This window comes from Lepisma saccharinum, chromosome 20 (genome assembly GCF_977018435.1).
Source record: "Lepisma saccharinum chromosome 20, izLepSacc3.1, whole genome shotgun sequence".
NCBI classification, from domain to species: domain Eukaryota; kingdom Metazoa; phylum Arthropoda; class Insecta; order Zygentoma; family Lepismatidae; genus Lepisma; species Lepisma saccharinum.
In genome coordinates, this window is record NC_139248.1 from 17,573,925 (window position 1) to 17,862,282 (window position 288,358).

Consider the following 288,358-nt stretch of genomic DNA (forward strand, 5'->3'; position numbering starts at 1 on the left):
CTTTGGCATTCACGAAAGTCATAGCCTTTGATGAGAGAGACGACAGCGTCCAAGGGTGGTACTGCGAGTGTAAACGTACAACAATGACTCACGAAACGGTGAGATAACATCAGACGACAATCAAATTCATCCTCTGCAGCATTGTTGGTGTAGGTTTTTGTTAAAAATCACACTCTGCAATCTGCGAACCGAAGGTCGCAGCAGTAGCAACAGCTCAGATCCTTTTGGGTCCACCATCCAACCGGTGCCAACGAACAGGATGATAAATAAGTCCCGACACCTCGGGAGAATAGCGTGGGATCACTGTGCCAGGTAAAAATGTGACCTGTCCAGCTACCGTGCGGAGGACCTAACAAACAGGGCCGGGACATAAATTCACACATTTGCACTCCGGCACCAGTTTGGGGAGTGTCGCTGTGGTCGAGCAGGTGACAGAGCGGTCGGGACTTAAAGGACGAAGCGAGGTTCTTCTGTGTTGTACAAGTTAGGTTACAAGGGAGGCGGATAAGGGTACAAGGATTCTAAGGTGTAATTAAACTGTAAAATATACACCTTTGAAGGTCGTGGTTCTCAAGAGTTTGAACTGCCATAACTTTTTGAACCAGAGGCGTGGCGTGGCGTGCATGTTATCGCAGGTAACAGCAAAATGTGAAGAATTAAAAATGTGTTTCAATAAAATAACAACATTGTTGAATACATTAACCATGTTACAAACAGTATTTGTTTCATTTTTGTGTTTGTGTATGATTCTGTATGCTTGGGTTTCTTCCATGGTTCTGTGTAGTTTAAAAGAGCCAATACGATTTGAACTTTCAGCCCTCCCCCATGCGACGCGGGAGGAAGTATAAATATGGCCTCTGACAGAGGACAGGGATAGTGTGTTTAGGAACTGGATAGCAGAAGGGAGAGCGATCTTCGGGCTCCAGTGGACTCCCACGAGAAAAAGCATCCCTAGGCAGTTCTGCCGATGGTTAGCTTCCACTTGGCAGTTCTGCCGTGGGGCTCAAGTTAAAGGAATGTAAATAAGGTAAATTAGAGAATTATTGGAAGAATCCGAGCCTTGTTTTGTTAAATTGTAAATAAATGTATAAAGCCCATTTCTGCGAGTTTTCAGCAATCACCCTGCAACATTAATTCAGTAAGTTCTTGCCTGTGATTGATTCTTTGGTTCCGAGAGTTCTGGTGAGGAACGGGATGGGAACCCAGGACTAACGAGCCTATTTAGTTGTTTATTTGGGTTTTTCCTGCCAGAAGCGGCCCGGTAAGGGTGGAGTGTTGCGGAACAACCAATAGCGTTGCCGTCGACTAGATATTGCAGAGGACATTTTCTCTGCAGCCTACAGAAGCGAAGAGGGAGGCCGTTCCGATATTCTGAAGAGATAACAAGAAAAACTCAATATGCTGACCAAGGCAGAAATTTATTTTATTATCAAACATAAACTAAACGTAACGTTTCAACCTTCTAGCATCATCTAGGGATGATGTACGACTTAAGAGAGAGAGAGAAATGCGCTATTTATACACACGAGAGAAACAGGGCATGACATAGAGTGGGATGAGGCTAAGCAGATAGGAAGGGAGAAGAGAATACTAGTGAGAAAATGGAAGGAGGCCAAGGAAATAGAGAAGAAATGAGAAGAAAACACAATGAACTGGAATGGGGGACTGAAGATAAACAAACAATGGAAGAAGGTGTTAGAAAGAGTGGAAAGGACAAGAGAGAAAGAGGAGAGAAGAACGAAGGAAAAAGAGCGTGAGATAAAGAGTCCAACCACATTCACTTTCAGGTGAAAGTACAGTTAACAAGGGAAAGCCACCTGCTAGAATGTCCCAGAACAACTTTCTAATAGTCTAGAGGGGAGTAATGTTTCTGTATATATATCGTCCTGTTTTTGTACCTTGTTACATTTGTACTTGGTGCAGAGTCTGACGAAGACCTTGCTAGAAGGTTGAAACGTTAGTTTATGTTTTAAAATAAAATAAATTTCTGCCTTGGTCAGCATATGGAGTTTTTCATATCATGGAAACAAGGCTTAATGGTGTTATAAGGTAACAAGAGTAGAGGGTGCTAATGCAAGGGAAGAGCGGGGGAAAGACTTTGGGGGAAAGTGTACTACGGGGTTATTCATATGCCTATTCAGGGGCCCAGTTACCGGTCAGGTCAGTGTTGTCACATTGGATTGGCAGAAAAGAGCTAAATCCCGACTAAAAAGGGGATACTATTTCTGTGAAGCAACTATAGGTAGACTGCAAAGCCAAAGTTGGATTTAACTACAACTGAGACCAGTTAGGTAATAGACGACAAGAGAGTTCCTTGCTGCGATTGGTGATTTCCACAAACCTTGCTCCAAGAAACTAAATTGGCAACAGTAGTACGTACGTAGGGTTCCCTTCCACAATTTGACTGTCGCTGGAGGAGCGGAATTCTGTCGTCTGCTCGCCTCACAAACGTCAAACTAACCCGAGAAATGTGTGGTTCTTCTTCCTCCCATTTGCACCTCATTTACAAAGAAATAAATGAATAATTGACAAGGCTCTGTCACTTTTCATTGGATTTTGGTGGTAACTGTCTCATGAATGGTAGTGTTTGTGGTTAAATCACTGAGCGGATTGCAAGAAAAGAACGAAATGAACAAAATCTATATCGAAGGCGTCTCCTTGGGGGGGGAGGGGGTGTAGATGATAACGTTTACTACATTGATTTGAACGTTAGCTGCACACCAAATGGAAAATAAGTTCAACAATTGTGAATTAGTCTAAAACACAGAACGCACTGACAGCCCGCAGTTTTCACAGTTCAACGGACATCTCTATGTGCAGTGTTGCCACGTTTCACGTATATCTATACTCCGTTGAATAAAAGATTGCATCAGTTTCGCAATGTGAATTCGCAACGACAATGGAATTTAAAAAGCAGATGTAAAGACCTTCAAAACGAGACCATTATTGTATTAGTAGGACTGCCTAATACAAAGAAATTGTCATTGATAAGAACGGGTTTTTTGACAAATTTTAAAAATCTGAAAATTAAGAATTGTGTTTAGAACCTTTCTGCCTGCACTATGCTAAACAAACTCGAGTATCTATCCGACAGTAGTCCTTATTGTTTACATTTAATTCTCAGAAGTATTCGAATAGTATTTTATTCAGCATGTTTTCAAATATGCTTCAATTTTCTTATTCATGTACCAGCCCCATTGAACAGCCATGATAATGTTATATTCAGAAAATAGTAAATATTAAATAATATGAAACGACTCACCGACGATTTTTAAAATGAATAACATGTCTGAATGTGAGTTAACAAACAAAAGGGGGGAGGGGGGACATTTGCGGAGCATACATGTATTTTAAAAAACTCGGAACAACGAATGTACTGTCCCGACGAAATCGGGACGTCTCGTAGCTTTACATCAATGGTTATATAACTAAAATTATCAAATATTGAAGACTGCATATTTGTGAAGCCTGCCTCTCTCTACAGAGAACCCATTCAATTAGTCAAAATCATAGGCGAATATTTTTATAAAACCTGAAAAATTTTAAATGTTATTTTCTTAGGTTTTTATAAGTTTACATTAAAATAGTTCCTAGTTCCATGAGAGGCATGGCCCAGGCACGTATCTAGAAGTACATTTCGGTGGGGTTCGACCAAGTGTCTCAATAATAATAATAATAATAATAATAATAATGTTTAAATTTAAACAATTATAATTATATTTCATTAAAATATTCAAATCAATATTATCTTTTTATTGCATGAATAGGGAAAAACACGATATTCATTATCCAGCTTACGTATAGTCAAGGTCGGCAAAATTTATTTATATAAAAAAGCTATGTGGCAAGGAAATTAATGTCAAATAGATAAAGAATTGGATATTTATTCAATATCAAAAAAGGATATTAGATCCAGTTGACGAGCAGTTAAGTTCCTGGTAAATATTATATTCATATTAAAATTAATATGTAGTAATAAATCTTGCTTAAATCACCTATGGTACTGCCATTCAAAGTCGAATGATCCTTGCCTTCCAATAAATTCCAATTCCAATAAATAACGCTCGATTAAACAACAAGTATATTTTCGTTATTTACTTTTAGTTATTTCGTTATTTCATTATTTAATTTTAGTACTTAGTAAGTCTTTTGGGGCGTCCGAACCCCCTGGATCCCCCTAAATACGTCCTTGGCTTGGCCCCATTAGCCCCTCTTGGGTACGGGCATGGTCGGTGGACGAACACAAATTCATAGTGGGCAGAACTCACCCGATGACCAAGAGGCAATAACTCGGTAATTTCCACACAAAATACCACCCTCGCCGCAAATATGACTCACAAGATTTTTACAACCGCATATATTCCGCGACGCATCGGGCAACGCATTCGGTAATGGCAAGTTTCCAACGATGACGTAGAACTTACCTGATTCCCCCGAAATACTCATAAAATTTCCGAACTGCGCGATTCTAGGAATGGAAACAGGATTGCTTATCTCCATCCCTTGGAGAAATTCTTGAGAATGCCTCCAATCCCGACGTCACCCATAACTGCACATAGACCTTCTACGTTCTCGTCGGAATCGCTTTGACGAAACCACTTCCATTCTTTTCTGCGAATGTGGATTTCTCTTGGAAGTTCGTGTCAGTGTTGCCACGGAGGGAAATTTCCCTGTGGAGGGAAATTCTTGCTGAATTTTAAGCCAAAAAGGGAAAAAGGGAAATTCCAAGGGAAAAAAAGTAAAGTTTGAGGGAAAATTAATATAAAGCATCAGAATTAGTATCAATTTATGGATGGACGAGTTTGGAAATTAGATATCGTTACGATATATCGTCTAGTTGATATCGCCTGGAAGATATTTTTTTAATATCGCGCTCTAGAGACGTTATAGCGCCCAACACTAGTACAGATGATATTAGTTCGAGTTCCTTGTCGATAATTTTGCATTCTGTTGGGGTGGTGAAAGGGTGCCTACCAAAGGGATTAAGCGCGAAATCAAAATTGAACACAGAAATAAGCGCGAAAGGAACAACAGCCAAACAAATTCATTAAGCGCGAAACCATCGTATCGTACCCAAGGCGTTGGGTAAAAGTGACAAGTCTGCTATTATCCTTAACATAGCAGGAAGCAGAGAAAGGAATGCTGAATAAGTAATTAGGCAAATGTTAGGGTATTGACTTGAGAGACGGGTGTGTTTTGGGGAGAGGACAATTGGCGAGTGAGTGAGATGGAGTGAGGATCGCGGATTGAGAGAGCAAGGAAGTTGGGGACTATTATTAAACAGTGGTGCATGAGCAGAGTGAATTCTGACAGGGAGGTCAGATGTGTGACAATTACCATTATTGAAAGGATAATCTGTTGGAATAATCATCATCCAAACGGGAGGTAAGTAATATCCTATTCCTAACAATGTCAATATCGGTTCAGTCGTGGAGAGTATAAGATCCATTTATTGTACATGTAAATCCTTTTGCCATTCCTTTGAACGTAACCTCTCACATTTAGGTCAAGCGAGTGATAACTTTCAGGAGATGACTGATGAATATCTACGCCAGCCAAGAGACAACTCAGGGTCTCTGGTTCGATCCCGACGTAGTATTAGCACTGCGTCACGTGGTGGAGGTGCGTTACTCCATAATTCATTAGCGGATTATGCGCGACAAGAACAACAGCGAAATGGATTAAAAGCGAACGTAATAAGAGCGAAGGGATTAACCGCGAAACGGATTAACGACGAAAACTTCACTTTCGCAATTAATCCTCTACGCGGTTGTTCTGGCAACCTTTGCTGTTGCTTCATATTGCCACACCTTTAAGGCGAGGAGGGACAATTTCCCCTGGGTCTTTCTCGCTGGGGCAGCTGCTGATCACTGTTGCAAAATTCGCTCTTTTGGAGCCAGATCTGGCTCTTTCGTGCACTCGTTTCAGTGTGAACTGTGGCACCTAGAGACCTGCACAAGACCCGGAACAAACCCGTCTGCGAGGAGGCGCGCCTACAATAATATGCAACACGCACGTCAAGCCCAGGTGTTCGACATTCCCCAAGCGAGCTTCACGTCACAGTTGTGCACAGGCATCGATGCCTGCCAGGCTTTTCTATTACCCGGGTCTTAAGAAGACCCGTGAGACTCGATGTAGTTCTTGCAGGTAGACGGCGAGCACTACTGTCAGTGTTGCCAACGGCCATTATATTTCACTACGCATGGAAATATTTGAATTTCTGCTAGGCGCAGGTGCCTTGAGGTTGTATAACCATTGGCGTAGCAAGGGGTGGGTGAAGTGGGCGACCAGCCTGGGCCTCGTACATGTAGAGGCCTCGCCTCCCATGAGGTTGATACGAAAAACTTAATAAATGGAAGTGAGAAAGATAGAAAAGGCTAATTTTTGGAGGGAATAAAATTAAAACTTTTTTTATCTGGCTTTATATTCTAATTTAACGTTATAATTTGAATGAATACGTCAAATCAGAGGCGGGCGGGAGCTCTAAGCCTAAGGGGCCCCGAAAAATTCAAAATAATTTTCATTTCTCATGTGAAACATTAACGCAAAAGTTGCTTGGACAATTTTATCGAATTATTATTTTCTTGAATAGAAAGCGCTTTGTCTTGGCTTTTCTTCTGTCTCGTGACCTTGCATAGCCTACACGATTTTAATATGTTAATGATAAAACACCACAAACTGCCACGGAGCAAAGTATGGGGCATTTAAATGCTTCTGGTGTTTTAAACTGAAGGGTATGGATAATATTAGCAGTTCTTCCTTCGTTCCTACAACTTCAGATGCAGCTATTGCCCTCTGTAACGGGCACGAAGATGATTTATCTTCAGAATATCCTGATAAAGTTTTACGTTTCAGGAATGTGCTTAAATCTGAAATCAAGTGCTTTGGCAAAGTTTCTACCCCTTGATAGCTCTACACTAGCTTCCAGTGTTCTCTGTATCCTGTACCGCCTTCTGTTTGTTTCCTACTCTTCAAGTAACAACCACGAAAAAAGAACTATCTTTCTCAAAATTGAAACTTAGGAAAAACTTCTGGAAGGTAGCGTCGAATGGTATGATTCAGCCCAAATTTACCGGACTCAGTAATCTCACTCTTGAAACGAGAAAGGGCAAGATCTAATGTAAAAGTGTCATTCGCTGCCCAGAAGCCAGCTTTCTGTTAAGCAAGGTGGTTTGATTTAAATCAAAATTTAAATTTGGGAATTCTATTTTAAAAATCACTTATTGAAATCACTTTAAATAAAATTACAGAATAATGTACACAAGAAATTTGTAGATATCAGAATCACTTTTTGTGAAAGTATATTAATCTCGTATTCATTTAATGGTGTTTATTATGCTCTAAGAAAGGAAATAAAGGAAACAAAATATATGTCCTGATAGGGTGAACCTCATACGATAATAAATGTAATATGTCATCTGAAAAAACACCTAAATTTCCCTTGATTTAAAATTCAATAACTATCATTAAAACCTCAAAATTCGGCTACAAAGACTGTAAATATTATTTTAAGTTAAAATTATAAAGTACATCCAGAATTTATATTTGCACTGTAAGAAACGTTACTGAAATTATAATAGTTTCATTAACACACTTAACAAACATTCATTATGTTCAGTTCCAGAAACAGAGAAATGCATATTTACATGTAATTTGTTATTTGCTTTAATCAAACTATTCAAATATTTTACAGGGCCGTTTATCAGAAAAAGCCTTTCTATTTAAAAATATGTCTATGTGTACGATGCCAAAGAAAAGATCGATTTAAATAAAAAAATTAAAAATAATAAAAAAAACATTATTTTTATCCACCCAGCTGTTAAGAGGGGCGGGGAAGGGGATTAGTAAGTATTTGAATACATAAATGTCAAAGAAAGATATGTTGTAATATGTGAAAATTCAGAGGTAGAGCATCGATTTGAATAATTATTAATGTAAGTGTAGCCACAACCAGCCATTCTAAGTAATTGCATACATTTCCTGGAAGAATCTGACTGCACTTGAGGGTCCCAAATTTGTTTCTTGCGGACGCGTACTTTACGATTTGGTTACGCCACTGCGTCAAATATTTAATATTACAAGAACATTAAGACGTAACAACAAAATGAGATTCACAATTATTATTATCATCTAAGCCCTAAAATTCAAAGTAAACTGGTACAATTAATGTACAACAAAGGCAAAATTTCTAATTAGAAAAGTCAAATTAGCTGTATCAATTGATTACACCAAAGATTTCACACTTTATGGTGCAAATGACTATCGTCTTAAGATTTGTTGACGTTGAAACCGATTGTGTCGAAGACCTTGAAGGTAGATACTTTGGTCCCCTAGAGAGGATTGTGGTTTAGCGCAGCCCCTTCCCCCCGCTCTATCAAGCACAGACATTTTATGTGCGTCATTCGATATTTTCTACTTAAGCCATGGTTTGTGACATTTAGATCCTACAAATTTTGAAATGAGGAAACAAAGAACGACTCATTAAATAATATATAGGTTATATTTAAAGGTTCTTATTTAAGGATATTTCAGTTGTCTTACTGTCTAAAGAACATCTTAAAAAACGTACTATTACTACTGCCTTGGTTAATGAAAATTCTAGCAGCGTGTTAATGTAGCTCTGCCAAGTGCAAATTTCTCTTTCGCGTACTATTAAATATAATTTTCGTCAGAAATTAATTATTAATATAGGCTGTTATATAAATATAATAATTTGCTGACGTTTCCTTGATGACTGTATATTGATTCACATTGATATTTCAAACTTAAAGAACGGATGGAGCCTTGCATTCTAATCTCGCCCAGGGATTCGCGATATGTTGCTACGCCACTGTACCAAAGATTTTTGTAACTTCTCAAATTAGTGTCAAACCAACTACCACACATTTTCCAAATTTGTTTCCAAGATCTTCAAATTGGTTTGTGTGTCTTGTTCATTATATGTCACCTTTCTGGTCTTGAAATCGTAAATCTCCTCTCGGTTTCATTTTTAAGTTGTTCGTTTGTTTAAATGTGTAAGTAGCATTGCCTGCTATTTGCACTCGTATGAAGATACAAGTAACATTAATTATATATTGCATCGTATTACTATCAATGCGGTCTGTAGAACTATATAACTAGCAACAACATTTTTTTTTGTACTGGGTACAGAGTCTGAAGAAAACCTTGCTAGAAGGTTGAAACGTTACGTTTAGTTTGTGTTTTAAAATAAAATAAATTTCTACGTTGGTCAGCATATTGAGTTTTTCATATCATGGAAACCAGGCTAACTGGTGTTACAACAACATGAGCGAACGACGATTTGTTGAAAGAGATGACAATATTCAAAAACCTTTTACAATGCAAATTCTCATTTCATGTTCCATTTTATGGACCATCGTGCCTTAGTGTTCAGGGGGGGATCTTGAGCAACTAATTCGGATATTGAATTGGCAAAATTACACCAGAGAGAAAATCTGTTTGATTGATTGATTTATTTATTTGGTCAATTTATGCACAATAAGGCTAATCGGGACTGGACTATAGTTTAAAGTGGGATCCGAACCACCATGTGCTTCCACCGGGTATCGAACCCGGTACCCCTTGATTACAAAGCGACGACAATACCACTGCGCCATAGGGGAGCACCCCCTAAAAAAAGTATAATGTAGAACAACCACCAGTCACACAAAGTTCCAAAATATTTACGATGGCACTTTTTGCGAAACTTGGTTCGTACTCCTTTACAGGTGTCAGCAGTGGCGGTAATTAGGGGCGGGGCCGAGAAAGTGCAGTTGACCCACCCCCCGACTTTTTGAAAGTTTTGCACCATGTATCAAGGGAAATTAAACTGTCCTTGCCACCCCCCCCCCCCCCCCACTTTTGCACCTTGGCCTCTTAGTTTTGGAACCCAATCGCCGCACTGGGTTTGAGTGATACAAATGTTTTCTACCAAGGAATAAATGTCTGCAATTTCAAATTCATAAAAGTGATGAACATTTTAAGTGCTCCTAGAACAGTTTAGAATCTAAAAGTTGACAAAGGTGACTGCGTGACTCATGTATCTGGAGACGGAGCAAAACCGGAATGAGCGTTCGCTGAAGATAAGCGAGCTTCGTCTTGCAAGGCCTTCCAGTTACCCATGGGCTTTCGATGCTTGACGGGTCAAAACTCAGGTATATAGTTTTACTCGCCCGCCCGACCAACCAGGCGGGCCTAGTAAGCGATTCTGGCCGATATGCAGCCCTCTGGTGGCACCCGCCCTCTGCCCCACCATGATGCCACCACTGGCTCCGGCCCATAAAGACCAACTTTTTCCATGAGTGTACATTTTGCACGTGACGTGATATTCGTAAAGCTATAGGCTGCGTCACCCACCTCTTCTTTTCTCCCCATGTATTTTTATACATAGCGCTGTGGCTAAGATGAAGATGACAATTTTGTTATCCGGGAACCCTTTATATATATATATATATATATATATATATATATAAATATTAACATCATTGGATTATTGAGATGAGTGATGCCGCCAAATCTAGGCGGTGAAAACTAAGAATAAATTGCCATCACTTTAAAGCTAACGGTAATAGCAGCGCCCCCTCCCCTCTGACACCTAAAATTACCCTAGTAGGCACTTTATGCAGCCTTCGTCAATCTAGCTCCTTGAAAGTCCTCTTTAGCTATATTAATGGTGAAATTTAGCTCTATTATGCACATCAGGTTTGGCAACACTGCCAGGATGACCGTAGGAGGCAAGGAGAAATGCACTAGGCTTATGGGGCCATTCTTTTATTCGTTCTCTCGGGAATATCAAACATCCGATGACGTAGAAAAGTACATGAACGGAAAAATGACACTTGAACTATGTCATAGTAGTAGGAAAAGTCGAAACTCCCATTTGATGAGTCGTAACTTGAAGTTGAAGTTGATTTCCCATAAGGAATACATGGGATTCGGTAAATACTTATTAATGATATTTTTCAAACATCGTGTCTAGCTTACTAATCAACTTGAAAAATAGTTTCCACTTGCAACATGGAGAGAAATTCATACTCTCGTGCATACTAATCCCTTTCTTAAATAGCAGTGCCCAATCCGACGATATTGAAATAAATGCACAACAGGTGCGTAATTGTCCCTCCTCGCCTTAAGAAAAAGCTTCTATCTATTTCTATTTAGTTTATTTTACATGTTTTACATCTTCGGTTTATGGCGACGATGAGGATATATGGTTGATGGATGAGACACAATTGAGCAGTCATGTCTGACCAGGATTCGAACGTGAGGCATCTGGTCTAGTAGCGAGTATCTATCTAACTAACTAACTCTCTAGCCTTCTTAAACCCGAAGGTTCAGGGCTGCAGCAACACAGGCCTTCCATCTGTCCCTATCTTGAGGAAGATCTATATACTCATTTCCATCCCTACAGATTTCCTTTAGGTCCATCTCAACGTTGTCCCTCCATCTTCGTCTTGGTCTTCCTACAGGTCTCTTACCATCAGGTTTCCCAACAAGAATCCTGTAAACTCCTCTTTCCTCTCCCATTCGTGTCACATGGCCTGCACACCTAAGTCTGGACATGAATACAAATTATGTAGTTCTAAATTATGTAACCTTCTCCACTCACCTGTCTCCTCATCCCTTTTAGGTCCAAATATTTTCCTAAAGATCTTATTTTCAAATACTCTCAATTTATGTTCCTCTTTCAATGTAAGGGACCAAGTTTCACACCCATATAATACTACAGGCAAAATTACTGTTTTGTATATTTTAACTTTTAGTTTCTTAGATATTAAACGAGAAGACAAAAGTTTATGAGGAGAGAAGTAACATGCATTTCCCGAATTAAGCCTACTTTTTATTTCCTCTTTAATATAATTTTCACTTGTTGATAGTTAATAGTAGCGAGTATGTATGTGATAAATTGCTTTACTGTATTTCATACGAATATAGACTTATGGAAATTATTTATACAATTAATACTTATCAACATCATTATTATTATAGAATTCGTTTAGGTGCATGGAAAAAAATGTTCAAAAGGGAAATTTTGCCCCTCGGAAAGGGAAATTTCCCTCTCATATTGTGGCAACACTGCTTCGAGGTCGTCTGAGGGGACGCACACTCGGCTGAACAGCCAAAGTATTACTCCTGAAGAATTTGCTTCTGCAGCTTCTCCTCGTCCAAGTATATTGCCTACTTTCTTCTCCCCCCTCTTCATAAGATTTGTCTTTATGTCTCTTAGACCTACTTTGTTTTGCGCTGTTCTCCTCGCTACTCCGTCCCCTATCCTTACATCTGTGAAAGCTAATCATAAATCCGTCATTTCTGATTCCAGGAATCAGTTATGGGTTTCTTGGTGCAAGCCGAGAGTACCGGAAAGCACAGAATTCATTTCTAGCTGGGTAAGATATTTAATACGGCCACTTATTGTGATCATGTTCTTGAGAATTATTCAATGCTACATTTACTACACATGTATAAGCAATGGCCATTGGAAGTTTCTTTTGTTTTGATAAGTGGTCAATAGATGTCACGATCTTGCGTGTAATGATAAACCAAGAATCACATTTACTGCAATGACCGATCAAGGGTTTTGTCTCGAAGTTAATGCTAAATTAAACTTGCATGTCCTATTATTTTGGTAAAATGCAAGTAATTTACATTTGACTTTGATCAGTGAAAAATAGGTTCAACTTTCGCGCGGTTGATAAATAATCAGTGTCACATATATTGTGATATCTAAAGAGGTACAGATGGGTAGCTTTTACCCAGCCTAACTACATTTATTGTGGGGGTTTCCTCTCATTGCCACCCTTATTTATTTATTTATTAAACACTACAGGCAAATACCCAGTTACAGTGTTTTGAGGTTAACTGAGTTCAGTTTACATACATATTGACAAAACAAGTAATTAACAATTGGAAAGAGAAAACAAAGACAATGAGAAAATAACTACGTATAAGACGGAACAGAATAATCATTACATAACAACAATATATAATACAAGGGTGATATATCATAAAGTATACAACATATTTGGTTACAATGCTATTATATACAGGGTTCACATAATAAGTTTGCTTTTAGGTCTACATAGATCAATGTCAGGGGTATTATTGGAGACTACATTGTACAACGCGCACATTCTCCTCATGGGATCCGTTTCAGCCATCCTGGTTCTACCGCGTGAAATTTTAAAGAGGTCATTTCTGGGTCTTAATTTTGAGTATGGAACATAAAAGTTTATTTTTGCGAGAAGTGCGGAGGAGTCTATTTTTCCATTGACAAGTTTCGAAAGGAATGTTAACTGGTGCATCTGTCTTCTTTTTTCAAGGGACGGGACACTCAGCATGTTGCGTAATATGTCACCCGAAGTGAATTTTGGATAAATGCCATCTAATTTATATACTAAATACCTTAAGAATTTATTTTGGAGTTTCTCTATTTTTTCGATTTCCTTTTTAAATAACGGGTCCCAAACGACTGAGGCATATTCAAGTTTTGATCTGACAAATGTATAGTAAAGTAGCAAAAAAGTTTCTTTTTTTTTAAACTGGCTACCCATTCTCATCACAAATCCTAGGTTCCTGTGCGCTTCACTGAGGATGCGCGCAGTGTGTCTCTGGAAATTTAAAACTTTGTCAAATGTGACTCCAAGATCAGTTACAGTATTCTCTCTTAGGATTTCTACGTCGGAAATGTTATATGAGTATCGGATGGGATGTTTGTTACGTGTGAATGACACTACTTTGCATTTCTCGAGATTGAGATTAATCTTGTTGTTCTTGCACCAATCAAGTACTTCGTTAAGTTCGTCTTGTAATTTCGTGTAGTCGTGATCACTTTTAATTTGTTTGAAAATTTTGACATCGTCAGCAAAGATTAATTTTTCGGAGTTTTTTAGTGCGTCTGGCAAATCGTTAATGAAAATCAAGTACAGCAGGGGGCCTAGGTTCGAACCTTGGGGGACACCGGAGCTGGCTACGTAATAGGAGGACCTTAGTCCTTGGTGCATGACATATTGTCGTCTATTCTGTAAATATGAAGCAAGTAGTTTTATAAGTTGCGGTGAGAGGCAGATGTAAGCTAGTTTCTGAATTAAAGTATCGTGGTGTACCGTGTCGAAGGCCTTTGAAAAGTCCGTGTATATTACATCGACCTGTCCTTTATCGTCAATAGTTGACGCAACGTAATTTGTCAATTCGACGAGATTAGTCACAGTTGAACGGTTTTGTACAAATCCATGCTGGTGTGGAGAAAGGATAGGTTTGACATGAGAGTAAATATGATTATAAATTATTTGCTCAAAGAGTTTAACTGGAGCTGACAGTTTCGCGATTGGTCTGTAGTTACTTATGTCTGTTTTATCTGCTGCTTTGGGGATTGGACAAATCTCCGTCGTTTTCCAACTTGCGGGGAATTTTCCTGTTTTCAAGATTAAATTAAAGAGGGTGTGGAGAGGGAACTTGAGCGCCTCTGAGCAACCCTCGTCATTTCTCACCCAACAGTTTGCTAGGTACCTGGGCTTTCTCAGTGTTGCTGGCTTCCCGAATAATGGGTTCTGTACCCGAGAGCTGCCCCGGCTGTTTCTCTCTCTGTTTCTCTATGTGGACCGCCTCATTCCTTCTCCTTTCTTCTCCAAACAGAGGAAGATAATAGGAAGAAATGTAGAAAAGTAATCCCTTTCACTCTTTCTTTCTTTATCTAATGATGTTAAGTTAACTTCAAGTTTACTAACTATTGTGCAGCGGGAAGCACAACTATGATCAGTATTAAATAAACGATATTTCGGTTTTAATAAATGACAGATGAAAATCAGCACAGGTTGATTAATAACAGAGCAGTGGAATCGAAAAAAAAATGTCACGTATAGTACAATGAATGAGTAACTAAACCAATTAAATGAACCCATTGGCAACTATTAGAATACTAAACACAGCTAATAAACTTTTTAACGAGCTAGAACCACTAGAGCGTCTGACTTTTGGGAAGATTTGTAACTACGTTAAAGAAATGAATGAATAAATTACATTTTCAGTGGACAAAGAATACACTAAGAAGGAAAGCCATAAACGTGGGCCCCAATACGGAAGAATTTTGAGCACTTGAGTGTGTGCTATTTACTATGACCGAGAACAATGACATCATTATAGCGCGGTGTAAGTTGCTTCCGGATATTTGTCTGGGTAGCATAGTGGAACAAATTCTATTCGAGGCCTGAATGCAGTCAAATATCCTTTCACATGTTGTAATACCGGTAAAGGCAGAGGAATTTCCTTTGGGAGTGTGGAAAGGTGATACACGTGTTCGGAGCGTGGCGCTGAACACATTACTTACACAGATAACAGAGATTGTGAATGTTGCACAGAAAAAGCTGATTAATTTGAATTAAGAAAACAATTTTTGTTCAGTACTTTGATAGCCATAAACAAACAAACAAAAAAGGTAGCTTTTGGAAAATTTGGTAATTTTGACAAAAATTTTCGGTAACTAAACAAATGTACACGATTACTCAAAGAATTGGGTTCTGTTAAACAAACAAATGTTTGACTGTCATAAACAATGTTTTGGTTTCCATTCTTTTAATCTGATTTTGCTTATTTAACGTCAGAATATATTTGTTAATCCAGCCAAAATTAGAGAAATAAAGAAGGACATAGAGAGAGAAAGAAATCAGGAGGCAGCAAGTGTGTGTGTGTGAGTGTGTGATATATATATATATATATATATATATATATATATATATATATATATATATATATATATATATATATATATATATATAGAGAGAGAGAGAGAGAGAGAGAGAGAGAGAGAAGACCATAGAGAATGGAAGAAGGCAAGGGTAGAAGACAGCGGGGGAGATAGAGAAAGTGGCATAGGCGTAACTTGGCGGGAGCAAGGGGAGTTTCCCCCAAGTTTTAAAGTTTATTAAAAATGTACAAATTATTGATGCTTTTGTTTACCTTCTGGGACCTGAAGAGAAAAGTAATAAATAGTGCAATTGTTGTGATTTCACACATGTAACAGTTATTTAGCAAATAATCCTGAACGCTATTTTTATGAAATGGAAAACATTTCGATTCTGCTTCCCAAAGTTAGTCACCCCTTTCGAATCTGCCCCAAAGTTAGGTCCCAAGTTCAATTCTGTCCCCAAAAGTTACGCCTCAAGTTCGATTCTGCCCTAAAGTTAGGACCCAAGGTCGATTCTGCCCCGAAGTTAGGTCCCAAGTTCGATTCTGCCCCCGAAATTTGCTTCTGAAGTTCGATTCTGTCCCCAAAAGTTACGCCTCAAGTTCGATTCTGTCCCAAACGTAGGTCCCAAGTTCGATTCTGCCCCCGAAAGTTATGCCTCAAGTTCGATTCTGCCCCCAAAAGTTAGATCCCAAGTTCGATTCTGCTCCAAAGTTAGGTCCCAAGTTCGATTCTGCCCCCCAAAAGTTACGAATCAAGTTCGATTCTGCTCCCGAAAGTTATGCCTCAAGTTTGATTCTAACCCAAAGTTAGATCCCAAGTTCGATTCTGCCCCAAAGTTAGAATTCAAGTTCGATTCAACTTCCCCTCTTCCGAGTTAACCCCCAACTTTAATTCTGCACCCCCTCAAACTTAGACCCCATGAGTTGGAGGTACATAATGAAAACAGAGGGAAAGAACGACAGCTAGCAAATAATATAAGGTCAAAGAGAGACGGAGATAAATAAAGGGAGACTTAATAATGAAAGCGAACTATGGGCAAAGAAAGCAAAAAGGAATTAACAGTGACGTCATAACTAAAGCAACCGAGAAGGAAGAGGGAGATGTAGGAAGAACCATTTCTACAGCGAATTCCGTCTGCATTCTCATTATCCTATTTCTCAATTCACATCCTTGTCCTTCACGACGCCCCGTGGAACTGAACAGCACAGCTGTCAACAACAGACTTGAAAAATAACAAATTTTACGAGCCATTACACATGACGCAAGTCCTAACAACAAAACTCCTCATGGAATATGTTCATAACCTCTTTTATTTATTTCGCCACACCGACAGTGCCTGTCCAAACGGTCATCGAGCGCAAGAGCACCGTAACACCAAACATGGCTACCGGACTAACACCTTTCAAGTCACACCTTACCGATTCTAATCCTCCAGATAAAAACATTTGAAAAGCGACGTATTTATGTCTCGGCGATTTCGTGAGAAATGCAGTTGATGTCTATATTCTGTTATATTTCTTTACTGTCTTGTTATTTGTTGTCAGATTTGTATCATGTCATGTATTAACGTAGCATACTTATGCTCACTAGCAGGGGCGTGTCCAGAAAAAAATGGGGAGGGGGGCGGAGTTACAGGATCATAATTTTCACAGGTGTGTGCCTACTATTATTTCATCGCCGACAATTTCTTACATTCACATATCTACTATCGGATTAAAAATTACAGATACTTAAGTTTGGACTCCAATTAAAAATTAACCAGTAGACCTACATAAAAACGAGTTACATCAAAATTTAGCTTACTCAATTATGCGTTAATTTATACTAACCAATTTTTATTTAGAGAATGCCTTCTATTTTTTATTGTCGCGAGAACAAAGATAGGGATGTTTCTTGAAGAATGAACTTCTGAAAACTTCTGAGTTTTGGAAACGATCGCTCTCATTGAAATTGTGTAAATCAAAACGGGTTGTCTGATCATTATGAAATTTTAGTAGGGTGCAGGCAGAAGGGTTTTAAACACAATCATTAATTCTCAGGTTTTCAAAATTTGTCCAAAACAGGTTTTAGCAATTTTGCCAAACAACTTTGCAAATACAATACTGCTCTTGTTTTGAAGCCCTTTGCATCTGTTTTTAAAGTGAATTATCATTGTCAATTTACATTGCAAAACTGATTTTATACAGATATTTATTCAGCGCAGTAAAGCTGAACGTGGAGCGTGACAACACCCCAATGTTAATTTTTAATTGGAGCCCAAACTCTAGTATCTATAATTTTTAATCCGGCAGTTGTTACCCTGTCCCCGTGTCAGGGCAAGTGTTTTTATTATTATTGAAATATTTTATTAATATGTTATTCAATTAGTTAATTACGTGTATAAAAATATGTATATGTGATAAGTGTATCTCAAATTATTACGCATTTTTAGGTTCGTATTATTCCATGTATACAAACCATGTAGCGCTCTGTTCTTTCTTCGTGTTTCGAACGTTCGAGGAAAAGGCGGGCAGTTTAGCTGCTAAAGATTAAAAATTTTGAAAGAAGGGCCGTTGGCAACAGACGCCAACAAAACGTATATAAACTCCCAGATGAGAGTGGGGGAGGTTGGCTGTTGGAACTGAGACGTGGAAGGGAGAGGCTGTTTTTGCTTCGGTCAGATAGGATCGGAGGACAGATCTCCCGCAACGGATGCTGTAAGAGATTGGATTGCCGGGCAAGCTAGTGCCTTGGTATCCAGTTTACAGGTAAAAAGGTAGTTTGTACTGGATGTTATTTTTGAAGTAATTACGGTGCGCCGGGCAGCCTAGTGCCTTGTCACCGTGGAGGTTGAGAAATGTACACGTCGGGCGGCCTCGCGCCTGTTAAGACGTTTTCTTGGAGTAACGCGAGTCTACCTTGTGACAAAATGTAAAGCATCCAGGTAAAAACAATAGATTATTTCCAACATCAAAATTAGAGTTTTGGCCCGATAATTACAGAAATGAACGTTCGGATACGACTTGTATATATTTAAATTTAAGTTAATTAAACTTTAGAAAATACCCAAAAATTTCGTTTTTTAATTTCACAGTTGCTGGACAAGGTAATTTATGCCCCTGATCAAAAAGGTTTCGTAAAGGTTATGCGTTGTCTCTTGGAATTTGTAGTTAATTATATAATTATGTTGACTTGTTGGAAGTGCATTGCCGTACAAAGAAAGATACCCCTAGACAAATCAGAGCCGAGTACGGAGTGCACCGGACCTCGAGTGCGGAGGTAAAGTGTGGGGGGCCAGCCAAGCTACACAGTATATGCGCATAGAAATCTTGGATTCTCCTTCTCTGGAAGTCATTGTTTTATCCGTAGGTCCAGTCCCGATAGGGTAGTGGTAAGGCTGTCACCTTGTAATCAAGGGGCCCCGGGTTAAAGTCTTAGTGGAGGCAAGTTGCACAGTGCATACAGAAACCCAAATCATCAAATGTATTTGATGGACTTAATATGGTCTGAGCTCCAGAATTTATGCATTTATTGTTTCAAACTTTCCTGTGTGTGGCTCAGATCCTCTTTAAACTGTAGGCCCAGTCCTGATTATCCGGTTTCTTTAACGCCTTGCAATCAAAGGGTCTTGGGTCGTCCTCCGTGGCGGAGTGGTTAGCACAGCGCGTTACGACCCCAAGGATCCTGGGTTCGAATCCAGGCCTGGGCATGGATGAACTTTGTGAGTGTCCCTTCATAAATTTCATCACCCATCCTCATCGTCGCGATTAACCGAAAGTGGCAGAAAAGGGATGCTATATTCACAAAAATCAAATCAAATGAAAAGCTCTTGGGTTCGATCCTCGGTGAAGGCATATTATATATTGGTTCGAAACTGCCTCTAGACCCTGTACCCATTGCCGCCCCCTGTAGCGGAGTGGTTAGCACATCCAGGGGTCCAGGGTTCGAATCCTGGCCTGGGCATCAAGATTCGAAAATAATAATAATAATAAACAATCAACAGATTTACGCAGAATAATTCCAGAGAACGAAGAACAAATTACCATTAAATTACGTCACTTCCGTACGATCTTTTGATCTTTCCGTCTTTTCCTGTCTCAGTACTGGCTGAAATAGAAATTGTCACGTGGGCTGTATTTAATATTATTCTCCTTCCTCCTACACATTCGCCATAAAAACGTAACTGCATTTCAACTAAGGGTGTGTAGAAACTTGTGTCTGCCTCCATATATCATACTAAGTGTTCTTTGTCATGATCAGGGCCAACCACGCATTATGAACTTCATGTAGGTGGATAAGAAGCACGCAAGTGATTTCCAAATAAACTATGATGAAAATATGATTGTTGGCGTCAGAAATCTTATGGACACAAACGACCATTTTAAGCCCAAAGAAAGCATTCCCCAAGACATGTTACGACGTGTTAACACGTTTTGGGAAATTCCCGGTGGTGTAGTGGTGGCGTCGTCGCCTTGTAATCAAGGGGTCCCAGGTGGTCGTTTGGACCCCACTTTAAATGTAGATCCAGTCCCTATTAGCCTTACTGTGCATAAAGTGGACTTAATACATGAAATCAATCAATCAATCCAAACCTTTGTAAAAAATAACTACATTATGTTTTAAAAAAAAATGCAATAAGTTACCACAGTCGGTTGTGTTGTTCCTGATTTCGTACATAGATGGCAGTGCATTATTGAAGCTATAAATATTAATAATAATATCAAATGCATTTACTACCATTTACGACCGTTTCGAAATAAATTGATTTTGAATTAGAGGCGTAAAGAAAGCTTTGTAAGTATCTTTCTCTCTTTTGCGCTGTTTTGAACTGCTATGCTCAATATGGAGTTCCCACGAACTAACTCTAAATATATATATTGTAATGACTGCCTACCGGTAGAAATAGGGAGCCACCACATCATGGAGGCAACAGTGCCTCCGGGAACCAGTTGGGCAACAAAATAAAACAAATCAAAAATTAAATCCACGGCTAGCTATGCATACAACCTCAACTGGCTCCTTGTAACACACACATTTGTAGGTGAAACTCAATATAAGGAGGTAAATCGAGATGCAAACACAATCATTATTATTTCCATAATTTTAATTTATATTAGTTTGGCTAACTGATGCTTGAAACAAAAACTGATCCACTAATAAAGACTTATAAACATATTTATAAAATTTACACACACTGTCACAAACTAAATTAGCAATGAAGAGTTTAAATTATTGGCCAATTACATAATGCATGCAGTACGCGTACTACACTACAGTTTGCACATTACCTTGTCTGCCGATGCACATTAGAAAGAAAAATATATATAAGCGCGCACTGAGTTCATCGTTGGGGCCCAGTCTTCTAATATGGTCCTGACGTCACGTTTGAAGAGAGAGATATGGAGGGGGGGGGGTAATAGATGAAATGATGGCGGTTCTTCAGTAGAGCAGCTACAACCACTGGTGGGTTCCTTGGTCGTCTCCGGTTCAGTCCATTTCAGCACGCGTGATTACTGTATAAGCTGTTCTGCAGGCATCTTAACGTTGAACTCGCCGTACTTTGACAGTGCTTCACACTTGCCCGTTCACACGTCCGAGCGTCAACAAATCAGCACTGCACACATACGTAGTTCGTACTTGGCGCTGCTTTAACACTTGCACGTTCACACGCCCGAGCGTCAACAGATCCGCACTGCTCTCATATGCGTACAAGGCAAAGAATCAAAGAACTTTTCGAGAGCGACCACTTAGCCTCCTTACTTCTTCACCGTTAAAACTTAGACTGTCTGTCCCAGGACTCTCCACACTCCTGGAAACACTATTTTGCACTATTGTGCTCCCCTGACCAATCAGGAGCTTGCACTTTCTTCTCCATTATGCACTACTGACAATGAACATGGAGGGTGTGTGACCTCGCAAGTTTACAGCGTTATATATAATTCACCCTTTTACTAAAGTGGACAGAAACATGCCTAGATTCGAAATTTATGAAGGTAAATAGCTCTCCTTTGAGCTTAATTCTGAAATTTACGCAAGGGATGTTTTCGAAATGGTGACAGGCTTGTAAATATTCGAGAGACAAATATATGATCGCACAGATGGACGGAGAAAAGGCTTGACGTGAGAATGTCTGAAAATTTGGTGCGAGTCGAATCGGAAGAGACCCCCCCTAGAATGGAGGGTGTGGAGCCATCTAAGATGGAAGAAAATCACTAGATTTAGAAAGCTGAAAGAGGGGAAGACAAAGTGATACCTTTACGTACTTATGCCGGTGAAATTTTGACATGCCTGGCAACACTGACGTCCAGGCGCGCATTTCGTTGGGGAGACCTAGCTCTATTGTTACATTTTTTTCAGCTTTCTAGACTGGCTGCTGCATTCTGTCCCTCGGCCGTGAAAGTCGCATGGTGGTAAATTCACGTAACTGTGACAGCACCATGCTGTGCGAAGGAGGTGGTCAAAAATAGGGGTGACGTCCATGAGAGTTCCCACGACCCACGCTAACTTTCGAAAATAAGAAAAAAAAATAAACAAAAAAATACCTTGGGGTGGACGCTGGGAAAAGTCCATCACAGAACCCCCCCTTCGGATTAATCACGATGAAAATCTGAATAATCTGAATATTCTACACAATAAATTATTTGGGGCATGTGCCTGTTCACCCCCTCACAGTACGCCGAAAAGAATACAAAAATTTACTGGGATGAACTTACAAGATATAGTATCCTTATGAATAGATAATATACAGAAACAAAAATAAACTTATACATGTAAGCATAAAAAAAAAAATAGAAATACAAAAAGTTTAAATATTCAAAAATACGAAGAATAGACAAGTACATAAAAGAAAATAAAGATTCCCTTCTGGATCCGGAAGAGGTCTTTCCACTTTCTTTCCTTTCAAACTGTCCCTGGAAGGGTCGCAAACGACCTGTGGTCATTCATTCATTCGCCGGCGACCTTCAGGCAAGGTTTCCTTCCTACAGCTGGTCAACCGTTTTCTTTGCGCTTGAGGAGTGGTCGGGTAGCTTTACTACAAAAGGACCCCTCTTGTTCGCCGCACAGTCATAAATACTTGACACTTCTTCCTTTTTCCAATATTCCGAAAAAATATATACATTTATAATCTTCTTATCCTCTTCCCTTTTCTTTTCAGCAATTGCTGGCGAAACTTTTTCATTATTATTTACAATTGGCACTTTAAACATGATGCACATTACAATTACAAAAACACTAATGATGATAAAAAAATAATAATAATAATAATAATAATAATAATGACAATAATAATAATACTAATAATACAATAGAAAAACATTAAAATCACTAAATTACACTTAAACTCCATCATCAGCCTCACTGTGCTATTCCAGTGTTGCAGTGTACCGGCGTAGGTTGGTGGTGTTGTAAACACCAATCTCCTTGTTGCTTCGTGGGTTGGACAAGAGGTATGCATTGGGCCCTACTTCCTTCACCACCACGAATGGGCCTTCAAAGAGATGCACGAATTTTCTGTAGATCCCTTTGTCTACATTTGAGGTCGCAAAGGACCTTTTTAGAACATAGTCTCCTTCGTTGAATGTTGTCAAGTGTCCTTTGTCGTGCTGTTTCTTTCTAGCAGCCGCAGCTTTTTCTAGATTTTCCCTGGCTCTCATTAGCTTTACCTCACGACTGGAATCGTCGTTTAGTCGAGGGAAATTGAATATTCTCCTTATTTCCTCCTCCGGGTTTCTGTTGAGAAATAGCTCGTAGGGAGCATATCCCGTCGAACTGTGCACGGCCAGATTCATGCACTTTGTGATGTCCGGAATGTGTTGCGGCCACTCACGATGTTTGTCCTTTAAGCAAATGCGAAAAAGCCTCCCTATCTCCCTCATGGTTCTCTCCACAGGGTTAGCTCTAGGATTCTTGGCACTAATGAATCGCACTTCGATTCCCCTCTCATTCAATTCCTGCTTCCATCTCTTCCCCGTAAACTGAGTCCCTTTGTCTGTAAGGAACGTCTTTGCATTCGGACAGAGTACCAAAAAGTCATTCACAATCTTATTTAGGATTGCGTTTGTTGTGGCTTTCTTGAGCGGATAAACCATAACAAACTTGGAGAAAACGCACAGAAGTACCAGGCAGTACTGGAGACCGTATCTCGCCTTCGGTAGTGGACCGTATAGATCAGCTGATATAATTTCGCCAACGTTACTTGCCACCACTGGGTGCATCGGTCCTTTCATCTCCTGGTTAGAATATTTCGTCCGCAGGCAGAGATCACATGCATTCACGTGCTTCTTGATGCTTGCTCTCATCTTCTTCCAAGTGAAGAATTCGGAGATTGCAACGTGAGTTTTCTGTTGTCCGTAGTGGCCTCTCTTGTGATAAAAATCCATTATGCCATCCGTTAGGCACTTCGGAATGCAAATCTTGAACACTCCGTTTTCCTTTTTGCACAAGATGTCATCTTTTATCACATAACGAGAATTTTCTTCTTTCTCCTCTTCTTGGTGTCCCTCTAGGGATCGAACTATTGGCCCTAGCACTTCGTCTTCTCGTTGCAGCTTCGGAAGGTCCTGCATTCTCCTTTTCAGATCCTCTGGAGGCCTGAAATGTATGGCCGCTATGACCTCACACGGTTCCTTTGTGCCACCGCTTTCCTCTATCTTCCCACTGCTAGGATACCGAGATAGATGATCTGCGAGATTAGTGTTGCCCTTTATGTATTCAATAGTAAAGTCAAATGACTGAAGTAGCAGTAACCACCTGGCTATCTTCGGATTCGTGAGGCGGCACGTAAAGAGAAATTTCAGTGCCTTGTGGTCTGTGCGAATCACAAACCGCGCTCCATTCAGGTACACCAAATTCTTTTGTATGCCGTACAAGATGGCGGTGAGCTCCTTCTCCGTGATGCTGTACATCTTCTCACAGTCGTTTAACACTCTACTGTGGCACGTTATAACTCGTACGTCACCTTCTTTAAGCTGGTACAGTATCGCACAGATAGCTTTGTCACTCGCGTCTGTTTCCAGATAAAATGTACTTTCTGGATCAGGGTGGTGCAACATTACCTCTTCTCCAAACGTCTCTTTGATCTTCGTGAACGCTTCTTCGTGCCTTTGTAGCCACTTGAACGAGGTTCCCTTCTTCAACAATTCTAACAGCGGCGAGATAAGCTCGGCGTGCTTCACATGGAATATTCTGTAATAGTTAAGGTGACCCAGAAACGAGCGAAGCTGTTTGACGTTCTTCGGCCTGGGAAAATTGTGAATTGGTGCCAACTTTTCGGCGTCCATTTTTATCCCCTGCGGAGTGACTTTGCATCCGAGAATGGATACTTCTTGCCGTGCGAACTTACACTTCTTTAACTTTAGTGTTAGGCCAGCATCTCTAAGTTTAATAAAAACGGCGCGCAGGTTTTCCAGGTGCTGATCGAAGTCGTTGCTAGCAATTTGCAAGTCGTCGACATACCACGACAGAAAATCGTCCATTTCATGTCCCATCACGTATCTGAGTACTCTCACCGCACTCGACATGGCTGTCTTTAAGCCGAAGCTCACTCTGGTGAAAGTATATGAGATGCCGTCAAAAACGAATCCCACATACTTCTGATCACTTTCTCTTAATTTTATTTGAAGAAAGAAACTCGTGAGGTCAGCGCATGTAATATACTTCTTGCCCTCGAATTTCTGTAGTACTTCTAGCACTGGAGGTGGCTGATCGTGTTCGGATCTTATACGCAAATTTAAGAGTCGCGCGTCGAGACACGGACGTACACTTCGCTGTGAGTCCTTTTTCCTGACACACACAAGTGGGCTCACGTACGCAGTAGTTTGCTGTTTTATTATGCCCCAGTCCAGCCATTGCTTAATCTGTGTTCTCACCTCCTCTCTGTATGCATACGGGACTGGATAGACTTTCTGTGAAAAGGGCGAATCATCTGTGAGCTCCAGTGTGTGTTCGTATCCCTTCACTAAACCTGGCTTTTCATCAAATATGTCTCGAAAATCGAGTAAGACTGTCATCAATTTTTCCTTCTGCTCTTCGGAGAGATTGGGCGTGGCATCAACGTGCTTCCGAATATCCTGCATCGACGCTCTTGTCTCCTGCCCTTTTGCTTTCTTCTCGTAGGCTCTGGCAACACTGCGATTCTTTTCTCTGGCGTCTACAACTTGTGCCGCTGCGACCATCGTAGCCGGGGGGGTTGGTTGACAGCTGTCCCCCGTCACAACAAACGGATTCGCTACCTGGATGCGAAAACTGCATTCCGGCTCACGACATCCCTCTCCACATGGTTCCAATTGTTTCACTGGAAGGAGCGGTGCCATTACATAACCATCGCACCGACATATGGGTCCTTCGCACTCGTAGCCAACAGTAATGTGGTTCGCTTCTTGTTCAATACTTTCGCACTCGGCGGAGACAAATTTTATTTCTGTGTATAGGCCGCTGCATCTCAATCTCATCGTCTTCTTGTGGAAGTCCAGGTGGGCGTGGTTGTCCTCTAAAAAGTCGTTCCCCAGAATTACAGGTTTAACCAGGTTCCTAACAACAAGAAAATTGACGTCTACCGTCACACCTCCAAACGATACAGGCAGATAAGTCTGCGTGACAATCTTTGAGGCCCTGGAACCGAACGCTGAAATGATTTTCAAGCATCCAACGCTTAATTGTGGCAGGTTGGCGTTTTCCTCTAATAGGGATAGCCATATCTCCTCGCTCAGGCAGCTGTGGCTAGCCCCGGAATCTAATAGCGCTTCACACATTTTTCTCTCTACGAGGACATTTACAAGGGGCAAGGGGCGAGGCTTGTTAAGAGCATCTTGATTATTCTCATCAAACACCTTATCAAATAGCGTATTTACGTGTGCACTTTCTTCCACGAAACTCTTCACATGTGTTTCACACTCTCCTTCGTCACTGTGGTCACCTTGGTAATCAAAATTCCTGTTTTCGTTGCCTATGTCGTTTTCCCGGGGCCGGGGAGATGACGTCATACTTTCACTCCTTTCTCCCCTTTCCCGTTCTGGCTGTCAATCGCTGCTTCGCCTTCGATCAACATCGTCTTGCCTTGCTTCCATCATTGCATTGACGTTCATTTGTTGCCTTTCTTCCGCATTATCCCTGGTCGGTCCATTATTGTAAGAGTCATTGTAACCTTGCTGCCGTCTGTCGCCTCTGTCCCGACGGGGGGCGTTGCCTCGAGATGCCTGTCGGCCATGTGGTTGAGGGTCGAACCTGAGTGACCGCGAAGGATTGTCATCCGATCTGAATCCCCTGCTGCTTGCACCGGCGCGAGAGGACCGACCGCGAGTCTCAAAAGTATTTACTTGCCTGCGGTTGCGATTCTGCACAGAAGCCAAGTTTTTCGTCGGCGTGTAAGATGTTTCTTGCACCTCCCTGAGCACGTTGAGTAGCTCGTTACACGTTGTAATTTTGAGTCCTATAACTGCTCTCCTAACATATGCTGGGTACTGCTTCAGAGCCACTTGCACCAATGTTTGTTCAGAGAGAGGATCTGGCAACACCGCATTTCGCTGCACCAGGTCCATGAAATATTCTGCAAGGGTCTTCCCGTCTCCCGGCGCGTACCTGCTTGTGTAAAGTTCGGCCTTCATTTTTATGAGTTTCTCTTCACCCAAAAACTGTGCCATAAACCGCTCTTTAAAAACCTGAAAATCCGTGAAATTGCGCTTATCGATGTTGAACCACGCTAGCGCACTTCCTCGAAGGGACAACCCGACGACCTTGATCTTCTGGTTCTCCGGAATCTGCGCTAGATCCATATAAGTTTCCATCTCTTGGATGTAGGTACAAGCTTTTAATTCATCCTGATTTTTGGCGTCGAACTTGGGTAGCAACAGGTCCCTCTGCAGATACACATTTGCCGCTGCTATCCCGCCGTTGCTTTCCAGCGTATCGACTCTGCGTGTCTCTGACGAGGCTGTGCTTGAGATCTGCGCCCTGAGAGCTTGAATCTCCTCATTGATGGTCTGCCGCACTCTGCTTTCTCTTCGTTCGATGGTGGCTTCAAGATGTTGAGACAGGGTGTCTCGCAAGTTCTCGGATATTTCTTGCATCCGGGTCTCCTGGACCTGATCAATGGATTCCGCAAATTCAGCCCTGATGTTATGCAGGCTCTCTTCAACAGTTTCCGTCCGCTGCTCTAATGAATCGGTTCTGTCTGCCACTTCATCGATCGCCTTCCCTAGCACGGTATTCACCCTTTTGAGGTCCCTCTGCATCTCTCGTTTTAGATCCTCGTTCGACCTCTGCATCTTGCGTTCAAGTTCTTGGAATCTTCGGTCCATTTTTTCATCCTGCCGTCTTTCCAGGTCTCGAATATCCGTCTGAAGGACATCCAGCTTCCCCATGATGGATTGTAGCATCGCAAACATCTGAGCGTTGCCGACCGCTGTCAACTCACCCGCGATAGTTGTCACATTAGCTTCGCTTCTTCCCTGCATCTCTGGAGTCTCAGTGACGTCCCCACGATCGGCGACCTCTCGCCTTTCACCTTCCCGATCGCCCGACTCTTCAACAGAACCAATGAAGCTAGCCAGCCTAGTGTGCTCGCGAAAATTATATCTCGAATTATTCATGGTCGGTTATGACAACAACGCTCAATTGCAACAACAAAACAAACACTACTACTACTAAATATGGGAGGCCAATATGTGAAAGAGAACGAGAAAAAAAAATGAACGGCACAAGTATATCAAGATATAACACTTTGAGAGGGGGAGGGGGGAGAGTGGCGTATCAAAAACATGTAGAAAAATTACTGCATGAAATGTAAAGGATAATGCAAAAAAAATGCAATCGACGCTAGCAGATAACATAGCTTAATGGGCAGAGAGAGAAAAGAAATGACAGAGAAACGAGAAAAACGCTGCTAGCGGCAAACCCTGTCACCATCTCAAAACCAATCTCACGTGCGCAATAATTTCCGTTTTCAAAAATATATTCTACGGGCATGTTTCAAGCCTTTGCATCTCGATTTCCTTTTATTGCTGATATTACTTCCATGATAATTTAAATAATTAGTTGAAAAAAATAAATCAATGTTTACAATTATTAATTTATGACAGATGTCCAAAATTCAATAAACAGGGTTTCTTAGCTGATTTAACAGATATTGCCCATTAGTTGGGGGCCACGCTGTAATGACTGCCTACCGGTAGAAATAGGGAGCCACCACATCATGGAGGCAACAGTGCCTCCGGGAACCAGTTGGGCAACAAAATAAAACAAATCAAAAATTAAATCCACGGCTAGCTATGCATACAACCTCAACTGGCTCCTTGTAACACACACATTTGTAGGTGAAACTCAATATAAGGAGGTAAATCGAGATGCAAACACAATCATTATTATTTCCATAATTTTAATTTATATTAGTTTGGCTAACTGATGCTTGAAACAAAAACTGATCCACTAATAAAGACTTATAAACATATTTATAAAATTTACACACACTGTCACAAACTAAATTAGCAATGAAGAGTTTAAATTATTGGCCAATTACATAATGCATGCAGTACGCGTACTACACTACAGTTTGCACATTACCTTGTCTGCCGATGCACATTAGAAAGAAAAATATATATAAGCGCGCACTGAGTTCATCGTTGGGGCCCAGTCTTCTAATATGGTCCTGACGTCACGTTTGAAGAGAGAGATATGGAGGGGGGGGGGGTAATAGATGAAATGATGGCGGTTCTTCAGTAGAGCAGCTACAACCACTGGTGGGTTCCTTGGTCGTCTCCGGTTCAGTCCATTTCAGCACGCGTGATTACTGTATAAGCTGTTCTGCAGGCATCTTAACGTTGAACTCGCCGTACTTTGACAGTGCTTCACACTTGCCCGTTCACACGTCCGAGCGTCAACAAATCAGCACTGCACACATACGTAGTTCGTACTTGGCGCTGCTTTAACACTTGCACGTTCACACGCCCGAGCGTCAACAGATCCGCACTGCTCTCATATGCGTACAAGGCAAAGAATCAAAGAACTTTTCGAGAGCGACCACTTAGCCTCCTTACTTCTTCACCGTTAAAACTTAGACTGTCTGTCCCAGGACTCTCCACACTCCTGGAAACACTATTTTGCACTATTGTGCTCCCCTGACCAATCAGGAGCTTGCACTTTCTTCTCCATTATGCACTACTGACAATGAACATGGAGGGTGTGTGACCTCGCAAGTTTACAGCGTTATATATAATTCACCCTTTTACTAAAGTGGACAGAAACATGCCTAGATTCGAAATTTATGAAGGTAAATAGCTCTCCTTTGAGCTTAATTCTGAAATTTACGCAAGGGATGTTTTCGAAATGGTGACAGGCTTGTAAATATTCGAGAGACAAATATATGATCGCACAGATGGACGGAGAAAAGGCTTGACGTGAGAATGTCTGAAAATTTGGTGCGAGTCGAATCGGAAGAGACCCCCCCTAGAATGGAGGGTGTGGAGCCATCTAAGATGGAAGAAAATCACTAGATTTAGAAAGCTGAAAGAGGGGAAGACAAAGTGATACCTTTACGTACTTATGCCGGTGAAATTTTGACATGCCTGGCAACACTGACGTCCAGGCGCGCATTTCGTTGGGGAGACCTAGCTCTATTGTTACATTTTTTTCAGCTTTCTAGACTGGCTGCTGCATTCTGTCCCTCGGCCGTGAAAGTCGCATGGTGGTAAATTCACGTAACTGTGACAGCACCATGCTGTGCGAAGGAGGTGGTCAAAAATAGGGGTGACGTCCATGAGAGTTCCCACGACCCACGCTAACTTTCGAAAATAAGAAAAAAAAATAAACAAAAAAATACCTTGGGGTGGACGCTGGGAAAAGTCCATCACAATATATTCATGATGGAGCTACAGTTAATGTTGCCCACGGGACGAGACGGGACAGGCTTTTAAAAATTCGAGGCGAGACGAGATTGACCATGTGTCATAAGACAAACGAATATTTTCGAGACGAGACAGCATTTCCACGAGACGAGACAGGCCAAAGTCTCGTCTCGTGGGCAACACTAGCTACAGTACATTGAGTACATTATTTCGTTGCTTTCTCTTCAATTATGTGAGGTTAAATTAAAAAGTAAAAGCAATTTTCACACAAGAAGAACCACACATACAACTTTTCCACTTTTGCACGGCAATGCACTTTTGGTATTGTGCAATCAGCTTCTGTATCCCTTCCGCGAAGGTTTTTGGTTGCTCACGAAGCCACGTCTGCACCGCCTGCTGGACCTCGTAATCTGGCCTGAACCGACGCCAGCGCCTCCTTCAAAGAGCCGAAGATATGGTCATGGTGCTTGCTTTAAGTTGCTGTCTAAGGAGTTGCTCGTACTCCACGATAATGCCAGGCCTCATACAGCAAGGACAACAGTAGAAACTGTGCAAAGGCTTGAGTTGCTTGATTCGACTTTAACGCTGTTTTGGGATGTGAAGGGACCGATCCTGGCTTGACTTTAAAGCGGTCCACCCACTCATACATCTTTCGTTGAGTCATGGTTAATCCATACTGCGCTAACAGCTGACGGTGTATGTCTGCGGGTTTGACACTCTCCGACCACAGTAAGTGCACTACGGCGCGCTGTTCCTCGATGGTGCATTCGTGGAGTGGTGCGTCCATACGTGTGACCTTTTTGCTCCGCGGCACTCGACTGAATGGGGCAGTGATGGATACTCCTACTTCCAAGTCACTCCAAGTATACACGTGGTGACGTCCGACACACACAGTATTCGTTTATTCCTGCGAGAACTCAAAATTGCCTTTAGTTTTTGATTTACCCTCGTATTATAAAGTATTCGTTCCATATTATTCGAGTTGTCCTACTTTCAAAACCTGTATTTTAGAAATAATCAGAAGGGGTAGCAAAGTTACTAATAGGTTTATTATTATTATTATTGTTAGAGTTACATGGATCTGAAGGAAATCGGCAAGGATGGAAAAGATTGGAGTGATTTTGCCGCGGATGGGGACAGGAAGAAGGCTTGTGTTTGTGCAGCCATAAACCTTTGGGTTTAAGAAGCGTAGAGAGTTAGTTAGTTATTACAGTTAAATATTAAGAATACTTTATCAGTGTTTCTAATGCAATTGCTTGTTTGATGTATGTAGTAAGGTCTCTATATCTTATTTCTATAATACTAAATCATATTTGCATTTTGATGTGATACACGTTTTACTGCTCATTACGTCAATTTTGCTTTTTTGGGAGGCGCCGAAAAACTTTGAGCAAGTTGGTGGTCTGTTCCTCTATACTGAAATCTTCTTGATTTTTATGTATCCATTCATCCTGTTCTCTTTATATTTTCTATCCTGTTCTTCCATTATTTCTCTGCAGTCTCTCTCTCTCTCTCTCTCTGTCACACACACAAACACACACACACATACACATGCATACTCTTCCATTACTGCTCTTAGCTGATGTTTTTCCAGAAGGTTCTATTGCCAACCTACACGGCGGAGTGGTTAGCACAGGGTGCTACGAGGCTAGTTGTCCCGGGTTCGAATCCCGGCCTGGGCATGGATGTTTGTGAGTGTCTCAATGTCATCTTATCATCACTCATCCCCATCTTCGCTAATTAGCCAAAAGTGGCACAAGAAGCGAATTAAAATAAAGCAAATCAATCAATCAAAGCCAACGGCCTTGACCTTAGCGTCAATTATTCCGATCCACGAGAGGTTCTCCTTGACGTTTATGACTTGCAGCCCGGGCTGGCAACCACCTGTAAAGATGTCCTTTCGTTACACTGCGATAACAGGAAATACTTTCAAGACAGCGGCGGCAGTGGATCAAACGATCTACCGGGTGTGCGTTGCTTCCAGCTTCCAAATTTGAAGGTTCACGGGCGGGCACCAAGATCAAATTAATTATATTCTGATTACTTTGAATTTTCCGGTGTTGGAAATGGAACATGTCCATGAAAATGAGCGCTTACCAAATTCATTTAATGATTTTGACCAGAGCAAACTAAAACATTGCATTAGATCGAGTCGTTGTCAACTGGTTTAAACCAAATTTTACATTTATCAACAAGTTGATGGTGTTTTCAGTCCACTTTATGCACAGTAATAGCTAATCGGGACTGGACCTACAGTTTAAAGTTAGATCCGAACCACGGTGTACGTAGCTCCACCGGGAATCGAACCCGGGACCCCTTGATATATTTGTCACATATTAATTAACATATTAAGATTTTAAAATTAGAAATCCATTTACGAGTAAAACTATTGGGATCGGGGCATCGAGTTTTCAAAAAACGAATTTACCAGCTAGCGGGTTCATTACTCTAAAGACACGTATAAGCCACGTGTTCTGAGCAGATGACCTGTCCACAAGGCAATTTGTGTACTTGACCAATGGCATACCTTAACAAGTGTCCTTCAGTGTGCTACCTTAAATGGGAAAACCAATCTAGCAGGATGAGCACCTTATCGTACTGTTATCCATTGTGTTATGTTTATGCTACCAAAATGCTGTCTCCAAGAGAAGGAAGAACAAAGAACAGAGGAACACGAGGCAAAGGTCAAATGCATTCTGAGGCGTCGAAACACAAGTAAAGGCAATTGGGAGAATAACAGAGTGGTAATAAGTTGCTCGCCCTTACTTGACTATGAACCGTACTTCATCCATAAGACAAGCAGACTGGTTGAGGACCAAAGAAAATGATCTCAAGTGAAAACTGATCTTCAGGTTCTTTACAAGCGGATACCTTTATGTTGCTGGCTTTGGAGTGAGAATTGAGTTTGGTTATTGTACCGCTTCAACGCGTGCCCGTGTAGCGGCAGTAATCACGCTGTTTGCCGGCGAAATCCTAAGTGCGTATCGCCTAAGATCAAGCGCATAGTGGTAGCTTTTCAAGCCGTTTTCTAAACGCTAGGATGAGACTGAGTTGGGTGCACAGTAAGGCTAATCGAGACTGGACCTACAGTCTAAAGTGGATTCCGAACCACTATATGCCTCCCCAGGGAATCGAACCCGGAACCCCTTGATTACAAGGCTGCTACTACTATGACATAGGGGAGGCCCATAGAAGGAGTGATGATATGTTTAGAAATTGATGAATGGACACTTGCAAAGGTCATCATGCTCAAACCGGGATTCGACTCCGGGACCCCTGGCTTCATAGCGCATGCAATAACCAGTACGCCACGGAGGTCGTCGATAAACCGATAAGTTTTGAGTGTTGATAAGTGTTATTAGAGCTGTTATAATGCCGCAACATAAGTACATTTAGGCCGAAGAAATTTTATGTGTGATTCTTATGTGAAAACAAACTCGCGAGGAGGCCATTTTTAAGTGTACTTTCTCAAAAAAGACGTGAGAGAATTTTGTGGCAATAGAAGCATCTTCTGTGACAAATTAACGTATTTTCTTTACATGAAATTGTGAAATATTTTAATAAAAATAAATCTAAGCGTTTGAATCGAGGGGTTACGCACATCGGATTTCGCCGGCAAGTGTCATGCTTCCAACCGCTACGTGGACACGCGTTCAAACGGCACAATATCAAAATGAAGGCACTGAAGTGAATATTATTCAAATTCATAGGGATATAGAACAGCCCGTGAGAGAAAGAGAGAGAGAGAATGCTGGTAGGTTGAGAGAAAGAATGAAACAGAGGGGAAAGAATGAGAGATAGCCAGAAAAGGATAAAGAAAGCGTTTACTTGTACATTGGAGAATGCCTTTCTCTTTTTGTTTGTCGTGTGAAATTGCAACGGTACACGGTCAAAGAAAAATTAGACTACAATTCTATATTTTGCCGAAAGGTGGAAGTCTGTAGCTATAAGGAATAAACGATTATCGGTAAAGATAATAATTTTCTTTCTCAAAGGAAGATTTTCATCTGAAAATCAAATCAAAAGTTATTTGTTTTCTCGGTATTATAATTTAAATTAACCTGAAATTCAAGATCAACACAAAATATTATATTTTAAGGTTTCTTTGTCGAATATAATTTATTATCACTTCACTCACTGCATCATTACATGCGTATTATTACTCACTCTAAAACATAATTGCTGTAATCGCGATTAAATAAATGCAGACAAGAGCGTTCGACCATTCCCCCTTTTCTTTGTCGTAAGTCACAACCACGTATTTAAAGTTCCTGTGTCGCTTTCTCTTCATCGCAGAATATACACCGATGAGCCATTACATTATGACCACCCCGATCCGGGAACATTTAGCACGCCTAGACGCGGAGAGTAACACGTGACACGCTGGCAGCATGGTATATGTTGTGCAGGTCTACAGGCTCGCTGTTTAGTTGTGTCTCTGGCGTCAGAATGGGAAAAGCGGCCGATCTCTCCTAGTTTGATAGAGGTGAAATTGTGATGGCATGGCACCTTGGTACAAGCATCTCTGAAACGGCGCGGCACCTTGGTACGTACCAGCGGCTTGTTGGCCGCTCTACGTGCTGATGTTGTGAGCACGTATCCAAAGTGGTGCAACGATGGGCAAACAATGACACGTCGTCCAGCCGTCCTGTAAGCGTGGAATTCGATGCGTTATTCGTGTATCATTTGATCGCGAACGGACAGCTTAAGTCTCGATCTCGCTTCAACAAGTCTCGGAGTGTTCGGTCTCGGTCTCGGTCTCGGTGCAGTTTTGAAATTCGAGACGACACCGAGAATTCTACAGGCTAAGCCCACAATATAAATACTGAAATAAGCCACTTTATAATGAGCATTTCGCGTTTGTTGAATAACACATCGACATTTGATCAAATCACTAACATTTGAATTTCTTCAGAAGAAAAACGCACAGATATTTTTTATATATGCTTTGAAAATCTAAATATGCATAATGAAAAGTAATATTGTAATTGTTAATGTAATTAGTGCACGTCGATATGTACAGCGCTGTTTAAAGACAATAATAATGTAGGTATAAACCAGTGTACCATTAGTGAACAACATTCATAATTTAAATGTTACTGTACTCGAAGAAATCAACGTTGATTCATTGATTTAGTTAGTTTTACTTCGCTTTTCTGCCACTATTGGGTAATCGCGAAGAGTGACGATTGATTCATTTGCTTTATTTTACTTCGCCTTTTGTGCCACTTTTGGCTAATTTGAGGAGATGGGGATGAGTGATGATACGATTGATGAATGGACACTCATAAACATCAATGTCCAGGCCGGGATTCGAACCCGGCACCCCTGACACCAGGGTGCGCTGTGCTAACTCCGTCACGGAGGTGGGCAGTGCTGAAAGTTGAACCCCTACCATTATTTTCCTACAAATAAGGCCATGCCGCTTTGCAACCGTGTATAGAGAAAACTGCTTACATATTGACCGATGTTTAGATCGAATATCGACTTCCCCTGACTACAACTTTGACTCACATCTCGCGAAGTAGCGGTGGATAAGATCCCAACATGTGAGACGCCATTTGTCAAGGTTGGCGCCAAGGATTATAATGGCGGTTTCTTCCTTTTACGAGCAAGAAACAAGCTTCTGGACTTTTGTTTCGTTTCCTTCCTTCTACGCACAACAAAAAAATCACTACGGAAGAGGACCCTTGCCAAATTTGCACAGAGCATTTGTCTTAGCATCTTTGACAGCGTAATTCTCTGTCATCGAGGATTTAGCAGCTGAGGTCATTTGTCAAACTGGGTCATTTGTCTTGTTCGTAATTTTTAAGCTTCCTTTAAAAAGAAGCTATCAAGGTTGCCGCTCTCGTGAAATGAGAAAGGTCAGTTTTTCGCATGACAACAAGTTGCTTGGTAATTCCTCAACATAACTATTCAGAATTACAGTACTTGTTTTTGAATACTTAACTGGTATGTATGTCAAATATTTATCAGGGAGGAATATGGAATTTGTGTATTGAAGAAAGTACCATTGGGGGATTCCACGAAAATGGCTTCTATTCCATGTAAATAACAAAATGAATTAATCTGAAAACTATTAGTGTTTTTAATTGCATTCAGGTTTAAATGTCAATGCATATAATTTGCATATTTCACCCCGAAAACACATTAGCATCTGTAGCCTACAAGCTCCACACACAAAAAAGGCAAAGTCTCATTTTTAAAGCGTCACACACGTAACACACTTCCGTTAATGCTTTTCATGCATTCAGGTTATGTGATCATAACTAACTAACTCTCTACCCTTCTTAAACTCGGAGGTTTATGGCTGCAGCTACACAAGACTTCTATGTGTCCCTATCCTGGGCAAGATTAATCCAATCTATTCCATGTTTACCGACATTATCCTTCAATCTTCGTCTTGGCCTTCCTACAGGTCTCTTACCATCAGGTTTCCCAACAAGGATTCTGCAAACTCTCCTCTCCCCTCCCACCTCTCTCTACATTTATATTTGGGGTTAAACGTATCGCTGACAACCCTTCACTGTGAAATAGTTATGTTAAGAAACAGAAACCTCAAGTTTTTTTAAATTTGTTAGTAGGCACCAAAAAGTACTTCATAATTCTACAAAATCAGTTTATTATGAATATTTTTATCCAATGGCATTTCGAGAGCCTTACATCTTGTGTGTGAAATGTCACACACGTAACAGTGGCATGCTGCCCTTCTTTTACACATGGGTGTCGGGAGGCTTTCATTTAGTGTTACTTCTAAATAGTAATACTCAGGGCCGGATTAAGGCGGGTGCTATTGATGCTGCAGGATTAGGCCCATTCCTGAAATAGGCCCCAGATGAAAACAGACGAGAATTTTCCAAAAGCTGAACAGTTTTCTTTTGCTATATTAACCTGAAAATAAATCTTGGAATGAAATTTGGAGCCCCAATCTCGGACACCTAGACACAGCGTTACTTATTATAAAGTTACTATTATTCTTTGCGCTGTGACGTAGCTATAACGTCGTTGTGTTTATTGTCCATCGAAGATTTCAAGCATCAGGCCCAAATTCGTCTTAATCCAGGCCTGGTAATACTAACACAAACTTTTCAAATGTTGCGCAACCCTAACCTTGCAAGAAAAAAGCTTATACGATATGCAGTATTTACACAGATTTTTTAATATAATGAAGCCTGTGCACTGACATATTCTTAAATGCTTTCGGTCGTCAGTATACTCCTTGAAGGAAATTCTAAAAATTAATTACTCTCAAGCCAGGGTGATTTTTTTTTTCTTTCAGAAAGACAATTTCTCGGGAGTAAGAAATATGGCAGGATGATAATTTGAAAGTTTGTGACTGGTGACTGCTTTCTCTCTCATTCCATTCTACTCTAATTCCTTTCTCTATTTATCTTTGCCACTCTACTTGTGTTTCTACAGCTTTCACAAAAGTTACAGATGATATTCTTTGCGAAATGGACAACCGTTGTTCTACACTTCTCGTATTACTGGATTTTAGTAAAGCTTTCAACACAGTCCAACACGATTTGTTAATATCTAAACTCAAATACTATAAATTTGACTCTGTAGCCGTAAGATGGTTTGAATCCTATTTACTTGATAGAAAACAGAGAACATTCCTTCAAAATTCATCCTCGCAGATCTCCAAAGCAGTAGTTTAAAAGCAGGGGTTCCGGAAGGATCAATTTCAGGGCCTCTCCTTTTCACCCTCTACACCGCAGACTTAAATAAAGTTATAAAATTTTTCACACCACATTTCTATGCAGATGATACACAACTGTATTTTTCAACTAGACGTACAGCGCTAGAAAGTAGTATTTCCTCACTCAACACCGATTTAAATAATATTTACACATGGTGTACATCAAATGTACTTAAGATAAACCCTGAAAAATCACTTTATATGCTAATTGGAACGAAACAATCTAAAAAAAAATCTATTGTTGAACCAATTGAACTTAAAATTAATAATGAAACCATTCCATGTAAAAATTCAGCAAAAAATCTTGGCTTAATTGTTAACGATACGTTGGACTGGCCGGACCACATCAATGCACAATGTAAAAAAAGCATATTTTATTCTGAGAAATCTCTACCGTTTCCAAGATCAACTACCTGCAGAATGAAAACTTGGACTAGTTCAATCTTTAATTTTTCCACTATTTGATTATTGTGACACTGTGTATGAGCCCAAACTTGCGAAAAAAACTCAGCAGAAAAATTCAAATCGCACAAAATGCATGCATCAAATGTACTTTTGGCCTGGATAAACGCGATCACATTCTTCCCATCTTAAACAGATAAAATATTTTAACAATGGCCAACAGGAGGCTACTGCACTATCTATCATTCATTCATGATCTGCAAACTGAACGTAAACCCGCGTACTTATTTGAAAAATTATGTAATCGCAACACAATCACAGACACGGGACACGTCGTCACAACGAACTTGACATTCGTCACCATTCGACTACGCTATATGCCTCATCTTTTTCAACAGAGCATTCATTCCCTGACATTCGCTACGAGGCTCGGCAGCAAGCGGCCCGGCATCAGAACTTGTTTTTCCCGGTGAACGGTCATCATCGTCACGATCAGTAGCGCCAACTCTTTAGAAACATAGGGTGGGCTGGACTGTAAGATTTGTTTCATACTTTTATGCAATAATATACCTCATAAGTAGGCTTTATTTGCTTTGAGGATTTGTTCTAAAATGACTTTTTCTGTTCCTTGGCCAGAAAATGTAGGCCTTTACACACTTAAAAACCCTTTCAGACATTTCTGAGAGAAATACATGCATTTCATTGTCGTTGTTTTTGCCTATTACAGATATACACGCTTATTTTGAAGGTAACTGCTTCTTTTAGCACCTAATCCATGAAAATGAAAAATCTGTCCATATTCATCCATTTTACTGCCTACTTTGTATCTTTCGGTGCTCCTTTGCCTGCCTGTCTTGAGTTTTCAGTGCTTACCCATGCTCATCCTGGTTACAAGTCTTTATCCTCTATTTTTTTCCTAGTAACGATGTGACCACGGATAGTGGTAAATATTATGGGACAGTTAAAGTATCGTATTGAAAGTGACGAATTATTATGAAGTATTTTGTTCAAACTCAGTTAGTAATTAATTTCTGAGAGTTCACTGAATGTATAATGATGAAACATTTTGTTTTCTGAGGCGCGGGGTCTTTATTTTTAAAATACAATATGACAACAGGCAAGCTATTGGGTGTGCTAGAGCCCCACAGGACCATATAACTTGCCGCCACTGGTCGCAATTCGCCCTAAGTGGCAAAATAATGTAACTAGTCTCGTTGGGCGACTGGAATGGGGGAAGGAGGGAGGGGGGTCACAGTACCACTGAAAAATGAATGTCTATCTAAAAATTACATGTTTCACACATAATTTTATTTCAGACTGTGTTTTTTGAGGGGGCATCGTTATTATGAGGGAAAATGTGCCTCTTTTGCTCCCCCTTCGGAAAAAATTACCTTGCTTGCCCCTCCGTGGAAAAATATCCTGCGGAAGTCCATGGGATCAACCGTAAACTTATTTTACCCGAAAAAGGAGAGAGGGGGGGGGGCTGTCACCCCACCACCTCTATTTTTTCGACTTTTCACCTCTAAATTGTTTTTATAAAAGATTGAAAATGAATAACATTGTTTCCTAGGGTGTTCTCAATATTTCTATACAGCTTTTGTTCATAAAAATATAAAAGTAATATAAATAGGAGGCAAAATGTACTAGGTGGGCCTATCAGGGGCCATCTTTGAATGCTGTTATTTAAGACGCTCATGCCAGTGAAAGTGTAGAAGGATTGATAATGATGGTAATTTTGATAATTATTATAATTTATGAACAACTAAAATTAAATGGTGTGACTCAGTTGTTAGCATATGCAGATGATGTAGACTTATTAGTTGATATAAATACAATTAAGAATAATGCTAAAATATTTTTCAAAACTGCTAAAGAGATAGGTTTGGAAGTTAACAAAGAGAAAACTAAATATATGCTTACAGGCCGAAACCAAGTGTTAGGTAATAATCAAAATCTAATTATTGATAACAACTCGTTGGAACCAGTTTCCAAATTCAAATAACTTAGGAGTAATATTAAAATGTGAAAATTATATTAAAGAGGAAATATATAGTAGGCTTAATTCAGGAAATGCATGTTACTTCTCTCTTCATACACTATTGTCTTCTCGTTTAATATATAAGAAACTAAAAGTTACAATATACAAAACAGTAATTTTGCCTGTAGTATTATATGGGTGTGAAACTTGGTCCCTTACATTGAAAGAGGAACATAAATTGAGAGTATTTGAAAATAAGGTCCTTCAGAAAAAAATTGGGCCTAGAGGGGATGAGGAGACAGGTGAGTGGAGAAGGTTACATAATTTAGAACTACATAATTTGTATTCATGTCCAGATATTATTAGAATAATTAAATGAAGAAGACTTAGGTGGGCAGGACATGTGGCACGAATGGGAGAGGAAAGAGGAGTTTACAGGATTCTTGTTGGGAAACCTGATGGCAAGAGACCTGTAGGAAGACCAAGACGAAGATGGAGGGACAACGTTGAGATAGACCTAAAGGAAATCGGTAGCGATGGAAAAGAGTATATAGATCTTGCTCAAGATAGGGACAGATGGAAGGCCTGTGTTGCTGTAGCCATGAACCTTCGGGTTTAAGAAGGCTAGAGAGTTAGTTAGTTAGCTACGAGTACACCTGTATAAATAAAAAAAACATTAATGAAAGAATGTGAGTTTCAGTGAATAGTAGAATATGTGTGTGACACTCATGCAATAATTGATTATTATTTCTTGTTAATGATGATAATTGTTTGTAATTATTATAATTAATAAATGGCCATACATATATAATCAAGAAAGTAGCAGGGATTCAATAACAAAATGGTGTCTAGAATTTTAATGATAAAAAAAGTGTTGGCTTACGATCCCCCTCTGGTGAGTGAGTTTCTCGTACGGCACGGGTAAACCAGGGTTAATTAATCCGTGTCTCTTTAATAAAATTAATGTGTAATAAAAATTAAGAGGAAGAGGACGATGATAATGATAAAGGATTAAAATTATTAATATCAACTTTTGAGAATTAAATTTCAGCATACAACACGATGCAGCTCCAACGCCGTGGCGTCAGAGGTGGGGGTGTGGGGGGTTGTTTGCAGCAAAATATGTAAACGAGGGCGACGTTTTGCACGTGACAAGGTGAGCGGAGACAAAACGCTCTAGCATTCGGGCGTTGCATTCGAAATACCCAGCACGGCGAAGGCGAGATCAAGCAACATTTCCGACTTTGATTTAGACCCTGAGCGAGCGTGTGGGCAAAGGAATAACATACATCGCCGACGTAACAAGCCTCGCATGAATGACTCCATTCTCCACGCTCTGAATGACACTCATTAGTTTCCTATTCACTTTTGTCGCCGTTTTGCGCCTTTTTCTACACCGTGGAGCAACGAGTTCCCTCTTCAGCATCCTTGAACGACAACGATGTATGTCTCTCTCCTAAATTTCTGCATAAAACTTCTCTCTTGTGGGCTCTGATGAATGCGACGAGTCATCGGAGGTCTTTCCGAAGGCGTGAGTAACGAGGTGTCTGGTGCTATGTAGCTTGTCGTTTCCCTCATACAATACTTCCAGTCTTATCGTCTCAGAATCGGTGAGCTTGGTTTAACCTGAGGCTTGCATCGCACGTGGGCTGTCACCTTCAAAACGATCGATAAAGGTGAGGAAAATTGGGTTTATTTATCGACTCCTCTCATTATTAGCATTGAACGATTTAAACTTTTGCTTTTTTAGGGAAGTGGGATACCCTCCAATGCTGGATGTATTCTAACCAGAGACGTTTATTTTGATTCAACCTCCCTCTCGCCCTCACACGTCCTTACCCTATGACTGCCTTGTACAATCACGAATAACCAAGGTTTACCATTATTTCTATTGTACACCAATATGTGCTTCCCATTAAGGCCATCTACCCCGACGAAGGTTTGAGCATTTTCCATGTTAGCTTATGGGGGATTTTGGTCACGATTATCTCGAGAACTAGCCGACAAAGAAAATTCAAATTTTAACTGAACGCTGAGAAGGGATGTTTCTAGAGAACCACTGATTAATATTTTCATTTTTTTTACGTCAACGTCCCGAAAATTAATTAATTAATTTTACTATTTTTTCCACTTTTCTTGACAGGGCAACCCTGCAGAGAGCTCAGTCGGCTCCTCACGGAACCACGTTCTCGACTAATGAGCCGGGAGGAAAGGGGAGGGAGACCCGAGGAAAGCTCACCAGATGTTTTAGACCTTCACTGGTTTCGGGCATAAATATCCGGGGTCGAAAGCTCTGCGAAGATTGAACTGGGTATTTTTGAAATTATAGAAATAGACTGAAAATGTACAGAAGAAAGTGTTCAGGAATGCGTATAGAATCAGCACAGATATACTGTATATTAACTTAGTCTGGAGTACGAAATTTCTCGAAGTACCGGGATGGCGAAAGTATGTTGTAAAGCATTGGTGTTCTCAAGGAATTCCATGCCTTGAAACAACAGACAATTCGCATACTGTTATCTTTGCCGTTGGCTTAACACATGTTTATGATTGATTGGGTTGGTGTTTTAAGTCCACTTTATGCACAGTAAGGCTAATCGGGACTGGGCCTACAGTTTAAAGTGGGATCCGAACCACTATGTGCCTCCACCGGGTATCGAACCCGGCCCTTGATTACGAAATTAACAGGGATCTACTGAGATTAAAAAGGCTGCATCAAAGTCAATATTTTTTCAAAGTTGTTGATTTCGATTCGTTTTTGTTATGCAGGAAGATTGATTTAAAATGTGTTAAAAAGCTTTAAACGAGTTTGTATTGGATTATTTAAAGTGAAAAATTACTTTAAGAAGTTAAATTGTGTGCTTTTAATTTTTGCACCGCAATATTAAGGAAACAACACGCAAATTCTGAACCCAGCTTCCCGTGCATATAGCGCCGTGCAATGGAGGCACATTTAGGGGATGCGGAGGTAGGGCCCCACATATTCTACATCTAGGCCACTTGGAGGTGATGTGATCAGCACCACGCTCCGACCGGCACCCAGGTACCCATTGATTGAGACTGGGTGAGCCCCAGAGCCGCTTACGACCTGTAACTGGGCCCCTTCCTCATTATCGTGATTTCGTTTCCAAGTTAACACATGTCGCTTCGTTTTGAAACATCCCTCACGCGCTGCATATACCGGTATTCGGTTGGTTGCTTCACAAGCGCGACAAGTGCGACAAGGGGTATGTTTCACTTATGACTTTAAAGTGAAAGCTCCCTTAGCGAAGTGAAGCACGCTTTATTCAAACTTTGTTTGTCCTGCTTGATACACACCCACTTATTGTATCATTTTATGTGTTTAATATGTTAAATGTCTATGATGACATAATTTGTTTTGTTCAATTGGGTAGTCTGTTATGGTTATGGACTAACCTTAAAACATTTGATTGTGGGTTGTTATGAGAGAGATATTATGGATGTTGCTGGATGATTGAAGTGATTTTGGAAATGTGAATCTGTTAATTTGTGTAGTCAAGAACAATTATGATCTTAATACAATTTTGTTTGTAATAAGGAGTTTAATTGCGAGTGCAAGTGTAATATATTAATATTAACTGACATCTAAATATATTTTTGTTTGTGGGAGAGTTAGTAAGGTTTACGTAAACATACCCTTATCTGTTTTCCCACAACCTAAGGGCTTCATAGTAGGCTGATAAGTCTCATGCTCGCCGTAGAGGAATAAAAGTAAGTAGATCCATTGAGAATAAACCGGGGAACGTAGCATGCTCCAGTTACCCCTCAAGGAGTTCTCCGACCGAAACAGCAAGCGACACACGCTTGGAAACGAGCCAATCAACTGCCACGTTTCACATCGTACCGCCTGATAGGCCGCACTAATAGCCTCCGTTCATTTGGTGAAATCCTGAAGCATGTCGTTTGTCGATTCGGTGTGAAATCTCCTTAGATTGAATGGGCTCGTGTCGCTTGCGCATTCTCCTTTACTTTCCATGTATTTCTACGAGTCCCACGCACTTCCTGCAGACATTTCGTAGACACAAGATCAGCACAAAAATGAAGGAAAGAAGATTGCTTAGCAACTTGCATCCCTACAAGCTGACTGACCAATCATTTCCTCTCATTCCATAACTCCTACGCATCACTACACTTGCAGCCAACCTTGAGAGAATCACCAGGAACAAGTTGACAATTCGTCTTCTCCAAATACATCGATTGCCGAGTGGGACTTTGAGCAAGCCATTAAAGCTAGTTCTTGTCTTCAGTCATTGTTTATAGGCACGGATTAAAGATCGCTGAAGATATACTTATCCACACCCAAAGCCATTTAAGTCTGAAATATTATTTCAAAATTCGTTGCCTATTTATTGTCCAGTTCCAGCGGACCGTTTGTTAAGATGGCAGTTACTTGTGACATTTCTTGGGTTTGTGACACCCACGAACCACTTCGCTCTTGTGGTTCCCCACTGGGTAGAACTTTTGCTTGCATTCTTGTCTCTACCCGTCGTTTAGGCTTGTTCGAAACGAGTTCTCAGCATGTGTTGCGGTGATACTGCTCGTGTCCATTGTAGCAATAAAACAATGGTATGGCAACAAGATGATAATACAACTGTTGAAGAAATAACGTAGACATTCTTTGTATGTCTTCAACTGTTCTGTTGTCCTGTTATAACTGGACTCGCGCACTTTCGACGTCTTGTGCGCTCGAATACGTTGACCTTCGGCAACGATTTTGGGTTCCTCAATGCTCTTAAGCCTTTGAGAATACCGGATGTATTATTGGAGGAAGGGAAAGGAGTAAGTATGTTCGCTAAATTGAAAAGTATAGAACGTAACGTTATGTGTGTAAGGCCTTTAATATTATTGTGCAAATATTCAAATAGGGTGTCCGAAACGAAACACCCTAATTTGAACTGTCTGTAATACGTCATGTATTCGATGCATAAAGAAGATTGATACAACAATTGATACACATAGTTATGAAGTTTTGTTTGTGCAATCACACCATTTCTACATGTACCCCACGAGTGGCACGGAGGATGTCTAATGGATACTCGATTTCACACCAGGTAGCCTGTAGCATCTGTGGCATAACTGTCTCAATAGCAGCTCCAATCCTCTCACGAAGCTGTTTCACAGTTGTCACTTTGATAGAGTACACCTTGTCCTTAACATACCCCTACAGGAAGAAATCCAGGGGAGTAATATCAGTAATGTCTGCATACCACCACACGGTTTGTGCATTTTCAGCATTCGTTGTCATTTTCCTTTTTTCGGTTTTCAGCACCTGCATTGAAAATGATATTGCTATTACATTACATAATTAAAATTTCCACAGCTAATCTACCATATACTACCTAACAAAATTGTCTTGGTTGTTTATTATGTTCAGTATAAGTGTTTCAAATTAGGGCGTTTCGTCTCGGACACGCTGTACTATTGTCTATTTTCTTAATAGTAAACTGGGTAAATAATATCCGTTTCAAAATAATTAGATGTTTTGTGTAAACGAATTCAATAGCGACATTATATTGGAAAAGCAATATTTACGTATTTTGTCATTTTCACATATTTTAAAACGTAATTGAAATATAATTGTTTTCCGCCATTCACCTCAAATTGCCTCTGTAATAAATCCCGACGCTCGTATTTTGAAATATGAAAATTCAAGTATAACTTACTGATCGTAGTTTTCAAGGAGAAAATAAAAATGTCTTTAAGTTTTCTAGCAATGTTCAATGGTCAGCAACAAACATGGCAAACTGTAAAGAATTGTTTGCTATACCTCTAAACATTTAATTAAAACAACCACGATGTAGATATTTTCGTAATGAGTACCAATATATAATTGTATCTGGACTAAATCTTCTTATGTAGATGTCACTCTTGTTTGAAGCACCTTCTCTAACCAGGAGTTTGTTTGTTTGTTTGTTTGAGTTGGTGTTTTAAGTCCACTTTATGCACAGTAAGGCTAATCGGGACTGGACCTACAGTTTAAAGTGGGATCCGAACCACTTGTGCCTCCACCGGGTATCGAACCCGGTACCCCTTGATTACAAGGCAATGACGCTACCACTGCGCCATGGGGGAGGCCCTCTCTAACCAGGAGTTGATTCATCTGTGTGTTATTTATCTGTGAGAGACATTGTAGTTAGACAATGAAGAATGAAGCAAATAATGTGAGAATAAATGCTCCGTGGAAATTGGTTGCTAATGCCATGAAAAAGGGCATTTTCACCCCTTAAAAAGGGCTAGTTGAATGATTTATTAATTTTCTCGGTTTGGTAAGGATGTCGAATCGACCCTTCCTATTACAAATATGTATGATACATCGTTGGAAAGGGTGTGAATTAAGGATTCTAGAAATGTAGGATTTATGGTGAGGAAACGATTGCAAGTGGAAGAAAACATAGTTTTTAGTTTGAGGAACGTCCATTAAAAATGAAACATAATGAGCCTAATTTGCGTGAAGATGTAAGTTAAATGCCTAATTTGTTAAGGGTTGTTGGGTTTGTTATCTTAGCATAAATAATACATTTACAATGTATTTATGCTAAGAGAACCAAAACTAACAACGTACGCAAAGTTGTCCTCAAGTTGTGCGATAAAGAAGACAACTGAAGGCAGGTTCTCCCTTATCGCACAACGATCAAACAACAATAAAATAACTTAAAAACATATATTTCCCAAACGAATTGAAGGAAAACATCTTAAAATAACGAAAATAATTTACACCTATTAAAAAATAGAAACTTCAACATCCAAAAATAAAATGGAAACCATAAATGAGGATGAAACACGAAACAAAGTTGATTCCTAGTGGAAATTAGCATCTACATCCACGTTAAAAACCAAAGTTTGACCTGGCAATACTGTGTGTCAACATGAATGTGGATACAGGAAAGAAGCTATGGTAGGTAATGCAAGAAAGTTTATTATTATTTCACAGAACAGGAACATCTAATTGAAAAATGCACAGTGCCAAATCGAAGCTCGAGTAGTACTACGAGTAAACATATATTTTTTTACGCCGAAATGGAAAAACACAAGGGTCGATTGTGCAGTATAGCCCTCGGTATTTTGGGACAATTTCGTGGGGATCGTAACCGAGCACTTGTTGCCTCCGGGGCTTTCTTTATGGAGCACATTTATGTAAGTGAATGAGTGCAATTGGGGCTTTATATATATATATATATATAAATATATATATATATATATATATATATATATATATATATATATATATATATATATATATATATATATTGGAGGATGGACGAGAGGAATGTAAGAGGGACCTTTGGTAAGACACTCAGTAGTACACCCCGCAAACTGCTTCTTGCAGGTCAACGATGTTCTGGCGCCTGGGTGCACGACCAGAATAATTCTCTGTGTTGTCCTGCGTTTGTCCTTATGTGTGCATCCTAGCCGATGTCGTAATTTGCCAATAATATGTAAAAACAGCAATCAAACAATCTTAACGAGAATGTTGCATATCGGACACTAAGAGTCAATGCTAAATAGTAGGTGGAATGCTTCGTTCTGGCTGGGTCCTTTGACCTACTTTTTATTTTACGATGTTTTATGCACTAAACTAACCTACAATGAAAGAAAAAATGGACAGAAAAAGCTCTGGCATTACTTTTTAAGCTATTTTTTACCCTATTACAAAAAAGGAGAGAGAGAGAGAGAGTGAGAGAGGAGGACGAGTTAAACAACCGACAGTGTTGCCAACTCCTCACTCGAAAAAATCACCAAGGTTTTTTTTTGGGTCTAACCTAACCTCAAGCAAGAAGCTGGCAACACTGCTTGAGGCTTTTCTCGCAGTGTTGCCAACCGAAAATGGGGCTCGGTGAGGCTCGCAGTGTTGGCAACATCTTACTTGAAAAAATAACCAAGGTTTTTTTGGGTCTAATCTAACCTCAAGCAAGGAGCTGGCAACACTGCTTGAGGCTTGTTCTGCAGTGTTGCCAACATCTTACTCGAAAAAATCACCAAGGTTTTTATCTTGGTCTAACCTAACCTAAAGCAAGGAGCTGGCAATACTGCTTGAGGCCTGTCTTGCAGTATTGCCAACATCTTACTCGAAAAGTCACCAAGGTTTTTGTTTTGGTCTAACCTAACCTAAAGCAAGGAGCTGGCAACTTTGCTTGAGGCCTTACAGTGCATAAAGCAATTTGCCAACCTACTGGTACTTTTGCCATAACTTTTTACAAAAGAGAGAGAGGAGAAAAAGAGAGAGAGGGAAGAGTTAAACAACCGACAATGCTGCCAACTCCTACCTACAGCTTTTTTTACTTGGCAAGGGTTTAGCCAATTTAGCAAGGAGTGCCGGCAACAAATATATACTGCCGTAAAAGAGAGAGATGGATGGATGGATGGATGGCAACACAGTATGTGTGTGCGTGTGTGTATAATATGTAGTATTATTAACTAGATTGTGTTGGCAACCCACCTACAACTAAAAAAGATAGAGATGCCAATGTTGCTGTAAGATGAAGAGAGAGACCTATTGCGACTTTTGTAAACCTCTCTCGGGGGGGAAACACGATGTGCTGCACATGCACACACATGTACGTATTTTTTTTTATTTCTGTATTGTGATGCAAACACATCTAGAAAAACTACAATTTTGTTCCCTCTTCTCTCTGTGTGTGCTATCAATGTTGATGCAATGACACAAATTCAACAATACATAGGCCTTGGAACCTAACCTCAAGCAAGGAGCTGGCAACACTGCTTGAGGCTTGTCTTGCAGCGTTGCCAACATCTTACTCGAAAAAATCACCAAGGTTTTTATTTGGTCTAACCTAACCTAAAGCAAGGAGCTGGCAATACTGCTTGAGGCTTGTCTTGCAGTATTGCCAACATCTTACTCGAAAAGTCACCAAGGTTTTTATTTTGGTCTAACCTAACCTAAAACAAGGAGCTGGCAATACTGCTTGAGGTCTGCCTTACAGTGCATAAAGCAATTTGCCAACCTACTGGTATTTTTGCCATAGCTTTTTACAAAAAAAAAAGAGAGAGAAGAGAGAGAGAGGGGGAAAAATTAAACAACCGACAATGTTGCTAATATTTACCTACAGCTTTTTTTACTTGGCAAGAGCTTAACTAATTTATATACTGACGTAACATACATACACTGGGCAAGGAGAACCGGCAACAAACACACACAGCCATAAAAGAGAAAGAGATGGATGGATGGCAACACAGTATGTGTGTGCGTGTGTGTGTATAATATGTAGCATTATTAACTAGATTGTGTTGGCAACCCACCTACAACTAAAAAAAGATAGAGATACCAATATTGCTGTAAGATGAAGAGAGAGAGACCTAGAGCTGGCAACAGTGGTGAGCGAATATGCATTATTTCCAAGTCCCCGGGCGCCAATGTATATCGTGATTTTTGTAAACCTCTCTTGTGGGAACAATGTGCTGCACATGCACACACACGTACGTACTTTTTTTTATTTCTGTATTGTGATGCAAACACATTTAGAAAAAACTGCAATTTTGTTCCCTCTCCTCTCTGCGTGTGCTATCAATGTTGACGCAATGGCACAAATTCAACAATACATAGGTTTTGGGACGATGGAAGTTAATTTTCTACCCTACTGATGTATACAATACACATGATGCTATCTGTACAGCAGGTTGTTAACAAATTCAACAATACGTAGGTTTTGGGGCTACTGCTATCTATGCTGCTAACTGACGTCACTATTTCTCAACAATTGCCAGAGCTGATGTTATCCCTATTTCAAATGTAGCTCTTATGCTACTTTGTTTTTTAACCTATTTTTGAAATGACTTACAATATTTTCCTATAAGGCTGCTGTCTCCTCTTACTGTAAGGTTCCTCAGTGTAATCTACTACGACCTAATAGGCTTCTGCTCTCAGTGTAATCTGCTATGAACTAATATGATGTTTTTTAAAACTTATGTGTGATCTTCTACAATGTGCCCCCACTGCTACGACCTAGTGCGACTTCTCCTACGATGTTTTGGGTCCCTGCTACGATGTTTTTTCTGTAAAAATTGCTCCTAATGATCCAAAATTGTATTGTAGTGGTATTTGAAATCAACTGTGGTGTGTGAAGGGGGAAAAAATGTTTGTGTTCAGTGACCTATTTTTGAAATAACTTATGATATTTTCCTATAAGGCTGTTTTTTTTACGATGTTTTCCTGTAAGGCAGAGATTGTCTGTCAATGGGGTCTCAGTGTAATCTACTATGACCTAATACTAATTTTCTCTCCATGTTTTGTGCCTTATTTATTGTGCTGACGATGTTCCACAGCGCGGAAAAAAAGCCGGTACGAGTAAATGTATTTTTTTGTTTCAACGTCATCAAGTGGGGTTTAGTGTTGCCAACCCACCCTAAGAAAATTTTGTTTTTACAGACGAAGCTATCCTACAATTAGGAGTTGGCAACACTGACTAGTTGCTTCACAAACCTCTTGTTTTTTAAACATATGATATTTCACAGGCGAGGCTAACCTACAAGTTACAAGTTGACGGCGTAATCTTCTATAAGATGATAAGTATGCAATAAGATGAAGAAGACGCTAACTGGCAATAGCGGTGTCAATGTTTCCAGCTCTCTACCCCCCTCTCACCGGGCCTCCTCCCCTATGGCGTAGTGGTAGCCTTGTATTCAAGGGTTCGATACTTGCACAAGTGGTTCTTGAAACTGTAGGTCCAGCCCTGATTAGTCTTACTTACAGGGGGCTCTTGTAACGCCATGGGGGTGAAAAAACATGCATACTTCTGTTTTTTCCACATGTATGTATGTATGTAATGCGATTTGTGTGGGGGCCAAAATTTTGAACTTACGGCTTAATTAATCTGCATGAATGCTTAATGTTTGATTTTTTTATTTCTAGTTTGACATGAGATACACACAATTTTTATTTTTTGAAGTACAGTTAATATTACCTAGTTTGGGTTAAGCTGTAACATACAACTAGCGATCGACACGACCACCTGACACACAGACAGAGAGAGTGTGAGCAAATTCAAAGTGTGATCTATTGTGAACTAAACTAACCTCACTCACCCACCTACATATAGTCTTACAGGTAACTCAAAAAGCAGAAAGTAGTACATAGCATGTCAGGTTGATCTATCGTAAACTAAACTAACCTCACTCGCCCCCTCACATATAGCCTTACAGGTGACTCAAAGGCAGAAAGGCAGCTATGTTGCTTGTAAGGGCCAACACACAAGATCTATTGCAAACTAAATTAACCTACGACATAAGCCACGGACACATCTTCCAGATAGGGTATAAGCAACTCACTTTTTGCAATTGTATAACGGGGAAAATTAACCTACAGCTGGCAACACTGTTTGAGTTGCTTTCGACGAACCAAACTTACATTTTGCTAATAGGCTCTACAGCTAGAAGCTTGAAACATATACCCTCGCAGAGTATGCCATCTTACCTCATGTAAAAATATTACCTAGTGCGGTTAAGCTGTGACATACAACTAATGATCGACACGACCACCTGACACACATACGGAGAGAGTGAGACAGCTTATATGCAATATATTCCTACGCATGTACTGGGTTTAAAAGGTAACTTGCAACAACTATTTCACTCACTCCCTATCAAAATCTCCTAACTACATGTTTTTGATACTTGCTGCCAGAACATGGTGGTTTTAGACTGTAAATTCAAGCTGATTATTCTATTTGTGCATGATGCCTGCATTTGGAATATTTAATTCTTGGCATACGGTATTTTGCGTGCTCCACTAACCTTGCGCTCGATTCATGGAAGCTATGATGTGTATTTCCTGTTTCGCGAACATGCGAGAATTTTTCACAATAGATAATATATTACAAAAGCGAGTTGTTTGTGTATATAAATCTAGCTTTGGAAATGGACATGAATATAATGTCAAAAATTATTGCATAACTTAAAAACATTGACATTTATTGCACTAGCAAAGGTAAATGTGGAATGCCCCGGCCCCTCAGCTGTTAGGTTAAACAGCATAAAAATTTCATTACTGATAGCAAGCATTGTCATATGGACAAAACAGATCTAGTAATGAGCTGTCTTGCATGTCTCCTGAGTGGAAGGAATATGATGCCACTATAAACTGTAAACAAGATATGCAGTCCCTGGCATGAGATGCATGAGGCTTATGAACCTCGACCTATAGAGTTGTACAATCGATGTTTTTTTTTTTAAGCATAGCGGTGTGTTTTTTGCTTATTTCAATGTCATCGAGCGTGCATGTAAAGAAGGGGGGAGAAAAAAAAAGAGGAGGAGGGGTTATAACGGATAATTCATAGTTCGATTTCAATATTTTTGCTAGTCACGATTCACCTGCTATCTAGAAGGACACTGGACGATGGCTAAAAACGAGGGAAGGAGAGAAATGTTATTTTTTTTTTTTTTTTGATTGTGTGTGATGAAATAGTTTTAGATAATAATAGTAGGCTAATAGAATTGTAGAAAACAACTGTATTGTGATGCGAGGCTGAAAGTAATTTCGAAAGCAGTCTCGGGCATCTTCGCGTTCAGCCAACAAGGAAAAATGTACATGGAAGGGGCAATGGTATTATCCATGGATGGTTTTTCTGAATAAACATACATATCAGTTTTTGCTGTCTCCAGATGGGACCGGAGCTTTTGTTTTGCTTGGACAGGGGGGTTCAGATAAATGCATGGACATCAAAAATAAAAGAAAGAAATTTTACTCCACTGCTCACATGTATTGAATCTTCCAATAACACACCTCGCGGGGGCGTACCTACATGTATGTAAAATATAGTTAATGTCTTATTTTTCGAACCTGTGGTCTGTAGATTTGCTTTTGTTGGCAACAGAAACAGAAAAAATGGCATCATGTTATTGTATACTGATATGGGTGTACTGTAATCACATCAATTTTTCTAGTTAAAAATCTATGTCGAAAAGCAATGTTGGGTGACTTGTCTGTGTTGGGTCTTATTAACAACTTCACAACTGTACCTGCACAACTCATCGACTACAAGGCAACAATGTTAGGAAATGTGCGCATGGCTCCGAGAATACAATTTAAAATCACTAATGTGGCATGAACCCCCTCCACTTGTGTGTATTTGAATATGCGAAAATTAGACATTTTGAATTATCGAGGAGAACAATCACAAAAACAGCTTGCACCGGTATGACGTGTTCAAACTTCAGACGATTTTTGTTAATCTACAAAAGCCAAGTGCGAACGGAGATCACTACGAAAATTGGTGAAAAAAGAAAGAAGCGAGGCTATTTCGGCTAATGGCAACGATGAGGATGAATAATGGTTGTTTTAATAAAATTGACGAAGTCAATATGCCTAGCCTAAAATAAAATTCAACAATTAATGTTAAACATTTGCCACTCTGAAATGGCGACGGCTATCATCATAACATCACTTGTTTCTAACCTGTCCATATTGGCCCTCTCTCTACCCCTCCATAAATTCGATTCGAAAGGCACAATCATTCCAGTTTTTGAATAAGACTTGCATATGCCCTCAGAAAAAAAAAACAAGAGAAGAAATAAATAAATCAAGTCATGTATATTCCTCATCCCCCAACTTTCTTCCACAACACCGCACGAAGCCTCGAGTTTTGGATATTGTTGTTGTGCGACAGGATAGGATAGATGAACCGTATGTTTACCGAGGACCAGACGTAATCAAATATTTTTTTTTGAAAAGATAGTTGAAGAGGTTGAGACTATTGGCAGCCTCTTACGCGAATCAAAACCAAATGCTCCTATTATCCAGCGATGAATTTCAATCTCACAATAACATTGAAATGTGTCCGGTGTGCGATCAAAGGTTTCACCGGCGAAAACCGGAAAGTAATTTCATCATAATTATTTTACTGGAAACTACATCGGTGGAATCTGTAACATAATGTAATCATGTATGTGTTTGACAATCATATATCACTCACTAGAATAATTTTCATATTGTTTTCACTACGTGAGATGATATTTTATTTATATTTACGATAAAATAGAGGTTTGGGTGTAATAACAGTTTTTATTAATTAATTTAGAGATGTATTTTTTATTTGTTGAGTTAATGATTAGGTTAATTTGTTATTTCTCGCAAAAAAAAAAGAGGGAACCACAGCTGAAAGAAAATACACAACTTGTATTATTGAGGTCAAGAGTTTGTTTTAACATTATTTTTTGCACACATAGGCTAATCACGACTCGGGATATGTTTAAAATAGAATCTGAAACATTGATTATGCGACCTGACTGGAACTCGGAATAGGACACACTGATTACAAGACGTCGATATATTACCACTTGGTAAGAAATTGTAGTGTTTCAATTCACACACACACTCACAATTTAAAACAACTAAACTGATCGCAGGCCCAACTGGTGGCTGGCATACACAACTATCCATCCACCGGTTGTCTTCTGGGGCGTGTGTCTCGATGAGTGTCAACAACCTCTATTGTGAAGTAAAATCTGTAGGGGCAACATCACTTTCCAATTACAATGTTGGCAAACTTTCCAACTTCATCGTGAACGACGACAAAGGTATCGGCTACCTGATCAAAATTATCAATACGCTGCCTCCGAGATTCTGGAACGTTGCCGAAGGAAAGAGGCTCGTGAACGACATCATCAACAAGTTATTTTTCGAGATGCATTTACTTGGCTACCAATACTGCGGACCGGGTACCAAACTCGAGAAAAGATTGGAGAGAGGAGACAAGGGTGTGAATCTGTTGGACGCGGCATGCAAAGATTACGATATTGCTTACAACACGCACACGAATTTGGATGCACGTCACGAAGCAGACAAGAAATTGGAGCATGCCGCTTTCAGGAGGGTCATGAGCAGAGACGCTTCTTTGCGAGAAAAAGTTGCAGCATTGGGCACCACCATCGCCATGAACACGAAACAAAAATTTGGATGGGGAATCCTACCAACGTTTCAACGTTTCGGTAAACGTTCTTATACGTTCTTAAACGTTTCAACGTTTATATAAGAACGATAAAAACGTACTGTAATACTCATCTTCACGATTAGTCAAACGTAGTATTCATTCGCTGTACATATTTTCCGTCCTTAAATTCTAATAGTAACAAAAACCTTCCATCTCTCATTTTATATTTAATTCTGTGCAAATCACATGCCTGGAAGCTTGCGTGTATCACCCTCACTGTTTATTCAGATTTTGACCTTAACTATTGATCATGCATTTTTTTTTTGCATATTTCCCATGTCAACACAAAATATATATTTTCTCTTGGATTAATTTTAACAATGATGATGAAAATTAGAGAAAGAGTAGAGAGAGAGAGAGAGTCGTCCTCCGTAGCTGAGCGAGTTACGGCGTTCACTCGTCTTGAGATTGTTCGCTGCGAGACGGCATAGGTTCGAATCCGGCTCTGGTCGGAATTTATTCGGCCTACGTATAGGGCCGGTAACAACCCACCATCGTGAGAAAATTGGGGGAGCTATGAGTGACTGGTGTAAGCTGGTTTCAGATATCTTCTATAACGGCTGAGGGTTCGTCGTGCTGACCAAGATCACCTCGTTGCCAGTTAAAGATAACTCTAGGTAGGATTCCCCATCCAAATTTTTGTTTCGTGTTCATGGCGATGGTGGTGCCCAATGCTGCAACTTTTTCTCGCAAAGAAGCGTCTCTGCTCATGACCCTCCTGAAAGCGGCATGCTCCAATTTCTTGTCTGCTTCGTGACGTGCATCCAAATTCGTGTGCGTGTTGTAAGCAATATCGTAATCTTTGCATGCCGCGTCCAACAGATTCACACCCTTGTCTCCTCTCTCCAATCTTTTCTCGAGTTTGGTACCCGGTCCGCAGTATTGGTAGCCAAGTAAATGCATCTCGAAAAATAACTTGTTGATGATGTCGTTCACGAGCCCCTTTCCTTCGGCAACGTTCCAGAATCTCGGAGGCAGCGTATTGATAATTTTGATCAGGTAGCCGATACCTTTGTCGTCGTTCACGATGAAGTTGGAAAGTTTGCCAACATTGTAATTGGAAAGTGATGTTGCCCCTACAGATTTTACTTCACAATAGAGGTTGTTGACACTCATCGAGACACACGCCCCAGAAGACAACCGGTGGATGGATAGTTGTGTATGCCAGCCACCAGTTGGGCCTGCGATCAGTTTAGTTGTTTTAAATTGTGAGTGTGTGTGTGAATTGAAACACTACAATTTCTTACCAAGTGGTAATATATCGACGTCTTGTAATCAGTGTGTCCTATTACGAGTTCCAGTCAGGTCGCATAATCAATGTTTCAGATTCTATTTTAAACATATCCCGAGTCGTGATTAGCCTATGTGTGCAAAAAATAATGTTAAAACAAACTCTTGACCTCAATAATACAAGTTGTGTATTTTCTTTCAGCTGTGGTTCCCTCTTTTTTTTTGCGAGAAATAACAAATTAACCTAATCATTAACTCAACAAATAAAAAATACATCTCTAAATTAATTAATAAAAACTGTTATTACACCCAAACCTCTATTTTATCGTAAATATAAATAAAATATCATCTCACGTAGTGAAAACAATATGAAAATTGTTCTAGTGAGTGATATATGATTGTCAAACACATACATGATTACATTATGTTACAGATTCCACCGATGTAGTTTCCAGTAAAATAATTATGATGAAATTACTTTCCGGTTTTCGCCGGTGAAACCTTTGATCGCACACCGGACACATTTCAATGTTATTGTGAGATTGAAATTCATCGCTGGATAATAGGAGCATTTGGTTTTGATTCGCGTAAGAGGCTGCCAATAGTCTCAACCTCTTCAACTATCTTTTCAAAAAAAAATATTTGATTACGTCTGGTCCTCGGTAAACATACGGTTCATCTATCCTATCCTGTCGCACAACAACAATATCCAAAACTCGAGGCTTCGTGCGGTGTTGTGGAAGAAAGTTGGGGGATGAGGAATATACATGACTTGATTTATTTATTTCTTCTCTTGTTTTTTTTTTTCTGAGGGCATATGCAAGTCTTATTCAAAAACTGGAATGATTGTGCCTTTCGAATCGAATTTATGGAGGGGTAGAGAGAGGGCCAATATGGACAGGTTAGAAACAAGTGATGTTATGATGATAGCCGTCGCCATTTCAGAGTGGCAAATGTTTAACATTAATTGTTGAATTTTATTTTAGGCTAGGCATATTGACTTCGTCAATTTTATTAAAACAACCATTATTCATCCTCATCGTTGCCATTAGCCGAAATAGCCTCGCTTCTTTCTTTTTTCACCAATTTTCGTAGTGATCTCCGTTCGCACTTGGCTTTTGTAGATTAACAAAAATCGTCTGAAGTTTGAACACGTCATACCGGTGCAAGCTGTTTTTGTGATTGTTCTCCTCGATTATTCAAAATGTCTAATTTTCGCATATTCAAATACACACAAGTGGAGGGGGTTCATGCCACATTAGTGATTTTAAATTGTATTCTCGGAGCCATGCGCACATTTCCTAACATTGTTGCCTTGTAGTCGATGAGTTGTGCAGGTACAGCTGTGAAGTTGTTAATAAGACCCAACACAGACAAGTCACCCAACATTGCTTTTCGACATAGATTTTTAACTAGAAAAATTGATGTGATTACAGTACACCCATATCAGTATACAATAACATGATGCCATTTTTTCTGTTTCTGTTGCCAACAAAAGCAAATCTACAGACCACAGGTTCGAAAAATAAGACATTAACTATATTTTACATACATGTAGGTACGCCCCCGCGAGGTGTGTTATTGGAAGATTCAATACATGTGAGCAGTGGAGTAAAATTTCTTTCTTTTATTTTTGATGTCCATGCATTTATCTGAACCCCCCTGTCCAAGCAAAACAAAAGCTCCGGTCCCATCTGGAGACAGCAAAAACTGATATGTATGTTTATTCAGAAAAACCATCCATGGATAATACCATTGCCCCTTCCATGTACATTTTTCCTTGTTGGCTGAACGCGAAGATGCCCGAGACTGCTTTCGAAATTACTTTCAGCCTCGCATCACAATACAGTTGTTTTCTACAATTCTATTAGCCTACTATTATTATCTAAAACTATTTCATCACACACAATAAAAAAAATAAAAAAAAATAACATTTCTCTCCTTCCCTCGTTTTTAGCCATCGTCCAGTGTCCTTCTAGATAGCAGGTGAATCGTGACTAGCAAAAATATTGAAATCGAACTATGAATTATCCGTTATAACCCCTCCTCCTCTTTTTTTTTTCCTCCCCCCTTCTTTACATGCACGCTCGATGACATTGAAATAAGCAAAAAACACACCGCTATGCTTAAAAAAAAAAACATCGATTGTACAACTCTATAGGTCGAGGTTCATAAGCCTCATGCATCTCATGCCAGGGACTGCATATCTTGTTTACAGTTTATAGTGGCATCATATTCCTTCCACTCAGGAGACATGCAAGACAGCTCATTACTAGATCTGTTTTGTCCATATGACAATGCTTGCTATCAGTAATGAAATTTTTATGCTGTTTAACCTAACAGCTGAGGGGCCGGGGCATTCCACATTTACCTTTGCTAGTGCAATAAATGTCAATGTTTTTAAGTTATGCAATAATTTTTGACATTATATTCATGTCCATTTCCAAAGCTAGATTTATATACACAAACAACTCGCTTTTGTAATATATTATCTATTGTGAAAAATTCTCGCATGTTCGCGAAACAGGAAATACACATCATAGCTTCCATGAATCGAGCGCAAGGTTAGTGGAGCACGCAAAATACCGTATGCCAAGAATTAAATATTCCAAATGCAGGCATCATGCACAAATAGAATAATCAGCTTGAATTTACAGTCTAAAACCACCATGTTCTGGCAGCAAGTATCAAAAACATGTAGTTAGGAGATTTTGATAGGGAGTGAGTGAAATAGTTGTTGCAAGTTACCTTTTAAACCCAGTACATGCGTAGGAATATATTGCATATAAGCTGTCTCACTCTCTCCGTATGTGTGTCAGGTGGTCGTGTCGATCATTAGTTGTATGTCACAGCTTAACCGCACTAGGTAATATTTTTACATGAGGTAAGATGGCATACTCTGCGAGGGTATATGTTTCAAGCTTCTAGCTGTAGAGCCTATTAGCAAAATGTAAGTTTGGTTCGTCGAAAGCAACTCAAACAGTGTTGCCAGCTGTAGGTTAATTTTCCCCGTTATACAATTGCAAAAAGTGAGTTGCTTATACCCTATCTGGAAGATGTGTCCGTGGCTTATGTCGTAGGTTAATTTAGTTTGCAATAGATCTTGTGTGTTGGCCCTTACAAGCAACATAGCTGCCTTTCTGCCTTTGAGTCACCTGTAAGGCTATATGTGAGGGGGCGAGTGAGGTTAGTTTAGTTTACGATAGATCAACCTGACATGCTATGTACTACTTTCTGCTTTTTGAGTTACCTGTAAGACTATATGTAGGTGGGTGAGTGAGGTTAGTTTAGTTCACAATAGATCACACTTTGAATTTGCTCACACTCTCTCTGTCTGTGTGTCAGGTGGTCGTGTCGATCGCTAGTTGTATGTTACAGCTTAACCCAAACTAGGTAATATTAACTGTACTTCAAAAAATAAAAATTGTGTGTATCTCATGTCAAACTAGAAATAAAAAAATCAAACATTAAGCATTCATGCAGATTAATTAAGCCGAAAGTACAAAATTTTGGCCCCCACACAAATCGCATTACATACATACATACATGTGGAAAAAACAGAAGTATGCATGTTTTTTCACCCCCATGGCGTTACAAGAGCCCCCTGTAAGTAAGACTAATCAGGGCTGGACCTACAGTTTCAAGAACCACTTGTGCAAGTATCGAACCCTTGAATACAAGGCTACCACTACGCCATAGGGGAGGAGGCCCGGTGAGAGGGGGGTAGAGAGCTGGAAACATTGACACCGCTATTGCCAGTTAGCGTCTTCTTCATCTTATTGCATACTTATCATCTTATAGAAGATTACGCCGTCAACTTGTAACTTGTAGGTTAGCCTCGCCTGTGAAATATCATATGTTTAAAAAACAAGAGGTTTGTGAAGCAACTAGTCAGTGTTGCCAACTCCTAATTGTAGGATAGCTTCGTCTGTAAAAACAAAATTTTCTTAGGGTGGGTTGGCAACACTAAACCCCACTTGATGACGTTGAAACAAAAAAATACATTTACTCGTACCGGCTTTTTTTCTGCGCTGTGGAACATCGTCAGCACAATAAATAAAGCACAAAACATGGAGAGAAAATTAGTATTAGGTCATAGTAGATTACACTGAGACCCCATTGACAGACAATCTCTGCCTTACAGGAAAACATCGTAAAAAAAACAGCCTTATAGGAAAATATCATAAGTTATTTCAAAAATAGGTCACTGAACACAAACATTTTTTCCCCCTTCACACACCACAGTCGATTTCAAATACCACTACAATACAATTTTGGATCATTAGGAGCAATTTTTACAGAAAAAACATCGTAGCAGGGACCCAAAACATCGTAGGAGAAGTCGCACTAGGTCGTAGCAGTGGGGGCACATTGTAGAAGATCACACATAAGTTTTAAAAAACATCATATTAGTTCATAGCAGATTACACTGAGAGCAGAAGCCTATTAGGTCGTAGTAGATTACACTGAGGAACCTTACAGTAAGAGGAGACAGCAGCCTTATAGGAAAATATTGTAAGTCATTTCAAAAATAGGTTAAAAAACAAAGTAGCATAAGAGCTACATTTGAAATAGGGATAACATCAGCTCTGGCAATTGTTGAGAAATAGTGACGTCAGTTAGCAGCATAGATAGCAGTAGCCCCAAAACCTACGTATTGTTGAATTTGTTAACAACCTGCTGTACAGATAGCATCATGTGTATTGTATACATCAGTAGGGTAGAAAATTAACTTCCATCGTCCCAAAACCTATGTATTGTTGAATTTGTGCCATTGCGTCAACATTGATAGCACACGCAGAGAGGAGAGGGAACAAAATTGCAGTTTTTTCTAAATGTGTTTGCATCACAATACAGAAATAAAAAAAAGTACGTACGTGTGTGTGCATGTGCAGCACATTGTTCCCACAAGAGAGGTTTACAAAAATCACGATATACATTGGCGCCCGGGGACTTGGAAATAATGCATATTCGCTCACCACTGTTGCCAGCTCTAGGTCTCTCTCTCTTCATCTTACAGCAATATTGGTATCTCTATCTTTTTTTAGTTGTAGGTGGGTTGCCAACACAATCTAGTTAATAATGCTACATATTATACACACACACGCACACACATACTGTGTTGCCATCCATCCATCTCTTTCTCTTTTATGGCTGTGTGTGTTTGTTGCCGGTTCTCCTTGCCCAGTGTATGTATGTTACGTCAGTATATAAATTAGTTAAGCTCTTGCCAAGTAAAAAAAGCTGTAGGTAAATATTAGCAACATTGTCGGTTGTTTAATTTTTCCCCCTCTCTCTCTCTTCTCTCTCTTTTTTTTTTGTAAAAAGCTATGGCAAAAATACCAGTAGGTTGGCAAATTGCTTTATGCACTGTAAGGCAGACCTCAAGCAGTATTGCCAGCTCCTTGTTTTAGGTTAGGTTAGACCAAAATAAAAACCTTGGTGACTTTTCGAGTAAGATGTTGGCAATACTGCAAGACAAGCCTCAAGCAGTATTGCCAGCTCCTTGCTTTAGGTTAGGTTAGACCAAATAAAAACCTTGGTGATTTTTTCGAGTAAGATGTTGGCAACGCTGCAAGACAAGCCTCAAGCAGTGTTGCCAGCTCCTTGCTTGAGGTTAGGTTCCAAGGCCTATGTATTGTTGAATTTGTGTCATTGCATCAACATTGATAGCACACACAGAGAGAAGAGGGAACAAAATTGTAGTTTTTCTAGATGTGTTTGCATCACAATACAGAAATAAAAAAAAATACGTACATGTGTGTGCATGTGCAGCACATCGTGTTTCCCCCCCGAGAGAGGTTTACAAAAGTCGCAATAGGTCTCTCTCTTCATCTTACAGCAACATTGGCATCTCTATCTTTTTTAGTTGTAGGTGGGTTGCCAACACAATCTAGTTAATAATACTACATATTATACACACACGCACACACATACTGTGTTGCCATCCATCCATCCATCCATCTCTCTCTTTTACGGCAGTATATATTTGTTGCCGGCACTCCTTGCTAAATTGGCTAAACCCTTGCCAAGTAAAAAAAGCTGTAGGTAGGAGTTGGCAGCATTGTCGGTTGTTTAACTCTTCCCTCTCTCTCTTTTTCTCCTCTCTCTCTTTTGTAAAAAGTTATGGCAAAAGTACCAGTAGGTTGGCAAATTGCTTTATGCACTGTAAGGCCTCAAGCAAAGTTGCCAGCTCCTTGCTTTAGGTTAGGTTAGACCAAAACAAAAACCTTGGTGACTTTTCGAGTAAGATGTTGGCAATACTGCAAGACAGGCCTCAAGCAGTATTGCCAGCTCCTTGCTTTAGGTTAGGTTAGACCAAGATAAAAACCTTGGTGATTTTTTCGAGTAAGATGTTGGCAACACTGCAGAACAAGCCTCAAGCAGTGTTGCCAGCTCCTTGCTTGAGGTTAGATTAGACCCAAAAAAACCTTGGTTATTTTTTCAAGTAAGATGTTGCCAACACTGCGAGCCTCACCGAGCCCCATTTTCGGTTGGCAACACTGCGAGAAAAGCCTCAAGCAGTGTTGCCAGCTTCTTGCTTGAGGTTAGGTTAGACCCAAAAAAAACCTTGGTGATTTTTTCGAGTGAGGAGTTGGCAACACTGTCGGTTGTTTAACTCGTCCTCCTCTCTCACTCTCTCTCTCTCTCTCCTTTTTTGTAATAGGGTAAAAAATAGCTTAAAAAGTAATGCCAGAGCTTTTTCTGTCCATTTTTTCTTTCATTGTAGGTTAGTTTAGTGCATAAAACATCGTAAAATAAAAAGTAGGTCAAAGGACCCAGCCAGAACGAAGCATTCCACCTACTCTAAATCCAGCAACTTTCCTCCGACGGGAAGGAAGGGAGGAGGGGTACATCAAACTTTACTGGGGGAATGTCATAGGCATCAAATTATACTACGAAAAAAACAATACTAATATTTTAAAATTCCATTTACCTCTTGTGTTCAATTAAATTTAAATTAAGTGTAATTAGGTATAATTAAATATAATTTTAAAAATGAGAATAAATAAAATAATACTACATGCATCGAGGCATATCTGTGGATGATATCAACAATGACACTTTGAGTAGGTTCCTCGTTCCCTGCACACAAGAAATAAGCGTATTCTGGCATATCCAATATCTTAATTTTGTCATCACCCTATTCGTGGTGTTGAAACGATTCAGTCCAACTTGCCAACCACCTGGAACGAAGGCATTTCGTTCAGGTTTAGAACTACAAGAAAAAATCGTTTCGCCCCAGTGGCGGTGATTGATCAAACATTCCAACCGGGGGGTTGGTTCCTTCCTGGTTCAAAACTTGCAGTTGAGGGCCGGACCCCGAATCACACGGAACTGGTTTCCAGTAGCAATGCCCTAGTTGGCGCTGGACTGGCTACCTTGCTGGAAATGATAGTTGCCAGCCAAACTGGCTGCTAGACTCCTTTTGCAGCTGGCTTCTCTGCTAGATTCTGTAGAACATATGTTAGTAATAAAGAATAAGGTGGTTGTTTTGCGGTTCGAATTTGGTCTTACGTTAATTAGGCATTGATGTTCACTTATGTAAAATAAATAAATGTACCAACGTAATTAAGACACAGGATTATACATCGTGTCGACGGTCCAAGAGTTCGGCCGATGGATAAGGATGCACAGGTTCCTTATACATTGGTCTTCATTTACGAGCCAAAATTATTACTACAAGAAGGAATCAGAAATCAGAAATCAAGACACTGAACACTGAAACATGTTATGACATAGTATTTATACATTGCAGTAGACATACTTACACCACCTTGCAACTCATCTCCACACGCACCATGCAGACAAAACACGATCACTTAACAGTGATGCACTGGGTTAAAACAATTTAGCAGCGCTGACCGCTGATAGCCGGCGTTACGTACAAACACTAGTCTTTACTTGAGCACCATTTCCTAATAAGTTTAAAAGTTAAAGTTGAAATCTTAAAGCTAAGAATCTTGACTTTGTCAACAGAGGAGAAAATAAATTCCTCTCCGACCTGTAAAGGTGCTGAAACGAGAGTCTGAATGTGAATGTTGAACTGTCTGAATCTGAATGTTCTTCTCAAGTCTTTACTTTTTCCTTTTCCCTGAGTTCCTTCGTTCCCGGAAGAATTGTCGCTTTCTCTATTGGTCGTCGAACTTTTAACTCCGCCCACACGTGGTCATGTCCGCACTGAAGGGTGATAATGCTTGCACTGAAGGGTGATAATCGCGTAGCACAAAAACACAATAACACCTTGTTTGAGAGCTGATGTCGAGAACGAAAAGTACCTCGTTCTAATTAATTTTTATTGCTCACAACTCGGAGACTTCGTTAAAGTTATGCCTTCTGTGGCTGTCTAAACTTCACTGAGGCGAAGAGATATTTTCGGGCAGGGTTGTAGTTCAAGATTCCGTACTATTTACCTTTGTCACTTCACTGTCACTGAGCCAGACTGGCGGGCGCGCTCGTAGAATTATAGGAATTTATGTCCATCTGCGAGGGCCTGTTATGTGTACGACGATTGTTCGGATTCTGGGCCTGGCCAGCTGCGAATTCCCTTGAGAACAGAGGGTCCTTGTCCAGGACGAGGGTGAGGGTCTTCGTTGGAGGTTTTAAATTTTAAAATGCCTGAAGTTCCGTGATTTGCTGCTTCTCTAAATTTCAACCATCATGCTGAACTCTAATTGATTGTGACGTGAGCCGAATGTGGACTGGATGGATATAAGAGTTTATTGCGGGACACACTGGCTTCTTTATCTCGAAGTAGGGGCGGTGATATATGCAGGCCTTCATGGGAAAGAATGCTGGTTTCTAGAGACGGCTGTCTTTTTCTCAGAGAACAGAACAATGAAATCTTGGGGGGAATGCGTAGGAAGACCGATGGTAATGGTAATTCGTACATCGGTTATAAACAGCCAATCAGGGCGAAGTTTAGTCATATGAAGATAGTCTGAGAGTTTGAAAGAGAAAGTTTCTTGTCTGTGGTGTTGTTTGCTTTGTTCGCTGCTCGATGAAGGAAAAGAACAGAGATTATGTGCATTTGAGTTTATTAATATTTAGGAATTTATCCAAAGCGATGCGATTTGTACACGACAGCCGATAATGAAAAATCCTTAGTGTATTATATATTTGACATGAATGAATCCTGCGAATCTCATGTATGAATATGCATACCAGAGTTGATTAAAAAGCTTGTTGAGTACACCTTGATTTCCATACTTTCTCTCGAGCCAACTTTTGGCCCATATAAATACTTTTATTTTAATTCTATTAATTTTAATTTTTAATAAGAGCAGTAGCTATTCTCCTACAAGGTTCTTCAAAGCGCTCGTCCATCCTTTTAGCTTGTCTGCTCTGCGAAATGCCTTGTGGGAACAAAAGCATACCGAGAAGTACGGTAACAAAAACCGCGTGAGGCGAAAACTAGCAGATGAGCCAGTACCACACAACTAGCCCAAGTTCAACTGGGAAATCCAACGAGGAAATCTAGCCTCGTGTGATCCAGGCATTACTATCGTAAAGGTGAAGCGAAGTCCAGCTTAACTTCCCAAGCTCGTGGAGAGATTCGACTGTGTTGCGGTCAACGATCAAACACCCCAAAGGCGTAAGAACTAAAAAGAAACTGCGCATTAAAAAATACACTATAAAAAAGCTGCAGAAAAAATAAACCTTTCGCATAATTTGCCAGTACAAAAACTATACGTTCTAATTATTTCCTTGCGGGACATTACTTTCCGATCACTGTTTCTGATAATATTGATTATGAAAGTATTTGTTGGACAGGCCAACCGTTCCCAAGTAATATATAGAAAGCTTTTTCTTTACCGCCATTTTCCAAGATGGCGGACTTTCCGCAAAGAGATAGGTAACGGAGTTTTGAAATAAAGAAAATTATATATATATTTTCCCCCAATTCTGACATAACAATTATTTGTATTGCAATTATTTCCATGTTAAATCGTTTATTTCCTCCGCTATACGGAAATTGGCATTCGCGCATGCGCAGAGCGTTTTGTCGCAAGCTGCTCCACGCGAGACCCAATTCCACGGATCTTCGTTGTTTTGTCGCAAACAGCCGAGTCAAACATTTCATATGGTGTGCAGTCGTCCAAAAGAAAGACTTTTCCCGAGACAGTTTGCGACAAGAATGACTCGTCGCGTCGCATCGTATCGGATTCTGTGTGAAGCTGGTAACAAAAACACGCAAAATGTTCACATTACTTTTATTGTCTCATATTTTGATGAGTTGAAGCACATATATAATTACAAGTGCAGTTTTACACGCGTAACGAATACAACACATGATCACAGTTTATTTGAAGAAACAAAAGCGTGTACTTTATACAAAAAATATATTAACATTTGTTGCACGCATCGAAAACGTTTCACAATCAGCCAATGGCTGTTGAATTGTCCAATATATTTTATATACAATTGCGTTACACTGAACAATATTTACAAATATATAGTCACTATTTGATACAACATTTTGAATTTTTTTTAAGCTTCCAAAGTTAAGATTTCACTTGGTTGTACGACTGCAGTATATTAGCCGCCACAAAAAATGTGTTCACAATACAGATACAAGTACTTTACATCAGGAACGTGTATATACATAACAGTTGAATATTTATGTGTGGAAAACACATGTTGATTATATCCTTAGGTGTTGTGCCACTGATAGATTTCCATGAATAGTATAGTAAAAATTGTACTTAAAAATGCGAGATTATAGTCAATGATTGCAATTATATTTATCTAAGCATGTTCAAAATCTGGAAGTAGAAACATGTAAGAAATGCATAAGAGAAGAAAGTACATTTTAAAATCCTGGTGGTAGAAAAGTGTTCGTAATGCATACGTCTACTTTTATGGCATAAGTATCAACAATGAAGTCCTGATAAAATGCAATAAAAGATTGTATTGTTGATGGGATTTATTAGAGTTCGTTTACACTTGACAATCAACAATAATAGTTTATCATTTGTAGAGTACAATAACAATGCATCGTCGGTTAGCAACCATATTTATGGAAATACCATTGGATAATATGAAGGGCCAGGAAAAAAAACAGTAAGTCAATTTTCTGTTGTAAGCAAAGTAGTGGTATCATTTCCTACCATGTGGATGCTGTACCTGACTTTACAACATACTTTATTTCGTTTCCTGCATTTGACACTTCCATCAAAGCATATGTTTTTTGTACTTTCACATTTTCATGTCTAGTAACATTTTGCAATTACAATTTAATTTTTCTGTAGTTTGACTAGCATTGACTTAGCTATCTACTTTTCTTCACATGGCCATTGTTTCGTTTCTTACTGTAATATTAACAAAATACTATTCTGATATAATTTTACATTTCAGGCATAACTCCGCTGTGATAACTACATGATTACCTTTTCAATTGCTTTCAGAACACAAATAACTTTTAAATTGCTGAGTATGGTTCGATATTTATGAACGTTTCTATAATTTCGTTGGCTGTTACAGTTTGTGCTTCTGTACATGATGACAATTGTGTCTTGCGCCTCGGTTTTTGCATACATAAACGTGTCAATGAAATGAGAAAAAATAAGTTGAATGTGTGACGCTTTAACAAAAATATATAGCAACGTTTGACTTCATTTGTCTGTGAAGCTTAGATATGGTAATAATTTTTGTTGGTGAAATATGCAAATTATAAGCATTCACAAACACTTTCATTCACTTTTCGTGGAATGCTCGATGCACGAAAATGCATACATGGGTGCTTTTATGAGCTGCTGTTTTGTGTGATGCATTAAAATGCATCAGTTGAGAAAATCCTGCACGATAATTTCAAGGAAATTAAAAATAATTGCGTCAATTTATGCTCCAAAAGTACCTCAACTTTAACGTGATGCTTTCCAAATTATGTGGTATGTTTTTTTTAATTGAAGGAACTTCATTATTTATATTTTTTAAATTACAAGTCTCGTATTGCACTTCAATACTCGCACATACGTAATTGCTAATTCTTTTCACATACGTCCTAACGGAACGTTTACCAAAAGTTGGTAACCTTAGTTCAAGAAGAAACAATAACGTTAATATTTTCTTTATTTTGAAGAAGACACATTAATGAAATAGCACAAGATATGATACAAGTTACTGTAGAACGTAATAGAAGTACTATTGACTGAAATTAGAACACTGCACAATAATTGAACAAAAAAGAATTTCTGATTTAAAACATATAAATTACCAAGAAACATATTACAAGGAATGTATGTTTTATTGTAAAATTGCACCATCTATGGATAAAGACACAAAACATTTATTTTAGAAACAAATATTCAAAGCTTGTAGCTGTAATATTTACACATACCAGCATAAAGTCACTTATATTAGTCACTCTGGACTAATTCTTTTTTTGGAAATAACTCACAATAGCAATGCTACACCATGTCTGGATCCTGTACTTCTTGGAGCCAGAATAGTCTTATCCCAAAAGAGATACAAAATGTTCTTATATAGGGTGATCGAAAAGTCCCCGAACCCAAACTTCAAATTTTTTTTTCGCCGGTCGTTATTATGATAATGTCAAAATTTCTGTGGAAGCTGGTTTGCGAGGGTCTTGGCTGTACACGACACAAGAGATGGCGCTGGGGAGTGGCACTAGCAGTCGTGGCGAGGAAATGAACTACGAGCAATGCTGGTAACAAAATAATCAGGTAAACCAAACCAACAGTTAACCTAAACTGTGACCCCACAAGAAAAAATCGGGTGTTGTTAAATCAGGTGATCTTGCCGGCCAAAGCCCTGATGAAATCAGGCGGTCATCAAAAAATTCACGCAGAACTGCCATGGTGGCATTGGACGTATGGCATGTTGCCCCGTCTTGTTGCAACCACACATCTCGTTCATCGGCGTACAAAAGCGCGATAAACTGCTGTATAATGTCCTGGTACACAATAGAATTCACTCGGTTTTCGAAAAAAAATCCTCTTCCACCGACAAAGTCATCCTTGCAACTGGCGTGATTATTTTGTTACCAGCACTGCTCGTAGTTCATTTCCTCGCCACGACTGCTAGCGCCACTCCCCAGCGCCATCTCTTGTGTCGTGTACAGCCAAGACCCTCGCAAACCAGCTTCCACAGAAATTTTGACATTATCATAATAACGACCGGCGAAAAAAAAATTTGAAGTTTGGGTTCGGGGACTTTTCGATCACCCTATATATATATATATAAGAACATTTTGTATCTCTTTTGGGATAAGACTATTCTGGCTCCAAGAAGTACAGGATCCAGACATGGTGTAGCATTGCTATTGTGAGTTATTTCCAAAAAAAGAATTAGTCCAGAGAAGCAAACTTTACATTGCAGGATCTCGCCCTTAAAGAAAAGTCCACGGCGCAGAATAGCCCACGACCCAGATGAGCCCATGGCCCAGGTTACGTTAAGTACCATTTTTTTAAATTTTATCTTTCAATCTGTGTTGCACTGCGAGTGTTCTGTGTTCCCCTTGTATCTACCATTGCTATGTTGTGTTCCATCATAATGTAATTGCACCAAAAACTAGTTTGATTTCTGTCCCAGAAAGGACAGTTGAAGTAAGTTCGCGATGGGAGTGACTTATCTGTTCTGCTTCACCTGGGTTGTTCGAAAATGATGAAAGAGAAAGCATGAGAAGTTTACAGTCAAGATGACCAAGGCCACTGCTACAGAAAGATGCAGAATCCTTTCATTTCAGATATCCATATGTGCATAAGTTCTACAATAATCCCTTAAATAGTTGAAGAAAAGATTGAAGGCTGGGAATTGCTTGTTTGTGTCGCATGTTGTGTTCAGAAGAGACAGCAGCACGTCACAATTTACGAGAATGTTTCATAAATGAATGACGGGTGAGTTCACAATACAGATAAATGGATGAGAGGTGAGTTCACAGTACAGCTAAATGGATGAGAGGTGAGTTCATAATGCAGATAAATGGATGAGAGGTGAGTTCACAATACACATAAGTGGATGAGAGGTGAGTTCACAATACAGATAGATGGATGAGAGGCGTGTACACAGCAAAGATAAATGAATGAGATATGTGTCATAGCATAGGCAAATGTTAGGCCTAACTTATTCAATTTTCCTTCTTTCCTTATTAATTTTATCACTCTTTGAAATGTTATTAATATTACAATGATTTCTCCTTTCGTGTTACAGGTGATGCTGTGTGCAACCTGGCGAAATTATACAATTTTAGTCTTACTCGTATCAAACCAGTGCCTTTGATTCTTACTATATTTATGCAATAATGGAACTGCTATTTTTATAATATTATTTATAATCCATGTATTTTTCATGTAATTTTTACTATTCTTTAATTTCTAGAAAAGTGTTAAGATTCTGGCTGTCGAACCTAGAAGAAGAAATTCTGTAGTGACCAATCGAAGGATATTTACGATAGTTCAACAATATGTCTGAACAACGTTGAAGTAATGGGGCGTTGAAGATTATTCTAGTAAACACTCTAGAAACTAGGTTACTTTAGTTTCCGTTGTTTCTGTCTCGTTTCATGCCTTGCATATTGCCAAACGTTTGTTGTGTTGAAAAGGCATAAGCTTTGGTTTATTGTTTTCTTATTCAAAGACTTATCTCCGTGGCTGAGTGGTTAGAACAGCGCGCCACGACGCCAAGGGTCTCGGGTTCGAACTCCGACGTGGGCATTATTTGTGAGTGTCCCTTCATCAATTTCATCATGTCATCACTCATCCTCATTGCCGCGATTAGCCAAAAGTGGCAGAGAAGCGATGCTAAATAACAAAAGTCAAGCACACAATTAGTTCTCTTCAAATTAGTCCGCCGGCTATTTCTAGATTAAGAGACAGGAGTCCTCACCGTGCTATCAACACGACAAATGGATGAGAGGTGAGCTCAAAGTAGAGATAAATAGATGAGAGGTGAGTTCAAAGTACAGATAAATGGATGAGAGGTAAGTTCAAAGTTCAGATAAATGGATGAAAGGTGAGTTCAAAGTTGAGATAAATGGATGAGAGGTGAGTTCAAAGTAAAGATAAATTAATGAGAGGTGAGTTAAAAGTACAAATAAATGGATGAGAGGTGAGTTCAAAGTACAGATAAATGGATGAGAGGTGAGTTCAAAGTACGGATAAATGGATGAGAGGTGAGTTCAAAGTACAGATAAATGGGTGAGTTCAAAGTACAGATAAATGGATGAGAGGTCAATTCACAATACAGATAAATGGATGAGATTGGAGCTACCACAGGAAATCGAACCCGGGACGGCTCGCATCAGAGGCAAGAACGCTTAACATTCGACTAGATTGTATGTCATTACATATGACACAAGTTGTAATTAGTGCAAAAAAGTGTTGAAATGGACTGATTACAATAATTTTGTTACAAAATGCCGATGGGCGTGGGTGAATAAGTAATATGAACTGATTTAGGACAATCGGTGTCATGTTTGCCTTCTCCTTTGAAAATCTAAACAACAAAATTATCTTTGGTGTATCAGAACTCGGTCTAAAAGTTATACAAATTTAATAAAAACATAATGCATGCGTAATTTTTCGTAGACTTAATTATACATATATGTTGAGTTGAGTTGGTGTTTTAAGTCCACTTTATGCACAGTACGGCTAATCGGGACTGAACCTACAGTTTAAAGTGGAATCCGAACCACTTGTGCCTCGAACCCGGGACCCCATGATTAGAAGGCAGCGACGCTACCACTGCGCCATCGGGGAGGCCCTATACATATATGTAGAGATTATAATACAAGAGAAGGGATAAGCCCGTAAAAGCTAATAACATTTAAGAATTTATTATTGAAAAGTTTTTTTAAAAAAAAACGAAGCTGTCACGCTTGGAAGTTTTGAAGATGCGCAGAGATATGCGCAAAGCAATGGAAAGCAGCTAATGGGCGGAGCCAACTCTGTGACGTCAGGTACCAGACTCGCATCGAATGTGTACATACTGTAACACATGAGCGTGGATAATCCAGCTCTTGATTAAAGACACGTCTTATAGATTACAGCATTAATAGAGAGCTTTAGAGTGCAAGTAAGCACTAACTTACCTTTCTCTGCTTTAAATGAGAGCATTTGAGATTCATATCGTCCTGATCAAACTTGAGGATAGGAAATTCTTCATTAAAAATTCCTTCTTACCAAACTTTAAGACGAGAAATTGCTCACATAAATTCCCCCTTTACTAAGCTTCAGGATAGCAAATTCTTCACTAAAAATTGCCTCTTACTGACCTTTAAGATGGGGAATTTGTCATTAGAAATTCCCTCTTACCAAACTTTACGAAGAGAAGTTCTTTAATAAAAACTACACCTTATGAGACTATTGGGTGGGAAATTCTGCATTGAAATTTCCCTCTTATCAAATTTTAAGATGGGAAATACTTCATTTAAATTTTCACTTACCAAACTTTAAGATGGGACATTCATTAAAAATTCCCTCTTACCAAATTTTAAGATGGAAAATTCTTCATTTAAAGTTGGCTCTTACCAACTTTAAAAATTGAAAATTCCTCATTTTAAATTCCCTCTTACAAACTTTAAAAATAGGAAGTTAAAATTTCCCTCTTACCAAACTTTAACATGGGAAATTATTAAAAATTCCCTCTGACCAAACTTTAGGATGGGAAATTCTACATTAAAAATTATTTCTCTCCAACTTCAAATCTGGAAAATTTCCCAAATTTTGGAAGGGAAATTCTTCATTAAGAATTCCTTCTGACCAAACTTCAGGTTGGGAAAATCTTTCTTAAAAGTTCCCTATGTCCAATATTTAGGATGGAAAATTCTTCATTCAAAATTCCCTCTTACCAAACTTCAGCATGGGAATTTTTTCATTAAAAAAACCCTGTAAGATGGTAAGTTCTTCACAGCAGCCGCAGTGTTGCTCGGCGAGGTTTTTTCCTAGCATCCTTTGCTAAACACTCGTTTCTCGTCCAACAATGATCCTCTCGGGATCCTCCTCCTGTCAGCGGACACTCCTCTCGTTCAGCTCCCCCATGTAGGTAGCCAGTTCGGATCCCGTGAACTCTGTATCGTCAAGATCCTGAAGACTGCTGTTGCTAATGGTGTTCGTACTCTTTGCACTGTCCACACTGATGTGGCTGGCGAGTTTGTATGCACACCCCCTCCTCCCCGCCTCATCCCTCCGGGTCACATGGTCCCCGGTCTCCAAGCAGTCACCATTGCATCCGTGACACTGATGGGTGCCCTTCTTGACACTCGGCTGAAGCCCACGCACAGGCCTGAGGTAGTGGTTCCTGGGGAGGACCTTAAACTTGGACAGCACACCCACCGAGTTCTTCTTAAGTCTGCCCTCGCACGTTTCGCATGTTCGGCACTTGCACTTACACTTAACCAACTCCCCCTTAGTGTCCTCTTTGGCTGCACTTACGGTGAACGTCTCTTCGTTCTTCGGCTGTTCGTTCCGAGCTCCAGCCATTGTCCTGGAGTTGCCCACGGCCCTCAAGGTACCGGCTCTGGAGCCTGGTTGAGACTGGGCGCTGGAGACAGACGACAGTCGACCACGGAACGGATGTTCTGGCCACACGATCGAGCCAGCGGCTTCGCAGAAGGGCGAGGACTCTCTGTGGTGGCTGGAGTTGTGGTGGTTGTTGGTGTTCTCCTGCTGGTGGTGGTTGTGGTTGCTTCTGGCATATGCCGAGAGGACGGAGTACGTTCTCTTCTGCTGGTCACGATGGCACACACATTGCTGCGACACCGTGTGCTGAAACAAGATAAAAATAAAACGTTACATATCACTCCCTCTTTTCAACACGAACTAAAACTAGACACCTACACGCACGGCCATGAAATTTGGCGGGTGGCAGAAGTTCGCGCTGTTGCCACGTCGGAGTACAACCCCGCGTGTTCGGAGGTTTAAGAGAATGAAAGATCTCGTTGCACCGGAGAGAGTCGGTCTGACTCTCGAACAAGGCAACGCAGCCCGGTTGACGTTGTCACACAGTGCGCTGGAACCAGCAACTTTTGTCCCGCCCTCGCTTTGCTTTTCCCATATGTGGCACCAGCGCAATTCTGCCCATCCGCCTATTCTCATGGCAGTCCGTTAAACAAATCATTTTTGATGATATTTTAGTTAAATCGATTCTTGTATGTAAAAAATTGCTTAAACTTGTTTGTATGTTTTTTTGGCACTGTACATAAGATATATATATATAATTTTACAGAAAGGTATTTTTCTAATAAGCGGCCTGTAAAATATTTGAACAGTCTGATTAAAGCAAATAATAAAATATACATTTTTCTGTTTCTGATACTATATCTATGGAAATGTTTGTTGAGTGGGCTAATGAAACTAAAATAATTTCAGTAACCTTTCCTTTAGTGAAAATAAAACATTCTGGATGTACTATGTATTAGTAACAATTTTATGGTCTTTGTAACTGAATTTTGGAGATATTTTAATGATAGCAAAATGTCAGCTACCATGTTTATTTCCACACCATTCGCGGTTTAACATGATTAGTATTTTGTGTATTATTCTCCACAAATTGATTGCTATTTTTGCCCATAAAAATTATTGAATTTTAAATCAAGAGAAATTTAGGCCTAAGTGTTTTTCAGTTTACATATTACATTTCCTTTCGCATGAACTTCACCCCATAAGTACATATATTTGTTTCCTCTTTTCCCCCTTTTTTAGAGCCTAATAAATATAATTCAATGATAACGTCATTAATGTACTTTCACCAAAAGTGATTCTGATACCGGGTGTACACAAAGTGTCTGACACATTTCAATTATGAATAGATCAAAGACTAATGAAGATACAAATAAACAGGTGGCAATGATAGATAGATAAACTAAAAAAAAGTTTTATGTCCTGTATCAGTACACTTCTGTATGTGCTCCTTTTGTCGCACGGAGAATTTCAAGGCGATAATCGATTTTTTCCCACGTTCGAGTCAGTATGTCGACATACACAGTCGCTATCGCGTTGTTTATCCTGGCGTTCAGTTCATATGTTAATCACTTCTGCTTCCCACAAATTTCTGCCACATATCTCCAAAGAAGAAAAGTTCAATAGGGTTTTTGTCGGGTGATCTCGTGGGCCAAGAAGTCGGACCACCACGCAAATTCATTTTCCCGGCAAGCGTTCGTTCGAAACACAACGAACAATGTTCACAAACCTTACAAAAGTGATGATGTTAAGTTAAGTTTGTGTTTTAAGTCCACTTTATGCACAGTAAGGCTAATCGGGACTGGACCTACAGTTCAAAGTGGGATCCGAACCACTATGTGCCTCCACCGGGTATCGAACCCGGGACTCCTTGATTACAAGGCGACGACGATACCACTACGCCGTCAGGGAGGCCCAACAAAAGTGATTTAATAAAGCCAGAATAAATAACACGATATCTACTGTGAATGTCGAAATGCTGATCCGAATGTGTGAAAGAATCGATTATCGTCTTGACATTCTCCGTGAGACAAATTGATCACACATAGAAGTGTACTGATAGAGGAGAAGGTCTAAATATGGGCGAAGGTTTAAATATGGGTTTTAGAGTTATCAGCGCTCCCGAGTGCTGCAGCTTGGCAGAGGCTATAGGAACTGGTAATCTGTCAAGGACAAAGGTTGCGGCGCTAATTCGCAAGAGAAAGTGGTGGTTAGTTTCGGTCTTGGACGCTGTTATAGAATTCCGACTTCCGAAAACTTTGTGCGGATATGTTTTAACTCAGCGTTTTCTGAATTCTCATCTGCGTTGTATAGGTTATGATATTAGCGGAACATAAAACAAATGTGGGCTTTCATAATGCCATGATTTGTTTGAGAAATATGTACCTCAGAGAGCGAAAATAAATTGAAGAAGAAATAGCGTGATGGTCTAAATATGGGCTATGACATGAGGTCTAATATTGAGATCACATTTTCAACAAATATTTGGATGTTTCTCTTAACTTCGATTTTTCCCATCCCGCGTGATTTTCAAAACAACAGATTATTCATAAATATGAATTTTATATTGTTTTAGCGATAAATGACTGTTTTTTAAAATGTTAATTGCTTTTTGTGATATTACCACTAGTAGCCCATATTTAGATCACAATTTTGACATACACCATTTTACCATTTCTTGGAAATTGCTTTTTTTTTTAAAAAAAAATGGAGACCTTCTATACTTTAGCATGCTATTACATTTAAGTATATATTTCATAGATATGCATTTTAAAGGCAGGTGCTTGATATGTTATTTTTTCCCCTCCGAAAATGACAAAATAAAAAGGAGGGCCCATATTTAGATCTTTTCCTCTACAAGACATTTTTTTTTTAGTTTATCTATCTGTCATTGCCACCAGTTTATTGTATCTTCATTAGTCTCTGATTTATTCATAATTGAAACGTGCCAGACACTTTGTGTACACCCTGTATCTACAAATTCCATATGTACATTATTCTCTAAATTATTTCTTTAAGGTGATTTCGAATTAAATCAATGTGATTTAAATAAAACCACATTGAAGTGAACCACATTCGCTATGAATAAAACAGGCCAAGAACCTCCTCGCACATCCTCCGAGAGTATATTTACTTATTTACATTACTGTGATAATATCATTGACCTCTATATACAGGGTGATTCGAAACAATGGGGACAAATTTCAGCAGATGATTCCTGATAGAACAAGGAACAAAAAAGTCCATATGGATGTTTTCCAAGATAGATGGCACCACCGTAAGAGCACTAGATGAGTAACATGGAGAAAGAGAAACAAAAATAAACCAGACTTAAACCAGAACGACTTTCTTCTTGCATCATTCGCATCAACGTATTTGTTACGGAACATTGCTGTGAATTCATTTGAGGGTTGTGGAGGTAAGGCCCGACACACTCATAACCTCGGCTATCTGTGGAGGTGATGGTGATGTGATGAGCACCATGCTCTTGTTGCTTTTACTCCCCCTGCCGCCCAGGACTGCCCTCAGGGGGAGGCCGGGTGATCTCCTGAGCCGCGTCATGCACGGACATTGGTGGAAAGGTTCCCCAATTGAAATTACCCAGCCTGGGGATCGAACCACGTGTCATTGTTTATATGGTCCCCCTGGACCAAATCTCACAGCAAGGGGGAACGAATATTTGGTCCGCCCCCCCGAAACTACGGTCCTGTAAGAAAACCATTGACATGAGGCTACAAATTAAAACATTTACTAAGGGGAGGGGGACGAATTTAACCAGTGAAATATGGTCCCTCTTGGAAAGAAGCCGAAATATCTTAGAAGGGGAACGAATATCACACTGAAATATGGTCCCCCTTGGGAAATCAAAAATAAACATTTACCAGGGGGGGGGGGGAAGAATTTAATCAGGGAAATACGGTCCTCCTTGGAAACAAATTTGAAAAAAACTTAGAAGGGGGAACAAATATCACACCGTGAAATATTACACGTGAAATATGGTCTCCTTGCTAAACAAACTTGGAAAGAGGTTATCGGGGGAGGGGGGACTAATATCACCTGGTGAAATATGGTTCCTCCTGGATATAAAATCGAAAGATCTTAGAAGAGGAACGAATATCATACTGAAATATAGCCCCCCTGCGAAACAAAATTAAGCATTTACTAAGGGAGGAACGATTTACGCCAGTGAAATATGCTCCAGCCTTGGAAAATAAATCGAAATATCTTATAAGGGGGAACGAATATCACACTGAAATATGCCCCCCTGGGAAACAAATTAAGCATTTACTAAGGGAGGAACGATTTACGCCAGTGAAATATGCTCCCGCCTTGGAATATAAATCGAATATCTTATAAGGGGGAACGAATATCACACCGTGAAATATGGTATCCCCTGGGAAACAAAAATCAATATTTACCAGAGGGGGAACGAATTTAACCAGTTAAATAAGGTCCCCCCTTGGAAATAAATTTTAGAAATCTTAGAACGGGGAACGTTGTTACCAGACGCTCTACGGACATAACCCATTCTCCTGTGGTTAATAATATTCTTAATAATGATAATAACAACAAAATAAGTACAGTACGAAAACAATAAGAATTATCGACAACGAGTAACGGATTAGAGTAATGCAAAATTAGTCTTCATTGAGAAATATTTATTTAAAGGGGTTCCCACATAATGACATTGTGATTGTGTGGATATACCAGAACGCGTACATTTCAAACCTTAAAACTTAATTTACGTCAAAAGTGTTCCACCATGACTGTACAGATTAAACACATTAGCTACCTGAAAATAGTAATTAAACAACTTTGTAATTTACAAGATAAATACACGTACAAATGTATTTCTAATTTCTTACTGAATCTTAAGCACGAGATGCAAAACTGTCCTTCAGGCTAGAATAGAATATACAGAGCCATCTGGTGGCTATTTGTGTAAGCTACACCAAGGGTGTACTTCGAGCGTAATCTATTTAAGAAGATATTTCCCCAGTAGTTTCTGCTAATTGACAGTTATGTTACCGACATCTGAAGTTTCTCTCGCGTGTTTCCATTTCCGCTGGACCATTTTTGTCACACCTAGCGCCGTCATGAAGACATGAAGTCGCTAAACGCGCTGTCCACTTGTGAAATTATTGATGTCTATATTTGCACCTTGTACAGCAGACCAAGAATTCCAAGTACGAGATCACGGCATGGCTGCAAAAATTTGGCAGCGGTTTCCAAAAATTCCTCTCAGATTAGTATCCTGGTGATTTTCTTCCTGGACGAAGGAACCGTACATTTTCTTAAAATTAAATGTTTGACTAATCGTGTGCAAGAGAAATAAGTCTGCCTGTTACGTGAACTTTCAGGAACATCAGAGAATTTTCTAAGGAGGAGATGGGGGAAAATATGCTGAAGTGGAATATATTCGTCACGTTTACATGTCACTAGAAGAAAGACAGAGGGAGAGAGAGCGCGAGAAAAGGAAAGAAAAAGATAGATAGAGCAAGGAAGAATAGGTGAGACAGAGAAAGAGAGGAAAGGTAAGAGAAGAAACAAAGAAACTAGAGAGAGAGAGAGAGAGAGAGAGAGAGAGAGAGAGAGAGATAGAAAAGGGAAAGAGAAGAAATTAAGAATCAAGAGAGGGAGAAAGAGAAAGGAAAGAGAGAGAGAAATAAGTCAAGGAAAGATAAGAAATAAAAAGGCCAAAGAGAGAGAGAGAGAGAGAGAGAGAGAGAGAGAGAGAGAGAGAGAGAGAGAGAGAGAGAGAGAGGAAAGGTAAGAGAAGAAACAAAGAAACCAGAGTGAGAGAGAGAGAGAAAAGGGAAAGAGAAGAAATTAAGAATCAAGAGAGGGAGAAAGAGAAAATGAGAGAGAAGAAATATAAAAGCAAGAGAGAGAGAGAGAGAAAATTGAAGAGAAGAAATAAAGAAGCAAAAAAGAGAGAAAGAGGAAAGGGAAGGAGAAGAAATTAAGAAGCAAGAGAGGGAGAAAGAGAAAGGAAAGAGAGAGAGAAATAAGTCAAGGAAAGATAAGAAATAAAAAGGCCAGAGAGAGAGAGAGAGAGAGAGAGAGAGAGAGAGAGAGAGGAAAGGTAAGAGAAGAAACAAAGAAACCAGAGTGAGAGAGAGAGAGAAAAGGGAAAGAGAAGAAATTAAGAATCAAGAGAGGGAGAAAGAGAAAATGAGAGAGAAGAAATATAAAAGCAAGAGAGAGAGAGAGAGAGAAAATTGAAGAGAAGAAATAAAGAAGCAAAAAGAGAGAAACAATAAAGGAAAAGAAGAAGTTAAGAAGCAAGAGAGGGAGAAAGAGAAAGGAAAGAGAGCGAAATAAGTCAAGGAAAGAGAAGAAATAAAAAGGCCAGAGAGAGAGAGAGAGAGAGAGAGAGAGGAAAGGTAAGAGAAGAAACAAAGAAACCAGAGTGAGAGAGAGAGAGAGAGAAAACGGAAATAGAAGAAATTTTAAAAAACAAGAGAAAGAGAGTAAACAAGAGAGAGGTGAGACACACTAACAGGGGAAAAGGGAGACAGAAAGGGAGAAAAGGAATGAGAAGAGAAATAAAGAGGCAAGATGAACAAAAATATACACAAGGCAATAGAAAAGATAAATATAATGAATTTGGACGCACATAGAGAGCGACAGAGATAGATAGACAGAAAGAGCGGAAGAAATTGAAGGGAAATAGGAGAATATCTGGGGAATAAAGAAGACAGACAGAAAACCGAAGATAAATCCCATTTCGCCTAATGGCTTATCAGTAGAGCCCGGATTTGTATGTAATTACATATTCTATTCCTTTCTAGATACATACCTTGAACAGGAAAATGTCAACGAATTACATAACTGACATGAGTTTGCATACGTTTTCTGTTACATATTTTCACATATTGGCCAGGATATTACATATTCTACATATTTGCTAATTTACTTTACATAAAACAACAAAAATTTGGTAATTTTTTTCCTATCTTAATCCTTTTTCCTATATTTTCGAACTCTGAAACATGATGAAGAAAATTTGTATCTCATGTGATGTCATATTTTCTAATCAATGAGATGCATAGCGCTCTCGGTCACCTACAATTGACTGTGAAGTTGAAAGACAGGCTGAAGAATGATGCTGGAGTCCCCCCCCCCTCCTAATGGTTATGTATTTTCGTTTCGCTTTTAGGTTTAGGCAAAGTACCTAGAACGTGGCATCGGTGGACAAGAAAGCTACTTTCCTGTACGTAGCGCGTTACACAATATGTTTCCTTGTACAAAAAGTACAAAAGTAGTTATTCGATTCTTCTTTCTGTAGATGCTTCTTTTTACAATTTGTTTCGGAAGTTACAAAGAGCTCCCTTACATATTTACATATTATACAATAATTTGCGATGTGCTAATAGTTGATAAAATTGGTGTATTCGTTCCTGTGCTTTCTTGAGTTAATAAATGTGATTCAAATTTTAATTTGGACAACTTACAGTACTGGCAAAAGAGTGTCAACTTCGTGTTTTTTTCGCATACCTCTTGCCAATGTTATCCAATGAGAATGAACGTCGCATGGTATGTTGTTGAAGATGTTTCTGATGTTCAACGCATGTACTTTGGTCGAAGTGTACCATTTTCACCATAATATTAAGGAATTACAAAACCAGCCGAAAAATAACTATTGTGCCTATCCATGCTGGTTAATGATTGTAACAATGTGTACCAGACATTGTCCAATTTGTGTTGATCATGACACATTTCTATGTTTTCAGAGTATGGGTACTCGCCGTGGATGCACGAATCTGTCTCCGGACATGCAGAGAGGCATTGCTAACGGACGCGCACAAGGGCAAAAACTGCAGGAACTGGCAACACAGTTTAGAATCACTAGAAGTGCAGTATCGAAATTTCTGAAGCGGTGGAAGCAACAGGGAGGTGTTGTGAAGGAATCCCATATAGGACGACCCAGGATCACGTCGAGACACGTCGACAGGACCATCCTCCGCATCAGCAGAAGCAACCCCAGACTGACGTCAGCCGACATTGCTCGGGAGCTATCGTTCCCAACCACCCTGTCGCCATCTGGAAGGACCATCAGACGTCGTCTCCAAGCGGCCGGTCTCAATGGACGTCGGCCTGTCAAGAAACCGCTGATTTCGGCGAAGAATAAGAAGGCCAGACTTGCATGGGCAAAAGCTCATCTGGCGTGGACCAGGAGAGAATGGAAAGATGTGGTCTGGAGTGATGAATCAAAGTATTGCCTCTTTGGAACAGACGGAATAGTGTGGATTAGACGTCCTGTCGGCCAGAGATTTGATCCCAAGTTTCAACTTCCCACAGTCAAGCATGGAGGGGGATCTGTGATGGTGTGGGGGTGCATCACTGTCAATGGCGTCGGTCCACTACGCCGAATCAATGGTATTATGGACCGTTTCCAGTACGAGGACATACTGGAGAACACAATGAGACCATTTGCTCTCCAAACCCTTGGCCGTAACTTCACCCTCCAACAAGACAACGGCCCGACCCTGTGGCCGAGTGGTTAGCACATCGCGCTGCGACGCCAAGGGTCCCGGGTTCGAATCCCGGTCGGGCTTGGTTGTTTGTGAATGTCCATTCATCAATTTCATCATTTCATCACTCATCCCCATCTTCGCAAATTAGCCAAGAGGCACAAAACGCGAAGTAAAATAAACTAAATCAAAAAAAAAATCAACAAGACAACGACCCAAAACACACCTCCAAGCACATCAGCAACTGGTTCCGCCGTCGTCGCGTTAATGTTCTCCAGTGGCCCAGCCAATCCCCGGACCTCAATCCGATTGAGCACATGTGGAAGCAGTTGGAGCGTTGTCTGGCAGGGAAGAGAGCACGAAATGTTGATGAGAAGTTTGCTCAGTTGGAGGAGGAATGGAAGAAGATACCAGTCTCTTTTATCCACAACCTCATCGACTCCATGCCGCGTCGTTGCCAAGCAGTTATTGACGCTAAAGGCTTTGCCACAAAGTGCTAGATGCTGTTTGTTAGTTTTGTGTTGATCAACGCCAGTTTTGACCTTTCCCGGTGAACTGAAGTGCAATATTTCTTTATGTTCGATGGTGTGTATTTTCTTTCTATTTACATAAATTTGTTCTTTTGTAGACCATTTCATAGTTTGCCGAACCACTCGGTTATCAGTCGAATGTAATCCATTTGAAGATGTTTTGGTGAAAATATTGTGTAATTCTCGCAATAAATACCTCAGTTACAGCCAAAAAACCAAAAGTTGACACTCTTTTGGCCAGTACTGTATGTCCTTAAAATTATGTTGGATATGTTCAATTAAAATAAATATCTAGCAGAATTCTTGAAATTGCTTGGATACTCGATTATTATTAATATTACAATATTCTATGATACTATATATTTAGCTACATATCCTTTTGATAATACATATTTAGGTACATATTTTATCCATTATTGTTACATATTTATGTATATATTTTCTACTTTGGTATTCCTTAAAAATCCGTGGTCTGCTTATCGTAATGTCAGTCAGTTCCGACAGCTGTCAGCCATTTTAAACGAAATGGGTTATCCCATTTCGCCTAACCCGGTTGGAAGGGGAATATTTCAAGTGAGGGAAATTTTGAAGGTGATCAACGTAACCAATCAACAAATCGGAGCATGCGCCGAGGCTAATTACGAACAGTCACATGGGCTAAATGGTCAGGTGTTGCTTCTAAAATGGAGAATTGTCACACCACCCAGCAGACGGGCGCGTTTGTTGTATTTTTTTGTGATTTACGTAGAAGAAACTATACCTAACCTAACCCTAATCTGTCCTTTTTCTATTGGCTGGACCAATCGCTGGATCAGATGTGCAACAGCGAGTGTGCGAATTAACGGGGGGAGATGCCAGGGATGTTTCTATCCCCCTCAAAGCAAATGCAATTGAAAAGCATATAGTAGTATACCATTTCTGAACTATATAACAAACACAATTGAAAAATCAATTGGTCCAGTGTCAGTCATCAAAGACTTCCCTGCAGAAAAGTATGCAGCCTTGTGGTTTCTGCAAATGACTAACCTCACCGAGCCAATACAAACAGCAGGTTGTCTTCCACTTTAGTTTTCATGGCATAGTGTAGTATTTCCATGAATTAAAGCGTTCACAAGAGACTTGTAGGTAAGTTGGATGGACATTAAGTTTGGCAAAATAAATTTGGTCAAGTTTCTGGTGCTCATAGTTCGATAGCTCTTTTCGTACAAGAGGTTGGGTTTTCTTAGAAATTAAATCAAGTCTTTCTAAAACACGTTTAAATGTTACCATAGGATTTAATGCATTGGCTACAGCCGGATTGCGCACACTTTTCCGGTTTTATCAGTGGTCTCTGATTAGCCGTTGACAAGCTGTCACAATGTACAGGATTGCGCACAAAAAATGAGGCGATGTTGTCAGTGAGCTCTCTAAGTCAGAAAATGTAGAGGAATTAACACATAAGAATATGAATAGGTGTAGACAAGCTATGTACTGCATTCGAAGAAAACTCACGCCTGTTCGTCTTAACCTAACCTAACCTAACCTATCCTTAAGAGATTTACTATTTTATTTCTAATTCCTCCCTCTCTTCTTGTCTAAAGATAAAAAACAGTTTTGCGCACAGACTTTAAAGCTATCAAAGTGGCAACGTTGGATCAAAATCTGTGCGCAAAACAGTAAGATTTGTGCGCAATTCTGGCTCTAAAGTGTGCGCAATTTGGTTGCGGCAAATGAATTAGGTTAGAGCCAACGTTCGTAGGCAGTGGCGTAGCAACATATTTGAAATCTCAATGTGAATCGATACAAAATCTTCAGGGATGCGTCAGCAAATTATCTTATTTAAGTAATAATAAATTACTGAAGGAAATTTTGTTTAATAATTTCACTCACCCTAAAATTGTATTTCTTTGTTTGTTGAAATATGAAGCTGTAGGAAGGAAGGAAGAACTGCTTCTATTAGCCATTGCCTTCTTGAGTTGCGAACAACCCAAGCATTTAAATGCCTTGCACTTGCTTCGTGGCAGTTGGAGGTGCTTTATTGTTAACATATTAAAATCGGGAGTGCAAGGTTGAGAGAAAGAAGAAAGGACAAGACAAATTGCTTTTTATTCGAGAAAATAATAAATGGGTAAAAATGTCCACGCAAGTTATCGTGAATTTTTGCGTAAGTGTATCACATGAGAAATATGACACTAATTTTTACATTTTCAGGACCCCCTTAGGCTTAGAGCCCGCCGCCTGTATGTTTCGCCCTTGATTTGACGTATTGTAACGTTTAACAAAAATTTAAAGCCAGATAAAAACAGAATGTTTTAATTTTATTGCCTACAAAAAATGAGCCCTTTCCCCCTCGCTTCTGTTAATACATTTTTTTGTATCAATGCCATGAGGCGCGAGGCCCCGGGAGGTCGCCCACTTCGCCCCCCTTGCTACGCCACTGTTCGTAGGTACTTACAACCGCATGGTAATAGTTTACTTTACTGACTGGTAACAAATATACAAATTTGTTTACAAAAGAAAACTAACTCCCCAAATAAAACCACAAATATGCATCCCCCCAAAGCAAAAATCTTAATTCACACAGTCGTGACATGTAATGGTTAATTAACGTAACACAACCTTTGAAATATTTCCCTTTCATCCAGTTTAGACAAAATGGGATTTGGCAAAAGGCCTAAAATGGTGTCCAGGTCATAAGGGGATTAGGCGAAACGGGACTACAAGACTACGAGTGAGGAAGCAGGAAGAAGGTACATTTGAAGAATTGCAAAAGAGAGAAGAATAAATAGCCAATTTATAATTATTTCAATGGGTGTCAAGTGAAGGTCTGTGTACATCATCTACTAAAAATGTACTCTTGCTTTTAGTTTCAAGGATTTTACTTCGCTTTTTTGTATGTTTAGCTAATCGCGAAGACGACTCTTGGTTTTAGTAGCTGCAGTAACAAAAATAAACAAAAATCATGAAGATGAGTATTGTTTTATACTTAACTCAGAGGCGGAGCAAGGGTTGAAAATTCAGGCAGGATCATAATTGTCACAAAAAGCGCATACATACAAAGATTCATTGATTGATTTGATGTTTTGAGTCCACTTTATGCACAGTAAGGCTATTCGGGACTGAACCTAAAGTTTAAAGTGGGATCCGAACCCTGGACCCCTTGATTACAAGGCGAAGACAGGGGGTGCTCGTTCGGCGGCGCAGATCGTATGCGCAGTTGTCCGTGGATACATGACGTCATCATCGAGAAGCTCGGCGCGGAAAAGGCTGGTTCTTTATGCAAATATTGAGATATTTGACAACGAATATCTTCTAAAATATAGTAACAGGGGAAAAGTTACAACTTTTACTGTTAATATTCATCCTTTCTAATCAATTTATCACAAAGTTGATTCAAATGTGTAAAATGGTTTTCAAGAAATCGTGTTACGAAGGAACCCCTGTTTTGTTCTCTCCAGGCTTCCAATATAAGGGAGTTTTAACTTAAGCGCGTTGGATTTCTTTTTGCTCTATGTTTTAAAATAAGATTATTTTGTTCTTGTCAACTGAATTCATGCCTAAATGCTATGGAAAGTTGTGAAAACTATTATCAGAAAACTAACGGAAGAAATCTAAAATATCACAGCCTTTCCAGTCGGTAATTGCGTAAGTAAACGAAAAGACAAGATTGTTATAAAAAATGCGGGATTGCCCATTTTTGTGAAAAAGGCATTGTGCGAGATCTAAAAGCAGAACATTTTAATATTGTATGTAAATGTAAGGGTGTAATAAACGTGATGACTACTTCCCGTAAAATATCACTGCACTCTCCACGTTTCTCTTCTGTCTTTTCTTTGGCGCCGTCAATAGCTTCAACACGTTGTTTTTTTTATATATATTTGTCACATATTTGTTTTAATTAGTATTCTGCTCGTTCCGCCACCTGAACGCAGCAGCTAGGGATCAAAGGGCAGTGCAGTTACACCGGAAGAAGGCTCGGAAATGGCAGGCTTCAGAAGTTAACTGATCCAAATTAAATTAAATAGGTATGTGCTCTCTCTAAATTTAAACATAGTTCACAAATAATTTGATTAAAAGTTTTAAAAGTATCTGTTTTATTTAATAACGTATTAATTGGTGCAATCTTCTCCAGCATAGCTATAGACAGTGACCACACTACAAGGGGGGGGGGGGCAGGAGAATTTCTCTCTCTCTCTCTCTCTCTCTCTCTCTCTCTTATCTGCCCCCAGTATAACGACAAAAATAAATAAATGAATGAATGCTCTTTTAGCCAAAATATGCATTTTTGTGTCGTATGTAACGGAATAATAAACATGATTGCCCCGGGAAAATATGATTTACCCCTCCATCTTTTCTATTGCGCAGTCACTAGCTACAACATATTTTGATTTCTATTGTTCCCACATATTTATTTTAATTTTAGTATTGTGAATCATATTCCACTGTGTTACCTCACGTAGCCACCCCCCCCCACACACACACGCGCGTATGTACGATTTCAGTTGTAAGTTTTAGACTAAGCTTGTCAAATGTCCACTTATATCTTTGTATTCTTGAGCCATTTAAAAAGAATCATTTCGCCCCTTCTTCTGGACGATGTTTTCCCACTGGAAGCCCCTTTGCAGTTCGAGATCCGGGGCTATAGCCTTCCCAAGCCACAGTCTCCTCCAAATACTGTCCTGGCCTCATGAAAGAAAAATATATGTATTGATACGAAATATTAATTTGACTTGGCAGTTTCTTTTTTCGAACAGGAATAAGTTTTAAATTTTAATAGCTTATAAATTTACACTAGCAATTTTGAGTAAAGGTTTTACGTAACCCTAAAAGTACATTTAGAGACTGCAAGGTCAACTCTCGATATTTCAGATATATTAATAATTTTCATCACAACGTCTAGTAATAATTATTTGTTACTTCAATAACCTCCTCGCAAATGTTTCTCGCATATTAAAACGTAGATGCCATATGATCGTCATTTTCTGTTTATTTCCTTGTAATGCTGACCTCCGTGGCGAAGTGGTTAGCACAACACTTTACGATGCCAAGGGCCCCCAGGTTCGAATCCCCGCCCGGGCATGGTCTACTTTCCTTTCTTCAATTTCATCATATCATCACGCATCCTCATCTTTGCGATTAGCCATATGTGACAGATAAGCGAAGTAAAATAAACTAAGTCAATTAATCAATTATTTTTTAAAACTCTTTCATTCTTCTTTAGCATGTCACGTTTTTGTTAAAATTATATTACGATTTGTAAAATGAAAATTCTAAAGGAGAACACGCAACTTTCTTTGTAGCGCATCGGTCAGAAAGTTTCAGGAATATGGATTTTCAAAATACATTTTTTCACATGTAATTTGTCCCCTTTTAAAAGTAGCGCGTTTTCAATTATGTTACTAATCATTAAAAGGATGCCTCAATACCATCTTGGAGGATGACAATTAATAATTTTCCCCTCCTAAAAGTAATAATATACTTTCGCTCTCTGAATCTCCCATATAAATGCTAGGGGCCGTCTGCTTGAGCCGAGCTCACTCTCTGCTGACGTCACGCGTTCGTGCAAGATCGGCAATCTTCGGATGGCTTTACCTAATCTCTATCTACCTTGAGGCGAAGACGCTACCACTGCGCGATCGGAGTGACAACCTCAAGTTGCGTGTTTCATCAAAGTTTTCACTGGACGATTACTTCGGCAAATTTCATTACATCGAGCCGGACTTACTTTTATTAAAACGCATTTTGTTGTACATACAGTGCGTTGTTATAAAAAGGCTTTATAATATTTATTTAGCGCAGCTTAATCGTCGTCTTTAAATAGTATGTCAAACAGGAAGAAAACATTTCAAATTACTTAATGAATTTCATAAAAAGTGAGTTGGTGGTGCTTACTTTTGTCCACTTAACATCTAACACTTGCTTTTGTCGCCATCTATGATGCCACTGGACATCACAAATGGGGGCGTTGCAATCGGGGTAGCGCGATAGACCTTATTTCTGATTACATAAACGTGGCTATTTGTGTGTTTGAGTCCATTTTAAGTCCACTTTATGCACAGAAAGGGTAATCGGGAGTGGACCTACAGTTTTTAGTGGGATCCGAACCACTATGTTCCTCCGTTGGGTGCGTGGCTGTTTGTTATAAAAAGAGTTGGATTTAGTGTAGACAAGAATTGATAGAAGCTGGTACTACTGCATTACATAATAAGCGCATTGCAAAATGATGTAGCAATTTAAGTTAAGATAGTAATGTCATTTTGTACGTATTATACAAGCACATACCTACAATAGACGTGTTCTTTAACAGTAACACTAATGTATTTTTGAAATAAGGCTATCTTTTGTCGTTAAAACCGTAATCTGTGTATAACATAGTCATGTTTTTATTAGAGGAAGGTAGGAAGTAGAAGAACCAGGGTAGAAATATAGGAGGGAGGGGTAAGGGTTGAAAGTATAGGGGGCGCCAAAAATCTTGAGCCGCCCCTGATCAGAGGGATGCAAAGGTTTAAAATTAGAATGCCTTTATCGTTGAGTTCATGCCTTTCGAGAGAGCAGCCATGTTTTCAATATGGCCGACCCAGGATCGTCTTCTCTCCCTCTGTTACCACTTCACCTTATCATTTCTTGTCCATTGCTCCAATTTCGCACCCCTGTTTGTCAGGGTGCGTAGGGGCAGGTAGGACGCTAACTATGAAGGGTGTGATGCGTCCTTCATTGGGAAAAAAAAAAATCTCTAAATTATTTCTTACTCGGAGTGAGGGAGTACCTATGCTTCAATTATTGATTTCGATCCCGTATCAGCCGGCCCCGTGGCGGAGTGGTTAGCACATCGTTCTACGACGCCAGGGGTCCCGAGTTCGAATCCCGGCCTGGACATGGGTGTTTGTGAGTGTCCATTCATCAATTTCACCATATCATCACTCACCCCCATCTTTGCAAATTATCCAAAAGTTGCACAAGAGGCGAAGTAAAATGAAACAAATCATATCAAATAAAATCGAACTCGTATAACTACACGGTGTATCTTGTTGATCTGCACATATTAAAACTATAATGTTTATTCTAGGGCTGTGTCGATGCCGATGCTCAAGGGGTTCGAGGTTCGATATCAGGTGGTTCGGATCCCCCTTTAAACTACATAGGACCAGTCCGAATTAGCCTATCTGTGCATTGAGTGGACTTAAAACAATAAGTCAACTCGGTAACGATGCTGATATATTGGTGTCCACCGATACCAGTGACATCGGTATCAGAGAGTATCTGCCGCTACCGGTAAACAAAATCCAGCCGATACTCTTTCGGCAATTTCGTCTTTCACAGGGCCCGCAAAATTGGTGCACGCCACTTGTAACGACCGCCATGTTAGGCAGATTTAAGTTGTATATTGTCATTTATCTTATTCGTATACTTTCAAGTTAAGAACTTGGATTAAATTATTTATACTTAATTGTTTTTATAATTCATGTATATATTTACGTTTTATCTTATGTTATAATATTATTCGCGTATTTTTGCAACATTTATTCAGAATTTATAGGCTAATAATTATCCCAAATAATATATGCAACGTTTTCATTGTTTAAGCACAAGTTAAATACATCTCTTCTTAATATCGATTTTTGTTCAACAATGTACAAGATTGAAGTAATTTATCTTCGTTATAAACTATATCTTTATTTAATCATTTTTATGTACAAGGGCAAATATGATTTATTTGATAAAATCAGTTTAGTTATTTCTATATAGTTTAACATTGTAATATTATAGCAAAGTATTTCTCCCTCGTTTTCAATAAAATATCGTTTTTCTATTGGCTGTTTATGTTAGGAGTGGGGGAACCACGCTTCGTGTTCTTGGCGATGTAAAAACTTCCACGTTGGCATTTTTAATTGTTTCCAACCACAATTAACATTGATGTGTTGTATAAATTACCAGTTTTTCTTGTGTTATTTTATGTTATGAGTTTGTATTGTAAGTTAGAACAATCTGTTATGCTGCGCCTCGCGCTTGAGGTAGGCAGTTGAGGTCTTGCTATTAACTGTGAAGGCGGTGCGCGGACTCTCGTGTTAAATAAATTGCTTGTCACTGCCTGCGAGCGTGCATGACCCAACAAATTATAACTTTTAACTTGTACGAATCAGTATGTACGCGCGCGATTCGTGATTAAAGATTTTGGACATTTTAATTATAAAGTATTTGAATTTTATTTACTGTCACGTGTCGTAATTCGGTGGTTTCCTTCCTGGAGGAATGTGGATCGTCTTAATCCCGAACCCTGGATGAGAGCTGGTGCTCCCAACTGACCAGCCGGGGCAAGGAGCGGTGTGTTGCCAATTCGGATCTCCATACCCTAGAGTTACGAGTGGTGGCACGTTGCATTGCACACTTTAACTAATTATCCTGAAAATTATGCCAAATTGTCTGTCCACGTTAATTTTTTTGCCCCAGGATTGTGTGAAAAAACTGTATTTTGTGATTACATAACAGATAGTTTTATATTATTTTGTAATTCTTAAATATTTTGAATCAAACTGATAAATTCACTTATAATTGAAAATGGTTACTTATACGCTAATATTAATAAATATTTTGAACACATGTTAATTGTTACAGTTTCCAAGCACCGGTATCGGTGAGAATCGGTTAAGAGTATCGGTATTGGTTCAAAGCGATATCGGCTCAGTCCTATTTGATAATAATAAATTCTGATGGTGTATAAGCAATCAATAATAGTAATAAAACAGCAACACAATATAAGAAATTTTGTTACTTTTTTTACACACGCAAGTAACTAATGTAATGTAATATATGTAATATGGAAACCACATAACGTAGGATAATTTTAGAAAATTAACACACAACTTTGGATAATTTAAAAAAATTAACACACAACTTTGGACAATTTTAGAAAATTAACACACAACTTTTATTAGAAAGTTAAGACACAACTTTGGATAATTTTAGAAAATTAAAATATGATGTAGAATGCAGATGAAATGGAATGTAGATTAAAGCGAATTTGACATTAATAAAACCAAATTTACAAATAAAACACAATACACTGTGTTCAATTATAATTTGGGTGGACTACCTGTAGGTAAAAATGCTGTAAGGAACAACAAACTGTGACAAATAGATTGATACCAAACTATTCATCATGTTAAAGTAATAGTGATAAAATCTAATTTAAATATGGGCACCCTAATTAAAGGATGGAGAAAGATGAATACTGCGAATACTTTTATTTGCTTGATAATGATAAGGCCAGTGTTAGAATACGCATGCCCAGTCTATTACACCGCTCGACATGAGTTTGGATGTCTCGGAGCCGATTGTCGTCTCTTAATAATTTCAGTATGCTGCTGATTCCAAAAATGAAATCCACTTATACACATCACGTCTAGTTTCTTCAGAAAACAATAACATATTCATTGCCTTAATTTCACAATAAAATGTGTAGTTCTATTATTTTCTCAAAAGATGGCTCTATAAACGTGGTGGAAAATTATTCATTTTCTACAATAAAAAGTCCTCCAATTTTGAGCTATAAATGACATAAAATTATAAACATTTAATATAATTTCCACATTCACGTCATATCTTGACAAAAACACTGCATGAACATTGATTACATAAGCTTTATTTTCTCGCATAAAGTTAGTTATCATTTCTGTACAAAGGTCTATCGAATTAACAGGTTGCTCAAAGAATATTATCTGCATACGGTATAATATTGGAATCTTTATTTTACGAATACAGTAATGAATGTCGAAACCTACAGTTAAACAACATCGAAACAAGTTGTCATCGAATAAGCTATTAATTTATTTTAAATATCTTGGATAATAAGAGTAATGGACAAAATTTTGAAGAAATATTCTTCCAGATTTCTATTTACACTTGAACTTTCTTACTATTGAAGCAATCAGAAATGATCTTTTAGTTTGTCTTCCTTGCTTTTTAATTATTTTACCTTTGTTTTATACATATGTAAAAAATACCTTCTGCTTGACACACAGCAAAAATGCAGGCTCGACCAGGACTCGAATCCGGATAGAGGTAGGTTGGGAAACGACATGGTATGCAGGAAACACAGGTTCGAGTCCTGATTGGTCCTGCATTTTTGCTGAAATTTCTATGTAACATGTGATTTATTTCTATTCTTACTGGGTGTGGTGTTTGTATAGGTTATTTTTATTAAGTATAGCTAAATTTATCTAACTTTGTCTGCAATTTCTTTGCCAGCAGTCAAGTAAATTATATAACTATATATTTAACTACAAGTAAGTGAAATTGACATAGGTGTGAAAAGATGACACACTGTGAACAAACCATAAAAATATAGTTATAATAAATAAACAAAATACATTAATGACTTTAGAAAAAGACAAGAAAATTGACCGTTACTGATTGAAAGAGAATTGTTGGTTATTACTATATTTTTTTAAAAAAGAAGTCATGTCTACAGCTACCTAAATTGAAGAAGCAGATCATATTATAGCAATATGTACGTGGTGATTCAAAAACATGTTAACACTATATGGGAAATAGAAGATTTGCTTAAACGAGGAAACTTTGCTGCAATGACAAAAATTCATTCGTGTTTGGTGTTTTATACAGTATGTTTAGTGTGTGACTGTCTATTTGCTCAATATAATTCAATCAAAGAAGTAAACGTAGACGGTGAGTAGTATATTTTCTATTTCCCATATAGTGTTAACATTTTTATAATCATCCTGTATTTGGATTCATTATTCTCGCTATTATTGCTCTTAAGATAAAATTGGGGTGTGAAAAGGGGTTTTAAACTGAATACAAGGGGTGCTCTAGTAACCCGTCGGACCCCTCTGGCGACTTCTATGCCCAGGGGGCAGAGACTCCCCATTTCCAACTAGACTCTATTATGCCTGCCAACAATGGTAAATTTTCAAACCTGACAGGCATGAGAATTAATCATATAGCCAAGCGAGTATCATAGTATTTTTAAAAATAAATTAATTGATTGATTTGGTTTATTTTACTTCGCCTTTCTGCCACTTCTAGCTAATCGCGAAAATGAGGATGAGTGATGATGTAATGAAATTGATGAAGGAACACTTAGAACGAACACTCATACTCAGGCCGGAATTCGAACCCAGGACCACATGCGACGTAGCACACTGTGTGATAACCACTCCGCTACCGATGCCGGCTTTCAAATGTGAATATATTTGATGCAAGTGTTATTTCGTGCGTTGAGATATTGCCAATAAAATCGAAAGCAAAACCGATGATTTTTTTTAAGCACACTGCCAACAAATGAACGGTAAAGTTCCCCGTGCATATAGCACCTTGCCACGGAGGCACATTTAAGGGATGTGAGGTTAGGAGTCCACACATTTTTGATCTCCCCCCCCCTTCAGGGTTGCCCCAGGTACCGATTGATTTGATCCTGAGTGAGCCCCAGAGCCGCTTAAAACTTTCTACACCTTTAGCATAAAATATTGTGCTAGTGAACTGTGCTCTTTGGCGTATTTTGATGGAGAATTTCGCGGGAGATTTGTAAACATATTTAAAATGTACAGCGTTCACCATTAGTTCACGAAAAATATGGCATGGATGCAAACACGTCCATACTCTTGTGAATTGTGGAAGCATAACCACCAGGATACTAAAACACACATTTGAACATCCTATTGCGTCGGTTGAAATAGAAACGTACCTTAAAAGCTTCTCTGAACTTGTTGGACATGATGTGGTAGAGAACTGGGTTGACCGTAGTAGAAAGGTAGTAAAAAATGCCAGAGATGTAGGTCAGAGTGTTGTACATCGTGAGCATGAAGTTAGATGGAGCCCCGTCTCCTTTCCCGTAAATGGCCAGAAGGCGTTGGGCGTGAAAAGGGGCCCAGCAGATGAAGAACGCCACTACCACTGCAACTGGAAGGAAAATAAACATCGATTTAGTGTAATGAAGCAGCGCAACTACATAACATACAACACTTACACACAATTAAGGGTACAAAGTTCTTCATATGCCGAATTTTTGACGTTTTAAACTGTACCGTTTGCGCGAGAGAGGCAACCCAAGGTCTAGCGTCAACCCATCCACCCTCAACCTGTTGAGCGAGTAGAGGCAACTCAAGGTCAAGCGTCAACCCATCCACCCTCAACCTGTTGGGCGAGTAGAGGCAACTCAAGGTCAAGTGTCAACCCATCCACCCTCAACCTGTTGGGCGAGTAGAGGCAACTCAAGGTCAAGCGTCAACCCATCCACCCTCAACCTGTTGAGCGAGTAGAGGCAACTCAAGGTCAAGCGTCAACCCATCCACCCTCAACCTGTTGGGCGAGTAGAGGCGACTCAAGGTCAAGCGTCAACCCATCCACCCTCAACCTGTTGAGCGAGTAGAGGCAACTCAAGGTCAAGCGTCAACCCATCCATCCTCAACCTGTTGGGCGAGTAGAGGCAACTCAAGGTCAAGCGTCAACCCATCCACCCTCAACCTGTTGAGCGAGTAGAGGCAACTCAAGGTCAAGCGTCAACCCATCCACCCTCAACCTGTTGAGCGAGTAGAGGCGACTCAAGGTCAAGCGTCAACCCATCCACCCTCAACCTGTTGGGCGAGTAGAGGCAACTCAAGGTCAAGCGTCAACCCATCCACCCTCAACCTGTTGGGCGAGTAGAGGCAACTCAAGGTCAAGCGTCAACCCATCCACCCTCAACCTGTTGAGCGAGTAGAGGCAACTCAAGGTCAAGCGTCAACCCATCCACCCTCAACCTGTTGAGCGAGTAGAGGCGACTCAAGGTCAAAGGTCAACCCATCCACCCTCAACCTGTTGGGCGAGTAGAGGCGACTCAAGGTCAAGCGTCAACCCATCCACCCTCAACCTGTTGAGCGAGTAGAGGCAACTCAAGGTCAAGCGTCAACCCATCCACCCTCAACCTGTTGGGCGAGTAGAGGCAACTCAAGGTCAAGCGTCAACCCATCCACCCTCAACCTGTTGAGCGAGTAGAGGCAACTCAAGGTCAAGCGTCAACCCATCCACCCTCAACCTGTTGAGCGAGTAGAGGCAACTCAAGGTCAAGCGTCAACCCATCCACCCTCAACCTGTTGGGCGAGTAGAGGCAACTCAAGGTCAAGCGTCAACCCATCCACCCTCAACCTGTTGAGCGAGTAGAGGCAACTCAAGGTCAAGCTTCAACCCATCCACCCTCAACCTGTTGGGCGAGTAGAGGCAACTCAAGGTCAAGCGTCAACCCATCCACCCTCAACCTGTTGAGCGAGTAGAGGCAACTCAAGGTCAAGCGTCAACCCATCCACCCTCAACCTGTTGAGCGAGTGGAGGCGACTCAAGGTCAAGCGTCAACCCATCCACCCTCAACCTGTTGGGCGAGTAGAGGCGACTCAAGGTCAAGCGTCAACCCATCCACCCTCAACCTGTTGAGCGAGTAGAGGCGACTCAAGGTCAAGCGTCAACCCATCCACCTTCAACCTGTTGGGCGAGTAGAGGCGACTCAAGGTCAAGCGTCAACCCATCCAACCTCAACCTGTTGGGCGAGTAGACGCGACTCAAGGTCAAGCGTCAACCCATCCGCCCTGAACCTGTTGAGCGAGTAGAGGCGACTCAAGGTCAAGCGTCAACCCAACCGCCCTGAACCTGTTGAGCGAGTAGAGGCGACTCAAGGTCAAGCGTCAACCCATCCACCCTCAACCTGTTGAGCGAGTGGAGGCGACTCAAGGTCAAGCGTCAACCCATCCACCCTCAACCTGTTGAGCGAGTAGAGGCGACTCAAGGTCAAGCGTCAACCCATCCACCCTCAACCTTAGCACGAGTAGAGGCGACTCAAGGTCAAGCGTCAACCCAACCGCCCTGAACCTGTTGAGCGAGTAGAGGCGACTCAAGGTCAAGCGTCAACCCATCCGCCCTGAACCTGTTGAGCGAGTGGAGGCGACTCAAGGTCAAGCGTCAACCCATCCACCCTGAACCTGTTGAGCGAGTAGAGGCGACTCAAGGTCAAGTCAACCCATCCACCCTCAACCTTAGCACGTGTAGAGGCGTCTCAAGGTCAAGCGACTACTCATCCACCCTGAACCTGTAGCACGAGTAGAGGCGACTCAAGGTCAAGCGTCAACCCATCTACCCTGAACCTATTGGGTGAATAGACGCGGCTCAAGGCCAAGCGTCAAATGTCTTTCTTTAGCAACATTTTTGAAGGTGGAAGGCAGTGGCGGCCTTGGATGCCAACAATGATGGAGGAGGGGGAGCAATGGCAGTTTGCTTTGTCTTGGTAGAAAAGGCTTAGTATTAGGAGGCTACAGTGTGGAGCAGAAAGTAGTAGGAGAGGGGGCACAAGTGTCCCCTTGCTCCGCTAATCGCCCCCACTGCGTGAATATTAAAACATGTCAATTTTATATTTTTTTTCTGATTTTTGTACGCAAAATAAATATAGGCAACACTTCATCGACGCTTTGCATCACTGGTAGGAATAATCCTAGTCCTTTTGGTTTTGACATTTCTATTTTGGACTATGAACCTTAGCATATACAACCTTAAAATACAAAATAACAGATACAGAAATAATTAAATGTAATGAAGTTTGCTAAGTGTTGAAAATTATTCAGGGAATTTAATTGTCCTTAACAGAGGAAACATATTCATTACAAGGCGGAAACTTGTAAATATGGCAAATCTTTACTAACAATTCTTCTTGAGTCAGCTTAATATAATAAATGCACATAAACACATTTATCGAAAGCTACATTTTCTACTCCATATTTTAGGAAACAATTTATGTTCCTTTATGAACATTCCGTTAAATTTTGTTTTAAGATTCTTTAAACTATTTGTTGACCGTATAATTAGTTCTTTCTTCGACTTCCATCTATGGCTGTTAAATAGAAGCTTGAAATCTTTATATATTCACAAAATTAAACCTAGTAGTAACAGAAATATTTGGAAGCTTTCTACTGTCATATATGATTTTTCAACAATCTAATCAAATTACCTCCTGCTACATTCTTGTCTTATGAATCTGTGGAGCATAAAAGTAGAGAAGAACAGTGCGCGCTGATGCAAATGGCTGGTAGCTCCAACTGCATTTTCCCCTCCATTCACTGACTTTCCCTCTGACGTGCCTATTGGCCGAGCCCACTCGAGTCCTACTTGGGCAGAGGTGTTCTTTTTTGTGAATACATGAGGAATCCCTGCCTTCGATATTTTCATGCCAACCGCCAGAGTAACATGTATTAAGACTATGCGTCCTTTTTTTTCTTTTAAGATTTATAATTAATAATTGTATCATGCACTGTCGGATGTTAACGTAAAACTTACAATTTTGCACCGTCTGTTGTGAATTCACAAAAATGGGAAGCATATGTTTTTGAAAATCAAATTTCAATATTTTATCGGCTTCCCCGATATGTCGTAACCTTGTAATCAAGAGGTCTAGGGTTCGAACCCAGTAGAACCACATGGAGGTTCGGAGTCCACTTTAAACTGTAGATCCCGTCCCCATTAGCCTTTCTGAGCATAAAGTAGACTTACAAACTTATCTTATTTGAATTTTCTTATTTGGTGCCTCTTTTCTGTCACTTTTCGTTAATCGCGACGATGAAGATTGGTGATAATTGTTTTGGTTTATTTTACTTAGCTTTTCTGCCACTTTTGGCACATCGCGAAGAAGGGAATGAGCGATGACACGATGAAATTGGCGAAGCGACACTCACAATGAACAGCCACTCTCAGGCAGGGATTCGAACCAAGGAACCCTGTCGTCGTAGCACGCTGTGCTAACAACCACTCCGCCACGAAGGTCAACAACTTTGAATATCTTATCACGTATGGATAAATAATAATTACAAATTAAGGTTGAGTGCACCATATATACGAGGATTGGGGCATAAGTCATGGCAACTTTTCTTTTTGCGAGAATGGGGGACCATCACGAAAATCCGAAATATGCATATGAAATGGGCAGTGTTGGTATTGTGGAATATGTGAACAATGAGATCATATGTATCATGTATAGGATAGGTAAGGGATCCAACAACATGTGTATTTTCAATTGTGAAGGATAATAAACCTTTTCGAGCAAGGCCTCATCTCCAGGAAGCTATCAACTCGCGGCAAGCCACGGCACCTAGCGACCTGTTGAGTGAGATGAGTCAAGGTAAAATGGATAATAAACCTTTTCCTGCTCCCACAAAAATAGGCAATAATTAGGCTGGAGAGTTCAAATGAACTAACCGATCACTGATCCTTCATTTTCTATTTTCAATTGTGAAAGCATAGGAATGGCTATTACAGGAACAAAGGAGGCGTATACTACGGTAAGACACTATTCCCCACAGTTTCCACCAGCTCCCTGTGGCATTCTCTGGCATTTCTTTCCACAATAACGGCTATTTTAATAAACAAACGATGTTCACGGCGTGGCAAGATGGTAGACTCAACAATGAATTACCACTGCTCTCTGTACAATAACCGTTCATCACACTGCCATCTAGTGACGTGTCCACATACTACGAGTGTCATGTTCACAAGCGGCTAGTGACTGCCTTAGCGACTTGTGAGATATGTGCTAACAGCATCAAACCTGACGTGCCTAACCTATCAACGTAGGCATATAATAGCAAAAATAAGCATGTAAATAGGTTAGGCACGTTAAATTTTGTTTACTTAAGCTATTCTAAGCATACTTGGATAAGTTAGGCAGGTCAGGTTTGATGCTGTTAGTATGTATTTTTATGTTGCTAAGGCCGCCCTAGCCACTCAGTCATACGATCATATTGTAGTTAACGGCGTTTAACGGTTTAACTTGGAGATAAAAATATAACTTATGGCCTGGCCCTCGTATATTACATTTACATTAATGCATTTTCTATTATTGTACAATCTTGTATTGTCTATATTGCATTATCATGATCATTCTGTTTTTCTCTTTCTTTCTTAGGATCTCCCCGACGGCGCAGTGGTAGCATCGTCGCCTTGTAATCAAGGGGTCCCGTGTTCAATACCCGGTGGAAACACAGAGTGGTTCGGATTTCACTTTAAACTGTAGGTAAAGTTCCGATTAGCCTTACTGTGCATAAAGTCAATTAATCAATCAATCAACCAATCTACCAACCAACCAACCAATCTAGCAACCAACCAACCAATCTATCAACCAATCAATCAATCAACCAATCAACCAACCAACAAATCAACCAACCAACCAACAAATCAACCAACCAACCAACCAAACAACCAAGCAATCAACCAACCAACCAACCAATCAATCTTTCTTTTTTACTCATTGTATCTGTGACAAGGGTTGGTTGAAAGAACAGTCCATGAGGACGAAACACGCTTCTTAATAAAAGGCCAATTGCATTCTATTAATAAGAGTGACTGCAATGACCGTTATTACCAGGGGCGTATCTAGAAAGAAAATTTGGAGGGGGTCCAGCCAGGGGTGTCAATCCTCCAAGGCCAATGGCGCATGCACCTCCCCCCTTCTATAATAGTACGAGGAGAGTTGTTTTGTTTTTTTGGTGGTTTGTTATTCTTGGAATCGCAATTTCAGAATAGAATGTCCGTTGACACGTTTCAGAAGCACTTTGAAATATTTTGCTGAACTCTTCATCTGAAATCTCCCGAAGTCTCTGAAGCAGTTCTGTGACGTCTCTTGGCCTTGGATAAGAAAGAGCAGAGGCTAAATTGTGATGAAGGCTCTAAATACTTTGACAACTGTACAGTAAAACTGAAAACCTTTTCACAGACAAAGAGTAAGATTAAGAGAGTCCCCTTTTCAACTGCGACTAGGAGACCACTTGCTTGGAATGGTTCACTCGGACAGCTCAAGTTATTTGATAATGTTGAAGAAATTTAACAAAAAAATTAAGTGAATCATCTTTTTCTATAAATTGAGTTTCACACACTGACTATAATTTGTTTTTACTATCTGGTACATAATGTAAGATATTTGTTTTTAGTATTTCACCTCTGCATGTATTATTTCTAAAGTAACGCGAACTTCACTTACTGTACCAAAACACCTCACTGAAGTCAGGTTTTCAGCTCAGTGTGAAACTTAAAAATACTTTTAGAGGACGTTATTTTCAGAATCCACAAACCGTGCTCGCAGAGGGAAATTTCTATACCTGCCACATCAAGTGTCACATCGGAAAGTATGCTGAATCTATCATTGTATTTTCAAAAAGAAGAAAGGAATTTGGAGGGGATCCGGACTCCCTGGACCCCTCCATGGATACGCCCTTGGTTATTACTTTAAAAAACGGTCACGGTCATTGTTGTACGGTAGTTGGATGATATTGACGGTATTGGACCGTTTTTACAGTTCAAAACTTCGACCTGCTTTCCTGAAGTAAGGCCGCGAATTTCAATTTAGATATTACCCTTGAGGAAATGAAGATGTTCAACAGACCGTAGAGGCTCAATTTGACTTTGCGACTAATGACCGACTTCCAGAGCTAACCGTACAACATTCTGTAAATTGGGTTTCGCTTGCGATCGGCTGTTGTCATTTGCGAACGCGTCTCCCCCGTACTCTTTGGACAGCTCCCAGGAGAGAGAATGCTAATAGCTTCTTGGCCGGGATTCAAACATCCTCCCTCGTATTTCATTCTCTCGTTGCCAGGTACGCACTCACGCGGACCACCTTGAAAGACCGGAGAACTCGCGACACGGGAGAGTAAGCACGAATCCGCCATTCTAGAGCGAAGGTCCTTTCGGTCTGCACACAGGTAGAGTGAGATTACTTTCGTATCATCTCTGGCTGTTTTGCATTGGCAGCTTTGGAGCGAGTCGTAAGTCCCGGAGCAGCCAATCAACAAACGAGCCGCTGGCGTCATCTCTACCCAGCACCTATCGCTATCCCTGTTGCTCGCGCTCTGGACTGTTGGTAGGCTCACTAACTGGACTCGCGCGGACAGTTGGAGTTGTTGTGAAAATAATCTGACTCTACGTCGTTAAGGAGGGGTCGGGGAACTACTGCCCCCACCTGAAACTTCCCCATGGCGCTAGCAAAATTTCATGTAGTTTATTTATTTATTTATTGAAATTTCCAGTACAGCGGAAGCCATTTTAAACCAGAGAGAAGAAACAGTAAAAGAACAGACTAAGATTGAAAACACAAAAAAAGATAACATAAAATAAACAAAAACAAGCCAAAACAGTACCAAGGTAAACGGATCAGTTTCACAAAAGCATTACTTACGTACAATTTTTTCTATGTTGGTGATAAAAGATGAATATGAAGTGAATATATCTGTTTGGTTTGAGATGATATTGAACCGATTCGGTAGCCTATGGAAGGTGTTCTAGTTTATAAGTCCACTTTATGCACAAAATGGGCTAATCGGATTTGAACCTACAGTTTAAAGTGGGATCCGAGCTACTACGTGGCTCTACTGGGTATCCAATACAGAGTCCCTTTATTAAAATGCCATAACGTTACCACTACGCCACCGGTGAGGCCCTATGGTTTAGTCGCCACGCGGGAGATCCGAGTTGATTCCCTGGGTGCGTCATCTAAGGTCGGAATTTTTCTGGCCTTGTCCTCGCATAAAGCGTTCTGGGACTCACCCAGCCTCAAATCAATGGGTACTTCGGGGGCAACCCTGGGAGGGGGGGAAAGCAAGCGGAGCGTCGTGCTTAGGTATCACATTACCTCAAAAATGTCCGAGATCGAGAATGTGTGCGCCCCCCCCCCCCCCCACATTCCCTAAATGTGCCTTGAAGGCACAGGAACTTTACCTTTTCTTTTAATAATAATAATAAATTCTCTGTATGAACACATCGAACCAGCAAAATATGTTATCCCGCCAAAAAACAACTATTATTTCGTTCAATGTTGTAACAAAATACCAAATTCGGTGTTCAATAACGCCTAATCAGCATTTACACGAAACGGAGTGTTCTGTTACACCAAGTATCTGCTACTTGACAACACACTCCTTTCCAGTTTATGTACTTTAAAGGGCCATAAATATGGTGTTCCATGAAGCAAATACATTTCGCTTAATACAGAAGAAAAAACTTCGCTAAGGAACTCCTAGATGGCATAATACCAATTACCACAATATTTATTACATTCCTTTTGTTTTCGATCGGATTATTAATTTTGGTTATTTTACTTAAAGGGCAAAACATTTGGCTAGTATTAGATATTACTAGAATTGTTATTTTCATCCGTTGTTAAATAATTATTACTAAACTATACACGATACCACACTTGAAAAAAGTTATATTCGAAAATAAAAATACCCCAAAATGTAACTACTATATGGAAGAATTACTGATTTATGCGCCGACGATTGTCCGATTTCATATTTGATAACAAGTCTTGTAATTTTTATTAGAGATGTTGATATAACTCAAAATAATCTAGTTCATATACGAGAGCTGATTGAAAAGTTCCAAACCTGCCGAACAATTTTCTTTCATGAAAAGTGACTCAACTTGCATACACTACAAAACGTTGACTGGCGAAACGACGGTCAACTTTGGTTGCTATCCAACTATACCGTAAAAATAATTAAAATGACCGTTTTTAAAAGTTAACAGCTGTTACACAGATAACCGCAATTAATGTAATTTGAATTATTCAAAATTTTAAAATATATTTATCTTGATCGTTATGAATTATTTTCTTACATGTCTCAATGCCGTACTAATGAATGGCACATGGGTCTCCCTTATCGCACAACGCGAGAGCAACCTTTGAGTTATGACGTCACCGCGGAAAGGCTTTCATTGTTACGCTAAATGCCTAAGTCGTTAAGTTAGGCTTGGTACGTTTATTTTTCTTAGCATAAATAATACTTTTGCTAACAGACCTAACCTAACAACGGTAGGCATTCAACGTCTGACGTCACAACACGAAGTTGGTATCGCGTTGTGCGATGAGTGCGTTATCGACGTCATGCTTATTGATCATTCTAGTCTCAGCAAGAGTAGTCTGCAGTACGAGAAAACAATGGTTTCTTTCCGTTTTTGCAAATTAGCAGTCAGAGTGTTAAAGTTGAACGGTAAAATAGTGAGTAAGCCGAACTTCACCCATGAATAAAGGTACTCTATTTCTAACTGGAACAAAATAGGCTATCTCTAATTATTCAGAGCAACCTCCTTTAATTCAAATTTTTGATTCGTGGATTGATTCAGGTTATTTTACGCCGCCTTTCTTCAGATTATGACTGATCGCGACGATGATGACGATTGACGATATGAAGAAATTGATGAAGGGACTCTCACAAAGAACACTCACGGTCAGGCTGGGATTCGAATCCGGGACCCCTGTGCCAACCACTCCGCCACGAAGGTCGGCAAATTCAAATTCATGAAACATTTCCTGAACTTAAAATCTGGTTTTAGTCACAATATTTCCAGAAGTTTCTTTCTCCATTTTTACAGTTAAATATAGTGTGAAATGTCAGAATCTGGATCGAAACATATTCCTGCAATGGAAACGAGAGAAAAGCATATTTCTTGGAGAAAATTGGGCGCCAGAGCTGCAGAAAAACCAATACACAGAGCTGGAACCCTTAGCAAACGTTTCTTTCAACGCGAGACATGATTGGTCCCCATTTCCACGGATGTATCTCATTTCCCGGCATTCCTATAATTTCCGTCAAACCAGCTCGTGCCCTTGAGAGAAGAAGTGGAGAGATTTCCTACGCGACTCTTTTTTGGCCAAGTTCGTCTTGCAGAGGGGGCGAAACATTCCAAAACGCCTAAAAAACCTCACACTTCCCAGGAATTGCCGTTCCTCACATCAATTCTTAGCCGGTTCATTTCCTTCGTTCCTTGTGCCAAAGGAAATAGCTATCGTCAAAGCACTGGATAGGTGGCAGCACTGGTGTTGACATTTGAAAACAAGTTTATTTTTCTTCTTTTTTATAATCTGCCGCGTGAAACTAATGATTTTGTAGTGTTAGAAAAATACCGATTTTTCATGGATGACTCGTTGATTGATACATTCGTATTATTTAAAAATACAAAACATGTTAAAACGTTAAAAAGTATATATATATTGTCAAATTATTTCTATTAGGGACTGTGTATGTTGAATGAGTTGCACGTACGAAGTTACGCGAGGAGTGTTCGATTTGCTATTTCACCACTAAAGATTGAATTTGACTGGGCTAATCGGGACTGGACCTACAGTTTAAAATGGGATCCGAACCACTATGGGACTGAACCGGGTACGGAACCCGGGACCCCTTGATACAAGACGGCGACGCTACAACTGCGCCATCAGAGAGAACAGTCATGAAAACTGATTGCTAAGTGCCTTAACCGTCCCTCGTTACCTAACCACATGTTCATTTATTGCAATTACAATTACGCCTGGTTCTAATAACGCATAAATATTGTGGTTACGTTAGGAGTACCAGGTATTTGGTTCTTAGCACTCAATATTCTTGACTCCATTCGCAATGTGTAATCATTGAGGCACCCGATTTCACTTTGGGCTAAGCATGAATTCACATACATACTTTCTCTTCATATTCAACTTCGCAATTAGCCTAAGAAACATAAAATCGAAACACAAGAAGAAAAATTGAAAGATAAAATGGCCTTTTGTCTACAACGTATAATGTTGTGGATGTGACTTGTCAATCTTCATGCAGTAGGTCTTATCTTTCAAATTTCATTTGCATGGAAAACTACTTGTAAGACTTGCGTCATCTAGTGGATTGCTTCTGAATCACAACTCAAAAAAGTTACATAAAAATATCATTGTACTACTATTATAGATGCAAGTTTTGAATTATTTATCGTTAATTAACATTTAATAACTAACATTACAAAAAATATATAATTATTGAGTCACTCAAGTCAAGTTATTCGTTTCTAATCCAAAACTGCTCATGTATATTTGGTTCTAATTTCAACGCAAGCAGGCTGAATATATGTAACGAGGCCAAGGATTTGTCCCTTCTGACCAAGAGGTACTGTAAGATTATTTTCATAAAACCATTGGCTGTTCTGCGTTAGCAGCTTGGGAGCGAATCGCAATTGCCGAACCCTCCAATTAACAATAGAGCCTCTGACGTCATCTCAACTTCTTACTCACGCTCAACGCTGCTGGTAGGCTCGCTGGAGAGTGAGATTACTTTAGTAACATTTATGGCTATTGTTCATATGTAGCTTGGTAGCGAGTTGTAACTTCCGAAGCCGCCAATCATTTAGTGAGCCGATGACGTCATCTCGAGCCAGCACCTATCGCTAACCCTCTTGCTGGAGCTTTGCACTCCGGGTAGGCTCGCTAGCAGATTGAAGTAGTCTGGTGGAGATGCAATGAATGAAAATAATTGACTTTACTCTTCTAACCATCTTTTCAAACCTACTGTACGTAACAGGGTTTGTCTCCAGACACATCCATCTGTTAACAGTCACGAAAATTGATTGCTAAGCTCTAAACCTGGCCCTCCTAACCTAACCACATAGGCACTATTAGAACTAGGAGGAATTGCATATGTGGTTAAAAGGGCCAGGTTTAGAGCTCTTAGTAATCAATGTGACTTGTTAGCAGTTACATGTACGTACCACACGAGGTGACATCTAGTGATAGCGCGTTCTAGCAATATGCAGACGATATTGGATCGCCATCTAATTCAAATCGTGGTTCCTGAACGGTTACACTGGTCGACATGAGTTTGGATGTCTCGCAGATGACTGCTGCCTCTGAATAAATTCAGCATGCTGATTCCAAAAATGAAATAAATTTTTCCTCATCACGTCCAGTTTACCCCCCCCCCCCAGAAGACAGCAATATAATATAATAACTGCCTTAATTTGAGAAGAAAATGTGTAGTTCCATTACTTTCCCAATAGATGGCTCTGTTTAGATGGTGGCAAAATATTAATTTTCTACAATACAAATCCCCCGATTTTGAACTGTAAATTATATGGAATTGTAAGTATTTAATCCGTCTTCCATCTTCATATGACATATTGGCATGGAAATTGTATGACTTTGATTATGTAAGTTGTTTTTTTTCGAAATCCCGCATGATTTTTTTTCACAAATATGTTCGAAGTGCAATGTTATAATATATGGAGGTTAAATTCAAGTTTAAGTGTATAGTTAGAGATCGGTTAGTTCATCTAACTAACTATCCACCCTAATTATTGACTCATCTCACCCAACAGGTCATTAGGTGCCGGGGCTTGACCGAGTTGATAGCTTCTTGGAGATGAGGCCTGCTCCAAAAGGCTTATAATATATGGTGGGTTGATTGAACTTAGGCACAGTAAAGTCTTGACGTGATCAGCATTCAAAATACTTCCAGAATCACCTATTGGTTTAACTTTTTTATTTCAAAATGTCGACCAGTGTTATCGGAGGTTGAAAAATGTTAGCCTTCAAATGCTCAGAGAAACAATTTTTATAATAAAATACGACTGCTGGTAATATATAATCCGCTCCAAAGCTGGGAAAAAAAATAAACAGATTTATTTCCTTCTTGCGATTAAACTGCGATTTGGTAATGATCCTAAGCGCTAAAAATATCACGATTCTTGAATTCTCTCCAAATGAAGCCCTGAAGGTTACTCAAAGCAGGAGTGACTTAGACGTCGTGTCGAGGTTTACGCATGCGTGATACGCGACGTTTGGACACGCCGAATGAAACATTCAGGGGCGTGCGTGTCGGCGTTTCATCAGAGGCTTCGGGATCTTGTTTGGTCGGGCGGCTTGTCTGATGCATTGCCACCGCGGGTCGCTTTGATGTTGAGGAAACGGTTCTAATTGCCCGAGCTCTTAGACGGGTAATTATCGCGCTTTTCCACTCCGTTACTTTGGTGACGTGACTCGAGAGCCTACTTTTGATTCGGAAGAGGTCTTGGCATATGTGTAGAGCACAGACATTACGTTAGGCCACATACGCGCGCGCACACACTAACGATATGTCCCACGTTTCCTGTGGCGAAGTTTCCAGTACTTTCCAACCCAGATGATCACCGTTCTATTCGCGGTAATACTTCCGCCTTTTTCCGTCAATAGATGTATGTAGAACTATACTTCAGAATGGGTCCGAACCGAGCGTCTCGCATGCTATAATAATAACAGCTATAATTAATAGGTTAATATAATTACTAAAACATGATCATGTAAAAGGATGATGTTATTTCTCTACAGCTATGTACAGCGGCCACAAACGAAATAACCTTCGACCAAAAGTCACCGCGCACCTTCCCATCCAAATATGTTTATGGAAAAGAAGCAATTCGAATTCAGTTTCTATTTAAATAATGAACTCGAGTGTAAACTTGACAACAACGCCACCTCGGTACTTTCAATTCAACTTCAATCTTATGATTTGTAAAATAATAATAATAAAAGTGAAAATATGAGTTTTTATGACTGAAGGGCAATACATGAAATGTTACTATGCCCCTCGAGTGGTCGAAATTTAAATGCCTAGTTGTGGTGGGGGATGCTTTTTCCCAGTTTGGTGAAAAGTGGAGGGATTCTTGCATGAATCAACATGGAGAAAATGCAATACCTATGCAAATTATCGTATTGGTGGGGATCCTTTATGAGAACCTTCTTAAGGATGGGTTAGCATCACTTTGAGCACTGGTGCCCCTTTCAGAAAAGAAAAAAAAACATGCGGGCGACCTTACTTCTAAATGCATATGAACGAATGTCTCTAGCTGTTGCTGATCCTGCGATACCGACAAGTTACGTAATATCGACTCTTGAACTCACCAAAATTCAACAACATAGTTGTGGTAGCGCCATAATAGGGTTGACTTAATAAGTACCAGGGTGGATAAAGATAATGATTTTCATTAAAAAAATCATTATTGATGATTTTATTATTTAAATCGTTTTTTTGGATTATTTTTTTATAAAAACATGCTTATAATTGCTTGTATCGTTTTCGGCACCATGCATGTATTTTTATAGAAAGGCTTTATCTGGTAAATATTTGAAAAAATAATGTGTAGACTGTAAAATATTTGAACAGTTTGAGTATCGCAAATAAAAATTACATGTAAATATACATTTTTCTGTTTCTGATACTGTTACTATATGAACCTACTATGGAAATATTTTTTGAGTGTGTTAATGAAACTATATTAATTTCAGTAACCTTTCTTCCAGTGAAAGTAAAAAATTCTGAATTCACTATATAATTGTAACTGAAAATATATTTATAGACTTCGTAGCTGAATTTTGGAAATTTTTTAAAATTATAGTTTGCAATATGTCAGCTGTCATGTTTATTTACAGTTTAATGATAATGACACTATTTACGGTTTAACATGATTAGTATTTTGTATATTATTCTGCACAAAATGTTTGCTGCTTTTGCCTCTATAAGTTATTAAATTTGAAATGAAGAGAAATTTAAGTGTATTTACATTTTATATTTCTTTTCGTGTGAGCTTCACCCCATCAGAACATACAATCTGTAACAAAATAACTGCATCACTTAACACAATGGAACGCAAACTGTGTTTCAGGTGATATGTAGACAATTATACCGCTCATATTTTACTTTAGATTAATCCTTGGCCTTGTTTTATATGTCCATATATGAAAAACCAGCTGATTTAAGGGCCATAATCTTGCCTTGCTTGCGTGGTGAAGTGTCACTTAGGATTTTCCCCATGCCTGTACACTGGTCACAGTCACTGCACTTTAGTAATAGAGAATAGTCCAGACTACCTCTCAGACACACTTTGGTAATCTAGCGATAGAGTGAAATCCATTGCACAGATTTTCCACCCACTATTCACATGATTTCCACCAGTAAACACTGCTGCACGTCAGGAACAGGCTGCAGCCATTTGCACACAGACGTCAGAGACACCTGTTGGCAGAGAGTGGAATGAAAGGCAGCAGTGCAAAATAACAAAAAAGAATCAGAGATGCACCAAGGAACATTATTACAATGGCAATTTAAACATATTTCAATATGAACTGCGGTGGTGCAGTTATTTTGTTACAGACTATACATTTGTTTCCTTTCTTTTCCTATCTTACAGCCTAATAAACACCATACAATGATTACCATATTAATGTACTTTCACCAAAAAATATTTTTTTAAAATGTAATGAGTGATATATTTTTTTAAACAATCGCCTGATTTAAACCAATCCACTTTGATAAGTATAGATTTACTTGTGAACGTATCTAAAAAGTATAATAAATTTGAGAGAGGAATTCATATACTAAGACTCTCAACATTCGCTGCTTACCTTCTCCTTCTTCCTAGAATAAAGTTGAAGGCTCGGCCACCAGAGGCCAGCAGCGGTGATTTACGAACTCTAAATTGAATCTTTCTCCTTCCCAAGAACCCTATCAACATGTTTGCCCGACCACAAATTGCACCCCAAGGTCTGAAAGAGATTGTAGAAAAACGTATTCTGAACTTTGCACGATTCTATAGGTGGGGGAAAAGAGCTCGTGAACCCTTCTTAACTACCGATCCATGGAAATTAACGTCGTTGAACTCCAGATAATGTTTCCAGGTTCCTCAGACAAGCGGATGTTGCACTGGATTTATGGCTTTGGCCAAGGTTGAGATGTATAACTCGATTTAGCTGATAATTGCAGTCTGTTCCTCTCTGTTTGTTTGTTTTCTACGATGAGGACTCTGGCCAAACACCCGTCTCGAGCTAGATTGAAATTCGATTGCTTCGTGGAACTAGTGAGGTAGGTTTTCTGCGAATATAGAGGGCACTGAACGACGGTCTCCAAGTATTCAACCTGCTTCTTGAGCCTGTAATGTATCAGTATTGAGTCTACTCCTGGAGCCTGTAATGTATCAGTATTCAGTCTACTCCTGGAGCCTGTAAAGTATCAGTATTCAGTCTACTACTGGAGCCTGTAATGTATCAGTATCCAGTCTACTCCTGGAGCTTGTAATATATCAGTCTTCAGTCTACTACTGGAGCCTGTAATGTATCAGTGGTCAGTCTACTACTGGAGCCTGTAATGTATCAGTGTTCAGTCTACTATTGGAGCCTGCAATGTATCAGTATTCAGTCTACTACTGGAGCCTGTAATGTATCAGTATTCAGTCTACTACTGGAGCCTGTAATGTATCAGTATTCAGTCTACTACTGGAGCCTGTAATGTATCAGTATCCAGTCTACTACTGGAGCCTTTAATGTATCAGTGTACAGTCTACTACTGGAGCCTGTAATGTATCAGTGGTCAGTCTACTACTGGAGCCTGTAATGTATCAGTACCCAGTCTACTACTGGAGCCTGTAATGTATCAGTATTCAGTCTACTACTGGAGCCTGTAATGTATCAGTATTCAGTCTACTACTGGAGCCTGTAATGTATCAGTGGTCAGTCTACTACTGGAGCCTCTAATGTATCAGTATCCAGTCTACTACTGGAGCCTGTAATGTATCAGTGTACAGTCTACTACTGGAGCCTGTAATGTATCAGTGGTCAGTCTACTACTGGAGCCTGTAATGTATCAGTGTTCAGTCTACTATTGGAGCCTGTAATGTATCAGTGTACAGTCTACTCCTGGAGCCTGTAATGTATCAGTATTCAGTCTACTACTGGAGCCTATAATGTATCAGTGGTCAGTATACTACTGGAGCCTGTAATGTATCAGTGTATGACAATCAGTTTTTGTCACCTACTTTTTTTTATCCTAGGTTTTCGTTATTTTATATTTTTCTGTAACTTCGTATCCGCTTGAAGCTTCGGTAGAAAAACACCACGTTTCTGAACCTTTTGTGTTTTTCTGCTTTTGTCGACTTTTCCCCCTTTCGGTCGTAGGAGCTCGGGACCAACAATATGCTGTGATAAATCCTTCACTGTTTTTGAGCGACTTTTGTGCATTTGGCGACGGAAAGTCAACGTGGGAGGCCAATTACTGGAGGAACATGTTACGTACCGGATGAGGGTAGAACTATTCTTTTCACCCCATTTTAACGCAACACGTGTGCTTGAAGAAGCTGGACCAGGCAAAAAATGGACGCTTGACCACCAACGTCGTAACTCCAGGTTCCCGCGCCTAAAAGTCAGTCCGTTGTATTCGAAGTTTCAAGCTGTCTTTATATAGTGGCAGAACGAACAAACAACTACAGTCTACCGCCAGTTTTCGAACCGACAACACCTCTGCGACAGTCGGAGTAAAGATTCGGGACTTTGTCTTTTTCTACCGCGCCGTGTATTGTAACCTGCGTGAGTGAGTGACAGTGACTAGTTGTACGAATACGCCGTGTTAATTTGTGACCTGTGCACTGGATTCGAGTTATTCGTTTTTTGACGAGGAACATTAATACCACAATGGCGGGCTAATCACGAGAGAAGGAGGGCCTTGGGTCTTACTAGCCTGCATGAAGCCGACAACGCAGCAGATCATCGCTCAGCGTCGCGACGTCACACCACTAAAACGCCGCCACAAGCGCTACAAAAGCCACAAACGACACATCACCACAAACGACGCCCACAGCCCGATTAGAAGCCAGGAAATGATACCGCCGAAAGCCGAAGCCGAATCAGCATCCTAGAGTACTTCGACGCCGACGCCGACGCCCAACGAGAATTCTACGGAGAGAGAAAAAGAGAGGAAGAGAGAAATTGGAAGATGAAGCGACACCAGCCCACACTTAGATCTACCGTCTAGAAGAGAGATTGAGATAATGAAGCGACACCTACTGCGTCTTGAGACGACGCCGACGTCCCGCGTGAGATTAGCAGCGAGAATCCACGAGTACCCCCGGTAAAGGAACTTCGCCCGTTTTTCGCCGTCCCCCCAGAAAGAGAGAGAGAGACGATGCGAAGCAATTAATCGCTCCATTACGAGGCCGACAAGATGACAGAGAGGCTGTTTTCCCTCGTCTATGATCGCCGTGATGTAGAAGCATCGAAGGAAAGTGTGTCAAAGAAGATTGCGAAGTGCCGCTACAAAGAAGTAGCGTGGGGAAGTGTTAGTGTCGCAAAAAGGACCGCGGATTGACATCACCACGCCGTTTAGAGGACTACGGTAAACGTCGCTGAAACGCCTAGAACGCCGAGATGGTATAGTATACTACTGTTAATTTTCTATATGTGTGAGTGATCATCTACCCAAGCCTCCAAAGATCGGCCGTCGGACGAAAGGATGCCAGTATTTAAAAATTAAAAGTCGCAAAGGTATTGATTATAATTATTTCTCGCCAGCAGCATCTAAATTTCACGACAATTTCTAATTCGGAAGATATATTCACAGCATACTGTTGTTTTTCCACGCTCTGCGCCGAACGGTTGAGTAACGAACGGTTTATTTATGTCACCTTATATGCTTTACTCGGTAAATATTTGTTTAAAACGGCATAAATCGTGTATCTCTTGCAGAGATCACCTCTCAAGTTTGCTAAGGGAGGAAGTAGGTTAACTTCGTGCTATTTTTAATATATATTCATACATAAGTGTCTTCACTTTCCAGTCTGTAAACATGTGTGTCTTGCAGTTGATATCTAAGCCTAATGTTATTGAAGTTCCAAGGCGCATTAGTGATAATTCTACAACAATTATTTAAATGTTTTTAATAAATTGCAAAAATATAAAAGTTTACGTGTCATGCCCGTTGGCAGAATGTAATGAGCACGCGCAGATGAAAGTTTAGTATCTTTAATTCTAAGCACATTAACGTCTTCGGGCGCAGTTTAATATTCCTATGAAAAACTAAATATTGCATGGTGTCTAAAAAGGGCCAATGTACTTATCTTAATGTAATTATTCCCCTGCGGTATGAGAGAGTGTGTGAATGCTTGAATGATAGTGAGGGGTTGTGTAATCTGTCTATTTTTGTGTGTTATATAATATACATTTTTGTTATTTATGATTTGACTATGATTTGTGTTTAAACATATAGTATACTTATCCTCATAACTGGTGGTATTTATATTTTAGTTCAACGTTAAGGCAGCAAAGCATTTCCGCTGGCTAACATCAATTATTATTATTATCTACATCTATTGATTATTATTATTATTCAACGTCACTTTATGCACGAGTCGGCTATTCGTCGGGGGTAAAAACCGATCCGGTCACACGTACCCTGGAATCAAAACCGTTAGCTGGGCCCGGCACCTAGGAAGGGGACTTCGGTCTCCGGACTAAGTGTCAAACATAGGTCATGTATCTAAAGGTCCCGGTGAGAATTTGGCATCCCGAACAGGGACCAGTCTATCTTTTACCCTCGTCGAGGGAAGTACATTTTCATTTTTTAAATTGATAGATAGCGTGAGGATTTTTTCATTGCTTTGGTTAAACTTTTATTGGGTATTTTTGTGTTTACGTGTATTCTTGTGGCGTTTTTTTTTTTTTTTTTTTTGTCATTTAGTATTTTGAGTTTGCGTTATTCATTCTTGGCGCGTATTTGATTAACGTAAGGGCAATTAAGTAGGCGAATATCGGCAAGGGCGAATTTTCTAGGAATTATTTCATGCAAATTTAGTGGCGACTTTGTTTTGTGTGTGTGTGCGTAGGCTTCTTTGTAGGTAGCAGAAAGGGGACCCGTCGTGCCCTCCTCTCTGCACTTTTGATAGTTATTTGTATGTATTGTTTTTTCTGTAGTGCGTTTCATGTTTTTGAAGTGTAGACTTATTTTCTGACTACCTCAGGACATAGTGAGTTGTTTTAAGAATCTAATGAAATTGCGAAGTGATAAAATTATTTACGGAAACATGAGCGAAGCACGGAATTGTGTAATTTGTGGGATTGAAATCCCATTAGGTGTAATAGACCCGTTGAACGAAGCGCAGCCGCGTTGTAGTAATTGTGTTATTTCGTCAGGAATGTCAGGACACGGGGGCTTAGTCGTAAATACTGAATCCACGCCACCTTTTGAAGACCTGAATCAGCTGGCCGTTTCCCCCCCGGAAGAAGTCGCTACGATGGAAAAAACAGATGATGCATTGAATAATGGCGCCGGCACCAACGACAGGATGTTCGAGATGATAAGACAGCTGATCCGAGCGGAGCATGCAGAGACACAAAAGCGGATAGAACAGCTTGAGACCCGATTCCAGGAAGTGGTGCGTGTTTCGGTGGAACAAATGACTGAACGTTTTTCCACGCGTTTGCAAGACAGTGAGCAGAAACTCACCGCGGAAATCGCTCGCTTGGATTCCCGTGTTGATGACCAGGACCAGCAGTTGGCAACGCTGTCGCGACGGACAGACCAGACGGACCAGGATTTGGCAGTATTGAGGAAATCCTCGGCGCAGCTTGAGGCTACCTGTCACCAAAACTTCGAAGGTATGAGAGAGCGCGTGGCGAAAACAATAGGCGAGGTTGATGACCATTCCCAAAAGATACAGGCTTTGGAAAGAAGAATTGACATTTTGGACCTTTTTCACCCTCGCGACCGAGAAACGCCGGAGGCCAGGAGAACTTTACCACCCCCTGCTACTTCTAATGTTCCTTTGCTCAACCGCGTTGAACCTTCAGCGCCGAGGAGGACAAACGGCGAAAGGGGGGCAAGGAATGATACATCCCCACTCCAAGCACCCAGCTGGGAAGACCGTGGCCCTGCACCAGCTATGACCAGAAGAGCCCTTTTGCCCCTTGAGTATAAAAAGGAGTTTCAAAGGTTCAATGGAGCGGACCGACTTTTGCCTTCTTCCTTTTTAGGTCACTTCGAGACAATCGCGGAGGAACTTTCAATGGAGGAAGCCGAACGATTAATTGTACTGCGGGGATTAATGGATGATCGGGCCAAAAATTGGTTTGAAACGAATGAAGGGCATTTCACATCTTATGAAGCTTTCCGGGAGATGTTGCTAGGGCACTTTCAGCGGCCGATCCAAGTAGAGCGGATGTTAATGGGATTGCGCAACGAGAGGTACAACCGAAACGCGGAAGTTACTTACGCCCAATATTTCTGGAAAAAATATAATGAATTCAAGGCACTGCAGCCTCAAATGACGGCTCCAGAAATAATCGCGGCGCTGATATATCATTTTCCGCAAGATGTCCGGCGTCACCTTAATGGCAGTTGTGTGTTCGACCCCGACTCGATGTCGCTGACGCTGGAGAACCTGTACCAGTGCTCAGAAGAAGAACGCAACAGGGCAGAGCGCTGGAATAAGCGTCCCAGAAGAGAAGATGATCGTCACGGCCGCGACCGACGCCAGCGAGTTCAGATGGTTCAGCGAGGACAGCACCACGATCCACGCGCCAATGACCAGAACTTTCACCCTTCACCACCTTCGCCACAGAGAGAACGCCGGCAGTACCAGACAGGCAGACGTGGAGGAGGAAATATGCCTCGACCGCCGCGCGGCACAGAACAGGATAACCGCGACGGTACTTTGCGACGAGGTCAGATACGTGATGGGTATTACCGACCCCACGGTCGATCAAGAAGCCCGCAGTCGGACCGAGGAACTGAAGAGCGAAATCAGGTGCAAACAAGAAGTGACTCTCCAACACCTGGCGTCTCCGGACTTCAGCGTTCGGGAGACCGCTCTTAGAGATTTCAAGTTTATGTTAATGGACTAGTTATATTTTTATATTTTTCTCTTGTGTCATTATTGATTTTTATATCAGTATATTCCAATGTATTATCTTTTTACGTCCTTTAAGGATTGTGTTATTGTGTATTTACTCATAAAAGCATTTTTTAAGTATAGATTCGATTTATATACAGGGTGCTCACATAAAAAGTATTTTTCATGTATAGGTTCACATACAGGGTGTTTAAAAAAAGTATTCATATACAGGGTGTTTTAAAAAAAATATGTAACCTTCAAAAATCTCCCCAGCCGAGAACGATTTTTCAAGCCTACAATTTTTTTTGAAGTTAGGGGGGGCGAGATATGACAATCAGTTTTTGTCACCTACTTTTTTTTATCCTAGGTTTTCGTTATTTTATATTTTTCTGTAACTTCGTATCCGCTTGAAGCTTCGGTAGAAAAACACCACGTTTCTGAACCTTTTGTGTTTTTCTGCTTTTGTCGACTTTTCCCCCTTTCGGTCGTAGGAGCTCGGGACCAACAATATGCTGTGATAAATCCTTCACTGTTTTTGAGCGACTTTTGTGCATTTGGCGACGGAAAGTCAACGTGGGAGGCCAATTACTGGAGGAACATGTTACGTACCGGATGAGGGTAGAACTATTCTTTTCACCCCATTTTAACGCAACACGTGTGCTTGAAGAAGCTGGACCAGGCAAAAAATGGACGCTTGACCACCAACGTCGTAACTCCAGGTTCCCGCGCCTAAAAGTCAGTCCGTTGTATTCGAAGTTTCAAGCTGTCTTTATATAGTGGCAGAACGAACAAACAACTACAGTCTACCGCCAGTTTTCGAACCGACAACACCTCTGCGACAGTCGGAGTAAAGATTCGGGACTTTGTCTTTTTCTACCGCGCCGTGTATTGTAACCTGCGTGAGTGAGTGACAGTGACTAGTTGTACGAATACGCCGTGTTAATTTGTGACCTGTGCACTGGATTCGAGTTATTCGTTTTGTGACGAGGAACATTAATACCACAATGGCGGGCTAATCACGAGAGAAGGAGGGCCTTGGGTCTTACTAGCCTGCATGAAGCCGACAACGCAGCAGATCATCGCTCAGCGTCGCGACGTCACACCACTAAAACGCCGCCACAAGCGCTACAAAAGCCACAAACGACACATCACCACAAACGACGCCCACAGCCCGATTAGAAGCCAGGAAATGATACCGCCGAAAGCCGAAGCCGAATCAGCATCCTAGAGTACTTCGACGCCGACGCCGACGCCCAACGAGAATTCTACGGAGAGAGAAAAAGAGAGGAAGAGAGAAATTGGAAGATGAAGCGACACCAGCCCACACTTAGATCTACCGTCTAGAAGAGAGATTGAGATAATGAAGCGACACCTACTGCGTCTTGAGACGACGCCGACGTCCCGCGTGAGATTAGCAGCGAGAATCCACGAGTACCCCCGGTAAAGGAACTTCGCCCGTTTTTCGCCGTCCCCCCAGAAAGAGAGAGAGAGACGATGCGAAGCAATTAATCGCTCCATTACGAGGCCGACAAGATGACAGAGAGGCTGTTTTCCCTCGTCTATGATCGCCGTGATGTAGAAGCATCGAAGGAAAGTGTGTCAAAGAAGATTGCGAAGTGCCGCTACAAAGAAGTAGCGTGGGGAAGTGTTAGTGTCGCAAAAAGGACCGCGGATTGACATCACCACGCCGTTTAGAGGACTACGGTAAACGTCGCTGAAACGCCTAGAACGCCGAGATGGTATAGTATACTACTGTTAATTTTCTATATGTGTGAGTGATCATCTACCCAAGCCTCCAAAGATCGGCCGTCGGACGAAAGGATGCCAGTATTTAAAAATTAAAAGTCGCAAAGGTATTGATTATAATTATTTCTCGCCAGCAGCATCTAAATTTCACGACAATTTCTAATTCGGAAGATATATTCACAGCATACTGTTGTTTTTCCACGCTCTGCGCCGAACGGTTGAGTAACGAACGGTTTATTTATGTCACCTTATATGCTTTACTCGGTAAATATTTGTTTAAAACGGCATAAATCGTGTATCTCTTGCAGAGATCACCTCTCAAGTTTGCTAAGGGAGGAAATAGGTTAACTTCGTGCTATTTTTAATATATATTCATACATAAGTGTCTTCACTTTCCAGTCTGTAAACATGTGTGTCTTGCAGTTGATATCTAAGCCTAATGTTATTGAAGTTCCAAGGCGCATTAGTGATAATTCTACAACAATTATTTAAATGTTTTTAATAAATTGCAAAAATATAAAAGTTTACGTGTCATGCCCGTTGGCAGAATGTAATGAGCACGCGCAGATGAAAGTTTAGTATCTTTAATTCTAAGCACATTAACGTCTTCGGGCGCAGTTTAATATTCCTATGAAAAACTAAATATTGCATGGTGTCTAAAAAGGGCCAATGTACTTATCTTAATGTAATTATTCCCCTGCGGTATGAGAGAGTGTGTGAATGCTTGAATGATAGTGAGGGGTTGTGTAATCTGTCTATTTTTGTGTGTTATATAATATACATTTTTGTTATTTATGATTTGACTATGATTTGTGTTTAAACATATAGTATACTTATCCTCATAACTGGTGGTATTTATATTTTAGTTCAACGTTAAGGCAGCAAAGCATTTCCGCTGGCTAACATCAATTATTATTATTATCTACATCTATTGATTATTATTATTATTCAACGTCACTTTATGCACGAGTCGGCTATTCGTCGGGGGTAAAAACCGATCCGGTCACACGTACCCTGGAATCAAAACCGTTAGCTGGGCCCGGCACCTAGGAAGGGGACTTCGGTCTCCGGACTAAGTGTCAAACATAGGTCATGTATCTAAAGGTCCCGGTGAGAAGTGTACAGTCTACTACTGGAGCCTGTAATGTATCAGTGTACAGTCTACTACTGGAGCCTGTAATGTATCAGTGTACAGTCTACTACTGGAGCCTGTAATGTATCACTGGTCAGTCTATTACTGGAGCCTGTAATGTATCAGTATTCAGTCTACTACTGGAGCCTGTAATGTATCAGTGGTCAGTCTACTACCGGAGCCTGTAACGAATTAGACAGTGTTCAATCTTCTCCTTGAGACTGTAATGTATCAGACAGTGTTCAATCTGCTCCTTGAAATTGTAATGTATCTTTTCAATCCGCTCCTTGATCCTGTAATGTATCTGTTCAATCCGCTCCTTGATCCTGTAATGTATATGTTAAATTCACTTCTTGATCCTGTAATGTATCTGTTAAATTCACTCTTTGAGCCTGTAATGTATCTGTTCAATTAGCTCTTTGAGCCTGTAATGTATCTATTCAATTCGCTCCTTGAGCCTGTAATGTATCTGTACAATTCGCTCCTTGAGCCTGTAATGTATCAAACAGACTTCAACCTCATTCTTGAGCATGAAATGCATGAGAGTGTGATCAATCTACTCCATTAACCTGTAATGTACCAGACAGTGTTCAATAGCATGTAATGCATGAGACAGTTTTGCTTCTGCATCCTGTAATGTATGAGACAATGATGCTTCTTGGGCCTGTAATGTATGAGACAATGTTTTTATTCTGCTCTTTGAATTTCAATTTTTGTTTTGAGTCCACTTGATGCACAGAAAGGCTAATCAGGACTGGACATACAGTTCAAAGTGGGATTCAAACCACCATGTGCCTCCACCGGATATCGAACCCGGAACCCTTGATTACAAAGCGACGAACCAATGCGCCATCGGGGAGGTTCTCGAGTCCCGTCTCCGCTGTTGCCTTGCTTTCTAGCCGGTAACTTCTTATTTCTAAGAAGCTTCCCTATTCTAATTTTTTAGAGGAACTTGGAGCTTTCACCGTGAATCGAACTAGGGGCCGCTCGCTTCGAAGGAGAGAGGCATAGTCAGCCATCCTTGTACGGGAAAACTCAAAGAAATAGAAAGTGAGGTAAAAACAAACAGAAAAAAAGTTTGCCTCGTGGCATTCTCCTAGAGTTTCCAGAGAAGCGGAGAAAATTTCCCAAAAGGTTCACCGAGATCATCCTGGAGGATGTGGGCCAATCCCTGAGAAGGAACCGCAGAATTGAATCCCCCAAAGCACGTCTCCATAATAGCACCGCATAACCGAACGGGTTCCATAAAGGGAAAAAGGCGCGCAGCATTCCCAGAAATCTCCGGCTTTATATAAGTATGTGGCTCTGCGAATGGAAGATGATCCCCCCCCCCCACACACACACAGCCTCCGCACAGGAGCAGAACGCGTTATCTCCCTTCTGCTTGGTTCGAACGTAAACACATCCGTGGCGCCATTAAGGGAGGGAGACCAAGAGCATTAATTTTTCTTTCGGATTCTTGGATCGAATCCCAGAGGGGGACTTGGATCGAGGTAAGGGGAAAGGGGAGGGGAGAAATAAGCCACTTTGCATGTTCGCGTGTCCCCTTCGAGGAAATTGTCTCGGGCCAAATGCCATTTTCTCATGGTCAAATGCACAACATGCCAAATCACTTAGATTCGCAATACAAGTTTGAGATTACCCTTTCGTTTCTGGCATCGAGGAAGATATTGAGTCTAGGAGAAAATGTCACCTGTGGCACGCTATTCTATCGAATATCCATCCTTTCTTGTGTATCCCGTGTGAGATACAGAGTGCATCGAACGATACTTTTCAACTCCCCAATTCAAAGTCGATAGCCGACCTCCGTCGTGAAGTGGTTAGCACAGAGCGCTGAGACGTCAGGCGTCCCGCGTTCGAATCCCGAACTGGGCATGTCTTTGTGAGTGTGTCTTCATATCAATTTCATACCATTAGTCATTTTCATCTTCGCAATTATTCAAAAGTGGCAGACTGAATACTGATACATTACAGGCTCCAGGAGTAGACTGAATACAGATACATTACAGGCTCCAGGAGTAGACTGAATACTGATACATTACAGGCTCCAGGAGTAGACTGAATACTCATACATTACAGGCTCCAAGAGTAGACTGAATACTGATACATTACAGGCTCCAGGAGTAGACTGAATACTGATACATTACAGGCTCCAGGAGTAGACTGAATACTGATACATTACAGGCTCCAGGAGTAGACTGAAATAAACTAGGTAAATCAATCAATCTAAGTCGGTAGCATGAACAGGTGCGGAAAAAACGTAGCGGTTACAGTCTTGTCTCGGGAATCTGTGGAGCAAGCCAACTAAAACAAGTCTCTGCGCACAAGTAGTGACTCGAGAGGACTAGAGCAATGAACGAGAGAGAGGGAACGGGATTTCGTGGAGGGGGAAGCGACTGCAGACATTTGCAGAAGCATGTATTGATTCACTTCGCCCACTCGCTTTCACCTCTTCTCTACCATCATGTGCAAACTTGCTCCAGAGACTCCTAAAATGGAGAATTCCTCCCTGTTTTTACATGGTAGAGCGAGAATATACTCAACCTTGTATCCCCAAAAAGAGTAAAAATACTCCGTACAGTATGGCGCTGAAAATTCATTCCACCATTTTCAAACGAAAGAAAACAGCAAAACACACCCTACGCTAGGGTGAGGAAACTCACTCCTACGTGGGGTGAGGACTATCTTTTGGGGATGCTCATTTGTAACAGCCACACTCACCCCCAAAACGAGTGTTCACATCCCTTTCTCCCCTCAGTGTTTTCAGAACCCAGCAGGCTCTTCACTCTGCTTAACACCAAATTCTTCAATAATGGACACATATAATGGTGGCGGAGGGTTGAACTCTTGGTCTCATCAAGCTATCAAACCAATCAGGCTACAACTTTATTAAATCAATCTATTGTCCATAAACTTCTACCTCGTTTACAGAAAAGTACTCCTATAAAATTCATGGGGGATCAAGTAACAATTCTTCACATAACAAATTGACAAAAAATAACCGTTTGTTACTGTCGATTTAAAATAATAATTACATATAGGGTGTTCCGTATAGGACTTCGAATTATAAAATTAAATAAAAATAGGGAAAATATCATGAAAGTAGTTATATTTCACAGAGTAACATCTCCCATTTACGTATGAGAGACAATGTCAGGCATATGTCCACCCCTACTGACTCTGCATGCATTTATACGCTCCACAAAATTATTGATAACCCTCTCGCAGATGTCTGTCCCGATGCCTCCAATCACCCGTATGATTTCCGCCTTCAGTTCCAAAAGGGTTCGTGGTTTGTTGGCGTACGCCTGTGATTTCACAACCCCCCATAAGAAGAAATCACAGGTGTAAGATCCCACTCCACCTGCCAAAACCCACACCACACAGTCGTTTTCAACGGATGGATGGATTTCAAGCTCCTGGATTATTCGAGGATTTTCGGAAGGAAACCACAACAAATAAGTCAAAACAATTGAGGATACATTAATCGGCATGACAACAGATGCCAACATTGGTAAGAACAGGTCTGCCAACCTCGAAACAAAACAATAGCAATCGATCCAAATTCGGCGTCCTGTACGGAACACCCTTTATTATTTCTCCTGTAAAACTTAGCCTGCCTCGAAACCCCCTACAAAACTTTCTGGCGACGCCGCACTCAGTATCACCGACCACCACACCACGTTTTGCAAGGTCGCAGATCAAGGTTGTGAATCACGCACTGTTACCGCAGGAAAAAAAAAGAAAGAAAAAAACAAAAAAAAAAACACTCTTCCACTAAGAAGAAAAACCTTCGAAAAACGCGACATTACTGGTCCAGAAAGAAGAAATGACGTGTTAGTGGTTCGTAGTTGGACGAAACGACCAATCCTGAGACGCGACAGGGAAGGGGTGTGTAAAGGGGGTGGGAAGAGGGTTTGGATGCAGTCGAAGGTCGCCCTGCCTGATTCATGGAGACACGAAACGACCGCCTTGGCCGTATTTTCTCCGTTTGTTGGTTTCCGTAGTGGAAATAGAGAAAGAAGAGCTGGGAAAGACGGTAAACAAGGTGGGAGCCGCGGGTGGATTTAACCAGCTCGGTCTCCTTACAGCACCAATCAACTCTCTTCATTTTAGAACGGTTCTTTTCGGCGCAAAATCGTCATTGTATTGCTGGTGGATTATGCTCTTTGAAGTATTCCGAATAGGGATGGTACTCGGCTTGTCTCGATTTAATTTTTGTTATTTTTTGACTACTCTATCCAGGGAATCTCTGGAGCAAGGTCGTGCATAACAATAGAGAAGGGGAGGGCGGAGCGAAGCAGTACTCCCTGCTGAAAGGCTGGTAACCCAGGCCGCATTTTCCCCCTCCAAGCAATCCCGTTCCTCGCACGCCTTCATTGGTAGAGCCCTCTCTCAAGTCACTACTTCCTCCAGAGATTCCCTGGACAGAGTATATATAACGTTGCTGTTCTGCCACTCTTGGCTAATCGCAACGATGAGGATGAGTGATGATATGATTGAATTGATGACAAGGTACTCACAAAGAACACCAATACCCATGTCGGGATTCGAACCCGGCACCCCTTTTGTCGTGGCGCCCTATGCTAACCACTCCGTGACCTGTCTCGAGTTGAAAAAATATATTTCTCTGTATCGCAGGGGCGGCATCTGCGGGTGTGCAAGGCTGTTTGCGCACCCTTGATTTTCTTCCACACCCCCCCTTCAGCACTCCTTTTACAAAAGCTATGTTCGACCGAATACACTAACTCTTGCAATGTCATATAATGTCATGTCCTCATATTGAGCGTCCAATGTTAGGCACTAAACTGAGACAGACCTCTACTACTACATGCAACAGGGAAGGATTGATTCTGTTTTGAAGGAGAATCGGCATTTACTTCTTTGTACTGACGGCAGTCTCTATAAATCATCGCAGTTGTCTTTCGTCAACTTTGTCGTTAATAATTGTTTCTTCAAGTGGTTTGTTTGAGGTTGGTAGGTTGAGATCAAGTCCACTTTATGCACAGAAAGGCTAATCGGGACTGGACCTACAATTTAAAGTGGGATCCGAACCACTACACACAGAAACTGGATTGTTTGGAATTACCAAAAAAGTTTGGTTGAGCTGTTTGGTTATGCTTTTTGTTCCCGATAACCAAATGTTGCTTGTAATTACTAAATAATTTTGTTTAAGAATACCAAAAAAATTGGTCAGACGAAATATGGTTCTCGAAAACAAAATGATGCATTTGTTAACAAAACGTTTGGTTAAATTTACTAGAATAATTAGAATCCACGAAAGTGTCTTGCTGCAGTTTTGCTGACCCCGCGACCGACCAAAACGCCGGAACAGTATCGGCCGGTATCGGTAAATACAATCCGATGGCTGCCTATCACCATTGTTAAGTGTTAACCCAAGAACGTGGAAAATAAAATAATACGTTACATGAAATATAATTTTTAAAATCATCCAAGCATGGAATAGTAATAGGTATTTTAGTTGATAGATGGCATTAGTTGGTCTTCAAAACGTAATTGTTTTCAGTAAAAGTTATACACGTTGATGTATATATTTTTTAAAACTAGTAACTGCACTATCACAGATTAACGAGCACTGTTGGTTATTTTCTTTCGTTTTATCCTTATTTACGCTAAATATACCTAAAATCTATCAAGTTTCAGCGTTATTCCTTAAATAAATTTGCTTATATATGTTATTAAGGTTCTCTTCAGTTACAATACAGACAATAGAAATAAATAACAGAAATTGTCACATCAAATGGCCCTTCTTAGGACCAAAATTCAAGTTTGCCCTTCTAAGGACCAAAATTCAAGTCGGCCCTTCTAAGGACCAACACACCGGTTCTGCACAGAACCACCATCACCAACCGAACCTCGAGCGACAATTGCAGACGTAACCAGAGACATAATCACCGCCGCACGCCATTACCAAAACCAACAGAACAGATGGAAGTCATGGAAGCGACACTTCACAACGGGAAAATCAAGAAATGTCATTCATTCTTCAGTGTCTAAATTAAATCTTAAAGATTCAGGCCGATTGTGTGATGCACCGGACATTCGTATATGGTTAAATGAGTCTGGTGTGTTCGTTAATTGATATTTCACTGATCTATCATATTCAGTGCTTTAATAATGTGTAGTTGCTTATCATATGCCAAGAAATAAAATCCTTTCTCAAATTAACAATGTAAAATTAAATAAGAAACCCGTGTGATGCACGGGACTCAGAAAAACATGTGGCAAGCACATAGTTCTTAATTGATTATTTCTGTGATATGAAGAAGTTCCAGGGCACCATATTTTGACACAGTATTCTATAGACTTTGTACTACAATGTGAAAACCTGAATATATTCAACAGAAGGCAAATTAAAATTTATTGTTAATAAGTTAAATTAGAACATAAACGAATGTTACAGAAAACTACCAAAAAAAAATAGAAAAAAAATCTTAGCAATAGTTTTTTTAATATTGTTAACTGGTACTGGTGGGGTATATAAGCTGTCTAGTAGCGGGTGTTACCTCCCCTGCCATCAATTACAGCTTGTAACCGCCGTGGCATACTTCGAATAAGGTTGGCAATCACTTCTTGGTCCAATTGCTCCCATTCTTCTTTAATAGCACGTCTTAGCTCTTCAATTGTTTCTGGAACTATTGCGCGGTTTCTCATATGTCGTTTCAGTTGATCCCAGACGTGCTCTATCGGATTTAGGTCCGAACTTTGTGGTGGCCATTCTAATCGCGTAATCCCAACTTCGTCCAGGTACTCCGTGACAATATTCGCAATTTGAGGACGCGCATTGTCATGCATAAAAACAAAATCTGGGCCTATGAATGGTGCATATGGTACTACATGATCTGCCAAACATTCTGTAATATACCTGCGAGCTGTCATTGCCCCATTCTCTACAAGAAGCAACTCTGTACGTCCCTGTAAAGAGATGCCTCCCTAGACCAAGACACCACAGCCTCTAAAGGGTGTTATTTCAACGAAACAACATTGCGCATAATGCTCATTAGGTCTTCTATACACATGTTCACGCCCGTCTGATGAACGTAGGTTGAATTTTGACTCATCGGAGAATAAAGCCTTTTCCCACTGCTCCACATTCCAATGTAAGTGTTGTGTAGCAAATTCCAGTCTTCGCTCCCGGTGACGTGCTAACAACCTGGGACCTGCAGCCGGCCTCCGAGATGATAAACCACTTTCATTCAGTCTTCTACGAACTGTTCGTGAAGAAACCACAGCTCTATGAACATTTCTCAAACGCCGTGCCACAATATATGAAGTCGTACGACGGTCTCTTAAGACTATGATACGCATGAAACGATCTTCCCGTGCTGTTGTGCATCGTTTCCGACCAGAACCCGGTCTTCTACCATAGGAACCAGTTGCGTCATACCGTCTGAGAGCTTCATGGATATAGCTCGTGCTATATTTAGCACCCTAGCAATATAGCGCACACTACGACCATCATCGCGAAGAGCTACTGCTTTTACCACCTCTTCACGTCTCATTTTCAAGCTAACAAACTTACAATACACTTGCAAGAAAAACACCAGCAATGACAATGTCAATAATATCTGTTACTATGGTTACTATGAACCAAAATTCATGCCTCTCTAGACATTAAACAAAATAACATCAACAGGAATTGAAGATCAATAAATTAAAACAAAATTGCATGAAATTAATTTTGAGCCTACTAGGTGTTCCAAATAAGTAAATACGAGTAAATAAATAAATAAATAGATAAATAATAAACGGAAAACTATGGAAAATGTTCAATAATGAATGTTCAATTGTTCAATACTTAACTGAGAGCGTAATTCATAAGCAATTGCAATTCAGATGTCAAATATTAAGGTGTTCGTTTTTTTTGTCCAGTAGTATATTTCTATTGTAAATTAAGTATTTCGTCAACGTCGCGATCATTAATTTCAAAACTAGACATTTTTAGGGCGGAGCCGGCATCGGTCGATACCAGTGGTATTGGTATCGAAAAATATCGGTTAGAATTCATCTACCGATACCAGCCGATACTCTCCCGGCATATTGGAGTTTCACGAGGTCCGCAAAAATGGCGCGCGATACTTTCGCGGAGTATACTTATCCTAGAAATTATGCAAATTTCAAACTTTATTTTTATTTTGCACCAATTTTGCATGAAAAACTATATTTTCTGATTACATAAAATCTATTATTTTTCTAATGCAGTTCTTGAATATTCTACAGCAAATTTATTGGTAAATTCACGCACATAATTGGAGAAGAATATTTAAACACCAATATTGATCAATATTTTGAAGTAACTTTAATTATTGCAAATTTCAAGAATCGGTATCGGTGGGTATCGGCATCAGTATTGGTATCGGTGGGTATCGGCATCAGTATCGGTATCGGTTCAATGTGGTATCGGCTCAGCCCTAATTATTTTATTTTAATTTATCGCATTTTATTCTGTTATTTAGTTTACTTATGTACTAGCCTTTCTGGAAAAGTCAGAAGGACTCATTAATTGATAGTTGATTGTGTGCTGTAAGGTGCGCTGACGTTCCACCCTAGTTTGGAAAAACCAGAATGGGGAACCAGATTCACCGGTAGATGGAGACACTGAGACAGCCATCCAAATATATCTTTCAGGATGCTGTCACCAGCGTCGCCAAGTGGCCGCGGGGAAACACTTAGCCATAAATAATCCGTGGACATCACCAACTAATAAGGACGAAGAATTGTTCCTGGCATTTGTCATCGTTTGATAGCGACGTCTGCCATATTCCATGGAGACTCATTCTTCAAAAGCTGCCAAACAGTTTTCAGTCTGTTCGAAAATGACAACACTGCGTCAGAATGAAATAGTTTCTCTCTTTAATTTCCATTTTTGCACTTAGCTAACAAATAGTAAGATTTTCATTATTATTGCGATATGAAGCATAGAGGCAAAATAAAATGAACAGGACTAGCTTTCAGTCCACCACGACTAACAAACTAACTAACGCTCTAGCCTTCGTAAACCTGAAGGTTCATGGCTGCAGCAACGCAGGCCTTATATTGCTGAATCTTGACATGTCTTTTTTACAGTGCAGAGTTGTCAGCTCTATGCCTAACCCCCAATATGAATGGAGGACCGCACCTGTCGTTGGTCGTTGTGATCTAGCTGGGAGGATCACATTGTAGTCCACCAACCATACCCCACTTCTGCCGATTGTGGGACGCTCATAGAGCCATGACAGGACAGCTCTGTAAATCCCAACAGATCAAAATGTTGACCATTTCACTCTGTTGGTTGACTAACTGCAGTGAACAAGTCACTGGGCGATGAGGTCGTCACATCCCTATGCCCTATCAGTCCACCACGAGAACTGGAATTCCAAAACCATATTATCACTTAGCTGTGGGTTTAGATATGTGGTTCTCAAACTGTGGTACCCCCGGGGGTACGCGATCAGCTCGGAGAGTGGTTTCTCATCCATGGTGTACCTAAAAAAAAAGGAAGTATCGAAATAGACTAAATTTGGAGCCGAATCTCTGCTTGAAAGTTTCAAGCGAACAACCAGGCATCATGAAACTGTGTCAGGCTATGCAGGAACATCCTTCTCACTAAACTCTGAGGATTTACAATAAAAACTCCAAAATTGTGCTTCACACTTTGTTTACAAACTTATTTTTGTTCTTTACTTTGTGACCGATTACTTTGGGTCACGTAAAGTAACGCACACGTAGGACGAAAGGGTGATTACGAGGAACAGGAATAGTGCGTAGGAAGTGTGTTGGACTTCAGTGAGCGTGTTTTGCATAGTGTCGCAATGGAAGCTGTAGCTAGGCGGGTAAGAGCTTGAATGCTATTGGTTCACATTGCATGGTGTGATTATGCAAAGACCAATCACAGCCTGAGAGTTGCAATGGGGTGAGTGATGCAAAAAGGACCAGAACAGTGCAGTTGGGAACAGAAAAGGCTTAACATCGGGACCAAAGATTTCCTCGGTTGGCAGTAGTGCCATCGGACGTCGCGTCGCGAGTTCCCCGAGATTGACCAAACTTTATCCGGGCGTCGAGAAAATACTTTTAAACGCATTAGACGGTAGTTTAAATCGTTACTAAAGTTCAGCTTGTGAAGAGTTGTTATTGAAACAAATTGTTACTATTATAATCCCACACCACATTCTCTGGCATAAGAAGAACAGCATAAGAAGAAAAACTGATATTGATTATTGGAAATACCACTGTTTATGGTGTAAGATGTAGTGAATATTGAATTTGAAGGTTTATTTTCAAATATAAGGTAAAGTTAGATGTTATTAGTAGTTTATTTTCTTTTGTGGTAATCTTATTTACTGTTCACTAATTAGCTAACTTAAGACTTGCGAGTGATTGGTCGGTCTGGTGCCATAAACCCAGAGCTCGCAAGCCGAATCAGGTGAATACACTCAAAGCATTAGTAAAATTAGAAAGTAAGAAATCGACCACAAAACAAAAACGGTTGAAACTTTCTTTTAGCAACTCTGGAAAAAGTATATGAAAATTAAAGTTTTCTTTATGTACTTCTTACCATGCATGTGTTTCACATTTTAATTTTTGTAAGTAATCATTAATATTGTAAATGTCGGAGAACACCCTATAAATAATAAACGTAGGATTCTAACGTTTATTTGTCTATCATTTTTCCACATACAGCCCGAATGCTATTTTGCTTTAGTGCAGATAAGCGCCTCCAACATACCAAAAACGCCCCACCATTCAGGCAGAAAAAAAAATCGGAGAAAAACTATGGTGGGGATACAATAGACGTTTATTTACGACTAAAGAAACAGAAATATGAGAACCGCTGGTTTAGATTATTCAAAATGATCAGTTGAAATATTAAATGAAGTAAGTTAAGGCCGAATCACACGGAACCGGATATCCAGTTAGTTGACTTAACTGGCTACCTGCCCGGATGTGATGGCTGCCTGGCTGGCTGCTTCACTGGTTTGGAGGTATAGGACATGTTCTAATTGCTACTGGCTTTCCTCGACTGGATTCTGTGGAACAGCAAATCAGAGCAAAGTTTGGGCATGTGAAGATAATGTGTGAGTTTGCAAAGAGGAGTTTTTGCCTGTGGTTTCCGAGTGTTACCTGTTTTTGTTAGTTTCTCGATAAAAAAAAAATGACATGACGTACAGTGCATTCGTGTTCAATTCATTAATATTTTAGGTATTTATGCAAAGCAATGAGATGTGTACCTGACAAATTAAATTAGCCGAAAATGAAAATTGAAAAGAATATGCATACCCGAGTTCGCATTGATTACTAAATTTTTTTCGCGCCAATCTCTAGTCCATACTTTTCTTTTTTAATTTTTTAAATAAAAGCACAAAGCAGTAATTCTCCTACAACATTCTTCAAATTGCTCGTTCATCTTTACAGATTGTCTGCTCTGCGCAATGTCTTATGGGAATAAAAGTCTATCGACAAGTACGGTAACAAGTATCGTGTGAGGCGAAAACTAGCAAATGGGTAGCCAGTCCAGCGCCAACTATGGCATTCCTACTGGATATCCAGTTCCGTGTGATTCAGGCTTAACAATAAATTTTCCCAACTGGCGTCCGAGGTGTAAGGGGTGAGCCTTATGAAAGACACTCAAATGTCAACCTTCCTTTCGGGCTTCCCAGATGCCATAGTGGTAACGTCATCGCATTGGAATCAAGGGTCCTGGGTTCGATACCCGGTGGAGGCTCCAGTGGGTCGGATTCCACTTCTGGTCACCCCTTACACCCCTCTGGCATCTGGAATTTATTCTCGTGGGACTTGTGTTGTGTTGTTTCTATGTGTTCGTCACTTCATCCATCATCTTATTACCATTCATCCTCATCGTTGCGACTAGCCAAAAGTGGCAGAAAGGCGAAGTAAAATAAACTAAATAAAATCAAACATAGGTCCATCTAAATAAGTTTTACACTTGTGCAATGGACCTTGTGGTCACAGTGTCATCAAATCGTATTTTTCTGGAATATTCCGTATCTAACATTCCAATCACAGATCTGTGTTCCAATGCATACATTGGCAGACACTCGGTTAGAGTTCCACTCTCGTATTCGCATAGTTTAGTTATCTATACGTTTTAGAACTCTGGTACAAGTTATAATTAATTGACACTAACCAGGGACCGAAAATGTGAATTCCCATTCCTCTGTTGGTTAATATGTTGGAAGCAGGACAAAGGTATGTCCTCAAGTGAACAACAAAGGGAAGCAAGGATGTCTTCAATTTGGCTTTGGCCCTGAAGGACAGAGAGTAAATAAGGAATTTCTCAAACTGCACCGCAACATATCCACACCACGAGCTTCCACCATTTATAGATTATATTCCTCGAATCAATGTATTTTTCTCTTATAGCCCTATCTTCAGTTGTCTCTGTTTCTGGCTTTTTCAAGTTTTCAACTCTTTTCACAATTTTCAACATCCACTTGTTGACTCGTGTATTTCCTTTTTTTTTTTAATTTTGTAATTCTTGTCCTTCATCAGTGAACGTTTGCTCTTTTGTTTTATCCTTTCTTTTCGTTGTGTCATTGTTTTGTGTGTTACTTAACTTGTTTTCCTCTTTCGGTCTGTGGTATCCCAGTTTGACCTTTCTGAAGGGCACAAAATCATAAACGAATCCTGGTATATGTTCTCCGTATAAGAAGATGTGCCTATTCACTCTTTCTCTCGTTGCTGATTTTTCTGCATATGTCTATGTTATCATAAAATCTTCTTATTCGAATTTAAGGTATCTGCTGCATTTTTCCGCACTGCTCTATGCTAACACAAGCTCTTCCTTAGCCATCCTTCTTCTGGATTTTCCGTTTCTTTCTGTCATCACAAACTCTTCTTATTTGTCCTTGAACTTTCTGCTTTCTTCTATTTATTCTTGAACATTCTGCTGAATTTTCTGCCCTTTTCTGTTATAACAAGATATCAGATATCCTCAAACTTTCTGTTCTATTTATTGCTTCTCTGTGTTATCACAAACTTTTCTATTTGTCCCGGAACTTTCTGCTCAATTTTCTGCCTTCTTCTGTTATCACAAACTCTTCTATTTTTCCTTGACCATTCTGCAGAGTTTTCTGCTTCTCTCTGTTATCACAAACTTTTCTCATGTTCCTTGAACTTTCTACAGAATTCTGTGCTTCATGCTACCATGCCACAAGTTGATTTTCTGTCCTTCTGAATTTACTGCATTCTTCTGTTACCACAAGCACTTATTTGCCGCCTTTGAACTATATCTCTCCTTTCTCGTGACTGTTGTGATTAACAAGAACTTTAGAGGTGGAGTGTTACTACTTACTCAAAATCAAAGTACTTCCGCTTGCCTACCTACATTGCAACAGCACTACACTTTCACCTCACACCACTGCAGGACTTAAAGAAACACATAACTTGTTTACATCAGGAGTTTTTCTTGACTCTCCAGGTAGACGAAGACAAACTGCGCGACACTGGTAAAGAGTTATGAGAAGACAACCTGCAGGAACCAATCAACTTTGTCCTGGTCCGCCCAGACGAGTCTCCTTACGAGGTGTGAATTATGTTGCTCTTTAGCTCCGGGAGGAGGCGGCTTGCAGATGGTGGCCGAATACGATACCTTGCCACAACAGGGTAACTAATGAATTTCGCGACACGTGTAATGGATGGCGGCGCATTAGAGGCTGGAGGCGAAATCTCAGGTAGTGTGACGGATGAGTCAGATGTTGGGAGCGATGCCAAAAATACTCTAGGTCAGTAGGTACACCTTCGTTTGAGGACTGTTACAAAACTTGCTTGGCCCAAGGAAATGGGGAAGAAATGAGTCAAAAAGTGAAGTCAGGTTGGGAGGTACGAGAGGAGAAATTTTTCTTTGCGGTGCGTTCTTTTCTTATTATATTTTTACGTCTTTTTATTCCTTGATATCTGTTCTCATTTCATCTGCTCATCAAGTCAATTCCGTTCTCCTTAATTCTTGTAATATGTCTCAATTCTTTGTCTCATTCCTCAGATATTATTCTTTCTTCTTTCTCGCATTTCTTGTTCACCTCGTGCCTTAACTCATTCACGTTCCCTTTATTATTATACACAGTCCGACAATTAAGTAATGGGACTGATTTTATGTTGTCCCATGTGTACATTCTATATCTGTGAAGTAACATTTTCATGGTGCAGTGTGGTCCATAATGTACAACCTGGCAACACTTCATGAACTTGCGATGAGCATGCTGGGAATTATGCCGCCATGTCGTGAGGGTGTCGTCGTGTAATCGGCATGGAGCAGCGAGTGAACATCAAGTTCCTTGAAAAACATTCTGAAAACTGCTTGTGTGAATAGACATTTCTTGAATTCCATGGTTGTGGAGGGCAAAACAGAGCATTTTCACTACCGTCCTCCTACGAAACGACAAATTGCAGAATGAAAGTCTAAATTTACCTTGAGTCAAGAAAATGCAACTTCAAAAATCAAAAGGGAAGACAATGTTGAGTTTCCTGACGACGGCAAATGAATTATTCATCATGTATATTGTTCCAGAGGATGAAGCTGTAAACTGTTTAAACTCAGAAATGCAAACTACGAAGCTTTAATATAACATATATTATTTTTAATGAATTATTCTTTGTTTTATTATTTCAAAATTTGTAGGATGTATATATTACATCCACGGCATAAGAAAAGAATATCGAATGACGCACATAAAATGTCGGTGCTTGCTAGTGCTGGAGGGGGATGGGCGGGCAAACCACTTTCCTGACTAGGTACAGAAATATCTAGCTACGGGACGAACTAGATTCAATAAATTAATGCATCTTGAATGTCAATTGCACTTTGGGTTGTTGTAATGCATTGTAATGAACGGAAACACAACCCACGAACATTCCATCACATTTACCCCACCAATCTGCATGAAAACAAGCAGCAACTTCCAAGCAAAAGCAACACGTACTGGCAACATTGGTTAACATTCCATTTGGTATCATCCAGGCGGTTCCTAGTGAGTTATGGCCGGTTTATGTCCACACTAGAAAAACATATATTTTTCACACCTCCTCCCAGTCGATGGTGCTGAAAAGATTAATCGCGATTTTCAATACTCGTGAGTCGAAAAGGTCGAACCAGCTGCTTCTATATATGAATCACGAGGTTACATTTCTATCACGCTTAATCGTCTGTTCTTGTCTTGCGTATTCGTAAATACAAGAAAATGTTCCAACTGGGTATGTCTGCAATAGAAAAAAGTTTCCAGAAATGGCCGACAGAGTGCAGCATAGTGTTACTTCATAACCATAATTACTTTCTCTTCCAATATAAATGCTCAGATATAATGAAGGAAAGACAAAATGCAGAAAATTACTAGAAATATAGTTCTCTTCTCCTTTTAAATACAGTTTTGCGGTAGTTGTATATATATTTTTATAATTCTTGCAATGATCTATTAAAAGTTATCATGATTAGGAATATAAAAAAGTACGTTAAATTGCATCAAAATATAAAATGAGGCTTAGGTATTGGTTTGAATTCCTACATGATTCATTGACTGATGAATTCGGTTTATTTTAGTACATCTCTTTTCTGTCACTTGTGGCTAATCGCGAAGGTGAGGTAAGTGATGATATGGTGAAATTGATGCAAGGACATTTATAAAGAACACATGCCTAGTCTTGGATTTGAACTCCAGAAAACAGCGGCGATGGGACTCGGTTCGGTTACCAAATCACCAAACACAAAGATAGTTGCCAGGCCCTAACTGCCAGAGTGTGCTGCGTCAAGAAGTTGAGTTTTTAGGGGAAAAAATGGTTCGACACACAAACGAATTCACCAGTCAATTAATCTAACATCACACAGACAGCCACAACCAGAACGTTCGAACAGCCGTCATAGCGGTGTGTTCAATATCAAAGACTTCTTACGAAGAATGTTGGGACTTTTCAATGGTGTAATGGTAACGTTGTCGCCTTATAATTAACGTGTCCCGGATTCGATACCCGTTGGAGGTACGTAGTGATACGCATCGCACCTTAAACTGTAGGTTAGGTCCCGATTAGCCTATCTGTGGGAAAAATGTGTCTTTTTAAAGAAACCTATCTATCCCCTCCCCCTTTCTTTCTTTCATTTTCTCTCAATGTATGTGTTTCTCCTCTCTCTCTCTCTCTCTCTCTCTCTCCCTTTTCTTCCAATATGTTTCTTTCTCTCAATGTTGACCTACCTCTCTCTCTCTTTATCTCTACTATCCTATATTTTCCTTCCCCCCATTCTAATTCTTCCTCTATTGAGCGCATCCTCTAAGGAATAGGAAAAGAAGAAGAAAAAGAAGAAGAGAAAGAAAAGAAAGGAAAAGAAGAAGAAAAAAAAGAAGAAGAAAGAAAGAAAAGGAAGGAAAGAAGAAGAAGAAAAAAGAAGAGGAAGAGGAAGGAGAATAAGAAGAAGTATATATATATATATATATATACTTCTTCTTATTCTCCTTCCTCTTCCTCAGAGAGAGAGAGAGAGAGAGAGAGAGAGAGAGCGTGGGTTTCGGATTCGATCCTCCGTGGGGACACACTGCACTTTAAACTGCAGGCTCAGTCCCTATTAGATTGTCTCCCCGATAGTGTAGTGATAAAAGCGTCGGCTTGCAATCAAAGGGTTTCATCCTCCGTGCGGCACTACGCAGTTGTTCAGAACACTTTGAAATGTAAGTCCAAGTTCCGATTAGCCTAATTGTGCATAAAGTGCGCTTAAAACCTTAACATCAACGATGTAGAAATTGGGCCACGATAAATAAAAGTATTTGGTATGCAGAGACATAAACAAGTATTCAGTCCCCTCTTCCCCTCCCCCTTCGAAACTCTTTCGGTGGGTTGCTTAGCCTGCAAGGGCAATAACGTCCTGAGAACACCACTAACCCATTTAAAATATACGCCCTGCCGTTTAGTTTACAGTCCGTTCCCCGGTTATTTGTGGGTCCTAAAACGTCCTAAGCGACGACAGGTACTAAAAGCACGAGAGATTGATTTAAGATGTGCGGAACGGGTGGCTAAAAGCTGCATATCCTTCAACAGAAGCATTCCTGGTTTTATGCCTGGAACCAGACAATAGCAAGTCACCCAGACAATATTCGCAGGTAGGGTATTGCGCATCGTTCTAAAAGTAACTTGCTTCCGTGACGCTCGCGCTAACCACTACGCCAGCGTGAGCAGAAAGCACAATGCTTTCCCCTTAACTTTTATGTTCTTGTCCGAACAACCAGGAGATAATGGCGATAATTTCGTAATTTATATTCCTTTGTTTAAGGTGGTAATTGTTCAAGAAATGTCCTCTGTGGGGTTGGGTACCTGGGGAGAGGTAAAGGTGGTCGGATTCTGATCTTCGATATTTAGCGTCGCCTTTCTTCCACTTTTGGATAATCGCGACGATGAGGATGAAATTGATGAATGGACCCGCACAAAGAACACCCATGTCCAGGCTGGGATTCGATCCCAGGGCGCCGTGATGTACTAACCACTCGGCCACGGACGTCGGCAAAAGTGGTTGGAGTGTGTTGCTGATAACACCACCTTCACAATGTGTGTTGTCCTACTTCCACGCCCGCCCCATATATATTATAGCAATTCTATGTTGCTCCATGTTGAAAATACTTTCCTTCGGAAAGTTGGGAACCAAGTTTCTTTCTGTGTGGGCTACGTTTCTTCCCTCCCCAGCCAGGGAGGGACCAGGACGAAGGAATGCGAGAAGTGACAAATGAGCCCTGTATCCCTTCGACTGGACACTGCCCATCGTCGCTGAACTAATTTAGGGAACATGTGGCAGAAACTGGAGGATCCAGAGAATGACCAGGGGATGCTGTTCCCACGGTTTGATCAAAACGACGCCGGACAATCTCATTTGGCCAGGGGGACACGTGATCCACCAAAAGCTACAGTTTTTGGGAAATGGTTTAGAAGAGAGCACAGTGTGTGACGAGACTTGAAATAGAGAGTGCGCCAGTAACTTACACGGTAGAGGGTGTGCATAAGAGTTCGAACCCGGGACAGTATTGTCCTATAAGTATACAGTCGTGTGTGGCGATAAGTGCCAATTGGAGGGAAGTTTCTGTTTACATGTGTAACAAGTGTATCCTTTTTCTTCTGTAAGTATGTTAGGTTTATGTCTTTATTAATTAAATATGTTAAAATGTATAGTTGTTTCCCTCATGTGCAAGAAGTAGAAATTAAGTATCTGCTCATTGGTAAGTACAACGGGTAAACAAGAGCAGGTAACGTTAGGTCGAGCTCTTGGCTCATAAATTCCCCTAGCTTCCCTGGCCGAATCCTGGAAGGGATCTTCATGGCATGTTGAAATGTGCATATTTACCTTTATTTCATGTTCTTTCAGATAGACAATCGAGATAATAGTAAAGAAAACACCCAAAGAGAGAGAGAGAGAGAGAGAGAGAGAGAGAGAGAGAGAGAGAGAGAGAGAGAGACGAGAGAGAGACGATATACACGATGCTCCCAACCCGAGATTCCTACGCTCGAATCCTAGGTAAGATTTCTACGTTTCCCTATGTTCGTTCCTTTATCTATTTTACATTAATTCATCACTCACTCTCTTCGCCGGGATTAAACTAGAAAAATAGGATAGCGACGCAAAATAGCCAAAATATCAATACCTAGATGGTCGGTTAGTTAAAGTAAGTAGGTACTGAAACGTAAATATGCCATTAGGAGAAACCTGCCGGGAAAATGAGATGAAAGGATGGAGGTTGAGGAGAAAACAGATATACACAGCGTTGGGAAATTGGTAGCAGTTAGTTACCAGGATTGAGATAAGCATAATACTGGACAGAATAGGCTCTGATAAAGAAGAAAGGAATACTGAGGAAGGCAACAGAGGGCTATGTGGAAGGAAAGACAAAGAGAGGAAAGAAGAGAAGGCAACAGGACAATGTGGAAGGAAAAACAAAGAGAGGAAAGAAGAGAAGGCAACAGAGGAATATGTGGAAGGAAGAACAAAGAACAGAGGAAAGAGAACGACAAGAGAGGGCTACGTGGAAAGAAAAACAGTGGGAGGAAGGAAGAGAACAGCAACGGAGGACTAGGTGGAAGGAAAAAGAAGGGGAGGAAGGAAGAGAAAGAAACAGAAGAATATGTGGAAGGAAGAAGAAAGAAAAGAGGGAAGATAACGACAAGGGAGGGTTAAGTGGAAGGAAAAACAAAGAGAGAGAGAAAGAGAAGGCAACAGAGAGATATGTGGAAGGAAAACAAAGAGAGAAAGGAAAAGAAAGCAACATAGGAATATGTGGAAGGAATAACAAAGAAAAGAGGGAAGAGAACGGCAAGAGAGGGCTACGTGGAAAGAAAAACAAAGAGAGGAAGGAAGAGAACAGCAACAGAGGACCAGGTGGAAGGAAAAACAAGGGGAGGAAGGAAAATAAAGAAACAGAGGAATATGTGGAAGGAAGAAGAAAGAAAAGAGGGAAGATAACGACAACGGGGGAAAGTGGAAGGAAAAACAAAGAGAGAAAGAAAGAGAAAGCAACAGAGAGATATGTGGAAGGAAACAAAAAGAAAAAGGAAGAGAAAGCAACATAGGAATATGTGGATGGAAGAACAAAGAGAAGAGCACGACAAGAAAGCTAAGAGGAAAGAAAAACAAAGGGAGGAAGGAAGAGAACAGCAACAGAGGACTAGATGGGAGGGAAAATAAGGAGTGGAAGGAAGAGACCGTCAACAGAGGGTTATGTACAAGGAAAATAGAAATAGAGGAAACTACGAAGGCAACAGAGGGTTATGTGGAAATGAAAACAAAGAGAGGAAGGAAGAGAAAGCAACAGAGCAATATGTGGAAGGGATAACGACAAGGGAGGGCTAATTGGGAGGGAAAACAAAGAGTTTGGAAGAGAAGTCAACAGAGAGATATGTGAAAGGAGAAACAAAGAAAAGAGGGAAGAGAACGGTAAGGGAAGAAAAATCAAAGATAGGAATAAAGAGAACGGCAACAGAGGATTATGTAGAACGAAAAAGAAGAGAGGTAAGGAGTTAGAACGGCGTTGCTGGACGACTTAATGGGAAGAAAGAAATACGCTGCATTGAAGATGATAGGTTTGAATAGCAGCAATTGGAAGCTTCAAGAACCTACTCACAAACCTAATATTATGTATTAATCTCTTATACAGATTCACCTTATTTTTCTTTACTATTTCTCCTTGTTCCCACCCTACATTGTTCAGTTCATTATTTATACCCTGACGCTCTTAAAATGTTTCTGCCGACAATTAAAAGACCATAGCAAAGATATTCCAGCCAAGGAACAATGGTATGTGAAGGGGAATGCAATCTCGTGGTGAAAAAATAGCATACCGCAAGAGCTAATACCGTCAACTGCCGCACATTCCACAGACTAGACATGCACAGCAGGGTGAACGAACAGACATTTTGAAGGAGCTGTCTCGGGCAATGTCTGGTAGCACAACAGGAAAACTGACAAACTGTGTAATGCAGAATGTCCTGATGAAGGGCCTACAAAGCCAAATTAGGAATTCAAAATGGTAGACGACCTAACTGAGGTAGTACTCACTATTAAAGAGAATATGACAAGTGCAAGGCGAAGAACCACAAGAACGTTCTTTAATGTGAACAACTAGTGTTTACAGGTAATATCTGAAGTTAATTAATTTATTATCTGCATTAAGCCTCTCAAGAGAATGGTCAGTTTGACACGAGGCTTCCAGTTTCGAACTCTGGTTTAGGCATGGACGTATCATTGTGTTTGTCCCATCATCCTTTCCTGAATTCATTATTCATCCTCATCGTCGTGATGAACTCAAGAGGTAGAAAAGGGACTAAAATAATCGAAATGAAAAGTCAGAAATAATAAATACACATCGTTTTAGTTTATTTTACTTAGCTTTTCTGCCATTTTTGGCTAACCGGGAAGATGAGGATGAATGATACTGAGATGACTGAAGGGACAATCAGAAACATATATGGACGACACAACACGAGCCCCACAGACGATTATACTGGCCGTGAGTTCAGACGCCAGAGCCTCGTTAGTCTGCAAAATGCAGTCCAGGGGGTACTACGTGCAAGAGAGCTTGGCATTTGGGTGTCTTTGGAAAGGGTCACCCTGTAAAAGTCCCCCCCTCCAAGTGCCTGTTTTTATCCGGTCCTCTGGATAACTTCCTGCTATAATCCTTCAAATCCCTTCTTTCACCTCACCCTGGGTGCCAAACGAGCAGATTATATTTGCGCCGGAATTACGAAAGGGGGGTTTCACATAACAATTTATATTTTTTAGTCCCTGGTTCGTTTATACATGTACAGCAAGTGAAAAAACAACTGGTTTTAATTGGACAGTACCGTAGTTCTTTAAATCATAACATTTCTAGTAGGATATATTGCTTTATTATACGTTGTTAGCACCTATAGCTTACACCATCGGCACTTCCTTTACCGCAGAGTTAGCAAAACTATCTCTGCGGGCCTACCCTCAGCTTAAATTATATTCCGTTCATTACAATGCGTTTCCTTACGCCTTCACTCTTTCTTTTGGGCATCAATTATTTAATACGGAAATATCCAAATATTCAAGGCTTTTTCTAAAAGGGGACTTGGGACAGCAACAGGGGTTGGCTTACACCAAATGCTACATTATTATATTAAGTCTAGCCACCAAAAGTGGACTAAACTTGAGGATACGTTCCTCTTCGTCGATCAATGGAAAAACACTGTTTTCTTGCTAAAGCCCACTGGCCTTTTTTATAGTCGGGGTAAACGTCCGTGGACGTGGACCCCGTAGCGTTGGAAAAATTCCGCTGCCAACGGTCTCTTGAAAGACAGCTAGCTCCCCCAACCGGGGAGATAAAAGAAACAGGGGAATCTAATATCCAGTAAAGCATAATCCAATAAGCACATACACTTACATGCAATAATAACATAAAAGTACACTCATGGAAACATATTACTTAACCCTACACCTTGTAGCTGGCCAGCAATTAATTATTACAATATACAAGACCAGTAATGGTCAATCCGACCATTTCAACCCTCATACCCGGAATAAATGTGCATTGTATGCCGCTACACTTCACCTCACACACTAATTGTGACTCTAACCTTCTACCTCTTGATAACAAGGCAATACGACGAATTAAAGATATAGGTATAGAGACGATGAAGGTTGATTAAGGAAAACAGGCTAGCAAAGATAGCACCCAAGCACTTGCTTCAAGTACCTGAAGGAAAAACCACACGTAGAGGTATAATAAATCAGGACAGCAGCTATGACGACACTGTCTTTAGCGCAAAGCTCGCCACGCCGGTCCATTAACTTCGATATGGAAATGAGGCCTCGCGTTATCTTGCGGAAGAAACTACCTTTGCACGATTCTCGAAAGAATATTCCTTCTCGCAGCCAATTTCCGGCAGCTAATTCCATCCATTGCTCTCCTCCTGGGAACTGGGAACTTCAATCTGGGAGTATTCCCAGCGGGACTACTTTACTACGCGGATGACTACTTGTAAAACGGTTGTGTGTCAAGGACAGAAATCGTTGGATCCAATTAGAATCAAATTTACCGAAGCAGAAGGAACGGAATTTTCTGAGTTTGCTCCAATTCTCTTTGCTGCTTGTGGAGAGAAAATACAGCTGCACGACGGGTTCACTACAAGATGGATACACTGACGAAAACGGATTCTTGTGTTTGTACCGAGGCAGGGGTCTCGTATTAAAACGAGACGAGACCGAGACTCGAAGTTTCGTTAGATACTTTGGTAGTTGTATAATACATGAAATTCTGATTACAAGTCATATATTGTGGGTATAGTAATACAATCGGTTCAGTGTTTCCAACCTCACATAAATTTCTCTCTTCAATTTGAGGATGAAGTATTGTAATACATTCTCAATTCTACTCACGATTTCTATTTCGGTATTATATTACTGGTTTAGTACTAGTGGCATATTGCTTCAGAGGGGTTATCTTGTTGGTGTCGTCCTAATTGCGAACAGTCCTAGTTGCGAACACTTGCTGTCTGAACAGGAATAACCTCGAAGGAATGTGTCCTAATGGACCACATTAGTGATGACGTCATGGCAGACGACTGAGCACGATTTGAGTCCAAACAAAGAGGACACGTGGTTTTTTTCCTATCCAAAATCATTGAATCTTCCATCGGAAGGAGTAGTTTAAGTAATGTGACAGCAGTTATGAAACAAATTTGTGATGCATATCGTACATCCATATAAAGATGAGATTTCGGAGAATACGTCGATATGTTATACATACCTTACAGACCATAAGGAAAAGAATAACTCGAAATCATGCATTTTTAAAGAAAATCGATCCATTCCGTTTCCGAACACAGCCGAAGCTCAACCTTCGGTGAGGTTGCCGATATGAATTCTGGGAGTTCAGCATGCTCACGTGACTGCAGTGCCGCCGCCTATTGGCTGCCGTTTCGGATCGGAAGCCGGTAGGAACATTCGCTTTACTCGATATACTAATTAATGTACACTTTTTATTCTCCTCTATAAGGTACGTGTAATATCTGGACGTATTCTACGAAAGTTCATCTATGTACGATACGCATCACAATTTTGTTTCATAACTGCAGTGACAAATCTTAAAGCTATCACTTCCAATGGAAAATTTCAATGTTTTTGAATAGGCTAAAACCACGTGACTGCTTTGTTTGGACTCAATCTTCCAGCGTGACGTCACACTAATAAGGTACATTGCGAACACATTTTTCTGCCTGAGAGCCTACAACTTCTCACACTTCCTGTGTATTTTTAACGATTTTTTAAACGGACTCACTTCCACACTTGACACTGGTCAGCGCTTTGTGGTCACCTTTCGAACATAGATAAATCTTCGTCGAAGTACACATAATTTAATACTATTTATGGTGCACAATTCTTAACTGAATAATAGTACAATGATTAACTTCGTCAATTAATAATATCATTTATAACTTTTACCTAAATTTGAAATTATGATTTCAAAACATATGACACTGCTCTTAAGAATTTAGGAATATCACCAACCTCCTTATAATAATTTCTCACTTTGATGTGTTCGCAATTGGGGCAATTTAGGCATTGTTTGCAATTAGGACAGAACCATTTTTCTAAAGGGTGCGGCTTAGCGTTCGTTTTCTTTAAAAAAGTTAGGACATGCACGGAAAAAGGAAATATGCACGGAGAAAGGAAATGTGTACGATGAGAATAAATATGCACGAAGAGAGTAAATATGCACGGAGAGAGGAAATATGCAGGAAGGAAGGAATATGCACGAAAATAATAAATATGCAAGTAAACAATTAACAAGTACGAAGAAAATATGTTTGATGGATATTCGAATGTCAACAACTGATATGACGTGATCTCGGAAAGTAGACATGAGACGAGAACACGAGACTTGATCGAAACGAGACAGAAAACCAAAACTCCACCATCCACCATGGCTCCGCCACTGATTTCACACATGAGACGAAACTGACCTTGGGTCGACCGCTGAGCCACCGAGGTGGCCGAAAAATTACTGCACTGCTGGCAACCCTGGCGAATAGCGCGCCAATCACAAGGCGGAATCAATATGCCATTAGGCGCCTGAGAGAACGACGCCATTCCCGCGCCATATTGAAGCAATAAATTATGAAGATAAGCCAGACAGTCGAAAAAAAGAATCTTCATGCAGCTGGGGGCATCAAGTAAATATAGTCGACCTTCAGAGATTAACTTTGGAATAGAGTTACATCCATAGCAGCTTATTTATTTTTCTAAAAAAAAAAAAAAAAAAAAAATCTCTCTTTTCTTCAGCAATAACTCCCAGAACTGATTTATTTTTCTTTCAACGTCTGGAAGAGACTCGTCAGTTGGATTGGGTTTCAGACTCGCTGTTCCATTTTCGTGCTGCTTGCGTTACAGATTTCAGCCTGGGAGCTGAAAGAATGCTTCACATGGATCCTGAAAGAGATTCGCTTAGCCATTTGTTCTTCTCTAAGTGTGGACTTTCTATAGGAAAATACACAGTCTCAACATCTTATATGCTACTCACAAATAGAAAGTCTGCTACCATTTTCTCCAAGAGAATGCTCTCTAGACATGTACATCTATGAGAAGATTTCGACAACTTGATACTTGCTGGCAACATAACTTGCATTTGGACATTGCTTTAGCAACCACCACGAAAGTTAGCAAAAGTGACGCCTCACGACAGGAGACCTCCGAGGCGAAATAGTTACAGCAACGTGCCGCGACGCCAGAGGCCCCACGTTCGAACACTCGGTAAGACCTGGGCAGTGGCGGCGATTAGGGGTGGGCAAGGGGGGCAATTGCCCCCACTTTTCGCCACTTTTCCCCCCGCACTATCATAAATCTTATATACAAAGGGAAATATACTGTCTTCCCCCCCAGTTTTGACATCTTGCCCCCCCCCCCCCCGGTTTTGGAACCCAATCGCCGCCACTGGACCTGGGTGTATCATTATGTTGTCCCATCATCCATTTCATCGTTCATCCTCATCGTTACGATTACACGGCCACGTAAAATAACCGAAGTAGAAAGCTAATTCCGTTTATTAGTTTTAAGATACATCTTCTACAATAGTTGAGCTTCATATACAGTCATGCATCAATTGTGGTAAGTTTGCATATTCTTATAATATCATTTTTTACAGGAATCGTGATGAAAACACCCACGATATCTTCAACAAGCTACACTTCCATGACAATCTACACACTAACACTCTTCACTTTTAGGGCAAACGTGCTCAATTTCAACTTAATGTTAAAGAAAGGCGGTCATATTTTATCCCAATTAGCTTATAGACACGTCTTCTTATTGGTCAATTTGTTTGTGGTGGCGCAAACGTTGTCCAAATTCAAATTATACGTATGGGGGCAATAAAGTACAATCCTAAAGCGGCGGCAGGCAGATAAGGTAACAGTGCTTTCCTAATGATCGGCTCAAGTGGAGAATCTATATCATATTCCATACACAGGATGGAAACTGCATTGTGGAAAGAACTGGCGGTTTTTCCAGGACAGACCAACCACCGCCTCTAGCTTTGGCATTTTTCCAGCCAATTCAACTGTCCACTGGATAAATTCCCTCGAGCACGCTGGAATTCCATAAATCCTACAGATGGGGAGACCCAAGGATCGTGGCACATATTATCCCAAAATAACACTCTCCGCTCGCAGGTCACTCTCCCTTCAGATGGGCCATTTTTCTATTGTACCAGTTTTCTGTAATGAAATTTCTTTGCGCCATGGAGTAATGTAATTGTGGTGGTTAGTAATATAACATTGAGGACATATTTTCTATGATTTACAACACTGGTCACTGTGGCGTCGCTCCCTGACCCCAAACTTAAACCACGATGACACAGGGTGTGCGCGAAAGTGTTGCCAACTTCAAGTTGTCAAAGAAAGTGTTGCCAACTTCATGTTGTCAAAGAAAGTGTTGCCAACTTCAAATTGTCAAAGTGTTGCCAACTTCAAGTTGTCAAAGAAAGTGTTGCCAACTTCAAATTGTCAAAGTGTTGCCAACTTCAAATTGTCAAAGTGTTGCCAACTTCAAATTTTCAAAGTGTTGCCAACTTCAAGTTGTCAAAGAAAGTATTGCCAACTTCAAATTGTCAACGTGTTGCCAACTTCAAGTTGTCAAAGAAAGTGTTGCCAACTTGAAATTGTCAAAGTGTTGCCAACTTGAAATTGTCAAAGTGTTGCAAACTTGAAATTGTCAAAGTGTTACAAACTTCAAGGAATAAGAAACAACTTAAATGGAGCCTTCAGAAAACTAAGACTCAATTCGAACTGTCCAAAGATGTGCGTCTACACGTTAACAAGCATAGGTTGGTTGGTTGATTTGGTTCATTTGACTTCGCTTGTCTGACATGGCAAAGATGAGGATGAGTGCTAATATGATGAAAGTGATGAAGGTGTTCTCGCAAAGAACACCCATACCCTTGTCGGGAATCTGACGCCGTAGCGTGCTGTGCTAGCCACTCCGTCAGAGAGGTCGACACGGTAACAACGACAGTGTACAATGTACATCTAGCCTAGTGTAGACCCGATTTAAATATCTGGCTTGCACTTGTGGAACTCATCATTCTCCTTGCAGGAAGGCGACGGACAAAGCTTCCTGCTTCTCTCCTTTCCGCCCCACTTACAACGCTACAGCACAGCCTCTCGCTCTGCACTCCACACGTGCATACGAGAGCGCTCCTACACAGAAAGTTACCAGTTACCAGGCCTGACGTAAACTAACCATTATGCTTATACAATGTAATCTATGTCAGCAACATGACGACCAAGGTGGAATTTAAGACTGGCATTGTAGAAGTGAAATTAAAATTTTCCTGCTTTTCAGTTGTAAACACAACATATTAAATATCATTGTATTGTATTTGATGGGAAAATATGTTACTTTTAGGCTCACGGTCGTCTTTATCTGCACTTTCTCCTTGCCAAACTGTCGATGCCTGGATGGACGCCATCTAAAGTCACATGATCAAGTGATTACCAGTGCAAGGGTCACTGAGCAGTGTGGCCAGAACAAAACTTTAAATTTCCACCCTTCTCACCCAAAAAATGTGTATTGTTAAACGCAACAGCTAAAAAGTTATAGAGTTTTAGTTTTTTGCAGGACTTTATAGACTCCCTGTATTTTTATTTTTGTAAATAAAGTGTTCTCAAATGATTTGAAAGCATATATTCTTGAAACCGCCGTCGTAAATTTTTTCTCGTGTGCGTCTACGTAGGCTTTGTAAACTACATAATCTATGCTAGATTACGTGTACGTATAAGCTTGTGTGTCATATCACTAGTCCCTAGTTAGGCTAGAAAATTAATATTTCAACTTTGTATGGCTAGATTCTAGGTTCATTGAAGGCTTAAAGAAGGTTTAAAAGTATGATCACAATCAATATTGGGATTTTATTATTGATAATTAAACAACCTTTAAACCAACATATATCATTTGTAATAATACTTTTTCAGCTTAGATGAGCATTTCATAAACTTAAGCTGAGGGTATCAATAACCTGAATATTTTCTTTAATAGTTTCTAGACTGAAGATTGGTTAAAATCAATACTTGAAAATGTCGCGGCTGACAGATGGTAATATACGACATTAGTGGCATCTAGTGTGAGATAAATTATTTAAAATTTAATTTAATGTTGCATGTATTTTTAAGTAGCAAGACATCAATACATATCTTAATTATTATTATTATTATTTTTTTTTAATATGATCAGTACTTATCATACTATCTCATCTCAGAACGGTCGCTTTGAAACTTATGTAAGATATAAAACCTTTCATACATGTTCACGGGCATCAAAAGGAGGGTCGAATCCTTCATTTCAAGTTACAAAAGAACAGAAAGTTTGTTGCTTTTATTGTTAATAACAGAAATAAAGTTCAGTTAGTAAGTATTCCAACCAGCTTTCTTCTCTGTCTAATATAGCTATATGCTGAGAAGCCTTCGGAGAGAAAAAAATGTTTGGAATATCCAGAAAATAGGTTTTGACAACGAAATGTTTGTTTCAATAAGCGAGAAACAAATTATAACACCATTAAGCCTTGTTTCCATGATATGAAAAACTCAATATGCTGACCAAGGCAGTAATTTATTTTATTATAAAACATAAACTAAACGTAACGTTTCAACCTTCTAGCAAGGTCTTCTTCAGACTCTGCACCAAGTACAAATGTAACAAGGTACAAAACAGGACGATATATATACACAAACATTATTCCCCTCCAGACTATTAGAAAGTTGTTCTGGAACATTCTAGCAGGTGACTTTCCCTTGTCAACTGTACTTTCACCTGAAAGGCTAAACTTTTTCTTCCATCTGGAATGTGGTTAGACTCTTTATCTCACGCTCTTTTTCCTTCATTCATTTAAACACACGAGAGAAACAGGACATGCATAGAGTGGAATGAGGCTAAGCAGATAGGAAGGGAGAAGAGAATGCTAGTGAGAAAATGGAAGGAGGGCAAGGAAATAGAGAAGAAAGGTGAAGAAGACACAATGAACTGGAATCGGGGACTGAAGATAAACAAAGAATGGAAGAAGGTGTTAGAAAGAGTGGAAAGGACAAGATAGAAAGAGGAGAGAAGAAGGAAGAAGAACGAAGGAAAAAGACCGTGAGATAAAGAGTCCAACCACATTCCAGATGGAACAAAATATGTTTAGCCTTTCAGGTGAAAGTACAGTTGACAAGGGAAAGCCACCTGCTAGAATGTTCCAGAACAACTTCCTAATAGTCTGGAGGGTAGTAATTTTTGTGTATATATATCGTCCTGTTTTGTACCTTGTTACATTTGTACTTGGTGCAGAGTCTGAAGAAAACCTTGCTATAAGGTTGAAACGTTACGTTTAGTTTATGTTTTATAATAATAAAATAAATTTCTGCCTTGGTCAGCATATTGAGAAACAAATAATTGTTCGCCAGAATCGAATTCTTTTAGTAATCTTGCACATTCGTTCAGAGTTACCAATCACCAAATTTAGTGATTTCTCTTGTGATGATTGCTAATTAGCTTAACAAAACGTGTTTTGTTGATTCAAGGAAATAATTTTTTCTGTGTTTGAAAACATGATATAATGTAAAGGTAAATGCACTCGTGGAATCTCTACAGGCAAACCGGGTTACGGATACCAGAGACCATGAAAAAATTCAAGCACAAATCCCGCTATTCAAGGCGAAATTTCCAAGAAATTTAAGGGTACAGACAGATTCTTTCTCTATTTCAACCTTACGTATTACCGCATCTCACCACCCCCAAAAATATATTAACAATTCACTCCAATGAATCCAAAATTAGCCCAAAATTGGTATTTGCTATTTCACGAACTCTCTACATCTACAAACACAAGTCACAAGTGTTATCGGATATAGAAATCTACGAAAAATTGTTAATTTTATAAGAATTTCAAATGTACCTAATCAACTACAAGATATCTTGCAATAATCTTAAGTCCGTCTGCAAAGGGTACTATCAAAGGAAAAGGATTGAGAGAATTCTGTTTTATTTTCCACGCAGCTTTCTTTTATTTTTCTTCCTCGATAAAAATAAAAGCGAAACTGTGAAAACTTACTTCAGAACATACATATATACACTTGGTTAACGGTTTGTCCTGGTGGTACAAATTCGTAGTGAACAATCCCTCGGATATCGCACAATTTCATGAATTTTGGCAATGTTTTCGTCCGTTGCTGGCCGCCATACACTTTCTTCATTAGTCACTTGTTCCCTCCCCTCAGAAAACCGTTTAATCCATTTGTACACTGCTGTTTTCTTCATGGCATTCTGGCCGTACACCTGCACTAACATTTCCAGTGTTTCACTCCGACTCTTGCCCAGTTTCACCAGAAATTTGACGTTTGTTCGTTGCTCTAATTCCGGTTCAGCCATTTTGACGACAGCACAAACAACAATGCACGCCACTCGGCACAAATCCGCCACGCGTCAACGCGAACACTGCTGTGAGACACTGAAATATAAAGATTACAAAATCTTACAGAGCTGCTTGTATAGTGCTGCCCTCAGCGCTAAGCGGAGGCAAGTTCGCGAACTTAATTGTCAGACCTTGCATGGGCAAGCACAATTCACGCATAATTCCCGGAATTCAAGGAAGTCCGTGGGCTACTAACTTGGGAAACTAACTTGTTTAGTTATATCATGAATCAAATTTGTCAAAAGGGAAAGAAACCTAAATTCGAAGTACACGGTTTTTGCTCCCCACGTGCAGAAAGCAAATCCTTGTACGCGTGAAGCATCATATCCACAGATCTCCACTTCTCTCGGCCGTGTTCAGAGGAGAGAGTGAGAGAGTTGCAGCGATCCGTCACACCCCCTTGGACAGTTTGTGACGTGGAAGGTATCGCGAGCGATTTATCTACATCGTTTGTCGAGGAAGCTAAAATGCTTTCAGGCCAACAGCGAGCCAGGATAAGGTTATGTGGTAGTTGCTTCTGTATCGCACAAGCATTTGTACTTTGAGGATATTGTTGCGGATCAAGAAAAGGATTGTGCGAGTAACTCCATGGTGCAATGGGGTTACTACAAGTAAAACTCAGACGCAACGATAGTGAGAGAAAAAAATAGCAGACTACTCAACTGATTTGATTCATTTCTGTAAGTGCATTTGGACCTTGTTTCCCATTGCACGGTGGACTTTGATTGTTTTCCTCCCTGTATGCATTCTCTCAATGCTGATTTCGGACTGTGAATGTTTCCCCAAGAATCAGGCATGTTGGAATGTAAACTCCAAACCTCATCAAAATCTCGATTTTCACCAAAAGTGAACTCCCATGTTTAAGGACATGCGATACAGTCTCCACGAGACTCTTCCAAAGCTCTTCCGTCCGTGACAGTGTGCCAACTTAGCTCTCTTGGAGCCAGATCTGGCTCATTCGTGCACTCGTTCGGCTGTGAACTGGGACGCCCAACCCCGTGCCCCCCTATGATGCCATCACTAGTTCCGGCCCACATAGACCCGCTTTTGCCATAATTATACGTACATTTTGCACATCACGTGATATTGTTATATTGGCTGCGTCGCCCCACTCCCTCTTATATCCCAAGCTACTTTTTTTTCATATCGCCGTGTTTGTCGTGAAATTGACATAACATCGTTATCAGGGAATTCTTTATTTTCGATTTCATACGACCATCGGTGGATTATTGAGATGGATGATGCCGCCGGATCTAGATGTTGAAAACTAAGAATAAACTGTCATCAATTTAGAGTTAACGATAATATCAGTGACAACTAAGATTACCCTAGGAGGCACTTTATCCAGCCTCCATGAAAGTCAGTTTTAACTCCATTTAAGGTGAAATTTAGTTCTTTTATACGCATCAGGTTTGGCAACACTGCCAGGAGGGAAGAAGAAAAGCATTGATCATATGGGAATATGATTTGATTCGTTCTCTTGGGAATATAAAACTTCCGATGGAATAGAAAAATATGTCAACGGGAAATTTTCTAACGATGGAAGCGGCCCCGGCGCCCACCCAGCATCGAATAACATGGGTACCTGGGGGAAACCCTGGGGGGTAAAGGCGGTCAGGGGCGTGGTGCTGATCACATCACCCCCACTTACGACCGGATCAAGAAAGTGTGGGGCGTTACCCCCACACCCCCTATATGCCTTCATGGCGTCGTGCTAAGCACAGGGGAACACTTTACTTTTTACTTTTTGTCAACGGGAAGAGGGTAGTTTGAAGATGCATTTCACCAGCGGAAAAGTCGAAACTTCCATTTGATTAGCCGTAACTTGATGTTGAAGTTCCCCATAACGAATTCATGGGATTCCGAAAATTCTTATTCATCATATTTTTCAAACATCGTGTCCAGCTTAATAATGATAATAAAGAAACGCTTCCACTTGCAACTTAGAGAGAAATTCATACTCTTGGATACACTCAGGTTTTTTTTAGCAGCAGTGCCCATTCGGGCGATATTAAAATAAATGCACCATTGGTGCGTAACTGTATCTCCTCCCCTTAACCCTATCCCCTTCGGTGCGAGCGGTTCCGGGTTCGATTCCACCTGGGAATCCCCAAAGTGTCGGTGTTGACCCAGCGTCCTGGGAACAACTGGGTTTGATTGATTTGATTGATTGATTTGATTGCTTGATTTGCTTTATTTTACTTCGCTTTTGTGCCACTTTTTGCTAATTTGCGAAGATGGGGATGAGTGATGATATGATGAAACTGATGAATGGACACTCACAAACATATATGCCCAGGCCGGGATTCGAACCCGGGACCACTGGCGTCGTAGCGCATTGTGGTAATCACTCCACCGCAGGGGGCGGCAAGGAGGACAACTGGGGAGCTACTTGAAGAGAATAAGTAACGTTTTCTGGTGTAGAAAGCCAGAAAAACAGCGACGATGGGACTGGATGTAGCTTACCACGCGTCAACAATGAAAAGGAGCTTACTAGGCCCTGGCACTCAGAGACTTGTTGCGCAAAGGATTTTAGTTTTAAATGTGTGCGTGTGTATTTGTTTCAGGAGGAGAAGGGGGTTTGTATTCCAGTCTTTGTGAAATAAGCTGCAGAATAATCTAAACTGAATTACCTGAGAAGTATTGGAGGATAAGTAGGTGAGAAAACTCAACCCTACATGTGTGCTTTTATTTTTGTTTGTAACTTTTTTTTAAAAATTTCCATCTATAAAATGTTCTTTTCGTGTATTCTATAGAATTAATTTCGCTTTTATACCATGCACCATTTTAAATTAATATTTTGTTACGTTCTTTGGATTTTTCAATGTGAAAATTTACTTCACTCCTTGCACGGAGAACAATTCCTTACCAGCTTAATGTGAGGTTACCTCCCACGAGGGATAAACCTTAAACAGTGGAGTAAATATCATAAGTCAGCTTCCACTGATGTTAGTTCATCTTAAAAAGAAAACAGGCGATGGGAAAGTAGAAGAAATAAATAAATAACAGGGTTCTAAAAACAAGTAGAATATATTACCAAATAAGTAATACAATAGTAGGAAAAAAAGGAGGTACAAGAAAATACTAAATTAAGGATTTAGAAAACCATAAATATACCAACAACGCTGTATGGCATAGAAAGCATAACGCTCCAAAATAACCACACAAGTAGATTAACAGCAACAGAGTTATAGGAAAAACCAGACGAGATAGAATCAGGAACGCTAAAATCAGGGAACAGCTACAAGTACTAGAATCAACTGAAGAGATAATAGAGAGAAGAACACTGGGCTGGTATGGCCATGTCATGAGAATGGGAGAAGAAAGAAACCCGAAACAAGGAATGGAAGCGGGACCAGAAGGAAGGAGAGGAAGAGGAAGACCTCGGATAGGATGGAAAGTAATGGAAGCGAAACCAGAAGGAAGGAGAGGAAGAGGAAGACCTCGGATAGGATGGGAAGTAATGGAAGCGAGACCAGAAGGAAGGAGAGGAAGAGGAAGACCTCGGATAGGATGGGAAGTAATGGAAGCGAAACCAGAAGGAAGGAGAGGAAGAGGAAGACCTCGGATAGGATGGGAAGTAATGGAAGCGAAACCAGAAGGAAGGAGAGGAAGAGGAAGACCTCGGATAGGATGGGAAGTAATGGAAGCGAGACCAGAAGGAAGCAGAGGAAGAAGAAGACCTCGGATAGGATGGGAAGTAATGGAAGCGAAACCAGAAGGAAGGAGAGGAAGAGGAAGACCTCGGATAGGATGGGAAGTAATGGAAGCGAGACCAGAAGGAAACAGAGGAAGAGGAAGATCTCGGATAGGATGGGAAGTAATGGAAGCGAAACCAGAAGGAAGCAGAGGAAGAGAAAGACCTCGGATAGGATGGGAAGTAATGGAAGCGAGACCAGAAGGAAGCAGAGGAAGAGGAAGACCTCGGATAGGATGGGAAGTAATGGAAGCGAAAGCAGAAGGAAGGAGAGGAAGAGGAAGACCTCGGATAGGATGGGAAGTAATGGAAGCGAGACCAGAAGGAAGCAGAGGAAGAGGAAGACCTCGGATAGGATGGGAAGTAATGGAAGCGAAACCAGAAGGAAGGAGAGGAAGAGGAAGACCTCGGATAGGATGGGAAGTAATGGAAGCGAGACCAGAAGGAAGGAGAGGAAGAGGAAGACCTCGGATAGGATGGGAAGTAATGGAAGCGAGACCAGAAGGAAGGAGAGGAAGAGGAAGACCTCGGATAGGATGGGAAGTAATGGAAGCGAGACCAGAAGGAAGCAGAGGAAGAGGAAGACCTCGGATAGGATGGGAAGTAATGGAAGCGAAAGCAGAAGGAAGGAGAGGAAGACCTCGGATAGGATGGGAAGTAATGGAAGCGGAACCGGAAGGAAGGAGAGGAAGAGGAAAACCTCGGATAGGATAGGAAGTAATGGAAGCGAAAGCAGAAGGAAGGAGAGGAAGAGGAAGACTTCGGATAGGATGGGAAGTAATGGAAGCGAGACCAGAAGGAAGGAGAGGAAGAGGAATACCTCGGATAGGATGGGAAGTAATGGAAGCGAGACCAGAAGGAAGGAGAGGAAGAGGAATACCTCGGATAGGATGGGAAGTAATGGAAGCGAAACCAGAAGGAAGGAGAGGAAGGGGAAGACCTCGGATAGGATGGGAAGTAATGGAAGCGAGACCAGAAGGAAGGAGAGGAAGAGGAAGACCTCGGATAGGATGGGAAGTAATGGAAGCGGAACCGGAAGGAAGCAGAGGAAGAGGAATACCTCGGATAGGATGGGAAGTAATGGAAGCGAGACCAGAAGGAAGGAGAGGAAGAGGAAGACCTCGAATAGGATGGGAAGTAATGGAAGCGAAACCAGAAGGAAGGAGAGGAAGGGGAAAACCTCGGATAGGATAGGAAGTAATGGAAGCGAAAGCAGAAGGAAGGAGAGGAAGAGGAAGACTTCGGATAGGATGGGAAGTAATGGAAGCGAGACCAGAAGGAAGCAGAGGAAGAGGAAGGCCTCGGATAGGATGGGAAGTAATGGAAGCGAGACCAGAAGGAAGGAGAGGAAGAGGAATACCTCGGATAGGATGGGAAGTAATGGAAGCGAGACCAGAAGGAAGGAGAGGAAGAGGAATACCTCGGATAGGATGGGAAGTAATGGAAGCGAAACCAGAAGGAAGGAGAGGAAGGGGAAGACCTCGGATAGGATGGGAAGTAATGGAAGCGAGACCAGAAGGAAGCAGAGGAAGAGGAAGACCTCGGATAGGATGGGAAGCTAATGGAAGCGAAACCAGAAGGAAGGAGAGGAAGAGGAAGACCTCGGATAGGATGGGAAGCTAATGGAAGCGAGACCAGAAGGAAACAGAGGAAGAGGAAGACCTCGGATAGGATGGGAAGTAATGGAAGCGAGACCAGATGGAAGGAGAGGAAGAGGAAGACCTCGGATAGGATGGGAAGTAATGGAAGCGAGACCAGAAGGAAGGAGAGGAAGAGGAAGACCTCGGATAGGATGGGAAGTAATGGAAGCGGAACCGGAAGGAAGGAGAGGAAGAGGAAGACCTAGGATAGAATGGGAACAATACCTGTCAGAGATGGTTACTAAAAGGGGGAAGGCACTAATGGAAGTTAAATAGAATGGCACAACATAGGTAGAGTTTTAGCAGGTGGCTGAAGGACCCCAACGTCTAACGAAGGGGAAGAAGAAGTAAGTAAGTAAAAAGAAAACACCAAATCAGGTAATAACAAAATAAAATCGAATAAGCATTCTTCAACTGCACCTGTCAAAATCCCACAAAACAAAAACAATACATCTTCGAACCAGCATACGTCATAATGTAAACAACTGGTTGGTTAGTAACCATTAGGTTACAGGATTGCGTCATAACAGCATTGACATTATAACATGATAAAAGTATTGCTTTTAGAAGTCTTGACTTCGCCATGGGAAATAAGACGAAATAAGAACATTTACTTTGCAGCGAAAAGAACCAATTCCACGTACGTGAAACAGATACGAATTCTATTTCAGACTGGTTCTCTAAGATTCCCACATCACGGCTCCTACCGAAAGATAGATTAGATGAGATCAGCAGAAGCCTTTGGTTTGTCAAACAGTGGGCAGGAAGCCCTGAAAGGAAATTGAACAGGAATCCTTGCCGAGGCAGGAACATCAGAGATAAATCGAAGGAGCTCTCGTGAGGAATTCCGCATTTGAAGAGTTCTAAAAGAGAATGACTAATGAGTCGACTTCATTGACGAGAAATCTTCGCGGGGGGTATGTTGAGAGAACAAGGACGATTCTGACGTACAAGACAAGGTCGAAAGGCCATGACGTTAGCAATTTCATTTCACTTCCGTTCTTGAAGTGCTTTAAATGATCAACGGGATAAGAACATTCAGGATCCAGGAACTAATATTGCTAAGTAGTTCTGCTTCTATTTGATTTTAACTTATTGTGTATTTACATTATGTAAATTAGTATAGTAGTTCTGCGAAGAGGAAGCGGCTCATTGGTTTTTAAATTATTATACATGCAATTGTGCGATTTAAATTCGTAATAATTTTGTGTTATTGCTTGCCGATGAATTTTGTCATTTTATTCTGTGTGTATTAGCGTAAAAGTACTATAAAAGCGCGACATCTGTTATTCAGCAGTAGAAATATCAAATATACATACATGCAGTGTATTTTTTCTGAGAGAAATAAATGTTCCTGTACGCTTTGTAAGCTAGTTTCTATAGTGACGTAGACAACATTAATGACGACCTCCGTGGCGGAGTGATTAGCACAGTACGCTACAACGTTAGGCGTCTCGGGATCGAATCCCGGTCGTTCTTCATGAGTTCATGAGTGTCCCTTCATCAATTTCAACATCCTCGCGATTAGCCAAAAGTGGCAGGATAGTTAAGTAAAATGAACCAAATCAATCAAGCAAGCAAAGTTAATAATAGGAGTTAGTGCAAAAATAAAAACGTGTAGCCTGATAAAATGAAAAAAAAAAACAACAACACATTTTGACAAAAATATCGCCGAAATGTGCAAAAAGAAAACTTTTCACCGATTAGGTTAAAAAAAAGCAACACCGAAAAATTTACTTCTCTCATAATAATCTCCGACCTCCGCAGCGGAATGCAGCACGGGTTCGAATCCCGGCCTGGGCATGTGTGTTCTTCATGAGTGTACCATCAATTTCGTCTTACCACCATTCATCCTCATCTTCGCGATTAGCCAAAAGTGGCAGAAGAGCGAAGTAAAATAGACGACATCAATTAATAAATCAATCTGGTAAAAATATACGTGGCACTTATGTTTTTCTTTTGAAACAATCCCTGAAACAATCGGATATTAATAATAGAGAGATTGTTAGAAGTAACAATCTAAATTCGTTCCTTAGGATAAACTTCATAGTTACGGAAAGAGCTGTTAGTGCATACACTGTATTTCTATTCACTTAGAAATGGTACAGCCAAATAATCTAATTGTAGTATTAACTTCATAGTGTTTCGATGTTGGAAAAAGAAGCAATCAAAATTATCTCGGAAAGTTGTGGTTTTCATTTGCAGATGTGTACGAAAGTTGGCGTGTTAGTTTGTTCTATATCCAAGAGCACATAATCGTTGAATATATTGTAAATATAGTGTATTTACATGTTGTGAAACACTAACCAATAGCCAGGGTGTGAGACGGGCCGTCTCAGAGAGCACCCAAATGTCAACCCCTTTTCCACGTATTCCACTGAATTATTACAGACTAACGGGGCTCTGGCGCCTACACTCACATCTAATGTAATGCTCTGTAGAACTTGTGTTGTGCCTATCCACGTGTTTCCTTCATCAATTTCATCTTAGCACCATTCACATTTGCCAAAAGTGACAGAGGGGCGACGTTCAAACTAAGCAATATCCCTTGAAATCTCTCAGACCAGATTAATACGTAATATTTAATAAGAGTAAGCAACTAGAAAAATAGGACGTAATCTTAAATTTTGGTAGTGTGTGTTTTGTTTTCGCTTTTGTATACTACCGGAGATTAATTTGACAATTATCCCTTTTCAGTTATTTCGAAAATTAACTTATTCATTTTGGTCGAATCTTAAAACACCTCTTGCGATTATTGTGTTAAATTTCCCAAATGTCATCAACACCTTATCATCATCCTCAATAACAGATTACTGTCATTACTTGGTGCTTTCCACTCACCATTACAGTGTCGATTTATTCCCTTTTCACCTGTAGCTATACTTTACAGATTTTCTTCAAAAGATCATCTTTCCAAGAACTCATCTCCTCTCCCTTCTAAAGATACAGTCTCACTACAAGTGTAATTGACTGATTTACAAAATTGTCAATGGAAAACCCTTTGCTTGTAGAATCATTTGGAGAATTGTAAATGGAAAACTCTTTGCTTGTCGAGTCATTAGAAGAATTGTCAATGAAAAAATCTTTGCTTTTCGAGTCATTTGGAGAATTGTCAATGGAAAACTCTTTGCTTGTCGAGTCATTTGAAGAATTGTCAATGAAAAACTCCTTGCTTGTCGAGTCATTTGAAGAATTGTCAATGAAAAACTCCTTGCTTGTCGAGTCATTTGAAGAATTTTGCTTGTCGAGTCATTAGAAGAATTGTCAATGGAAAACTCTTTGCTTGTCGAGTCATTTGAAGAATTGTCAATGGAAAACTCTTTGCTTGTCGAGTCATTTGAAGAATTGTCAATGAAAAACTCTTTGCTTGTCGAGTCATTAGAATAATTGTCAATGGAAAACTCTTTGCTTGTCGAGTCATTAGAAAAATTGTCAATGCAAAACTCATTGCTTGTCGAGTCATTTGAAGAATTGTCAATGGAAAACTCTTTGCTTGTCGAGCCATTAGAAGAATTGTCAATGGAAAACTCTTTGCTTGTCGAGTCATTAGAAGAATTGTCAATGAAAAACTCTTTGCTTGTCGAGTCATTTGAAGAATTGACAATGAAAAACTTTCTTGCATTGTTCAGTGATTTACAGAATTGTCGAACGAAAACCTTTTGTTTGTTGAGTCATTTGGAGAATTGTGAATGGAAAACGTTTTGCTTGTTGGGTGATTTCAAGAAATGTCAATGGAAAACGTGTTGCTTGTTGAATGATGCTTATGATTGCTTATGGAAAACATCAGTGCAACCTTCCCACTTTCGTGTGCCTGTGCGCACAACACGCAATGGTAACCTATTCATATCCGGATTAGGGTGCTATAGCCTCCGGACCTGCATCTTCAAATAGGCCTCTTGCGAAGAAATTAATTTTCTCGCATATATTGATCTAAATTTGGCAGCAGAAGAATATGTAACACCCAATTACGACTGATCAGAAGCGCAACCCGTTCCTTTGTCCCATTAATCAACAGCTGTCGGATGAAGTAGCCTTCAATATCGAGCCTTGTTGAACTTCACAGTTCCACAACCTCGAAACATTACGTCCTTACCTCATGTTCAAGATTGGAGGCGTATGCTGGTCTTACGGCAAACACGTGCTAACGGAAAGTTACCCTGGATTGACGCCAATGGAACGCGTGGGTTCCCTCACCTTCGTGACTTCTCTTGTCCTTCGTGGATTATTCCCTCAATCCACGCCTGGAAATTGTTTTTGCCTGTTCTCCTGTTTCTTTACGACGATTCGTATGTTGTTACTTGCCTGGAGGGTTGCATTTATGATCTGCAATGCAAACGCAAGATGCATCGAAGCGGAACAACAGCTTTGTAAATTATCGCCCGTCATCCACCAACAGGTATGGCTGCTTATTAGCTTACATAATGACTTTATTAGGCAGTAAAAAGTTTGCGTTTAATTTATGAGGTGTATTGGCGGGCTCCGGTTTGAGAGGCGTCGATCGAAATTACACCTGCTGTACTCCAGTTTCATCACGACGAAATTTATGTGCCATTCTAGGCTGAAATATTCATGAATATAAATTTCGCAATGCTTCATTCCCAAGCACCGAGAATGATTTTGCGCAGCTCGCAAGCTCAAAATGCTATAGAGCATGTTCAACAATGAAAATGGGGAAGGGAACTCCTTTTCAATATAGTTAAACCTTCCTGTATTTGCACAGTAGCGTACAAAGACTTGCATGTATTTTACAAAAGCTGAATAAACATTACTTTACTTCTATAAAGTGAAAAGGGACTCTATATTACTTGCACGAAGGAACAGAGCTTCTTAATCTATCTTCTAATATATGTATAAAAATGGATGTGTGTGTATGTGTGTGTTTGTTCCAGCATAACTCTCGAACGCCTGGAGCGATTTCAACCAAACTTGGAACACGTATCACTTGCAATCTCGAAAGAAATACTTTGGGGGTAAGAAACCTCTGGCACCCCTAGGGAGGTGGGGGTGGGAGGGGATGACATGCAAAAATAATCGAAAACGACTAATATTAGTGTGGAATCCATAGTTCTCGGGGTCGCTAAGAGGAATAGTGACACTCCCAATGCCGTTCAACTCCAAGTTCATTTTACACTATAGTTAGAATTCATTCATTTCCTGTGTAATAGAAGATTGGGTTAAATAAATACCCAGACAATGCCGGGTAATCAGGTAGTTCTATATAAAGCTGGAGGGGACTCTACTTTTATATTTCCAGAAAGGTCGAGTGGACCTTAATTTTATTTCCTTACAGGTGGATATGATCTTAATTGTATTTCCAGAAAGGTTGATATGACTGAATATTATTTCCGTAAAGGCCCTACTTTTATTACCTCAAAAGTTCAAAGGGCCCAAAGAGGCGAAACTTTTGTTTCAATTTAATTGGATTTTTATTATTTAGCGTCGCGTTTCTGCCACTTTTGGCTTATCGCAATTATGAGGATGAGTGATGATATGATGATATGATGATATGATGAAATTGATAAAGGAGCGCTCGCAAAGAACATCCATGCCCACGAACGGAGGTCGGCCACTTTTGCTTTAGAAAAGTTGACGAACTTATTTCTATTTCCGAAGAGGCAGTTGCCATCCTACGTGTGTTTGTACAGAGCAGAGGGCCTTGGTCTTACTTGCACAATGGCGGACACGTGTCACATGAATATCTTCTCGGTCGCTACGAGCAAGTGCTCTCACTTATGCAATAGATAAGGCTCGATAGTAAAACATCGAATTTCATATACAGGGTGACTCATAAGTAATAAGCCAAACTGACACAGGTGAAAGTACACGATAATAGAAGCAAAAAAGTCTCAGTAAACATGGGTCTCCAAACGAGCCGTTTTCGAGATAATCGCGAATGTGTGATTATAAGCCGCAATTGACTTCATTGTGTGTAAACGTCGTCCTAGTTGGTAAAATGCTAATAATGTGTGCGAATATGTGGTTAGAGGCCGTCATTGATTGCATTTTGTAAACACCGAGTGCTTTACTCCTTGCGCGGTCCGAGGTTTACTCTTTGTTTACAAAACAGAAAATTTCCGAGAGGTGGCGTTGTAATCAAACAGGATGGATACAATCAGTACAGAGAATTGTACATGCTTGTGACCAATTCCGAAATGAACCGGGGGTTTTTGAAAGCATTTTACCAACTGGGACGACGTTTACAAAAAATTAAGTCAGTGGTGGCTTGTAACCACACATGCGCAAACCACATTCACATTCGCAAAAACGGCTTGATTGCGTGAACCCATATTTACTGAGACTTTTTTGCTTCTATTATCGTGTACTTTCACCTGTGTCAGTTTGGCTTATTACTTATTCGAGTTATAAATGTTTTTGTGTGTTTCCTTATTTCTGTCTGCTCATTTTTACCTAGCCACTTGTCTACATTTTTGTGCTCGTGAAATATTATGAAACGATAAAGGTTAACAGTACAAAGGGTGGGAGTAAGCTATCCCAAAACCAACACCTACCCGTAACTACACTTGTTTGTGGCTGACCTTAGAACACAGCAGGAACCTTGGTCTCTTATTAACCTCGGAACTGGGAGGGAAAATCACATATTTTAGCTTCAGAGAAAGTGGCCGGGACAGAGTAAATGAGGGTAACAAGCCTGAATACTCTGCGAAGTACTGGCAATAGCTGAGAAGTTGGAGTTAGTAGGTGTGGTCTATTATACACAAATGCGCCATCGTTCTCTAATTTTATTCACCAATCTGAAAACTACCAGGTTAGAACAAAAAAAAATATTGGATAAACCATATAAGTGTGCACAATAAAATATAGAATATTATCTTTCTGTTTTCAGGGAGGCTCTAAGTTTTATTTCCGCAAAGGCTGAAAGGATCTTGCTTTTATTTCTTCGAAGAAGGAAAGTTCAATTGACAATGTTGAATGATTAAGAATCTTGGGTCAAAGGATTTGAAGAGAAGCTGTACTAGTCAAGGCTTCATTGTCATGATCGTTCCAAGTACCGACTGAGTATTTGTTCGTGTGCAGGAATTTCGGATAATATAATGCTTTACTCCTCCCACGAAGAAAGTGAGAGAAAGAGAAAAAGGGGTTTTCTCTCACTCAATCTCTCTTTTCTTCTTTCTCTTTCTTTCTTCCAGAGAGAAGGAGAGAGACTTTCTCTATCTTTTCCTCACCCACTCTACCTGAGAGAAGGGAGATGAGAGAAAGAGCTCTCTCCTCACCTCTTATCTTTTTCATTCTAGATAGAGGTAGAGAAAAGATGAGGGAAAGGAAAGAGTGAAAGGAAAGAGGTGAGAGAGAGAAGAGAGATAAAGAAAAAGGAAAAAAGAGGGGAGAGAGAGATAAAGAAAAAGGAAAAAGAGGGGAGAGAGATAAAGAAAAAGAAAAAGAGAGGGGAGAGAGAGATAAAGAAAAAGGAAAAAAGGGGAGAGAGATAAAGAAAAAGGAAAAAGAGGGGAGAGAGATAAAGAAAAAGGAAAAAGAGGGGAGAGAGATAAAGAAAAAGGAAAAAAAGGTGAGAGAGATAAAGAAAAACGAAAAAAAGGTGAGAGAGATAAAGAAAAACGAAAAAAGAGGGGAGAGAGATAATGAAAAAGGAAAAAAAGGTGAGAGAGATAAAGAAAAAGGAAAAAGAGGGGAGAGAGATAAAGAAAAAGGAAAAAGAGGAGAGAGAGATAAAGAAAATAGGTGACACAGAGAAGAGGGATAAAGCAAGAGAGACACACAGATAGATAGAGATACAGGGAGACAGAGAGAGAAGAAAATTAATCGACTTGAAATCAATGGCTACTGTGGGTCGATTCCCAGACACATCAGAATTAATTTTAAACTGAAGGTCTAGTGCTTTTTGATCTCTCTGTGCCAAAAGTGAGCTTAAATCTTACCGAAACATTAAATCGATTGAATTTTCATACAGAGATTAAGTTATTTTATCATTTTTCTTCTTTAGCTCAAGTGTAAGAACTTCGAGACGATTGGTTGTTATTCAGATATGCAGTTGCCAAAGAGAGCCGTCGAAGCTTAGAATAAAAAGTATTCGATAAACCATAAGTGTGCAGAATAAAGTAAATTATTTTTATATTATTTATATTTCCAGGAAGGCTCTTATTCTTATTTCCGCAAAGGCTGAAAGGACCTTACTTTTATTTCCGCAAAGGCTGAGAAGACCTTACATTTATTTCCGCAAAGGCTGAGAAAACCTTACATTTATTTCCGCAAAGGCTGAGAATACCTTACTTTTATTTCCACGAAGAAGATAAACACCCCACTTTTATTTCAGGTGGGCCCAATACTCTGCCAGAATAATGAAAAAAATGAAATATTGGTAAAATTGAACGAATCGCATCTGCCATGCATATATTCGAATTATTCATTCTAATGATCCGTTCATAAGAATCGATTCATTACAAGCACACGAACCTGAGTCGTCGAGAATGATTCACTTGCAATCATTTACCAGCTCCCCGTTTCGCTGTATGTAGAAAATCAAGTACGCACAATGCGTAAAGATATCGCACTTAGCATTCCTCGCAAGCCTTGCAGAAGAGAAATACGACCTCGATATGCAAGCTTCCATGTTTAACTATGCAGGGAAGAGAAACCAACAGCGAAATGCATCCTTTAACCAAGAGACAGATGGATTTAATTACACGGATCTTGCAGTTTACTTGTTTCTTTTGTTATCTTGGTTGCTGCATTCTTTGTATTCGTAAGTCTCACTGTTTCTGCTTGTAGAATTTCGTAGCTACCCTCCATTCCTTGTTAAGAGGAATTATTTCGGGACCTGTCTCAGGGGAAACCCGTGCGCTGATTTCAGAATGCAGATACTTTAAGATACTTTTGGGAACATAATGCAGTCACACTACGGTTTCATAGCTCGCTTATAATTAGCAGAACTATGACACATACACTTCGGTCTGAATACAATATTGGCCCAGTGTAGTTTGGGTGGGCATGGAACGGACGAAATATTTTCTTTTCATTTCCTTTTTCTGTATTATTTAATTTCACTCCTGCTTCCTTTCTTTCCATGTTTCCTTTTCATATCCTCTTTACCTTTTATTCTGTTTTACTTCTTCATCCATTCTTTCGCTCTGTTTTACCCTACATTTTCTCCTTCTCTCTTTTTTCTGTTACATTTTTCTTTCATTCTCTCAATGCTACCTTTTCATTTCCTAATTCTATCTTTTTCTCGTTCACTCCTCTCTTTCTTTCTATGTTACTTTTTTATTTTCTTTCTTATCCTGTTACACTCCATCTTCCTTCCATTCTCTTCATGTTTCAATTTCATTTTCATTTTCTCCTTTCTTATTGTTTCACTCCTTCTTCATTTGTTTCTCTATGTGTTTCCCCTTTCTCTCTTATGTTTCGACCCTTTTTCATTTCTTTCTTCCCATGTTCTCTTTTCATTTCCCTTTCTCTCCTTCTGTTTCGACACTTCTTTCTCTTTCTCTCCTCATCATTTTATATTTCTCTCATATTCAGTTACGCTCGTCATTAATCTTTTCTATCGCTTTAGATTCTCTCTTTCTCTTTTATTCTGTTTCGCTCCTATTCTTTCTATGTTTCCTTTTTATTTTCTTTCACTCTTATCACTCCCTTTTCCTCTCTTCTCCCTTATTGCTTTTGATTTTCTGTCTATTTTCTAATTCTGACGACTCAATAAAACCAATTTCCTAAAGTATACCAGCCCAATTGATGGGCTCAGGTCGTAGGTAGTTGTACTTGGATGCAATTCTTCACAATACAGTATATCTTTAATGAAGAATGCTTTTAACAATAGGCTTATTTTGTTCAGCGGAAGGCCAAACACGATATCGAGAAATCTAAATAAAATATGCATTTTATAGTTCTCTCAAATTGAACGAACTCGCCTACTCAAATGTGGCACGTCAAAGTAAAAGGCAAATGCATTTGCTAGGCTATTTGTTAGAGGTTACGGGGGATTGTTATATAATGTTCTCTCTATATCGAAGAAAGAAAGTTCCATCAAAATGCAATGAATGAACGGACAACGATAAACGCAAAGTAGATAAAAGGCATATAAACTGCAAACGGGGGTTGCTGGCTCAACAATTGGTTTCATTCAAGTCAACTTGGCTCCCTACAATGGTGTTTACTCGGAGGCGCTTTCGAGTCTTATCAGCATTTGAATAGCTTTGAAGGCAAAATGACTTTCAAACTCGCCGTGGGAAGTAACAATGAGAAATCACTTTGTCATAGTTACGTGAAGCACATTGTTTGAGGCATTACTGAAAAGGGCACGGTCTATCTATTTGGAAATATACATTTCGTGGAAGTTTTCAGAGCGAGACGGTTCAAAGTAATAGTTGTTTGTGCTCGTCTCTAGGTTTTTTGCCACTTTTGGCTAATTGCGACAATTTGGATGATGAATCTGATTGCAGAAAGTTCAATCGATCTAGCAATAAAACAACCATGGCAAGAGCAGAACTTGAACCTGTGACCTCCGATGGCCAAACTACAAGTTGTCACTTAATGCACTCGGTCAGTAAAGTGTCTGTCATGCGATACATAGGGAAAAGACATAACGTAAGTACAGAAGAAGAGCAGAGAAGAATTTGAGGTTAAAGGAAGACCAAGAAATTGAAACAGAATGATGAAATATCAACAATGAATGAACAAGATCAAACTGAAATGAATGAGAAAAATTGAGCAGAGAAAATATTTTAAAGAAGATACCAGAAAATAGAAAATGCATCATGCAACAGGATAACAAACTAATAGAGAAAGTAGATGAAGGGGTAACAAGCTGCGGAAAATTATGAGAAAAAGGAATCAGTCCATAAAAAGATAGAATAATTTGTGGGGCAGATATAAGAGAAGAAGAGAACAGAGAAAGAAGGTCGATTGAAAAGAACAAGAAAAAAGAGCTACGTAAGAATAATAAATCTATTTTTCATTTTTTTTAAGAAATGTAATCACAAAGCTCCTTCTAAACCTAATAAACGCGAAAGAGGACCCAATTCTCTTTCTCTCTCAGAATGGGAAATTTTCGAGTCTAAATTGTACCCAGAAAGAAACCTTACCCAAACATGCCGCTGGAGTAGTGGTTCAATTCTAATGACATGAATAAATTATGATTCCCTGTGCCGACGAAACAGCATCCGGGGCGCCACAGGAGTTTTCCTTTTTCTCCTTCCCGTTTCTCTGCAAGGTCAGGTTCACCTCAAGAGATACAGGGAGAACGAAGAGCTACTCCGCACAACTAATCCTGGTTTCGGAGACAATGGCGCCGGGGGATTTAGAGCCCTTTCTGTCCCTGGTCTGCAAATTCCCAGTTCCACTCGAGAAAAAATGCAACGGACAGCAATTCTCTTGGAGAGACCATCAAGCGTGTCCCTCTCTTTATTGAAACTGTAAAAAGGAACGCTGACAAATGTTTCTACCTGAAGAGTTTATCCAGCAAAAGCATTCCATTGTTCTACTTCCAACAATTTGTTCATTGCTCGAATTAAGAAGTGGCACTTAAAGTTTTTATTTACTAACTAGGATAATATTTGCTGTTAAGAAACATTTAAAATTATATTCTACTCGTATTATAATTCTATTCCCTGAAACAAATACTCTACATTAGATGACTGCCAACTGAGAACAGACATTTTTTATATTTTGCTGTTTCCAGACGCACTTAATGTAGTCATAGAAGTCGAAGAATCAGCGTTATTGAGAAAGTATTGTGTACTTGCATACCGATTACTTGAAGTTCAAAATTCTACCCAGAAGAAAATCTGTGGGTGAGAGGGATGCTAAGGCTGGATGTGGCTAAAAGTTGTACATCATTAGAATATCATACCGAATATCAGATGAAAGAGATCAAAATACATACTATGATTCTAGGTTGGAGTACCGGATGGGCATTGGTTTGTTCTTCATATATCCATTTGATTTAATCATCATTCATCTTCAAAATCGCGAATAACCAAAAGAGGTTAAAATCAAAACACAAACAAAAGTAAGAGATAGAGAAATTTGCATGCAAGGATTTATTTGTCTGAGGGTGACAAAATCTCTAAGTAAAAAGATTTATATAATGTCAAAAAGATTCCAAAGGATGCTCAGAACTTTACATACGTAATAAAATTTCCATTCTTCGGATGCAGTAAGAATACGTCAGTGAGTTACAAGGAAAGTTTATCTGTAGCAGTTCCAAGCAGCCCCTCAAATCGCTTTGAAAATATTTATTTGAACCACGATCCCCCTTCGTGTGTATTATGGAGCTTGCTCTTATGCTGGGAGAAGCAGTTAAGCACATCCAAGTGATGACATTGCGAAAGGTTCCAGGCCTTCCAATTATATCATTCCTGTCCAGAAGCTTTGTTTTTGTTTGGGCTCTGGCAGATTGTGTCGGCACACGTGCCCATGTCTATTATTGTATGAACCCACACGGCAATCATTTAGACTCCTATTTATAAAATAGAGGAAAACAGGTCAGTGGCGTAGAATAAATAATAATGTTATCACGGAGAGGGTAGAGATATGCTCACGAATTCGTCCCTAAACATGCCGCGAAAAACTGGCATGAACTCCCTATATCCTCGGAGTGCATGAGACAGGTCTTCCGTCCCGTTTAACGAATGAACATATTATTCATCATTAAATCCATTCAATGAAACTAAGAATCATGATTTCATTGTGTGGTTTAATGACGAATGATGTGTTCATTCGACCATGGGAATGGAAGGCCTGCTCCATGCACTCCGAGGATATAGGGAGTTCAAGCCATTTCCTGTTAACTGCTGTAAATCTAACAGAGAGATGTTAACGTTAAAGAAGCTGCAATTTCAAAACAACAACTTTATCCTTTCCGAAACCACTTTCTGTCAAAGTACCACTAAACTAAAATTAATGTACAATTACAGCAAAGATTTCTTACGTCTTGAGCGAGTTCTGCATTTCATATTTCATTTGCGTACTTCCTGCCATCTCTCGGTTGCTTGTGGCAGCTGAGGTCAATATTTTACAAACGTTTATGATTTCGTGCAAGAATTTATCGACACTGTTCGACACCCTCTCCAGACGATGTTTTCACGCACAAAGGAGATGAAAGAGCTTCTCGTGGCATCATGGGACATGACTTGTGAATTAAAACCTGGCAAAAGCTCTGCCGTCTCTCCAAAATAAACTGCGGCGCAAATACCTAAGTTTTAAATGTAGAACTGTTCATCATGCGAAAACAAACTGTATAGTGCCTCCGCACTCCTCGTGAAATAAAATATAGGCATGTTGACGCGATCTTTCATACTACGCAGAGAAATCTAGGCCAAACACATGTCTAAAATAGAACTAGTATTATAAAATTTAAGTGTTTTAAATCCTTTAGAAGAGAAATGTGTCATATGATATCGAAGTGATGATAACGAGAGGAAAAGATCTGATCGTAAACTATCACCAAATATTTGGAACGTGTGTGAGGCAGATGCATACATATATTGTAATATTTAAGGTGTATCCTTACCGATAAACCTCATGCTTTAACAGCAACTGATCGATAATAGATATAACACAAGACAACATCCAAGAAAAATCAATTTTTTGCAAGATGAGACCCATCTCCAAGATTTGTTCCATTGCAATTGATTGATTGATTGATTTGGTGTTTTAAGTCCACTTTATGCACAGTAAGGCTAATTGGGACTGGACCTACAATTTAAAGTGGGATCCGAACCACTATGGGATTTGAACCCGGGACCCCTTGATTACAAGGCAATGACGATAATATTGCGCCATCGGGGAGGCCCACTTGTTCCGTTGTTGTTTAGATTGGTTGATTGGTTTTTGTATTATGTGCACATCAGTACATAGGCAATTTTGTCCGTCACCCAGGGATAAACAAAGGATTAAATCTGAATTGAGGACAGTGAATCCAAACGCTCCTGGACACACGTGAAGGCTCTTGGAGGAAGTGAATCCATTTCTAGTATCGCTGGGAAGAATAACTGTCAGGATACAGATGATTTACTCCTCGTCGCCATTCAGTCTATTTACTGCCTGAAGAATGAAATCCTCTTATTATTGCTTGCTTCTACATCACGAGCTAAACAATATCGATAATATTCTCGGTGCTTACGAAGCTCTCTCGATATCACACTGGCTCGCTCTTTTACCTGGTTATCAAGAGGTCGCAGGTTCGATGCCCAGTAGAGTCACCTCCTAAATGGTTCGGATTCAACTGTAAACTGTAGGCTCAGTCCCAATTAGACTATCTGAGCAATTTTGACAAATAAAATAGACCATTCTCATCCCTATAGTTCGTGGTGTGCATATGTATATATGCTATACTCCGTCCAGGGAATCTCTGAAGTAAGAGAATGGTAACAAGTCTCTTCGCAAGTAGTGACTCGAGTGGGCTCGACCAATGAACTCGTAAGAGCGCGTACTGCTTCGCTCCATCCACTAGCTTCCTCCCCTTCACTGCCGTCATGCGCGACCTTGCTCCATAGTATCCCGGGACAGAGTATACATGATTGATTGATTGATTTGGTATTTTAAGTCCACTTTATGCACAGTGAGGCTAATTGGGACTGGACCTACAGTTTAAAGTGGAATCCGAACCATTATGTGCCTCCACCGGGTATCGATTACAAGGCGGCGACGCTACCACTGAGCCATCGGGGAGGCCCCAGAGTATATAACTTTGTCAGTTTTCGAAGCTTAGGGGGGAATAATGTTGCCGTATTTATCTATTCAGTTCGAGAAGTTGGCACTAGGTTACAGATGTCAGATCAACCCACGCCTTATCACTCTATCATTTAACGACCTCCGTTGAGTGGTTGCTGCGACGCCAGGGGTCTCCGGTTCGATTCCCGGAATGGGTGCTTTTGTGAGTGTCCCATCATCATTTTCATCATATCATTACTCATCTTTATTTTCGCGATTAGCCAAAACTGGCGGAAAACCGAAGTAAAATAAACCAATCACTCTATCACTTATCTTCCGAGCGCTCTACAAAACGCTTCATGTATTAAAAACCCTGAAACACTGCAAATACAACGTCGACGATTTAGAAACTGGTCGAATAATTGCAGATGACGCAAAGAAAGAAAGATTGGAAATATTTCGTTCCTCACAGGTTGAGAAACTTGGCTCATTTTCTGTTCTAAAATAGAGACCTCTTGCAAAATGTAACCTTTTAATTGACTAGAAGGTTGGGATGGAGAAATGGCTCGACGATATAGTTTATTTTATATCCTGGCGATGTGCTCCTGTTGAAGATACAGTGAAAGAAGGTCTTGAATTCGAATCACGGATCTTGTTATTTGTGTTGGCAACTGGGAAGGTATTCTTCCACCTCGTTCTCCATGCAGCATACTCCAAGTGGGGCTCTTTATCCTGTCCACAATAGGAAAGCTGCATCTTTTCTGACGTAGGATTTATACCTCTACGTCAGGCCTTGATAGAGGGAAGAGTGTAATGTCCTATAATCTTTAAGCACACGTGGGGTATAGAAATGGTGATGAAAGAATGAGTGTTGTGAGGATGAAAAGTGTGCTAGCTGGTTCAAATCAGGCTAAAGTAGCTGGGCTGTAATCTAAGTCCTTAATGTATTATCCATCCTTATGGTTCTAAACACCGAAGCAAATTATTACTAAAATAAGTTAAATATATATTTCCCTTTCCCATCCGTCCCTATCCTGAACAAAAATTCAGGTCAATATCAATATTATCCTTCCACTCTTAGCTTGATATTCCTACTGCTAGTCGACCTCCGTGGCGAAATTGTTATCATAGTGCGCTACGACAAGGGTCCCGGGTTCGAATCCCGGCCTGGACGTGAGTGTTATTTGTGAGTGTCGTCCCTTCATCAATTTTATCATATCATCACTCATTCTCATCGTTGCAATTAGCCGAAAGTGGCGGAAATGTGACGCTAAATAACAAAAAAATCAAATCAAAAGATTATGTCTACATACAGAACACAAAACGTGTCAATTGTCACATACGTTTTGACTCCCAATAACACCTTAACGTGCACAAACGGCAAATGATGCACTTTTTGCTGTGTCAAAGTGCACACAGAAATGCATAAAAGAATACTCTTATCAGATTCTGTTCCGTGTGATGTACTAAAAATGCATCAATGATCAGACAATATCGTTTCAAAGATAACAAAATTACACATTTGACTGTCAATTGATGCATTAAAACCGAAATTTTGCTATGTTTGAAACGATCTTGTCTGATCTTCCCCATTGATGCATTTTTAGTGCCTCACATGGAACAGAATCTAATAAAAGTATTCTTTTATGAATTTCTGTATTTATTTCAACACACCAAAATGCATCATTTTCAGTTTATGCATGTTAATGTGTTATTAGAGTCAAATACGTTTTGTGTTGTGTGTGTAGACTTGTTGACAAATATATAATTCGTTTTAAATTAGTTGTCAATCATCGGATCTCTCAGGACAAAATCATTAGATTAAATAGGGAAGCTGACTTTCATTGACATGTTGCATTTTGAACACCGAAAAATTCCAAATAATGCAAATTGAGAAATGTATGATTATATTTATATGTTCTTAAAACTGATAATTGCATTAATAATTCAATTTTAATGATACTGTTTGGAGAAAACTGTTTCGGGATAACTTCTCGCGGTCCGGTATAATTGACACAGGGGAGAAACACTGTTGAGAAACACTGTGTCAGAAGATGAAGACACATATTCTTTAACATTGTATGTGTAGCTATATACTGTGAGTTACATGTATGAAAGTGTTAGTGACTCACACGTAACGTTTCGGTTCAAGAATATTACAGGAGGAAGAGAGATTTTATACAGACTGAAATGGATCTCTCTAGCTATTGTAGTGCCCGAGATACGCATCATTGGGTGTTGCTTGTTATGACGAAACTGAGGAGTTGAATAATGTACGAAACCTTTTATATCTTAGTCTAGAAAATCTATCCAAAAATAAGGGAAATATAGGCACTTTCTATAATTTCTGCATGAATATAATAATCGGTACTGGATCTACAGTTTAAACCAGGAACCAAATTACTATGTGCCTCCACCAAGAATATCTAACGCGGGATTGTTATTACTAGAGCCCGGAAGTTTGGCAAAATGCCTCTTTTTATCCACTGCATATATTGATAAAATGTTTCCGGATATACGTTTCTTATGTTGTTTCGAATGTTTTGGAAGCCTTTTCATTTTGCCTATTTTGCCTATTTGGGACCCCACTGCCTATTTTTAATTATAATGCCTTTTTTTTGCCTTTTTCAATGAAATTTGACATTTTTTAAAAAAAAATGTGTATATAAATTATTTTTCTCCCAAAAAACGTTGTTGGCATTTATTTTTCTTCCGTTTATTATGTGAATAATTTTCGCCTTATTTAAGTAATATTGAACTCACGCATGTTTCAACATTGCTGAAGGAGAAAAGTGTGAGAAAAAAGTATTTCATGCTGAGTCAGGATATTGCCTTTCGGTTAACATTTCTTGTGCATGATTGACTGCTGAAGTGGACAGGTTGATTTCGAAAACAAAGAAAATATTTCTGAAATCTCCCTCTCGAACCCGAAAATTTCAGGAAGTTGCGATTGAGCTTAGTTTACCTCAGCAACCAGTCTTGACGAGATAGGGAACCTGGATATCAGCAGCTGTATATTATGCTAACAACCTTCAAAAAATCAGTGAGGTGATAGATGCTCTTCCAGAAAATGAAGCGGCTTCAATTCGTGAAGTGAAAAAACTCCTGTGCTATTCAAGTTTACTTTTGCACATTATGGTGCATTGCCAGAGACAATTACAATTATAGCATCCATGAAAATCTTCGAGGAATCTATGCAGCAGATGATGGAAGTGCCAGGAGAAAAGGGGTCACCTGTTGCGGAAAACTGCTAACGGGTAGTGAGTGCAAATGAGGACTTGAAACAATTGAAAACAATTTGTGATATTCTAAAAGGTGAAAATGCTGTTACCAAAATGAGTCCAGCTACATTAGCTTGTTATATGTATATGCTCCAATAACTTCTGTCGAAGTAGAAAGATCATTTTCTATTATGAAAAACATTCTCTCTGACAGACGACTATCAATGAATGTTTAGAACTTAAAAAGCACCTTGTACAGTAGTTATGTGCAATCAAGACGGAGAAAATTGAAATGCTCTTCCCAATTTAGATTTTAACATTTTGCCAGAAATTATAGATAAAAGTAAGCGACTTCTAAATGTGCCTTTTTTCGGTTTATTTTGCCTTTTTTTCATTTTTAGTGCATATTTACCACATTATAAATGCCTTTTTGCCTGACTATTTTAACGAAAATAAATGCCTGAACTTCCGGGATCTAGTTATTACAATGCAATAGCGTGAACTATTCAGCAATCAAGAGGCACGAAAACAACTATTTCCCATTAATTCACTGTAATTAACAAAGTACATTCACTTGTCCCGCACTTCTACCTACGTATCAAGTTCCGAACGGGCTTAAAGGCATCATTTGGTGGAACAATCCCAGGTTTGTCAACACTGAGTAGTAAATTAGGGCGACAGAAACCAGGAACGCCAGAATTTTGTCATTGTAACCATTCCGTGTCGCCAACAGATCGTTCCCACCATCCATTGCGCATCTAACGAGCCAGTCACCGCGGAACGGGTCGACACTGTCCAAAGGAATCAGCGCCATCTATGGACGCCATGGGATTTCAGCCATTTTGCAGCCTCGAGTTTCTAGGCGGAAGTTGTTTTGACGCCGTTTGGCACCTCCCCGAGGTATGCTTCCCGGTAAATAATAGCTTTTGTTCTGTTTTTGGATCCGTCTTAGCCTAACCGTGTTTTCCTCGAAATTGGAGCTCAGTTTGCGGCATCTATTCGAGTTGTGCACTACGGACAGTAACTAGTAACTCGTTTCACATAGGCTCGGAAGGTAAAATCAATACATTCTGTTTTTAAAGGAAAGATATATGCCATATGTGGACTGATTATACTTATGGGCTGATTACTGAAATCTGCAAAGCATGAAATTAGACAACGCAATGAACAATGATCTTCTATAATCTCTCTGCTTGTGTTAATTCCACTCAATTATTTTCTTTCATTACATTAAAAGGCCAATAGATGGCACTGACTGGATTTATAACTCAATAACGCATTCACAACTGACATGACAGAAAAACTATAACATACTTTGGGTGACTATTTTTATGAAAATATGTTACTTATAAATAAAGATAAGATAGGTCGCAGCAATCCAGTATGTTACACGACCATCTGTCATCATTTATGTTCTCCTTAGCTGTTTTGTCCGTCAACCGTATATTTCTGACGCGTTCTCTGGTCTGATAAACTCTTGTAATCACTGTGCGTACCGTCTCTAAAAGCCATGAGCCATGACGTCTCTAACGGCATTTCAGGTTGTTTTTTATTATTAAAGGTTTATTAAAACACCCCAAAATGCCATTAGAGGGACTTTACATGGTTTTCAGAAAAGGTACAATGTCCATATAGCGTGCCGTCCCGAACCCCGTGTGTACAAAGAACGCCGGAATTACACGAGGATACCCGAAACGACACGAGAGGGTGTCCGAAGGTAGAGAATTCTTCTGTAGAAACTTCCGGACTTCTCGCATGCAAATCCCACGTGTCGCTTCGACGAGGTGCGCTGTAGTTGTCGTTAGAACATTTAATTTCATAGAAAGTAGACAACGGAAATTTTCTTCTCTGCGGTTCGGGACACATTAGTGGGAGATATACTATACGTTCTGCGCATGGACCTACAGGGAAGAAAGGGGCAATTGTCTATCCCTTATAATAACTAATATAAATTACTGTGACTGAAATAAAATTGTATGTGCGAAATATATAAATTTAAACTGGCATTCATTTGATGGTTGTGCCTCGCCATCGATCTCTTACAGAGACTGACTCTGTTAACTCCACTCAATTATTTTTTGTCATTACAGTAAAGGCCAATAGATGGCACTGCCTCTATTCATCACTCAAGTTCTCAACTACGAGTCCTGGCCTGGGCATGGATGTTCTTCGTGAATGCCCTTAAATCAATTTTATCTGAATATAATCCATCCTTATCCTCGCGATTAGAAAACAGTGGCAGAAGTGACGTAAAATAGCAAAAATACAACACACACCATGGTTGCGTGTATGTATGATATCGACTGCACATCTACATGGAAATAGGTAGTATTTATAGGGTTCTTACGTTCATCAAACTATTATCTAGCTGTTAGTAGTTTCCAAGATACAAGCTGATATGCGCATGGCTTATCATCACCTCAGACCCCTGATGTACGCGGGGGTGGGGGCTACAGCCCATGCGAAATCTTGAGGAAATCAATATTTTTAAATAAAAACAGAGAAGAGCTCGGAAAAAACTGGTAAATGCAATTCTCCCCCTTAAAATACCCTTCGATTGTCATTTTTGAGAGTAGAAAGTTCTAAAAATACGAAATATCTTCCTGTATATATCGCCCCTTACAGTTCCAACCTCCCTGATAAAATCCGGATACGCCAGCGCCTCAGAAGACTTCAGATTTTCGGTCTGCAAGAGCAGCATTACCTTGTTTCAGCTTTGTTCTAATTTAAACTTTACAATCGATTATGACTGAGATATAGCTACAAAAACTACGGGCCATAATGAAGTCCTCAGTATTTTCTTCGTTGTTTGTATTAATTAACAAAGAGACGCGAGAAAGAGGTGGACGTAGCATATGGCTACAAGGAAGAAGAAAAAAACTCGACCCACAACGTGAGAAATATGGTACTGAGTAAGCCGTTCACGTACTATACGATCCGCCTAGGTTGGTTTAATTATCTGCAACGTGCGTGCAACAGAATTCAAACAATCCCGAAATGTCTTGCACAATGCTTGTGCGAGAAATCCTGCTCCATATGGGCGTTACCATAACCTTTGTCAGCGTAAATTTAAACTTATGTCTGAACTTTTAAAAACATATTTTTTGAGTGTCTAATCCCCCAGAGCATAAAGACGTTTGGGTTAAACACAAAATTAATTACTTCGTAATGATTCAAGTAGATAACTTATTCGCTTTCGTGTATTCTCGCAGCGCAGTCAATGATTTCACATCTGAAGTAGATACCCTAATTACTTTCGCCTCTAATTATCTCGCAACGCTTCAACCTCATAATTTATTTACTTTTGAGCGAATTATCAATTACGTCACAACTTTTCAATCAGATAACGTATTCACTTTTGAGTATTTCATCTACAATTATCTTTCAACATTACAATCAAATTACATTCAATTTAGAACATTGTATCGCGAATTGTCTCCAAACATTACAATCAAAAAAACGTATTCACTTTTGAGCATTTTGTAGCCAAATATCTCCAAACATTACAATCAAATAATATTCACATTAGAATGTTTTATCAGCAATTATCTCCAAACATTACAACCAGATAAGATATTCATCCTTCAGTAATTTATCGCCAATTATCTCCGAACATTACAATCACAAACATATTTACTCTTGAATATTGTATCGTCAATTATCTCTAAACATTCAATTAACATTCGATTTAGAGTATTGTATCACCAATTATCTCTAAACATACAATTAACATTCGATTTAGAGTATTGTATCACCAATTATCTCTAAACATTCAATTAACATTCGATTTAGAGTATTGTATCACCAATTATCTCTAAACATTCGATTTAGAGTATTGTATCACCAATTATCTCTAAACATTCAATTAACATTCGATTTAGAGTATTGTATCACCAATTATCACCAAACATTACGATCAAATAACATTCACTTTACAGAATTTGTATCGCCAAATACCTTCAAACATTATGATCAAATAATTCACTTAACAATACTTTATTGGCAATTAAAGCCAAACATTACAAGTAACATATTTACCTTTGAGTACTTTATCGCCAATCACGTGGCCTGCGATTCTCCTTTTTCATGTGTTAATCTATATAATAAAAGTGGATGTATGTAAGTATATATGTTTGTTCCACCATAACTCTCGAACGCCTGGAGCAAAATCAACCAAACTTGTTACACTTATGTCTTGCAATCTGGAAAGAAATACTATGGGGGTAAGACACCCCTAACGGGAGGGGGCTGGGTGGGAAGGGGTGACATGTAAAAATAATCGAAAACGACCGATATTAGTGAGATATTCATAGTTTTCTGGGTCGCTAAGATGAATAGTGACACTCCCAATGCCGTTCAACTCCAAGACACCCCTGTCACCCCTAGGGGTAGGGGTGAGAAGGGGCTGACATGTAAAAATAATCGAAAACGACCGATATTAGTGTGGAATCCATAGTTTTCGGAGTCACTAAGACGAATAGTGACACTCCCAATGCCGTTCAATTCCAAGTTCATTTACACTATAGTTAGAATTCATTATTTTCCTGTCTAATACAAGATTGGGATAAATAAATACCCGGGCAACGCCGGCCAATCAGCTAGTTATTAATATTTGAAGTGTCCTGTAGAATCGATCGTTGCGACAGATTAACCCAACAGTGAAATTTCAAGTCGGTCAAAACAATAAATCCAATCTCTAATCATAAGCGAAATAACAATGTGGACATATACTTCACTTGCACAAGTTAATTTTTTAACAAGTAATATTTAGATAGAGTATTGAGGATATGTACATTTAATTTTAAAAAGTCCTCTGTTGAGCAAGCTATCATTCACGATTTCTATCTGTTTCAATTGTAAAAAGGATAGAAAATTTCCAGAAGACTGTTTATGTAAATATTTTAATATTAACTATTATTTATTGTAATACAGTGCATCGTTTCAGTAGTCGCTCTCGTCGCTATAGTATAGGCTAGTAACCAGAGCCAAAAAAGGATAGCAACGTGTTAACGAAAACAAAGAGTTCTGCATGACTGAAAAGTCACATAAAAAATCAAGGCTTGTGTTGGATTTAGCGAACCTAAACCGCACAAATCAAACGCCCTAACGAAGTCCACCTGTAACTTATTATGCTAATCAGCAATTAGCGTAAATCCATGCAGCATATGCCACGCGGCCATAAATCTGCATAGCAACACGTAAATAGCCTGGCGTGTGGTAGGCAAATTGCTCTATTATGGGTTCCAATATTGAAGCGGAACAGTACATTATTAGACAGGCTTGACAACAAGCTACCATCAAAAAGCCATTCGGCGATATGACGTCAATTATTCTTCGCCGCCCCCCTTCCCCCCACCTGCTACGCCTTAACCAAAAGAAGAACCGTCAGGTACAGATCGATAGATCGGATATATAAAAATGGAAGCTTTGCCGAGACAGCGATGAATGTTGACCAAGGAGACAGGCGGATTGAAAATTCAGTGCATGCACAGCAAAGAGATCGATAATGCTAAAGTGTTATGATGTTACAATTGTCATGCAAAAATGGTTCGATATGTTTACTGTCAGGTTTAATTGGGCAATCATGTTGTCGTAACTCCATTTAGAGATTCTCCCTTGCTTGTCAAGAGGCCGTGGCACTGATTAGATTCATTTTCTGCGCTCTTTATGTGAGTGTCTGTGAGGCTGCCTTAGGGGCGGTGACGAGACGAGATGATACAGTCTCGGTTTTGTCTCGAGTTTCTCGTTCCCCTTGTGGTCTCGATCTCGGTCCCGTCTCGATAACTCGAGATGCCACCGAACAGACCTTCAAAGTGTTTAGAGGGCATTAAGGCAAACATTAAGGCCATTCTATCCTGAATACATATGCAATAGTGCATTACATGATAGTAAAATTTGTGATTAATGATACTGCCCTCTTTCCCTCTTTAGGTAATCTCTCTTTATCTCTATTTCTTTTCTCCTCTCCTTCCATCTTTATCCATTTCTTTCTTTCTTTCTCTATTTCATCTTCTCTCCCTCTCCCTCCTTCGTTATTCATTTCTTTTTCTCTATTTCGTTTTTCTTCCTCTCTCTCTTCCTCCTTCGTTATTCATTTCTTTCTCTCTATTTCGTTTTTCTTCCTCTCTCTCTTCCTCCTTCGTTATTCATTTCATTCTCTCTATTTCGTTTTTCTTCCTCTCCCTCTTCCTCCTTCGTTATTCATTTCTTTCTCTCTATTTCGTTTTTCTTCCTCTCTCTCTTCCTCCTTCGTAATTCATTTCTTTCTCTCTATTAGTTTTTCTTCCTCTATCTCTTCCTCCTTCGTTATTCATTTTTTTCTCTCTATTCGTTTTTCTTCCTCTCTCTCTTCCTCCTTCGTTATTCATTTCTTTCTCTCTATTTCGTTTTTCTTCCTCTATCTCTTCCTCCTTCGTTATTCATTTCTTTCTCTCTATTCGTTTTTCTTCCTCTCTCTCTTCCTCCTTCGTTATTAATTTCTTTCTATTTCGTTTTTCTTCCTGTCACTCACTTTTTATTCATTATTTTCTTTCTACTTCTCGTTATCTTCCTCCCTCTATATCCAATCATTACTCACTCTATTTATTTTTTCTTCCCTTCTATCCTTCCCCTCTTTATTTTTCCTCTCTTTTATCCGCCTTTCTCATATTCTCTATATCTTTCCCTGTTCCTCTGTTTCAAGAAAGACAAACGCATGGAGTGCCCTTTCTGCCTCCTACTAATTTTACTTCATGTAGCGATAAATAGAGTGCGGGCAATTCTGATATAATCGCATATAACGTTTACTACCCGTTCAGTGTTCCTTGCCATTGGCTGAAACAAAATCTATTAAATGTTAACCTTTTTGTAGATTAGAGAACAGTCTGTTCTTAATTAACCACATTTTTTAGAAATAAAAACAGAAATAATTTTAAGTTTTACAACCGTTGAAAAAGAACGACCTTTTCTACACGTCAGAAGCTAATTCGTTAATCATTTTACAGTCCAATTTTCCCCGATTTGTTTGACTAAATGTCAGTCTAGTCTATTGTTAAGAAGTCTGACGGAGAAATATCGTTACAAATGTCAGTTAATTCAGGGTACACAAAGAGATAAGTGCACAAGGCACCAGTTAAAGAGGCAATAGGCATTTCATACAGATTTAACATTCGAAATCTATCAGCTATTTAACTGATTTGTATTTTACAGTAGAAATATAAATGAAATAAGGAATGTGCTGCAAAGGAAAAAACATTTACATTCTGGAGGATTTTAAAGGAGAATACAGGGTTCTTTGTATCAATCGAAATTCACTGTCATGATCATTTGTGGATTTAGCGATGCATGTACTTCTCCCAAAAGAATGTATACATATAACCTGACAAGTTAAGTCCCAATATGCGCAGATCGCTGCGGAGCAGTTCCTATTACGTCATCCTTCCCATCACTCTTCCACGTACTGGTCTGGCCTTGAAAGTACCAGTAGTGCCAACTCAACAAAATTAACTTAAAACAAATCTGACAAACTATTTTTACTGTGTAGAGTGACGGTGCCGGCTCATATCAGTTTATCAGTGGTTCATTTGACTTAATCCGGTCTTTGAAAATGCGTGCGGCGCGTGGATCGTAAACTGTAGTATTACGCACGCGCCTTAAGGTTTATAACGAAGATAAACTACAGGGCGAATGACTTCATTTTCTGAATGCGACAACGAACAGTGGCCTGACTTTCTTTTTTGTTCTTGTTTTTTAGGCCGAGTGGGGTGGGGGTTCTTTTGTTTATCGTACAACAATCACTACGAGAAGGGAATCAGATAACATGCTTGCCTGTGTTCTTTTTTAAAGCACTGACATGTTCTTGCTCTTTACTCCTGGCTGCATATTTTTGAAATGCAAAAATCAAATCATGCCGGGTCCAACGAAATCCACAATCTGCTCTGGAAAGCCCCTTACAGGACAGGCCAGAGAAATTGTTTACAATGTTGCAACATATTTGCGAAATCAGAAGGACTTACATAAACTTAAGTATAATGTTGTCGAGTCCACAAACGCCGCCACGGGACTATCTAAATGGATGGTTTCTCACGTCTTAAAAGAAGGAAAAAGAGTCGTTGGCGAAAGGTGAGCTGAATTTCCGTACTCCGACAGGTAGAAAACAGCCCAAGAAAAAGTGAATACAAATTTTTTTGAAAATCCTCAGACCATTCCGCTCCCTCCAGGTTGCAACACTGCGAACCAACGTCGTCGCGGAGAAGGGAGTGGGGAAATGTGGTGTGAGGTGCGCAACAGCTAAATTCTTGTGTTAACCATTGTTAACACAAGAATGCTTTCATTTTATGATCAAAGGGTCCTGGGTTAGTTTCTGGTGTACGTACAGTGGTTCGGATTCCACTTTGAAGACCTTGTCCCGATTAGTTTATTTGACCACAACTTGAATCTAAACGAATCCTTGAAATTGTCTGTATGTTGCTCAGTTGTTGTTTCAAGTCCACTTTATGCACAGAAAGGCAAATCGGGACCGGACCTACAGTTTAACAGTTTAAAGTGGAATCAGAACCAATATGAGCCTCCACCGGGTATCGAATCCGGAAACCTTTGATTACAAGGCGGCGACGCTGCCACTACGCCATCGGGGAGACCCAATTGTCTGGAAAATCTATCGATGAGGTATAATGAGTGATGATAGGGAAGAGGCTCGTTTAATGCTCTCTCTACACTGTTCATTAACCTGACGCTTCCGTCAGTTATTCCAGGAATGCGCTGCATATCCTAATGCCTCCTCACTGAGGTTATATGGGAGGTGACGAAAGTACACCTCACTGGTAGAGGATATGAGGAGTAATAACCTGTAGTCAGGCAGCAGTATAAAACATGAAGTCCGGAAGGACATCGCTCTAAGTTAACTTACAAGGGAGGTTATCTAAGTGTCCCCCTCCGATTTCCATGAAACTTGGCAGGTGTATTGAAGTGGGGATCTGACCCGGAAACCACGTAAATATGGCATAGGAAGAAACAGGGGCATACACCTGCCAAATTTCATGGAAATCGAAGGAAGACACAGGGGTAAGATCCCCACGTCAATTTGTCCTCATCTTGACACTTGAGGCGGGTTTTGCCCCCTAAAACAGTTTTTTAGCCGAAACAAAAAAAAACACGTATTTCCTCCTTTGGGCCTCTCTATACACCCGCCTAGTTTCATGGAAATCGGAGGGGGACACACACAGTTGTCAAATGCCCACTTCAATTTGTCCTCATTTTGACATTTGAGGGGGTGTTACCACCTAAAACAGTTTTTTAGCCGAAACAAAAAAAACACGCATTTTTTCCTTTGGGCCCCTCTATACACCTGCCAAGTTTCATGGAAATCGGAGGGGGACACTTAGATAACCTCCCTTGTTATAAATTCTTTCGATACACTCAGCGCTGGATAACCGAGGAGCGTCAGTCAGAGTCGAAGTACGGACTCTGACAAGTTATGGACACGACCTGTAGATTCGTCTAGGACAGCACTCATCTAGAGCAGGGGACAGATATGATAAGTGTGGAGAGAGCATTCTCACTCAGTTATAACTCATCTTTCTCTTCATTGACCGGGGCGGGCCCTTTACATTCAATATGAACCTTAAACCTCTCGTTTTATAATTAGCTACTATATCCCAGTGACTGTCGATTCCCAAGGTTTATCCGAGTCACACTTCAGTAAAAACTGCATATCCCGGAACCTCTATGAGAAGGACACCTGTAAATACGAAAAAAAAAGTCCCCAGAACGGACCGATTTTATACCTGAAAATGACCTGCTTAAGGCGGAAACCTCCTTAACTCGGAAACGGAACACCATTTAAAGACCAACGAGATGTTTTTATTCTCAGTAAGACGGAAATTTCTTCCTTTATTTTTATCCCTCGCAAGAAAACAATGCAATACTGTAAGTGGAACACGCCTCTGTTGCCACTCGCTTATCGGTAACATTGTCGCTATGAAAGAATGCGCTACAATACTCATAGCTGTTACGATTCCGTTTCTTTCTTTCATCTCTTACCCTCTTTCTCCACCTTTCTTTGTCTATTTCTCCTCTGTTCTTTCTATTTTTCTTGTTATCTCTCCTTCTTTCTTTCTTTTTCTTCACTTTTATCTCAATCTTTCTTCACCTCTCTTATTCCATCTTTCAATCTTTCTCTTTCCCTCTATGCACATCGCGCTACGACGCCAGGGGTCCCGGGTTCGAACAGATACATAGGTAAGTACTGTACGTTCTTACAATACTGTAAAATGTGTACCAACATGTTGTGTAGTTACATAATTGTAATCTCTGCTATGCTTATTGCATGTACGTACATGCATTAGTACTCTACATTATAACTAAGGCGAAATGTAAATATGTCTTTCCATTATTTCCTGCAGCGCTCTATACTGTATTTAAAGTCCTGTATAAGAAGGAAAACTAGTTAAGACGGAAACTTTTGCTCGGAACCATCATGTTCCGGGATAGACAGGTTTTACTGTACATATATATTTGAAACTGATTACAATATCTATACTCTGTCCCAGGATTCCGTGGACCAACGTCGCACGTAACGGTAAAGAAGGGGAGAAAGCGAGTGGGCGAAACGAAGCAGTGCGCACTGCTGCGAAAGACTCGTAGCTGCAGCCGCATTGCCCACTCCATGCACCATATTTCCTTATCGCTCGTTCATTGGTCGATCCCTCTCGAGTCATTACTTGCGAAGAGACTTGTTTCCGTTCGCTTGCTCTAGAGATTGCGGGAACAGAGTGTAGACAAATCTGCACATAATATTACCAATGTTGCATTTTACATGTTTACTGCACATTCTGTGCCCCTCCCAGCAAGTAATTCTAGATCCGCCTATGGTCATGAATAGGGCTAGAATTTTGATGCCCTTAAAATTGCCAAAAAATGACCTTTAAAAATGCATTTATGGCCTAACACATGCAAGAAAATGCCCCATAAACTTAGAAATATGACCTAAAAATTCCGCAAGATTTGTAGAACAAATTTATAACCTACCAAGAGAAATTCAAATTACAAATTAACGTTACAGTATACAGGGGAGTCCATTTATAATGATAGTATGGAATATCGCATGCAGAATGCATCCAATCGAAAAAATTGCACAGAATGAAAGTTTGATACTATTGAGGGGGTAAGTCAATGCCGCAAAAATTTCGTCGCCGCCACCCACCCCTTAAGGGGGTGGGGGGTAAATATGAAATTTCAAATGGAACACCCCCATTCGTTTTACATATTTCGATTCCGTGTTGAAGTATTTTTTTGTTCGAAAAATTTTGTAAAAAAATTCCAAACTTCGAACTTTTATAAACATTTGGTAGTTTCAGTTTCATTTTGTTCCCTTTGTGTAATAATATTTTCGGTTTCCGTTGAGAACATTGCATAAACGAATTTTATGAAAAAATGTATGCAAAGAATTCGGCAAAAGAAAATTGTTTGCAATTTATGTTCTCGTGTAACAATAAATAATATTAATTTGTTCCAACTCTCTGGTTTCAAGGAACAATTTTATATGAACAACACTGCTCACTACTCCATTCAGGCTCGTGCCATGTTGGACACAAAGTTTCCTGGTCGATGGATAGGACTTGGAGGACCCGTTTCTTGGCCAGCTCGTTCACCCGATCTCACGTTGCCTGATTTCTGCCTTTGGGAACTAATTAAAGAAAAGTGCTACCACGAAGTTCCAACAACGCCAGAAAACATGCGGCAACGAATTATTGATGCTTGTGCCTCTATCACTCCTGACATTTTGGGACGAACAGTGTGGAGCTTCAGACACCGTGTTTTGAAATGCATTGAAGAGAACGGTCAACATTTTGAACATTTGCTCCTTTAAACATTTATTTGTGTACCTCAAATGATAACTAATTTGTAGTAACATACTTAATTTTGTTGTTCATATGAAATTGTTCCTTGAAACCGAAGAGTTGGAACAAATTAATATTATTTATTGTTACACAAGAACATAAATTGCAAACAATTTTCTTTTGCCGAATTCTTTGCACACATTTTTTTAATAAAATTCGTTTTTGCAATGTTCTCAACGGAAACCAAAAATATTATTACACAAAGGGAACAAAATGAAACTGAAACTACCAAATGTTCATAAATGTTCGAAGTTTGCAATTTTTTTACAAAATTTTTCGGCATTGCGGCATTGACTTACCCCCTCAATAGTATCAAACTTTTATTCTGTGCAATTTTTCGATTGGATGCATTCTGCATGCGATATTCCATACTATCATTATAAATGGACCACCCGGTATATCACATGATCATTGCGTATGGTAGCACAAGTAAGAAAGTTCACTTTTTGTCATCTTTTACACTTTAAGGACTGAGTTGCAGTACACAACGAAAATCAAAAGCAAATTTTCAAAAGTGAATGATTGTCGGTTGTCCGACAAGAATTCCTTGTATACATGGAAAAACTTCTCTCGACTTCCACCGACACAAGAGCAGCGTACTTGAAATGAACAATATCAATTGCTGTTAAGTCGCTTCCAATTCCATGGAGTGCAACTAAAGAGGAATTTTTGAACAATAATCCGTTCGGCGACAATGTATATACTGATAGAGGGGGGAAATCAAATTGTTTGAGCTGAATTGTTACACAACAGCTTGTATCAACAATACTGCACAGACATTCTTTGTTTCTTCAAACACAGTCGTTCAGAACTGCGCTGAAGGCAACGAGACGAGAGTCGGGAACCTCTTTTCTTCAAAGGGTTATATTTGCATGTAAAATGCCCCTTCCTTCACCAAAATCTAGAAAAATGCATAAGATGACGTTTAAAAGGCCGAAAAATGACTTAATCGGTTTGAAAAGTTCGAAAAATGACCTTTACTCCAAAATGGGTAAAAAAATATGCAAAAAAATGCCCTAACAAAGGCATCCCGTGTAAAACACGTTCCTATCTACTTCTGCAACGTTTCTGCCTTACCAAAAAGAAGATGCATTTGCATCAAAATCCTATCTCTAGTCATGACTATTCTACATTTCCAAATTCCTAGAGAGAATCCGTAGTATGTTACTTGACCTCATTGGAAGGCAGGATATTACATTGTCAGATATCCCAGATAAATTGGAAGAATCATAAAGATATAAGCACCAGGGTAGAACTTTATGATAGGGGAGTCTATAAGATGCTAAATGGAGCGTTGCGAAAATGCAAAGCGGTCCATGAAACCGAAAAAAATATAAGCAGATAAGAGCACGGAAGTAGTGTCATTGTTGCAAGAATGCGACAGGAAACGTTTTCCTTCTTCGCGACTATCTTTCAACAATGAGAGGGCAAAATGTCATCTTTGCTGGCCTTCGAAGATAAGATGATGCTGTTTCTGCGTATATCACTTGCGGTTGTCGTAAAAGAGGATGGACTTTTGCCAGGAGAATATCTTCCGTAGTCATTAGGGATGAGAGGTCGTGTGTTACTATGACGTTCTGAAATATCTGTCAACGTTCTGAAAGTTCGGATGGGGAGGTGGTTATGGGAGGCATAGAAGCTAAAATGTGACCCGTTTCTTAGAAAAATGGACGACTTTGTTCAAGATAGACAATGATAGCCAGTGCAGGGGCTAAGTGAAGCTTGTCTTAGCTTCGTTCCACCCTTCCAGGAACCTAAAAATTCTAATCGGTTCTATTGGGTGCCGCTGAAGGACCGGAACCTTTCTTCTCGCACAATTTATATTCGGTCCAAGTTGCGTATTGTTTCATTGAAAAAAAGGTTCCTGGACGGAATTTAAATTGATCCAGAAAAAAAGGTTCCTGGACCGTATTTAAATTGATCCGGTAAACAGGTTTCTGGACCGAATTGAAACCCTTTACAGATAAAAAGGTTCTTTACGGTCCAGAACCCATTTACGCTTGCTGATTTTCTCTCCTGGACCGGAATTGAATTGATTTAAAATTCCTGGACCTTTAACAACCCTGACCTCAAATTAGGACGAGGCAGCATGCACAGTCACCATCAATAAAAATGGGGCAGCTAGATCCTGAAACGCAAGCTTTATGTGGGTTGCCTATCTGTTTGGCGGCTTTTGTTCAAGTCCTGATTCGAACGTCAGTTACATAGCTCGAGAGGAAGCCGACAGGACCCGTATCTGGTTTCGAGCCAGCACCTGTTTTTCTGAGAAGCGCTGCCGTCACTTTTATCTGCAGTGTCTAGCCATCCATCACGAACTGCAATAACGCAACACTCCCAAAGTCTCCACATCGTATAAAAGAAAATAGCACATCACAATAACATAACCTAGCGTAGATAACCGCAACCTCACGTTACGAAAACTCTGGAGAAACTGAACTGGCAACATCCCATTTACTCCACGTGGACTTGACAAGTACTGCCAGTTTCTGAAACGGACGCTATTGGTGAGAAAGGTTTGAGGGGAGAATGTAGTGTGGGACCACGTGCACTTGACATATGGTTGTCAAAGGGAAATTGATCTTTCAGATAATTTTTTAAAAAAGTAAAGTGGTGTTCGAATCAGGACTCGAACTTTACTATTGGTGTTCACTCATCCATCCACAAGAAAGAAATGTATGAAAGAAAAAATAGTTCGTTTCCCATGCATTAGTACTAGAATCTAGTGTTGTTTTGCCCTTGAACACATTGGTCGTATAGCTGGGAATGTAAGCACCTACATTAAGTGATATGGATTTACCACATGTACTATGTTACTATGCACACATGTAACCACGTGATATTTGGGAAATAGTTCCTTTTCTGTGTGTTTGTTCTGGTACTATTTTGCCCATGAACGCATTCGTCGTACAGTCAACGGCAAAGATAATGGTAAGCAAATTGTCCACCGCTATTTTCATTATTCTACATCCTGTGTTGTTTTAAGGAATGAAACTGTTGGTTCCAAGCAGGCATTGTTCTCTGCTTATTGACGTCATTATATCAATTTTAGATGCTCTTGTCTTTTTTCTAGTCCCCAAAACTTTTGTCGTTGCATGCCTAACAAATGACTATGAACGTTACCTTGCTGAATGATGAAACTAGTTCTATTTTCCTTTCTATTTATTATCAATTATTTGTAAATTATTTTTGTCTTTTATACATTTCTTTTCACATTTCCAGTTTTACTAAGTCGATACTTTTCCTTCACTAATTTATTTACATTCCTTCGTCTTGTGCTGCCATCTATGTTTCTTTTTCGAAACACCTTCCCATCTCGCGTTATTTAAATATCTGGTTTGTGACAATTCATTTTGAAACAAATAGCCACACACATTATCAAAATTAAGGTTTTGCTGCAACCCGGTTTGGCTCCGGCCCTGCTAATTTAGCTTAGCACTTAAGCGCTGTTGATTCGCCACGTCAGAGACATTGCATCACAATCAGTAAAGTTCTGCTGTACTCATAAACCAAACTGTTCAGAGTTCGACCGAGGTTCACAGGAAACAACTCCAAATATCCGAGTCGTTCCAGAATTAGAAGCTCAGGAGGAAACAGTCCGAATCTCCGGCCGTAACTTGTGAAGGTTACAAAATCCTCCCCCGGCCGGAAATATCTAGAATGGCAAGAGCACAATATGGCGCTGAAGATCAACACATTGCCTTCCTCGTTTGTTTGCTCTGTCCGTCTGCCGGCAGATGAAGACGGATTGGCGTCGAAGAGGCTGCCAAAACCGCTGAGATTTTTTCAAGTTCGTCTGTTCGGAAAGTTTTCGTTTGCCATAGATTCACAGAAGCTCATTCACTTCTCGGTTTCATTGCCAATTTGTTCGCCATCTCTGTTTCCTGTTTACGAGCGAATGCAGTTATTGCTACATGATTTGTAGATGCGGGCCTCCGTGCTGGAGTGATTATCGCAGCGCGCCACGACGCCAGGAGTTCCGGGTTCAAATCCCGAACTGTGGCTTTGTGAGGATCTCTTAATCAATTTCATTATATCATCACTCATCCTCACCGCCGCGATAAACCAAAGGGAGCAAGAAAGCAACGCTAAATAACAAAACCAAATCAAATCAAATCAGTGATATGTAGGAGAATGATATACGAGAGACAACAAACATATGAGAGACTTTTTACTTCTACGAAAAAAAACACGATAGAATTTTGCAGACTAACTAGGCTCTGGCGCCTAGATCTGCAGCCAGGATAATCATCTGTAGGAATTGTGTTGTGTCGTCCAAATGTGTTTGAGATCGTCCCTTCATCAGTTTCATCTTATTACAATTCTTCCTCATCTTCGCGATCAGCCAAAGTGGCAGAAATGCAAACTAAAATCAAAGGCTGCAACACTGCCATTTTAAAGATGGCGCCTCCTCCACACAGTAGCACCAGTGAATACCAGTGATTCCTTACTCTCTGAAAGCCTGAAACTTACAGAAAATCTCCGGCAAATCAAGAATCCAATACCTCTATGGATGCGTACCACACCAGTCCATAGGGGCCGACTCCATGGGGCTTGGGGGGGGGGGCTCGAGCCCCCCCAATGTTAACGATGTGAGGGCAGAGCCCCAAAATAATTTTGCTTTAGAGGATCTAATGTATTATTTTGCTTCTCTTATAAAGTTTACTCAGAATTGTGCCACATGAACTTAACTTTAAATACACATTTGAAATGTTCTAGACCATCAATTTCGGGGGCTGAGACCGCTAAACCATCAACTTTGGGGGAGGGGGGGCTATGACCAGAGACAGCAAAACACATGACTTATTACGATATACTAAGTATGTAATTATGAGTATTGTTAACATTTTTACTAAAAAGAGTTTCAAAAGACGATGTGCATGAACTAGGGTAGTGGATGAGACTTTTGGGATACAAATGGCTCTAACATGACATTCAGAACGAGATCATTGATACATAAACGAAGATCTGTTTTGCGCTCCGTGGTAGCGATATTAAAAGTCGGGAATATTTTGCTATTATGGTTGACGAAACTTGGGAAATATCCATTCGTGGACAATATTAATATTCTGCATTAGAACTGTGAATAAAAATTTTGATATTTTTGAGGAATTCATGGGCTTTTATGAGATTCCGAACACTGAGATCAAAACTTAAAAAAGGGAGAGAGTGAGTCATTCATTAATTTATTTCAGTGATCAGAGCCCCCCCCCAATAATTTTGACACGTTGGCGCCCCTGCACCAGTCAGTTTGTGAATGGAGGAAGAATGTTCGACAATGGCCTCTCTCAATTTGCACACAGATGGGTGGAAAGAACGCAGTGTCTCCAAATGTTTTCACCTTAGCATCCAGATACACCTAGTTGGGTTGCCAAATTTAGGTCTTCCTCGACTTTACAAATATTGGAGTTAACAATTTAATGTAAAATAACTGTTGATAATGTTATTTCTATTGTAAATAGTAACTCTGCTACAATTACATCTACTTGCTTCTAAAAGTAACTACTTACAGTTAAAATTTGTCAAAAAGCAACTGTTACGAACTAGAATCTCCGAACACTGGTTAGACCAAACTTGGTAAAGATTCGCACGAAGCACGAGTGAGATAAAACTTTTTTTTGGGATCCAAATTTGGTGTAGCAAATTTATAATAAGATATATTACTAATCATTAGCTGCACCATCTATTAGTACTAAATCATTAACTATGCGGACAGGATTTAGAGACAGACAATTTGGGTGTGATACGCTAAATATGCCTAAAACATAACATAAGCATTTTCAAATTAGAAGATAGTAAACATTATATTGAGTTTAAATTATTTCTTCGAAATTTAGCGCCATCTATTTTCGTAAATATAATGAGATTACTTTACATCACATGTTATTTACTATTTCAGTATATAGTAAATAACAAAACTTTCGTCTGAAGAAGCTATTTACCTGGTCACCTATTGACCTTCTCGTAACCTATCGCTCACCCTACTTGTAAGAAATTCAGCACAGCCACCTAAGCGCTTGCGTAATAGAGAGCAGCGTTCATGAAAGTTCATGAACTCACCCACTGGACCGCAGACGGTGACTGAATTTAGCAATTCAAACTGCGAGACACCGACGCTCGGACAAAACTAGTTCTCCACGTCCTTATGTAACTTGTATTTGCCTGTTCAGCACGTGTGGTTTTCCCCTCCAAGTGTGACCCTTGACAACAGTGAACGAACAATAACTCCTGACGGCTGATTTAGAGTCGTACTTGAACAAAAGCCCGTTCAAAGTCAAGCTAGGCTAATCGAGACTGCGTGTTGCACTTTAAAGTGGGATCTGAACTAGGGATGGCCAGATCCGGATAAAATTTTATCCGATTATAGGATAATTTTCTATCCGAGTTTCAAATATCTGGAAATCGGATATTCTGATGTAAGGATTAATCCGAATATCCGAATTGTGCTTATTATCCGGATATCCGACATGTGAGGATTATCCGGATATTCGGATTATACGAATTATCCGGATATCCGTATTATCCGGATATTCGGGTTATCCGCATATCCATACTAAATGGATATTCGGACTAGCAAGATATTCGGATTATCTGGATATCCGAATTATCAGGATTATCCGTTGCATCCGAAACGATATTGGATAATTTGAAAGCCGGATATCTGTTATCCGTATTTTATGGCCATACCTATGTGAACTAATGCAACGGGAACCTAACAGGGGACCTGTCGATTACAAGACCACAATGCCATCGGCGAAGTTCTTAAAATAAATTTATCAATTAATTCAGAATTACTAATTAACTAACTCTCTAGCCTTCTTAAACCCGAAGGTTCATGGCTGCAGCATCTGAGCAAGATCTATATACTCTTTTCCATCCCTACCGATTTCCTTTAGGTCCATCTCAACGTTGTCCCTCCATCTTCGTCTTGGCCTTCCTACAGGTCTCTTACCATCAGGTTTCCCAACAAGAATCCTCTAACGCTTCTTTTCTCTCCCATTCGTGTTACATGACCTGACCACCTAAGTCTTCTTGATTTAATCATTCTAATAATATCTATATAAATTATGTAGTTCTAAATTATGTAACCTTCTCGACTCACCTGTCTCCTCATCCCTTTTAGGTCCAAATATTCTCCTAAGGATCTTATTTTCAAATCTCAATATATGTTCCTCTTTCAATGTAAGGAATCAAGTTTCGCATCCATATAATAATACAGGCAAAATTACTGTTTTGTATATTTTGACTTTTAGTTTCTTCGATATTAAACGAGAAGTTTAGTTCCTTAGATATTAAACGAGAAGTTTAATTCAGAATACGTATTGTATTTATGTACTCAATTTGGATATTTTACGTCGCTTATTTGTCTCTACATGACTTTCGCGGCGATGAGGATACTGGAATGATGAAGTCTCAAGAAGAAGCACAACGAATTCACTTGATTTGATTTAGCGTCGCTTGTCTGCCACTTTTCGCTAATCTTGTTTGGTTTCAGTTTTAATTTCAAGTCCACTTCATGCACAGAGAGGCTAATCGCGACTGGGCCTACAGTTTAAAGTGGGATCCGAATAACAGTGTGGTTTCACTTGGTATTGAACCCGGTACACCTTCATGACAAGATGACGATGTTACCACTGCGCCATTAGGGAGGCCCTGATGATATGATGAAGGAAAAATCACAAGGAACGCCCATACTGAGGTCTAGATTCGAACCTGCGACCACTGGTGTCGTTACGCGCTGTGCTAACCATTCCGCCTCGGAGGTCGGCGCATAGAAACTGATGTGGACATAAATGTGAAGCACTGGCGTACGCAGAGGGCTACAGCAGCTCCAAAAATTTTAGAAAATCATTATTTTCAATAAAATAGTGAAAGAACTCAGGGAAAAACCAGAGTGTTTAATGCAAACTCACCTCAAAATGACCCCTCATTACATGGTTTTGAGAGTGGAATGTTTTTAATATACGAAATATCTTATTGTGTATGCCGGCCCCCTAGAAAGCAGCTATCCACGCCCCCGGAAAATAATCCTGCGTACGCCAGTGATGTGGAGTATCGTTGTAGAGAGCTGCATCTAGACTTCACAATTTATAAACCTTTTAATATCCAGAGCATCAGCTGATAAGGTGTAAGTACACTTGAGTCTTGAATGAAGATTGACGCGTCTTAACAACTTCGACCGAGCGATAACAAACGGATATCTCATTCTAAATCACGGCTTCTTTTGAGCAGTTATCCCCAGACACTGCTACGGCGAATGTAAACCCATCTAAAAACAAGTCCTTGATTCAGCTCCGAATGAAAGGACCGTGGAAAGTTTATTTCTGCGAGGAAGAAGAGGAGGAAGTTGATGAGTTTAGTCTGTGTTGCCCTTCTTCACCATTTCTTGTGAGCTCCAATGATACGCCCCGTCTATCACTCTTGATGTGGAAAATTCCTTCCCAGTTCCTTCTGCCTCAGTCGTTCAATTTTCAACCCCAAGCCAGAGAAGGGAACGTGGGTGATGCAATCAGTTGCTTGCCATGTAATCCTGCCCCTGCGTTGCCAAGATGTGGCTCTTTCGTCAAACACATCGTCGTCTTTATTCAGTGCCAAGTGTGTGTATCGTCATGACGGGGAGAACCGTGCACAACGAAAACTAGGCAATATTTAACGTTGTTGAACTTTTTGACGAAACAAAAGGAGCAACACGGGGTCACATCTAGCTGCTGACAGCTCTAAAGCTGGCCCTCTTAATCTTACCACTTGTAGTCTATTCAGAACCAAGTGGAACTGTAGGTTAGGAGTGCAAAGTTTAGAGCTATTAGCAATTAGTTTTATTGACTGTTAGCAGAGGCCCAGAATAAACAAGTGTGTAGTTCGAGAGAGCTAATAATAAACCCTTATTATCTCTCTCGAACTAGACACACTTGTTTATTCTGGGTCTCTGCTAACAGTCAGTAAAACTAATTGCTAATAGCTCTAAACTTTGCACTCCTAACCTAACAATTCCTAACCTACAGTTCCAGAATTACTCGCGTCTTTTTCTTATTTTAGTACAACTAATTTTGGCAAGGAGACAAAAATAACTTTGCTTTCAAGCAGTACATTTCTACTTTTGGATGAAGTACATTAATTTTTTTATAAGTATATTACAAAGAAAATATACACAGTAGGTAATGTTGCAAGGTGTAACACTGCTTGACGAATCTTCTGGTTGGTTAATAAGAATTTAAATGTGCTGCCATCTATCGGCAAATGTGACAACTGTTGACAAACTGCTTCGAGGATGTCCTCTATCTATGAATTAATTTGTTATTTAATTGTTGATAGAACAGATTCATGTCGTGCAAACGTGGCATATCTCTGTCTGCCATGATGTCAGCGTTTGGTTTCATACGGACGGAGGTATCGTTTTGAAGAATGTTCAATTCTGTGAAGACTGGTAAGGTGATAAGTCAAAAACCGATAAGGCCAGCCGCACACCGGATCCGACACGACGCGACTCAACACGACGATACACAAAGCGACACAACGAGGTAAATATATTTCCTGTTTACACATGAATCCAGCAATAGATGAACCCCCTGCAAGAAAGGAGAAAGTTTAATTCGCGAACTGCAAACACATATACCAGCATTAAATATCAAACTGGCCTGAGGATTGTTTTCCTGTACAATTTAGGTGCATTTTGTACACTACATTCTCTGTCCAAATACAAGATAATTTTCCATAAACCTATTTTTTTTTTTTTCAGGTAATGTAATTGTGCCATTACATTCCAATAGCGCATCAATTTTTTCCTTATTATCGTAACGAACTGTAGATGTAGAATCTCTTAAATGTAACGTACAGCGAACATTACAATCCCACACATTTAGTCATCACCTCTCCAATCAGGAAATTGCTAAAACCATCTAAGGAATGTCTTGTCAGACATTGCCGGGCTTCCTTGATCGCCATTGCTGCAAACAGGTGTAAACGATCGCCATCAAAGACTACAGGTCTGACTGACTCTGCATTTGTTTAGCAAATTGTATCGGAATAAATGTGTGGGGAGAGAGAGGTCAGTGGTCAGTTCTAAGCCAGGAGTGAGGAGTCTGGGCTTTCAGGCTCGGACGACAAACGGACACCTCGTTCGATTAAGCGGTCCGTCCTTCGACTCTACGAAGGAACACTTCCACAGCGAAAGACAGGTATTTCCTGTCACCATGATGATCCAGTCTGTAGGGATTTAAAATCAAGTGTTGTGCTTTGCCACTAAGTGAGTAGTTATTACCTCTCACACCTTACCATCAAGCTCACCCATGAGTAGTGAGTTGCTCTATAATCAAGGATGAATGGTCAGTGTTCATCAAGTGTTCGATCCCATATACCGTAAGGTCTTTTTACGTTATGGTAACCAGTCGAGGAACAATCTGTCAAGGCCTCGCTTGGACAAGAACGATTAGCTTCTCTGCATCAAACTCCATATTTTTACCTTGACATACAAACCTACATATAATAGGCTATGTGCTGTCAAACTATACAGTGATGAGTCACATTCAAGTGGTGCACTGAGGAGAAAGAATTCGCACATGCGCAGAGCGTTTTGTCGCATTGTGCTCCAGCGAGAGCAGATTTCACGACGTTCACTGTTTTGTCGCAATCCGTCGCAACGTGACTCGAGGTGACCCATAAGAGCCCCATGTTAAACCTTCGCCGAGTTGGTTTGCAACAAAACTGACTCGTCGCGTCGCATCGCGTCGGATCCGGTGGGCGGCTGGCCAAAGTGCTGAGCGTTGATAAATGTTATTATTAGTGCTATTATAATGCCGCAGCATAGGTACACTTTACAACAAATAATTTTTATGTACGATCCTTATGTGGAAACAAAGTCATACAAAAGTGTGATTTTTAATTGAACTTTAAAATGTGTGGTAGTACAAGGAAAACATTTCCAGCATCTTCTGTGACAAAAGTCGTGATTAGGCTAATTATAATTGTGAAATGTGTTAACTAAAATGACTAAAAATAAGCCCGCAAGTAGTGACTCGTGAAGGCTCGAGCAATAGGGAAGTCAGTGCATGAAGGTGAAAATGCGGCTGCAGCTTCTAGCCGTTTGCAGCCGTGCTCACTGCTTTGCTCCTCCCACTCGCTTTCTCCCCTTCTCTACCGTTATGGGCAACTTGGTCCACAGGTTCCCAAGATAGTGTGTATATGCTCGAGTTGCGAGGTTTCGCACATGTGATTTCGCCGGCAAGCTGCGTGATTCTTTCCGCTATACGGGCACACGTTCCAACGGCACAAAAATTAAAAACGGCACTGTGTGTGACTTTTGAAAGCTATTTTTTCCCAATGCAAATGAGAGGATTGTTAGGTGAACAATGGCTTCCACTTGATTGTTGTCCTGCGAACCGCAAGGTGCAAATGTTTTCATGAAGCTGTTGCAGCCAATCGCACTCAGCGCTCTCTGTATAATGCAGTGTTGCCTCCAACAATACATTATCCTGCATTGGGTACGGACGTCTGGGCAATCCATCCCCAATGTTACCGCCTCGCTAGCATCTCCCTAATTAGAGAAACAGCATGGAGGGGACAATGCCGCAAACTCGTTGGGACACTGTCCCAATCCGCGTCCCGCTGGGATCCTCGCACGGGATTGTTTCCAGCGGTTGAACGTCGCCTGCTTGTGACTCTGCGATAAATCTCGCATTACACACTGTTGTACGAGTTGCTATTGCGACTGGCCAATCTCATGGTTACTTGCACGCGTTGAGATGGCGCCACAATGCACTGTGAACAATACAAGATTCAAAATGCCCGTTTTTTTTCCTAACAGCAAGATAAAAACATTGTGTAAACTGAACTCAAGATTATTATTTTCATTTTATGCAACCAAACATGCAATACATTGGCCGAGCATTTGTCATAAAATATGCCGATGTATTGGTATCTGAAATTATCTAATTGCCAGCAAAAACTTTTCCATCATGTAGGTTTTTCACGGGGTTCGCAAAAATGCCATGGAACACTTTCGCGGAGTTTAAATTATCCTGTAAATATGCAAAATTCAAACTTTATATTTATTTTGCACCAATTCTGCACGGAAAACTATATTTTGCGATTACATGATATCTATTTTAATATTCTGATGTAATTCTTGAATTATTCTAAAACAAAAATCTTGGTAAATTAATGCATATAATTGGAGAAGAATATTCACACACCAATATTGATCAATATTTTGAACAAACTTTAATTATTGCAAATTTTCAATAATTGGTATCGGTGGGAATCGGTAAGAGAGTCGGTATCGATGGGAATCGGTAAGAGAATCGGTATCGGTGGGAATCGGTAAGAAGATCGGTATCGCTGGGAATCGGTAAGAGCATCGGTATCGGTGGAATCGGTAAGAATATCGGTATTGGTGGGAATCGGAAAAAATATCGGTATCGGTGGGAATCGGTAAGATCATCGATATCGGTGGGAATCGGTAAGAAGATCGGTATCGGTTCAATGTGGTATCAGCTCAACCCTATAAGATATTGAAAAATATCATAATGGATATGTAACAAATATTAAATATTTTGTAAAATTTCTTTAAGTGTATGATAATTAAGCATTTTGTTTTCTTAAGAGAAAAGTCTATATTTCTAAAATAAAATGAGATTAGAGGCAAATTATTGGGATGTTTAGAACGAACACTGTACTTATGCTCTAAGTGCTCATATCTGTATGGAGAATCGTGGATCAATTGTTGTTTATTAAATTCTAGAAGAATTTATTCTATTAAGAAATGTTTCCTTTTTCGGGACATATTTTACCACCGATCTACCAAGTATTAAAAAGAAATGCGGCAGATTGAAAATTGTTAGTTTATTTTGTTTCCTGTAGAGGGGAGAATATTTGTTATGTTAATTCTGAATTCACAACGCATAATATAATATCTCATATTCATAACTGGTAGAAAATTTTATTGCAAATTATTTCAGTTTAAAATTCTTCGTGTAAGTAACCTGATCTGAGAGTTAAGAAAGTGAGTAATTTGCTCTCAAATTCAGAGAACCGTCAGTGAAATACAAAAAAAATCATTATCTCGTATAATATAGAATTTTTTCTGTTATCGTTAAAATGAGAATATCATGTGCTCAAGTTTGCTTTGCTACCGGTTTCTAAATGGATGTCTAAATGCAAATCATACATTTAGAATGTGTCTCCACATTTCGGTTATTTAAGACGCTTTTCTATCTCGTGTTAAGCGCGACGACGGAGATGACTAATGAACTGTTGAAAGTATGTGATGGTGTAAACACATGACCGCAGGATTCGAACCTGGAACCTCTTGCCTTCGTAGCGATCCGGGAGCTACGTGGCAACTCAAACTTCAAGATTTTCTCGAAGTTTCACAGAAACTAACCCAGCCCGACGGTATCGTCACGATACAACGAATCAAAATTCCAATTTGCTTTTGACCCTTACGTCATCCTTGCGGTTCTCAAAGGACTTAACCTTGAAAAGGTCGGTCAGGAAATTGAACAGAATTCAGTGAATTATTCGATGAATAACATCAATCTCATCATTGAATTCTATTATACAGTTTGAATGAAGAGGTCAGATCCAATTTTCTTCTCACGTTAGAAGGAATTTAAAAAAAAACGTAAAGACACGGTGACAAGTGACAGGCAATTCTAGTATTCTAATTTCGTTCTAATATAGTATTTAGGTCCATGATTTATTTTTTGAAAACATACAGATTTATTCATTTAACACGTAACTTGTATTTAGTAACCTACCCCTGTGGCACGTGGGAGCCTTGGGGTTTCAGGCCGCGCGCAACATGACCCGTCGCAATCTTGAAACGCATAGCCATATTGAATTTCTTGCATCGACCATTTCAAGGCCCAGTATCTCGAGAACCAGTGGACCGATTTTCATAGTTTTTGGTTTGTTGTGCAGCTAATAGAGTTTAAAATCTCTATAAATGTTTTATATGGAAGAAAATATGAAGGGTTTATGTTTCATTCTAAGTTTTCAAAATTTTAACATTAGAAAGATTACATTTACTCAAATTTTATCGTCGATTTCCGTGACGAGTGGTTACAGCGCGCTACGACGAGGTTTGAATACATGCCTCGGTGTTCTCGTCTTCGCGATTAGCCAAAAGTGTCAGAGAAGGGAAGCATTAGACACAGAGAGAAGGTCAGGACTAGGTAATGCTCAAAAAGGATATCCCGAATACTGATCACACACGCGTAACTTTGAAACCTTGATACTACTGACTCAGCGTGAATGTTAATTTGCTAAAAATTTGGTACACACGTGTACACATTTCAATGAGCACACGTGGAGCATTTTTGCCCTTCTACCGGACCTTATAGTGTCTCCATCTGGTCTGGCAACCTTGCGATTGTCGAAACAACACGATTGCAACAAACAGTCTATTCTAACTAGATTCCGGCGCATTCGATTAACCTCCTTCCGAGCCCCCGACCTTGAAAGGTGGACGGGGGACATTTGACTCCGATCGGGGGACAATTACGCATTTGCAAATGTCCCCTGAGTCGGGAGGATTCTCGAAAATGCCTTACCTATTCAAGGTGAATCGCTTGCCGACATTCAAATCGCTTCGTTTGCCAGCCGTGGACCTTTCTCGTCATTAGAAGAATAGCAATTAAGGCATAGAGCGAGTCAAATAATTTTATCTTGGTAGAACGCGCAAAGGTCATACTGGACTTGGGCTGTTCTCTTCCCCATAAATCCTGAGCAGGATGTGGGGGAGGGGGGGGGGACGAAAAACTAGCCAGGCTATTTTCTTATTTAGCGTCATTTTTGTGCCGCTTTTGGCTAATCGCGACGACGAGGATGAGTGAAAATCAGATAAAGTTGATGAAGGGACACACAACGACTTGACAATCAGTTATTAGCAAGATCTACTGTATTTGGCTTGTAAATAAACAATGTTTACTCTTCCATAGCTCACAGTTACTAACTAATCTGCTCACACTTCCTTACTTCATCATATGCAATGAAAGGGTTGAAGGAAAAAAAGAGCGACGGAAATAGAGTGGGTATGAGAAGTATACCGAGAGAGAGTTAAAGAGAGTGGACAGAATACTGGGAGAAAGAAAGAGAAAAATGAAAAAGGGGAAAACAAAATAAGGAAACATAAACTTAGAAAGAAAGCAAGCGAGGGAAAGCGAAAGAAAAGGGAACTAAAAAGATAAAGAAGGAATACGAGAGAGAGATTAATAGAAGAAAATAAAGAGGGGAAAGGGGAAAGAGAATAAGAAAAACAAACGGAAAAAGAGGGAAGATAGAAGAAAGAGGGAATGGGAAGAAGTAATAAGAAAAACGTAAAAGAGGAAGATAGGCGAAACAAAAATAAATAAAAATGAAGGGACAATAATGAAAAAGAAAGATTAAAGAGGGAGGGATAGATGGGAAAAGAAGGAAAACTAATAACATTAAGAGAAACAGGGGGAATGAACAAGGAAAAGAAAGAGGGGAAACTGGAAAGAGAAACAATGACAAAACTAAAAAACTAAGGAAAAGAGGGAGAGAATGTAAGAGGTAGACCAAGAAATAGACGGAATAAATAGAAGAAGATTAATGGAGAGAAAAAAAATGAGTACAATGAAGTGTGCATGAGGAAGGAAGCGAGGAGAAAAGATAAGATTTCAAGTATTTTACGTCGCTTTTCCACCAATTTTAGCAAGTGGCGAAGATGAAAGTTGAATGATGTTAAGATGAAATATCTAAATAAACCCTGAATCCCAAACATATCAGCCTAGCTATGACCCTCTTCGGCTCCCAGTTTGAAAACATCCTTCCATTTTTTCCGTATCTGTCGACACGCCATCTACAGTGCCCTCTGTAGTCTGTTCGAAGCGCCCAAACTCGGTATAGGCCTAGAGGTGATAGAGACCATGAAGAAGCAAATGCTGACGTAAAAAAAAAAAGAAGGTTCAAATTTTCATCACAAGGTTGAAATGTAGCGCTGAAATCTGGTACATAGCATCATCACGGGAAATTCTTCGTGTGAGCACTGTATTATGCTTCCAAAGGGTTGTTCGCGTTGACAGGCGCATATTGTACACTGCTCTTGTTACTTCAGCGCCACATTTGAATCTGGTGGTGAACATTGGAACTACTTTTCTAATCAGCATTCGCTCCCCATGGTCTCCATAGACTGTATACGAAGTGTCGGCGCAATTCGATTCTTCGACCTTGCTCCAGAGGGCTCTGAGCAGGGAAAATGTAATTTTAAGCGCCACATTTCCGCCTGGTGGTGAAAATTTGAACTAATGTTTTTCATCAGCATTCGCTTCCCCATGGTCTCCATAGTCCCTATGTGAAGTTTCACCGCGGTCAGTTTCTTCGTCCGCGCTCCACAGAGCTCTGACCCAGGAAAATGTAATTTTAAGCGCCACTTTTCCGCCTAGTGGTGAAAATTTGAACTACTTTTTTCTTTTAAATCGGCATTCGTTTTCCCATGGTCTCTATATCAAGTTTCGCCGCAATCCGTTTCTCGTCCGGGCTCAAGAGTGCTCTGAGAAGGGAAAATTTAATTTTAACTACTTTTTTATCAGTTATATAAGTTTTATAAACTTTTTTATGTTTCCCCATTATCTCCATAGCCTCTATACGAAGTTTCAGCGCAATCCGTTGCTTTGAACGGGCTTCAGAGGGTTCCGAGTAGGGGAATTTTAATTTTAAGCGCCAAATTTCCACCTTGTGGTGAAAATTTGAACTAATATTTTTTTCTTCAGCATTCGCTTCCCCATGGTCTCCATAGCCTCTATACGAAGTTCCAGCGCTATCCGTTGCCTCGAACGGGCTCCAGATGGCTCTGAGTAAGACACCTTTAATTCTGGCCACTCAGCATAAGAAGCGAGAAAGAAAGTCAATTCTGCTACCACTTCAAAGACATTGCGAAGGGGTTTGAAGCGATCAAAACTCTCCCCTTTTGGAACGCCCTTTGTCCACACCCATCCTCCATTATACCCACTGACCGAGAACCATATAAACATACCCCTCTTAGCATTCTCAACACAATCAATCGCTCCGACACATCATGATTGCGCCAGCAGCCACTCGATTGTTCTTGGAGACCTTGCATGTATCCATCCATCTCCTGGGTGTATTCTGGTACACACACGTGATCCTCCGCGGGTCGGTTTGAGTTAAAAGAAGAAGCATTCCTTAATAAGGAGAGTTTGCAGGAATGTGCGGCCGTTAACTGGACGGACGTGATTCGACTTTTGAAGATGGTAAAGCTGAGCTCTTTGTCTGCGTTTTAGTATATCTGTCCCAACAGATGTACTCGTGCGACCACCCGCTGTATGTAGACGGTAGTTCGCAGGTAGATTTAGCAGAGGTACTACTTAGACAAATTTAAAACTTCCCTCTGATGGCCAAACCAAACAATATTTGCATAATCAATGACACAGTAATGTGGATAGTCACAGAGAGGATCACGCTTGAAATACGAAAAATTTGCTATCTTGAATTTTTTATTTCTTTGTAGTGCTTTTCCTACTGCTTTCTGCTTTAGACCATATTTATAGATTTTCGCCTTTTCCTTTCTTTGATTTGGAGTAATTTTTTCGTGCTTACTCTCTCTGTTGCTATTTCATTAACTAGCTTTCTTCTTCCATTATCATTCTCGTTTCCTTCTTTACTTGTACTCTGTTTCTCTAGAGCTTATTTTCTCTCTTTCTCTCTCTGAGGCTTCTCTTCTCCTTCTCTCTCTATCGAGCTTTTCTTCTCTTTCTCTCTCCCTCTTTTCATCTCTTCTCTTTCTCTCTCCCTCTTTTCATCTCTTTCTTCAACTCTCTTCCTCTTTCTATTTCTCGAGCTTATTTTCTTTGTCTTTCTCTCTCAAGCTTCCCTCCTCCTTCTCTTTCTCTCTCTCTCTCTCTCTCTCTCTCTCTCTCTCAAGCATTTCTTTTCTTTCTCTCTCCCTCTTTTCATCAATTTCTTCAGCTCTCTTCTTCTTTCTATATCTCGAGCTTCTTTTCTTTGTCTTTCTCTAGAGCTTATTTTGTCTCTCTCTCTCTCTCTCCCTCTCTCTGAAGCTTCTCTCCTCCTTCTCGCTCTCTTCTCTTTCTCTCTCCCTCTTTTCATCTCTTTCTTCATCTCTCTTGCTCTTTCTATCTCTCGACCTTCTTTTCTTTGTCTTTCTCTAGAGCTTCTTTTGTCTCTCTCTCTCTCTCTCTCTCTCTGAAGCTTCTCTCTTCCTTCTCTCTCTCTCTCTGTCTCTCTCAAGCATTTCTTCTCTTTCTCTCTCCCCCTTTTCATCTCTTTCTTAATCTATCTTCCTCTTTCTATCTCTCGAGCTTCTTTTCTTTGTCTTCTTCTCTCGCTCGAGTTTCTTTTATCTTACCTACGCGCGTTTCTTTTCCACATCTCTTTCTCTCTCCATCACTCTCTTTCCTTCTAGCTTTCCTTTCTTTGTTTATCTCTCTTAAGCTTCTCATCTCTTTCCTTCCTTCTCTGCGGATCTTCGTGGTGGAGTGGTTATCACAGTGCACTACGACGCCAGGGGTACAAGATACAAAACCCTGCCTGAACATGGGTTGTTTGTGAATGTCCCCTCATCAATTTCATGTAATCATCACTCAGTCTTACTCTCTCTCTCTCTCTCTCTCTCTCTCTTCCCAGCTTATCTTTCCCTCGCTCTCTTGCGAGTTCTTTTCTTTCTCTTGAGGCTCAAGAACTACATATAATCAATATATTTCCTCGTAAAGGTAAGTTCAGGCCAATCAACCAATTACAATCGATATATTATTTTGTAGAGGAAAGCTCAATGGGAAGAAATAATTAAATGGATATTTTATTTCGCGAATCGAAATTCATGTGAATGAAATTAACACAATCCTCGCATTCCTTCATAAAACCGCTATCAAAAACCATTAACATTCCTACTCAAAGCAACTTTCACGCGGGAGAACTGAATGTAATCGTGCATATCTTTTATATGTTTCTTGATTGTTACTTCTTATAAGTTTTCGCTTGTGGTAAATCTGTAGAATGTGGGGAAAAGCATGGGGGAAAAGTGACAGTTACGCTATTATTAGTAAATATGTAGTAAATATAGTCACTATAAAGGTAACGTTTCCACCCTGTAACAGGGTCTTCATCAGACGAATATTCACATGTAACGTTTCCACCCTGTAACAGGGTCTTCTTCAGACGAATATTCACATGTAACTTTCTACCCTGTAAGAGGGTCTTCTTCAGACAAATATTCACATGTAACGTTTAAACCCTGTAACAGGGTCTTCTTCAGACGAATAGTCACATGTAATGTTTCCACCCTGTAACAGGGTCTTCTTCAGACGAATATTCACATGTAACGTTTACACCCTGTAACAGGGTCTTCTTCAGACGAATATTCACATGTAACGTTTACACCCTGTAACAGGGTCTTCTTCAACGAATATTCACATGTAACGTTTCCACCCTGTAACAGGGTCTTCTTCAGACGAATATTCACATGTAACGTTTCCACCTTGTAACAGGGTCTTCTTCAGACAAATATTCACATGTAACGTTTAAACCCTGTAACAGGGTCTTCTTCAGACGAATATTCACCTGTAACGTTTCCACCCTGTAACAGGGTCTTCTTCAGACGAATATTCACATGCAACGTTTCCACCCTGTAACAGGGTCTTCTTCAGACGAATATTCACATGTAACGTTTCCACCCTGTAACAAGGTCTTCTTCAGACGAATAGTCACATGTAACGTTTCCACCCTGTAACAGGATCTTCTTCTGACGAATATTCACACTAGTGTATATATTCACACTAGTGTGAATATTCGTCTGAAGAAGACCCTGTTACAGGGTGGAAACGTTACATGTGAATATTCGTCTGAAGAAGACCCTGTTACAGGGTTTAAACGTTACCTTTTTAGTGTATATATTTTTTATACCATAAATTCTGCCTTGGTCAGTATTTTATGTTTTATTGACATGGAAGGAAGGCTTAACAATGTTAAATATAGTCTCGTGCTGAATACCACTTTCAGACCACAATGATATGTCATTGCGTTCTGGTTTGAATACAAGTTAATTCATTCATTATTTCACTAATATGGTTTATCCTATATCACGTCGCTTCTCTTGTCACTTTTGGTTTGTCGCGAAGATGAGGATGAATGATGATCAGTGGCGTATACTGGGTTAAGAACCTGGGCTATCGCACCATATCACAGTGTTCGAATGGGCAAGAATTTGCTGGTGGGGGTGTTTTTTTTTTTTTTAACTCATTTGGGGTGGCGGGTTAAAAATATATACCTCATAAATTAAACATGGAAAGGTATACTGTCAGTAAAGAAAGGATTTCAAGAATTTCATTCTTATTTGCATAACTAAGAGGCCCATATTGTGAAATATTATGTAGGCCTATATACGAGAAAAAAAATAAACTTTCAACCTGCCTATTTTCACGATTTTAAGTTCGGGTACTCCTTGTTGGCGCAGTGGTAACGTCGTTGCCTTGAAACTAAGGGGTTCCGCGTTCGATACATGGTGGTTTAGATACCACTTTAACTGTAGGTCCGATCCCCATTAGGTTATATGTTCATAAAGTGGACATACAAGAAAAACCCACAAAGATTTGAGCTTGTCATTCGTAAGCCGAACAGACAGCTTGCTAATTATGTCCCTCATTTCAGTTCACTACACAACACAGCACATATCATTCACAAAAATACAAACCGCTCACTACTGTATTCACACGCTGCCTCTAAATAAATTCCACGCACCAAGACCACTCGACGTGATCTAGAGTAGAACTGCTCCTTGTCATTTCGGTAATTTTTAGATGCACTCATAAACCATTCCCGCTCAGCCAACAATTTTCTACTCCCCACTGTATCTCTATTTGTTTGAAGGTCAACAACCTCTTTTCCAACTCCTCTGCAAGCGTTCCTGCCATATGACACACTTTTCCCCTTGCCTGCGATAATTTGGCTTCAAAATAGAGTTTGGCTCCACAATTCCCAGATCCTGGGGAAATTATATGCTGGGAAAAATTGGTTTGCAACTTTGATCCGGTGATTTTTGTGGTAGTCCTGTCAAGCTTGCCCGTCACCCCGCGTGGAGTTGCCCGCCGGCGCTGGGCCAGCCGTCTCGCGAATTCAAAGAAAGCGGGCAATGTTTCCAACTAAGAAATAAGGTTCATCTTCTTATTGAAATGAACAATTTTATGCACATTTCCTGATAGATATTTTTTTTCTGTATTTTATTCACTGAGTCTGGGCTTTGCAGAATGCCTAGATAGCCCCGAATATACGCCTCTGGTGATGATATGATGAAATTCATAAAGAGGCAGACACAAAGAACGGCCAGGCACGGATTTGAACCTGGGACTCCTGGCGGCTTAGCGCTCTGTGCTAACCACTACGCCACGCAGTCTGGCAAAGGCTAATTGAAAACACAGCAGAAAAACGTTAAGGCAGCCACAACTTCCTTCGACTGGATATAAACAGAAGGTGGTCATTTTCTTCGTTCGAGGTTTCTGGGGGTGTTTAGCAAATTAGTCTAGCGGTCTTCACCTAGCAACGGGCGCAACTGAGGCCTGGGACGCAGTGGCGGACCGAACCTCAGCTAAGTTAACTTAATCACGATCATTGAGATCACTGAACGCAGCTTATTTGCACACCACCACTGTAACCGCGACTGACGACTGAGACCCTTCTCAATATGCTTATACATGGTGTCCCAAAGGAATATGAATAAACATATTGTATAAACATATAACTCAATGAAAACTTAAAAAGGAAGTTAATTTTTAACACTAATAGTGCTACCAATACAAATTTTGTCACATGTAATTGAAAATATAGACGTAGTCGCCTTGTAATCGAAGAGTTCTGGGTTCGATACCCGGTGAAAGAACATGGCACATTAGTGTGGATCCCAATTGAAACTGTAGGTCCAGTCACGATTTGCCCGTCTCACCTATGGCGTAGTGGTAACGTTCTCGTCTTGAAATCAAGGGGTCCTGGGTTCGATACCCGGTGGAGGCACATAGTGGTTCGGATTGCACTTTCGGCTCCACTTTAAACAGCCTATTTGTGCACAAAAATGACTTAAAACTTAAAAATTGAATTCATAAAATTTTTACTAATGAGATATGTATATTACTGCGAAAATTTCTTATACTAATTAACCCCAGTTAGTGTTGGCAGAAAAACAATGAAATAAATAGTATGGAAGTAATCAATGTGTTTATATTTTTTTGTTGAAAAGAAAGACACTTATACGCAGAACGTGAATGCATCAAATGCATTTTTGATGCATCGAATGATACATTTTAGTAGTTTTGGTTTCCTTGAAAGGATCGTGTCCGATCTTCTCAACTGACGCATATTTTGCTTTTTACACAGAACCCGTAAAAAGTACACCTTGAGGTATTTCGCAGTTGATGTACTTTCGTGTGTTTTTGGAGTCAAAGTATTTGTGTCAATTGACAGATTTTAAGATCTGTGCGTACAGAAAGAATATTCGGATACTTGTTTTCCCAAGAATATTCGCTGTAGCATAATCATATATTCTCTTATGCAACATATAGTTCAATAGGAAATGTATTCTTCCAGTATTATTGGTGGAAATTGTTGTTATTTATTGGTACTCTACCGAGAATTTTTATGAATTAACGATGAGGTGGTTTAAATTAAGCAAAAATAAAGCAAGCAAAGAATTACCGAGCCTGGATGAAAAGAACAGACTTCAAAAAGTCACAGTGGTTCCAAAACCGGAGAATTTTAAACCGGAGAATTTTATACAATCTCGAAATTCGAGACCTGACTATTCGAGACTTGTCGAGACGCGAACGAGAATGAGACAAACTGTCATAAGCTCGTGACAGAACCAAAATTAACTGTTCGAGAGTCTCGTATTGATTAGAGATTTTTTTATCGAATTAGAACGTAATTACATATATATAACTACGTATATTACAAGCAGAAAGGCAGTTAGTTGATAGACTTGCAATTGTTTCCGTTTTCGGTGTGATATGAACACACTGAAAAATATGCATTGAGTTACAGGACACTCTGTTTGGTGCTAATGCCGAATGGGCGTTGTTTAACACATCTTTGGTGTCAAACCACACCAAGTATGGAGGCCTTTAACATGCTGTGTTACGCCAATTAGGGTGCTACACCACTTTTGGTTGCAACTCAGTTTGTATATTTCTTTAGAGTGTAGGTACAAAAATCAGTAAAAAAATATTTAATCATCTCTTACATTCCCATTCATAGGCAGATGTAGATTTTTTCAGGGAAGGAAACGCGAGATATCAAACACTGATTTTTTATTAGACATTAATCATAGCTAATTATGTAGGTATAAGGGTTCGATTTAGATCAGATTTACGGCCAGATAAACTAATCTGGACCGAACATTCAAAGCGCAATGTGAACTACTGTACAATGTACTTCTCTCAGGGTAAAAACCCAGGACCCTTTGATTATACGGTGATAGAATTACTAGATTTTTGGTGAAATGTTAGTAGTTCTACATTACTTGTATCAACAATGATTACGGAAAGAAAGAGATAAGGTGGGTATTTTCTTTCGTCAGACGAAACTGTCAAAATATAGTAAATATTTAATCTAGAATGTTCTCACTTTGTGTTCATCACGTTATTGCCTGGTAAACAACAGGCCCCGGATCCGAATTCCGGTGTCGACTTATTTAAGTGTTCAGTAAATCTAATCCCGATTCATGCATTTGTGCTAAACTTTACTTTATTCTTTTACTACTTGATAAAGGATTGCTCCAACATTTTTGTTCGTTGTGATATAATAATTTCCATAATACTTAGTCACCCTTTTGGGAGGGGGCCCTCCTGTTAAATCCGCCAGTGCCCCCATTACAAGTTTGCTCCCGTTAGACCCTTTATGGAGATATTCCAGCATTGCTTTTGTTTGAATATATATATATATATATAATTTTGGATATATTATTTGAGACCAGAGACGGGACCGAGATTGGAATTTATATATTGAAAACAGATTGAGACAGGTTGGGCAAACTTTGATTGATTGACTTAGTAGTTTATTTTACTTAAGCGTTTTGTGCCTCTTGGCTAATTTGCAAAGATGGGGATGAGTGATGAAATTGATGAGTGGACATTCACAAACAACCAAGCCCGAGCGGGATTCGAACCCGGGACCCTTGGCGTAAACTTTGGAAACAAATGGAGATAGTACTCACCCAGCATCTTGATGACATTCCTCTGTGATGACCTGGTGTATCCCTTCTTGTCATCATGCCTGTCGGAACTAATTGACGAGGTCATGTTCAGCAGACGCGAGTGACGTAACCTGAGTCCAATCAGCGCGTACAGAACGGTAATGAGGATCATGGGCCCGACGAAGAACAGGAAAGTTGACACTTCGAAAGCATGGTTCAGCACCTCCAGCTTGGGCTTCTGGAGCACGGTGCAGTCCGCTGACGACTCGATGTCCCTGCCTCTCCTGTCCACGTCGAACTTGATCCCGAACTGTATCGCCTGGGGGACGGCGAGGAAGAGGGCCAGGATCCAAATGGCCACCACGAACTTGATGGCTCTGGAGAGGTTGGACATCGTGTGGGACCGCAGAGGGTGGCAAATGGCGAGGTACCTTTCGACCGTGAATGCCGTGATCGTAAGGACCGTCGCGTTTGCCGACGTCTCCGCAGCAAACCCACGTATGATGCAGAACGCCTCCCCGAAGATGTACGGTCTAGGAAACCATATCTGGTAAATCTCCGGCGGTAGACCTGTGATAAGCAGCAGCAAATCCGAAATGGCTAAGCTGAAGAGATAGTAATTGGTAGCAGTATGCATGTATCTATTCTTAGATATAACAATGCAGGTACTGACGTTGCCAACAATCCCAGAGATGAAGATAAGGACGTATGTTACCGTCATCGGGATCACGATGTACAGTGGTGCCCTCTTTTGAACATCGTCGTCAACCAAAGGGTCCAGTATGGCCAATAGCGTCGTGTTGTTGTACGGCACTGCCCTGTACAGGCCGGATTCTAGCATGGCAATCGTCTCGTTCGTCACCACAAAGTAGGAAAGGTTCTTCATGGCGGTAATAGTAACACCACACAACTTGTTGCTGCAAGATCACTAAAACTCACACTAACACCATTGTCGACACGGTAGCGCCCTCGCGGATCATCACGGAACTAATGAAGCTGAAACTTCAAGTCACATCCTCCTTGACGAACCACACCGCAAGAGGTGTCATGTTACGGGAGCACCAGAGGGCCTCTCTCACGCGCGAAAAACTTTGGGACACTACTCGTTCTATTGGGACCGTCTCACAACTTGTCCATTGTGGCACGCCTCCGCGCGCGTGCTCGATCCTTTCCAAAGGGAGGCACCGAGTCCGCGTCTCATTCGGTTCTGTCCACGGCACGCTTCGCTTTTAATCGACCGAACCGAACGCCTCAAACTAAACTAGTCGTTCTCCGGCAGTGTTGCCAACCCCGGCTCTGTAAAATCACCAAAGGTCACGAGAAGTTTCCGGCACTCCCCGATAATGCTTTCGTCTTGCGATCAAAGGATCCCGGATTCGATCCTGGTGAACGCACATGGCACAGTGGTTCGGATGTTACTTTATGCGGTAGGTCCAGTCCAGATTAGTATATCTTCCTCTTGTTCTGACATTTCTTTAATCCCTTTTTTATCTCTTTCCCTCTATCTGACATTGTCTCTCTCTTTATATATATATCTCCATCCCTTTTCTCTGCTTCTCATTCTCTCAATTTCTCTCTCTCGCTCTCCATCTCTATCTTTCTCTCTCTCTGATACTTCTGCTATTCCATGGATCCTTTTTTCTCTTTTTCTATAAAGTGTTTCCCTCATGGCGTAATGGTAACGTCGTCACCTTGTAATCACGGAATCTCGGGTTCGATACCCGGTGGATGCACATATACAGTTGTTCGGATCCCACTTTAGACTGCATTTCAAGTCCCGATTAGCCTTTCTGTGCATAAAAATGGACTTTAAACGAACCCCCCCTCTCTCTTCCCCTCCTGTTTTTTTATTTCCTCTCTTCCTCTCTTTCATTGTTTCTCCATCTTCCCTCCTCTCTCTTTTCTGTGTTAATCTGTTTCTCTTTTAAATTCCTTCTCCCTCTTTTTATTTCAACTTTCCTATATCTACCTCGTTCTTTTCTCTATCGAGCGCCTCCCCGATGGCAACGTCGTCGTCTTGTAATGAAGGGGTCCCGGGTTCGGCACCCCGTGGAAGCACAGAGTGATTCAATGATTTAGTTTTATTTAATGTCGCTTTTCTGCCACTTTTGGCTAATCGCGTGAAGTTTTTATGAATAAAGAGACAATTACAAGAACGACGCAACTGCAGCCCGACAGAGATTTATACTGGCTGTGAGCACAGACGCCAGAACCTCGTTAGACTGCAAGGTGCAATCCAGGCTCTCTGAAATAGTCACCCCTTACACCTCAGAGGCACATAGTGATCGTATTTCAACCTTTAAACTCTAGATCCATTCCCGATTAGCCTATCAGTGCATAAAGTGTCCTTAAAACAACAACCAGGGTGCGAAATCATTAAAAACTGGTAGGAGGAGAAAGTTCTTCATCTTCAAAACCCCTCCCCCACAAATGTATGTGTATATTATACGGCATACATATTTGTAATGATAATAAAAGTAAAAATAAATTACTCAATTAAAATATATTATTTTATTATTATTATTATTAGCTATTAATTAGTAAAGAAAATTAATTTGTTACTTTTATACATATCAGATATAGCAAAGAAGCTAATTTCTTTACTAACTGGTTAAAGATGTTAATAAATTCTCAAATAGTTGAAGTGGTTTTATTATGTGTAAGTTTTAGTTTAGTTTGTGCTTTATGTTAATATAAATCAATTAGATTTCATAGTTATTATTGTTTTACTTTTATTGTGGGTATTGATGTAGATTTGTTAACGATCTCTTGAGAGAGAATGCATTCAATACTCACAACTACACTAATTTGTGTGTGTTTCCGATATTATTCTTAGTACAGTATATTTGAAATTAAAAGTAATTGCTTATCTTTTGTTTGTTATAACAAAACTCTCCCCCCGGAAATATTTCGGTGGGGGATTTTTAAGGACAAGATTGTTGGTGGGGGAAATCCCCCCGTCACCTCAGGATTTCGCACCCTGACAACAACTGAAAACTAGTTCCAGTTCCATTGATTGATTGATTTGGTTTATTTTACTTCGCTTTTCTGCAACTTTTGTCTAATCGCGAAGATGAGAATGAGTAATGATATAATGAAGTTTACTTTTTCTTGATAGACAAGGCTTAGCATTAAGAGGCCATAGTGCAGTGGCAAAAAGTACCAAAAAATGCGGGGGAACTGTGCCCACCGCGACGACCCCTAATCGCCGCCACGGTTTATTTGTCATATCAAGGTTTGACACAGTATTTTTCTATATGCATAAAGCACCAACTCAGATTGGACTTACTCTATAATGTGTAGTCCGAACCGCTGAAATGCGAATTGAACTTTGAACCCCTTCAATTCTGAAGCTACATCCTTAGCCACATAGAATATTCTCTGTAAGTATAAATAATACACACAACGCTACGTAAATCACGTGAGGCAACACAGAGGGCGTTCGATACTTGAAAATAAGTCAAATAATTTTGTGTGCATCAATGGATAAAATGCATCATGAAAGTTACAATCTTCCGAGGAGAAAAAAAGCAGTCGATAAGACAAACTGAAGCACATTTAGGTGCAGCTACTAACGGAGCGTACCAAGAGTGTCAATCCAAGACGCACAGAGCATAAGATTTCACGACACTCATTATATAAACTCCGTTATCGGCAACAAAATAACGGGGAAAAAATCTAACGTTACTGCTTCATTCATTGATTGATTTATCTTCATTTTGCTTGGCTTTTCGGCTATTTTTGGCTAATCGCGAATCGTTAAACTCCGTTATCGGCAACAAATAACGAGGAAAAATCTAACGTTACTGCTTCATTCATTGATTGATTTATCATCATTTTGCTTGGCTTTTCGGCCACTTTTGGATAATCGCGAATCGTTGAAATGGAAATGAGTGGAACCCGTAACGTCTGGCGCCGTAGCACACTGTGCTAACCAATCCGCCACGGGTGTCGGCAATGCATTTAGGTAAATTCATGAACATTTTGGACAACTTAAAACAAATCGTCCCAGTAAGTCATGGAGATTTCTTTTTATAGTTTTTGTTTTAAGCCCACAAATAAGCTAATCGAGACTGGACCTACAGCTAAAGTGGAATCCGAACCGCAATGTGCCTCCTCCACACAGTATCGAATCCGAATCCCCTTATCAAGTCATTTAACGAGTGATAATTAGATGGTTTGGAAAATAATTATAAATATTTTCGTGATAATGAGGAAAAGTGATAATGTTATCAGGGTTCGAACCTGGGACGCAACAAGGGACGCTAACACTCCCCGACGAAAGAGGTACAGAATGGAAACATTTAGTCAAATTGAAACCCCTTGCCGCAGTGGCCCAGCCAGTCAGAAGAGATTCGGATTCGACTCCCGGGGTATGTGATCCCAGGTGGGAATTTTACCAACAAGGTCAGTGAATGAAACGGCTCTGGGGTTCATCCAGTTTCCAAGAAACAAGTACCTGGGAGAGAGGAGGCCGGAGCGTGGTGCTGATCACATTGCCTCCACAAATAACTGACATCGTGAACGTGTCACACCAATGTGCACAGGGTAGCTTTGATTTTTTTTATTTATTATTATTTTGATATCTTAGTATATATTTTGAGGTTGAAGACATTTGGGGGAGATTGGGAACGGTTTGAAACCGATGAGCGTCCCATATAGAGGTCTAAAACTAGGGAATGTACCACTATCTAGTGTCAGAAATCCTTGGTTAAATTAAACGTACAAGTGGCGGAGTGGTTAGCATAGCGCGCTACGACACCAGGGGTCCAGGATTCGAATGCAGGGCTGTACATGCGTCTTCCTTATGTGTCCCTTCATCAATTTCATCATATCATCACTCATCCCCATCGTCACGATTAACCAAGAGAGGCAGAAAAACGACGCTAAAATAATAAAAATTGGAACACACAAGAATACAAAATCCCAATCGAATAAAAAAGAACAGCCAATAAATTGATATCTTTCTTAAAACAAGAAATTATTCAATGAGCGATTTCATTTGACATAAAACAGAATGTATTTTTACAGCATTGGATTGCCGTTGATTCACATATTTGGATTATTGAATTTGTATTTCCTTTGTTCTGTCACTTTTGGATGCTCGCAACGATGAGGTCTAGTGAAGATTGGACGAAATTTATAAAGGAACACTCACAAAGAAAACGCATACCTAGGCCGGGATTCGAGCCCGGGATCCCTTGCTGTGCTAACCACTCCGCCACCTGCAAGAACGCTACAAAGAGGGTGTGTGTACTATTTAGAAGTGAGGTGAAAACTAGAGCGTCTTCTGACTCTAGATTCAAGATCAAGCCACCAAATATCGGGTTGGAATCCTGGTCTCTCTTTGCGAGTATTCATTCCTTCATCCAGCCATCAATCATCCTCGTCGTCGCGAGTTCCCACATCGGCCAGAAAAGCGACAGATATACTTCTACGGCCTAGAGAGTAATTGAACCACGAACGCTTTGATAACACAGCCACTGCACCATGGCCCTATTATATATAAATAATGGTTAGGAGCTATAATTTAATTGTTAATATTTATTCATTATTAATAATTTTCAATTATAGCTACTAACCAATAATTGTTTCTCTAAAGGATTTAGATATAACATTTTTATTATTTTATTTATTATTCTTCCATTTTTGATGAGCCTTTTATATTATAAAACGTTTGCTTTCGTTTGTGTGGGACATTAATTAATTAGAATTTTGAACTCTTTTTTCAACTATTCTAGTATTTTGGACAATTTTTGAGAAGTTTTCTTTTAAACCACAATTAGTACAAAATGTTTACTAAGCCTATAGAGGGGTTTGGAGCCGTTAAATACTCCTATTTCATAACAACATACACTGCGCCATCTGTAAGCCCAAAAAATTAAGAACTTGCTGCTCGGGTTGATAGTAGCTTTCGTCTGTCGTTGGCTACACTGTTCCGCAATTCGGACTAGGACACTACTACGTGACGTCACGCTATCATGTGACCCGCGGCCTCACCGTGGGAAGATTGGAAACGGCGAGGTGACAATAACTCCTTCCGTAAGGGACACACGATTCCTTCTCGCTTTCTGGCAACGGAACAAAACCCAAGTGCGACCTGTTGTCGGTGACGAATGTGGTTTTACAGCAAGCAGATTGATAGGCTGCGTCGTGCAAGCACGTTGCGCCAAAACAGATATCGTTCTTCTTTCCTCTCGAAGCGCTCGGCATTTGTCTCGTCTTAACAAGCTGCCACGCCGCCTAACGGTGGAATAAATCAACTACTGGTGCGACGGACAATGCTTTCCTCCTGTACAGTACAGACGCCAAGTTCGTCTTGGGCAAAGCTTGCCTCACAGTCAAGTTTTTGTATCTTGCAATGCAACGTCGCTTTTCTTCCACTTTTTGGCTAATCGCGACGATGAAAATAGGTGATGATTGGATGGAATTGATGAAGGTTCACTCACAAACGACGCCTAGGCCGGGATTCGAACCCAGGAGCCCTGTGATAACCACTCCTCCATGCAGTGGGGCCTCCTCGAGGGCGGCCTTGTAACCAAAGGTCCCGGGCACATTTTAACTAGGTGTGTTATTGCAATAATTCAGACAGGTTGCCAACCCAAACACCATCACCTTCTTATTGAAATAAACAATTTTATACACATTTTAAAATCAATTTTAATCTATGGCCTTCAGGCAGATATACGCTTCTGATAAAGGTATGGATAAATGCTTGTTCTACGGAGAGATAACCACACGTTAAAAGTGTAAGCGGAACTGGACCTACAGTTTAAAGTGGGATCCGAACCACTCTGCGACTCGAACCCGGGTGCCCTTGATTATAAGCCAACGACGTTGCCACTACGCCATCGGGAAAGCCAGAATATGATGCAAGGAAATGAAGATGAAACAATATTAACTTTCTAATGTTTCCGTAAAGCAGAACTACAATATATGGACTTGTAAATACGAGAAGAGAAAGCAGGCAGTGGTTCGGATCCCAGTGTGAACTGTAGGTTCAGTCCCGATTAGCCTATCTGTACATGAAGTGGACTTAGAAATCTTTAAAGAAAAACATGCATTAGAACACTTGGCCTTGGCGGCATTTTTGTGAAGAAAAATAAACATAATTTACACAAAAACCAACCCAATTAGTACAATTTATCAATTAATCACCCCTAAAACGTTCACTTCGTAATTCACCGTACTAATAATCTCAGTTCAGCCGAAATGAATACGTAAAATCACCACATGGTAATTTCATGGATTCTTATTGTTTCTTACCGCTAGATAACAGAGTTAAGAGTTAGGAGCTGTTTCTATAACATTACATGCACCAGTACTAAGTATTGCAAGCTACCTTCTTCACACAAACGAGAAAGTTCATGTTGGCTGTAAAATTGTATGAATTTAGGGGCGTCTGCTACATTTAGTGTCGTTCTTGTTGTTGATACTTAATAGAACATTATTGTATTCTCTTCTTTTACAATAAAAATAACTCAGACGTGTTTCTGTAGTAAACTTGTTACATGTTTCTTCTTCTTTGTTTTTTTAAATCTTACGCGTGACGTAAGATGGAAATGAATCCTGAAATCTGACATTGAAGAAATGTGTAATGCTCTGGGTAAATGAAGATTTATGAATGAAAAAGTCTATTCTCTGTTAATTGTTCCTAACGAACATTAAAATTGAAGATTGAATTTCATAATTTTTGCTTTGATTGATTACTTTGCTTGCTATTTAATAATGAAAACTGTTAGCAATATTAAGCCTTGTTTCCATGTTTAATGAAACACTCAAAATGCTGACTAAGGCAGAATTAATTGTCAAATAAGCACACTATAAACGTGAAGCACTGAGGAATACCTTGCTATAAGGTTGAAGCGTCACGTTTATAAAGTGACAATTAACTCTGCCTTGGTCAGCATTTGGAGTGTTTTATGAAAAATGTTAATATTTGTAGTGATGCATTTAATACGAGCTCCTCATATTTCACAGCATGTACACATTAATTGACCACAAATAGAGAGAAATGCACAATGATTGATCCGTCATGCACTCTACTCCATAAAAATCGACACTTCTATTGTTTCTAACATCACACAGTTATCTGGCAAGAAATGTAGGACTATGCTCTTGCAACACCATGCATTTCTACAATTGTGTGAAGTTAGCTGCGAAATGTGAAATCACAGTGTTGCAATATGCACATATAAAGTACAACGAATGTAAATACTCGGAACAGCTGAGAAACAAGCAAGTGGCAAAGAATCCACTCACAAACATAATGTTAATAACAATAACTAAAATGTTTTCCCGTCCTGCTTTAGTTTTCAGATTTAGTATGGAATTAGCGTTGCTGGTTCATAAACATACTAACCAATTTCTGTGTTTTAGTGACATTCCTGACGTGATTGAAGCCACAGAGAGCTGCTCGCAGGAGCAATCAAAGAACTTTTATTTGCAGGGGCTACAGAAGTTTCAGAACAGATGTGCTAGGCTTAGGGGGGAATATGTTGAATACATATGTAGTATCATCACTCTATCTCAATCATTTGTGGGTAAAGCCAGGAACTTATCAGCACCCCCCTCGTAGTAGTGAAGTTTTTTTTCTTTTTGGAGGCAAATTAAATGCATTTAGTTTTGCAATGTATTTAATTAAAAAACTATGAAACAATTTGGCAAAATTAAGTGACCTGCAGGGAGATTTCCCACCCCCTCTAACAAAATCTAAGGAGAAATGCAAATAATTATATTATCACTAATTCGTAGATACTTGGAATTATGGGGCGAATATGCGTTTAGATTTGACCAGAATCGAAACTTAGATATGATTGACAAACGTAACTAAATAAAATAAATTGTCGTAGAATATATTTTCATACACGAGTCACCAAATATATTGTTGAAAATAAATTTATATCCCATATTTCATTTAAGAAACTCCTCCTTGCACGTTGTTTAAAGGGTGGTACTAATTGTGTAAAATAGTTACACACAACATAAAATCTGCACATCTGTAAACTGAAGGGCTACTTATAATCACACGTTAGAAAACTTGCATGTATATCTGAAAATCAGAAATTTTGGTAAGGCTTAAAGGAAAAAAAAAGTTTATGTATGTGCAGCGACATCAAGTAAACTCATTTTTCATGCATTTAAAATCGCAAAATAACGTGAATTTGATTTAAAACTCGAATTCTGACCATTTTTTTAATTTCAACACATTTTATGCTTAAAAATCGAAAAATATAGCGGAAACCTTACATTCTGGTGATTTAGATTTTAAGAAAAATAAAATGCACCACCATATTTACGCATGTATAACGCGCACGTTTTCCATAATTTTGCCCAAATAAACTGTCGTGTGTGTTACACATGGAATAATTCCCGACAGCTACATGAAACCAGGTGTAAATTGATGTTTCACACGATTCTGTCGAAACATTTTGCATCACCGAACAAAGTGGAACGCTTTTGACGGAGATCGAGTGCGCACCTTCCGTCACACGAAAACCGTAACATCGGCAATTGTCGCGCAAGAAATAATGGAATGTAACTTCCTCAAATATCGGTTCCAGTGTGTGAAACGGTATCGTCCTAATTGCGAACACTTGTTGCCTGAACAGGAATATACTGGAAGGACTATGTCCTAATCGCGAACATATTTTTCTGCCTTGGGACCTACAACTTTATCTCACACTTCCCGAGTCTATTTAACGACTTTTTTTTTAAAAGGGACTCAGTTCCAGACTTGAGACTGGTCAGTGTTTTGTTGGATCATAGAAAATACGTCATGATTAAAGCCGTCGCCAATGTATATATAATTAAGTATATGTCATTAGTCTCAGCCTTTAAGCTTTGAAGGTCTTCTTCCACTCTCGGATGTGGACTATGGCCTCCCCGATGGCGCAGTGGTAGCGTCGCCGCCTTGTAATCAAGGTGTCCCGGGTTCGATACCCGGTGGAGGCACAAGTGGTTCGGATTCCACTTTAAACTGTAGGTCCAGTCCCGATTAGCCTTACTGTGCATAAAGTGGACTTAAAACACCAACTCAACCGACTCGGATGTGGACTACCAAGCTCACTGTTGATTTTGCGGTTCCATCCTTCCACTACATTATTTGTCCGGTGCTTCCCGTTGAAGCAGTTCCACATCACTTAAGGCATCAGTCATTAACACACGAATAATTACGTCGACAGACTGAAAGGGTCAAATGACCTTGGAGGGATTTACAAAGCAGAAGACCATGATAAGTCAATCAGGTTGGCTATTGTTGTTAGTCAAACCAGCTGTCTCTCTGCGTCACTATCTTATCTGTTTCTTAAATCAGGTTTTTCAGTTTCATGTGTTCGCAATTAGGACATGAAAATTATTTCTCGCTTTTGTGTGTTCCCAATCAGGGGTTTATCCAGAATTTTTCCCTTGGGGGGGGGGGTGCTGGAAAATTTTGTGGGGGTGTAAGTTTGGGGAAGTTAAGTGCATATTTTGGACCGTTTTAAAAATGATCGCCCTAATTCAATTTCTTCATGGATGTTTCTAGAGATTACCCCCCCCCCCCTCCCTACCCTTCACGTAACATTTCATAAGAAAAAAGATGTCAAATACAGGAAAAGATGGGAAATAGATTAATGTTAACATTTCAGTTTAACGTTTCGAGTATTGCTTTCCTTCCGATAATGTTCAGTACTTGATTTAATCAATCGTTAGACAAAACACAAGGGATGAAATTAAAAAACACAAAATTTTAACATATTATTACCAGGAATCATTTCATGCAATTCTTAAGCTACTTACGTATAAAGAAATTAGGAACACTTGCGCAATATTATAACTGTATTTGTATCGTTCTTGCCGTAGGTGTAACTCGGAGTTCAACTTGGGAATGCGCAATTGAAATATCAGTGAGAATGCATTGCATGGGTCTGTGTACACTTGCCTGTCTGAAGTAGTAGTAATAAATACAGATATAATATGACTTAAATAAATTATGACACTGCCAGCGAAGCGAGCAAGAAATTTTTTAGAACTATTTCTTTGCAAACTGATTAGGCTATGCATATTATTAGTTAAACATAGCGACAGTATCCCATGATGTTTACTCTTTACAATCTTGCTTTGCTCGTTCGTTGAAGACTTCAATATGAAATTCCTTGACCGATTTCATTCAAAAGCAATATCAGGTATCTATCAAACGTGCATCCCAACTTCCCACTATATTTTAACGTCTTCATGGCCATGTTCTAAATATATCGAGTTTCATTACTTTATTTCATTTTGTGAATCATCGTTTAAACAGAGATTTGAAAACACCAGCAGAATTTGGAACTCACTCGCTACATAGAACTATTAAAAATTATACATGCATATTTTTTAACTGTTAGAACAGGAGGGGGCATGTGGTGAGGTAAAAAGGACGCCGAACGAGCAAAGCAAGATTTTAAAGAGTAAACATCATACTGTCGCTATGTTTAACTAATAATATGCATATGCATTATATCCTTACAAAACTTTGGAAAATACGCTTAGCGCTTTTGAGAGTTTATCTTTCAAATACTAAATGAGAGACTCTAGGGAATTGGGAGTCACGTGCCTCTTTGCCTTAAAAGAAAACGAAATAACATGTGCAAATAAATGCATGGCATGTTAACTGAAAAAGGAAGGCAAGGAATTTTCACTTCTAAATTGAGGCAATGCTTTATTTTCAATTATTTAAAAATTGAATAGCATTTATTTCACTATCCAACACAAAGAGCACAATGAACCAAACAAATTTTCTCTCTCCACGTTTTAAAGCAGGCAGTGGCAAGCACCGTCGTGCCCTCACTGGTGCGCCTATGGTCAGATATAAATTTGGGACTTAATGTAAATTAAATTTATTTTATGTATAATTCCTTACACTCAGGCCCGTAGCCAGGAATTCTTTGTAGGGGGGGGGGGGGGCAAAGTAAATCCTAGAGGGGGCAAATTTTTAATATATTGTGTCGGTCGCATTGGCAGATATAGCAGGGTACACAGAGGCACTTGACACCTCTCCCAAAAGAGATAAGTAACAGAAAAGGGATCATATCTTGAAACAGCAAAGGACAAAAAAAAAAACTTCGAGCAACATCAAATGGCATTTTTTCGATAATGACCTTTCCAGATTGGCAAAGAATATAAAGTTTAGCATAAATAGGCTAATAGGGACTGTATTTACTTGATATTTACAGGTTGATAATGTTAATAGACGATTAATGGGCCTCTCTGAAGAACTGATTAAGGGAGCCCTTTTATAAATCATGCTTCATAATGATTCCCTCTAGTTTCCAGTATGAAAGATTTTTCCGCAGAAAGGAATCTAAGGAGAATCCAACAACACCATTGTGTTCTGTTATGCAAGAAAAATCGAATTAATTAAATAATAATGGTTACATATTATCTACACTTTGATGAACTATGTAAAAATTTGTAATACATTTATTTTGTACTTGCTAAAATATGGATGTCCACCACGGACTCTATTTCCTTCAAAGGGAAGACTCTTGCATCACTACAGACAATGTTTGCCGACTGGTTACCATTTTGCAAAATATTGTGTGAATTTTATTATATAATAGTTGAAATACATGTTTTGACACCTGACAAACAAATAGGAATCCCTTGATTGATCAATGACTTCTTGGATTACGGTGTCATCATTAATATTTCATATTAAGTTTCATAGAAAGAAATTGTTTTAATAGGGTGCTAATAATTTTACGGGGCTCCATGGCATTCTCTTTTAACATTTTTTTTTTCTTCATATAGATCGTTTGGCTCCCAGGGCCAACTCCCACCGCCCCATAGCTGTTGCTCTGAACTTGGACTATAAGAAAGTTCACAGAATCAACAGCGAAGCGAGCAAGAAAATTTTACGAAATGTATTTTTATTTGTATAAAATTTGAAATCGAGAAGGGGGTAATTGCCCCTTGCAAGTGCCCTTGGCAGTCTCGAAGAAAAATGCAAGGATCTCGTAAAAACTAATTCCATCATGAGTATCCAATTGTCCTGCTATTCTTAGATTCTCCTAGTCTTTTTTTTTTTTTAGTTCAATGTTTGCTTCCCCTAGAATGGACTTCCTTCCAAGGTCAGGAGGGTGGGGGGGGACAATGCCCCCTGCCGCCCTGTGGTTGCGGCACTGTTTATGAGTGTCTCTTCATATATTTTAATTTCTTCCCTTACTTTTATCGTACATCTTTCACATGAAAGAATCGAAAGGAAAATGCAACAAAATGTAAATTTCATTGACTCAGGGGTTGAATAATTGAATTTACGAATCTGTTTAACGTATTTAAGAAATATATAAGGTATTCAAACGATGAACTGTCAACACTGTGCGCGGAATGTGCTCCCTGTAAGGAGGGCTAGAGGTCAGAGTTTGACATTTTCCAGATGGCAGTGTCCCTTCCCCAGAGCTGACCGAAGCCTTGTCAAGGGAGCTAGTGCTTCCAGGAAATGACCATGCTGCACATTCTCCACCCTCCTTCCTTGACATTTTGGTTTCAGTTGACCGAAAGGTCCATTGGACTACGCTTCTTCAGCTACAAATGATAGTATTGTCATTCTATTGTTGATATAAACATCCATATTTACACCCCCCCCTGTAAGGGGGGTGTTCCACTTTTCTGCTTAGGGGGTGTTCACCAAAATTTGGGAGGGTGTTGGGGGGTGTTAGGGGTGTGTGGATAAATCACTGTTCGCAATTAGGAAGATTTAGGCATTGTTCGCAATTAGGACACAACCGTGTGAAACTGTCACGTATAGCCACAAACAATGTGACCTACAAAGGCACAATGAAGGTTTAATTTTAATTATATTTGGCAGAAAGCTTATGCTAAAATGAAAACGCAAAGTGCGGGGAAAAATAACACGGAAAGGTTTAAAAAATCAATGTCTTCAGAAATAGCACGGACATTGAATTTCCTCTGGTGAATGATTTAAATTTGTCTTGAAAACAGTAAAAACAGTCTACCTTACTTCTTAAAAAAATATAAGAACACAACTAGCATAAGCCTATTGGTAACTGTTATCTTAAAATACTTTCGTATTTTGCATATGTTCCGAAATTGAAGACTTTTTCGTATCGATAATCCTAATTTTTTGTTATTTATTCAAGCATCTTGGTGAATTGATATTTGGTACGGTCAATAAATAACCGGATTAGTGCCGTGAAAGAGCGAAATAAAGTGACAGAGCGATGAAACTTACGGGATATGTAGGCCAGGCTGGGGTACGCCACATGTCTGCGAGACGAGTTCCAGACCGCGTCGCTAGGTGGCAGCACTGGCAGGGAATGTGTATGTGCAATTTGCCTCCAAGGCAAATAGCTTTTTATTAGGGTAACTAATAATAATAACAACGGTAATTTCCGAGGAGAGAACATTAATGATGCGCATTTGGATTTTACTAAGATGGTGGGAAAAAATAGAGGAGCTCTATTTAGGGGTGCGATCAGTGATACCATCTCCAACACCTATCTTGGTCAAGCCCTGCCCTTCGTCTTCTGACGTCACTCTTAAATGTCATTCGTTGTTATATTACGCATGCTTGGTTTAGAGTTCTTAGCATTTCATTCATTCATTGTTTTCTGCCTTATTGGCAGGTTTTTCACTGCAATCTCCAGCTTTCCCTGTTCTCTGCCTTACGCTTCGTAATAGCATACGACCCAGTTAATTTAATATCATCCATAAGCTGATATCTCTTTCTTCCACGGACTTTTCTTCCTTCAACCATTCCCTCCAAGGCATCTCTTGGCAGGCAGTTTCTTCTTAGACAGTGTCCTAACCAGTTTCTTTTCCTCTTCTTGATGTTCTCCAGTATAGATCTTTTTTCACCAACTCTTTTCAGCACGGCTTCGTTTCTTACCTTGTCCGTCCATTTTACACGCTCCATTTTTCGCCATGTCCACATTTCAAAAGCTTCGAGTCGTTTCTCTTCATTTCTTCTCAACGTCCAGGTTTCTGCACCATATAGTGCTACACTCCACACAAAACATTTCACTAATCTCTTCCTTAGACCTATGTCCATGGGTCCACAAAAAACATTTTTTCTTCTATTGAAAGCTTCTTTTGCTATTGCGATTCTCATTTTCACTTCTTGGTTGCAGCTCATGTCACTGCTTATAGTGCATCCGAGGTACTTGAAGCTATCCACTTGCTGGATTCTTTCACTGTTTGCTCTCACATTAATATTCCTTGGTTTCCGTCCTATAACCATTGCCTTTGTCTTCTTTACATTAATCTTCATCCCATACTGCTCACAGCTGCTGTTTAACTCTTCTAACATACTATTTATGGTTATTTCATCCTCAGCGAATAATGCCATGTCATCAGCAAATCTTATGCAGTTTATTCTTCTTCCTCCCAATTTGACACCTCATGTGCCCTGGAAACAAGTTTTCACTATATCTTCTAAATAGATATTAAACAAAGTAGGCGATAGGCAGCATCCTTGTCGTACTCCTCTTCCAATTTCACAGCCTTCTGTCATTTCGTCTCCTGTTCTCACTTTAACTCGTTGATTCATGTATAAGTTGCTTAGAAGTCTTCTCTCTTTCCAATCTACACCAATTTTCTTCAGAATTTCTAAAAGTTTAACCCAATTCACTCTATCAAAGGCTTTCTCCAGGTCTACAAATACTACAAACACCTCCTTTCCTTTCTCTAAATATCTTTCCCCAATGGTCCTCAGTAAACCAATTGCATCCCTTGTACCTCTTCCTTTCCTGAAACCAAACTGTTCTTCCTCTAACTCGCCACTGACCTTCGAGTATAGGCGTCTGTTCAGAATTCTTAGAAGAATTTTTGCCGAGTGAGATATCAAGCTGATTGTCCTGTACTCAGAACATTTTCTGGCATTGCTTTTCTTCTGCAGAGGTACCAAAACAGTCTCCGTGAAATCTTGTGGCCAATCCCCTTTCTCATAAATTTCATTGCATAAGTGCAGTATTTCTCTTTTTCCATCTCCCAGGCATTTGATAAGTTCAACAGGAATTTCATCAGTGCCCGTTGCTTTCCCATTCCTCATTTCTTTGAGTGCTTGCTCAAATTCTTCATTCAGGATATAGTATCCTTTCTCATCATCAGGCACGTCGTCTTCATTTTCTACATTCAGACTGTCTGGGCGATTCTCTTTCTGGTAGAGCTCTTCAACGTACTTTCCCCACGCATTAGATATTCCTTTTTTGTCTGTGATTTCACATCCTTCCTCGTCTTCTATCATCCACATTGTTTTCCATTTCTTCTTTTGGAAGCCCAAGCAGTTTACTTCACGATACATCAAGTCATACCTTCCTCTTTTTTCCAGTTCTTCAATTTCTTCACATTTTTGTTTCATCCATTGTTCTTTTGCCCTGTCAGTTTCTCTTCTTAGCTGGTTATTGAGTATCTTGTAATTATGTCTTCCCTCTTCTGTATTTACATTCTTCCATTTTCTCCGTTCCTCCATTTTTTCCAGCATACTTTCAGTAATCCATGGAGCACACCTAATTTTTTTGTGACGTCACGATTCGAAGGGCGGATGTGTGCTTGGTATGTGTGCCATAAGTGAAGCAGACGACGCGAGTGCATGAAACGTTCACTTGTGACGTAGCACTCAGTGGCAGGAAGACCACACAGTTATATCTACAGCAATGCCGTATAGTACGATAAAAATGATTCAGAGTTAATTAAATTCAAATGATTTCCCTTAAAAACTTTGATGAAGTTTCATGTGTATATTTGTGGAAGGGCAAGAATTCCGCTCTGTCGTCTCAGTGTTAAAGGAACCTCATTTGCATGTGAATTCGTAACGAAAGCGGGCTCGTCCGGAGGGAATTCGCAAAAGTTTTGGCTCCGATGCCGGAAGCTGCGGAGTGATAAGCATCGTCGTCATCTCCGAGAGAGACGGATCTCCCGTTCCCAACACCTGCGCAGACTCCATTAGAACGGATCATTTTATTAGCGTAACGAGTTCGCGTCCCTTGTTGTGATAGATTCCCGGAGGGTTTCCAAGAGACCAGTTCCTGGGTTCTTCGTCCGCTTTATGACCTCCGTTTCATTGCTACAGGGTGCCTCGAAAACACGCCACAGTTCTAACTTCCTGCATAGACAGAACGTTGTGATCGATTCATCTCCGCTTAAGCTGTTGCTGTACGAGTCGATTCTTTTGCAAGAATCATTCAATTGATCGGTTCAATTAAACAGCTCCCTACTTACATGATTTCTTTGAAAGGAAGATACAATGAGATTTAAATCAACTTTTTTTTTTAAAAAAAAAAAGTGAATTCTTTCCAGGCAATCTTTTCAATGAATCAGACGAACAGCTGATTCATTTTAACAAATATCCTCAAACCAATAACCAGATAGAATCGACTTCATCCAATGAATCAATTGACCGGAGAATCAAAGATCTCTGAGAAATCATGTGAATCCAATTCCAATAATTCTGCCGATGAGTTCAAATGAACAGATCTTCTATTTTGGACGAATCTTTCTTTTCAAAACTATGTACAGTTCGATTCAATTCTATGAACTGTTTCACAGACAACGAAGAATCAGGGGGGAGTTTCTTCGATTTGACTTATATTTCAACCAGTCTCCCCGATGGCGTAGTGGTAACGTCGTCGCTTTGTAATCAAGGGGTCCCAGGTTCGATAGCTGGTGGAGTCACATTGTACAGTGGTTCGGATCACACTTTAAACTGTAGGTCCAATCCTGAATATAACGGTGACAAGTTAGACCTATATTTTCCCAAGTGTTGATTCTGTGAACTTTGCCATTAGGTGATCCATTTAAATCAAAGGCATTCCCAAAGAATCGATTCATTTGATTTAATTCAATTAAGGAAATGAACGATGTGTTTAGTTTATCAGATCATAGTTTTATCTAAACTTAAGAACCATTAAAAAAAATGATTCCTTTCCAACGATTAACCCATCAATTAAAAAGAATGGATTGAACAAATTATTGCAAAGTAGGTTGAATTAAGTGAATTTCTGATTAAACAATTTAGAGAGATAAACAGAACGAATCACTGATTGAACACCGCCAAGAATTTAATTTACAGAGGACGCTGCAGTGGACACGGTCGTAGTTTTCAATACGTTCACCAGGAGGCAGAAGCGTACAGTTAACTCCCGCCATCTGTTGTCACGAAAGAGAATCACTAGCAATAAACAAGGCAGGCTACCGCAAGAAAGATATCAGAATCAACATTTCCTTTTATGTGCGAGACTGGAAAGTGGAATTAGTGTCAAATTCCGCACGTAACTCACTCTTTCGAATGGTAAACGCCTTTTCTGCTTCTCGTGAGAGAATAAATGAAGAAAATGAATTTGAAATGTAGTCTTGCTACCGAAGCGACCAGATATAAACATTTCTTGCAACCTGGGTGGTTCCTAGATGGCGCTGCTTCCTCCTGTATATGAATTAACTCCGTCGGACCCGATCCACGAGATACGTCGCGGCGAAGATAACAAATGCACGGATAAAGGCAGTTAATTTTAGTCTGCGGAAAAGAAGTGACCACAATAGTACGAGGAAATCCAGCTTCCATACATGGGCCGAAATCCTGCACACGATTGTTTCCCGCTTGGAAGAAGAACGAGTCTATCATGCAGGAATGTGTCTAGCGTACGGTTCGAGCGGGTAAACAATGCCCGGCGCCAGTAATCAAGAGTAAAGTTAGAATAAGTAATTTGAACGCTGCAGGCATTGGCGGATATAACGGGAGGGACACGGGGGCAAGCCCCTCAAATGATGATTACGTATTGTATAAAGTATTGATACCATTATATTACAACGAACAAAATTCGAAAGGAAACATATCTTAATCGGGATTAGACTTGTTAGACGCTTAACTAAGCCAACATCGGAAATCGAATCCGCGACTTGTTGGTTACAGTGGCGGCGATTGCGTTCCAAAACGTGGGGGGGGGGAGGTGAGGTGCTGGTGCCAAAACTGGAGGGGCAAGAACGATTTACTTTATCTTGGTAGATGAGGTGTAGCATAGTTTGGGAACTAAATTTGCAAGGGGGGGGGCAACCGTTGTCTCACATACCCCCTAATCGTTGCTACTGGTTACAAGGCAATAGTGTTAGCTGATAGCACTGGCGTACTCAGGATGTTTTTCGGGAGGGGCTGGAAGTGTACAGGTGGATATTACATAGAGGCTTTGGTGGGGGGTGACATACACAGTATGATATTTCGTATTTTTAGAAGTTTCCACTCTCAAAAATGACAATCGTGGGCTATTTTAAGAGAGGTATGAAATTACCACTCTGGTTTTTCCCTTCTTTGCTGCTTTTATTTGAAAATGTTGATTTTTTTCAAAATTCCGGAGGGGGCTGTAGCTCCATCAGCCTCCTCCTCTGCGAACGCCAGTGATTGTGATGTTTGTTATAGCTTCTTCTAAGGAAATCAATTCTCAAGCTTACCCATTTCTTTCTGCAATCACTAACGTAGAAGGACTTCTATTTCACGAAAATCTACTATACCCTTTCCCTGGAGTCTCTGGGGCGAGCGAACGAGAGAAAGTCTCTGCGGAAGTACTGACGTGAGAGGGCTCAAACGGTGAACACGTGTTAGATACGGTTAGTTATTGATGCTACAAGCTTCATGCAAGTCTTGATGACATTCTCTTGCATTTTCGATCGAATTGGCCCGGTATGACCCGGTGTGTCATTGCATGTTGAAGCATAAGAAGTTCAACAATTTCTGTTTTGTCTGAATGTTATCTTGCGGTACTTTCTCTGTGTTTAACTACCAGCGCAACAAAGCCTGTATGAAAATCGCGAAATGCAACATTGTCGAGTTTCTTATTCACAGTCAGTATAACACACCAAGGTGAAGAAGCAATTGTTAAATTGTTTGTTTCGGACTAAACAAAAAAGTTTATTTTGAAAATTAACAATAAGTACCACGTGCTCGAGAATCAAAGGGAAGCGACAGCTTAACTGTTGATGCAGCTGAACATTGTAGTTTTGAAGGTTACTCAGTACATCTTAGTCCGATATTCGTGGTTAAGAGGGTGTGACTTCTGTTTCTTCTATTCGTGAGTTTAGGTGTCGAGTGGACTTAAAATGCCGAAGATAAAGCCATCTAAAGCTGCTCATTTGAAGCAGTAATCTCAGAATTTGGTGAGGGCATACACAGTCCCCAGTAGGAAATGTGACTGATTTCTTTTTGCCACGGAACCACCAGTGCCATCTATGGAGAAGGATATGTACTACGTTGCGACACATTTCGACATTCTTCCGGCAAAGTTTCAGCGTCGATGGTCGACGTATACGGATCTTATGACTGACAGTACCTGCGGAACGTCGGTCGGAAACGGAGCAACGTGCCAACATTAAATTCTGTTTCACATTGGCTAAAAGTGCAACAGAGACGTTTCAAATGATTCAAACTGTTTACGGTATTGAGGCATTGAGTCATAAGAACGTGTTTAAGTGGTATGCAAGATTTCGTGATGGTCCAGTGTCCAGGCTCCCCAAAACCGAAGAAAGTGCGCGTGCAGAAGAGCCGAATCAAAACCCTGATTACGGTTTTCTTCGATTCTAAAGGCATCATCCACAAGGAATTCACTCCAGACGGTCACACTGTCAACGCTGAGTATTACGTGGGTATTTTGCATCGTCTATTGGCCAGGATTCTTAGAATTCCGCCTGAATATCGGGAACAGGGATGGTCTCTGTTGCACGACAATGCACCCGTGCACAAGAGCAGGTTGGTATGCCAGTTTTCGGCCAAAAAAAAGGGATAGTGGAGCTCAATCACCCCCCTTATTCTCCAGATTTAGCTCCATGCGACTTCTGGCTATTTCCAAAACTGAAATTGGCGTTGAAAGGAAGGCGTTTCGACACCATTACAGACATCCAAAAGGCTTCGACCGTCATTTTGGAGGCAATTCCGAAACAGGAGTACCAAGACTGCTTCACAAAGTTCTACAACCGCTTCAGTGCATGTATTGACTCACGAGGTATAAACGTTATTGTAAACTACCAGTCCACAACGTCTTGTCTTTCATTTCTCATTAGGAAATTCGACCTTAACGACAACCATTCAAATATATCGGGTTCCAGCGGCCGGACTGAAGTGAAACTTTTACCAGCGCAGCAACATGTATGCAAGGACGGATGTGTGGAGATTCGTCGCAATCAAGCAAGAATTACGGATGCCAGATCGAATTGGTTATAATCGATCAGTTTATGGACACAGATTGCAGTTGAACTGTGGTCGCCGGGCAGACGGCGGCCTAATCCGAACGTACCATACCAGAAGCACGCTCTGTCCAGGCTGGGAGACAATGGAGCGAAGTGGAATGACCTCGTGGAAAGCGTAGCTTCAACGACCGCCAAGCGTCCTTTTACGAAATCCGCATAAAACGAAAAGACCTGCCATTTCGACACACAGTTTTACCGCAAGTTCCAAGGAGAACACATCCCCGCGCTCCGAAAGTTGAGACTACCATTGTGCCGACTCGTCGTGTGTTGTTACCTTTTGGTGAGGACGAGCGGAAGTGTGCGAGCCTACGGTGGTCGTCCGAGCGAGTTTGTGAGGAGTGGCTGTAAGCGAGATTTTGTCCTTTTCGTGAAGTGAAACGCTCATAGGCATGGCCGGTTAACTGTAGAAGAGAGGAGAGCGGTCACCCTCGGTTCGCCCCGATGCCAGACGAGACACCACGACTAATGCCTACATCATGCCGAAAACCTGAGCTACGCCGCCTGATGCCTACCAGCCGCCATAGAGAGAGAGAGAGAGAGAGAGAGATGTCGAATGCTGCCATATCGACGTCCCGGCACTTGAGATCGTCCGACGGTGATGGAGAAGACGCCGACGACCCATGAACTACCGCCCACCGCCCAGATGCGACGTCCGAATCACGCCTGACCACGGAGATGCTCACCGACCCCGAGAGGAAGAGACGCCGAGACCCTTGACGTTCCCCGAGCGACGCCGACGACCCATCGTCACTGATCCGCCGAGGAACCAGATGCGTGAACGCTCTTCACCTTGTCGTCGTCGCGACCAAGGAAGAATAAGAAAGCCTTTCGGGTGCATACTAAGTTATTTCAATCGCCCGTGAAGACACCAGGATGCGCCGTGGAACCAGAGAGATGGTAACGTATTCATCTGTATGAATGTCAACACGTACCGGCTCGATTGATATTTAGAGAATGCCCTACAAATTCGTTGATGTTTTGAAAACGCCCTCACTACTCGACACTTCGTACCAGACTCCCGTTGCGCTTAATATTTGTATTTAATTGTCTCAGGTCAATTTTACTCATTTCTTGTGATTTTTAATGTTCTTAAATTCACTGTTGTTTGTGCTTTTTTTAATGTGATTGAAGTGCGTACTGCTAGAGTAAAGCGCCGCCCGCTTAATTGTTTTATCTATTTGAGGTTTGTTCAGTTTAATATGTGTCAGCGCTGTGTCGCTGCTAGCTACGTCAGGTCGCGTATGTGATTATGGTTACAGTATTTGCCTGGTAATATTAATTGCTCGTCGCGGCGAATTATTGAAGTCCCGCCCGCTAGAGAGTATATGTTTGCGTCACTCGACGGAGGTTATTGTTATGTTTAGGACCACGTGAGGTCAAGTAAAAGGAAAAACGTCCGCCCACGTGAGCGTAATTGCCGTTGAGATGCTTTGTTTATTCTGGACAAATAATGTATTGTCACCGCACCGACCTATTATTACACGTAAACTTAAGTAAGGGCTGACTAGTGATTTGAAGTAGCACTGGAGCAAATTCACAAATGACCGGATTAAACAAAAGTCAATGTAAAAGTAAATGCGAATGCAATAATTAGGGCTCGTCGTCAAAAACCTGTGCACTTTATGTATTATTTTTTTGTTGATGACCCCGTAGCCTGGATCTGTGAGAGAATGTGTGAATGCAAGAGTGGGGACCTGTACTAAATTGATTTTGTTTGTTATGAATTTAATATACTATTTATTTTTTATGTTAATTTGGGCAATATCATTTCATACGTATGTCGCTACCCGTGATTTTCAGGTATGCAGCTAGCCGCTTCCCGGCTACAGGTAAAGGTCTGGTAATTGAAAGTATATGTTTTTTTATGGCTAATCGCTATGCACTGTTGGTCACCGTCCCTATACTCGAACTCTACCTGGAACGTTAAGCACTTTCACTTGTCCGAGGGAGATTTTGCCGCCTCTATCTAGGTAGTGCTAGTTTTTGTTTTCCCGGGCAAAGGAGAGCGTTCACAACACTGTGGGGAACAGTTTTTGGCACATGAAACGTATATTGTGTTTCTAATGTAAAAGTTTACTCTGAATTCAAATATGCACTCAGAAATTTTCTATCACCCACAGATTTTGTACAATGACATTTTTTAAGTATTGCTCTTTCGAAATATTAGGTATTTTATCTGTGATAAGTAATGTGTGTAAAACAATATTTTAAATGATTTCAAACAGAAGGTGGGCACAAACAATTTAACCTTTATGAACGCAAAATGACACGCAAATTTTATTTCGGGGGAGGGCTGAATCACCTTGATGTGTATTTGATGTGACTTCAATGGAAATGAAATGTTGAAGCTTGAACCAGGAGATTATTTATCAGACTGTTATTTCTGTTTCACAAATGTAAAAGAAATAAGTAGTAAATGCAAGTAAACAGTAAAGTAACCAAATTTGCCATCTGCTGTGAGGCCAGTACCTGTACCAGTACACATCTAACTGTAGTTAGTGGATGGATGGGAACATGAGGCAGCTCCCAAAGTTCAAAATGAGAAGCAAGATCATTCTACTTTCGAAGCCTCTTCCTGTGAACCTCATCTGCTAAAACAAGGTGAATTAAAGAACCCTGTTCGTGGTTTGAAATTGGGAAAAATAGGCCGAACTGTTGGTATTTACAGCAGGCTGGAATCTCCTTCAGAAAGACACCAAAGTGTGTTTCTTTCGTAACCAACAGGAAGGTGAGCTTGAATAATTTAATTAAAGAGAAAACGATAGTGTATTATAATAATATTGGCGATGTGACGGATTCATTTGATCATGAATATGAAACAATATAGCGGAGACAGTTCACTGATTCCTCGAAAACTAGTTTGAAGGCTGTTCTCTTGCACAATGGGAACAAATGTCCTTCTGTGCTGTTAGTTTGTACAACTAACATGAAGGAAACACATGAAAATGGTGTTAGAAAAAAATCATTATGACAAGTTATGGTGGATCACATGCTTCGATTCAAAAGTAATTGTGTTGTTAAAGGGTTTGCAGCTCGGCTACACTAAATTTTGCGGCTTCTTGTGCGAAATGGAACAGCAGGGAGAAGAATAATCATTGCAACAAAAAAGAATGGCCAAATCGTGAATAACATACACCAGGACAGTCAAAATGTTGTACATCCCTCACTAGTCGACTCTGATATGATTCTTCTTCCTCCACTTCGTATCAAGTTAGGAAGGGCTTTTCAAAATCTTCGTTAAGGCTATGGACAAAAATGGTGCCGAGTTTCATTATTTGAGGGAAACATTTCCTCGTGTTAGGACGCTAAAAATCAAGCAAGGGATTTTTGTGTGCTCCCAAATTAGAAATTGAAAGATCAGTGTGGAATTAATTTAAAAGCGTTGTGTATAAACGTTTTGGGAAATCGTAAAGTTCCGAACTAACGTTATATTGTGGGTGAACTGTTACAGTCATACAAAGATATGGGGTGTAATATCTCACTCAAAATACATTTCTTTGACTCTCACTTGGATTCCTTCCCTGACAATCTTGGTGCCATCACGTGACGAACACGGGGAGCGTTTCCACCAAGACATCTCTCTCATGGGAAAGATGTACCAGGGACAATAGAGGGCTAGCATCAGTGATGTGCGTCTACGCGTAAACAACGATATCTACATTCTACACGTAGACTACTTTATACACGTAGACGACGTAATCTATGTAAACAACATGGCGAAAGATGATAACTTAGCAAAGGGCGCCGTGGAATTGAAAGAAAATTATACTGCGTATCAGTTGCTGATGTGTGAGGAAAACTTTTCATACTCTTTCTTCCAAATTCGAACAGTTTCTCACCAAGGGAGCAAACCTAACATAGGAAATATTCTAGTGTTTTATGGGGAAAAGACCACTCTTGCCTCACGACTGCCATCTGTTGTTGTTTTTTGCATACTATTTATCTTCCATAGTGATAAGAGAAGAGAAGAGAAATTTTGTTGTAAATAGGATTCTTTTCAGTTTGTTAGGAACCAATATAGTTGAAAATGTCACTTTCCTTTCATGAAACCCTTGAAAATTCATTTTAATGCACTTTACATTTTCTGCGTAGTCTATGTAAACTACAACCCAATGTAATCTACGCGTAGATTACGTGCAGACAACGCATGTAGACGTAGACTTATAGCCTACGGAACATCACTGGCTAGCATGCTTACTGATTACTGTTGGATGCTGAAGAGGGATATTCCAGGTGCAAAATACGGAGGAAAATCAACAACTCTCACATATTAGTTAAGCTGTATAGTGTCGTATGTATGTAAAGATGCACAAACATATTTCACACTTAACCTGGGTGTCACAAGAAAACTGTGGGTGATTAAGAAAACTACTTACACATTTGAATTCAGCGCAAAATGTACTATTATGATCAGCTATTTTCCCTCGTGTGCCAGAAAAAAGGTTCAATTTTGTTCCCCAGTGATATTTGTGGAGTAGAAAGAGTAAAGAGATATCTCCTTGTTTCATTCTCTCCCAGCGTGTTGCTAGGTACATGGGCTTGCCTAATATTGATAACTTCCTGGAGTATGTGACTATGAGTCTACTTTAAAATATAATAATATTTCCAGAGAGAATTCATTGGATTTTTATATTTAATTACTTTTGCTACGAATAAGAAAACCGATACAATTGTGTCAAATTCAGTTTAAAAATTACTCAACCAGAAAACTGCATCCGTGGCATATTCATTATTATTGCACTTAGAAACTTGAAACGGTAACGGAAAGATAAGTATTCACAGAACAATAAGATAGTAATTTATATTAATGTGTTTTTTTTTTTAAAAAAAAATACTGTAATTGGGAACTGTACAATAAACAATATTACTGTTAGAAATAAAGTGCATAGTACTTCACAAGGTATTTCAAGATATCTTCTTTCGAAGTTTGGAAGTTATGTAAATAAAAATATACTTTGTACCCAGTTGAGGTATTTGTATTATTTTTTTTCAAACGTCATTCTATCAAGTTGCTGTCGGCAGTTCGTAGGAGTGCCAAGATACGCATATGGTGATCAATGGGAAATGTGAGTAAACACTGCAATTTCCGCATTCGTAGGACCACACACGAATTCGCCTCTTCGTTTCAGAATATTCGGTATTTGTGTCTGTGGAACAAGTCCCCAAATCAGGTCAACTGAAAACAAGCTCTGCGAGCGGAGATATATCCCCTGTGATATCTGGAAAGTCTTCATATGATTCAAATTTTGAAATTGTAGCATAAAAACATAGACGAGGGGTGCTGTGAAAGACAGCAGATTATGTTTCTATGCAAATTAGCATAGTGCTGGGGTACTTTATGAGAATTCTCCTAACTGGGGGGAAGCATCAGTCCGCATTTACCCCACTTGAAGCACTGCTGCCTTTCCCCTGAGGAAAAATCATGCGGGAGGCCTTGGTTAAGGATTTTGAAATTGTGTACAATCGTAGAAACTCAATGGGTAGCGTCGTTGATAGTATGCAAAATTCGATTTAAGGAAAGGATGCGTGGTACATTGTGGTTGAATGTATTAGTTTCAATGAAGTTAATAGCTATATCTGCAATTTGATTTTCTAGTTACTAAAAAAACATATTCAGGAACATTTCCCCTCCGTCTTGAACCACCGCACCCTTTGGTTATGACTGACACAGCACAACCAGGGATAATAATAATTTTCCTTCCGGTGGATATGTAGTAAACATCATTTAATACAGGGTGTCTCATAAGTAATAGCGCAAACTGACACAGTTGAAAGTACACGATAATAGAAGAAAAAAATTCTCAGTAAACATGGGTCTGCAAACGAGCCGTTTTTGAGATAATCGCGAATTTTGTGATTACAAGCCGCCACTGATTTCATTGTTTGTAAATGCTAATAATGTGTGCGAATGTGTGGTTACAAGCCGTCATTGATTGCATTTTGTAAACACCGACTGCTTTACTCCTTGCGCGGTCTGAGGTTTGCTCTTTGTTTACAAAACAGAACATTTCCGAGAGGTGGCGTTGTAATGAAACAGAACATTTGTGAAGTCAGTGAGGGCTTGTACCCACACATTCGCACACATTATTAGCATTTTTGCCAACTAGGACGACGTTTACAAACAATGAAGTCAGTGGCGGCTTGTAACCACACATTCGCAACTATCTCGAAAACGGCTCGTTTGCGAACCCATGTTGACTGAGACTTTTTTGCTTCTATTATCGTGTACTTTCCACTGTGTCAGTTTGAACTATTACTTATGATACACCCTGTATATCGTTACATCATGCCAAAACTAACAATGTGCAAATTTTGACTTTTTCACCTAGTGCAGTTTCTGGCACCTTTTTGTTGATAGATACCTATGCCAACTTATACAGCCTAATACAGTCATAAGTAGGTACACATTATACCGATGACAACATTTATCCAAATGTAAAACATATATTTTTCTGGAACCTTGAATATTAAAATGCTGTTACCCATAAATTAAGAATTAGCATATTCGTGGTTTTGGCATTTGGTGCGACGATAGCATGCTTATGGAGTCCCAGTTCAGTTAATTTTAGAACTCCATACCTATGTATCGTAAGCATAATAATTCGTTGTCTTTTATTGAAATCAAGCATATGGAACAATATACTCGAACATTAGAACAACACTTCTATAAGACAAAAAATGCTTTATGGGTTTAAATGTCACATAATTATAAGCACAAGCAATATAAAAAAACTGTTGGAAGTCTCAGACGAGGATGTAGTTCCCTTAAGAACTAAGCAGACTTTGAGATGTATCCCAGAATAATTTGAGAATTATTAAAACTGAAATAAAGTTAATATTATGTTTCAAAAAAAGCTCCTGATAGGAAAAGTGTTAAAATTATAAATAATGTATTACACCGTGCCATCTAGTGGTGGTAAATAAATGCGAGGTGTAACAATTACGAGTGGCTAGGGACAGCCAAACATGACCTGCCTAATCTATCCACGTATATATATAATAGCTTAAATAGACAACATTTAAACTCCCTAACATATTTAGATGCTTATTTCAGCTATTATATGCCTGTGGCGATGAGAAAACAGCAAACAAGAATATATAAGAACGGGAATCAAAGGCACATCAAAGATTGGGGCTAAGAGAGTCACAGCCCCCTCCAAATGTATGGACAATAAAGGGAAGTTACATGCATTTTATATCAATATATGTGTAAGAAACTTTTTGTTTTTCATGTAGCAACACAAGGCAAAATGGGATTTGTTTCAATTGGCACATATCAGTGGTAATGGTTTGTAACAGTGATGTGCCGTAGGACTGTAAGTCTACGTCTACATGCGTTGTCTACACGTAATCTACGCATAGATTACATTGGGTTGTAGTTTACATAGACTACGTAGACAATCTAAAGTGCATTAAAATTAATTTTCAAGTGTTTCATGAAATGAAAGTGACATTTTCAACTATATTGGTTCCTAACGAAATGAAAAGAACCCTATTTACAACAAAATTTCTCTTCTCTTCTATTGTCAACTATGGAAGAAGATAAATAGAATGCAAAAAACAACAACAGATGGCAGTCGTGAGGCTAGAGTGGTCTTTTCCCCATAAAGCACTAGAATATTTCCTATATTAGGTTTCTTCCTAGGTGAGAAATTGTTCGAATTTGAAAGAACGAGTATGAAAATTCTCCACACACATCAGGAACTGATACGCAGTATAATTTTCTTTTTATATCCACGGCGCTCTTTGCTAAGTTATCACCTTTCGCCATGTTGTTTACATAGATTACGTAATCTACGTGTATAACATAGTCTAAGTGTAGAATGTAGACTATCGTTGTTTACACGTAGACGCACATCACTGGTTTGTAGTCACGGAGGTCCTAATGAGAGCAGGGGCGTCCCCACTGGGTGGACGAGAGTGGGCATGATATATATCATTTAGATAACTCAAAGTAACAAGGTAATATATAATTATAGTATAAAGCACACAAAGCGGCCTAACAATTGACTAACAAGTCAGTTTCACTTCAAAAGTGATGAACGTTTCTAGATTCTCCATTAGGTTGGTTTCCTTTTATTAACGTGCGAAAAATGATTACGTGCGCCAAAATGATGAAATTAGACTTTTAAGACGTAAAAATAATGAGTAAACCTACAAAAATAGGAAAAATTTATTGAATAAATTTTATCAAAATGGTTATTATAGAATAGTTTTTACTATTCCGGTAACTGTGACTAAATGAGTTTTGTTAAATTTAATCTTTTTTTGTGTTATCAGTGGAATATAATTTTTCCATTGTTACGTTTACAAGCTTCGTTTGTCTTGTAAAAGCCTAGAGAAGCTTTTCTTTAACCGATGAAAGCTTATTTCGCTATATTTTTATAATATTCATTCTTTTACAAAATACAGGAAATTTATATGCCGCATCTTTAACACTAATAACAATTACATACAAAATATTTGTAACAATTGCATTATAAGTATGAATTTGAGCCGTGAACAAGAATGCTCCAGTACATCACGACCTTGATGAACGTCGCTCCACCTTGAAAAATTCCCCTGACCATGACCACCGAACCAGAGTCCACCTAAATATATTTCATCCACCCTTGAGCCCACCCCAAGAAAAAATTTCTCGCGACTCCACTGTATGACAGTTCATCAAAGCATCCCACGATCTTGGCGGTCGACATAAGATAGTTCTAAATTCAACCCCTCACTGGATACGAGTTTGGGAGTGTTTATTCATCAGATTAATACAATCATTCACGTTTACCGTCAACTTAGTCCAAAGTTGCAGAAAGGCAGCGTGCGCAGAAAAAGTGATTTGTATGAATTAACAAACCATGCTTGGTTAATGTTTTTGATAACCACAAACATTAAAAAAAAAAAACACGTCACCTTTTACTAAATGTGGTAATTTTGACCATATTATTTGGTAATTCTAAAAAGCTTTGAGATTTTACTAAAATAATTTTGTGTTGGTGAAAGATTACTGAACAAATTGTGCTGGTGAAAAATTACTAACTTAATTTTGTACTGATGAACAATTACTAAATTAATTTTGTGCTGGTGAACAATCACTAAATTAATTTTGTGCTGGTGAACAATCACTAAAAGAATTTTGTTTTGTGCTGATGAACAATCATAAAAGAATTTTGTTTTGTGCTGGTGAACAATCACTAAAATAATTTTGTGCTTGTGAAAAATCACTAAAATAATTTTGTGCTGGTGAACAATCACTAAAATGATTTTGTGCAGGTGAACAAGCACTAAAATAATTTTGTGCTGGTTAACAATCACTAAAATAATTTTGTGCTGGTGAACAATCACTAAAATAATTTGGGCTGGTGAACATTTCCCAAAAGAATTTTGTTCTGGTAAACAAAATTTGTTTGTCGCCTTTTAAAACAAATGTTTTCTTACTTTATGCTCTGTGTGAAATGAGACAATTAACAAAGGGTTTCGTACCAGTGGCATCATCATGTGAGATCCACACAACTCCTAAAAGACAAATATCATATGTATTTCGTCCGTTGACTTCCATTAATGCTCGAAAATAATCAATTTAAATTTTTTTCTTCTCTTCAGACTGACCTTCTTCTGAGTTCGTTACTGATAAGAATAGATCAAGGATAAAACGATCAAACGTTTCTATGTATTTAGCTATTTGGCATGTCGTGACGTGGAGGGTGAATCGCAATAAGTTGAATTTGCTGTAACACACACAAACACACGGTCAAGAACACAAATTCCAGAGGATTTTACTGACTGTGAGGGGAAGAGCCTCGTTAACCTGCAGGTTCTAGGATATGCTGCGGGGAAGAGAGGTTAACATTAATTTCCCTGAAGGAGAGGGCATTTCATTTCATCTCATTTTATTTTCTTGTCTATCACAGGACAATTGTTCAGACGACTTGTGACAGGCTAGAGCATTGCATTTCATCTAATTTTATTTTCTTGTCTATCACAGGACAATTGTTCAGACGACTTGTGACAGGCTAGGGCATTTCATTTCATCTCATTTTATTTTCTTGTCTATCACAGGACAATTGTTCAGACGACTTGTGACAGGCTAGAGCATTGCATTTCATCTCATTTTATTTTCTTGTCTATCACGGGACAATTGTTCAGACGACTTGTGCCAGGCTAACCATTTAAGCGGAGGACATTGCAAAACGTGTAAAAGGGGATCAGGACTCGAACCCAGTTTTCTAGCACACTGTGTTGTTTCTCTACCAACTGAGCTGTGCCAAAACGAAGATGATATTTAGATCCACCTGAATTCGCACCATTGATGTCATCGGTGCTTCAGTGACAACAGATTCCGTTGGTTAGCAATGGCGGAAAAAATTTCATTCAGGTAAAATAGGACTAACCTCCGTGGTGGAGTGGTTACCACAGCGCGCTACGACACTAGGGGTCTCGGGTTCGAATCCCGGCATCGGTGTTCTTTGTGACTGTCCCTTCTTCAATTTCATCATGTCGTCACTCACCAGCATCGTTGCGATTAGCCAAAAATGGCAGGAAAGCGTTGCTCAATACGAAAAGTGAAATCAAATCAAGGTTAAACAGTGGTTCCGTAGCTCACGGCATTCTTGGTGGCGCTGGACTGACAATTACGACACCGGCGTTCCTGGGTTCGAATCCTGGGATGGCCATGGGTGTTACTTTAAGGGTGTAAGGAATATCCTTTGTGGAACGCACTCAAATGTCTACACGCAGTACGGCCTGGGAAACCCCAGTCTTTCAAGCTAACGAGACTCTGGCGCCAGTCAGGACAGGCCAGTCCTTCCGTAGGGTTCTCGTGTGCATCACATTTGTGCTTATGATTGTCCTCGCATCACTTAAAACAAGTTGGTTGAGAAATGGTATCCGGTTCGAGTCCTGTTGGAGTTCGCTGCAATTTCTACATACTAGATCTGCATGACAATATTAACAAGAAAAATGTGATAAAGGATAAACACTACTTACCCAGCATCCTGATGACGTGGCTCTGCGAGATGTTCCCTGTGGTTTTCCTATCCTCCGATTTGTCCATGGTTATCGACGGCCTCTTGGACAGAACCCTGGACTGCCGCAGCTTGATCCCTATGAGGATGTACAGCACCGTTATGAGCGTCATCGGAGCAATGAAGAACACCACAGTGGAGATTTGGAAGGAGTACTTCATAGAACGCTTGATGGTGCAGGCGTAGTCTTTGATGTACGTCCCGTTGTGGGAGAACCCGGTTATGACCCCGAACTGGAACGCCTGAGGGACAGCCAGGCACAAGGCCAGTATCCAGATGGCCAGCACGAACTTGATGGCCCTAGAGAGCTTGGACATAGTGTGCGACTTCAAGGGGTGGCACATGGCCACGTAGCGCTCGATAGTGAACGCCGTTATGGTAAGCACCGTTGCGTTGGCAGAGGTCTCTGCTGCACAGCCACGTATGATGCAGAACGCCTCTCCGAAAACATACGGGTACTTGGACCAGATGTAGTACATTTCCGGCGGAAGACCCGAAACTAGTAGCAAAAGATCTGAGATGGCCAAACTGAAGAGATAATAGTTGGTGGCGGTGTGCATGTACTTGTTCTTCGCAATGACAATGCACGTGCTCACATTCCCCAAAATGCCGCTGATGAATATCAACAGGTAGACCACGGTCATGGGGATGACGATGTACAAAGGATCGCGCTTCGGACCCCATTTTGCGGGCGCGAACGGCGTCGTCCCGTTCATGAGCACGGTGGGGTCCGTGACGTTGAGACTCGCGTCCGGATCGGTAAAATTCACTGCGTACATCGCGCGTCGAGGAAGAAATCACATGTCCGCGAACTTCTGGACCGCACCTTCACACCGAGAGCACTGACACTGGTCAATCCAGCAGGATTTCTGGGATTGGAAATGAGAGAAACAGGTTTCGGCACTGCGCATCCACAACCATATTAGGTGAACCTCCCCAGTACGGTGCGTTGACAATTAGCGTCACGTTCGCAGATATCCTAGAGAAGTCTTTGCACGAGTAGCGGGTAGCAGAAGCACAATCCTTTCGTCTCCTAGCAGCGACTGGCCCTAGCGGCGTAGAAACCTTGCGTCTTAGGCTTTTGGAAAATGTCCACGAGCGCCCGATCGCCGTCGAAACCCAACTGTCTCATTAGTTTCGTTGTCACGGCGTTCAAGCGAGATGAATTGCTCACGTCGGCCTTCTCAAAGCCGCTACACCAACTGGTTCCAGTCGGCAAAATGAAAATTCGGCCTACTGAAGGCGAGAATCGGGCAAAACACTGACGTAACGGCAAAACGGTCCACGTGACACCCTCGTCAACATGTTCGTAGTTAACTTTTACAACCGCTGCCGGCAATGATGTTATTGGCTCTCCCTAATAAGCACATCCTTGAGCTCCTGCTCGATACGTGTTATCCTTAATTCATCCTTAAGTCCTCAAGGTATCCTGGCTACCTGGAAGAAGAAGAAAACAAAAGACAGTCTATAAAAGGAACGGTGATTTATGGTATCATGTTGTTGTAAGTCATGCACAATGGCCGGTCTCGGACGAACGTCCGCATGTGTGTACACATGTTACAATCAAGCCCCCGGGGGGGCAAGGTTTGAATGGCACACCCGCCGTCTTGAACCGGGTCCCTAGGGACATTAAGCAAAGGAAGGCGCCGGGTTTGAGTCACTTACTCTGCACGAATGCAGGGGGTGTATGAAAAATGCATCTTCGCTTCCTTTATTAGCATAAGGATAGTGCGAAGACCATATATGTAATGGTAGATGGACGTGCTTCAACATTATAGGATAGAATAGCACTTCCAAATTTTGAAGAAAACAGTTTACTTCAAATCATGAATAACTACAGGATCTACAACCTTAACATTAGTTTATCCTTATAAATACTGACGCAGTTTATTATTACTATTATTTCCTGTCTTCACTTAGACAACATGATCAATTTTGCACGTTGTATAACTACATAGAGTACAATTTTATTCTACATACATTAAAAGAATAGGAGAGATGGCAGAGGTTTAGCACTGCGCGATACTATCCCACGGATCCCGGGTTCGAATCAGTGATGTGCGTCTACGCGTAAACAACCATAGTCTACATTCTACATATAGACTATTTTATACACGTAGATGACGTAATCTATGTAAACAACATGGCGAAAGGTGATAACTTAGCAAAGGGCCCCGTGAAATTAAAAGAAAATTATACTGCATATCGGTTGCTGATGTGCGAGAAGAACTTTTCATACTCTTTCTTCCAAATTGAACAATTTATCACCTAGGAAGAAACCTAAGATAGGAAATATTCTAGTGTTTTATGGGGAAAAGACCACTCTTACCTCACGACTGCCATCTGTTGTTGTTTTTGCATACTATTTATCTTCTTCCATAGTTGATAATAGAAGAGAAGAGAAATTTTGTTGTAAATAGGATTCTTTTCATTTCGTTAGGAACTAATATAGTTGAAAATGTCACTTTCCTTTCATGAAACTCTTGAAAATGCACTTTAGATTGTCTACGTAGTTTATGTAAACTACAACCCAATGTAATCTACGCGTAGATTACGTGTAGACAACGCATGTATACGTAAACTTATAGTCTACGGCACATCACTGGTTCGAATCCCGTCCTGGGCATGAGTGTTATTTGTGAGTGTCCGTTGGCTCCGCCATGTTGTTGGATCCAATATGGCGGACAGTCTACTTTGCACTGCCCGCCATATTGGATCCAACGACATGGTTGTTGTCCCTTCATCAGTCTAATCATATCATCCTCATCTTCGCGATTAGCCAAAAGTGGTAGAAAAGCCAAGTAAAATTAACCAAATCAACCAACCATTAAATGTATAATGTTAATATTAATTAAATATATTCATGGACGTCCGAAGGAGTTTTTCCAAGGAGGGCAAGCAAGGTAATTTTTTTTCAGAAGGGGTCAAAGGAAGCATATTTATCCCCATAATAGTGATGCCCCCTCAAAGAACCGCCCTTATAATAATTCATATAAATTACTGTGTATGAAAATAAAATTATGCGTGAAATATATAACTTTTAGGAGGACTTTCATATTCAAGGGGGGCCGTGACCCCCTTGCCCGCTTCCGGTCGTCCATGAATGTATTATATGCTGATAGTGCATACGCAAACTTTATAAAAATGAAATAAACACAGTAATACGTAGTGAATAAAGTTTGTAAACCCAAGAAATAATTTCTCGTAACCAAACATTTGTTTAAATGGGCAATCATTGTTGCCAGAACCAAATTAATTTCTTATCGTGTTTTTATTTTCCATTTTGTTATCATTTTCCGGCCTATTTTTGCTTTTAGATCATTTCTCAGTATTTTCTTTGTCGTTTTTGTTTGCATTTTTAAATCATTTTTTTAAATTTATTTTTGCTCTCTCCCTGAATTTTATGCGCTAACATAACTTACATATTTAAATTTCCTAACATGGTATTTTTATGTCCTTGGAGCTGAACGATCTATATTATTTACTGACACTATTCTGTTAGCCAGTGTGTGTTGTTTTGCTCTATTCGTTATTAACTTTTACGATTGCATACATTTCTTGCCGAAAGCGTTCATCTATACGGCTCGGTTTGGTCATGTGAAATCTTTGGCCAACAAAACACATATGTGAGAATATGTCCGCTATGAAAACACTCTTCACAAGACATTCGACATCTTCTCCTCTACCAAGATAAGATTGCCTGCGTAAGAGATGTCGCCTGCAGTTTACGATGCTTGGACAGCGTCGCTTACTTATACATTCCGTTTTTACGACAAATACCAGCCGATACAGCGCCACTTTAAATCTAGGTCATTGTATCCGAAATGTAGCGCTGTACCAATGTCTGCTGGAGGATTTGGAAGAGCTAAGAAACAATTTCGATGAGTTCCGGACTAGAAACATACGAAAAGGACGTTTAGCATGGAAATTACAGTGTGCAGAACACGTGTCACATCTTAAAATTACGCGATACTCACTAGATGGCACTGCGACTGCTATTGTGGTAGAAACATTGACAATTGTTCATTGTAAATGATTCATTAGTGAAAATTAGGCCGATTGAAGTCTTTTTAATGTCAAATCAGAACTGTACACTTGCTTACCTTCAAACGTTAATGCCATTGAATACTTCTTTAGTACAAGTAAACTCACTTTGAGAACGTATATACTAGATTATATTTTAGTCCCTGTCATGATAATGTGTCAAGAATTAGGTTTTTAAATAGACACCCCGGAATGTTCGTTTCACACATATGACCAAACAAAATAACACACTTTCTTTCCGTGATAGTAAAGTCAAATTAGGCATTTCTGGAGGCAAACCTGGTTCCTCACGTTTCAATTGCAGCTGTATATCAGATCAAATAACTCCCTTATGGTTAATGGTAGTAAAGTCCTTAAAATGTTCTAGAATTATAATATCAAAATGTTCAATAGTACTTTATAATCATTAAGTAATTTACGAAGAAAACGTTAAAACGGGTAATGAAAAATCTAATTTTGTATATTTGTAAATATATTTCACACAATGTGTCCAGAACACATACTATACTTTATTTAATAAATTTTTCAATTGATTTTCTATCGTTTGGTGCAAAAGCGAAGGTTCTATCACTATCCTGTGAGAAGTTATATGCGTTTAAAGATTGCACTACAAATTCCGACGGCGGCCATATTGATGACGTCATATCTCCGAAACCCGCAAGGGGATTCTTTGGGACTTTTTGTGAGAAATACACCTCAAGTAGTACCACATGCTCCAGTAAGTTTGGTTTCATTTTTTTGAATGTCTAGGTTAATCTCTAATTTGAATGGACTATAGAGCGTCTCAACCTTAAAAGTCAGTATGGGTTAAATGGAGCACGGCGTTGCCAGATCAACAAACGGAGTCGCACCGAGTCGCTGTTAATCGCTAATGATTGCGACAAATTTACTTCCTTAATATCGTATAGGAAATCATCAAAATCTATGTATTTGATGCATTTTGGAAAAAAGAAACGATAGTTACCTCAAGATTTGCATGTAAATGTTTATATTTCGACGTAACTATTTACCATTTTACATTTGCATTATATGTGTAATACACGCAACTATTGTTACTTCTTTCGTTGAATGTTGTATCCTTTACATAAACAGAATTAAATAAATGCAAAAACAAACATTAAGATACATTTTTTACGGAAAATAAAGTACACTGTACTTCCTACGAACCGGGGCACCTGCCTGCAACTGAATTGTAACCTTGGAGGCGCGGAATGAATTTGATATGCGAGACAGCCCGCATAAACAAACTACGATTGCGGAATAAATAACGGTGCTGTGGAGTAACAATGCATTCTAAAAATAACTTCAAACAATGGTCAACACTTTTCTCGCTTGGTCTGCATGTGTATTGCGACAAACCGAAAAGTTTCTCACTAACCAACTTTTTCGTGTTAGGGTCTCATGATTTATACAAAATATCCAATGTGTGTGAGTGTGTGTGTGTATATATATATATATATATAACTCTCCTCGTAAGCAAATTAATTCACTCAGGCGAAGAATATCATATCTACAAACATCATAGACCCCGTAGAAAAAAAAACTGGCGACGTTGTTCAAGCGGTTTGATATTTAAGGAGTATTTACTAGGAAAAAATTAAGCGTTTTGCAAAATTGCATTGTTGGGTTGTTTGTTCAACTGAACGGGACGCTTGGGTTGTTTGTTCAACTGAACGGGACCCTTGTGTTGATTGTTCAACTGAACGGGACCCTTGCGTTGTTTGTTCAACTGAACGGGACCCTTGTGTTGATTGTTCAACTGAACGGGACCCTTGTGTTGATTGTTCAACCGAACGGGACCTTTTTGTTGATTGTTCAACCGAACGGGACCCTTGTGTTGATTGTTCAACTGAACGGGACCCTTGTGTTGATTGTTCAACTGAACGGGACCCTTGTGTTGATTGTTCAACCGAACGGGACCCTTGTGTTGATTGTTCAACCGAACGGGACCCTTTTGTTGATTGTTCAAGCGAACGGGACCCTTGTGTTGATTGTTCAACCGAACGGGACCCTTGTGTTGATTGTTCAACTGAACGAGACCCTTGTGTTGTTTGTTCAACTGAACGGGACCCTTGTGTTGTTTGTTCAACTGAACGGGTCCCTTGTGTTGATTGTTCAACTGAACGGGACCCTTGTGTTGATTGTTCAACTGAACGGATCCTTGTGTCTTTGTTCAACTGAACGGGACCCTTGGGTTGTTTGTTCAACTGAACGGGTCCCTTGTGTTGATTGTTCAATTGAACGGATCCTTGTGTCTTTGTTCAACTGAACGGGACCCTTGTGTTGATTGTTCAACTGAACGAGACCCTTGAGTTGATTGTTCAACTTAACGGAACTTTTTTGTTAATTGTTCAACTTAACGGAACTCTTATGTGGATTGTTCAGCTGAGCGGAACCCTGAACGAATTGTTCAATTGAACATTGCCTTGTATGGTAAAACTGTGGGTACGTCAATGTTTGTGCAATTTACACCCGTCGTTTAACAAAGGGACAAGCCTATAGTGAGCAACAAAACTATGGCAGAACTTGTGAAGCAAAAGAATAAGGTGTCCGTGTTAAGAATTACAGAAACACTGCATTGTATGATGTGTATTTGATTGGTGCTGCCACCTTGTGGTAGAGTGTAGGACTTATGACTGTTGGTGAGTAGTATGTGAACCACGTAATATTCTGTGTGAGCAGTCTCGACTGCAAGGACGTTGGTTTTTCTTGTTCGTTCTTTTTCTTTTGTAATGCTGTTTGTATACGCTAAACACAATATATGCTACAAATTGATACTTTGGAGTATTTTCTTCAAATAAATAACTTTAATAGTCCGTATGAAAACTCGTCTTGCGAAGATTAATTTTTTATGTATTCACTACCAAAACGCACAAGTTCGCACGTGAGGCTGTGTGTTTGTGCCTTCAGCAAAAGCTGAGGCTGTGAAGGCGTACTCAGCACATGTAAGGACAAGACACAGAACAAATGAACCGCGATAAGGATTTTTCGTTGACAAGCAAGATTGCAAAATCAAGCCAGGGTGTGTGCTACGAGGAAACGAGGTTTGGTGTTTGAACAGGGTTTTACCCAGAATTTTCCATCGGGTTGGTGAGTGGGGGATCAGAGGTAAGTTCGTATTTTGAGCAAACATTACCACAAATTGGGCTTTTGTGAGACATTTTTGGGGGATGGTGAGGAATTCTGGCGGTGGTTTTGGATAAATCAGTTCCGGTATGTCGTGTACCGACTGAACATCTACGCTCATCTACGCCAGACCTGATCTGCATCATCAGTGTGCGCCAAACCTTATTATTGTATGTTGTTTAACGTCATTTTTTTGTTATCTAGTTTCCAATATGTATGCCGCAAAATCTATACCGTCCTTCGCGACGAGACGTCTAGCGTTTATACCATAATGTAAGTTCTATATACAAATTGTGTTATATTGTTCGTGAATTATACACTTTTGCTTGTGTCTAAACTGTACTCTTTACTCCATACTCGAAGAACACAAAAAAACCGAACTCAACACTGTGTCTTCCCATAAGGTTAAGAAGCTATGCTTCTAACCCCCGAAAGAAATTCTTCAAAATATCAAATTAGTTTCAAGTAAAATAAGTCATTTCTGAATCATTGAAAATCAACTGAATGACCTGTACGATTTGTTTACTGGCTAATCCAATCAATTCCTTCGAACTGACTCGATCGAATGGTCCAATTCGATTATAAAATTAATTCTTCGATCAAAGGTACGTTCATAATGTTGACTCTGCGGTGAACTTTGATAATATTTTTGAGGAAACGGGCCTCCCTTAACGCACAACACTAGAGCAACCTTGTGTTCTGACGTCACCGGGGAATGCTTTTTATTGTTAGGCTGAATGCCTAAGTTCTTACGTTAGGCTAGCTAGGTTTGGTTCTCTTAGCATAAATAATAAATTTTCAATGTATTGAAGCTAATAGAACAAAACCTGACAGACCTAGCCTATCAACGTAGGCATTCCTCGTCTGACGTCAGAACCAAGATGAATTGATTTAAATCACGTCGATTTAAATTGCGATTTAAATAAGGTGATTTCATTGAAAAAAAATATCAGTGATTTAAATCAGGTGATTTTATTGAAAAAATCAGTGATTTAAATCAGGTGATTTTATTGAAACAATCAGTGATTTAAATCAGGTGATTTTATTGAAACAATCAGTGATTTAAATCAGGTGATTTCATTGAAAAAAATATCAGTGATTTAAATCAGGTGATTTTATTGAAAAAATCAGTGATTTAAATCAGGTGATTTTATTGAAACAATCAGTGATTTAAATCAGGTGATTTTATTGGAAAAAAATCAGTGATTTAAATCAGGTGATTTTATTGGAAAAAAATCAGTGATTTAAATCAGGTGATTTTATTGAAAAATCACTGATTTAAATCAGGTGATTTTATTGAAAAATCAGTGATTTAAATCACTTTGAATAAATAATTTATAGAATAGTGTACATAAGGATTTTGTAGATATCAGAAACACTTTTGGTGAAAGTACATTCATCCTGTAATCATTTAATGGTGTTTATTAGACTCTAGAAAGGAAACAGAAAGGAAACAAAATATATGTACTGTTGGGGTAAATGAAAAACTAAATATGCCTACCAAGGCAGTAATTTATTTGATTAAAAACATAAACGTTTCAACCTTCTAGCAAGGTCTTCATCAGACTCTGTATCAAGTACAAAAGTAACAAGATACACAAAAAGGGCATTATATATACACAAACATTACTCCCTCCAGACAATTAGAAAGTTGTTAGGAACTTTCTAGCAGGTGGCTTTCACTTTCCAACTCTACTTTCACCTAAAAGGCTAAACATAATTACTTTCATATAGAATGTGGTTGGACTTTATATCTCACGCTCTTTTTCCTTCATCTTTCTCCCTTCTCCTCTCCTCTTTCTCTCTTGTCCTTTCCACTCTTTCTAACACCTTCTTCCATTTTTTGTTTAACTTCAGTCCCCCATTCCAGTTCATTATGTCTTCTTCACCTTTCTTCTCTATCTCCTTGGCCTCCTTCCATTTTCTCACTAGTATTCTCTTCTCCCTTCCTATCTGCTTAGCCTCATCCCACTCTATGTCATGTCCTGTTTCTCTCGTGTGTTTAAATATTGCATTTCTCTCTCTCTTAAGTCGTACATCGTCCCTATGTTGTTTCAACCTGTCTTTCAGATCTTTTTTCGTTTCTCCTATGTACACACTCTGACATTCTTTATATTTCACTTTGTAGATAATCCCTTCCTCTTCCTCTTCTCTGTTATTTTTCTTGCTTGCATTCTTCGCTATTCCTTAGATGCTTCTCCCTCCTTTCCTGTAAGTTTTAATTCCCGCTTTCCTAAGCACTTTGCATATCTTTTCTGTGGTTTTCCCCCATACTCCTTATTCCAAAATTTCTCTCTTCTTTTTCTTTCTCTTCCAATTCTCCCCTGCCCGTTTTCTTACTTCTTCTGTTTATGTCCAGTCTATCCTGCTTCTCATAGCCATTCTTTTCCAGCTGTTCCCATAGGCTATTTATTTTGCCTTCTTTTTTCAGGACATGACATAGAGTGGGATGAGGCTAAGCAGATAGGAAGGGAGAAGAGAATGCTAGTGAGAAAATGGAAGGAAGCCAAGGAAATAGAGAAGAAAGGTGAAGAAGACATAATGAACTGGAATTGGGGACTGAAGTTAAACAAAGAACGGAAGAAGGTGTTAGAAAGAGTGGAAAAGAAGGAAGGAAAATGAAGGGAAAAGAGCGTGAGATAAAGAGTCGAACCACATTCTATATGAAAGTAATTATGTTTAGCCTTTTAGGTGAAAGTAGAGTTGGCAAGTGGAAGCGACCTGCTAGAAAGTTCCTAACAACTTTCTAATAGTCTGGAGGGAGTAATGTTTGTGTATATATAATGCCCTTTTTGTGTATCTTGTTACTTTTGTACTTGATACAGAGTCTGATGAAGACCTTGATAGAAGGTTGAAACGTTACGTTTAGTTTATGTTTTTAATAAAATAAATTACTGCCTTGGTCAACATATTTAGTTTTTCATAATCATGGAAACAAGGCTTAATGGTGTTATGTTGGGGTAAAGCTCATACGAAAGGAAATGTAATGAGAAAACTCTAAACGCACTTAAATTCTCTTGATTTTTAAAATTAAATACTTTTTATAGGAAAAAATAGCAAACATTTTGTGCAGAAAAATATTCAAAATACAAATCAGGTTATACTGTAAATAGTGTTATTATCATTGAACTATAAATAAACATGGCAGCTGATATTTTGCAAGCTTTCATTAAAAAAATGCCAAAATTCTGTTATAAAGACTTTAAAAAATATTTTAAGTTACAATTATAGAGTACATCCAGAATGTTTTATTTTCATTGGAAGAAAAGTTACTGTTATTATAGTTTCAACAAATATTTCCATAGCAGGTTCGTATAAGTAGTATCAGAAACAGAAAAATGTATATTTACATAAAATTATTTGATTGCTTTAATCAAACTGTTCAAATATTTTACAGAGGTGCTTACTGGAAAAAGCATCTCTAAAATAAACTTATCTATATGCATGATGCCAAAAAAAAACCACCAGCAATTACAAGCGTGTTTCTCTTAAAATAAATCAACAAAAATGATATTAATCCACCTTGGTCAGAACACATGGTTACTCTACTGTTTTGCGATAAATGATAACGCTAAGAATTCCGTTGCAAAATAGGCTGTCTATACCAAATGCACTCTTCGATTCAAGTAAAGAGTTAACGACACGCAGATACTAATAAGAAGTAGAAGAATGCATGAAATAACTTTGCAGAAAGATTGGATTGATTAATGCGTTGTAATTGAGTCAATTTCAATTAACGATTCCTTCCGAAACGATAGGTTCATTGACAAGCAAGTCAGCAATCTACACTCAAACTTCTCAAATAAGAATATTCCTTCCAGAGCGCCATCTAACCGTGGATTCTTAGTTAATCCTGGTGTTACTTAAGATTCCTATGTTGCCCTACTAAAACAAAAACCACCTTATACTGCTTCTAAAGAGTTACAAACAAATTTACGAACCTGATTTTTCGAAACACGTATCCGTTAACGGCATTCGAATGATCTATGAGGCCGATTCGGACACTGAAACGGCAGAACGGATCAATGGACGAAGGCAACCTGTTGCTTCAACTCCCGAGTTGTCAGGAATGTTGTCAAGAGCGTGTGCGTGCATGCGATTCGCGACAGCATGTACCCGGTGGAGAAATGTTGACAAAGTATTAACCATTCCTGGCTAGAAATTATGGATTCACCATAGGCTATAACGTAACGATATTGTACATGTGTCTGAAAATTAACAGGGACTCGCGGAGTTCAACAACGTTGTATAAAGTGGAATACATTTTAACGTTTTCATTTCTATTCGTTTTCGTTCAGTTGAACGAGTGAATGCAGTGTTGTTTAAATGCATTTAGCATTTGGCAATAGTTTGTTTCACTGAAATAATATCTTAATTTAGTTTTAAAACTTGCAAAACTTGTATAATATTATAGGAGGACATTGTGAATTGGTAGCCTAAACTCTGCCTCGGGAACCTATGGAGCAAGGCCAGCGCATAACGGTAGAGAATGGGAGAAAGTGAGTTGGCGGAGCAAGGCAGTGCGCGCTGCTGTAAACGGCTGGTACCTGCAGCCGCGTTTTCCCTTCTTAAACTCTCATGCAGAAAGTGGTATAAAAGGCAAATTAAATATTACATTTTAATACTTGATATTAATCAGTGATAATGCATCAGTTTTAATTCATTAGAAGTACAAGAGAGACAAGTATATGCCACAGCGTCAAAAGTGATTGTATTATTAGCAAACTTATATAACCCGCCTTACACAGATGTAATGCTCGTTACCTGCACGCTATGTTACTGTCTACATTCTCTCTAAATTTCCTCACGATAAGTTTATTGATGACGTCATACGATTCATTCAATCGCTTCCAAGCTTGACCTTGATACAGGATGCCGCTTCGTCTATAATTAGGTAACGTAAACATCCATAATTGATGTAAAAGAAGGTGTGGCAGACATCGGTCCTTCAGTGAGAGTGTAACTACATTAAAATTCACGACATACTTCCATGCGAACGACTGATATGTGTCGCGATTACAGAACTGACGTCTCTTGTGTGAATCTCGTGGGTGACGTAATGACAAGCACGTGTGAGACTGGCAACTGTTCCAAGCACTTTAAGTCACTTCTGATGGACGTTGCTTTAATTTTAGAATCCTCTACTCGACTGTTGAGTTTCAGTGCGTGATTGATTTCATCTTTCAGGTACTTTTGTAAATTTCCATTGTGAAATCAGTGGCGTACGGAGAATGATTTCATGGAGTCCCTTCCTACAGACAAAAGAATGTCGAATATGTAAAAGGACGACAAAAGATGGCGCTGACAGCTTATCAGAGTTACACAGGCATAGCTTCCCCTTACAAAAACAAAATGGGTATGACTCATCGCGAGGAAGTCAAACACCTTTTCAGTCAAGCGTCGAAATTCATCTAAAGCAAGCGTTTAATGCTTTCGTACTTAGGATAGGTTTGTTAGAGTTAACTCTCTTAGCACAAGTACACTACATTTAGTATAACAATGAAAGCATTTAACCTGACGACGAAATACGGCTCTTTACCGAAATGGTGTTTGACTTACGTGCGACGAGTGAGAGAGATTTGTTATGCTTTGATTTGTTATGGTGCCGCTCGAACGACTGCCCGGGTAGCGTTTGGAATCACGCCACTTGCCGGCGAAATCAAGAACATTACTGAGCGACTACTCATTTATAATATTTAGGGGGTGTGTGTGTGTAAGAGGTGATTTTTTGAAGACATTCAAATTTCAACCTGGGCTGCTTTATGCAGACTAGCGAGGCCCTGGCGACTGGACTCACAGCCAGTATTAATCCTCTGTGGGGCTCCTGTTGTGTCGTCCCTATATGATTGCGACTGTCCCTTCATCCATCTCATCATTATTCATCCTCATCTTCCCGATTAGCCAAAGATGACAGAAAATGGACTTAAAATAAATGATACCAAATCCTATTTGTGGGAGAGGAAGAAATAGAAGGAAGGAATGAGAAACAGAGGTGGAAAGATGGAGAAAAATATAGAAAGGCCAAAAGACAGAAATAGAGAAGAGAAACAGCATGAAAGATAAAAAATAGAAAAACAGATATATATCTAAGGCTTGTTAGATATGGTGTGGAAACTGAGGACAAATAAAGAAAAAAAGAAACAGAAGAACAGAGAAGGTAAAAGAAATGAGACAGACGAAGAAAGCTAGATAAAAGGTGGTAGATAAATTCAAGGCAAATATAGATATAGAAAGAAAAGACAAACAGAGAAAGAAGGAGAGAAACATATAATAAGAATGAAGGAAAAGAGAGAGAGAGAGAGAGAGAGATTGTGAGTGTGTGTGTGTGTGTGTGTGTGTCTGTAGGAGAGAGAGAGAGAGAGAGAGAGAGAGAGAGAGAGAGAGAAAGAGATAAAAAGAGAGAGAGGCGGTAAATGAACCTGCTCGCAATATTCGCCTCCCTTTTCAAACTGTAGGTCCAGTAACAATTAGCCTATCTGGGTATAAATTGGATTTAAAAACAACCTCAAACGTGTATGATAACGTGAAATAATAAACTTGCTCAATCGTAACTTAAAGTGTATATAAATTACATATATAGAAATCCTATATCCTAGGATAGTCTAGCGGCAAATCCTCCTGGGTAAAAGGCACGCCCCTGTACACTCTTTGAACACTTAAGTGTAGCATGCTCTGACTGAACTTGCATTCAACTCCCAACCCTTCACGAGATGAAAACATCTCGTTATGTAGGATGAGCCGTGCGACAGGTGACGACGCTAAGAGACGCTGGTTGTTCGGCCTAGTTTCCCGTGACGTAACGGTCCGTCGATTCCTCACGCCTCGGTGCCAAAAGACCACGGGAGAGAGCTGGACCCCTTAGCCAGACGCGCTTATTATGCGTCAGCGCCTCTTCAGGCGGTTTATACAACAAGCCGTAAAGTGGAGCGATCATTCGAGGTTCTCATCTTGCACGTGTGGGGTCCTTTCCTACACACGTAGAGCCCACAATGTGTCAATTGACACACATGCGTTACCCAGTAACACATTAAGAGTGTTTTAAACTGCAAATATGTACAGTCTGTAACAAAATAACTGCTCCACCGCTAAAATGAGGGGAATATTGAATAATGTGCAAAACAATGGCAAATCGCACCTGAGATTGTTCCTTGGTGCATCTTGATTCTTTGCCAACAGGTGTCTCTGACGTCTGTGTGCAAATGGCTGCCGCCTGTTTAGTGTTTAGTGGTGAAAATCATGTGAATAGTGGGTGGGAAATCTGTGTAATGGATTTTACTCTATCGCTAGATTACTAAAGGGTGTCTGAGACGTAGACTGGTCTATTCTCAATTACTAAAGTGCAGTAACTGTGACCATTGTACAGGCATGGGGAAAACCCTAAGTGACACTTCACGCAAACAAGGCAAGATTATGGCCCTGAAATCAGCTGGTTATTCATATACGAGTATAGCCATATAAATCATATAAAACAAGGCCCAGGATTAATATAAACAGTAAAATATGAGCGGTATAATTGTCCACATATCACCTAAACCACAGATTGCGTTCCATTGTGTTAAGTGATGCAGTTATATTGTTACACACTCTACTGTTGGTACATCGAACACAGAGAAGCTGCTGTTTGATAATATGCACTAAAATGCATCAATTCGGGAGAAAATACGGGAAAGAACACAAATACACACAACAAAATCAAGCCTGACTTCGATAGTTTGCTATCATACGTCACATTACTTCCACTTATTTTACTTCGCTTTTCTGCCAATTTTTGGCTAATCGTGAAGATGAGGATGAGTGATGACATGATGTTTAACAGCACCAGACCTCTATGGTGTAAGAAATCGATCTCATTGGTTCGCAGTGTACAGCGAACCGTTCTCATTGGTTCGTAGTGTACAGCGAAGAGTTCTCATTGGTTCGTAGTGTACAGCGAACGCGTACAGAACCAATGAATGCACACTCGTGAACTAAAGTGGACAATCATTTGTTTTCTCCTATAGTTCCCTCTTCGCTTGCACCCTGTGTTGCCATATTTACAACTCTCTCCCTTGGTTAGTTGTTAAAAAAGAAAAAAAAAACGTTAAATGTTACGTCTCTGCTCTGGCTGTGTATAATGATACAAAGATGACAGAACAAAGATGACAGAGATGTGCTGAAGAACCACATTGTGGCAACGCAGGGGCGGGAAAACATGGTAAGTAGCTGATTGCACCGCCCAAGCTCCCTCCGCTTGAAAATTCGATGACAGCGTCACAGGGGGTTTTCTTCGCAGTCGAGCTGTAGATGTAAACACAACAGACTCAATTAGCCTTACAATTTTTATGCAAAACGTATAGCAATTCTGTCCCATCCTTTAATGAGAAACCAAGACAGTGTTTCCAACTACATAGAAAACTTACCAAATGCCATAGTGGTAGTAGCATCAAAGTTATAACTAGACTTTGGATTCTAGGTTTTTAACCTATTTCTTCCTTTACAGGTATGTAAGAAATAATAAGTTATGTCAGCGTTCCGTTAAAAAACGCAACAACTGATGAAGTTTGATAGTGCCTAAAATAACCTATTTTCCTTGTTACAACTTATTTTAGGTTTATGCTCCTAAATCAAGCCTTTTTAAAGGTTTTTATATATTTTTAAGGTTTTACGTGATTTTATGTCACACAGAGGTATTTGCTTTGTTTGAAACGTACTCTCTGTCGATTTCGCTTCCTCCAAGTCCATCGTGATTTTTCAAAGTTCTAAACAAAGCAAAATGTCTGGTGCCACTGTTACGTGTACAATCCAAAGTGGTCTGATCTGTGTTGTCTTGATCACTTTCGCGTCACTTCGGTGCTTTGTGGCATTCACGCCTTGCGAACTAACATTTCAGCATTGAAGTTTGCACCACTGACTATGTTTTTGTTGGATGGTTACTTTTAGCATATAAGATGGTCCTCACAGACAAAATTGTAGAGTTTGACTGTGTATAACATGAAAAAGATTTTTGCCTAACTATACGGCGTGGAGTGGATTTTAATAGCAAATTTCCAAAGGCAAGTAGGGTTAGGGTTAGGCAACACACATAACGTTATTGAAGATAGTGCGTATTTGAGGATATGGGTGTCCCATTTTCATTGACGGTGACTATACCTAATCAGCATTTTTCAGAAATTTTGAACAATTTGAAGTTTCTTTGAACCTTCTTCAAAATTTTTCGAGCCTAAAAAGATTTTTAGGACCTATTTTAGGATTTTAGAACCTATTTTAGGATTTTTAGAACCTATTTCAGGTTTTTTCGAACCTATTTTAGGATTTTTAGAACCTATTTCAGGTTTTTACGAACCTATTTTAGGATTTTTAGAACCTATTTTAGAATTTTAGGACCTATTTTAGAATTTTTAGAACCTATTTTAGGATTTTTAGAACCAATTTTAGGATTTTTAGAACCTATTTTAGGTTTTTTCGAACCTATTTTAGGATTTTTAGAACCTATTTTAGGATTTTAGGACCTATTTTAGGATTTTTAGAACCTATTTTAGGTTCTTTCGAACCTATTTTAGGATTTTTAGAACCTATTTTAGCATTTTAGGACCTATTTTAGGATTTTTAGAGCCTATTTTAGGAATCTTAAAGCGCACTTCTTAGAACCTAAAAATCCGAGGTCTACTTATAACATAACCCAACATAAAAGTCATATGTGTACCTCGGCGGAGCCTACGGGCACTTGTTCCCCCAAAATTTTCAACTTTATTAACATTTACAAGTTGAGGGCACATTTGTTAAGCTCCTGGGACATGAGGAGCGAAGCAATAGGGAGCGATTTTCATAATTTCGCAAGTGTAAGTTATTTAGCAAAATTGTCTTGGGAGGTAGTTTTCTGGGATGGAAAACATTTCGATTCTAATCCTCCCAAGTATAGTCAGATTATTTTCATAACAAATCCAGCTGACCGGGCGAGCCCAGTTAGTGAGCCTACCAACAGTCCAGAGCGCGAGCAACAGGGATAGCGATAGGTGCTGGGTAAAGATGACGTCAGCGGCTCGTTTGTTGATTGGCTGCTCCGGGACTTATGACTCGCTCCAAAGCTGCCAATGCAAAACAGCCAGAGATGTTACGAAAGTAATCTCACTCTACCAAGTTCACTGGTTCATATAATCCACCTTCGTCTAAATTACTGTATTCGTTCTGGTGTAATCTCTTCCAACAACTTCCGGCAAATACTTCTATTATAATCGGAGGGGATATTAACGCACATCATCCATTGTGGGGTTGTTATGGTTCAGATATGTCAGGGAAATCTCTGTGCAGATATATTCAAGAGTCAAATGTAACAATACTAAACGATGGCACTCCCACATATATCTCGAGACCAAATGAAAATCCTAGTGCCCCTGACATAACACTCGTGACAGAGAATATAGTTGCCGATATTAACTGGAGAGTTCTGCAAAATCCATATAATAGTAATCATCTTCCAATTTTGATATCATTTGATTCAAATATAGATACAACACTTATATCTAGTAATCTTCCGGAAAGACCAACACGTCCATACTATTCTAAAAATATTAACTGGAACGAATTTTCAAGACAAATCAATCTCTCTACTGAAAATTACCAACAACAAAATTTAGGGAAAGATTACGAAAACTATACATCACTAATTAAAGAGAATTTGAACAGATCTACAATTCCCCGTCAACGTGACTCGAAAAGAAAGATTGCTCCGTGGTGGACGACAAACTGCCAGAAATTGATAAACGCTAGACAAAATGCATTCATCAAATATAAAGAAAACCCAACAATGAACCACTTCTTGAAGTACAAAGAAACAGCAGCCAAAACTCAAAGGTACTTAAGGCAAATTAAGGCAGAGTTTTGGAAAAAGTTTTGTTCCTCATTAACAAATTAATCATCCTTAACCACAACGTGGAAAGTTATTAACAGAATGTCTAATGCCAATAATATTAGTAGATATCATGGAGGCGACATAAGCAGTCAATGGATAACAGAATTTCATCAAACCCTAACACCAGACTCCAGCGACTGTGATTTTAATGCCATATTAAATTCAATGAATGAATTCACACAATCAACATTGGAATGTCCATATACCAGTGCAGAATTAAGAAAAGTTATAAGTGAAAGGAAACCTTCGTCGTCACCAGGAATGGATGGCATATCATATGAATGTATACAAAACTTACCGCAACTGGGGATAGATAAATTATTAGAACTTTATAACTTGATATGGATTAGTGGACAAGTTCCCCTTCAATGGAAGGAAATTGTTATAATTCCAATCCTTATACCAGGATAAACACCAGGATGTTCTAAAAATTATCGGCCAATAGCACTAGCGTCATGCTTATCAAAAATTTATGAACATCTTATACTTAATAGAATTACTTGGTGGATTGAATATAACAATATATTACCAAAATATCAAATGGGATTCAGAAGAGGAATGGGGACAATAGATGTTTTGACTACACTTATTTTAGACATATGGTTGTCAATTGTTCGTTGCGAATTTTGTATAGTTGTCTTTCTGGATCTTTCTAGTGCATATGATGCAGTCCTTATAGATTTGCTTGTTAAAAAACTAAAAAATCTCAATCTTGCTAAGCAATTTATTAAAAGTATAGTTGGATTATTACTACAGAGAAAAATTTATGTTCGTTACGGTCATCAACTTTCAAATGCTCGCACAACTAGTCAAGGACTTCCGCAAGGTGCGGTGTTAAGTCCAACATTATTTAATTTATATACTTATGATCTTGGCAAACAAGTATTGAAGTATGCTAGATTATTGCAATATGCAGATAATATTGTTATATACAAAAGCAGCAAGAATCTATCTGATGGTATAGAGAAAACACAACTGGCTTTAAACGAATTATGCACATGGTGTGGTAACTATGGTATAAACATTAACGTAGAAAAATCATCTGTAGTTGTGTTCCATAGAAAAAGATTACAAACTTCAGTTGTGTTAGACATTAATGGATCACATATAAAACAAACTAGGACACACAAATTTCTTGGTATTATGTTGGATGATAAATTGAAATGGAAAGCACAAGTAGAACACATGGAAGAAAAGGCGCTTAAGGCGTTCAACATTATAAAATGTCTCACAGTCAAGAAAAAGTGGGGAGCAGATCCTAGACTACTCCACATTGTTCACAACCAAATGCTAAACTCAAGATTAGAAAATGGCTCTTTCTTGATTAACAATAATCTAAATTGGGCATTTGTGAAAATATCTTCAATACAATATCATAGTTTATGTAGAATCTTTGGTCTATGGAAAGGAACACCGAAACAGGCTACGTTTGTTGAAGTAGGAGAACCACCATTTCATCTACGGGCGCAATATCTTGCGAGAAAATTCTTAATGAAAAAGATGTCTTCCATATCCAGTCCGATAATACCAAAATTATCACTTTTACAAGCCTTAATGTCATCAAAACGTACAGCTAAATATAAATTAAATCTTCCAATCTTATTCACAGCATACAAGTCGATTAAGGATTTCATACCGAAAGTTATTAGATTTTCAACGTCTCCGTGCTTTACGACAGACTATTTTAAATTAGCAACAATACTTCCCGTTCACTTTCCTCCATATCCAGATAAAGATACACGAACGTCAATGCCAAGTATGGTGAATAACATATTCATGGAATATGTACACTCTGTAGTGCATGAAGATTTTTACATAGTATATACAGACGCATCAAAGTTCGCAACTGGTAACACTGGAGCTGCAATATATTGCAATAATCTAATGGAATACAAAATCTACCCATTACCAGCAGAATTTTCAATATTCACGGCGGAAGCGTTTGCTATTCGTCAAGCATTGTTGTATATACAGGAGAAAAACCTCAAGAGGGTAGTGATAGCCACTGATTCAGCATCAGTCTTACACTCCCTGGGATCGATAACAGCTGATTACTATGTAGACTGGTACATTGTTAACATAAAAATTTTATATCACAAACTAACCAACTCAGGATACAGTATTTCTTTTGTCTGGACTCCTGGGCATACATCCATAGAAGGGAACCACATAGCAGACACATTAGCCAAGTACGCAGCTGAAGAATCAAGTCACCGATCGCTTCGGATCAAATTTTCTGCAAAAGCGCTCGAGTCGCATGCTAAAACAGAATTGTTGAAAAGTTGGCAGAAACAATGGACAATTACAGGGAAGACTAATGGGAAAAAATATTATTCAATCTAACCACTTATACCTAAAGAACCTTGGTATCAAGACATTAACCTTTCAAGAAACTCTTTAACAAGCCTTCTTAGATGTCGGCTTAATTACACCCTAGCACCTAAAGACCTGTACACTAGGAACATTGTTCAATCCCCAATCTGTCAGTGTGGTGCAACTGAAGGAACACCATTATATTTGAATGTCGTCTTAATGTAACTACGCGTGATTATTTCTTAAGAGATCTAAAAGAAGCAGGATATAATGGCGCATACGCCTTGTCAGCACTTTTGAGGAACCCAACGAAGAAAATAATATATGTACTTAAAAACTATATTGTGAGAGAAAATATTATATTATAAAATTATGAAATGGTAAAATTATGAAATTATAAAATTATGAAATTGTAAAATTATGAAATTGTAAAATTATAAAATGTAAACAAATGTAACTGGTGCATAGCAGCAAAGCTACAACCAAATGTACATTTATAAAAAAAAAAAAAAAAGTTCGGTTCTGCGCCTCAGAAAGTTAAGCAAAAAGTTACGCCCATGAAGCAAGTGTTGCATGTCCAGTAAATATCATTTGTATGATGTATGCAAAGCCGTGCTCATGCCACCTCCGCCACTGAAAATGCATCGCGTCTAACGATGTATTCACGGAAACTGCATCATGCATAAAGTTTTATCGCGGTTATCCATCTTCCGCATAACACTTGTGTTTGGGCACAACCAGTCTGCGCCTTTCCCCCAGGCGATTTCTATTCTCGCCCCGTTCCCCGAGAGATGACAAACGGTCGCAGAAATGGCGTACACAGTTTCAGACAGCCATTCTGGGTCTCTTGAAAGGACGCCTGTCGCCAGCTGCAATCAGTTTATCGCCCGCCCCTAGATAGCTGTAAACAGGGACCAAAGCCAAACTTGCGGTAACCTTGTCCAACTGATCCATTTCTCAAACCCTCCTCCATGTCCATATGGCGTTAGTTGCACTTGGTGCCGTACAGGTGGCACTGCGTTCATAAATTTAGTTTCGAGGATGATTCACTAGATTTATGCTATAATAGAGTATTGAATATAATATACAATAGTTAAATATTACTGTTACTTATAATACATATCAGTAGAAGTATGATTGTAGTCTGCAGAATAGCAGTCATAGCATCTTGATTTTTAAGAGCACAGAAAGTATTCCTTCGTATGATAATGTTTCGCGGAAGTTTGATAATTAAGTGAAAGAGGCCGATCAGATTGAGTTCCGTGTTTATACTTAGTGCTTACAAAACAGTTTTAAAAAGAAGATATAATGGAAATAGCAACATGGTAAGCTGTTTAATGAAATAAACATTTGGTAGTATCAGAAAAATAAGTATAGATATCTGGGAACACACCAAAGAACATTAAATACAAAAAAGCATTGCAAAGACTTGAATGTATAAATGAGACTTACAATATGCAGTTAGCTAGTTCGTAATATTCCATTGTATTGTATGTACTATAGGTCGCATACCCATTAACAAAATAATACTGGACACTTACAGTAACAATAAACCTCAAGTACATAATACAATACTGGAACATGTTTGGTTTTTGCCATAACGATATTGATATGAAGGAAACATACATGCAGAACTATATGGACTCCTGTCGCAAATACTATGAAGTGACATAATCACAAACTGTCAGAACATCATATTTTGACCCTTATATACAAATTGTCACATGTAACAAACTATTGCACGCAGGATTGTCTTGTTTTCAATGCGGCAAGGCTTCAAAAAACCTGACATAATCCGCTACTCTGACTACAGGAAAGAAATTATGACAAAGGGACATCAACTCGAGTTATGCTCTTCTGTCTTGCGACAAATGCTTACCTTTGAGACCGTATCGTCGCATCCGTTGAGTTTTGCGATACGCAACTACGCCAGTCTGTAGATGTCATCAAGAGGAAAGTCCCGGTGTACTTATCTCAATTTACCGTTTTTTTTAGATACACCCTTTTGTCTCGGTAGGGACGACATGGTAAAATTACAATTTATGTTCCTTTTCAAAAGCGCGGCATGACCACGAAGCTGTCGGCGGCTTTATTCTACGTTCGATTATGCTGAAGATCACTGCAGACAATTGTGCATCTTCTTGTGAAAACAGATTAGCCGTAATTGCTCTGCATAAAGTTGGGAAGTTACGTAATGAGATTGTCCAGATCCTAAAAACCCTGGAGACGAGTCAAAGGTTTGTGCATCAGACAATCCAGAGATTTACTGAGACTGGCAGCAATAAAGATTGCCTGAGAGTTTGTCGACGTCGCCCTGTACAAGCAGCAGCTACTGTTAAAGGAGTGTCAGCTCGCGTCCGCCGAAATCCCGTCCGGAAGCAGACGATGATGGCACGGGAACTGAACATTTCACAACAGTCGATGTCCAGGGTACTTAATGTAAACTTTGGACTTGGAGCTTACCTGTGACGTATAGTTCAAGTCCTGATTGGAACGCCAGTCCGGTTATCTTTGACATAGCTAGAGAGGAAGCTGACCGGACGCGCATCTGGATTCGAGCCAGCACCTCTTTCTCTGAGAAGCGATGTCGTCACTTTTACCTGCAGTGTTAAGACATCCAACACAAACTGCGAAGACGTTACACTCCCAAGTTTTCCACATTGTATAAAAGAAAATAGTACAACGCAATATAACACAACCTAGGAAAGATAGCCGCAACCTCACGTTACGAAATCTCTGAAGAAACTGAAGACAATACAAAATAACAATGATTTTAGCATGATGTGAATGCATATATTTACGCACAAATTCGTTCCTTCTAATCATCCACACTTTATCTATCCTGATTTTCATCCTTTATTCTTGGCCAGCTAGTCTTGTCCACTTCTTTTCAATTCGTGCTCAGTTTCTTTCTCTCAGGTTCATTGAATATTCCTACTTTATTCTTGACAAACTCCTCTTGATCATCTTCAACTCTTTCCTGCTCGCTTGTTCATTTAGTTTCATTTTACCTGCATTATCGATAATTCTGACCGTTTCTCTCTTCTCATCTTCATTCTTGCCCATCTTCTCTACCCGGTTCTCGTGAGGAAATAAACTAGTCCGAGAATTTCTGGAACTGCCCTCGTAGGAAAAAACAAGAGAATCTCGTTCGGCGCGTACTCAATCAAGCCAGAGCCTCTCTAACGGAGATAAGAGAAGAAGAGGCAATGAAAAACAACTTTTTTTGATAAAGCTTCGATAAGTCTTCCTGTTTATTTACCAGCCAGGAGGAAGATGGCCGACCACGTATCTCTATATACATCACGGCAAAGGGAGACAGCCTATCGCCGTCTGGAAAAACTCATTACCCGAAAATGATTGAGGCGGGTTGCGGGGTTGGCAGAGGTGGGTAGGACTGGTATAAGGAAGATCGCAATGTTCAAGGCACCCTTTGGATGCGCTTGCACAATTTCCCCTTCAGGACACATTTTAAATTAAAGGATCGTCATAACAGCCTCGATATCAAGTATGCTAAGGTCAGTGCAGGTGTCAGAAGACAACTTCAAGGTATTCTCTTATTTTGAGTTATCCGATGAGAAAGATTAAAGGAAATTGATTTGATTTTGATTTCTGCTATTCTGTTACTTTTGACAAATCGCGGCGATGAGAATGAGTGATGATATGATGAAATTGACGAAGGGATTTGATTGATTGATTTGGTGTATTAAGTCCACTTTATGCATAGTAAGGCTAATCGGGACTGGACCTACAGTTTAATGTTGGATCCGAACCACTATGTGTCTCCACCGGGTATCGAACCGGGACCCCTTGATTACAAGCCGACGACTCTACCACTGCGTCATCGGGGAGGCCTTTGACGAAGGGAAAACGGAGGAATTCATATTTTCATATTGCTTGTTTCTCGACTATTTTTGAACCGATTTCAATTTTATTTTTGAAAATAATATCAATTCTTGTTATTATCATTTTTTTCACAAAAACAATAATTCTAGAAATTTGAAATATAAAAATTATGTAGAAAATTTATAGTAACGTAACCAATTTGTGCTTTATGGGAGAAATTCACCTGTAATGCAAGGTTATCTGATCTCATAGATCAGGTAAATCATATTTGTCTGAGGGCCTCTCCGATGGCGCACTCGTACCGTCGTCGCCTTGTAATCAAGGGGTCCAGGGTTCGATACCCGGTGGAGGCACAAGTGGTTCGGATCCCACTTTAAACTGTAGGTCCAGTTCCGATTAGCCTTACTGTGCATAAAGTGGACTTGAAACAACAAATTTAAAAAAAAAATCAATCATATTTGTACGACTTTAAGATGGGCGGGAGGTAGTTTATGGTGCAGGGTGCGCAGAAAGTAGCGCGTTATGTTTTCAGTTCTCGGCCGTTTCTGTGCTAACGATAACGAAATCGCCTGTCCCTAGTCTGTATGGAAAGGCCACACTGTAAAAATCAACGGTGGGCTGCAATACAGGGTGTCCCAGTTAAAAGTAGCCCGGCTCCGAACAACAGTTACATGCCAAGGATCGTGAAAAGAAATGAAGTGTGTGCACTGATGACTAGGGAAGGGATTTTAAGGTGCAGCACCATTCCAAAATATATAGCTGTTTTCACTCCGATCGTTTGAGATATGTATTTTAGGACATGAAGTCAAGTAAAGTGGACACACTTTGTTGCACCTTTTAGTGAGATTAGCACATTTGTCCCCTTTTTGACCCCACTTCGATGCTTCAGCATCTTTTTCATTCCTTTTCGTTCATGTTTTGTTAACAAATTGGACAGAAAAATAAATTATTTTCACTCTTCTTGAGCAGCTACATAAAATCCAATAGTCTCATTTTGTAGAGCAGAACGAGAGCTACAAAATGGTATAATATAATCATTGCAGCTTAAATAGTTCCCAAGATAATGCAGTTTCCCCACATACAAGGATCTCCTGAGCTCAAAGCGTCAGCGGCTTACATTCGAAAACATAGAAATGTTGAGCAGTCTAACAAGTTGTTTGAAACCCAGTAAATGCCACGCTTACTTCCTAAATACCGACTACTTTATGTAATTACTTGCTGATTGCCCTGCGTTGCCTATGGATTTATTTATCCCTATCTTCTATTTATAGAGGAAAAGTATTCATTTTAGCGACCCCGAAAAATATGGATTCCACACTAATATCGGTTGCTTTTTATTATTTTTACATGTCATCCCCTTCCCACCCCCACCCCTAGGGGTGTCAAGGGTGTCTTGGAGTTGAACGGCATTGGTAATGTCACTATTCATCTTAGCGAACCCGAAAACTATGGATTCCACATTAACATCGGTGGTTTTACATGTCACCCTTTCCCACCCGTAAGGGTGTCAGAGGTGTCTTCGAGTTGAACGGCATTGGGAGAGTCACTATTCATCTGAGCGACCCCGAAAAATATGGATTCTACACTAATATCGGTCTTTTTCGATTATATGTGCATGTCATCCCCTTCCTACCCCCTAATGGTGCCAGAGGTGTCTTGGGAACTGAACGGCATTGGGAGTATCACTATTCATCTTAGCGACCCCGAAAACTATGGATTCCACACTAATATCGGTCGTTTTCGATTATTTTTACATGTCACCCCCTCGCACCCCCCAAGGGGTGCCAGGGATGTCTTACCCCCAAAGTATTCTTTCCAGATTACAAATGATACGTGTACCAAGTTTGGATGAAATAGCTCCAGGCGTTCGAGAGTTATGGCGGAACAAACATACACACACACACACACACATATACTCATATACACACATACATCCATTTTTATATACATGGATATTACTAATTATGTTATTTGCTATAGTCTTGAATAAATAATGTTAATGCAACTGGTACAGACCCGAAGAAAGGCATTTTATCAGCCTTTTTTGCTTTTGGGTATTTTTTTACCCAGCGCGTGCTTACGTTTTGGGACAGAGCACTCGACTTAGCGTCTTTCTTTGTCATCTTTTCTCAATTTTATCTATGAGCAATGAAATAGAAGCGTTCAAGCTTCGGTCCTCCCCCATGGCACAGTGGAGTGGACATATTTCTTTGCTTCTCTCTCGCTCCCTCTCACTCATTCACTTCCTCTTCTTCCTATCCTTTTCTCTCTTCCTGACCAGTCTTTCTCTCTCTTTTAATCCCCTTCTCTTTCGTTATATACTTTCTCTGTATTGTCTCCTCTGTCTTTCCCTTTTATCTTTCTGTCTGCTTTTCTATCTCTTCCTCGATCTCTTTCCTTTCTCTTTCGAGAGCCTCCGCTCTGACGTAGCGGTTACGTCGTCGCCTTGTAATCAAGGGTTCCCAAGTTCGGTTCCCGTTGGAAGCACATAGTGGTTCGAATCCCACTTTAAACTGTATGTCCAGTCCCTAAGCCTTACTGTGCCTAAAGTGGACTCAAAGCACCAACTCAATGGATAAAAAACGTTAAAGTTTAATAAAATTAGATTTATCAATAAAGGTATTACTATTTACATGCTTCAAAACAATTAAAATCCGGACTTAAGAAGCAATTTTGTGAGTATTTTTTACCCAACGCATGTCCTTACTACGTCCTAGTGGAAAGCACACGCCCAGGCGGGTTAAATATTGATTGATCTATAATTGCAACGAAATTAAAATGTGTTTTATATAAATATATATATATCCTCCTCTCTTCTTCTTTCTCTATTCTCTCTCTTTCAGAGAGAAAGAAGTAGATAGATAGATAGAGAGAGAGAGAGAGAGAGAGAGAGAGAGAGAGAGAGCGATGGGCCTCTCTCTCCCTCTCTCTCTCTAAATATCTCTCTTTCTCCTCTTCTCTCTCTTTCTCTCTCTCTCTCATTCTCTCTGTTTCTCTCTCTCTTCTTTGTTCTCTTTCTTTGTTCTCTTTCTTTCTCTCTTTCTCTCTCTCTCTCTTTCTCTTTCATTCGAAGAAGAAGAAGAAGAAAAGAGAGAGAGAGGAGAAAGAGAAAGCGAAAGGAGGAGAGTAAAGAAAGAAAGGGAGAGAGAAAGAGAGAGAGAGAGAGAGAGGGGGAGAGAGAGAGGGAGAGAGAGAGGGAGAGAGAGAAGAGAGAGAGGAGAGAGAGAGAAGAAAGATAGAGAGAAAGAAGCTCTCTCTCTCTCTTTCTTTCCCGAATTCCTTCCCTCTCTCTCTCTCTCTCTCGTTCTTTTTTCTCTCTCTTTCTTTTTCAGAAAAAGAGAGAGAGAAGAAAAGAGATACGAGAGAGAGAGAGAAAGAGAAAAGAGGAAAAGAAAGAAGGAAAGAAAGAGAGAGATAATGAGAGATAAAGAGAGAGAGAGAGAGAGAGAGAGAGAGAGAGAGAGAGAGAGAGAGAGAGAGAGAGAGAGAAGCGAGCTCTCTCTTCCTCTCTATCTCTTTTTCTCTCCTTTACTCTTCTCTCCACTTCTTTCTTCTCCTCCTTCTTTCTTTCTAAAAAAGAAGAGAGAAAAAATAGAGAAAAAGAGAGAGAAGAAAGAAGAAGAGAAGGAAGGAGAAAGAAGAAGAAGGGGAAGGAGAAGAAGATATATATATATATATATATATATATATATATACATACATATATATATATATATATATATATATATATATATATATATATATATATATCCAATATATATAAAGCCCCAATCCCACCACTGACTGATTGACTGACTCACTGACATAAATGTTCTCCATGAAGGGAAGCCCCGGAGGCGAAAAACGCCCGATTACGACCCCCCATGAAATCGTCCCAAAAGGCCGAGAAAATTAAAAAATCGCTCAATCGGCCCTTCCTTAAGGGTGAAAATGCCTTTTCGTACGTCCTTAGAAAACCGTTGCCACGGACTTTTTTTGCAGCACACATTGTTTCATTCAATTCTTAATTGTCGAGATACATTATATTTCTCACAGATCAATAGCACACAGATGAATGAACTCATGGTTTTGAAAAGGTGCCTGAAACAAGGGTGACATCTACATGATAAGACGTTTCAGCCCAGATACAATTACGTATATATTGTTATACTCATTGCGTAAATATCTACATCGTTGTTGTTTTAACTAAATGTTTATGGGGTATAATGACATGCAATTCCTTAGAGCTTGCTGTTCTTGTTGTTCAGCATGGAAACGGACGTTGCTAGGAAACTTAAAGAAAGTTTATTTTCACCCCGAAAACTACTGTAAGGGAATTATGCTAGAGTTTTCGAATTTCAAAATACGAGCATCAGAATTTTATTACAGAGGCAAGGTAGGAATTTGAAGGGAAATAACGGAAAACAGTTATTATCCAATTACGTTCAAAAATGTGAAAATAACAAAATACGTAAATATTGCATTCTCAATTTAGTCGCTATTGAATTCGATTAAGCAAAACATCCAACTACTTATCTTGAAACGGTTATTACTTACTCAGTTCATTATTAAGAAAATAGACAATAATAGTTTGAATATTTGTACCTTATTAGAGCCCATACACACATAAAGTTACTTTCTAAACTTTTCAAATTAGCGAACTTGTACACATGTTCCCCATCATCCAATACAACATGCAGACATTTTCAAAGTCATTAAGATCATTGAGGAACCCCATCTAAAACATGATTGCGATCACAACGTGGCCGAAGGTCACGCATGCGAGCGTACAAGACGTGGCCAAAGGCCACGTCGACAGTACGCGAGTATATATACAGGGTGTCATTTTAATGGCGCCCACGGACCACGGAAACGTGTAGAGGACATCAAAACAAACAACTTTTCTCAGTAACATTTTTCTCGTTGGTGCGTCGTTTCGGCGCTACAGTCGTTCAAAAAAGCCCGTTTTGCCGCCTGTATGCTGGCAACCACACACAACATTTGATCGTATCTGTGACGTCATATCCCGTCCTGAAGCGATGCGTTCCAGGGTTGCCAGGAACACACATATTCTGTGAAAAATAATATAGCTACAACCAACCACATGTAACACTACGGACCTCAATTTGTTGTTCTAAAATGGCTGATGACGTTTTCGTGTGTTTTGGAGAAATAGAGTATTTGAGTGAGCGAGTTCTTCGAAAAACAGTTCCGGTAAATGTATTCATTTCAGAGTAAGAATATTACATGTTATTGCAAATTTGACATGGTTATATCCTAATCAGTGACAACTAAATGTGTGCATTTGTATGAAATACAACATTCAATAACAATAACATGTTAGTGAAAACAACGTTTGTGTTCAACCAGCCCTAAGTACGACATTTAAGAATTTGTGAACCTAGCTGAATGATAAATGACTGATTTGTAACTACATATATTCAACTATCTAACACGAAAATAAGTTAATTGCTATGTATGTGTCCGTATTGTTGTGCATAAGTTGTATGAAATTGTGCACTTCGAAGTGTAAAGGTCACGTATTCATTATCTAGACATAATAGCAAGATATTCAGTTATATTCTCAAATAATATATTTATGTTCAGTTTAAAGGAACTATGCGCAAGATGATAAATATGATGTCAAATAAATATTATGTCCATTAATGAATTTTTACGACTTCGTTCAATTTTAATTTTGTGGTTAATTTTTGTACCTTAGTACCTGATGCAAACAATGCATGTTATATTCTCCTTCTCAAGGAGACCAAGATCTTTATGAATATTGCGATGTAGTTAATGAACAATATAAATAATGTGCACACCAGAATTTAAGATATGTAAAATTAAAATCTGCACAGAAGTTCCTAAAATTAAAATTTGCTCTTTACGAATAGCAATTCTTAACTTTGCACAGTCAGTCAGTGTGATTTCCTGTAACCTATTTGCATTCTTTTTAAATTTATGCTTCGTATTGACAAGTATGAGAGAGAGATATTAATGTCACAAGTGCAAGGGAAAATATAATTCCAAACTTGCATGTCAGTGAAATTAATGTTGTACCAATTCAACTATACATCATTTCAACGATTAAGTGCTTTTCTGGAATTCGTAATCTGGGCCAAGTTTAGATTGCAGGGTGATTATATCTTCATATGCACACACACACACACACCTATTTTACATGGCACGATTTCGATACACATTCATGTAGAGTTAGCAGTATAATGTCGTTAGGAAAGGGTGAAGCACACGTTGACATTCATGAAACCTACGACATCTCCTGAGAAAAGACTTGCATCATATATTACCTCTTAAGATTTTCTATTACCTGGCTTGTCTACCGAAAAGGAATATAAATTATAAGAGTTTTATAACAATAGCGCATTGTCTTGATTTTGCATGAGGACTACTAGATTCTCTTGCATTTTGCTTAGTGTTCATTAATTAATGTAAGCTGCTTTCATTATTATTGCCAATGTGTTTTTAATCTCTTTGTTAATGTAAACCCCTTCCCATAGGTTGGAATTAGTGAGTTAATCGAATTAAGTTTGGTGTTCTTAGCATCCAGATGTTTCGAGTAGGTTAGGCTAGTTTGTTTGTAGCATAAGTATTTAACACTTTCACTCTTCGCCTGTTCGTGTGTGTACGCAGGATTTTTAATGGATGAAAATGTAACTCATGACTACGGAAACTTGTGTAATCAAATACCTACATGAGTTCTCGGAAATTAAATATGTGTGCAAAGTACACTTTGCGTTTGCAAAGTTTGAAAGTTTATTTAATACTAAATTTCATTCTTACATACTCTTTCCTCATCTTCATGTACGTAAAACTTTAGAAAGTTATCTTTCATACGGAACTCGGGAACATGAGTTAGTTTCACACAGAAATAAAATATGTATGATTGCTGAGAATTCTTTAACAATTAGTGTGTTTCTAAGCTTGTATGTAATTTCTAAGTAATATTTTTCTGTGATCCTTTTCTCTTCGTAATTTGAAAGGTAAGGGCAGGTTGTGAAGAACAGCAAACGGAAGTGGATATATCGAATTTTGTCTACGTGTAATTTATTTGCAAATTAAAATTTCATTCTTATTCAAGTTTTTCCTTTTATTCTCAAATACGTAGATACTACGTTTTATTCATTGTAAACCATGGGAGGGGAGTTCCAATGAGTCATTCGCCCCACTCTTGCAAATTGTCAATGTTAATTTCAATTCATAAAAATGCAGAAATATTGTTCGAACAGAATAACCAATGTAACAATTGCTTTAGATGGAATCACCGAGTATAAAATACAGGAATTAAGTTGTGTTTTAATATTCGACCATCCAAAACAAGGAATATACGGTTCCACTTTTCAAAATAAAAAAGAGAGATTTTTATGTAAGAAATCACACAAACTTTAAGTTTCCTTATTCCTCTACAGACTTTTTTTTTTAAAAAAATGTATATTAAAATTAATAACTAAATAGAATGATTACGCAATTCAGTAAACCAACTGTGGGGTCAGAGACTGGGCAGTTCAGAGATAACGTTCTGTGGTGTGTTCAGTTTTATTTTAAATTCGCATGGCCTCTGCAACGTGTGTAAAGAGACATCTTTTCACTACCGAATGGTGCCAGTTTTATTTACCTTATTATTTGAAATCAGAAATAATTAGCGTGAGGAGAAGTGCAACCTGTAACACGTCCAGAGTAAACCCACCTACTGGAGTGTTCTAAATACGCCACTGGAATAATAATCTAGTTCAGGAACGGGATGCAACTATTCTTAACACATTAATTACTCTGCTCAACAAGTTTTAGAATAAAATCAGGATTCACTGACCTTCTGAAACATATAGTTTAATACCTTTGTTCGAGATCTTATGATAAAACACACGTCAACTGCTTCTTTCCCTGTGTTTGTTATACTCCATTTCCCTAAATATATTACAATATTATTGTTAGTATTAATAACAAGAACAACAACTTTCGAGTGAGATTTGTTTATTATATTAGTATAGTGATTATTGTACAATAATAATCATAGTCATGATAATAATGTTTTTGTTATTTTTTATATTATGCAAGATTTATCAATGTCTAACGCCCATGGTGTAAACTTATTTATCCCTCCTGTATCCACGATTGAAATGCAGGTAAGAAAAGTGAGGGCACGGTAATATTTTTTTGCAATATAAAATGAAATTCGCCTCCCCGATGACGTAGTATTAGACCATCGGGTGGTAATCAAGGTGTACCGGGTTCAATACCCGGTGAAGGCACACAGTCGTTCGGATCCCACTTTAAACTATAGTTTTAGTGCCAATTAACCTATCTGGGCTAAAAAGTGGACTTAAACAAAACTCAAACTCAAAACAAAATTCATAGATGACAAACAAAAACTACTAATACTAGTAAAAAACAACAACAAATAAAAAAGAAACTAAAGCTAAAAGAGCACGTGCTCAAAATGTCCACCCTGCGTAGCGAGACATGCTTCAGCCCGTCTTCGAATACCAATTTGCACGCGTAGCAACATGTTAGCATCAATTGTAGCCACTGCTGCGTGCAATTTGGCGACTAGCTCTTCAGGACTTGTTGGTGTGGCTCTGTACACGATTTCTTTCAAATGGCCCCAAAGGAAGTAATCTAGTGGACTGAGATCGGGCGAACGAGGTGGCCAACGTACAGGTCCGTTCCTTCCTATCCATTTATTCGGAAAAAATCTGTCCAAGTGCTGTTTTATGAACCGAGCAAAATGTGCTGGCGCTCCATCATGCTGGAAATACATTCTGAGGCGTGAATCCAGTGGCACATCTTCCAAAAGTTCTTGTAGTGTGGTCTGCAGAAATTCAAGGTACTGGTGAGCGTTGAGGCGGTTTGGAAGCAGAGCAGGCCCTATCAGTTTAGTGCCGACTATTCCACACCAGACATGTATTCCCCATCGAACCTGGTGACCGCGCTCTCTTGTAAGATATGGGTTGTCATGTGCCCACCAGTGGCTGTTATGAATGTTGAAAACACCGTCCCGAGTGAACAGTGCTTCATCTGTCCACAAAATATGCTCCGAGAATTGGCCATCTTGATCTAATTGGTGTACCAACCATTCGCAGTACACACTACGACGATTGAAATCCCCAGGCATCAGATGTTGTGTCCTTGTGTAGTGGTACGGATGCAGTTCTTCGTCTGCCAGAATCGAATGTACCATTTGTCTGGACAAACGAAACCGGCGACCGATGTCACGGGTACTTTGCATTGGATCTTGCTGAATTGCAAAGAGTACTTCCTCTTCAGCACGTGGTGTTCTCACGTACCGCGGACGACCTCTGTCCACCTGAGGAGAAGGTGCGACATTTCCAGTATACCTCATCCGAAGATCCAGTCTGCGTATTACTTTAGCATCAGGATGACGCCTTGCTGGATAACGTTCGGCATATTCTCGGGCTGCAACTTTAGCACGTCCACGCGATTCCCCAAGTAACATATACATATCGCAATATTCCTCGAAGGAGTACTCCATTCTATTGGCACTGTGCAAACCACCTAGTTTCAAAAGTCCGAGTCGGTATTTTTCTACTTATAGCACCCGTTGCCATAGATATTGCCAGATTATTGACCATTATCATCATTCATCAGCAATATTTTATTCGACTTACAGCTTTGACTTTGGCTGTTTATGCCCAGCATACATTTTCATTTTGAATACATAAAAGACACATTTTAGGTATACATTTCTGCTAAAAGTTGAAATATATTCTTAAGAAACATGTTTACATATAACTACATTCACTCGTTCATTTCCTAAAAAATTCAATTTTATATTAGCTTGTCTCAAAAAGCAATCACAATATATCGAATATCTAAGGCGTTCAAAAATGAAGTCAAATGTATGAAAAAAAACACATTTTATAATACTTTGAATAAAATGTTTCTTTTCTGAAAAGTATAAGTAGGACATTTGAAAATAATATGATGAACATCGCTCTTGAATTACTACAATCACAATTTGGAGATTTTAAAATGGATTCTTTGCAGATTTATATGTTATTCTATCCACTTATCCTTCTGATACGTTGTTCCTGGGATTGTAGAGTGGGATCCACTGTACCGTGCAAATTATCCATCACCATGTTCATACACTTTATTTGACCCAATAAGAGCTTCAAGAATTAAAATAAAACTCAAAACAAGCTGTTGACAACTTCTGCAACAACAAACATAAAAATCCATCGCTTAAAAATACACAAGATGGAAGAGAGAAATTAATGAAAATAGATATGGATCCTACTGTATGTGTTTCAGACGTAATGTAACAACGTGAACCTCGGATGCTTCCATTATCAGCACCACAAACAATACCACAACGCGTGTATCAGGACAAATGTATAGACGTAACCTGTAGATATCAACCTTGCAATGATATTTGCAAATATTGAACATGTAGGCTGAGAGACAAAACCCGATATAACCACTTTCTTTTGAATGCGTTGTTTTTTTAATCATTTTCTTATCGTTGGTTCATTTCCGGGTTTGTCTACTGGACACGTTTCTCCCTTCGTTTTACAGCTAATAATGTGGTTGGTAGTTTGCTATTATTCACAGAATATGTGTGTTCCTGGCAACCCTGGAACACATCGCTTCACGACGGGATATGACGTCACAAATGCAATCAAATGTTGTGTGTGGTTGCCAGCATACAGGCGGCAAAACGGGCTTTTTTGAACGACTGTAGCGCCGAAACGACGCACCAACGAGAAAAATGTTACTGAGAAAAGTTGTTTGTTTTGATGTTCTCTACACGTTTCCGTGGTCCGTGGGCGCCATTAAAATGACACCCTGTATATTGATAAGTTCCATTCTTAACGTCGACAAGAACCATCCTTGATATATATATATATATATATATATATATATATATATATATATATATATATATATATATATATATATATATATATGATCTTCATACAGAAATAATGAATTCCTCCATCTCGCAGAACTCAAAGAGGCACATTTAAGAACTTGTAGCGCGTCTCAAACGCTGAAATTCAATTTCACGATGTTCGACCAAAGGGACTGAATGTAATTGAGTTTCTTCCAATTCGACAGCCTTCGCGCTGAATATCAAAAAATCGTTTGATATCTAATATTCTGCAATGATGACGTCACGTTCTTCTCTGATCGCAAGGTGAATGAAGATTTTGTTGAACTCAGAAGGGATGTAATAGTGACCTTACACGGGTTTAAAATCGTAGGACAGCCACTTTGAGTTCACTTCATGCACTGATAGACTAATAGAGAATGGTTCTACAGTTTAAAGTGAGATGCCAATCACTATGTTCCTTGTTTCTCGATCGGGTATTGAACCCGGAATCTCTTGTTTACATTCCGACGACGTTACCGCTACGTCAGAGTGGAGGCGCTCGGAAGAGAAAGAAAAGAGATCGATGAAGAGATAGAAAAGCAGACAGAAAGATAAAAGGGAAAGACAGAGGAGACAACACAGAGAAAGTATATAACGCAAGAGGAGAATAAAAAGGGAGAGAAAGAGAAACAACGAGAGAGACTGGTCAGGAAGAGAGCAAAGGATAGGAAAAAGAGGAAGTGAATGAGTGAGAGCGAGCGAGGGAAGAAATGTGTACAAAAAAGAAAGAGAAAGTAAATGTAAAACGGGAAAATAAAGAAAGTTAGAGAGACACAAAGCCAGGGAGGACAAGAGATCAAATGAAATAAAGAAGAAGAAGAGGGAACCATCGAAAAATATGAATAAAGAAAGAAAAGAAGGAAAGAAAAATACAGCCAGGGAGGACGGGAAAAGGAAAGAAGGAAGAGGAAGAAAAAGAGAGAGCAATACCAAAAATTTTATGAAGTAAGAGAAACTGAATGATATAGAGAGACAAAGACAGGGAAGAAGGGGGGAAAGGACATGAAGAAGAAGAGGAGAAAGAGAAAGTAAACGATAGAAAAAAATGTGTACAACGAAAGAAAAGATTAATGAAAGAGAGGGAGAGAGAAAGTTTTAGAAAAGGAAGGAAGGAAGAGAGATAGATAGGCACAGATAGGCTACTCGGGACCCCTTGATTACAAGGCGACGACCTTTCAACTGTGCCCATCTAGTTTTGTCTAGTGAATGGAAAGAGCATATCTCGTATCCATATCCGTAAGTGGCCCCAGAGAGGGTCAAGGGAGGCCACTCCCCCCCAATGGAAATATAAAAATATCGATGACTTATTCTTACATTCTTAATTTGTTAGTATCCATTTCGTCCATTTTGTTTTTCTTCTTTCTGAATTTTTGCTTTCTCCTTCACAGTCATCTTTATTTATCTTTTTTTAAAGTCAAGATCGTCAATCAGAGCGGTGCATCGAACCCAGATCCTTCACATTACCAAACCCAATCTCCATCAATGCACCATAACACACCTTGCTCGGTAAGGACAGACGAGAATGTTGTTTAACTTCGTCTTCGAAATTACAAGAAGAATTAAGGCTATCAAATTCGAATCATCACAACCTGTGAGTATCAACATCAACATGAAACTACCGAAAGTGTATCCTTGACTTCCGAGAAGCTATTCCCCAACCTATTCTACACATTTTGTTCCTCCCATTCGCCATACATTGAGGAAGATGTACGAGGGGCCCCGCGCTTTGAAGTTGTCTCGTATAGGAGATATAGGGGACACTTACCACCTCCTCACTTCCTACATCTGGCTTCATTTACATGGAAACGGCGGTTCGGCTTCCTCCAGGACATTGTAATGTTAACCGCCCGTTCCAGGGATCTGCAATTATTTCTGCTGAAAGCCAGGCAGAGCTTCAGGAATGTTGAAACTTCAGAAGCCTATCTTGGGATATAATTTCAAACAACTCTACAGACATTCTGCGTCACGCTTCTGCGTAGTTCGAGGAACGAGATTAAAAACGGAATTGGGACAGTGCTTACCATAACATGGTTTCATTTAGTTCACTTAGTGTCACATTTGTGCCACTTTGAGGCTAATCGCGACGATGAGGGTGAATGATGACAAGACGAAGTGGATGGCAGGACAATCACAAACACATATGGACGACACAACACGCAGCACACATGATTATACTGGCAGTAGGTCCAGACACCACAGCCTCGTTCGACTGCAAAATGTCACCCCCACACCTCCTTACAATTACACTCTGGAGCAAGCAAATGAAGACAAGTACCAGAGAAAGTATATAACGAAAGATAAGGAGAATAAAGAGAGAGAAAGAGAAACAACGAGAGAGACTGGTCAGGAAGAGAGAAAAGGATAGGAAGAAGAGGAAGTGAATGAGTGAGAGCGAGAGAGAAGCAAAGAAATGGTTATACGTCAAAACATCGACGCAAAAACATCGACAACAAAAACATCGCCTACATTTCATCGACAGTACAAAACATCGACAGCACAAAACATCGACAGTACAAAACATCGACAGTACAAAACATCGACGGCAAAAACATCGACAGCAAAAACATCGACGGCAAAAACATCGACACCAAAAACATCGACGCCAAAAACATCGACCGCAAAAACATCGACACCAAAAACATCGACGGCAAAAACATCGACGCCAAAAACATCGACGGCAAAAACATCGACGGCAAAAACATCGACAACAAAAACATCGACATGAAAAACATCGACCCCAAAAACATCGACGCCAAAAACATCGACGGCAAAAACATCGACGGCAAAAACATCGACAACAAAAACATCGACATGAAAAACATCGACCCCAAAAACATCGACGCCAAAAACATCGACGGCAAAAACATCGACGGCAAAAACATCGACGGCAAAAACATCGACAACAAAAACATCGACATGAAAAACATCGACCCCAAAAACATCGACGCCAAAAACATCGACGGCAAAAACATCGACGGCAAAAACATCGACAGCAAAAACATCGACGGCAAAAACATCGACGGCAAAAGCATCGACAGCAAAAACATCGACGCCAAAAACATCGACGGCAAAAACATCGACACCAAAAACATCGACGCCAAAAACATCGACGCCAAAAACATCGACGGCAAAAACATCGACACCAAAAACATCGACGGCAAAAACATCGACACCAAAAACATCGACGCCAAAAACATCGACACCAAAACATCGCTATTTTTGTCGTTAAAGCCGTTAATTTATAATGCAGTTATGTTTTATTATTATTGGAGGAAGGAGGAAAGTAGGAGGAGCAGAGTAGAAAGAATAGGGTGAATAACAGGATGGAAAGTAGAGGGGCTCTAAAACTCCAACTCGCCCAGGTGAAATTTATATCTTGATTCGCTCCATGAATAGGATTTTGTATTGTGATAATAGCATCATGAAGACAGCTCTTCTTTGTTTCGAGCAAACATGCCTACATTCGTCGATTTTGTTTTTAGATTTCTTATCAGCCATGGTTGTTGTGCAAAGAGCGGCATTTTCATTGATTCGATTATTTCGCGCTGCACGCGCACCTTCTGACATCAAAAGTTCAAAACAATATTATTATTAGCACCTGATTCTTGCCTCAAAGCTCAAACAATGGAATCGTACGTAAACAATGCGAAGTGTCATGTTTCCTTCTGCTTTCTAGCAAGCTGCTCTTAACTTCATAGACGGGATAGTTGTATGCTCGTTATATTGTGGATGTGGAAGAAATGTTCATTTATGACTATGGTACGAACCGACTGAGGGCACCTTTGCTTTACCTCCCCCGCCCATCTTCACACCGCAGACCCCTTGTGACAGCCACTGGACAGAAACCTTCAAAACATCGTCTCTCACAAACATCAGGCTTTATCCGAAACTGATATCAATTCTGCCAGTCACACCAGAAGGGTTTCAAGATTTTTTGTCACAAATGTAGATTGTGCATGAAGTGTTTTTAACAAACAACATGCTTTATTTTTTAAAAATACACAGCCTTATATGAACTTAAGAAAATAAGGAGAATAATTTAGCTGTAATTTTTTGCTAGTAGTTTGTGTTAGACATAAATATACAGGTTGTCGCCATACACATAGACGGATCTAGAACTTGTTTCTCAAATGATGTCCTCCTGCATCCACATATTTATAGGAAATTTTCACTAACACGTATCAATTCCTCTTTCGAAATTGCTTCAATTTATTTCTTCATATTTTCTTTCAATTCTTCTGATGTATGGCTTCCGGTATAAAAGCTTGGTAGCTCGCCACGATTTTTGCACCGTATTGCAGTATTTAGTTGGTTGGATTTATATTAACCTCATTTCTGAGGTTAGAAGATAATTTGTGCACTGTCATAGTAGCCCATTTCGATTCCACCACGTGAAAGCAGAAGAGCTACATGTGAAGAGAATATTAAAATTATGATTTATTAATTTCTAAATTAAGGGAAGGCTTTACTAATTGTTAATTGGATTTGGCCGTTTCAATTCAGAAAGTTCCGAATTTATGAACTGCGGAAAGCTGAAACGTTCAAAATTGCCTTTAACGAACTTTATAAGCTTTGTGTTATTCATTAACAGTTAAATGCAGTGGAGGCGATTTGGGGGAGGGGGGCAAGAACAATTTACTTTCTCTTCGTACTTCGTACATACGGTTTAGCATAATGCGGGGGCAAAAGCGGCAAAAAGTGTGGGGGGGGGGGCATCTGCACCCCCCATGCCAACCTAATCGCCGCCACTGCACTAATCGAGAATCAAAAAGTTGTTCCATCCCATAAAAATAATATCCAGGACTATTTTGTTAAATAACTGTTACATTTGAGGGAATAAATACAGCACTCAACCTCCAGTTACCAATCCCATTACGAAGGTAACCCATGATTTGCTGCAAAATAGAAAAATGTTCTTTCACATTTAACTAGTGGCGGAGGTTATGGGGGCTTGGCGTGGCAGTTCCACCACCCCATACATTTTGCCACATTTTCTCTCGCAGTATGCTAAACCTTATGTACCAAGGGAAAGTAAACTGTCCTTGTCCTCTCCCCCCCCCCCCTTAGTTTTGGAAACCAATCGCCGCCACATTTGGACATCATTTTGCCACGAATTATCTATTTTTTTGTTTGACGAGGAATTTCTCTATCCAAGTTCATGGGCGTAACTTGGAATCTAACTTTAGGGGGTCACAATCGAACTTGCCGCTTAAGTTTTTTGGACAGGATTAAAAAGATTTCTAGGCCATAAAAATAGCGTCCAAGATTATTTTTATTTTGTGAAACAACTGTCACATTTGTGAAATCACTGGCCCGAAGAGGTCAATAAAAGTACCATTGACTTGTAAATTTTAATAAACCTGAAAATTTTAGACGGCCAATGCCCCCCTTGCTTCCGCCATTCTCATTTGCGAAAGCAGTTTTCTTCTATTGCCTTTACTTCAGTTACTTTTGTATTTGAGACTATTTCCTGATGTCAAATATTTACGGAAAGAATTTATGACTGTCGTAGCATTCGCACAGCAAGCCCATCTTGTTACAGATAGGATCCTTAAAGGAAAAAGTTTCTATCCTGCATCTCTTAAGATGCTTTCGAAGATACCATGCCTTATTGGACTACTTGCAATTAAACTATATATGTATTGCATTATTTAAAAAAAGATCACACTGTTTAAATTATATGTGACTTTAAATTAATCTCTCAGTTTCAGATTCAAAACAACTACACATATACAGGGTGTCGCAAAACTCTTTCAACAACGCTTGGGTGCTGGTAGATACCATAAAAACAAGTAACTTTTCCCTATAAAGTTTACCTCGAAAGCGCTTAGTTTCTGCGCTATAAGCGCTTAAAATTTATCCTGTACGTATGCAACCCAACACAGCAAACGCTTGCTCTGACATAACTATCAGGGGCGCGTGGCAGGGTTGCCACTAGCTTTCCTCGTTAAGAGAGACGACTTGAAAACAACAATTTGGGAGTCTTGCCTGAGCAAAATCCAAAACATTAATGGTACTTGCGATGTTGTAAGAAGCATTGACAGTATTTATAAACTGACCAAGACAAATAATGGACAGACTGAAGTTCAAGATTACTCATTCTAAAATATCTCCATAATTGATTGATTGCTTTGGTTTGTTTTAATTCGCTTTTCTGCCACCTTTGGCTAATCGCGAAGATGAGGATGATATGATGAAATAACAAATGACACCAATGTCTAGGCCAGGATTTAAACCCGAGACACCTGGCGCCGTAGCGAGCTGTGCTAACCACATCACCACGGAGTGTTTCGTATATCAAGCAATATCAACAATTGCAAGGGAGACGCGATATATGGGAAATCCACGAACGAACAAATGTAAACATGGTGTGTTTGCTGCCTCGTTTCGAACACGCAGACTGTAATGTTACTACAATTTATTTGAAAATTATTCCTATCTGTGCTAGCGTTATTGCTAATCGTGTTCGTCTCATAAGGAAATAATTGCAATCCTCTTTTAATGTAATGATTGATTCATTTGCTTTATTTTACTTCGCTGTTTGTGCCACTTTTGTCTAATTTGCAAAGATGGGGATGAGTGGTGATATGATGAAATTGATGAATGGACACTCACAAACATCCATGCCCAGCCCAGGATTCGAACCCGGAACCCTTGGCGTCGTAGCGCGATGTGCTAACCACTCCTGCATGGGGGGCGGCTCCGCGTGTTCGAAACGAGGCAGCAAACACATCATGTTTACATTTGTTCGTTCGTGGATTTCCCATATCTCGCGTCTCCCTTGCAATTGTTGATATGGCATGATACACGAAACACTCCGTGGTGATGTGGTTAACACAGCTCGCTACGGCGTCAGGTATCTCGGGTTTAAATCCTGGCCTAGACATTGGTGTCATTTGTTATTTCATCATATCATCCTCATCTTCGCGATTAGCCAAAAGTGGCAGAAAAGCGAATTAAAATAAACCAAATCAATCAATCCATCATGGAGATATTTTGGAATGAGTAATCTTGGATTTCAGTCTGTCCATTATTTGTCTTGGTCAGTTTATAAATACTGTCAATGCTTCTTACAACATCGCAAGTACCATTAATGTTTTGGATTTTGCTCAGGCAAGACTCCCAAATTGTTGTTTTCAAGTCGTCTCTCTTAACGAGGAAAGCTAGTGGCAACCCTGCCACGCGCCCCTGGTAGTTATGTCAGAGCAAGCGTTTGCTGTGTTGGGTTACATACGTACAGGATATATTTTAAGCGCTTATAGCGCAGAAACTAAGCGCTTTCGAGGTAAACTTTATAGGAAAAAGTTACTTGTTTTTATGATATCTACCAGCAGCCAAGCGTTGTTGAAAGAGTTTTACGACACCCTGTATATACACAATATATATATATTTAATCGTAATAATTGAGGATTTGGTGTTTTAGACCTTTAATTTAACATACGTATATTAAGAGCCCGGTCTCTGGCACCGTGAGCGATCAACAAGGTAATTATTCTCGTGTGACCCACGAAGGGTTAATCGGAACTGAACCAATAGTTTAAGGAATCCATACCACTGTGCAACTTTCCTCCACCGGGGATCGAACCTCGGACCCCTTGAATCAAATACAACAGCAGTACTGATAAACAGTGAAGGCGCTTCGTCGTGCGACACCCGGGGAAAATGTCTGGAGAGGAAGGGGACAAGGCAATATTGCAAGGGGGCAGTTGTATTACTTGCACACGGTGTGTACCAGTGCATGTACCGAAAGAAAGTCACTATGGAAAAGTCAAGTTGTATATTGGTCCTTTCGGTCTCCTGCGTCTCATAAACAAGGAATAACAATAGTCGGTGGTCTTTTCATCTTTCACACGGAGGAGCCTTCCTTTCCCTTGCCCCAGAACACAAACGCTGCCGGCGAGAAGTCATAAATGGTTACCAGAAACTAAACAATCACGTTCACTGCGCAACCTCATTGTTTGTAATTTTATCAATAATAATAATAACGTCTTTATTGAGAGGGCGTGTTTCGGCCTCGCGGACCGTTCTTACAACAATGACCATTATACATTGGTAGCACGGTAGCATTATAAGTTGGAAACTTGAGTTCGCTCATTACACATTGTTCGTTTCACTGAAATACTTTATCATTTAGGGTAGCCAATCTCAAAATATTCGGGATTAGATCTGAATTCATTAGTGTCGAAAACTTTGTGAAAAAGTGATTTTCCCGTCGATGTTTTTGCCGTCGATGTTTTTGGTGTCGATGTTTTTCATGTCGATGTTTTTGGCGTCGATGTTTTTGGTGTCGATGTTTTTGCTGTCGATGTTTTTGGTGTCGATGTTTTTGGTGTCGATGTTTTTGCCGTCGATGTTTTTGCTGTCGATGTTTTTGGTGTCGATGTTTTTCATGTCGATGTTTTTGGCGTCGATGTTTTTGCCGTCGATGTTTTTGGTGTCGATGTTTTTCATGTCGATGTTTTTGCTGTCGATGTTTTTGGTGTCGATGTTTTTGCTGTCGATGTTTTTGGTGTCGATGTTTTTGGTCTCGATGTTTTTGCCGTCGATGTTTTTGGTGTCGATGTTTTTGGTGTCGATGTTTTTCATGTCGATGTTTTTGGCGTCGATGTTTTTGCCGTCGATGTTTTTGCTGTCGATGTTTTTGGTGTCGATGTTTTTGCCGTCGATGTTTTTGGTGTCGATGTTTTTGCCGTCGATGTTTTTGGTGTCGATGTTTTTGGCGTCGATGTTTTTGGCGTCGATGTCTTTGATGTCGATGTTTTTGCCGTCGATGTTTTTGCCGTCGATGTTTTTGGTGTCGATGTTTTTACCGTCGATGTTTTTGCGGTCGATGTTTTTGGCGTCGATGTTTTTGGTGTCGATGTTTTTGCCGTCGATGTTTTGTACTGTCGATGTTTTGTGCTGTCGATGTTTTGTGCTGTCGATGTTTTGTGCTGTCGATGTTTTGTACCGTCGATGTTTTGTACCGTCGATGTTTTGTTGGCGATGTTTTGTCGGCGATGATTTGACGCTACACCCAAAGAAATGTGTACATATAGAAAGAGAAACTAAATGAAGTAAAGAGGAAAAGGAAGGAAGTAAGAGAGACACAGAGTCTGGGAGGAAAGAGATAAAATGAAATAAAGAAGAAGAAGAAGAGAGAACCATCAAAAAATATGAATAAAGAAAGAGAAGTTGAACGAAAGAGAGAAAAAGAAAGAAGAATACAGTCAGGCACGACGGCAAAAGGAAAGATAGGAAAGGAAGAAGAAGAGGGAGCAATACCAAAAATTTTATAAAGTATGATAAACTGAATGATATAGAGAGACAAAGTCAGGGAAGAAGAAGAGAAGAAAGAGAGAGTAAACGATAGAAAAATATGTACAAGGAGAGAGAAGATGAATGAAAGAGAGGGAGAGAGAAAGTTTTAGAAAAGGAAGGAAGGAAGGAAGAGATAGGTTTTTAAGACACTTTACGCACAGAGAAGCTACTCGGGAATATACCTACGGTTTAATGTGGGATCCGAATCACTATGTGCCTCCACAGGGTATCGAACGCGAGACCCCTTCAATACAAGGCGACGACCTTTCAACTGTGCCATCTAATTTTGTCTAGTGAACGAAAGAGCCTATCTCATATCCATGTAGTGACCCGAGAGGGCTCTACCAATAAACGCGTGAGAGGGGAAGTGAGTGCATGGAGGGGAAAACGAGGCTGCGGCTACCGGCCGTTTGCAGCAGCGCGCGCTGCTTTGCTCAGCCCACTCGCTTCCTTTCTGCCGCTATGTGCGGCCTTGCTTCACATATTCCCGAGACAGCGTGTATAGGTGGTATCGAAAAGATAGACACTTGCTATATATCTACCATCTCATTTGAAACCCTGGCATAGAAACAGTATTGCTAGTTTTAAGTCATGGGGAATCCTGTAGCTCGAACATTTTCCAAGGTTTCAGAGGTTCTAGCGCTAGTATATAGTCTCGTGTCTCGATTTGTAAATATCCATGTTAGGGTCTCCCGGATGACGTAGTGGTAGCGTCCTCGCCTTGTAATCAAGGGGTCCCGGGTTCGATTCCCGGTGGAGGCACATAGTGGTTCGGATCCCACTTTAAACTGTAGGTCCAGTCCCGGTTAGCCTTATTGTGCATAAAGTGGACTTAAAACACCAAATCAACCAACTATAAATATCCATGTCGTCATTTAATATAAAATTAGACATTAGATTACATATACGAAATTTAGACAGAATACGGACAGATGTATCTAGTGAGGATCACTACGATGCTACTGTCAACACTGCAGCGAGGACACTTCAGAGAAGAAGTAAAAAAAAGAAGGGCGAGAACTGGTCAAGGGTGGGGAAAACGTTTGACCTTGAGCCGCCTCTTCTCGCGAGACACGGTATAGTTCAAATATTATTTCTTCTGTATAACATATTTTTACACGATTTTTTAAATGTTTGAAGGATTGAATTCCAATTTTATTTCTTGTTGTGCAAACCAGACTTTGTTGCCACAATAGCTCTCAAATTCGGTTTATTTTATTTCCGTAATGAGAATTCACTTCTGAATATAACACTGATTACACGTAAATCCGTTGTGAGAATTACTGCAAATGAAGTAAATCTTAAAGGCGAGACAGAGGGAGAAGGGCAGAGGGGCTCCAGAACCTTCTCTTCTCGCTTCTTCGAATATTATTATAATTATTTCCTAGAAGAGATGCGGAAGTCTCAGCAAATTTAGTGGTTGACTGTTGTTATCAAAAAAGACACACAGACGTTTTGAATACTAGTTTCCAACATTCCCACGCAGAAAGGAGGGAAGGAAGGAGAAATAGAGATTCAGAAACTGAAGAAGAAGGAAGGAAGGGAGTGGAACAGGGATAAAGTAAAGAGAAAGAGAATGGAAAAAGAAAGTGAGAGAGGAAAAAAAGGAGAGAGTGAGAAAGGAGGAAGAAGGAGAGTGGAAAAGGATGAAAAAGAGAGTGGGAAAGGAAGAAGAAATAGAGTGGGATAGGAAGAAGATAGAGAGTAGAAATGGAAGAAGAATGAGTGGGAAAGGATGAAGAAAGAGAGTGGGAAAGGAAGAAGAAAGAGTGGGAAAGGAAGAAGAAAGAGTGCGGAAGGAAGAAGAAAGAGTGCGGAAGGAAGAAGAAATAATGGGAAAGGAAGAAGAATGAGAGTGGGAAAGGAAGAAAAAAGAGTGGAAAAGGAAGAAGAAAGAGTGGGAAATGAAGAAGAAAGAATGGGAAAGGAAGAAGAAAGAATGGGAAAGGAAGAAGAAAGAGTGGGATAGGAAGAAGAATGAGAGTGATAAAGGATGAAGAAAGAGAGTGGGAAAGGATGAAGAATGAGAGTGGGAAAGGAAGAAGAAAGAGAGTGGGAAAGGAAAAAGAAAGTGGAATAGAATGAAGAAATAGAGTGGGAAAAGAAGAAGAATAGTGAAAGAAGGAGAAGGAAGAGGAAAGAGGAGGCAGGAAACGAGGAAGGAAGAAAAACAGATATTGAGAGCGTGAGAAACAAAGAAGGAACAGAGAACAGAAATGAAGGAGAAAGAGACCGGGAGAAATGGAAGAAAAGAGGAAACAAAACGAAGAAGAAAGAAGCTACCAGAAAACTCAATGTAATGAACAAATCAACAACTAAGGGAAGAGGTACGAAATTTGAAAAGGAAGAAAGATAGCGCAGGATATTTGCACGTGAGAACTGACGCAAGCACACCACCCTCCCCTTCCCTACAGCCCTTCTCCATGCACCTTCACATTATTTCCGAGAAAGCGAACCGAAGCAATAGGTAAGCAGGTCTAATCAGTTCCAGCCTCTGGTTCCTGTCTCCAAAGATACACAGACCTCGTGAAATACGAGTTTCCACGCGTCCTT

General features: G+C 39.8%; 1 protein-coding gene across 2 annotated transcripts; it reads right to left on the reverse strand.

Moving 5' to 3' along the window:
- Positions 1-70,037: 70,037 nt before the first annotated feature.
- On the reverse strand, positions 70,038-242,476 carry LOC146003748 (pyrokinin-1 receptor-like). Of its 2 annotated transcripts, none has more exons than XM_083142151.1 (3): positions 241,357-242,476; positions 94,881-95,095; positions 70,038-74,499 (listed from the first exon to the last, which is right to left on the reverse strand). In XM_083142151.1, exons 1-3 carry the CDS (start codon positions 242,171-242,173, stop codon positions 73,741-73,743), a joined length of 1,791 nt encoding a protein of 596 aa, XP_082998277.1. In that variant the 5' UTR covers positions 242,174-242,476; the 3' UTR covers positions 70,038-73,740. The 2 variants fall into 2 exon arrangements, with proteins under 2 accessions (XP_082998277.1, XP_082998276.1); XM_083142150.1 differs by lacking the exon at positions 241,357-242,476 and adding an exon at positions 209,194-210,340.
- Between the last annotated feature and the right edge of the window lie 45,882 nt (positions 242,477-288,358).

Coding starts and splice junctions, on each gene's coding strand:
- LOC146003748 (XM_083142150.1), bottom strand. CDS start 210,058: ATGAAGAACCTTTCCTACTTTGTGGTGACGAACGAGACGATTGCCATG. Junction 95,096..209,193: donor GAATGTCATCAAGATGCTGG/GTGAGTACTATC, acceptor TTTTCCTTCCAG/TTGCAGTGGTAGTGGCGTTC. Junction 74,500..94,880: donor AGTTCAGAGAAGCTTTTAAG/GTACGTTTCTAT, acceptor ATCTTGTTTCAG/CACACGGTGTCGCAGCAATG.